A 260,201-nucleotide genomic window follows, 5' to 3' on the forward strand; every position below is an offset into this window, starting at 1 on the left:
ATAATAATTGCCTTGTCATCTTTCTGGACCATCTGTAACTTTATAGTCTTCCATCCTAATTCAGCTGGAGATGCCTGTCTCTAAACATGTTATACGGGAAATCTAGAAGACTAGGTGGACTTTGACATCCAATTGAAGCTTACAAAAGTTAAAGAGCATGAATCCTATCTTTTACTGTCCTAAATAAAACCCCAACAAAAATTATCTGATTTTGGCTACTATTTGAACACTCCATTAATTTTCATAATTTTGTTGAATTGCATCTGGTCAATGAATCCCTTTAGTGTTTTGAGAGCACTGGAAATTAACACAGGATGTGATACATACAAGCTGCTATGCGTTGTATTTACCACATAATTACTATACGGTATGTACAAGTTTAAACATTTAGTACAGAAACACGAGCTTTTTTCCATACCCATAATATTAGAAAATACTATAGAAAAACCAAACATACACAAATGCAACCCTCTATTCTGCATTATAGAAACCTCATTTCTAACTAATAATGTAAGATATCTTTGATGGAGATTTAAATAAATGATTAAATTTCCTTTGTCATCCCTTTAGACATATATAAAATACTGTGTTAGATCAACAGCTGACAAGTGTTTCTGATTAAATAAGATAAATGCTCAAGCTTTGTGTCAACTCAATATAAGTGTTCCTATAGTTGCCAACAATTCATAAATAGATAGACTTCTCTGCACAGCAAGGGCACAGGTTTTTTAGTGGGGCCACTGCTCTCATCATTACTGATCCACAGGGATGCCCAGTGCAGGGTACCTGGCTCTGAAGCGTGAGCCAGAATGCCTTGGTCAGCACCACAGCTCCTTTCCAAGGCCATAAGCTGAGCCGGGAGCCTCCAAGCAGCGACCTAAAGAGCTCCAAACAGGCAGAATTCCTTGCTATAGGTTTTCACAAAGGGCTGAGCTCTCCCAGTGTGAGTTGCACAGACTTGTTCCTTGAAGAGTCCTTCAAGAGCATGTACAGCTGATAGATCTTCATCTATCAGATAGGCTAATCACCTATCTGCTTGAACTGGGGAAATTCACAAGGAAGTTTGGATTCAAGCTGGGAGGCACCACATAAATCTCCAGATTGAGCAGTCGACTAGGAAAAGGGAGCTCATGATGTAACATTAGACTTCAATGACTTAAATACTCCTGCATTTCAGTTTATATGCTCCTATCTGCTCTACTGAATCCTGCCCTTAGTTACATAGAAAATATTGTTTGAGTGTATTTGCTCCACAGAAACAGGAGGCGGTCACTGCCAATCTATAAGGAGTGAGGAGACATCCTGCTGGGTGCAGAAACCCAAGCTTATTAAACCCATCTGTAAAAACAGAGATTTGTAATGAAAATATTAAGATTAGTATGAATGGAGAATGGAGAGTGAATGGACATGTCTGGGTGTGAAAGCACCAGAAGGAAAACCAGAAGCAGGGCTGTAAGAATGGCAACTATTGATAAGACCGATGTTCACAGATCTGCAAATTCCCAGCACCTGGACACACAGCTTCCCAGAACACCCAGATGGAGAAAGGACCAAGACTTTAACAAAGGACAGTCTGCATTATGATAAGATGACAGAAAGGTAATGGACAGGACTGGAGTGTTAAAACACAGGGATGAGGAGCTAAAGGGAATAAAAATGACTCACACAAGTGGGTCAGGATGTCTCAAAACACAACAATCACTGTCAGTTCCTAAAAGGCACACCTTGGTGACCTCAACTTGCTGACCATGTGCTGAGGAACCCAGAACATAGAGGAGAAGATAACTGGCATGTCTCATTCTCCGCCCTGGCCAATCCCTCTGGAAACACAACTCATTAATTATGAATAGGGAAGCATAAGTAGAATTAGTGATATTTAATATATAAGAAAAATGTCTGACGTTGAGCTTTGCTACAGTATTCTCTGGATTCTGGGCACATGAGCACAACCTTTAGATCAGACTCCCATGGAGTCCTCTCTCCCATGAAGGCTCTGAAAACATTGAAGGTCCATTAGTTCCCTTGCCTCTGCACTTCAGCCCACAGACAAGTTAAATGTTGGAACGAGGGATGAAACTATTCACAAAGCTAGTCTGTCTCATTAAGTGAAGCAGGTATCTCACTGAGGCACAAATCACAGACATTATTCTTAACTGACAAATAGGCAGCTATCAAGTCTCCAATTTTGGAGATCAGTTCTGAGAATCTGGTAGTTATTCAGAGTATCCACTGTACATCTACCAGCTGTTGTTTAGGGATACTGGATGCTTTATACTTGGGAGGATATGATATTACTCTTGGTCATCAAGGACTGACCCCCCGCAAGCTTTAACTCAGTCACCATCACTCTAATGCAAACAAAGCACTGGGGCTGTAGGTAGCAACTGACATTGCTCTCTAGCTGTTTACAAGCATTACATTCACAATTCCTCCTCTTCAATTCCCTATAAGCAAGTTAAGTACATTTGTGTACCTAGGCTGTATTTCAGCTGAAAAGTGCTACATGCACAGGCTAATGGGAAAATAGTCCCTGAGCCTCCAAGTGTATTACCTGTGGTAAATTAATCATTTAATATAAGCATACATTTATGTAATATTTGCCTAAGAGTTGCTCTGAAATTCTCTTTGAATAATACGCAATTAGATTTAAATGTTTTCCTCAGTTTTCCTTTCGTGAGCATATTTTCCAAATTTTCTCCAATAATTCATTCCATAGCTGCATTTCAATTGGTTTGTAAAATTTTACTAACTCACAAAGATATAATTTGCATAGAAATGAAATACAGACAAAAATGCTGAAGAAAAGAGAAGGAGATTTAAACTAAGTATAGCATCACAAACAATTTCTTTCATAGGTGCTTTCCAGTGCAGTTGGAAACAGTCATTTAAAAGAATACTATCAAAGAACATGCTGTACCAAGAAATGGTATATTATAAACTCAATTCAAACAGCCACATCTAAATTCCACATTCATATGGATTGAATGATTGACTGATTATTACTGGCATTTATTTCACAGAAAGAGGGCAGCTTAATAAAAGTGTATTATTCAGTCAATGGTGTGGTATGATGGATAAAGAGGTGAAAATCACAAACATTTAAATCCAACAAAAGGAAGAAGGCAAGGAAAGTAGTGAAAAAGAGGGATGAGAATGCATCACTAAGTGATCATCTTTTAGGCTAGCCTATTGATGATCTACTCCAGCAACCAGACTCAGGAAATAGAATCACAGCTTGACTTTACAGTCCAAATAAGATACCACACCAGTCCTTGAAGAATCAAGTTTTTTAGAAGTATCAGGTTTTTCAATCTGTACTTCAAGGTTTAAAAAGCAGCACATGGAAAACTGAACCTGGCTAAGAACTTACAAAGTACTCTTGGGAAAGAAGGATGAACTGCTCATTCTTTTTCTTTTTGCTTATTGTATATCTGTCTTTGTTGATTCAATCTTGCATGGGCTTCCTAAAAGCAAATAAAATTAGAATAAGCATTTGTCTTGCATGTCTGGGAGCTGATGTGCACAACAGGGTATTGAATCACCTAAGTCAAGGGCAGCCTTCAAACAGAGCTTTAAAATTACTTTTCTCCCCATGGCAAATTCTCTGAGTCACTTAATGAGCGAATCCAGAACTTGAGCTGTGTTCCTCCAGGTGTCTCAGACCACCATCACTGATTGCTGGTCTTGGAGATTCACAGTCTCTCACCCATGAGTTCATGTCACCTGGTGTTCACAGAAGTGGCCAACAACCACAGCCGTTCTCTTTCTTGCAGCGGGAGTGTTGAAGTACTTGGCAACCACGCTTTACACCAATCTCTCCTTTCCCATGAGTTCAGCAGCAACCTATGTGCTGAAATTCAAGCAAGCCTTGCAAAGACCTGTCACCCCTCTTCTGCTTTTACCTGTCCTCCTGCCTGTGTCTCTGTGAGGCCCAGAACTGAAGCACACAAAACAATGAGGGATAAGATCTGCAAACAACTCCCCTCCCAGCCACTCTGTGCTAGCTGTTAGAAACACAAACTACTGTTTCACACCAGTCACTTTCAGCAGTTTCTTCCTAGGGGTTTGCTATCCTGACATATTTGCACATTTGAGATTTGTCCTGCTCTAAAAAAAAGCCCAATAATTGAAGAGATTTATCAGAAGTCAGTCACAGGGGTAGACAGGAGAGAGAAAGCAGCTTGCTGACTTTAAAATATATGCTTGTAAGACCTTAGCATGAGGAAATACAAGATTTGGGCCACAAGTACATTACACACTGAGGAAGAGACTTAGCTCAATTGCTGAGAAACGTCTTGGTATAGAATTCATCACACACTGCTTTAACTCAATCTGCCTTTAAAACACAAACAACCTACCTCTATCTAGAACAAAAATGCATTATATTTTTATTTTGAACAGAATTCATTTATTTTTAACCTAAGGTTTCCAGGTATAAAGAAATCCTCTTACACACACAAGGCAGTTTCTGAACAGCAAGAACTGATCTCTTCCCAGAGCTCAAATTATACCTAAACTATGCTGACAGATCAGAGCAATTGAATAACCTACAACATGCAGTTCATATAAGTCCAGGAGTTTGCACAGTTCTCAGAATTTTTCTTAAAGAGTGATGGAGAAGATTTACTTTACTTTCTGCTTGCTCCAGTGCCTTCTCACACAACACTCACAAAAGGAGGTTTGGAGAACCATTTACCTCAACAATACTTTATATATCCTTCCTAAAAATGGTGTCTTGCTAGTATAACATTCCGTTTCTACTCAGGAGACATGTTTTAATGTCAAAATAAAAAGAGATGCTAGAATTATGTGAGTAAAAGGCAGTATACATTTTCTATTTCCATTTTCCCCAGTCTTTAGTTTTGAAAAATATACTATCATAATAAAAGCTTGTAGTCAAAAAAAAAACCAACCCGAAACAAAACAAAACAAACCCACAACACTTTGCAGGACATTTCTCATGCTGAAAGAATGGAGCTGGGAGAGATGAGGATTGGAAGAAACTGATACAACTGGCAAACTCCATTGCTCAGGTTTGGGCTTTTAACATTAACAGTCCACAGTGCTATAAAAGATTGTTTTGTATATACTTTTGTAAAAACAAACCTAGCAAAGAAGTCCTGAAATGTATTGCCAGCTATATGAGTCTTTAAAATCGTCCTTTCTTTCAACATTTTCTGGATACAGGACAAATACTGGGAGTTAGCAACAAATTTCCATTATGCTTTTTTTCCTGTCAGCCTTTGCACTAGAACAAGATGCTGGTTCAGATGAACTTTTAAGGTCCCTTCCAACTCGGGCTATTCTGTAATTCTAGTAAATGGTCATTGCATACTGATTTCTTTTGCTTAATGAATATTGATTTGTAAATCATTGCCTTCTGTAAGTCTCCTTTCAGGTGAAAATGAAAATTTAGTGCCCATTTGGTCCTTACTGGTATAGCAGTTGTATGCCTTATCCACCCATTCTCCCCCTGCAGAGGGATAGCGTTCAAACTAGGTCTATTCTTCTGATTACATTCACTATCAGTTACAACCATGATAATCTTTTACGTTTGCTTTTAATGATAGAAAGTGGCAAAATCATGTTTGCTCTTCATTTAGGAAGAACAGAAGACGTTCTGTTTTCAAACAGATGGACCTGAAACAAAACCAGAGAAAGCAAGGTCTGAGCAGAAGCTGGCCCATGCAGCCTTACTGGAAGAATGACGTAGCAACTGCTCTAGATAAAGCACTGACTGACTCTGCGCAAGGTCCAAAAGGAAAGTTCTTACAAATTGTATTTGCCCATCTACCTTCATTGCCCCTTGTAGCTCACCACACTCATACAACAGACTCATTTTGCAAGCAAAGCTACAGAAACTGTAGTGTTATTGCAGTACTTAAAGAAATCATAAGTTGATTTGTTTCTACATACCCAGAAGTACAGCATCTTCTTGGTCATTTAGATTCACAGCAGTAACTTGAGACAAAAAGGCACAGGCAAGGCTATGATATTCCATACAACACAGGTAAATGGAAGCATGCCCTGAATGCATTTTTACTTAATAGAAGTTTTTAAGCCATGTGTAGCTTAATATTATTCAGAATCTCTAAAAGTAACATGCAACATTCATGTTTCTCTCAGTGCTTCTTTCTTTACAGCATAACAGGACTTCACCATATCCAATGTTACGTGAGTAAAAACAAAGACAGGAAGAAATCTGGCAGCTTCAGAATATTAAGTCCCTATCAATGCATATAGATTTTCAGATAACATCATGAGAAATTAGACTTTATTTTCAAACAGTGGCCCACTGCAAAAAAAAAGTAATTTAATATAACTTTAACACTACTCAACTCTGGGAAAGCCACATCAGAAAGAGATACATAGGAATCATAGGACAGCAATACTTTAGAAGAAGCAGGAAACACTAGATGTACCTGAGGCTTTCACATACCAGCTGCCAACACACAAACTCCTTCAGGAAACAGTCAACTAATGACAAACCTGTGCCAGAGAGGCTGGAGGACACCCAGAAGAACTAGCAGAAAGCGAAAGACTTGTCACTCTCAACATCTGTCCTTACACTACAGGACAGAGTGGAAGAAGCTAGTTTCTGCTCCTAGGCAACATTACTGGCCATCACCATCATCCTGAGTGGAGATAAGCAAGCAGCAAGCACATTGCTAGCAGGTAAGGCAGGAACACTTTTCTTTGAGCTACTGTTCTTTCTTTGGCTTTTGGAAAAAAAGAGCAGGAAAGAGGGTGAAATAGCTCAACTTGTTTTAAAACACTGAGAAATTTAATAAAGATAAACAAAGCTTTCTAAAAGAGAAAGAGCAATAGATCAGAAGTAGGCACAGTTTTAACATAAGTATTATAGTCAAACTGGAGGCCCTATGCTTGTGCATACGGAGGCAAGGCCTGTTGCTCATGGCCTAGGTATCAGAACTTGAAGAGTATTTGATATATTTTTGTAACTTGTCTTCCTTAAAATTGTTTCAGCTCTTATTGAGGCCTTGACAAGACTGCCAGTTATGAACATTGGACTTAGCAGGTCTTCAAGATCTGTTTCTCTATGAATAAAGACAGATCCTGAGAAATTATGAGCAGACTTCTCTGCCCACCCAAACCATCAGGAATAAAACAGAGCAAAAGCCATTTCCAGACACGCGACTAACGCATCCTGTTTAACAAAGAAAGAAGCACCAGCTACAGATTCCTGAGAGAATGGATATTTCAGTATATTAAATGGTCCAATTTTAAACATGAGATCCCCTGCATAGCTACGGGTCTCTTCTCTCTCCTACCCACCCACCTTTCTAGAAAGCCAAGTTTGGCATGTTCCACACTGAGGGTTTCTCTCTGCCATCCATTCTATAACTCTCCACACCTGGGCTGCCCTTTAATTGATAATGTAATTATCAGCATAGTCATATTACTTCACACTAAGCATTTTCAACCATTTATCACAATGTTGATCTTTATTTTAAATATAAATCAGGCAATCATTTGTGTCTTTTATGTTCTTTGTATTTATTCAAGAATATTTAACTGTAGACAAAAGGTGACTTATTCATTATTCATCCTGAACAAGGCAAGTATGGCAATTTGAAAAGCCTGACATTTGAGCTTTTTGCCAACACTAGCAAAATTATATCCTTCCCATTGTAAATCAATGAAGTAGAATCATTGTGCACAAAAGAATTAAATTGCCTTGTCACTTTAATAAGGCCACCTTATATACAACCTTCAGCCAATGCCATTGTGCAGAAAAAGGGTGCATCCTTTGCCTCAGCTGCCTCAGATCTCAGTAGGCTTTCCAATTAAATGAACATCCTCTTAGTCTTTCACTCCACTCCACTCTTTCTCTTTTTTGAGAGGCAATGTCAGAATGTCATAGGCATAACTTGATATCAGTGGCATGCACGCATCAATGTGAATTAACTTCCTCCAACTCTTGCTTTCTTTTGGCAGCCTTTTTAACTTGTTTGTCAATTCCAAAATAAAAGAACTCCAAGAAAGGGTTTTTTTTGGTGGCTTTCTTTTTTTTTTTTTTTTTATTGTTTACTGGGCTTGATAAAAGCTGCAAATAGCTATCTGCAAAACAAGAAAACTAGACAAATGTGCGAATCCTTTGCTGGCAAGGCAGATAATGTAAAACGACAAAGAAACTACATGTCCAATCAAGCGGAACACAAGTGGCATACGCCAAGAGAGCAACTTTCTCTGTTCTCACTTCACGGGCTAGGACCCTAATATTACAATCAGACCTGATTTTTCCCATCTAACAAACACCCCTCAGATGCTCTGACAGTAGAAACCTTTAACCAGCCATTTCCAGGCATTTCAATGACCGTCCAGAACAGCTATTTCATAATTCAATAACAGAAGGCTCTCTGTAATAGTCATATGCTTGCCCCTTCTTTTCAGGCATAGCATGCAGTGGTTGAAAGAGCAACTTCAGCCTGGATTTTTCTCAGAATCAGAGAAACAAAAACAATGAAACAAAGCTGGGTACACCAGCAGCCAAAACACAGCATTATGAGTGATTCTTGGTATTTCCAAACATCCTCAGAAGTCTGCAGCTTCACAATTGTTTTGGAGTCTCAATATTTTGTCCTGTTTTGATAGTTAACTGAAAGGTAAAGAAAAAACCCATATAAGTATACAGAAACAGCAACATGTCGTTAACATTTTGTGTTTAGTCAGAAAATGTTAATAACAACTGACCTTTTTCTGAAGGATATTTTAAGGAGACCAAGCAATTTTCTGTAATGTGGTTACCATAGTGATTGGCCCTCTAAAAAGACCAGGAAAAAAAAGAAAAAGAAAAAGATGTACATCTGTAATCAACCAGCCACTGCAACAACAAATGGTCTGATAAAGCAACACTTTGAGTTTAATTCCAAGCCGGAAAGATACTGGCTTTTGAAGTTAAGTATAAAAGAAACTATTTATGGGTGGAAAATAGGTCCTCTAGTAACTATTACAGAACATTCGTGATGACTCAGAAGGGATTTTCCTTGAAAAATACATTAGTGCACAATAGATCAATTTTGTTCTTAGAAACTACTTCATCATCTGTACTGTACTGAGTCATTCAGAAGAAGAGCTCAGCAAGCACCTGGGAATGGCAAATAAGAACTTCTGCCTCCCCCACTCACTGTCTCTTGCCTTTCCTGGAACATACCTGGAAAATAAGCAGTTAAAAGAAGTGCTATAGTTTTAAACATTTTTGCAACTAGACTTAAAACTAGCACCGCAAATGTTTCAGCCTACCTGTTTGGTAAGGTTGATCTATTTAAGTACAGGAATTTCCAGTCACCCATTACAAAACATTAAATTTCACAGAACATGTAATTTCACATTTAAATCCAAAATTAGAGTTTTATAACTTCAACCACCTTCTTAATTCTCTTCATTGCTGCTTGACCCTTGACAAAGATCATGGACCACATTTTCCATTTTCCACACTAAATTTACCTGGAATCCTAATGTGGCAAGCCTGCCCTTACTCAGAGAAGTCCTTGCCATGGTAAGATGCTGCAGCCTGAAACCATGTAATGCCTAGAACCAGACAACCCTCCCTTCGTAACCTTCCAGGCTTGGGATATGTCTAACAAACCCCAGCAAAGCACTGCTGAATATTAGGTGTGTCATGGTTTAAGGTGACTTTTTGTTTTGTTTTAAAGCATCTTTAGCCAAAACATAAAATCTTCTTCTACTTGTTAACAATACAGCACAGGATAATAAACACAGCATAGCAACTCACCTTCATGGGCAGGTGTTGGGCTAGTTCTCAGCTGGGACATAAGAACAAGGCTCACCTTAGGAAATCAATTCAACTCTTCCCTATATTCAGTTGTGAGTATTTCTTGGGATACTCGTTGGTCTGGGTCTCCTCCCGACACACTATCCCAGAGGCATGTTCTTCTCTTTTGGTCTGGAACACCTGGAAGTGCCATGCCCAAATCTCTGTTGGCCATCTCCAGCTGCCTTTATAACCAAGGCAGACAGGCACGTACATGGAGCAATTTACCTGACTAAAATTAGTCTGAGATTCAATCAGTTAGGTTATAAATCTTCCCTGCATGCCAGGTTAACTAGCCTGTTGTCTACAGTGCTTTTGCCCTCCTTGGTCAGGTGGATCATCTCTCTTAATAGCAGTTCTTGATCTTCAAATAGGTCTCATTGTCATAAAAAACAAATTTCTGTTGTATGTACCAGCTACAGAACTGGAAGATTTCAGAACTGGAAGATTTACAAAGACAGTCTGAGAAAATTGGGACTGTTCAGCCTGGAGAAGACAAGCTGCATGGAGACCTCATGGCAGCCTTCTGGTATCTGAAGGGAGCCTACAAGAATGCTGGAAAGAGACTATTCATTAGGGACTGTAGTGGTAGGACAAGGGGTAATGGGTTTAACCTTAAGTAGGTGAAGTTCAGGTTAGATAAAAGGAAGAAGCTCTTTATTGTGAGGGGAAGGTGAGACACTGGAATGGGCTGCCCAAAGAAGTGGTGAATGCTCCATCCCTAGCAGTGTTCAAGGCCAGGTTGAACAGAGCTTTGGGGGACATGGTCTAGTGTGAGGTGTCCCTGCCCATGGCAGGGGAGTTGGAACTTGATGGCCCTTTCCAACCCAAACCATTCTATAATGCAGGAACGGCTAGACCTGAGCTGGTTCCTCTTTTGAAGGGAACGAGGACCAACATAATCTTTCTTTCAGACCTGTTGCTAGAAAAGCCCTCCTTTTGTGGATGCTCTCTATATTAGGGAAAAATTGATATATTCTCTTTCCATACTATTGCTGATTCCACCCTTACCATCTTGAAGTGGTCTGCTTAGATTGTCAGGATAACAAATTGCATCATCCAGATGTCATGTCACTCTACAGAAAAGCATTCTGGGGAGACAGATACTGGGCAACATTTAGTTTAGGAACGTAAGAAATTGAAAAAAACTGATTTCTAGTGCTAATAAATATTTGTGGCTTTGGACATATTAAAAATAAAGTCTCTCTATTGATATATCATCCCAAGTTTAAGGACCATGAGCTTCCTAAATAAATAAAACAATGAAAACTTGAAATTCATTAGGCAGGCAAGCAGTGTGATTGACACGTCAGCTCATTAATACAAGTCGGTGTTTTAACAGCAATCACATTATTTTCTTTTCCACCTATCATTTAACTGACTTCAAAAACAACAATTTATTTGGATAAATCTTCAAAGTCTATACACATTATTTATAGCAGGCATATATATTATTTAATCAGGCATTAATGACCAGTTTACAATGAGAGCATATCATGCTGCCAATGTTGCCATGTTAGTTTGACTTTGATACTACTCTAAGTTTGTCTGGATAATTTGATTATTACAATGTTGAAATATGTTTGATGAACGCATATAATTGGAAAGATAGCTAAGATCTGCCTCTGCGAAATGAATATCGATTATGTATTTATGACTGACCACAAAACAAGTCCCAGTAATATTTTTTAATTCCTGGAGAAACATTTTTCCCCAAAATACCACATTTTGCATTTTCCATGGGAGCTCTTCAAAGACAGGCATTGCAAGCAACATTTTATAGGTATCATTGGGCAGAACCTAAAAGGAAGAAGACTTTCAAAAGTAAAACTTCTGTCTGTAAGGACAAAGTTGAAATCAATCAATGCAGATGGAGTAGCCTCCCTACAGTTCTACTGAAGGGGCAAGAAACCTTTTCTAGAAATGCTTGAATTTACATTTGCAACATTTACCATGCACTCATCCTGTAATAACCCTATCCAACCCTCAGTTCTCCCTGTCATTGCATGAGCATCAGTATTTTGCAGTATCCAAGAAGAGTTTCTTTTTAGGTCAATATCAACCATCACCTGTTGTTCCACCTTCACAGTCTCTCCACCACTACTCCAGGCTAACTGCGAGCAGACAACACAGCCCTGAGTCAGGCTCACACAGCCAGCCCTTCACAACACATTAGCTTCTCTTACTATTGCTCTAACCGCAGCCACCTCAGAGGAAACAATTAGGGGAGACTCAGCTCCAGACCAGAATGGATAAATACAGATGTCCATGTGTGATGCACCTCTAAGATCCCCTTGCACCCAACTGAGATCTAGTCAATACAGTCCTAACTACTTACCCTAAAGTAGTTGCCAAAGTATGGGCAATGGATTGAGGCCCAAAGTGGAGCTTAGGCAGCACTGAACTGACTTCATAGCAACATGGTTAGGGATGGGTCTGTGAGGTCTTTGTTAAAGGATACAAAGAGTTTGAGTAACTTGTTCACCCAGAGAAACATGGTGCCACTTGAGGCATGTCTGAAGTACCTGTACAGAGCAGGCAGACAGAACATGACCTGCAGGAGATTCATTTCCTTCCACCCGATTTTGAACTGGAGGTCAGCAAGGAAGTGGGAGCATCTGAGTTAAGCCTTGTTGGTTATGCCCCAGTGATTAGACTGGGAACTTGGACAACAAGCTTACGTAGCAAAATCTGTTTGAACGTGGAGCAAGCCTTGCCTTTGAGCTCAGGAGGTGTGGCGTGCAGACATAGGATGCCACGGAAGCAAGGAAGGGACAAATGACAGGCTAATATTTAGGGAGACAGCGTGAGGCCAATTCCTGCTTTATAGCAACAGCAGATTTACAGACAAGGGATTGGCTTAAGGAGAAAAGTCTGGGGTCACAGACAGTAAAAGTTATAACTGTTGTCAGTAAAAATTATGTTCAAGGCAAGGACAGTACTGAGGCCCCAGAAAAGCAGAGTTACTTTTCTAGGAGGAGTCTGGTCTCTGAAGCAGGCTCTTAAACCTAATCTCTCTTCAACAGCCTTGTCAGGGATGAAAAGTCATCTCACATGAAAATTATTTACAAGTCAGAAATGTAAAGAGTTTCTGCAGTGGTTCACAGAATGAAAAGAAAAAAGATACACCTTGAACTCCTAATATTTATACAGTATAATGTGTACAATAAGTAGGAAAATTGAAAATGAGAGTATGAACAAAAAGAAGATAAAAGCAGCCCTTTTACGACATCAATTTACAGGGTTTTAATTTAGCCTGTGTCTGTCAAATAAGGAGGAAAAAAAATTTCTATTTGCCTCCAATGCTCACCAATAAAAGAGTCAAAATGAGAGCCTTTTATTATTTTTTACTAAGGTGAATATCATTAATTATTACTGCAGATCTTTAGGCTTATTACAAAAAAAAAAAAAAAAGATAAAAAGATAATTCCTGAAAGATGTCAGGAGCTTTTTTGTTCATTTGTGTTGCAAAAGGAAAATGAAGAGGCAGGAAGAACCTTCCAGAGATGAGAAGACTGCCAGCACAGGGCGCAGCATGGGAGACGACACCAAAAAATTCACCCTACCCCAGACCATATCCGAGTGTGCAAGAACCACAAAATCCCACTTCAGAATAAGATTGTGTGCTGATTTTGGCTGGAATAGAGTTACTTTTCTTCATAGTAGCTAACACGGGGCTATGTTTCAGATTTGTGCAGGAAACAGTGATGATAACACAGAGATGTTTAAGCTCTTGCTGAGTGGTGATTGCACAGAGTCAAGGCCTTTTCTACTCCTTGTACCACCCCACCAGTGAGCAGGCTGGGGGTGCACAAGAGGTAGGGAGGGGACACAGCCAGGACAGCTGATCCCAACTGACCAGAGGGGTATCCCAGACCATGTGGCATCATGCTCAGCATACACAGCAGGGGAAAAAAGAAGGAATGGAGGGATGTTCAGGCTGATGATGTCTGTCTTCCCAAGTCACTGTTATGTATGATGGAGCCCTGCTGTCCTGGAGATGGCTGAACACCTGCCTGCCGATGTGAAATGGTGAATGAATTCCTTCTTTTGTTTTGCTTGTGTGCACGGCTTTTGCTTTTCCTATCCAACTGAAACTATCTCAACCCACAAGTTTTCTCACTTTTACTCTTCCGATTCTCTCCCCCATCCCACCAGGGAAGGGAGTGAGCAAGTGGTTGTATGGGGCTGAGATGTTGGCTGAGGTTAAACCATGACAGAGTAGAATCATAGTTAAGGTTGGAAAGGACCTTAAGATCACCAAGTCCCAACCCCCCTGCCATGGCAGGGAAGCCTCACACTAAACCATATTGCCCAAGATTCCATCCAACCTGGTCTTAAATACTGGCAGGGATGGAGCATTCACCACTTCTTTGGTCAACCAATTCCAGTGCCTCACCACCCTCACAGCAAAGAACTTCCTCCTTACATCTAACCTAAACTTCCTCTGGTTTAACCAGTTACTCCTTATCCTACCAATACAGTCCCTAATGAAGAGTCCCTTTCCAACATCCTTATAGGCCCACTTCAGATACTGGAAGGCTGCTAACAGCCCCAACTTTCTCAGCCTATCCTCATATGGGAGGTGCTCCAGTCCCTTGAACATCCTCGTGGCCCTCCTCTGGACTTGTTCCAACAGTTCCATGTCCCTTTTATGTTGAGGACACCAGAACTGCACACAATACTCCAGGTGAGGTCTCACAAGAGCAGAGTAGAGGGGCAGGACCACCTCCTTCGACCTGCTGGTCACACTCCTTTTGATGCAGCCCAGGATACGGTTGGCTTTCTGGGCTGCAAGCACATACTGAAGCTGTCTCTTGTTCAGTTTCTCATCGACCAACACCCCCAAATCCTTCTCCGCAGGGCTGCTCTGAATCTCTTCTTTGCCCAACCTGTAGCTGTACCTGGGACTGCTCTGACCCAGGTGTCGGACCTTGCACTTGGCATGGTTAAACTTCATGACGTTGGCATCAGCCCACCTCACAAGCGTGTCAAGGACCCTCCGGATGGCATCCCTTCCCTCCAGCAAATCAACCAGACCACACACCTTGGTGTCATCGGCAAACTTGCTGAGGGACACCACTTGTTACTGGTCTCCAGCCGGACATTGAGCCACTGACCACAACTCTTTGTGTGTGGCCATCCAGCTGGTTCCTTATGCACTGAGTGGTCCACCTATCAAACCAATGTCTCTCCAATTTAGAGACAAGGATGTCATGTGGGACAGTGCCGAACGCTTTGCACAAGTCCAGGTAGATGACATCAACTGCTCTTCCCCTGTCCACCAGTTCCGTAGCCCCATCATAGAAGGCCACCAAATTGGTCAGGCAGGATTTCCCCTTAGTGAAGCCATGCTGGCTGCCACCAAGCACCTTGTTGTTTTTCATGTGCCTTAGCATGCCTTCCAGGAGAATGTGCTCCAAGATTTTGCCAGGCACAGAGGTGAGACTGACTGGTCTGTAATTCCCTGGGTCTTCCATTTTCCCCTTCTTGAAAATGGGGGTTATATTTCCCTTTTTCCAGTCGTCGGGAACTTCACCTGACTGCCATGATTTTTCAAATACGATGGCCAGTGGCTTAGCAACTTCATTCGCCAGTTCCTTCAGGACCCGTGGATGGATTCCATCAGGTCCCATGGACTTGTGCACGTTCAGGTTTTTAAGATGATCTCAGACCAGATCCTCTCCTACAGTGGGCCCAAGGTCTTCATTCTCACAGTCCCTGCGTCTCTCTTCCAAGACTTGGGTGGTGCAGTCAGAGCCTTTGCCAGTGAAGACTGAGGCAAAGTCATTGATAACCTCAGCCTTCTCCAAATCCAGAGTGGCCAGATCTCACGTTAGCTTCCTGAGACGGTCCACGTTGTCTCTAGTCTGTTCTTTGTTTGTTACATACCTACAGAAGTCCTTCCTGTTAATCTCCTCCTTGCTTTTAATCATCCCCTTCTTTCTTTTTTTTTTTTTTTCTTTTTCTTTTTCTTTTCTGTTGTTGTTGGTTTGGGTTTTTTGTTACCAGCTCCCAGCTTCTTGGATCAATGCCCTCCTCCTTTTCTGGATGTGCTACGGCGGACACTTGGGACCCCTTGCACGGTTTGGGCCTGGAGCACGCAGCGCTGCTCCCTCTCCGCTTCCCTGACACCTTCCAGCTACTGAGAGCGTCCCGCAGCTCAGCCCCTGCTGCAGGAGGGCCTCCACCAGGGCGCACCGAGCGCAGCCTTGCCCATGCTGCACCCTCCCCTCACGAGCCCGGTGCAGGCACTTTCTGCACCCCGAGCTCCGCGCTGCAGCCTCCCCTCTCATGGGCTCTGCCCGGTGCCGGGGCAGCCAGAGCAGAGCTGCCAGAGCAGAGCTCCCAGACCAGGCCCGGCCCCTCAGGCGAGCGAGTCCCCACTCTGCTCCCGCGCTCCCCGGTTCGGGTTTTCCCCGCTCAGGGCGGGGCCGTCCCTCCTGGCTCCGCCCCCTGCGAGTCCCTGCTCGCCTCAGCGGAGCTGCCGGCTCCCGGGCAAGGAGCGGCGAGGGGTCGGGCGGAGCTGAGGCTCAGTCACCCGAGCCTAGGTGCTGATGCGAGCTGGGTGCCTGAGCTCCTACTATGGCCAACGGTGAGATAGGCCTGGGTTCAGTTGCTGAAGTATGGACATCTATTATCATTTGAAATAAATGGTGTTTTCTGACTGGCCTCCAGCAGGGCAGAGATTGCCCACAGGTCCTACAAGACATCTGCTTGAGGCTGACAGATGTGTTAATACCCTATGGCACCAGATTGGGCAAGACACGCTTGTATTTAGGTAAGTGGATGAAGTTCCACTAACAAGAACAGTAATGGGAGCCCAGAGCAGGGCTCAGCTCACCCCCTAAAGCAGACATCAGATGGCCATATGCCTCTCCAGGTTCCACAGACTGTATTGACTTGTGCTCAGGAGAGGTTGGACACCTAGCATACACAAAGGTGCCTGCGTTTAGGTGTTTTAATTGTAGCTGAACTGCACAGTCCAGGCAGGATCCGGCTGCCCAAGCAGCTCAGGCCCGTCCAAGAAGACACAGTTTCTCTCAGAGCCTCCCTTTGGTGGGATGGAGTTATAATCAGCCTGTCGTCCTTTTTCCACAGCTGAAAGGAGTTAGTTGCATGAAATCACCATCCAAGCTTATAGGACAGGCGACTCAAAATGGCTTTGTTGTGGCTCACCACGCAGGTAATTCCATTCTGTATTCCCTGGGCAGGCAGCACAGATGTTTCTGGGGATAAAATAAAGAAAAAAAAAAAGTAGTTCAATATCTGTGAAAGCCCCTCTAAACTTGAAATCAAGTTATATATGGTATTAATTCAATTCAAACGCAATAAAATTACATCTCCTTTATCAAGTAAGAGCACTCACCTGCTGTACTGTCCTGGTTTTGGCTGGGATGGAGCCTATTTTCCTCGTAGTAGCTGGAACAGTGCTATGTTCTGGCTTCAGCCTGAGAATAGTGCTAGTAACACATCATGATGGCTGAGGGAACTGGAGTTGTTTAGTCTGGAGGAGGCTCAGGGGGGACCTTATCATTGTCCACAACTACCTGAAAGGAGGATGGGGTGAGGTGGGGGTTGGTCTCTTCTTCCAAGTAACAAGTGACAGGACAAGAGGTAACAGCCTCAAGCTGCGCCAGGGGAGGTTTAGGCTGGATATTAGGAACAATTTCTTCATGCAGAGGGTGCTCAGGCATTGGATCAGGCTGCCCAGGGAAGTGGTGGAGTCACTGTCCCTGGAAGTGTTCAAAACCCATGCAGATAGGTCCTCAGTGACATGGTTTAGTGGTGGACTTGGCAGTGCTGGGGTAATGGTTGGACTTGATGATCTTAAAGGTCTTTTCCAGTCTAGCTGATTCTGTGATTCTGTGATGTTTTAGTTGTTGTTAAGTAGCGCTTACTCCAATCAACATCTTTTCTGTCTCGTGCTCTGCAGTGAGGAGGGGCACAGGAAAACGAGGAAGCAGAGACAGGACACCTGACCCGAATTAGCCAAAGGGGTATTTCATACCACAGCACATCATGCCCATTATATAAACTGGGGGAGTTTGCCAGGAGCTGCCAATCCCTGCTCAGGCTTGGGCTGCGTATCAGTCAGCAGGTGGTGACCAATTGTACCGGGCATCACTTGCCTTTCTTGGGTTTTATTGCTGTCTCTCATTTCTCTATTATTACTATTGTTGTTGTTATCCTTTATTTCAACTACTAAACTGTTCTTATCTCAACACACAGGTTTTATCTTTATCCAGTTCCCCTCCCTGTCCCATGCGGAGGGAGGGTGAGCAAGTGGTCACTTGGTACTTGGTTGCTGGCGGCAGTTAAACCACAATATGTTCATAAATAGGATGCAGATTACCAGGACAAGCATTATCAAGCTGGCAAGCACTTGCATGTACTCTGAAAACCAATTACACTTTGTCATCTCCAACTCCTTAACATTATTTCTTCCTCCTCCTTTAAATAACGAAGGCAACAGACTGCAGATTACATACAGGAGTGGCACAGCCAGCACACATTTAGTGACATTATTAATATTAGGTATAACAGGAACAGCATTTATCTTCCAAAATGTGCCCCTTTTCACAAGTTAGAGACACTTGTAGGGTACTGTTGGAACAGATATGAACAGTTTAGACCCGTAGCTGAGGCTTTCTTTTAGTTTTCCTTAAATGAAGAGTCTGTTTTCCACCTTTGACTTGCAACAGAGGAATTGTCTTAAGCAGAAAATCAAGAAGTGACCAATTCCTTTGAGATATACACAGAAACAAGCATGCAGAAAAATCATGCTTTCAGCTCTTAGAAGACTTTTAAATTTTTCCTGCAATCTGAAAGATAATTCTACCTTTCAAATCCTCCACAAAATCATACTTTTTTAGTGTTGCTCATTGAGGAAAAATCATGAAAAGTTTAGGCTAAAGGGTAGGATGCCAAATAAAAAAGCCCCAAATGTATCATTAGAAATAGTAATAATATTTTTATCTTGACTAACTTTTTATCTTTTATCTAAACTGGGTTGAAAAAACTTGAAAACAGTTTTTAAAAGGCTGGAGGTTGGCTGCTGGAACACTGGCAAGGTGACAAAGGCACCTTAAAGCATATTTCATTTATCACAACAGAATTAAGTACTTGAATATCTTTGTACTGGCATTTAAATAAAATGTGGAGCATTTCAATGTTCTATGTCTACTTACACAGCCAAGGGAAAGGGTCGTGGGATTCCCATCCTATTTTACAGACCCCTTCCATCAGGACAAGGAAGGTTCAAATCCTGTGTCTCCACCAGCCAGCAAATTCCCCAGTTGCTGGGTTAGCACACAGTAAGAGAGAAAAGGACCACTGCATCCTCCCTGCACAGACAGCACCTGCACTTCTCTGCAAACCCACCCTGAAACATTGCAGTGTTTAATTATGGGGTCATTTGAATCAAGCATTACAAAATGTCATGTATTTTTCCCTTTTTTGGCCAAAACTATTCACCCCATTCAATCAGGATGTGAAACTGAGCAGCCTCAATAGATTCATGTGAAGAACAATACCCTTTTCTGTGCACAATATTTCTTTCAGCAAAGCCTCATACTGAGTCCACGCTCAAGGTGCCCAATGCCAAAAGAAGCAATACCACATACTATCTTCTCTGCACTCAGCATGAACATGCTACATTGTCAATGAGTAAATGAAAATAAATGGCAAAATGAAGAGAAGTAAATTTTACACAATGTGAAATAACCCAGTTCTCAGAAAAGAAGACTGAAGCACATGCATACGCATATGTGTGTATTTTTCACCTGTTTCTCAAAGAAAAAGGAATTAGGGGAGAACAAATAAAATATATGGGTCAGGCTGGGGACAGGAAGCTTATAATGCTGTAATCTGAAAATGAAAACATGACTGTGCAGTTCACTTTGTCTGCTGTTCCTTGACTACCCTAAGCTGTGTATGAGAAACATTTTTCTCCACTTTGGAATTACGATCTGCCTAACAAAGATGAGTTCCACACTTGCACGGCTGTTCAGGCTAAAGAGTCAGTAATTTTATCCTTTTTGAGTTTCATGTTATCCGATTACCCACTCCCACATAGATACTGTCTTCATTTTAATATATATATTTTAAATCTTTTCCTATCCATTCCATTGCACCATTATTTTTATTCCTCATTATTATTATTTATCCAAGCTTCTCACACTGATCTGGTTTACCTTTCTCCTTTTCAATCAGCCCAGGTAGCCTTTTTATATGAAAAACACATATTTTCAACTGTAAGATTTTTAAGAGAACAGTATTTCAAGCATCACAGTATTATATAAATACGTATCTAACTTACATGACCCATATAGAAAAAGTAAAGGAAAGTCGTATATCTCACTTCTCTCTGAAGGTGCTCTTTTGCAGATTTCTCTCTCCCTCTTGGAGAAAACATGCCTGCTCTACATTTTTACAATTGTTTTCCATTATTTTTCTGAGTAGGTTTATTTCTGCTCCTTTATTCATAAAGATATTGTTTTATTCTCTTACACGTCTACTTGTTCTGGGGCTCTATGAGAAGAAGCTGAAACCAGCCCTCTGAAATGCAAGTACAGGTCAACTTATGAACACGAGTTTTAGTGTTGGACAGAACTGAAACACTAGTCAGCCTTTAGCTGCCTCCAAATTGGCTGATTTCTCAAAGATTAACATACATAGCCTCTCCTGAATGTTTTTATAATGAGCCTTTACATAAATTTTAATTGGAATCTGGGTATTATTCGTGCACATTCTCCTCCCACATTAACCGTGTGTTTGAAGAAAGCTCTCTTGGTTCATTTACTATCAACAACACGATGCCAGTCACCAGGAGGACACAGGGGCATAAGGGCATTGATCACCTCGAAATGAGAACAGAAAGACTTTGGCAGGCTTTCATGGGCACAGACCAATCTCTTCCTGACTGAGACATGAGCACCACAAACACAGTCCACAAAAAGATAGTAAGTCCCAAATTAGAAGCAAAGTCTGAGATTTGAACAATATTATCTTTTTTTTTTTTTTTTTTTTTTTTTTTTAATACATGGCATAGGTTTCAGATACTATTTTGCCCATAGAAGGAGCAGTCTGTGGTTACATACCCCTCTCCTGACACTTTTTGGGGGTATATTTCATAAACATAAAGTCCACGAACTACAATATAGAGAAGAAGGGGGAGGAGGAGTGAAAGAGCAGTGAATTTAACATCTGCTTTTCATTTAATTTCACTGGAAGAAGTTGCATTATCTTCACAGTCACTGAAAGTGAAATCTCTAATGTGTATCTAGAATAAATTGAAGTTTGAAGCAAACAAAATAAAGGTAGAATTGACTATTCATAGCCACACAGTCTTCAAGTCATAATACCCTTCAGTGGAAGGCTCTTGCTGATGCCAGTCTGAATAGTCTGGCAGAACGCAAGACAGAGTGAATACAATAGAAATTTTGAGATTCGATTTGTAACATATAATTATTCCATATTTTAATGTATTATAAGTTTAAATTATCCACATTAGAGGATTTTAGCATTTCAGGTCTGTGTAATAGAATAGAAATTTTTACTCTCATTTTGACAGGAAGGGAGGAACATAATGAATATGCACTACAGAAGATGATTAAAGAAAAGTACCAATTCCATGACTGACCATTTTCAGTATATTTACAAGTAGTTCAACATTTTCATCATGAAAGCTTTTTATAGTATGAAGTGGAAATAGAATTTCAAAATTATTACAGCTAGGAAAAAGCTCCCAGAAACTGAAAATGGGGTGAAAGCTCTATGCTGGCACATCATGGGGGCTCACACAAGACACTGCCTTCAACAGAAAACACATTGAACCCACAGCTGAGGACATCTCCAAGATGCAGAGCTAATATTGGTGAAACACCAACCCTAATCAGTCAAAATTCAGAAAGGATTTTGTCTCAACAGAAGCCCTTCGGCAGCTGCACCTTTGGAGGTGTCTGTGGTCCAGAACCTCAGGCATGAGCTGCATACCTGCCTCCCCATATTCACCGAGAAGGGAAAGACTGTTACCCAGTTCAGCAGCAAGTAGTACCATACCGATTCTCAAAGACAGCTTCAGAACCATTCCATGTCAACTGCTTCCTTTGCCCTATCTCACACAGCACTTAAAAAATGAGATCTATATTACAGAAATGCAGGCACTGTGGTGCACACCCCGCCCCCCCCCCCCCCCAGAGTACTTTCATGTTGCAGTACACAATGCAGCATAAATCTGTGGTGTGGGAGCACATACCCTGATGCTCAGTGTGAAGAGAGTACCATGTCATTATTTGAGCTAGGACCCCTGCCAGCTTCACTGCAGCCTTGGAGACCTGCCCAGCATACCTTCGATCCAGCTGTTTTGAGACAAGTTCCTCCAGCAGCAGCAGCAGCAGCCCACTGGGTTCTCTGGTTAGTTTTTCCATCCTTGAGACTTTTAAAGACCCAACTGGGCAAAGCCTTGAGAAACCAGGGATCAAACTCAGAACCGACCATGCATTGAGCGGGAGGACGGACTTTCCAAGTTCCCTTCCATCCCAAATGTAGCAAGCCCATCCTACCGTCAGTGCTCAGACACAGGTGATGAGGTGGTCAAGTCCAGGCTTGTTCCTCTGTGCCACAGTCACAACTCTAAATAGGCCTATGAGCTCTGAAATTAGTAACTGTGGCAAACCTGAGGAAAGGTCCACCCGCAACACAACCCAGCCTAAGTGTAGGAGATACTCGGTATGGGTTTAATGTCTGTCTTCCCAGAGGCAAATCTAAGCAAGAAAACCAAGAAAAAAAAGAAAAATGGATTAAAAGAGCAGTCTGCTTGATATTGGTCTTTCTGTTGGCCAGTGGGGACATTTTCTGAAGGTCCAAGAGGATTTGGACACTTAAACCTCTTTGAGCAGAAAGAGGACATACAGCCCCTAAGGACTTTTTACTCTCTTCGGTGCAGACTGAGGTTTTCTGCCCCTGACTAATAACAAGGGAAGGTTGTTCCAAGTCCCAGTTCCAATTTGGAACAAAGCCCCCAAGTAGTTTCCAGCATTAGTTGTTACACTGCAGCTATCCTGGATTGATGCTACCTGCAAGAAGTGATTAGGGTTCCCTTTTGGGAAAGATAACAGCCCTGGTGACAGAAGCCACCACATGAAAACACAGACCTGCCAAGTGCTGAGGAACAACAAAAGAACTGTCCACTGCCAACGGGCTGTGAACATGCAGAAGGATGGCTGTAGCATGACACAGGGTCTGCAAGCCCATGAAGTCTCTGGAGGCCATACTGGGTTTGGCTGCACTTAAGGTAATTTGCTTCATAGTAGCTGGTATGGGGCTGTGCTTTGGATTTGGGATGTTTCCGTTACTGATGAGCTGTGTTTGCACAGTGTCAAGGCCTTTTCTGCCTCTCACCAGTGAGAAAGCTGGGGGTGCACAAGAGGTTGGGAGGGGACACAGCCAGGACAGCTGACCCTAACTGACCAGAGGGGTATCCCAGACCATGCAGCATCATGCTCAGCATATACAGCTGAGGGAAGCAGGAGGAATGTTTGGGGTGGTGGTGTTTGTCTTCCCCAGTCACTGTTACGGCTGAACCCCTGCCTGCCAGTGGGGAGTGGTGAATGAATTCCTTGTTTTGCTTTGCTTGTGCACATGGCTTTTGCTTTACCTGTTAAACCGCCTCTACCTCAACCCACGAGTTTTCTCACTCTTACCCCTCTGATTCTCTCCCCCTCCCACTGGAGGAAGTGAGCAAGCAGCTGTGTGGGGCTGAGCTGCCGGCTGGGGTTACACCAAGACAAGGCTGACAGAGGGAAACCAAGAAAATGCCAGGGCAACAGGAAGAACTGAGAGAACAGATTATACGGGAGGATTTTAGGCACGGTCCTGTTTAAAACCTTCTTTTCTTTGATTGCTGCTGCATTCAGTGAGTATGCAATTCGTACGGGATCCAAAGAACGCAGAGGTTCCCCTATTGCACTGCAATAAAAGCCTACGGGAAAAGACCCCAACCTACAGCCCGTGAGGCCCGGGAGAGCCGCCCTGCCCGGCCCTGCCCTGGGGGTGGCCTGATGGAGCTGCCAGCAGGAGGAGCCCGTCCACCGCTGGTGGCGACCCGGGGGCTCCCCGCACGTCGCCCTTCACCGGAGGATAGACACCAGACGGGAGCCCTCAGCGTGCTGCTGCCTTCATTCTCCTGCCGAGGTGGGCGTAGAACCCCACCGCAGGCCCGCAGTGAAGGCAGAGCGCGCAGCTGCTCATCCAGGCGCTGTTGAAGACGCTCCGTCGCAGCACAGCGGGTGGGGTTTTGCCAGGGCTGGGGGAAGAGGATGTATGGGAAGAGGCCTCCCTGAAGTTCAGATGCTTCCAGCGTTTAATTTGAAGGCACCGGTATGGATTTCCCACCAGTGATGCTGCTCTGCGGCTCCTGGCTGATATTCTGATTGCTCTGAGAACCTAATTCCCTCACATCAGGAACAGAAAACCCTGCTAACACAGCTTGCTCTCCATTCCTTCTCACATTAAACCTCCTGAGGCATTGCTGTATTTTCATCGTCTACTTTGGACACAAACAACATGATACTGAGATAAATATAACGAGAGAAGAGAGGGCAGCAGACCTCTGACTCCCCCAGCCTGTACTCCTACATCATGGCTTTGCACAGCTTTCATTAGGATTGTGCTTGTTCCAGATGTAATACAATATTTATGACAAGTTCCTCTGGATCGAGTTGTCCTTTCCTACAAGTGTGCCTACACAGAAAGATGCATTATACGGGATTTTTCATCAAAGCACACGCTCTCCTTACAACGCAAAGTCTCATAGAGTGAACAAAGATAAATTAGAGTTTGGTGAAATGTTCCGTGAGCCTTATTTGTTCATCATGTTTCAAAATCAAATATATTGCACCGGGTTTCAGAAGCTCTCAGCTTTTGCCAAAGCTCTTCCACTACTTTACATTTTTCTGACAAGTAACAGGGCTGAGCTGTACCATCACACTTCTGAGTCTTGTTTACGGCTTTACCACAGCTTAAAATAGCAGCATGACTTCCTTACAACAGGTATAACATTGCAGTGAAACACCGCAATATTGACTGTTTACATTTCAGAATTATCTCTCATCAAAAGTGCTTTTCTGTAGCCCCAAAGACAGGCTGCATCTTCCCTAGTGGCCTCACATAATGGAAGTACGTCATTTACTCTTCATCTTACCTAAATGCAAAGTAAATATTTTCATCCATAGCAGTTTGCTTTCTATACGGCAGCTTAGGAAATTACTACTTCTACCATCTATCACTATTTCAAGGGCAAATGTTCTGAAATAACTCACTTTGGGTCATCTTCCAAAGCCTGGCAGGAAATAAAAGTTCACAGGGATGTCAGTCATTGCATTCCAGGTACGCACATTCCCCTCAGCCTCACTATCCCAGTTTTGGCAGAGGACAGGGCAAATGCTTACCTGTCCAACAGTCTCAGCTACAGTAAATTGCTATGTTCAGCCTGACAAGTTGTGTATTCCCTCAAGTATTCCTTTTTTTTCAGTTTTCAGCTGTACTGGTAGCACTTCCAGAGACCAATCCCTCAAAAACAGGGGCTGAGGAAGATGTCTGTCATCCAGAAGGGGTTCCTTTTGTTGTCGTTTCATACAGCTTTTCATTTCCATCTCAGCTTAATATGGACAGTCATGTTGGTTTCATATCCATTTCGTGAAATCAATTCAAAATAGTTTCCTTTAAACAACTGTAGCAGCACATCCAAACAATCCCCCCCGCAATCCCCAGAGTTGTGCCTCCAGGACAGCAACTAAACAGCCAGTGGGAGTGCTTGGTTCAGAGCAGCAGCTTTCATGAGCAGGTGAAAAAGAGCCAGGTTCAAGACAATCAGATCTGGTCAGGGCTGCTTGAGGAATTGGCCAAAGAAAAGGATTGCGTGGGACCACGTTAGCCTGCACAAAACCCGTGAGTTCTGTACAGGGGAGAGCTGGTAATCAAAGGGAGAAAGGGTTCAAGAACAGCAGCAGACCCTGAGCTGTGAGCAGGAGGGACAAAGTGCCCAAGAGACAAGAGAGTGCATGTCTGTGACAAGAGTTGGGTGAGCAAGTTCAGTTTTACTCTAATCACCTTTGCTGAAGTTGCAGAGGACAGTCTGTAACTCAGTGGGTTTCCCTTAGTCAGCATTCCTCAACCTTTTAGTATATATTTTGTTCTTCAAATATCTGTGGTACTACTTCACACTGAATAGGGGTCCAGCAGCACCATTCCAAAGTGGTCAGGAAGCTGTTCTAAAAGCTGAGCATGGCAACTAAACAGGCAAAGCGTTACTAGCTTTATAAAGGGTATTTTAGCAAAACTGCAAACATCCACGCATGTAACCTTATGGCTGCCCATTGGCACAACAGCAGCTGGGGGCAGCAGCCACTGCCATACAGGCACCCACATCCAAGCATCCCATAAAGTAGCAGTGTCTGCTGCAGCCCAGGTCCATCATGTTATTTTCAGCTGTTTTTTTCAAGCGACAGGCAATTACGTGTTTCATTACAAGTTGCACACACTGTTTTTACTTCACTTTCTGAGGTATTTACCAGAACTACAGAATCACTTGGCCAGCTCCTCTGCTTCCCATTCTCCCTCCCTATCTGAGCAGTTTTGGAACATCATAGTGGACTTCAACCATGTTTGACAGGTTTTGTCCTATAAACTGATGCAAAAATCTCTGTAAATGATTCTCCTTAAACCAAGAAAAAACCAGATTCTGCCTCATTAAGGCTGATCACGGAGCACTTCCAACTGCTGCAAGACAGGGGCAGAACAGCCTCACACCAGCACGATTTTGCTTAGGAACCAAGTAATAGCTCACTGAGTAATTTAACATGATACGATGTGCACAGTTACTGCCTGCAAAATGCATGAATGTGCAGAGTAAACAACATCATCACTTTCTAACCTTACCAGGAAAGCTTCCCTGTGGACAGCTTCGAGACCTTGCCTGAATGACAGCAAGTTCATGGTCAGTGACACTGTGCAATTCAGAGGGAAGGCCAAGCCCTTGGCTGGAAGGAAGCTGTGAAGAAGCGTGATAAAAGAAAATGCTTCTCCATGGTGCACATCTGCTGGTTTTCTGTTGGCAGTGATATGGAGTTTCCAGAAAGCCACAGAGTCAACTGGAAATGAAGGCAAAATGGAAGGGGAGAACCTAACACAGCTGAGAAAACCAAAGCTTCAAGTTTAGGGATAATGGCTTTTCTAGCTGCTCAGGACCTGTCTCCTGTCCTCCTTTCCCCATGGTGTGGGCCAGCGCTCAAGGAGGTTGTTGGACCAACAGTGTCCCTTGTTGGTTTATGGACACCATCAGATGGACATAGGAGGTAACAGTTACATGAAACAGCAAAGTGAAGTTTGCCCTGTGGACAAAAAGCACACACACACACACACACACACACCCCAATTTCCACCTCAGTACCATGCTTCTGGGCTGCAGTGTTTTCAGCCCTTTTCACTCCCTTCCCTCAAATAAATCCTGTCAGTCCAACCTTTCCCAATACTTAAGGTTTTGAGCAATGCCAAACTACTCCGCGTCTGTCACTTCCCACTTGTTTTCACATGCCAGTTCTTCACAGTACGCACAGCACACAGGCAGGCTGCCTTGCCAAAAGCTCACAACAGTACTTCCCCTATCAGGATAACAAGAAAGGGCATTTTCACTGTGGTTTTCTCACCTCAGAGCTCACCCCCATGTTGTAACTCCCTGTTTCATTTGTCATGTCCCCCCACAAACTGCCTAATTTATCTGTGTGCAAACCATCTGGTGGCATCCTTTCCGTTTGGAGTGCAGCATGAAGGATGACTGTTGCTACAGGGTGGTCAAACTGGCCTCTAAGGAGTCTCCACCAAGAAGAATCCTCCTGGCACACACCACAGAGGGCTGTGCAGCTGAATCCAGCCTTCAAGACAGGTATAATGATTTAGGTAGGAATTACATTTCCTCCTGCCATACATGAGTGCTTCTCACCTTACACAGATCCGAGTTCTTTATCCACGGCCTTGCAGAAGGCAAAACTTTTCATGTTAAATATTCCATGGTGGATGCTCTGATAACATCTGACCCTCTTAATGAGCAGGGAGTCATTCAGAATAGACAGTTGTCTTTCTTTTAATTGAAGATTTCCCTGCTAGTGGGAAATGCACTGAATTGCATTAAAGTGTTATTTCTTGCATTGAAATGTTATTACTGCTTCCTAATAAAACCCAGTTAATCTGCATTGTTTTAAAGGCACTTCTAAATGGATTTCAATAAACCACAGACTGAAAGGGAACAATACCTGGAATACAAATTTTCATACTAGGAGTCTTCACTGTCTTCCAAACAAGCGGCATACACCAGGATAAACCATTTCAAGGGACTGAATTTTCCCTATGAATTGTGTGCTTCCTCTGTCCTTTCAGAACAACTTTCCCTTTTTACAACCTGCAGCAGGCAAATTATGCAGTGTTGATTTGTGCAGCTATCCATAGCAGATACTCAAGTATGCTGTATTCATTTGATCATTTATTAATGTGTTTTACAGCTCCAAAACTAGACCTGAGAATATTTCATAGAATCACAGAATAGTTAGGGTTGGGACCTTAAAATCATCTAGTTCCAATTCCCATGCCGGGGGGGGGGGGGCACCAAGCCCTCAGAAGTTATACTCTCCATTCTACCAGAAACCAAGTCTGTTAAATGAGAATAACACAGATTTTTCAATCCGTTTTTTATTACTTTCCCAGAATAACAACAAGTAAATCTGGTCATTATAGTCACCTTTTTCTTCTTTTCCTTCTATTAGTAGGAAGGGTTACTCTCAAGAACTCAAGATATGTTGTCTATGTGTGCACATCCAGCCACCCAAAACTGAATAATGTTTTTCCCTTGCAGCATCTGGAGATAAAGCTCACCTCCAACCCTCCTATTCAGCAGGTGGGGTGCAAGATGGGACATGTTCTTCGTGTCCCACTTGTCTGTGAACTGCCGTATCTCAGAAGCAAAAGTGCAGTTAGAGCGAGACATGGCAGCCCATGTCTAAGAACTCCATGTTCAGATAATGTATTTTGTTTTCTTTCCTCAAATAAACTATCTGCTTCTCCAGGTAGTGGTCCCTCACCAACACTATAGGATATGAGTTGGGTAACCCTTCACACTAATATAAAACATCCACAAGAGCCCATCATATCCTGCAATCCATGTGTCAGGATTCACTGCAGCAGTGGGATGATGCACAGCAGGTGCACCTCCTTTATGACTACCTCACCTTCGCAGTGCCCTTGTAGGACAGCTACGAGGCTCTGCAAGTGGAACCAATGCTAAGGACAATGGCCCTGCACTTGGGTCACAACAACCCCATGGCAACGCTACAGGCCTGGGGAAGAGTGGACAGAAAGCTGTCTCACAGAAAAGGACCCAGGGGTGTTGGTCAGTACAGGTGCAGGAAAGTAACCTTGCCCTAGCTACCAGATCTTCAGAATGATTTCTGCCTCAGTGTTCAGATGTGGCTCCACGTTACCTGCTGGCTGTCTCACAGACCATCTTTACCTTGCTGTTATTATGGAATAAAAAAGAAGGGTTGCTTTCCTGAACCTGTATTTTTAAATGCTTTGCTTCAAGTCCAAGGTTGTCACCACATTCCCCCTCTGCCATGAGGAAAGAGCACGCTGCTCTCTCTCCTTCCCAGCACAGGTAAAACAGCCCTGTATCTTAAAATTTCCAGCAGAAATCACGCTTGTTAAAGCTGGTAGGATTGAAAGAGTGCAGTGGCTGGAACATGCATTGCACCATCCTAGTGTTTTCTCAACTCAGTCTCAGAATGAAGACTTCTTGTGGGAACTGGCAATACTGGTCCTGCAGCAGTGGTGCTTCTTAAGTTCCTCTGCAATTGTCTGCCTTAGACTAAGGCCTGAGATTAAACAAGCTAGAGATCACTAAAGCCAAGTCCTTGCTTAGTCTCACCTCACAATAAACCTGATCCTGTGTTACCTCCACATTGCTGAAAGAGCCCCTGTGATGTGAATGTACAGGTGCTGCCAGCTCACCTGAGACACAGGGAAGCAGTAAAAGAAAAAAAAAGCCCAAACCCACACAAATCCCATACATATGGCTAGGTCAAATGTTGTGTGAACACCTTCAAATGTGACTGTCTACCTTTGTTCAACAGGACAAAAAGTTAACAGACTGTATGTCCTGGAGCTTGAAAAGCAGCTCCAAAACATACAAAAAACCAACTGCAGGTGGTTATAAAAGCCTACGAAAGTACAAATATTAACACATTCAGGGAAACTGTGAGTAGTTTCTGACAAAGCAGAAGCTAACACAGTCCCCTGCTGGAAAAATACTGTAAAAACATGCTACTACTGTACCGCTCCTCTATGTCTACAGCAAACACAGGCTGCTTGACAGGCACGTCTAACAAAGCCTGAGCCATACACTGGCTAAGAAAGAAAACAAATAGTCTGGGCAATCTCACCAGGCCTACATATAACATCAGACAGGACATTAGGAAAAGGTGCTTCACCAAGAAGGCGGTCGGTTACTGGGACTGGCTCCCCTGGGCAGCAGTCGTAGCACCTATGATACACACATCACAAACTTTAGGTCTATTCAGACAGAACATGCGCATAGGCAAGTATTTTACTTGATTTATGCAGCAATTTGATTTTCTCGTGTTTCTGGTTTCCTTCCCTTTCATTATCTTCTGACTTTGATCTCTTGCATTACTCTACCAGGTGAGGTTCCCAACGAAAGTGAAATTTCCTCAGTGCAGGATAGTCAAGATCCTCCTTCTCACCTCTTGAATCAACCCTTACTTTGTTTTGTTTTCTTGCATCATTTGGCTACTATAAAAGATGATGAAGAAGCCCTTTCAGGATGGTGTAACAGCTATTAAATACAGACGTTACCTGTATGAAGGGACAAAAAATAAAGAAAAAAAAGAAAAGCAAGCAATTTTCTTTCTTAACCTCATAGCCCACATATTAGATGAAATGTAACACCTCATAGGATAGGGGAAAAAAATCATGGTTTAATTACAACGATGTAGCATAAACACTTTAGTAGTCGATACCAGGATATTACCGTGACGTCTAACCTAACCTTGAGCTCTCCACAAATACCGTAAACAGACACTCTAAAATTCCCTAAATGACTGGCATTAAGAAGGTTTGTACAAAGGCAGTCAGTTGTTCAGTCTTTAAGATGTCATGACATGGTGAGACAAACACGACACATACATCAGTAAGTACAGAGAAATGTTATGCTACATTTTAGACAGTTCAGAACTGAAAGTGCTTCACATCTATAGGATAAGAAATGGCTTCATCTCCTCATCCCTAAATGATGAGAGCAAAGAAATAACCCTTTAATAGGTTAAATAAACAGTGCCCCATTTATCCATGCTTATATAAAGTTTGCAACAATTCAAAAGGTCCATGATGAAATTTACAATCTATATACAGTACAACAAATTGTCCAAGAAAAAAGTCCAGATACTCCTTGGCTCCCAAAAGCCTGAAGCTCGTTCTCCGCACTAGAGGCAAAAGCTACCTACAGGATTAGGTGGTTTTCCTTTTCTTTTTGGTAAAAATCAGTCATCCCAATCCGCCTTGAATAAAATCAGTCCCTAAATCCTGGCTGTATTCAACAACTGCTTAATCCCAGTGTTTAAGGCATGTTCATTAGATGTCAGTATAGGGGTACTGTCAGAAATCATAATAATCACAGGTACCAAGAGTCAGCAGATTTACATAGCAACACCACTCTTCATAGTATAGCGTCAAACAAACTGTTACGATGGAAGCTGTTCCTGAGTTTAAATTTGCTAAATACTGCTAAGATTAATGTTTTCCTTTTTCACTTTGTCCTCTGCAATGCACGTGCACAACTGAAAATTAGAATTTGCTTTGAAAAACAGCCTGAGTGTCAGAAAATAAAAATGTTAGAAAACTAGAATTATATGGGCATTCCCAAATCTGAATTTAGACAAGATGGCATGAATTTGCAAGGTTTAGTATAACTTAGCTTTTAGTCAGAGTATCTTCTAAATGTGAAGATAAATATGAATGTCAGCCCACATTTTCACGCAATTGCAAACAACAGAAAAAAGATTTTGGTACCAAGAATCTTCATAACTTTAAAGTTCTGCGAACATATGTAACTGATACTGCAGAGATTTTTAGTTTCCTTACCTAGTCTCCTCCTTCAGAATCAGAGGAGGACATTTTTAAATTGTGGGAACACAAAATACCTAGGGATATATTCAGCTTTTAAAATCAGAAACTAATTGTCTATTCAGATAGTTCAGTATCCATTCCACAGAATTGTTTCTCGAGTATGTAATCATTGACATTCTTTCCTATTTAAAAAAAGCTGTTCTTGGCTGAGAAAAGTGGATAGCTTTTAAAAATAGATTTTTCATGAGACTCACAATGTGCATGACAATTCTTACCGCCCTAAACATCCTGGCTCCAACTCATTAAAGTTCATGCAAACATTTGCTCAAGTCTGAGCATTAAACTTCACAGGAGTTAAAGGGCACTAGAAACTCAGGATGACAAAAAGTGTGACCCGGGTCTGCGCCATACCTGCACTTCTGACTGTCAACTGAACAAAAACCCCTTAGAAAATTGCACCATCTGGAGTTTAATCCAAAGTTTGCCGAAATCAATGAAACGCATACAATGAGCTTTAACGGGATTAGTACTTTAAGTGCTCCAATGGAAGCAGTGATGTAGCATCTCCTATTTTAAATACAAGAAAAGATTGCAGTAATTGCACCTATCAGACTAGGGAATAAATCTTCATTTATGTATTTTCAAATCTGTCAGCAGTGCAAATTATGAATTACAGTATGATTTAAAAAAAATAATCTTATTTCCAGATTTGTTTCTGTTTAAATCCTGGTAAGACAGAAACCAGCAACATGCTGAGGAAACAAGGTGGGAAAAAAATGACTGCTTCCACAGTCTGGGAGTTCCAGAGAGTCTTACACAGTTGTATAAAACCAAAGCTTTGAATGAAGTTTGGCCTAGCCCATGTGTCTTGTGCACAAAGGTTAGCTACAATTTCATTGTTGTGACTGTAAAATATAAATAGCAACAATTTATTCACAAAATTCTGGATTAGATTGATTTTTTCTTGCTTTAGCAAACCGTATGATCTATTAAATTATCAGCCAGCTGTATGTTTAAGCACAACAATAGAAAATGTAGTACATAAACACCTAAAAATCACAGTCATAAAAAGCAGGCAAGTACATCAGTCTTCGGTGGCCAAAGCACAACAGATTAGTCCAAACAAGTGTATGTGAACACAGATCATGGCCCATTAGTTGTGTTAAAAATTGTTTCTACTGTCAATAAACAATTTTCTGTATTTTAATACTGTTCTTAAAGAACTGTAAACCCTTTAAAAATGTATGCACAGACATAAATAACAGTGAAGGATTTAAATACAGTGGTCAACAGGAAAAATAGGGCTTTAAATTTGCATGTATGATCAGTGGGTAATTTGGAACAAATCCATAATTATCCACAAAGAACTCTGACCTTTCTTAGGTAAGACAGTACTGCCATCACTTCTAACACTTGTGACCATTATAGTAACAAGAGAAAAAAAAACACAACCCCAACACATCAGCCTTGATACATCAATCACATATGCATTCAAAATTACAGATATTTACAAGAAAAATATATATTTAATTAAAAAGCCACTGAAAAACATGGACTTTTAGTCAGGTGCTGCACTTTCTGCAAAATGAGGTAATTTAGATGCAAACAAATTTAGTCGAGTTCAGGATCCACGGTCTCCACACTTAAAAGTATAGATTGCTTCAGTAAATGGCTTGACTGTTTCTGTATGTTCAGAGCAAGAAATCACTAGATCCAGTTAAATCCTGTTTTGTAGTGCTCTTGATGCAACACTGACTAATGTCAGAAGGCTTCCCAGCTCAGCTTTACAACTGGTCTTTCAATAGAAAGGAAAAGCGGGGGAGGGGAGAGAGGGAAGAAGGAAAAAGGAAAAAAAATAGTTATAAGTTGGTTTCATCCCAAGATGGATCATTCATGTTCTTTAGAACTTTTCTAACAAGCTTCTCCAAGTCCTTGCGAGCTCTTTGTTCTTCCTCTAATGATTTCTTCATCTTCTTGTTATCCTGTTTAATAGAACAGAAATATTACTGGCTTGGTTTTGGTTGGTTTTTAACAGCTGTTTTCTGACCACACATACACTGTCAATTACAAATTCTGAAGGCTCTTCTCAGTAAGACTTCTATTAGCTGTTCAAAAGCAAAGCCTTCGATTAAAATTTCACAAGTTACACAGGGTTACTTCACACAACACAACCAAAACCATCAAATGGAAACTGAGCTATTTTCTGTTTATACTCAGGGGTCCTTTATAATGCAGGTGCTAGTAACAGATGGTCAATAATCTAGTATTCTTTTGCTCAAATCTGATCAATGAAGAGTAGAATATATTTATTGTTAATGGAAAAGGGAAATGGAGCAATTAGTAGATAAATATCCTCTCTGAGAGCCTCCTGTGATTGTAACTAGTTTCACAATCCCAGAAAAAGCTTCTTAAAACTTAATGCAAATTAACTTGCTTCATTAGGAAAGTGAATAGTTGAAGAAGTATCTTGAAAACCATTATGTTCTCTGGGAAGTATTTTGTGACTCAATTTTAAACTAGGGAGATGACTACCAGCAGCCTAAGAGGAGCCAGAATTTCAGGGAACACCACCACTCTACAGGTATATTAACGAGTCAGTTCTCAGTATTTAATGCCACTGGGTAATACTGAAATACCCTGAACAACAGGACCATAAGGATGTCACTGACCAAACCACAGTAATGCTTACATTGTTTAATCCTGCCCAGGCCAAGGTGATGCTGGCAACAATAAGGAAGCAACCAGATGACAAGACAACATTATATTAAGGCTCCAAGACAACAAGATGGGCTTTTAACAAGCACATGCCTGCAATCCAGGGGTCCCACTGAACTCCTATCAGCTGTCATTTACAGATATTTCCAGATCAACAGCAGCCACTTCATTAACTCCATTACCTCCTCAAGTCTATTGAGAAACTCCAATTTATTTCTTTTCTCGTGGGTACAGACTTAATTTCTTTTCATTTATATATTTTTTCAGCGCCAGTTCAGCACTGCACTATTCAAGTGTCATGCCTGTGGAGCAACAGCTATTAATAACCTACAGAAGCTGCAAGAGGAGGGATACATCCCACTTTGCCTGCACACAACCAGTGCACTATGTACAACCAGAGAGCCTTTATCCATAAAGCCCTTGGTCACTTAGGACCTTCCCAGATCACAGGTTTTTTTTCTGCCACTTCTCCAATTAGCAACATAACAGCAACAGGCTAATAACTGCCTTGAAGCTGATATTCCTGATAAATTAACTCAGGCTTTAATAGGTCCTGGCTTTGAAAGGCATGAGATTCTGAAGACACCATCTATTTGGAAAAGCATCAGAAAAAGAGAGCTGCTGCTTGACAGTCAGGACAAGGTGACTTTTTGTTTATGGTCACACAGAGATTGTGAGGCAGCATATTTATCTTCTGTGCAAACGCAACTAGGCCACAAGAATATCAGTGGGTTATTACTGCTGCTTGTACTACATGAATTGTATTTTTTAAAAGACTCAAATGCTCATTAAACCCAGGATATACATGCTTTAAATGTTGAAAACAGCAGAATTTAGGTATTCAAGACATCAACTGTCCTATTTCAAGGAACATGCACAATGCCCTTGGAAACAGTGGGCACGCTTACTGATGGGCAAAGAAATTGGTCCATGTTTATAGCCAAAAACCTAGAGTAAACTGAATACAAATCTATTTTACATTAACACAGGAGATCTTATCCATCTTCCTTAAGTCAGAACTGTTATGGTCAGTTAGCAAATTCACACACTGGAAAGTGAGGATAATTCAGCGCCTTTTAGCCTATATATTATGAGCAGCATTAACATGGTTTGAAGAGTTTGTGTGTCCTGACAAGATGATTTTTAAACACCTAATTTGGAGACTTAAAACAAGCTTAAAACATCAGCTACAACTTCCGTACCAACAACTCAGGTGAGATCCTCCATAATTTCCCCATGTGACAAAGCAGCACCCTAAGCTAACCTGAAGCTCTCATATAAAAAAGGCCATGTGATAAGACACTGAAAAGGACTCTCATCTCTGGAAATCAAGAGGTTTTAAGAACTGATTTGTAAGAAGTGTTCAGGTTACTGAAAGACCTAAACAGATCCAGACATTTATATTACTGAAATGACACATTCTGGAGCAAATGCTATTTCTCTATAAGCTTATTTTGCTGATGATACAGCAGATCTGAATTTGCTTAACGCTTTCAACATTTCACAAGCTGTAACACCCAAGCATAAATGAAACTGAGCTTAGTAAGTCACCTCAGAGGCAGAATACTTAATGCATTCTCAAAGGCTGCTGCTCCAAGAACTGATAACTACAATAAAGGGTGCTTTTTGTCAAATTGGTATGTTTTACTTATAAATGTGAATCTAGTCCAAAATTCAAGTTCATTCTTGTCAATCAACTTAAAAGCCATATTTATTTTTGTAATAAGCTTTACATCTTTCCATTCTCCCTGTTGCTATAATTGTAGCAAGTTACCAACCTGTCTTAACTCCTGTACTTCATCCTTTAATGCATATACTGTGTCAACAAGGCTTCTAAAATGAAAAAAAGAGGATGATCTGTTATAACAGTTTTCAGAAATATATGTTTAAATCTATTATTAGACAAAACTACTAAAATGAAATGCATTAAAAATCCCACAGCTAACAGCTGATTTTAAACTTGCGTTAAAAAAAGGTCTCTTATCTTGATTTATATCCAGAAAGACAAGGACCTGTTACCAGCTTGTGACAAGATATACCTCTCAAGCACATATGGACCTATACTGGTTTCTGAAGCACAGCTTTCTGTAAAAGAACTGTATTTCATTTCCAATATACAACTTACTCCAAAAAATTAGAATGATGCTATACACTAACTAGGTGATACCATTTTAATATTGAAATCCAATAGCATTTGGAAAAATTACTTACAAGTGAAATGTATCACTTCTTGGCACAAAAGGAATAAGCTGCATAGCATATGAAGAGAAACCAGACTACAAGAATTTAAATGAAGGCCAACTGCACTTACAGACTGGCAGCATACTCCAAAATGCTCTGTTCCCTACAACAAACATACCATACACACACTACTATAATGGGAGATGGGAGGAGGAAGAAAAGTGCAGTTTACTAGCTTAATCCACCATTCATTAAATGTTCTCTTACTTCTCTTCTATAACAGTCTGACCATTACTTTTAGTTTCTTCTACAATAATTTTTTCTTCTTCTGGAAGCAGGACTTGTGGAGCTGATTCTTTACGGGAACCTGTTGTAAAAATAAATTACATAATGAGCAACTCACAAATACTGCTGGGGCATTTTAAAGATGACTCTTTCATACACTGCACGATACACCTGCATGACCAAGGTGTATCACTTTCCATTTTCCCCTTCCCTCCACACCACAAGTTACCAACACATTTTTCTACATTTGAAACCACAGCCTTGCAACAACAACAAATTGTCTGACATTCCTATTCTGCTTCTGCCATTGTCATCATCTGTCATTGATGGGGATGCTACACTGTTCAACAAACAGTGCACCATTCAACTATCAGCAGAAATATTCACCACAGCTGACTCAAAAGAGATAGATGTGTTTAAGTAATAGCAATTCAAGCTTCAAGGACAGATTCTGATCTCACGCTGATACAAATCCAAGAAGTAATTCTCAACCAGTTACTCTATCAGTAAGGAGCAGAACTGTGGTATCAAATGATAGTGATGAAAGGAACAAAAAGTTAAAACCCTTTTCCCTGAAACACTATGAACAACACACTTGTGTGTTTGCACACACATATACATACACATACACTTACAGATTGCCTTTTAGTCCTATTATAAATTCCTACCCAGTGCAATACATACTTTGTATTTAATGCTTTTAAAAGCAATTAATGGTTTGACAAAACCTCAAAACATTCCAAACTCTTCAAAATATTTTCCACACCAATTACAATTTATAAGATCAAGATAAAACATACAGATTCTAAGAAAGTAGCTCTGAATAGAAAAATCTACAGCTCAGAGATGTGCAGAGATTCATACATACATGATGTATTCTAGAAATGTTATTTAATTTGGCTGCGACAAATCACAAGCTTTTTTCTTTTAAGGCAGATCTGCAAGTAAATTGCTGTCTGTTTGCTCAGAATTGAAACACAGAAGACAAGGCATTAAAATTCTTGCATATTTTAACAAAGATATCAGTTTTAACAAGCAAGGTACACTTGCCTACCAGTTCATTGTGATGAATTTTCATTAACCAGGAATGTCTAAAGTCTAGTACAGTCTGAACTGATAACTAGGTACTACAGGGTACACGCCTGTCAGGAGAAATTATTTGGCTCTTGTGAAACAGCTGCTTTGTGGTGTGTTTTGTTTGCTTGGGTTTTTTATGGTTATGATAAAAAACCGTAACCTAAACAAACAAAAAATGAAAGAAATCAAGCTCACTGAAAAATACTAACTTCCCTAACAGCTACAGTCTGGAGTTCTGAACAATGAGCACAATTGTAGGGACTGTAGTTTCGTAATATGTGTTAAGCCATTTCAGCTATTTCAGCAAACAATGATAAACATCCTTTAATGAAGGAAACTGTTTCCTTAAGCTGGCAGTAAAGATCTAACTTATCAGCACGAGATGGTCAAAATTTCATGGAATGATAGCAACTGTAGATATGAGAACAGAATCTTGTCCCTGAATGCTGCTCATCTTATAGAATGAAGAAATCTTTTAAAGGTTAATACCCTTCCACTCCCACTTATTTTCTAGGAACAACCTATAGAACTAGCACACCCAAACTCTGTATGGAGCTCAAGGACATTTCCCTGTCTGCACTTGTCAATCTCCAATTGTAAAAAGTTGTCTTTTGTTTATTTCAGTTAACTGGTCACTGTTCTGCTTTATTAGCCTAGGAGGTAACACACAACACCCAGCTAAATGTTATTTCAGGAATTAGTCGGCAGCAGCTGCTACCATTTTGGGTCTTTGTAGCAACATGGAGGAACTCAGCCCAACACAGGCTGACGGAGACACTGACCAAAGGGAGAGAACTGCCACATGTTTCTCACTTATGATTCCCTTCAACCAAATGGAGCTGCATATTATATTTAACACTGTATAGAGCTGTGTTCAAATGTCTTTGCGTGGTCAGAGTAACATAGGTCCTCGAGAAGCAAAAATAGCATGGAGTAGACAGCTTTAAAAAAAGTCTCAGCTGTACAGTTATATACACACATGCATGTAAAACAGGTGTCTACACCAGCGCATCTTGACGTATGTACAGCACAGCACTAAGCCAACACTTACTACTACTGAGACATAAAACGCAGTTTCATTAAAAACAGTGTTCACCAACATTATACATACAATGAGACCACAGAGCACATGTACATACACAATGCAAAACTGCTGCTGTGAACACTGACCTTCCTGTGCTACAAAACATCAACTACTGTGAAATTCAGGATAGCACGAGTTTCACTCTCACCTTCATTGCTCCAGTACCCTCGGTCATACAACCTTTTTCTCAGAACCCTCACTACTCTTACACCTTGTCCTTTATTCACCTCCTCTCTCCCCCTTTCTCTTTTATCTTGGTTTGCCTTTTATGAGTTTCGGTGGGTTTTTTTTGTTTGTTGCGGATTTTTTCCTGAAACCCCATAGCACTTGCTAAGTACCAAAGGTACAAACCCACAGCCCATCTATTCTGCAACAAAGGACCCTGTCATCAGATGAGTAGGAAGCTACTTCACTGCCCTGCTTTTCTGCACCAATTATGCCAGAAGTTTTCCCCTTTTTTTTCTAAGACACACTTTCTGACAATTATCTCTGTACAAGGAACCTGAGATTCACCTCATTACCAGCACTCGGCAATATTCCCTAAACCATACTTTGTGTCTCCACCTGGTTCTTATACCTGATTCTTTACGTCTGTTCTCTATGTGACCATTTCTCTCCAGAAAAGTTTCCAAGCTACAGCTTTAGGACATGGAGAGTGTTCTAGCACAGTGGGTATTTCACACAGTTGTACCAACAGGATGGAAAGAAAGTTCCTGCAACTTAGATAATCCTAGGCACCTCTTTGAGATGTATTACACAGTTTTATGAAGTAGGGCAGAATCAAAAGTTACTTCAGTTTCCTCTGTCTGCCGTTCCTCGTTCCTAAGCGTCCAAGTTTCATGCTGAATTTTATTCTGAGACACCACTCTCTCATTCCAAACCAAACAGGCCAACAGACAACATTTAAATTGACCTGCAGCAACCCTGGCTGTCAATCACACTGAGAAAATACAACCAAAAGTACTAGTAAAAAAAAAAAAAAAGACCTCCGAAAGCTGTACAAAACAGGGTTTAATTTTGCTTCCTTTTCCTTTTCTTGTAGGGTATTGGGAGAATTACAGTGGATGAGAGAAGAAAAGATGTTGTTTGGCAAACCCAGACAATTACTTCAAGATCAGCAGACAAAAGTTAAGGCTGAGTAAGTAGCCATAACTTTTCAACAGGGAACTCCTAAATCCATGGTATTGGAAAAATGGTCCCACCGTTCAGAAGTCTGGTACATATTTAAGGCAAAACAACTGACCACTACGATCAAGATTCAAGCAAGTTTCCATTAATTAAATTCCATCAAGAAAATAAAGGTATCTTTATTTAATATTACCATCTCCCAATCCTAGAATGGAGAACTACAATGCTTTTTGCCAATACCATACCTTAAATTATTGTTTAGCAAATTTAGCCTCCAGAGTAAAGCAAATAATAGCACAGCCCATCTGGCATTCAAGACCAGGGCTAGAGACCTTAGCAATACCCACTACGTAAAGTGATTCAACACCTGAGATACAAGAACAGGCCTGTGAGCAACAGCCCCCTGTTTTAGTTTCCATTGTCCAGATCGCCTTTCCAGACTAATCCATCAGCCAAACCAGCAAGCAATTCTGAGCATTTCTGAAAAAAAGCAAAGCTGAAACTTGTTTGGATATTTACGTGGTTGAAAGACTTCATGACAGAAGTTCTCTTGCTATCTGTCTGGAATCAGCAGAACATAACTCCTAGCCCTGGAGTCTTTAACACCACAGCGGGAAGAAACGAGAGAACAGACTGAATGCCACAGAGGCTCTCAGCGACCTCTGACGCCTAACTGCACAACCCTAGCTTTTTAATCACTCTCCTCCAAAGGGAACGTAACATCTTGAGAAAAATGGTTGATACGGTGCCGTGCTGGTTCCAGACAGAAGCCAGGCTTCAGAAGGAGCTGTACTGGTAATCAATCTGGTCCTTTGTTCTGAAGCATTAAGCAGACACGTGTAAAGAGAGTTCAGAAGTTTTGCACAGATCTTAACACATCAGACAGGAGGGAAGCAGGATGAAAAGGGGCATGACATTCAGATACCTTTTTGCTTTAACCAGATATCAAGTCTCTGCCTATGTTCAAAGACCTTGTCTGTCCAGGAACCATTTAAGCCAAGAGTAAAATGCAGGTGGCTATTCACATCGCCTTCTGAAATCAGCTAACCTCAGGGCCTCAGTGAAAAGCAAGTCCCCAGTCAATCAAGAACAGGGCTCCTTCCTCCAGCTGGCCATATGGAAAACACTCAACTGAGGTACTTTCACAAAGAGTGTACATTCTTCCAGCAACTGTGAGTGTCCTAATTCAAGCTATGGAAGTTAGATGTATGGTGATGGTGGTTAATTTAAAGAAATGCATGGCATAAGCTGAGGCCATCGCCAGTGATTCTGTTGCGCAGCTTTTAAGTATTGCTGTTTTCTTCACTTTTTCATTCTTTACTTATGATTAGGAGAGGTTAGGAGGGGAACAAGGCACAACAAAGTTCAAAAATTAGAAACAGTACTTGTAAATGCACAGTTCTGGTTTTCACTTTACTAGGCTCTCTTCATAAACAGAGAAGCTCTTTGAAATTATTTGCTTGAGCTTCAAAGACAGAAATCTGACTTGCCACTGAAAAACAAATGTATGCATGCACAAGTGCATAGATCTACCATTAGCCACTGGTATGTACAGACATGTAAATTTCCTGGAGAAGCAAGTGTTAGACAAAAAAAAAATTATTTAATTTTATTAAATAAAAAAAATTTAATTTTATTAAATTATTACTTATAATTTAAACCTTTGCATTTCATTGCATTAATTATATTAAAGATGTTAAAGTAGATGAGCAGAAATGTTAAATTAACCTTCTCTTTCTCAATAACTCTTTGATGAAGTCCTAATACAAAGAATCCCAAAATGGTGCTCCCAGAATCTGTATGCATTGAGATTGAAACATTGGGAAAAAAAAAAAAAATCCTTCCTGCTACAGATCTGCCAAAGTCGAAAGGGAGCCGCTTTCATATCTTTGTACAAATGAAACCAAATCAGAATCCAACCATCAGGCAAAACATAAATTCACTGTGTAAAATACACCATTGTCTGCAAATTCTTGGGAGTAACAAAAAAGGTTTGGGCATGAAGTTGTTTGGGTGGTTTTGGTTTGGTTTTCTTGTTTGGTTTGGGTTGGTTTTGTTCATTTCCTTGCTTTATTAACTAATAGCGATACACAAACAGGAAAAAACCAGACATGACTGAAATGACAGATCTATGCAGTCTACAGCAACATGTTTTGACAAGTAAAATAAAAATAATTAATTTGGACTGAAGCACATACAACTCCGTATGTAAGTGTTCATCATAAGAACAGAATGAAGAGTTTGAAAGACAGATGCCATCTGAAGAAGCGGGATATTTTTAAGACAACATTTGGAAAACGCTATCCCACAAAAACTTCCTATATTTCACTAAACAATAATAATAATAAAAAAAAAATAAAAATCCAGCCACAGGGCTGTAGGGCTAAAACTAGAGTTGCTGCAATCATAGCCAAAAAAATGCTATGACTTTTTAATAGAAGCAGATTACTTCATTTATTCTGATGTAAACATTTTAGTATATGGTTATAATTTTCTTTAGATTCACTCATATATGTGCCACCTTTTATATAGAAACACTCAAGGTAACACCTGTTTTAAAGAGAAACATACTGTAACATGAAACTTTCAAAGTACATGAGGTTACAGAAACCAAGATCACATTTATAAAGTTTCTCTCTAGTAACAGGACCTACAGAAGTAGATCTGAGATTTTTTTTTCAATAATTCAGCCCAGGCCTTTACCAAGAATACAGTAATTCAAAAAACGAAAAAGGAATTAAACCACTTAAGGGGAGAGGGAGGCAACAGAAGAATATTCTATAGATGGCAACATCTCTGGATTGTTACTTAGTAAAAGGAAAGGAAAAAGAAGACACAGAAGGATACGTACTTCACATTACATTCAATTTCCTGTAGTTGTCAACTACAGTAAACAAATATTACACACTTATGTCAAAAAAGCTTTCACTTCAGCATTTGATTCCTCCAGGAAGAAGGGAGAGAGAGAAAAGAAGCATGGGGAGAAGAAGTTGTTAAGTTACAAGTTACGCTGTCCTTTCCCCCTGTGTAATAACTGAATATTAAAGTCACAGTCTAGCAAATGCAAAATTTATTTCAACTGTACATAACAGATGTCCTTTTTATATAAAACAAAACACTTAATCGATATATGCAACCACAAACAATATGCATACTGTACAGTACAATGCAACATTCAGATATACATCCATTTTGTATTTTCAAAAGGCAGTCACCTACTAAGATGGCTTCTCCCATTCACAAGTGAAATGCACAATATATATTATTCTTTCTATGTTTTACGTCACTATATACACATTACTGTGTTTTGGCAAGATTATGCAAAACACCCAATTAATATTGGTTGGTTTCAATTTACGGCAAATACTTATTTATGGAAACACTGCATAAACCATGTGAAGAGGGGCTGACAATGGCTTCAACCTACCTTCCAATTCAGATTCTCCATCCTTCCAGTGTATTTGTAACTGTACACATATAATTTACAGAATTGCATAAACATAAGGTACTATTATTACCATGACTAAAGTTCCACAAAAATAGAAACACTGAACCTTTGGACTGAATACCACCATTTCCACATTTGCCTTTTTTTAATATTTTTTTTTAGTGCCTTTTTTTTTTTAAGCATTTTGTATTAATACTCCTGATCAGTTCACAATAGCTTATGGCCTGTAACACCGAAGACAAAGAATGATTTTAAATGTGTGGTGACATTAATATGAGGATACAAAATATGAGAGATCCTAATTATGGTAATAGTTAATGACTTAAATGCTACAATAATTAATGGTGGTAAACTGTCAAAGCTTTGGTGCATAGAAAATTCAATAAAATCTTCGATCTGGATAACAACACATTCTATGTGATAAGGAAAGTTCAAGTGCAACAACTGTATTACAAACTCATATTTACACTATATAACATGAAACAGACATAAAAGAATTATTGTTTATCCAATGCAAAAAACAGTATTCAACTAGAACACCACAGCTTAAGAAACAGGAAAAAAGAACGATCCATACTTTCTATATATGTTAAAAAAAAAAAAAATAAATCAAAAACTGACTGAAAGGAAGAGGAGAGTGAAGTGGGTTACAAATGCGCCGTGGAATGGTATGGAGCACACGTACTTATCTCACTTCTCTAAGCAACGCTCCTCCACTTTGAAAAATCTCAACATGCACAAGTTCCCGGTCATAACGTTACTATATGGGTAGCAGGAAAATGTACCCCTGAAAACCCTCCTCAGTAAGCACTGCTGCTTGTGTTAGTCACATTTTTGAAAGCCAACAACAGTGAGAGAGGATAAAGCAGGTGATCAAACAAGACTGAATGCAAGTATGCAGATGTGAACTGCTTTGAAATAGCTTCTCCACACTGACCACCTTCTGAAATCATGCATGTCTAGCAATTGCTAACTTTCTGATCTTGTAACCTGCAGAAAGGCATAGATTACTTTTTAAACAGTGTGATCAAGTTGACAGGTGGCAGTTAACTGCATCATGATTATTCTGAACTTGTCCATACCTTAACGCTGGATAACATGCTTACTTGAAAAGGGGTAAAGGACTTGCATTGGAGAACCCTGGTGAAAATGAGAACTTTCTGTCTTTCAATCACATGCTTTTCCCTAATGCTAAAAAAAAAAGACTTAGAAAACACATCATTTTTGTTTTGATGCCAATTATGTTATCTACAAGAAGGAACACACACACTTCACACCAGCAGTGCTCTAGGTGCAGGTTTGAGACCTTCAGCTGTGCACAGCAAGTCACAGTTCTCTGAAAAGCCAACACTGCTGTAAGTGAAGAGCTGCTGCTGCAAACAAACCTGCTTGTGAGAGAAGTTACAAGACACAATAAAATCTGTCACGGACATGCTCCAAACAGTACAACCCAAAAGCCAAGCATTCTATTATTCAGAACTTCAAACAAGCCAACATGATTGTAGTTGTACCTAGAGTTTCAGTTGCTGAACACTCGAGCCTCCATCAGGGGAACCATTTTCATCTCGTCTTTTCAAGAAGAATGGTCAATTGAGAGTTGACAGCTGTGTATTTTAACAGGCAAGTAAACATCTAGACCCTGTTTTCTGCCACACTACTGCATACAGTAAAGTGACAGTATGACCATAGGTAACATGAGATTATCAAAACACTGCATGTAATGAGCATGGACTGCTGGGTTTTCATGACAACTGCCAGACTGGGGTCGGGGAGAGCAGTGTGGTCCTTCATATAAATGTTTAAGCAATGAGGAAAAGACAGCAGTATAAAAACAGAACTTTTTATGGATTAGCAAATTCTCTTCCAAACAAATGAGCCAGATAAGTGAATATCTGAGTGATTTTACAGCTCTTGTACTGCATATTTTTAAGCTGCATTTTTCTTACTCTACCAGCTTTGTATTTTGTTAGTAATAAGTAGAAAACCCAACCACTACTGCTATGGCATTTCCATATCGCTGGCACTCAGCTCACAAACCAGTATGGTTTCAGTACAAAATACAAAAACGTGCTGTATCCAAAAGAAAAGAAAGGACCTGCTGCTACACTGACCAAGTCAAAAGAAAAAAAGGGAAGGAAAAAAAAAGACCATTCAGAGCTACAAATTAACATCTGTCAGTTAAAAAAGCCCTCAAGAAATATCATCCTTAACAGGATATATACACTTTTTAGAATGACTTTTTTGTACGTGTTTTGAATTGGCAATAGAGCCTTCCACCAGGTATAACTGAAGTTTCAGAAGCTCCCTCAGAAGTTGTTAAAATATCACATTAAGGAGACAAGGAACAGCAAGAAAACATCTAAGAAAAGCAGGCTGTGATACAACAAGCATTTGTTAAGAAAAAGCTCAGAAGTGCATTAGTTCTGGTGAGAGATATATGAGCAACAGCTCTTACGAGATGTAGACCCCATTCTGTAACTATGGGCTGTCCATATACTGTCATAGTCAGAGTCTTCTGAGAGGTCGGAAGGCTCCAAACGAGAAAGACTACTGCGACGACCCAAGGAGTCTAGACTTGATTGGTCATCATCAGCCAAGACGTGATTATGCATCAGGTCAGTGCCTTGCCATGCTAAGGATGTACAGGTGAAATGAAATGGTGGATGTGGATAGGCAGAGGTGGGATGAGGAGGAGAACGTAAGGAATAGCCACAACCAAACACATGAAATAAAAGCAAAAAGGTGATGGGAAGAGAAGGAAAAGAGAAAATATTGTTAAAAAGGCAAAGTTTGTTCTTTTTCTTTTTTCTTTTTTAATAATTTGTTTGGGCTTTAGGTATAAATTACACTAAGCATAATGTTTGAACTGTTACAATATATTAAGAGAATTTTGAATAACCAAAATCTTGTATCAAAGTAGATTTTTTGGAAGAGGGAATTAGGTTCCTTTGAAGTATGGAGTCAGTGCTGATCTGGGGGATTTGACTGGGTACAGAGCAATAAACACAGTAAGCCAGCATGATCCAGCGCTGATGTGAAAAGCAGCAACCCTTTCCCCGTCACACATCTGTATCTCCATCCTTTCCCTCCCTTGCAGCGACACAGTCACTTGTACATCTGCATGGTGAATCAGGCTGGGGAAGTGCTTCAGATAAAAATTAACCCTACAAAAGATGCTTTTTCAAGCAGGTCATTTCCCCACCAGCTCACAACACAGCCACAGAATGCTTGTGTCACCACTGTAAAGAGGAAAATGCAGGGGAAGAAGCAAAGGTTCTCATGCAGAGCAGGGCTGCCAACCTTCTAAATCAGCAGCAACATCTTGCACCCGATTAAGAGGACTGTCAAAGTACAACTTTTCTGTGCCCAAAGCCCTTGTTATTTGTTTAAACATGTAGTAAATTAACTCACAAAAGGACAGGGCCAAGAGGCTAACAGCAACACAGCCTGGTCCATCCAGTCCCTCACACACATCTTCCTAATGCCTCTATCTGAATATATCTTCCCAATGAAATACTTTAAGATGTCGGAGGCAGTTGGTCAAAGATAGCTAAGGGCTGCATCTTTCTGGTTTTAAAGAGTTTGGCAATATTCAAGGCCCATGTAAGTGACCATGCTACAAGCCACATACACAAGATACTGCAATAAGATTTCATTTGGAGTGGAAGTGCAAAATAGCATCAGTATGTAAGAAGCAGAAGAAAGTGAAACTCTGTTCTTTAATTTGCATCTGTCTCCCCAAATTAAATCCCACATCTTCCCCACAGAAGCAACTGAAAAAAGCTGCCCTGCTCTCTACCACTTTGCACTGGTGCTGTATCTCTGCTGAACTGACATTGCCAAAGCAGTACCCTTTGGGCTTTGGGATATATGCAAGTAGGAGAATTGCCAAATGAGTGCTGTAAGGGACAGGCAGAATATTAACACAGAGGTATGAAAGGAGTTTGTAAAAAAGGGCATACTTCACAGATGACAGGCAATTCTCATTTTATTCTTTTACACTGACTACTGCTCCCACAGAAGCAATTCCAGCATGAGTAGGTTTTTCCCCACTTCCAATTCCGTCCTACAAATGGATCTTCTGAAATCTAAAGTCTTAGATGACAGTGTTAGTCTTTCCAAGCAAAGCAGCTGTGTGCTTATCAGTAATAAAAAGAACTTGCTGCAATTAAGAGCAAATAAAAGCTACTGACTTCTGATGTATGCAATGATACCCACAGCACTATGTATATTTCTTAAATATACATAGGAAAAATAGGCAAAAAAGCAAAAAAACCCATATCCATTTTTTATCTGCACACACACACACTATCGTGCAAGTGCAAATGTGTTCCCCACCATTTGTTGTCACATTATCCTTGGAAATAACAGATCTCAGTCAAGACATTTAAACAGCAATCATCTCATTTAATTTCATTTGGAACAACAGTATATCTTCAGAATTTTGAACACATTCATTCCGTTTTATCCAATTAAACACACTACTGTAATGATTGTAGAGCTACAAAATAGATTAGTATTAAAAAAAATTATGTACTTGTAGCTGATTTCACCACCTTGAGACCTACAGTTCATCAAAACAGAAAAATTAAAAGATTATTTCAAGTTTCTATAGCCAAATACAAGGGCCATATTCCCACTGTTAATTACATATGAAGTAGCTGGATTTTTTCAAGGTGATAATAGTAAATGAACATGTATTAGGAAAATCCATGAACTAAGTCTGCAATTGCATTTTGAGACTTCTCAATTGTCAGCATGAAGTGCTTCTGCTTAGAAGCAAAATGGGCACAGACCACAGCGGGCAGCAGTAAACAGTGATTAATACTGCAAATTTAAACTGCTTTAGTGGTCAAGGAGTAAGTTATAATGTCCACTCTTGCAGTTCGTAAAAGCAAAGCCAGCCAAGTACTTCAGGATCATTATACTGTGTTCCAAGGATCCCCAAATTAAATTGGTATTCAACAATGCAAAAACTGTGCAAATCGCAACAAACGCAACAGCATTTTCTCCTTCCTTGCGTAAAGGGAACACATGCTGGTGGACTCCCCTGCTCTGCGCAGTGTTTTACTTACAATACAGAGGAACTCCACATGGCAACCTTGATTTGGATTAAATGAAGTAGGACCCCAGAGGCACGTTACAGGTTTTCAATAAGCTAGGTATTGATCTGAGAAACTAAAAATGGCTTTAAGCAACACACAGATCTAAGAACAATTTTTCCTGAAATTATGAGATGGGATTAAAATTTGTAATTAATACTAAAAACAACTAGTGGCAATAAAAGAAAGTAATTTTTATAGTTCTAGGTTACTTTTCCATAGCAAAAGTTTGTGTTGAACAAAAGACAAAAATACAGTCCTCCAAAATTATTACTACTTCTTCATTCCTCCTCTCTACTTACCAGCTTCTTAAATTTATCAAAAAGCATACTGATTAACTGTCATACTCAGTTCAGACACCTCTTGTTAATCGGTGAGGGCTTTGTGCAATTTTAAACCATGGCAAGAAGTCGCTTTTGGTTTGTTTGGTTTTGTTGTTTTGTTTTTTTAAATACAGAAAGAATTACAGTCTCCAGCCATGGTCCTTGGCATCCAATATTAAACACTTGGCACCGTTAAGACAGAAACAGAGTCCATTCCAGTATTTTCTAACTTACTTGAATTTAGTGTTTGACGTGTTTTGGCACTTGTGCAATATGCTTCAATGACTTTAAGAATTTGAGCATCTTCTTCTAAAGCAGCTGTACCTAGAATCAATGGGGAAAAAAACCAGAATTTTAAAGATGGTTATGTTTCTTAAAACAGAAAAGCCTTTATAAATCACTACTTTTCAGTTGAATTTGAAGTTCAAACCCTGTAAAATGCTCTTAATCATCCCATTTTAAAAATCAAACTTCAATGAGCAAGAACAACAGCTTAAAAAGATTAAATACTATTCTGAAATGCTTGGGAAAAAAAAACCAAAACAACCCAAGCCAGAGTAATTACCCACACATTCACAAAACTCTGAGCATCTGAAGTTGCACAGAACACGTTTTGAAGCATGATCACTCTGGTTGTAAAACAAACTGTCATTAAAATGAAGAAAACTGTATACTCTGGTTATTATATGCATATTATTATTCAATCAAATAAATCAAGGGACAGGATGTTAATTCACAGAAGTCTTGAAAACTTCTGGGGTTTGTGTATGTATTAGATTTACCCCTTTCCGCAGCATATTATTGAAAATTAACCTCAGAATTAACAGCATAATACGTCAGTACAATTTCAGTCCAGTGTGCAGCAGGAAAGATCATCACTATGTAAGTTTATCTGCGAAAAGTGCAGTAATTAAACTTCAGACTTCAAAGTAGAAACAGCACTACTGAAAAAAAAAAAAAGTGGAGCGATTTGTCTGGTTAATTCCGATAACGAACGAGACTCTGGCATGCTAACTAGTTACGTGACCCCCGAGCGGTCGGCGTCCAACTTCTTAGAGGGACAAGTGGCGTTCAGCCACCCGAGATTGAGCAATAACAGGTCTGTGATGCCCTTAGATGTCCGGGGCCGCACGCGCGCTACACTGACTGGCTCAGCTTGTGCCTACCCTCCGCCGGCAGGCGCGGGTAACCCGTTGAACCCCATTCGTGATGGGGATCGGGGATTGCAATTCTTCCCCGTGAACGAGGAATTCCCAGTAAGTGCGGGTCATAAGCTCGCGTTGATTAAGTCCCTGCCCTTTGTACACACCGCCCGTCGCTACTACCGATTGGATGGTTTAGTGAGGTCCTCGGATCGGCCCCGGCGGGGTCGGCCATGGCCCTGCCGGAGCGTCGAGAAGACGGTCGAACTTGACTATCTAGAGGAAGTAAAAGTCGTAACAAGGTTTCCGTAGGTGAACCTGCGGAAGGATCATTTTTCAGGAAGAACTTCTTTACTTCAGGAAGAACTTCTTTACTGTAAGAGTGACAGAGCACTGGAACAGGTTGCCCAGGGGGGTTGTGGAGTCTCCTACACTGGAGATATTCAAGGCCCGCCTGGACAAGTTCCTGTGTGATGTACTGTAGGTTACCCTGCTCTTGCAGGGGGGTTGGACTAGATGATCTTTTGAGGTCCCTTCCAACCCTTGGGATTCTGTGATTCTGTGATTCTGTAAAGCTTACCATGGCAAAATTTTTCTAAAGGTAGAGCTCCACAGCACATCATCTCCTTAAGGAGTTCAGTGAAAATGCTGTCAAATTCTTCACTTACAACTGGGTGAAATTCTAATCAAACTGAAATGTAGAAGTACCACTACCTTTAGTTTAGGTAGAACCAGGAGTTTATGTGTAAGACAAGATGATTTGTTGTTTTAAAAGTATTTTTCCTGTTTTCCTCCATCAAAAACTAGGCTTGAAGATTTTCTGCTGCAACAATTTGAACTGCCTCCAACATAAAAATGCAGTAGCATTTTTTGTTACCGAATGCATTCTGTTAGTTTTTCTGATTTACTATCACCAGAACAAAGCCAATTGTCCAAAGATTTGCCAGGATCAACTGACAAGCTGATGAAGAAATTATATGGACCTGATACAGTTTTTCTACAGTTAGAGGATGCAAGTACTCCAAAATGCAGGCTATTTCTCTTTCAAGGATTTTACTGTGGTTAGAATACAGCACCGTATTATTACAGTAACAGGACAAATATTTCACTTCTGAAATGAGTGTTGTGAGAACACTCAGTTGAAATACCCTACTTGCTTTGTCTGTTATAATGCTAATTTGACATGGCAGTTCTCAAAACAGCCCATAAATCCCTGGGATTCCAGAGAAGTGAAGTGATAAAATCCAAAACTACCTATCAATAAGCTTTAAGTTCAATAGAAGTTCCTCAGTGGAAAACTTACAGCTCCACAAGCTGGAAAAGACTGAAAGAACACTAACATATAACAGAAGCTTCTAATTACTGACACAAGGGGGGAAAAATATGAATACCAAGAACTAGTAAGTATTTCTTTAAGTAACACTCTCGGACTTAAAGACATCAAAAATCCCTTTTACTGAAAGTTATCTCCTATGTACAAAATGCTGGTGTTAATTTAATCAGAAGTAAAACAATGTATTTGCAAGCTACAGGCTCCCTCCTTCCCCCCAAAAAAAGAATTCTCATCCACTCTCAGAAAGTGTTCTTTAATAATCCCCAAATCTGAAGATTGACATCTTTACCTCTGTCCTTACAACTCCTGAATCTCTATCCTCCAGCATCTGAAAAGATGCTGAATGACAGAACTTTGATTTTTTCTAAACAGATACCTTCCTGTAAGAATAAAACATCCTGAACTAAAAAGTTCACTTACACATCATGAACACAAGATCGTTCTATTCACCTTAACCTTTGCCATATGAAATTCACAGCACACTCAGAAGGACCTCCACCTTAGACAAACCAGCAGTACCCTGAGGAAAAGCTTCTTCTCTCCAACCCTACATAAACCAGTAAGAGACAATGGTGATGATAACTTCATGCACTGAACACTCAAGGCACAGTCCCCATCTTAAAAAGCCCATGAGCAAAGGACAAACACAGAGAAACAAAAGTTGCAGTAAAGGAAGCGAGCCTTCATCTCAAAATACCCTGTCTTTCATTGATACGAGTGATTGGATTATTCATTCACACAAATTTCTACAGAAGAATTAAAGTGACACTGACAACTAAGAGAATACTGCATTTGTTTGATAACATTAATGTTCCCTCCACCCCAAAATATCTCCATGTCCAGATTTTGACACTTCTGTTTTTCTATACATTCCTTCTCTTTCAGTTCAGTGTTTTCTTCAGATTTCAAGGAAGACTAAAGCTCTACAATTTATTCAGACACAGACACTTGCAAATGACCTTATTTCTAGATTAGAGCAGACTGTTGGATCTTAGAAACAGTGACCATGGAAGGAACTAGTCTTTGAACCAACAATACCCAGCTTTCCAAACTCAGCTCAGCAGAAGCTCCTACCAGAATCAATTTACGAACATAGCTACTAAGTATTCTGCAAGAATAGGACAGTATCTTCAAATTATTGTTTACAGTATTAAAAGACAGGCTTGCCTTGCTGAACTTAACACGGCTCTTATAGTGAACCTCACCTTGCTCTGTGGCAAAACGAAACAGGCACCTCGCAAGTATGCATCCACTTTAGTCAATAGTAAAGCTCTAGAAAGCCACTAACATCATCATGACATAAGCACCTAAAATGAATAAAACAAACCACCCTCTAGAGATACCTACCTGCTCTCCCCTGACAGGAAAGAGGAAACCATATAGCTTGCTTACATTGTACATCTAACTTTCACAGCATTTAAACTGATGTCAATTCCAGCCTTTGTATTATTTAGAGATTTGTTCAAATGTCTCTTACTTTTTCTCAGTGCAAACTCTTCATCTGACGGCTTCCGTTCTGGCTTGCGTTTTGGAAGCAGCTTTTTCATGGTTTTAGGGCTTTTACTGAGATCCTGCGCAGGGAAAATAAAAATAAGAAGAGTAGAGCTTCTTTACAATATTTCAAAAATGCAACTGCTAAGATGCATACATGAGTTACTAACTGAGAATCTTTTCAAAGAACCAAAATTCAGTTTAATATTTTTAGCACATCCGATTTGCCTGAACTGGCTGATTTCCTCTATACCCTTCCTCCAGCCATACACAAAGTCAGGTATTTTATCTGTTCTATTAACAGAAATATACAGGAAAAGCTGCTGCAAAAGCATGCAGGCTGTTTGGGAGCTAGAGCGAAGAGAAGAGGCAGGCATACATTAACGTAGGTTTTTTTACTTAACTTTTGAAGATACAACCCATTTCACTTTATACTTTGCAGTAGGTAAAAAAAGGACCTAACAAGAAAGCTTGGCAGGTAGTATACTCTTCAAAGCTAGAATCTGTAAATGTTGAGGTCTATTCTTACTAAGCTCTACAGCAAAAAATAAAAAAATAAAAATAAAAAAATAAAAAAAATACAGCAACAAATACAGCTTTTCTGCTCAAAATGTGGTCATGCTATTTTACAGGGACAATGCCAGGTCACAGGAACAAAAGGGATATACTGGTCTACCCCTTACCTTAAGGATACAAGACATCCTCTACAAAAATACAGAACAAGAAAGTAAAAAGGTGAATGAAAAGGACAGACCAAAGAAGATGAAGACAGGTTTTGAACATCATTGTAAGCTGAACACTGTAAAGGTGATTGAAATTTCACCACACGGGATAATTTATTGCCCTACACATGGAAGCATGAAAGGAATTTAACTTAGATTACAAAATGAACATACAGTACAATCAAACATAAAAACCTCTTGTAGCAACTAAGCTTAAATACTAACCTTCCAACCACAAATCACCTATCACTTTTTCCCTGCTTATGGGATTTGCAAAAGTAAAAGGAGAAAAAAAAAAGGGAGCTACAATTTCTAAGAAACTGCAATTTACATGTCTATAGACTAAAATCTGTTTGTCAACATCTCATGCTTACAGAAGAAAATGTTCTTGGGTATAAACTGCATGATTCTTTCTGGGCTCTGTTGAGTCACACTAAGTAAGTACCACGAGAACGCATGACAAAGACACTGAAACAGGTGATACCACCAAGGCACAGAGCATCCGATATTCTCCTCCTTACATATACAAAGACTTTGAACATAAAGCTACCATTTTCTTACTAGTTACAAAACCACACAAAATGTAGTGGCAAGACCAAATTAACCTACCACCACCATCTTTTTATGATTAAACCCACCACATTTTATTTCTCTTGGAACAGACTCCTATTTCATACCATACGCTAATTAGAAAATACAACAGTTTCTTAAAATGTAATCCATTTTTTCTGCCAGTAGTAACCTTAGCCATCAAATTCTGCTGAGTGAAAAAACATTTGACAGTTACCATTCTTTTTTCTTAAATATACTACAGTTACCTACTAAAAGTGACACCTAAGAGTCACCACCACAGCTGCTGATTTTATTTGAATGATTTGATACAACTCTTTGAAGCACCAAGGATCCTTATGCTAGATACTTTGCAGTGTGCTTAGCAAACAACTTACTCTACAATAAGTCTGGATTATCAACATAAAAAGTACCAAATTAAAAAATAAAATAATAAAATCTGAATTTATTAACTGAATAGAGAGTGGGAGGTCTTGGGGGAGGCAGAGGAAGCCTCTCCTAAGCAAGCCTTACTATCTTCTGAGCTGCAAGACTAAACCAGTCCATTTACCATTGTTCCAGCACTACCTGTTAAATCATCTGTATATAAACACATGCACAAAATTGTGAAATGGTGGTGTATAAGGAAAAGTGAAGCTTCCCACTGCAGACCTGCTAGAGAGTCATATTTTTTCTTGGCTGCTGCATCTCACCTCTTTATAACAAAGAGCTGCTGAAGGCCGCAATGGAGGTGCGGGCCGTAAGCAGCTCAGGCTCCAAGGCTTGGGGGTTTTTGGAGGTTCCAGTGGTCCCCAGTTTATTGTGGTATGTGGAGTCCCATGATGTGACGGATGAGGGAGAGTGTGGTATGCAGGTGTCAGTGGTATTGGCTTGCTGTCTGAGTGCTTGCTGGAGGGTGTTACTGGATGGGAAGGAAGCTGTCAACGACACAAAGGTGATGGGAAAGGAAAGAAAGCATATTATCATAATAAAGACATAATTAAGGATTGTTGAAATAATCTCACTTGCTATCTAGTGCTTTTACTTATTATAGCTGGCCTTTGAAAATTGTTACACAATTATTATTTGGAGAAGTGGAACTTAAAGAAGTTTTATTGTTTACCACTGACAGAGCATGCACTGAAGAGAACAGCTACAACCAGCCCAGCTCCAACTTCTTTCACCGCCAAGGACAGAGCTAAATTTAGATTCATTCATATCCAACAACCCAAATTAAGAACATAAAAGAAAGTACTTAAGGAAATTGTTTCTCCACAGTATGTCAAGTGCATCACCAATTAAAACCTACCATTCTAAGGATACTTAAAAGACAGCAATGTATTATTTGGTCAAAATCAAAAAAAGTACTAACAAGGAGGGTTTTTTTACCCTGTTAAAACTATTGCACCACTAAGCATTTTATTCTTTCACTCACACAATAAAAACAGAATGATCTTCTGACCCATTAAACTACACTTATTTAGTTCTTGCTACTAATGGCTAAAAAAAACGCTTTACATGGTGGTATATTTGCCAGATGACCCAATTCAGCATACACTGAATTAGCATACAGGATTCACTTCAATCCTGCTCTTTCTTACCGTGTGAGATGGCACAGAGTGAGGTTTAATGGTGGGATTCCCAACAGTTGTGACTTTGGTTTGCTTCTGCAGGTGATCCACCCATTCATGCAAATCTTGTTGGTTGTTACAAGACACTAGTATCCTTTCAATCATATTTCCTAGGTGACAGAAAACAGAAGATGAGGAAACCACAGATGAACAAGACAGTCTATCAGACATGATTATAAAGATGCTAATTTCCTAAAACATTCTATCCCCATAGTACTAAGCAAAAACTTTAACTCATGTTTTCAGTACAGCAGCACTGCACTTTCACAGGTTATGACAGGCATTTCCTCCACGTACGTGGCACATGAACAAATATAGGAGTTCTATGCTTTACCCCACCTCTAATAATCAAACACAACCCTTAAAGACAAGAAATAGATGTAGGAGACCGGCTCTTCTAATAGCCTTATGCTTCTCCATCTTCCCCCCAGGGAAGGCAGCATATACCCTAAAATGTTATTCTTGAGTCTGTAAGCTTCAACATATAAGAAGTTATAAAATATAGTTCACCCATCTTCTCTCGCAAAAAGGCACAAAGTTGGTCTGAATCTGAAAATCACGGGCAAAAATCACTTTGGAAAGCAACCTTAATCAGATTAATGTCTGCAGTTAATTCCATGTTAACCCATCACATTCCTCATCTGAGCTCAGCTTCATAGCTGTTGTCTCAAGAACATGCACCATCAGCAGCTTATTCCCCTCTCATAGCACTGACATGTGATACCACCTGCCACTGCAGAGGGTCAAAATCACTTTGCTTAAATGCAACCTGCTTGGAGGCAAAACTGATGCAGAAAATTAAAGAAGGTATGAAGCTCCACTGTGTGGACCCTGCTCCTACTCATTTAAATCACCCAAGGGTATTAGGTACATGCTGAAACAAATGACTTAACAGACAGAAATTACCCAAAGTACACACAACATAGAAACACAGAATCGTAAGATAGTTAGGGTTGGAAAGGACCTTAAGATCATCAAGTTCCAACCCCCTGCAACAGGCAGGTACACCTCACACTAAACCATGTCACCCAAGGCTCTGTCCAACCTGGACTTGAACACTGCCAGGGATGGAGCATTCACAACTTCTTTGGGCAACCTGTTTCAGTGCCTCACTCCCCTTACAGTAAAGGGCTTCTTCATTATATCCAATCTAAACTTCCCCTGTTTAAGTTTGAACCCGTTACCCCTTGTCCTGTCACTACAGTCCCTAATGAAGAGTCCCTCCCCAGCACCCCTAATAAGCCCCCTTCAGATACTGGAAGGCTGCTATGAGGTCTCCACACAGCCTTCTCTTCTCCAGGCTGAACAGCCCCAACTTTCTCAGCCTATCTTCATAGGGGGGCTGCTCCAGTCCCCTGATCATCCTTGTGGCCCTCCTCTGGACTTGTTCCAGCAGTTCCATGTCCTTTTTATGTTGAGGACACCAGAATTGTACACAGTACTCCAAGTGAGGTATCACAAGAGCAGAGTAGAGGGGCAGGATCACCTCCTTGGACCTGCTGGTCACGCTCCTTTTGATGCAGCCCAGGATACGGTTGGCTCTCTGGGCTGCGAGCACACACTGAAGCTGGCTCATGTTAAATTTCTCGTCCACCAACATCCTCAAGTCCTTCTCTGCAGGGCTGCTCTGAAGCTCTTCTCCACCCAACCTGCAGGTGTGCCTGGGATTGCTTCAACCCAGGTGTAGGACCTTGCACTTGGCATGGTCCACATCATTAGCATTAGAGATGCTAAAGGTTCCAGTACAGAGCTGGACCATTTCTAGAAGAAGGCTCTGCTTAAAGCTTTTCTCTGGAATTCCCTTTCTTCCAGTGAGTAGCATACTTTCAATTGCTTCATTGTAAAGGACATTCTCCAAGGCTACTGCCTCCGTTCATTAAAATGCAGAAATTTGGGTATGAATCCTATTGCAAAGACAGTTTCTGAACTGTTTGAGACAAGCATCAAGAAGAAGCTTTCAAGTGAGGCTCTGGGTAACTGCTTTACTTAATTAGTATAATCACAGGAGAACTGAGACTGGAAGGGGCCTCTGTAGGTCGTCCACTCCCCTGCTCAAGCAGACACCTACAGCTGGTGGCCCAGGACTGTAGCCAGAGAGCTTCTGAGTACTGTCAAGGATGGAGATCTCTCCAGGCAACCTGTGCCAGTGCTTGGTCACCCTCACAGTGAAAAAGTTTTCCCCTCTTGTTCAGACAGAATAACTGATATTTGAAATAGCATATCCTGGAGTAAGTAATAAAAATGTTTACAGTCAATACCTGATATTTCAAATGCATTTTTATGGTTTTCAGTGTCTTCTAACTTTGTGATAGTCATTCCTGTCGTTGGCAGTTTTCCCTGGAAAAAGAAAAAAGTAGTAACACTGAAGTTAAATCCAACACACACAGAAACATTATCAAGAATATCTTAACTTCATATCCGTATCTATTAACTTCAAGCTCTGAACAAAAACACACAGTAAACTGGCAGACACACACTGACGGGTTAAAAACATTTAACAATCAATACAAACACCTTGTAATGGAAGTTTTTAACTTGCTCAGCTTCTGCAAATGACACCTGTGACAGTATCAGTCTATCTGATACCTATGCAGGCTATGAAATCTATACAAATGTAATAGTGGCCACTCATCACAGCCTCGGGTTCATGAAACTGAAACCTTCAGGGTCATCCGTATTACATGATGAAAGGCAATGCTGATTCATCTTTAAGACCATTTGTTTGCAACCTGTTTGGTTAGCTCTCAAAGCAAGGTTTGTAGTACAAGTAGATTTAGAAAAGATTTCACTAAACAAATGTATCAATTATTTACTGAAGATTTATGTCTCTAATAACCCCACTACTAAATTTGCTCACAGAAGTACTCTGAGGAAATAAAACCCCAAAGCAGTAAAAACATCTTTAAATCAGTAAAGTTTCAGAAGAACATCTTATTTTGCAGAAGGTAATGTCTCATTTTAAACCCAGTCAAGCTGGGGGGTGGCGGGGAGAGAGGAGGAGAGTCCATTTTGACCGTTTACAAGCACAGAAGTATAAATATGACTCAGGATGAAAAGGCTTTACCGAAAATGCCACTTTAATACAAGTGTTTTAAGACAGATCCTACATTCGCCTGCACAAAAACACTATTCAGCACATGCTGGCAAAAGCGCAAATACTATGCACTGGGGAATTTTGGCTCAAATGGAGGGACAAGAAAACAACTTTTTCTTTTCTTTCTTTCCTAACAACTGCAGAATGGACAAAGGTTTCTTAGACACTTGAAGCTAAAAATCACTTGATATTCTGTATGCACAGGGCATGCTCAAGACCAAGATGCCAAAGAGAAAGGAAGAGTTTCTTGCAACAGCTTCTCCACTGAAGGAAACATGGTGGCATTGTGCACTACAATTCATTCTGCTTTTCCACATTTGCTGGTTCATGAATAACACAGCATACAACCACAATTAAGGAGGTGCAAAAAGCGCTGATATAGGTGGAAATGGAATACGGGGATACACTAAGCAAAAGACTGGTGACAAAGAACAAAGATCACCTGAACCACGTGGACAGAAGTAGTGCAAACCCAGCAAAACACATAAAATGGAACTGAACTTGTGAATCTTTTATATTTTCCATCTTGCAACAAACCAATGTGAAGCCCTCCCATGAAGTACGGCCTATGCCCCTTGCAATTTAGGTTTACCACTGCTAAAAGTTCTCCCCATTAGCTAGCATGGCAGGTATCAGCACTACCAACCAGAAAACATGAAGCCTGCTGGTAAATGAATATTCAGAAATACAGGGAGGGTGTAACGTAGGATGCTGCCTCCAATGGCATCATTTCCCTGGGAATGACTGAGGGAACTGCATCATCTTCTGTCCATATCCATACCCAGTTCTGAGACAAGAATCTCAGAACAGAAGTCCAGGTGGCCCACATGTGATGCAGACACAGCTCTGAGACACTGTCTCAGACACAAACAGTGATATAGTAAGTTTCACTTTGCTATGAATATGTAGCCATTAAAATTTTAGAATTTCTCTGTGTTAGGAAGAGGTTATGAGGAAATTGAGGAGTTTTGCATTCAGGAGAGGGCTGGATGACAAAAACACTAAGAAAGGGCTGTGGCAATGCTGAGTAGAAGCTTAAGACAAATGCGTAGAAAATTGCTTATTTACTGAACAGCGCTATGCTCCTAGGGGACAAGGTTGGAGAAATAAGTGATGTACAATAGAAGAGCAAAATAAAACCTGTCAGGTGGTTTCATTTCATATTGTTTGTTAACACACTAAATTTCTAGTCATTTGCCTTTAACCAGTACATAAGAATCTACCCTTCACCAGAAATTCTGGATGTGCCACTGGGAATACAGAGCTTACCTGCCTTTTCTAGCATCTTTTTCCATCAATGTTGGGTAAAACACTGGCCAAAAACTCTTCAGAGTGGCAAAGAGCTAACAAATTTGATTGTTCACTTAAATCACGTAATGCAACACTGTCTTCAATAAATCCAGTTACTACTAGTAGGTAAGACATGAATCCAAACATGAACTTTGGAACGCAATTGCTTTCAATAATGAAAAACAAACAACAAAACAACTGGCTGTGGTTGATCACATAGGAACCCCAAATGACTAAACTTCAGCATTCCTTCAAGCAGGCATATCATTACTCAGGAGAAAGAAACTGCTTGAAAGGCTGATTTACAAAAGTACTCAGAGCAGGTGAAATCTCTGGCTCCTTTTAGAACTACTGTTGCAGTTTTCCCCTTGCTTTTTGGTGTTTTGATGTGATGTCTGGAAACAACACAGCAATACTTGAACATTTATAAAGATTTTAGGAAGTTATGGACTGTTCATTTGCTTTAGCTTCACTTTTCAAGAGTCTTTGGAAATACACACCAAAATGCAAGTGTTTCTGCAAATGTGTTCTAAAGTACAAAGGAGCCAACCTGATCAGCACTGTTTCTCCTGTACTATAGCAAATGCTCTATTTCTGCAGTGGGGAAACAGGCAAAAGTATTCCGCTAGGAAACCTGGTAGAGAGCTCAAAGACTGTCTACCAGCAGTGAATGCAAGATTTGTGCAGTGAAACACCTGGTGCTAAGGACACGATGCCCACATTGCATGTATTTCAGGTGGTGTTACACTCAGCTAAGTCTAAGCTGGGCCCAGGGCTTGAATGTCGGTTCATGTATTTGATCTGCTCGCACAACTGGAGCAGATCAAGTGCACTTCTGGAGCATGCCTTCCAGTTCAGCTTCACCCAGAGTGAATCTAGTCTGTGAGCCCCAAAACAACTTCCATGCTGTGACTCAAAGATCATTAAACAGGAAAAAGAGATTAATTTCAAACATAAAACACTAATGTAGACATGCCTAAAGAAACATGACAACAGCCTGACTCACACCAAGGAAAGTTGAGTGCTGTGTAATTTTGTGAAGACTTGAGCAGCAAAGAGCAGTAACAAACCTGTACAACAGCACTGTTCCCCTATGTAGATCTAAAAAGCTACCAACGCTTCCACTCATTAGCTACTACTAAGAAGGTTAAAAAAACCCCACCCCTGCTGATAATCACAGCTGCAAAAAAATAAAACCCCATGCTTCTAGACTAGAATTTTATGAAACAGATGACCAGTTCTTATTGCAGAAATTACCTTTTATCTTTATAAATGCAGAAGTTTAACAGCCCTTGAAAGTTTCCTCTGAAATACCATTTTGAAAAACCAAAACACACCCCCTTCCCCCAAAACATTTATACACATATATACATGTATTACTTTACCTGATAGATAAACCCACTCATTCTCGGGCTGGCAGACAACATTAGCAAAATGTTAGGGAAGAGAAGAAGATACCTTTCATTCTTTTCCTTATCAAAAAAAAGAAAATGAAAACATAAATACAACATCACAAGCCCCCTCACCCCTTTTTTTGTTTTATATTATTAGAATCTACCACTAATGTTACTACTCCATAATTACTCAACAAATATTTACTTCTGGCAAAATTAACTGTCTGTAAAACTAGAAAAAAGGCAAAGACAGATACTTGATTTTCTATTTGAAAATTGATAGTAACACACACCTATGCTTCTTCCTGGAGAGTAAAGCCTCATATTTTAAAACAGAAATTTTATAGTCTGGGTGAAATACTGACCTTGTTTAATATGATAACAACTGCTTTGCCATTTTCAGCAAAACCAAAATTACACATTAGATTGGTTTCTTAACATAAATTTAGATGGATGCTGTTACAGTAATGTCAAAACCATGGTGTTTCGAATTGAAAAGATCAGACTTTTTAATTATGTCCGATTACGATCCAAAGTAGAAAAAGAATACAAAAGTAATAATGCTTATATTTACAATAAAAAGCCCTCATTACTTTGTTATGCCTTTAATTTGCTGCTTTCACTTAAGAAGTTATCCACAAACAAAAGCACAAAGGACATTTTTATGGGAGGAGAAGGTTTTCTCTTAGATCTACCACTACAAACAATGAAAGAGAGAAGCATTAAGGTATAATGTTTTAATTCTAACAAATTTAATTCTTAATTATTCGGTTACATAAACACTTTTCTCTTTCTTCATATTTACAGGCATCTTTGTTCTAAGGGAGGAAACTGACTGAATGAGGTTGCAATTCAAAAGCCCCCACCAGGTTCAAAGCTTCGTCGATTTTACAGAGGAACAACTCACAGTAAAAACATGTCTGTAATCTGTAGAATATTTCCTTTCTGGTGGCACTTGCTTTTAAGATTATTTTAACATTATTTCTGGTAGGACAGCATTTTCTTTGTGTGCTTGGATGTTTTTTTTAAAAAGATCACCCCAGACTTCAACAGCATCACCTTAAACTTTCTAATGTCTCTTCTTATTCCATTTCTCTCAAAATACCTGGCTCTCAAGCTTGTATTTCAAAATTTACTACTTGACCTAAGTGCCCAAAACAGCAAGTGTGCCTTAAGACACCTTATAATACAAACCCCATCATTACTGCTACACAAAAAGATCCTGTAACATAACTACATGTGAAAAATCCTGTTTAATTATGCACTTTGAAAATGGTCCTGCAAAATCATCTTACAATGTCTGTAACTGCTATATTTGGTTCCATTTCAGTAAATTTTACAGATGAGACCATCCATCTTCAAAGAAATTTATCCCAGGCTTTGTAATAAAAGCCTTAAATCAGAGAAAGATTGTAGTCTAGATTAGTAATTCTGAAGCATTCTGTTTACTTCTGCTGCAAAATTATTATAATTAATTTTCTTCAAAATGAAAAGCCCGAGAAGATGAGAAGGAAAGATGAGAAGGAAATTACCTCACTTCCAGCACACTGAATCATGACCTGGGACATGTAAATCACATTGCCAAGTGTTTTAATATCCTCTCCCTCCCAACAACGGATAGCTTCTGTCAGTATTTGTAATTCAAGTTCTTTCCGTTTCCGTACTTCTTGACATTGTGCCTAACAAACATAGGAAAAAACACCATCTCGATCAACTCTATCAATTTGGAGCTGGTTAAGAGTAGAAGTACCACTACAGTTGTATTTACTGCTGTGTTTGTAGTACAGAAGACAGCACCCAACTTGAAGTGTTTTCATTTAGATGACTACTACCAGTATTTCTTAAAAAAAAAAAAAAAAAAAAAAAAAAAAAGTTGTTTTGCTAACGTCAACATTTTTTTAATACACTTATTTCAATTACCATTCCAAACTCATAGCCAATAGCTCTGTTTCTCAAATTTCTCCTTTCTTTACATTTTAAATTTTTGTACTTCTAACCACAAACTGCTAGGCTCAGCAGAAAAGAGTAAACCAGCTGTCACAAATACACGACTATACATCAAAGCATCTAACTTCAGTAAAAAGAGCTACACCAACTGCACAAACTGTGTTTATAACCTTGTGTTCCTATTTTTATTAAATGCCTCCAACCTTCTCTACTAGCTGTACTCCCATTCATTTGAATTTTTCTCAGTAAGAACTGTTTTCTCTAGTTTGTAAAGCACCCAACGGAATGGGATCCCCAAACCAAAAACGAGAAAATGGTGGGTTATCACCACATGCACCTCTAACAGGAAGCACAAAACATTCAGGTTATTGTAACTGAGACTGGATTAAGTATATGCTTGCTGCAGCTCAATTACTGTAAAGAAGCACTTACTCAGGACACTAGCTATGCTAGCACTAGTAGAAAGGAAAACCAAGCACAAGTGTGAGGGAAGACCAAGAGCTAGAGAATGCTTTGCGTGGCACTTACATCAGTAGTGTATTTGCTATAACTCCCCAGCAAATGACTATCCTTAACTATCCCACAAACAGTTATCAATTTCCAGGCTTTCATACATTTCTTATATGTTTACAAAAAAGCCTCGCTGTTTCAAAGCGACAGAGGAAGATGAAATTCAAAAATATTCTACTTAAAATATATCATCATCTATTGTTTATCACTCTTACAGAAAGGTTTTTGAAGGCAGTCATGGATTTCTGAATATCTGGACGATCCGGATGATAATCCTAAAACCAATGGAGAAAAGATTTAGTTCTAGTAAAACAAAAAAGTTTTCAGACTCCTAACTAAAAACACTAAACAATTCTTTAAAAAGTTGTAGATTGATGTGCACTCTTTTCACAGCCTTTTTATTCTTACATCAAACACTGGTGGTCTTTCTTGTACTAAAAATGAAGACACACTTGTATCATTCCTACTTAGGCTTAAAATAGACCCAAGGCAGTTTTACAAGACATAGTGGATAAGAGATTTTGAAATCCTAACAGGAAAGTGATTATTTTAAAGAGTTTCGTGACAATGCTAACATACCAAGTAAACTAAATTCCTTACTGACTGGTATGTTCTGTCATCATTGACTGACAAAACAAATTGTATGACAAGACAAAGACCCATATGCTTTCTATTTCTCTCTCTCCTTCACACTCCAAAAATCTAACCTATATAATGCAAGAGTAGAAACTGTAGCTACTCAAACACCTTCCCATACTGTAAAGATAATTTTTGGACAGTGTTCAGTAGAAGCCAAAGGGACTATTCTGGTGTTTGACACACTGTGGTCCTAAGATGAGAAGCAGCACACCTTCTACAAGAGAAAGTAGCCTCAAGTATTATGCAGCAGATGCATTCATTGTCAAGTCAACCTAGACCCTAAGACTGGTCTAGTAGTGATGATTAGCTTCTCTGGCTAATTTAACTTTAAATGTTTAGCTTTTACAGAAGTTTATTGCACTAAGTTCTAAACCATTGCAGCCTATATTTCAGAAGGCTGATGGAAGAGCAAACAAACGTAATTTTGGGTCCCATCATGTTTGACATGTACCTTTAAAATAATTGCTGTCAAATCATCATTAAGCTGGAACATAAATGCTGATAAGATATACCTCCATGTGCCTTTCAAGTTCTTTGAGTAACGTGGGGTATTTATCCAGACGCATAAAAGGTTTGCTGAGGCCCGTGGTCAGTACGAGGATCCCAGGGCTGTTGGCACCTTTCACCTCCATGAATTCTCCTAGCTCCTCACTGTGTACACAAGACATTAAAGCCAATTAAGATCAAGCTACCAAAACAATTAAAATTACATTGGATTCTTCAGTCTTTCATCCATAATGAATTCTGCCAATAAAACAAGAGGCCAAATAAATAAAAAAAGCAATTCAAGCACAACTTCAGGGCTGCAATCAGTTTCTGCATTGAATACAGGTACAAAGAAATTTGTAGATTTGCGGTCCATGCAGGGAATAACAGAGATTGGATCAAACCCTCAGTTCTAGGCCATTGATGCTGAAAGACAGCTCTTAAATGCTACCCCCATGCAAGCAACAATTACAGAATAAAGCCATTTACCCCATATTATTCTAGTAAAATGACATCTGACCTTAGAGGTGGTTTACACAAGTAATACACAAGCATAAATGAGCCAATGACTTCATATTTAATTAAGCATCGATATTTTAAATGTGTCAAGCACTAAGAGAAAAACACAGAATGTTTCAGAACCTTTTTTCCCCTCCTATATTTACTTGTTTAATGACCCCACCTCACACATCCAAGGTGTTATTACAAAATGACCAAATAAGCAGCCATACAAACGGTAGCCCCATAGAAGAAATAATTACTGTGCAATCTACTCTCAAACGAGTTAGGGTTTCACTGAGGGTGTACTTGTGCAACATACTTGTTTCAACAGCAAAGCTGCTGTAAGAAATCCATGCTTTCTAAGTATCATGAATTGCTACTTCCCCAACCAGTTGCTTTTTTCATATTTGAATCATTTCCAAGAACTGGCCAAGCTCCTCAACTTTTTACATTAGCCCAGTTACAAAAGAAGTGCATCCTGGGAATTCCAGCTCACTTTGCTAACAAGAAAAAATTGGTACATCTTCTGCTTCCTTGTAAAGCAGAGGTTTCAGAGGACTGCAGTGGAGGACAAGCTCCATGGGGAAACAAAAGTGGAACAGAGCCTGAGCTGATTCCTAGGCTTCAGAAAATACAAGCTGAAGACAAACAAAAATCTAAATAAAGGAAATTCAGAAAGCCCCTTACTATAAAGATAACATCTTCTTGCATTAAAGCTGTGTCATTCTAGATGTCTGCAGATGGGTTGCTTATGTTTTGAGCCCTTGTTACAGTAATTTAACTAGATCTCAAAAAAAAAAAAAAAAAACCAAAAACCACAAAACCACCTCAACACAACAAACCACATTATTCTCGTGTGACAGTTGTGCGAATTCCACTCTAAGATATCCTGAAAGCCATTACTTCCTACTGATTAATAGTATTACTCCCCCATAAGGCAGAATTACTACTTAAAATATTTTTCCCTCCCTGGTTATTGGCATAGTTTGCTTTGTCAAAGGAAGCCTTAGCCAACTGCTAAATTCAGTACTTTTAGAAAGTGTAAAACACGTTGTCAAACATCAAACTGCAATAAGGAGCAACACTTCCATATTGTGGCCACATTAACAAAAAGAGGAAGGCAAGAACCTCCAAATCTAGGGCAGTGTGTCCCTGCAGAAGTGAAAGCAAATCCTGACCTGCTCAATTTCCCTAGGAAAAAAAGCACTAATAGGACAGTGCCATAATCCACATGCTCAATTACCAGTGAGTCATACTATAAGAGAAGCATTACATAGATTAAGACAAAACAGACCTCCCTACCTCCCCCAAGACACACACACTCCTTCACAGTTCACAACCAGTGACATTTTGATTATCAGTATAATTTGTCTAAACAGACGAAAAGAGTAAAACAAAAGTATGAATCATGACCTTCCCAACTCAATGAAAGTGCTTTACTGACAATCCCACCCAGATCTCTCCCCTCCTAGCTAAAGCTTCCCCAAGTTTACAGAAGAAAAGGCTTTTCCACACAGTTTACTCCAATAATTGTCTGCAGGTTAGTTAATTAGTATTTACACACACTAAGTTGCTTAAATACATGCAACATACTTTCTGAATTCTGTCAGGTCCAATACAACCTTATGCCACATCTTTTAGAGCACTCCACCCCCATTCTACCTGGGCCAAAGCACTCCCCAGCACACAGATTTGTGCTATTTCTGCTGTACTGAACTGCAGAGCCAAGAAAGCAGGTGAGGGAATTCCCCAATACCTGCTTTGCATTTTAAAGATGCAAAGAGCAGGGCTGCGCACACTTGAGAATGCCCACAGCCAAAAAGGCAGACTCTCCTATGTCCCTAACAAGCAACATGTATCAGTAACCCCAGGCCTCCTAAAATCAGCCCATGATGTGGTGAGGTTTTAGCCAAAATTCAAACCCATTGAGAAGTCTCTTACAGTACCTTGCATGAAAAAATTATATTAATACAACACAGAAACCCAAGTACTTTTCTAGCCTAAATTTAAATTTCAGTCGAGCCGGCCAATTCTAAATACCCACAACCCAAAAACCTACTTTGCTTTACACTTTCTTAGTCACAGCACTTACACAGCATAAAAATCACACCAACTTCAGAACTTGACAACTGTTCCTGGTGGTGCCCTAAACAAGACTAAGGATTTTGACTCATGTTTTGGGTTTACAGTGTTACCAGCTACTTGTTCATTGAGGATTTAGGCTGATTCACTGAAACAGAAAGCTGCACGTCTATAGTGTGGTGGCATGTCCTCTCCTCCTGACTCAGTTAAAAGGGAAAAAGCTGTTTCCAGTGAGGTGAGGAGGCAAATGAAGGGACAACACCCAGTTTCTACAAGAAGCTTTACCAGAGTTTACCTGTGAAAGCCCTTCTGTCAGAAGGCACTCAGCTGTTTCAAATTTCAATTCATTATGTATGTGACACTGATCACATGCACACCTCTGCTCTTGTTTCATCCATTAATTCTCCACCTAAGCATCCCCATCCATGTGAGGATCATAAAGTTAAATTACATATGGTATTTGACAAGTATCTTCATCTACTTTAAGTAAAAGATACTTGCTACGAGAACTAACAGGAAGGAAACGCTTAAAACATTTTTTACATTTTGTTTTCTTCAGCCAGGCACACAGCCCCTACTGCTTAACTTTTATCAACTCTTCAACTGCTGTTCTTCCTCGTTTCAGGCAGCACATCCATACACATATCTATGCAGCTTCTCCTTTCTCCCCAGCATAGCAGTGTGCTCCACAGGACACACCAATTGCAAATACCACATGGTGTTCAATTTACATTGCTCTGAACAGTGCTGATTTTCACCTTAAAATCACAAAGAGGCAAAACTCCCCATTCCTAATTACTGTGGCCAACTCCATGATGCTGGGTGCACACAAATGCATTATGCAAATGGTATTTGCTGAGCTATCTGGTAACACAATGCCTGTGCTTCTCTCCCTATTTTTATTTAATGCTCTAGAGTAGGAGAAACACTGGTTACTATTTCACCCACATTCACATTTCCAATTTTCATTATTATTGTTCCATTTCTTCCCAACTTCAGCATTATGAAATAGACATGCGAGAAAACAGGAAAAAAACCACCCCAAACCTCACTGCGGCCTGAATTAAAATAGACAACTTGGAAACCTGAAATAAAAACCTGAAATTATCAATTTTTGCTACCTACTCTGCAATGCCTTTAATTAAACACACATTGTGATTACACAATATTGCAGCAGTTTCAAAGCCATTCACTGCTCTTGACACAAAATACTTGTCTGTTTATCATCTTTTTTGTTAATCACAGTATAGGAACCTACAGAGCTAGTTTAAACCTCAGCAGGCTTGAAATGTACACAAAGTCCTGAAAAACAGGCTTAGTGATGGCATCATCAGGAAGCCTTTTACACAAAGCAGCATTAATAGGTGCAATTAAAACTGAATGGCATAGTTTCCATCCCAACATTCTCAAGAGGACAATGTTTTCTTTCATACACTTCTGTGCTTCCCTCTGACAAGTTTTGACATGACAGCTTGTTCAAACTCTAGGATGAACACACACACACACACACACACTCTCTCTCTTTTAATACAACAGTACCCAAAACTTTGCCTGAACAGTTCCATCATTCAAACCCCACTAGCAATCTACTCATCTTAAATCAACCTGCTACCTCTGCAGCTTCATGGACCTACGGTATCTGGCAAAATTGAATTTACTTTACCTCAAGGCTTAAAGTGCACATCCTTCATTTACTTACAAAGGAAAAACACGACACAGAACATAATGGAAAAGTTTACTTTCAATAAAATATGGGTCAGTTAAAATACTGTTTTAATATGACAACAGTTCACAACTGTTTTTTAATTAATTACAGCTTAAAAGTCAGTGTCAGTAGCTTAAGGGTGCAGCTGCTTCACCAAAGACAATAGCTCTTTCATGTCACAGTTTCTAACTGATGCCTGCAAGTACCACAATCTCCCAGGCAGTGTATGCTAAACAGAACTCTGGCCCACAGCTAGGGAGTATGCTTTTAAAAAAAAGGTATCATTTAGCTGAACAGGAAAAACCTTACAACAGTGAAATCACCAACCTAGCGTCAACTGCCTAAATAAATAGCTTTTCAGAAAAGGCAGCTGAGATTTGAATTCACTACTAGCGTCATTTTACAGAATAAAATGCAGAGAAGAATACAAAAGTGCTGTGCTGCGCCTCATTTAGCCTGAAATCTCAAGCTGAAAAATTCTCCCCGCCCCAGACTAGTTAGTTCACAGCCTAAGATATTTTAAAGGTCACCATGAGAAGTGTCTTTAAGTCTTATTAATATATTCAAATCTTTCTTAGTACAGCTGCCTCAAAAGCTGGAAGTCAGAGTAGGGGATGGAAGAAAACAAGTTCAGATGTGGCTACAGTAACAGAAGGTTAAGAAAGAGCCATTTAAACTTGAGGAAAGCAGATCCAGGAACTAAACCATACAAAATCACAACTTACACTTCTGAAGTAGGTCTTTGTTTGTAATAGACGGAGCACGAGCTATCACTGCTGAGGGGTCTGAGGACTGCACACAGGCACCGCATTTTGAGAGCGTTGTGGCACAGCGTGGCTCAGCAACCCCTCAACAGCAGCTTTTAACTTCCTAGTGCTAAACTTCCCAGACCAGCTCCTCTCCCAGGGACTGTTGCTTGGCGTATGACATCAGCCTGCACACTTACAGGCTCAGGGATGCACCGAAGTGGGGGAGGCACAAAGAGTTTCCTGACTCAAGCTGATCTGTATTCCACGCTCCAGTTACTTGAAGTAATTGTGATGTTTCAGCTCCACAGATTTTGTCCAGACTGCTAGGTCTGTGATGCAAGTGGAGAATATGCTTGGGACATGTTATCTAAGAGAACAGAAGAATCTAGCAGAATTAATGCCTGAAGAAGCAAAGATCTGTGAATAGTCTTCTTGCATCTGCAAACTGGCTCGACACTTGCCTCTTGAAAAAATTAAAAAAACAGGCATGTATTACTGATTTTTGTCTGCTTTTTCTTCAAATTAAACTGTCTTTTGGAAGCATTTTTCTTCCATTTTGTTTTAAAATAGACACGGTGTTGTTAAACTACAAAAAAAAAAACCCAACCAAAAAACTTACACCCCCTCCCCAATAATAATTATATACGTAATGCCAATTACACTGGGTCTGCATTCCCTGTACTTCTTTAGAAGAGTTTTACAACCACTTATCAGTGGGGCTTGTTAGACTTTTTCAACATGTTATCTACCCTTCAGTGAATTCTATATTCGGTTATCTTTCCTCCTGTCATTTTGGACACAGTCCACAGAATCCTAATCCTAGCTTCTTAGGAAATGAGGAAATCTCTTCAAGAAGCTTGAATGTACTCAAGAAGGAGTTCAGGGCCTTGGGGCGACTGGTTCAGAGTTCGGGAGCCGAAGTGGTGTGAATATCTTCACTGATGATCTGGATGAGGGGACCGAGTGCACCTTCAGTAAGTCTGCAGACACCAAATGCTGGGTGCTGACTGATGGAGCTGAACATGAGCCAGATTGTGCCCAGGCAGCCAAGAAGGCCAAAAGCATCCTGGACTGTATGAGAAATAATGTGGCCAGCAGGGCCAGAGCAGCTATCATCCCTCTGTACTTGGCACTGGTGAGGCTGCAACTCCAACACTGTGTTTAGTTCTGGGCCCCTCAGTACAAGAAAGACACTGAGGCGCTGAAGCAGGTCCAGAAAATGGCAACAAAGCTAGTGAAGGGTCTGGAGCACAAGTGTTATGAGGAGCAGCTGAGGAAACTGGGGTGTTTAGTCTGGAGAATGCTCAGGGGGGACCTTATCACTCTCCGCAACTACTTGGAAGGATGGAGAAAGGTGGGGGTTGGTCTCCCAAGTAACAAGTGACAGGACAAGAGGTAATGGCCTCCAGCTGCTCCAGGGGAGGTTTAGATTGGATATTAGGAACAATTTCTTCACAAAAGGGTGCTCAGGCATTGATTCAGGCTGCCCAGGGAAGTGGTGGAATCACCGTCCCTGGAAGTGTTCAGAAAACATGTAGATGAGGCCCCCAGTCACTTGGTTTATTGGTGGGACTCAGCAGTCCTGTGGTAACGGTTTGACTTGACGACCTTAAGAGTCTTCTCCAACTTAGTGGATTCTATGATTCTGTTCTACGATTCTACCTCCTCTTTACCCTTGCTGAAGTTTCTCCTTGCACTGAACCTCGTGGCTTGTGATCAATCTTCCCCCAGGAAGGTAACACGTCACATTCCTGGGGCTCCTTACTCCACTGCAATTACCCATTTCTGTACCTTCTATCCAAATGTGTTTTTTAATTTGAGGGAAATTCATTCTTTTACAGCTTAGGTTGTTCTTCCTGCTTCTTCTCTTAACAGAAGGCAAGCATAGATCTGTGATGAGAAGCACACACAATAACCAATGCTACTTTGACTAAACGCTACAACCTTGAGGCAGTACTGCTCTCACTAGCTAGCAAAATTCTCTAAAATAGCATCTATACTATACTGGATCGCCTTGGACTTGAACTGGCATCTTAAAACTATTGCATATTAAAAACAAACCTCTTACAATGGAGCCAAAAAGGCATGACTGTTACTGAATAAATTAACCACAATAAGGATCGTGTACGGTGGCACTCCAGCCACTATGAGAGAATGGAACAAGAACAAAATAAGAGGCAGTGGTGAAAACACGTAAAACACTGATTTCCACCAGAGCCACCATCCAACAGTACCTGACTAAAGCTAGTGGCTTTATACACTATTGCAAGACATGATGACAGACCTAAGGAAAAATTACTTAATTCTTCAAAATTCTTCATTTCTTACACAAAGAATTAAGAACCTAGGGAGGTTGTGAGTGCTCCATCACTGGCGGTGTTCAAGGCCAGGTTGGATGAAGCCTTGTGTTGGATGGTTTAGTGTGAGGTGTCCCTGTCCATGGCAGGGGGGTTGGAACTTGATGATCTTGAGGTCCTTTCCAACCCTAACTATTCTATGATTCTCTAATTTTATTTCTGGAAAAAAAAAAAACAAACCACGCAACAGCCCTGAAACAACTCCTGAGACACAAAGTACCTATCAAATTTCAAGACTGTATAAAATTAGAGAAGTTGAGTAAAACTCTAACACCTGGATAAAACTTACAGGGACACAACTGGAACCAAGAAAGTTTGTTACCAAATTCCATTGCAAGGGTTCATTGTTGTGATTATCAGAGGTAAACAGACCTCAAAAACATGCAGCTCTGGAACCTGATCTCCTGTATGGGCTATTTAAGGTTTTATTCCCATTTCTTCATCATATTCATTTCAACAGCTTGACTATTAATTAACTTAAGGAAATTAAAGATGATAGCGGCTTTGAAGACCTGAACATGAAAATCTCTCATTAAGAAATAATTAATCCCTTTCAGCCTTGACTGTATTTCTATAAATATGCATATATATATATGAACATATATGTGCATACCCCTTATTTTGTTCTAACTGAATATGAGCCCCCATTTGCTGCTACATATGATCAAGAAGCAAATGATAAAGAGAAAGAGGAAACACAGACTGACATTCATACTGAATGGCATTTAAAAAATGGCATTTTAAAAAGGGGGGGGAAACAGGGAGGTGAAAGACAGCCACATTCCAAATGAATGCTCTTTTTAAATCTCCAGCCCCATTCCAAGTACTGCTATTTAGAAACAACTTCATAAAAATGCTGTTCAAAGACACTTTTGATTAGAAGTCCAAAATAAATCGAATATTGTCCTGTTTTATTTGTACATATGCATACAGAGTCTTTACCCTGCTCAAAGAACATGCTTGATACCTCAGAAAATTACATATGAAAGCCTCATACATGAGATATTCCATCAAATGAGATGACTGCTTACAATTCTGATGTTACAGTGATCCAACTGCTTAAAGAAAGAATAAAGTTAATGCTTGAGAATTATAGCCTATTTAAGTTGTTTTTAGTAAGTGACAATAAAACAATAAAAAAACAAAACTAGTATATTTTCTAGAATAAAAACCTAAAGTATTGGTAAAGTTTCTGGAGTTTTACCTAGAGTAGTTACCTAGGAGATGTTTCGGCAGTTTTTTGTTGGTATGGTTCCCACAAAAGCAAGTGAACTTAAACCACAGAAAATACTATTTTTGTGATACAGGACTGACATAAAATTACTTGCTAGGGTTTTTTGTAGAAGGCTTTCAGAAGCACAGCTAATGCACGTGTTCAGTTTATGAAGTACATAGAGTTCATAGAAAAAAATAATCTGCTGTAGACAGTAAGAATTTATGTACCAAATCAAACTCCTGCAGACTGTTCCTTTTTCCTCTCTAAAACACTACTGAATAGCACAGCTGTTACAAACATGATAATTCAAATCCAAAAATTCAGCTAACACCCTTTTCTCTGCCATATTTTTGCTGCTTTTAAAGCACACATAATGCTTTTGGACCCTCTACTAAAACTATATCACAAAACTAGCCAACTAATCACCACTGTTTCTAAAAAGTTTTAGACCTCAGTCTCATGTCCAAATATTCCAGTTTATTATCTAGTATTAACTGCAGTGTAGTTGTTTCATTATTACTACAATCGTGACTATCCTTAAATCTCATAGTAATTTTTACATTAAGGTTTATGAGGGATGCTTTTACACACTAAAACCATCTTAGTTAAATAGACAAGAACAGACAAGTTCACAGTATTTTCCTTTTCTTCAAGCCTTCAATCAATTTGTTACTTGCTTCTTTTCCTCTACCTTTAAAACAGTGTAGTTAAAAGCTTTCTGGCCTTCTGAAAGAAAAAGGTTCAGAACTGCTTAAAGCCACCTTCTGATTTCTTCATGGCAGAGGTCTCAGGCAAAATTTTTAAGTCAAGCCACTTGCTACCTATAGCAAACCTACTCAACAAAAATGGAGGACTTAGAATACTAAACCGGAGGTAATAAAACAAACAAACAAACAAACAAGTAACACATGACTCTGTTGACTCATGCCTGCAACACAACAGCGTTAAACAGAAAGCTGTTTATCATAACTTTCTCCCCTGAGCAATCTCTTACAAACAGTACAATTGCTTTGAACCTACTTCTACATCCCAATCACTTAACTGCTCTATGACACTTACACTGACTCCACCAGGATTTGATATAGAGTTGACTTTATAGGCCAGAAACTGAACTTTTCTTAGGAAAACCTTTGTGCAAAGCAACACAGAAGAAATGCTTCTCTTCTCCATTTGCAGAACTAACAGCTTTCCTTCCTCACATTTCTATCACTGTTTTCTCAGGCATGTCTATGGAAAACACTGTGTGTTTTCCAAGAGTTCTGAAAGTAGGATAATCCTTTACAAGTATGTTCAAACCTTATGAAAATGTAGATGATCACTTTGCTGTCGCTTGCCATGTTCTATCTATAGATTAAATCCCAGACCTCTATACGGAAAGAGTAACAAGGCACGAACAAACAAAAAAAAAAAACTAAGACTATGAGTATTAAAAAACCCACAGGTGTGGATCACCCATACTGAAGAGCATGGTACTAGAAACAGTCCATCTGATAGAAAACAAACACTAAGGAGCTTCGTCACGGGATTTAAACTTATTTTGTCTTGTTGAACTGCAATGACGAAAACCCCTAACTTCTGTCTGCCTACTTTGCAATGTGAATTCGTAGCTTTGGTTTTTCAAGTTGAGGCTGGAACATAGTTACACATCTTACTAACATATGTGATAGTTCATAGTATCTGGTAGCTAGAAGGTTTTTTTTTTTTATTTACAGTATTATGAGTACAGCTCACAAACAGGCCATGTAGTGTTCCTGTTAAAACAAAATTCGAGTTCTTCGAAGCTGACAGTATAGAAAACAAATCAATTATGCTTCTTTTTGTCAAGGGAGTTTTAAGAATATTTAGAGTGTCTTTACTTTGGTCCATCATAACATCATAAACACCCCCCTCTTCTCCCCCCTAAAAAAACCCTAAACCCAAACAAAACCACCACCAACAACAAAAAAAAAAAAAAAACTAAAACAAAACAAGCAAACAAAACCCAAAAGAACAGACAAACAAAACAACAACAACAACAAAGGAGAGAGCTTGTGGAGCAAAAAGAACACATCTTGACAGAACTATGTCTAACCTTCCAGAGAAGGTCATGGCTCTGTCCTGCACCACAAGCACAAGCAAGCATAAATAGCTCCAAACTACCAACTGCTTCAGCACATGCTCATCAGGAGAATACACTGCAAAAGTTCGTGAAAGCAGACTACTTTAATTAAATTCTGGCCTCACTCTTCCCTCAACATGATACAGGGCATCTTCTATGAAAATTCAAGGTCTGCCCAAAGCTGAACTACCTACACCACGTTAACTCAGCATTCTACTTCTTACACACAGGAAACACTAATTCTGTAAACTTGGAAAGCTCAAGCTCTCTTCTTATCACCCAAAACTAAAGCTAAGGATACAGCATGATAAAGTTAGGTACATACAAACATAAAGGCTTTTACAGGTCTACAGTTACCATTTACAGTTAAAATTCACCAACTGTCCCAAAAGCCTACTAGTAATCAGATCAATTATGCCAGAATTTCACAAGTTTGTTTTGATCTTGACTTTTACAAAGACGACAATCACTACCGTTCGCTTTACATACCCAAAGTCCAGCATGCATTCTTTAAATGAGAAAGTTCCCCCGAATAGTTAATAACACACTGCCAAAAGTGACAAGCTGGTCCTGATCATGTGGAACAGCTTTGTGTTGTTGAGGCTTTTGTCTCTACCATATCAAATGCATATCAAAAGATATCACAGGCTTAATAACACAAGTGTCTTTTATGTAGTTTTTCTGTATCAGACTTAAAGGACTGCAAGGTAAACGTACCTGTGTTCTGTGAGAACATTTACTGCTGATGGATGGTTGGCACAGTATGCAAGGTATAAGCTTTTCATTTGTGGCATCAAATTTAGAAAACATCCTCCAACCCTCTGCTGAGCTTCAGGCAACCTAAAAAGAGAACAATAAACAAGAGATCACTGGAATACCAACCAGAAACAGAGATAAATTAAAGCCTGGAAAACAATTTATACTGAGGGGAGGGTGAATGGTTTTTGTTTGGTTGCTACATTTTGTTGGGTTTTTTCATAAAATCAACAAAGAGATTTCCATGGCCACAGACCAGCAACCAACACCTTTGTCTTCCTTTACAGCTTCAACCCTGTAACTGTCAGGCCTGATCATACAACCACAGTACAGGCAGAATATGGTACATACCTATAAAAAGGTCATTCAGAATTTATTCCCCCCCCCAAGAATTAGTAGTAACTAGCACCTTCTTTAGGATTTTGATTTTCAGTCAATATATGTGCTACAACAGTTTTCTACCTACTTATATATGCCATACCGAATCTTCAGAGCAGTACTTCAGCACTTACAAACAAAAATTGATGGGAGTAGCAACAGAATTCACTCCCTCTATATCAGCAGAGATTATAGGCTTAAAATATTCATTAAGATGATCTAAGTACTGTATTAAGCTCTGATGGCACAAATACAAGCCGGTCACAGTGCAGTAGCAGGCTGTTTTTACACAATTGTCACTCATCTTGCTTTTTAAGAACCAAAGCACTTTTATGTTGGTTTGTAACGAGGGCAAGAGTGCTGCTTACCACCATTAGTACAAAAATACTTTCTATAACACTTGCTTTCTTCATCTTTCATGACTGAATGCAATACATATGCTAAGCAGCAAATGAAGATTTCACAATTGTGCTCAAAAGTGCTTATTTTGTCTAGCATAAAATCATGCTTCAAAAATAGCCACCTCAGTGACTCTGGCAAAAAAAGATGACCTGGCAAAGAGAAATAGTATTTAGAAGAAAAGCTTACTTTCCACACAGTCTTGATGAACCTAATCAATTTCAACCAGGTGTGACAGAGGAATTTACACATATTTGTTCATATAAATAAAGGAGAACAGGTCATGAAGAAAGTCAGTATGAATATACACAGTGTATTTTCAAAGGCTTTTAGCAGAAGCTGTCATCTCAAATTGCATAAGTTTATACTCCAGAAAATATCTGGAGTATAAATATCTAACAACTTGCTGCATGATACCAGCTTAGAACTGGTACAATCAGCAGAAAGCAAATGTCTAACTTCTGACTGCATCTGTGTGAGCAGGGAAAAAAGAGAAAAAGCAAAATTCAACTCTTCCAGTCCCATTGTAAGTTATCTCCTTAAGCTGCATACTTCAGATGCAAATAAAAGCACACTCTCATAATTTCTCCAAATCTAAAATTTCACGTTAAACACAAACTGATGGAAGATGCGTATGCTCTAACCAGCCACACTTCCTTACTGATACTGTATCATCATTCTCAGAACCACTCACAAATATTCATATGAGATTGCTTCCTATGTGACAAAGGATAAATTGGACAAGTGAATAATATCATAAGGGTGTCAGAAGGGATGAAATTCCTGTTATTTTCTAGAGAAACTCCCACTTGAAAGGCTAAGCTTCTTCAGTAGTAGACTGTATAGTCAACAGCCAATTGCAAAACTCACGCTTAAGTTAACTGTAAAATGGGACACTAAGTTTCCATCAGTCCTAGACCACAAGCTTGTTCCTTGCACCTTGTCTAAACTTACTGTGTAACATGGGCAAGATGAAATGTTTCAGTTTCTCTGTAAGTTTCCTTCCCTCGAATAAAGACTGTATATCCTAAACATGTGGAGTCTTTGCTTCTTTGCAAGACTAGACAAACAATGAATTTTTGTTGTTATCTATTTAATGACTCTTAAACTCAGTATTTCACACTGATCTAAAGCTAGGCAAGTTCTCAGGAAGTACTCAATAAGCATACTGTTGGCACAAAGTATTTCTTAGCAATATTAGTTCTCCCTAGAAGACTATTTTTTTTTACTTTAAATATTTTCTGTAGTTGTCCTGAACAGGTACACAACGTTTCTAAGCACGAATATTTAATATATTCCCTCTGAAACAGTGAGGGATGCTCCAGTGAACTTCCATAGAAAAGAACCATACAGCTTTCCACAACAGCCACTCCTCCAAGCAGGGAATGTTCCCATCCTGCTCAGCCATCTTGTCCCACTCCTTAGGTTTGCTCATAGTAGTTAAAATTTCAAGTTCATCCCAAGAAATACTCCCCTAAATTTAAGAAACAGGAAGTCTGTCTCCTACTAAGCTGTCAGGGCTTCTGTATGGTGTGGGAAGACCTACCCAATATAAAGTCAAAACTGACTGTACAGTGTTCAAAAAGTGAGGTAGGGGAAACACACTCCCTTATTTGAAAACAGCATTCACTACAGACACCAAGATAAATGACAGCTGAATCCCCAGCTAGCACATCATGTCATATACACTCTGATCACACTGCCAGCACGCCTTACATTAAAGGCTAGGGCCCATATTTTATTGTTGGCATCTTCATTTCTTTCAAGAAAAATTAAGATTTTGGTATCAGTGGAGTGACTGCTTTTACAGGTATTTAGACGAAAACAAGGGGCATTCCCCAGTATACTGAGGGAACGCTATTCTTACAACCTCCCAAGCAGCATTCCCTGCCTAGCAGCTGGCCCCTTTTAATAAATCAAAGCATAAGCTAATAATACATTCTTCCAAGTAATGGATGCAGCAAAAGTCTCAAACTCTGAAGACATACTCAAGGCATATAAAACAGTATTAAATACTAACAAGGCCCCAGTAGAAGTTGCTGAAAACTGTTAAATTCCCTTTTCACACTGCTGTGTTGGGGTGGGAGGGAGTGAATTATGGCTGTTCTCTCCAAGCAGACATCTGTGTGTTCTCAGTCTGCTGTTCTTTTAGCAGAATGAAAGACTGACATTATTCTCATTATTGCATCTTCATACTGCACATTCTTTGTTGAATTAAGATAATTAACAGACTTTACGATGGGGCGACAACTCATCCCCTTTGACTTTTGTAATCCATGCATTATTTTCAAGTGTTCTACTATTTTTAGAGTAACAATAAATAAGTTATCTCTATTTCCTTTAACTGCTGGAAAAAATAATTTAATGCCTACCACCACATCACGTAAACTTTTTATAATTAATGTGTTCAAAAAAGAGGCACAATTAATTTATTTTAAAGTTGCCATCCCAATCTTCTTCTCATATTTGATACTCTAATTAAAAAGGAATCATTTATAGTATTTATACAAACAATAACTTCCATTGTAGAAAGGCCAAAGACATGTTTTAATTTCATTACAAAATTAAGACAACCATAGCAAAGCCTCTGCTGGTGTACACATGCTAGAGGCATCACAATATGACTACATCTAAGCTACCCAACATAATTTGCTTGCTAGAATTACACCCAGCAGTTATCAGTTGTTTCTCCAGACTTAAAACAGGTTCCCACTGCATGATAACTTGAGAAAAGAAATAAAATACCTTCTTGATCAATTACACTTACTTTAAGATTCTGATCAAAGCGAGCAATCAGAACTGCTAGAGTAGCAGTCAGAGGAGTGACATTACAGAATATGTGTCCTGCATGTTTTGAAGTAACCTGCCTTAGTTTTGGTGTCAGTGGACATGAAGTACCCGCTTGTACTCAAGCACAGAACAAGATGAAGAAAAGCAACATAGTCACTATGACTGCAAAAGCAGGGACATTGAGAGGACAAAACCCAGCTAGTTTTTATGGTGCAGGGATGTAAGCCTGTGATACTACCTAAAAGACAAAGACAGCCAATGCCTTCAACCTGCTATAGAAGAGATTACACCTAAGCAGTCCATACCCACTAGCCTGTGTGTTGTGCCATTCCCCTCAGACACTGAGAAGTACAGCTACAGACTGACAGTTTCTACTCCCAAGTGAATGGAAGATTTTAATTATTTTTGAACAGGAGACATATGTTCAATCTCCTGTTATAAAAATACACACCCCCCCCCCCCCAAAAAAAAAAAAAGAGAGAGCACCTGATAGACACTGACTTTGTTCAGAGACTCCTCTCCTTTGTAAGCCACTGCAAAACTGATTTTTGGCACTGGCAGAGATCTGGAAGAGACCTAGAGCACCAGACCACTTTCTGTCTTCAAGAGAATGGAGCGTAGAGTGCTCTTGCCCTGTTTTACTGTCAGAAATGCACCCTTTTGCAACTGAAGATTCCAAGAGCATCTCTCTGCCTTGAAAGTTACAGATCTTTTACATCCATCAGAAGAAAAGAGCACCTAAAGCTGATCAGTAAAAGAAAAAAAAACCAAAACCCACCACCAAAACAAAAAACCCACCAAACACTTTTGAAGCAGATCAGCCAGAAGATTCTCTATCAGTGCTAATCAGCCTCCTTTCATGTACCACTTGCATTTGGTAAATGAAAAGGAGACATCACAAAGGAAGAACACCAAACAGATCTGTCCAGTGCTGCCCAGCATCCAGGCAGGCAGAGAAGTGTTCCCAGCCCTGTGACAGATGGAGTACTACAGTGATTCTGCAGTAGAGGCCAACAAAGAAGACAAACCTTCAGCAATGCACCAGAAGAGCTTCAAAGCTGAGGGCAGGGTGGCACACAATTGAAACCAAACCACATCCAAACAACTGCTTTGCCCAAAACACAAAAAGCACCCACTACCACATTATGCGTCATGAAAAACATACAACCCACCTTTTAACAACGAGGATTAAATAAATCAAAGCAGTGCAGGCAAGAAGAAAAGCACCCGAAAGCTTCTGACACTGCAGTACATGCCAGGATTTGTGAAGAGAAAACTCAAACAACAAATTGACTCAAAAGGGGTGTAGAGTTCGAAAACACTTTCAACCCTCACACCCAAGAACAGAAATTTGTCAAGCAAGGTAGGCTGGCAGCACCACAACCGGCAGGACATTGGCATTTGGTCATTCTGACATGTCAAGTTAGGAGCACCACACCGGATGCTGCAACATGAAGTGCCGAATGACTGAACTCTAAGTTCCTTGCCAAAAATAAAATAAAATGATAAATCTATTTTCAGCCTGGGAGCCACTCTGAGTTTACAGAACACATTCACCAGCCAAAAACACATGGCACAATGACAAAAACCAAGGCAGCAGGGCAAGCATTCTTCTACATGATAGGAATTATGATGGATTAGATTCAAACCAGAAGGAAGCTGGACACTCAAGTCAATATGCTATGATGAAAACTAAACTGAAAATACAATTTGGCATGATGGGTATATTTATGAAACTAAAATAACACAAAATATTTGCAGTAACACTTCAGTAGCCCTGGGAATCTCCCAGCGCATTTTTATGACCACCATTGCTCAGGATAGAACAATACAAAGCACACGCATTCTCACACAGTGTCTTTTGGTCAAGTCACTTACCCCTTCCTCCATTCCAACTTAAGCTCCCTTCATTCTTTCTCTTACTTTAAGGAAAGACTTTGAATTTATGCCTCCTAAACAAAAAACACCCCTTCCTCTATCACTTTCCCACTGGTATGCAATTGCATCATGGAAATCCATAAACTGACATCAAACTATGCTAAAGTTCCTACCTCTGCAATTGCTTCCTAGAGCATCTATCTGAACAAGCAATCAATATATTATCCAAACATCTATTACTGTACTGCTGTAGCAACTATCCTTAAAGTGAGAGAAGCAAAAATTATGTCAAACTACTACACAACAATTAAAATAATTAAAAATAGTTGCTTGTTAGAATTTTACAGTTTCTGGTATGCATAGTACTTACTTGGTGCATTCTTCTAAAGACTGTACAAGCATTTGCTGGAAAGAACTTATTTCTTCGAGGTTTCCCATTAAGTATGAAGTATTTGCCAAGTTTAACCTGGAGCCAAAGCAAATAAAAGGTGTTTAGGTTTGCAGTTATTGACTAATTGTGACTTAATAAAAGCTACAACCTTAAAAAAAAAAAACCCCAAAAAAACGCTTACTGGTTCTTAGGGTCAAGGACCAGACTCCTTTAGTAAGCAAGCAAACAGAATACAAAAATGCAAGCTCTGCCTCAAGAATCTCTTAGACCACACAAAAAAATTCAGACACTGAAATTTTGACCACGTGAACCCTCCCCAATACACGAGAGATATTAAGCTTCATTTGAAAACAAAACAAACTCACATACTTTTCACTGGCTTGTAACGGTCGCAGGTAGTTTGAAAGCATTGTTTGTAGCTCCTTTGCATATTCATTTTCTGTTTCTAATATATTTTGTAGCACCTACAATAAATGACAGTTGCTAATTGTTTTTTTTTTAAGAGATACTTCAAAGTGGTTAAATACCATTTTTAAAGCATACTAAAATTTACTTAGCACTAGGAAAACTTAAATGAGCGTTCCTACATTAAAAATTAAAGTATCAGCAAGAAAGCATATACATCTATGAAATCCACAGGGGAAAAAAAACCACCACACACACACGATGAGCCATCCTTTAGCAATATTAAAAAAAAAGTAGTAAGCCAACAGGAATTTCACTACACTTAAAACTTTCACTGTAAAATTTGAGAGCTATATAGTGTTCTTTCAAAGGCAGGTGTAATTATTCCTTCCACGTACTTCAGTACAGTCAAAGATCATCACAGGCTGATAAAGCAGATAAAATAGAAGTTGCAAGAGAAATGAACACTTGGTGTTATTTTCCAGTCTCAATTACAACACATAAACAATCTTGCTAGCAAAGTGTTTACTTACTCAGATGTATTGTTCTGTCTAGAAGGTCTGAATATTAACAGATTTCTAAATATCAAGTAATTGCCAACTTTGCTTAGCATATGATTAGCATTACTGCATTCTTTTTAAAGAGGGTTGCCTAACTTTCCACTGGGAGTGCAATAATATATACTACCAGGAGAAAACTGTAACAGATTCTGATGCAAAGCCAAAAATTTATGGACTACAGAACACGCTTGTTTTTTGGCTGAATATAAATCAGACAACTGGAATACTCCCAAATGTGTACAAGAAAACATATTACAGGGCCATCTCCCAGCAGCCTGCTTTAGGATATCCTCCAATATATTCACATCAAGTTCTACTGTGCTTCTAGCAGGCAAATTATTTTTTGCCTCCAGAAAGTTAATGATTTAGCAAGAGAATCATTAGAATTAAATGTAGTCCAATGAACGCAGATGAGCTTTGAAAACTTTCTGCTATTCACTGGTCATAAGGCACACCACAAATCTCATTTTGCTACATGCCATATTTGTCAAGGCTACAGTAATATCTCATTTCAGCATTTATAGTAACGACTGTAACTGAGTGCATTATTCACTGTTCTAGTCAATACACTTTCTTAGGAAATAAAAAAAGCCATTCAGTCCTAAATGCAAACCTGATGAAATAACTTTAAATAGTTCAGTACGTCAATGAAGAATTCACTGTTCCTTTCACTGGTGTCATTGAGTCTTCTTATTCCTTGAATGCTTCTATTCATTTGGAGAGTGGGAGAGAGACCACTTTTGAGTTCATTCTTTTGTTGGAAATCTGAATCCTGAACTGAAGATTAAAATGTCTCCATTCTGTGCTAAACACTATGACAGAAGAATGTCACAGGGAAAGTTATGGCTACTAACTAGGAAACTACCGCATAAACTTCAATAGGGCATACAAATGTAAAAAGGTTAATGGAGAAAAAGGAAAGAAACAGTTTCCATTGATCATACCACTAATTAAACCCCATATTCTCTTATACATATATAAACCAAAGAAAGTAAATTGTTGTAAGTATAAAAGTACTTAGCATCCATGAGGTGCAAGACCAGTCTCTTCCAATATGGCTTTTCCTACAAATATCTCCCAGCCCAAAGTCATTACATAGCCATTAATAGGGAAAAGGAGACTGAAAGCCAAAGACAAAAATACAGTGTCCTGACAGAAGCACTGAACAGCATTACAAGACATTCAAAGATAAAAATCAACAAATTTGGTAGAGGTCTTGAAAGTCGGCACAACTGCTCCACTTTCTCAAAGAGTATTCCCGTTCTTTACTGTAAACAGCTGTCTGAAAAGGCTGAAATAAAACTAGTTCCATGTTGGACACACTCCATTATTTTCCTGCGCTGGTTTGGATTCTCATGTGAGGATTTTCTTTGCGATATGGAGAATACGGAATTGGGGACAGAGGGGGAAGAATGGGAAAGGTTAAAAACCAGAACTGGGAACCTTATTAATTACTGGGAACAGGAAAATACACACAGCTGTAAGTAAAACTGCTACAAAACCTGTGCAGTCTACCAGATATACTAGAATCTTGTTTTACATTATTCTAGTAGCTCAGTGTTACACAATACTTCACATACACACAGTTTTATATACTTCCCAACACATTAAATCCTTTTTTTTTTTAAAAAGTAGTTTCCCCTGCATACAACATTAACTTTAATATCTTTAAAACAGAATAATCTTGCTTACACAGCTCTGAGACATCAGTTCTGTGAAATCTCGCATCCTCCCAGCTTGACTTACCTACCTCACCGAGAAGCCATGAGGATTAAAAGCTTGGACTGTGCTTTGAAGCGATAAGTAGTCAGCAGTCAGTACTGCAACCCAGTATTTTGGCACCAGAGTACCCTTACATTCCTCATATCCGCATCTCACCCGCATGCTCTAATAATCACCTTTCTTCCCCTTCCTGCCTTCTGTGCGTTCTGGCTGCTGCAAGACCCCATGAGACCTCAAAGACTTTGTTTCCACAACTCCACCACAACATTTGCACAGATAAGACCGGGTACCAAAAGAGCAGCATTGAAGTGGCAGCTTTTGCAGTCTGTAACACTGATGAATGGCAGGCACAGACAACTGAGCTCATACAACACAAGCTTCCTCATGGAAAATTCAAGCATGGTTAACAATTCTGTCATACAAAACCCCAGCCATCTCCCTAAGGCAAAAACTACCGCCCAAAATGGATTTAAAACGACCTACATGAAGCTGATCTCCTTTCAAATCAGAGGGAGAAAAGGCAGACTTCACAGCTATGCTCAGGCACAATCCTGTAGCACATTCCCCGTTTTACACGAGTATGGCACTCAACAGAAATATCACATACTTCAGCAAAATGGTGATCAATGTCTAGCTTTCTTGGATCATGAGACTCTGACAGATGTACCCCTTAAAACAAGCCCTTGACAGGGGCAATATAAAGCACCATGCAAATATAACATCTTTCAAGGGTCCTCAAAAACTTTTATGAACTTCAATAAAAACAAACTCTTGACCCAACTTCAAAAGTGCAGCCACAAAAGGAGTGCTTATTTTCTACCACTTCTCAAACACTTAAATGAAAAATGACATCATCCAAGTACTCATACCATCGTGAAATTTGCCCATTTCTTTACCTGCTTTTAGAACAGCTACTTGATCTCAAGGAATTGTCCTGTAAATGGAGATAACCTGACTTTATTTTGGACACAAAGTTCTCAACGGATCTCAAGTAAAACTAAAACTCAGAGTAATGTCCGTTCTGTCTTCAGGGGATAACCCACAATAATATGCCCAATTCTTCAGTAACAGGTTACTAAATAACTCCTACATGAAACATGCTTCATGCTTGACCACAAGTCTGGTTCATATTACACACTGCTGTAGGCTTTTATAATTTTATCATTTAGCTTTAGTTATTCTCTACTAACCTGCATTCCCAAGGCAGGTAAAATGTAAGCACAGACCAAATGTGTTCTGTCTTCTCAGCAACACCTAGTGCAAAATGCAGCTAAATAAAGCACACTGAGACTAGAAGGTACTTGAGTCGTGTTACAGACTTCAGATGGAACTCTTTGAATCAATAAAGAACACACTGACAAGGGGGCGAAGAACAGAGGAAAGGGGCGAAAACAGTCTCCTACATTAAGCACCTTTCCCTTGGCCTATCTCAGCCCTTCTCCCAGACAGGGAGATTTGCAGAGGCTCTCCTACTACTTCCTGAACTTCCTCTGAACTGCTCTTTGATTTTGTCCTCAGTCAAATTAATGTATTCACAGGTGCTACCCACACATGCACAAATCCTGTCCTAGGAATCACAGGAATAAATAACCATGAGGTTTACAGGGTCTGAGCATGTACCCATATGGTGGAAGATAGCCAAAACTTAAAAATAGCGAGCAGTCCCAGAGTACAAGCCTCAAATCACGCTTCCTCTTCAAGACAGCCTTTAACACAAATGTTAATGCTTACTCTTGAGCACAAGGAACACCCTCTTAGCTACCAGTTGCCAAAGGTTTGTTTGGAGATGTTGTTTTTACCTCAGTATGGTCTCGATTTTCTTTATCAGTACAGACTGATAAGACTTCCAGCATAAGGAAGTCCCATGTCCACAGCTTACGTATTAAGACAGAACAAAAACTCAGGTTAAACTGCTTTCACTTCAATGAATGGTTTTGCTGTTTGTGTTACGGTACATGTAAAAATCATTACACATTTAATAATTATTTTAAAGAATTTTTTTTAGTTATATTGCCAGAGGAAGCATTTCATTTTTCATATTCTTTTTAATATGTGAGAATTGTTCGCCACAATGTAGAAAAACATAGTAACGAGAAAATTATCCAGTTCACTGCAAACAGATTTAAGAACAGCACTCTGGGGCCAGTCCTGTAATTTACTACATACATTATTATTATGAACTAGTCATTTTTCTGTGGGCCCTCCTCACCCCCCAACAAGGCCATCAACAGTTAACAACAGTAATCTTATTATGTCAGTCTACTGCATCAAGAAGGCTGCACCTGAGCAAGATGAAAAATAACCTAATTGTGAAAGTAGGTATGATGGTCACTAGTTTCACCTCTTTTTGTTTTGTTTATTAAGCCACTTTAAAAGCCAGCTATGGCTACCTGTTTCCCAAAGTATTTAGCAGCTTGAGTCTCCTTGATTATGATAAAACATTATCCAGGGAACAACTACAAAAGGCACATAAGCCAAAGGTGGTATTTCAAAATTGTATGGCTTTTTATAAAGTTAGCAGTCTTAACTATGGCTTTAGGCAAATTCAAGCATTTACTTCCTACGATACTCACTGAAGTACACTATCACCCCCAAAAGTCTCCCGTGTTACTCTTACAAAATAAAATACACATCCACAAGATTCAATTCACTTTGGACACAGCCAAACTGGAGTTCGAGTTAATCCCAAACAGCACAGCTGCAACTCTTACTTTTCATCACATTAAGGTCTATCAGGGAAATAACAGTATCAGATAGATTATATGAGACTGGATTTACCACTGACATAAAAAATAAAAAAAAAAACACCAACCCCAAAAACAACAAGGCAAAACCAAACAAAATAAATAAAAACCCACCCCACAACCCAAATCTAAAGAACTGGTGTTCAAGGCTGCTGCCAATTTATTTTGATTAAAAATTCAACATGAAGAAAGAGCAGTCCTCTACCTAGTGAAGGAGCCAAATCCTCAACTTTGCTGCACTCACTCCAGTTCACTTGCACTGGAAAACACAGGTCTTAACATCAAAACAACCACAGAGAAGACATATTTGCTACTATGTGCTACAACATCTTTGGGGGAAAATAGAAAGACTCTAAAGAGATATAGTAGAAAAAAAAATAAAAACTATCCACTATATGTACCACAGTAAAATCATTACTTCCCACAGTTTGAAGGAAGCTGTGCCTGCAGAGATATTTCCCATCATGGCTAGCAGGCATGAGTTACAATAGCCAAAGAATTGGGACCCTCACTTTACCATGGAATTATGGCTACCAACAGTTGCCAAGCAAGCCACAGGGAGCAAGCAGGAGGTTCCTTCATTGTTTTCAATTAGAGGACTACAGGCAAACCAGCTCCGCTCTTCCAGGTGGCTGGCATTATTCATGCCACAACCACAAAAGATTAAAGCATAAAATGATGCTTTACCATCCTCTCTAAAAACTAATAAAATGAAAAACAATGACAGCTGCTTCAAAGAAAAGGGACAGAAATATTGTGTTTAGGCTTTACACCAGCAGGGAGCAGTGGTTAACAAAATCAGGAAGATGCATTTTGCTGCCCAATCTAGTTACTGTTAGTAAATAAAGGATTCTCAAAATGGTTACAACAAAACATTTAAAGATAAAAGAGTTTGGCATGTTTCTTACATGCATCTGCTAAAGAGGTCTGAGTACTAGATTAAGAATTCCTGGGGCGGTGTTAAAGGCAGACTCTGGCTATACCCCTTTTGCTGTGAAATCTACCTATCAGTGTAAGGGAGAAGTTCCAGAAGTTAATTATTTAGTTGATTTATAAACAGAAATACAAAGGAGGCAAATCCATTCAAAATGTTCAATCTCTTGTTCAACAAAAAGGACAAAACTATTCTTCACCATTTTAAAACAGCAGATTTTCATTAATTCATAGACTGGGGAAAATTTATTGCATACTTCAGCGGGGGGGGGGAGAAATTAAAACTAGCAAAGCAAATAAAATTAGCATAATTTATTGCAGAAATGCCTATTAATCACTTTAGACTATATTTCACATCATGCTTAAGAATCCATATGTATGATATTCTACTAAACTAACAATGATCTTTGTTTATAGGAGAATTCAGTAACACACCTATCCCAGTTCTGGCAACAAGGCTCTGAAAAGACTGCCCATTTTTTTTGTGCAGATGAAAGCATTTAGTTAAGTGATGTTCTACCGTATATAACAGCTCATAAGGAGGAAAAAGGATCACTCACCACATTGTAATAGCTTTTGTTAATTGCAGACGTATCAAAGCCTTTAGGTGGACTCTTCAATGTACCTGATTTGGGGGAGACGGGTTTTTCTGAAATGCAAGGTATTTTGGGTTTAAGATACTTATGTGGTGCAATTTCACAGTCCAACACTAGAGGTCAAACAAACTGCTTTAAAATATTTATTGTAAGATACAGTGACAACAGTGCTTCAGTGAGAAACATATATTCTTGTGCTAGGAATTATTGGTAAAGAATCAAAACAGTTCATATGTTCACAATGAATGAAACTCTAGCCTCAATGAAGGCAAGCAGAAGAACTTTCAATTCTTTTTCCTAGAACCAGAAAGCTAGTTAATAAAACCAACTTTTCCAAAATTATTTTTTAAAGACAAAACATCATCACAGACTCCAATTAAAAAAAAAAAAAAACAAAAAACCAAAAAAACAAAACCAACAGGTACTTCCAAACACTATACATACTTTCAAACAAAAGTGGTATTACATTTTAATATTTAATTAATTCAGTAAAAGCAAGTGACCGAAGGCTGAACATACCAGAGGTGGGACATTACACTCAGTCTGGCTGAAATAAGAGAATCGAATCACTGTACAAGCAGTGGACTGACTTACCTGAGGCCTATCCCAGAAAATCACCTTTTGAAACAAATTACCTATTACTGTTAATGAAGTAAAAATTAAAAGGGCTTATGCACTTGAGAACAGAGCCATCATAACAATATGTGCAATCCCTCCTATAACCCCATAGTGAATCTACTCCTCAGTAATGCACATTCTTCCTGGAAGGACTACATAAGCCTGCAACATCAAAACAGTCCTGAAAGTTATGAGTGCTCACTCTCAGAATGGAAAGGCATGGAAAACATACCTGTAAAACCTCCCCTCTCATCCCTACCGCTCCTTTGAGTCAATCACAGGGGAGCAAAGATATGGGGAGAGACAATCAAAAGCATCATGCTGCATTCTGGAAAAAAAGCAACTAAGATTTACAGCATCTCTTTCTGAACTCTCACACTTGACTTTACACACAACCAAGTGAGAATGCTGTGAGACTGTATTTATCAGGACACCATGGTGTTTTGTTTGGGTTTTTTTGTGGGGTTTTGTTGGGGTTTTTGGGGGGGTATGCTTTTTTTTTAAATAAGCAGGCTTGTCTAATACGCAAATTTCAAATAAGTACTTGAAACACAAATTTGTATCCAAACAATAAAAAAAAAAAAGGGCAAAATAACCAAACCCAGAAAGAAAAAAAAACAAAACAAAAAACCACCATCAAAACGTACCTACTGAAACGTTTACCTCCATGTTAAAAGCAAGCTCCTGTTTCAAACACATTTTAATACAGAATCATGAATAATTTAACTCTAGTTTACCTGATACCTCAGGCCACTAAAAATAAATTATGCAAATCTCAAACACAGACCTGCCTTTCCAGGAGAAGCTCAGTCAGCCAAGCTAAGGGCCAGCTGCGGGGAATTCCCATGGACAGCAAAGCTCCTCAGGGAAACACCCCCATAAGCAGAATAGCCCACATTATCAGTCTCTACTGGACTGCATCCTGGGTGAATTAATGCTTCTTAATGCCGCACAGCTGCATTCCCATGCATGCTGCCATCTCATGGGAGCTGACTACAGATGCAGGCCACCCTTTTGCAGGAGCACCCAGCAGGCCAGCGGGACCTGAGGCTTTAGCCAGCAGTGAGTAAGGAGCAGCTCAGGCCCCAAGAGCACCCACGTGATATTATCCTTAAGGGGACTTTTCTCTGTACTGCACTAGAACTCCCCTCAAAGAAGCTATTCTAAAAATAAAATATGGTCTTAAAACTGCCAAACATGGGCAAAACTATTTCTCCTCACCATGTACAGAGATGACAGTAAATCCTTTCGGTTAACATTCCCCACCCACCTCCCCCAAGTCAGCTATAAGCTGACAGACAGCACAAAACCCATTATCCCCAACAGTTATTCATCTGGGAACACTGATGCTTTCAGCCACCAGCCCTGCAGTACTTACATGCTTTGATATACAGCCAAGCAATTCCAAGTGACAGGGTTCCTCCCATCCCCTTACAACAAAACCATAAACCCAAGCAGATCTGTCACCCAACATTCAGTGAGAAAGAAGCACCTACATTCATGTTGTAAGTACAGCTACCCATTTATATATTCATATATAACGCTACTCATTTAAGGGACGACTACAATTTGTTTCTTTGTACTGAATGATGAAAGTGATATAGTTTACACAAACCTGGTGATTTGCTTTCATTCTCTGTAAAATCTCCTGACTTATCCTACCATTTATAGTGACTTTCAGGTTCACTAAATACCTAAAGGTTTGCTAATCATCTGCCAAAAAGCATGAAAAGAGAAACCAGAGTTACACGAGTAAAAAGGCAAATATTTTTTTTTCTTCTATCAGAGTATAGATGTTTGACCCCTGTTAACCAGGAAAACGTTGCCTGGTCATAGAAATCTGACTCTTCCAGCTAATCCTTATGTTAAAGGACGTAAAAATTAATCTCTTCCTCTAACTTTTTCTTCCCCTAAGCTGCTGAAGAAATGGGGACATTTTTTGCTGAAATATGTAGTCATTAGCAGCTGTTCAGCAGATTCAGTTATCCATCAAAAAGACATGATCAAATTCAGACTTAAAAACAAAACACAAAAAAGCATCACACATTCACATCATTTTGCCTGAACAGCCATAGTCAACATTCAGCTTTTAAAATGCACAGGCCATTTCTATTGTAGAAACATAGAATTAGACACAGCAAATCAGTCCAGCTGTCTATCATGTCTGGTATTCTGCCTCCAAGCACTGCCTTGCTTCATAAGGAAGAATAAGAAAACAGCCTTGTTGCAATTAGCTTATTGCACAATGCATCACACAGAAGAAAACCCTCATCTTCCACATAAGAAATCACTTTCTTAGCATAAACAAAGATAAGTGTTATTTATCATCCTTCATGACAGAATATTAGAGTACTTTTGGAAATACACAGCATAATTCATTGAGCATTTCGAGCGGGTGCCACCCCCATTGAGCATACTGGGAACATCTGCAGATCTTACAGGTCCCTAGGTCCATGAAGTCCACAGGTTCTCAAAACATTAGCAAAACCCTGGCACCTTGCCCACTCCAACATATGAGCTCTGTTTTTCAAAGCACTGGAAGAGAATGACCTAAGCTAGACACCAAGTCTTCCCATACAGAAGATTCTTTGCTTATCCCTATTTCCCCCCCAGTCACACTGTGAATCCATTACATTAACAGTGAAAACACAACAAAAATATGCACAGCATCTGATCAAATCTAGTACTTGAGGAGATGCTTGCTTCCTTTAGAAGAGACCATATTCAGCTGATGACTGAAACGAAGAGATAAGTTACCTTTTACTATCAATTTCTTTCCTGATCAAAGTATTACATTCAACTGCACTTTGAAGTGTCCAGTGATAAACCAGATAGAATTCTGTTAACAGATTATCTATGGGTGGAGAAACTGAGGTTGGCACAGGTTTCTTAACATTATTCTTCCAGCAAATAACTACTCTTAGTAGAGCCAAAACAACTTAAGAGCAGCTGCTTCTGTAACTTTTCCCTAAGTAGCACATAAGATACCATGAACCCTAGAATGAAGCAATTTTATCCTTTATACACATCTACCTAAGTGACTGTAAAAAGCCAGTTTACCCAATCTTCCCAATGTTTTCTTTGGTTCTATTTTCATTTACACGGAAATATTTCTTTTACTTGCCTTCAAATTACTTGGCACTCGCAATCTCTCCTACTTCTCTTCTGTCATGTGTCCTGTTTATGTCATATTTCTTTTCATGAAACGGTCTGTCATGCTATTCCACAAAGCACTCCTTCAGGATGTATTAGAGCATTTCAACCCTACTACTGCAAGAACATTGTGTGTTTCTGCAATTCCTAGGCTATGTTGTGTAATCTAGATGCAAAGATCCAATTTACCCAAAGAAGTTGTGAATGCTCCATCCCTGGCAGTGTTCAAGGCCAGGTTGGTTGGAGTCTTGGGTGACACGATTTAGCCTGAGGCGTCCCTGTCCATGGCAGGGGGGTTGGAATTTGGTGATTTTAAGGTCCTTTCCAACCCTAACTATTCGATGTTTTTATGATTTGGGTTATTTCACCTTACAGTACGAATGAAAGGCATACCAGCTGGGGCACCAAAAGCTATGCAGCTGCTATGAGTAAACTGCTACAAGCAAGCTCTGTTGCTCTAGACCTATCAGTTCAAGTCCAGCGCAAGGAGGGCAGACCTAAATTTGTTCCCAGTTCTCCAGCTGGCTCAGGCATCACCGCAACATGCTCCACTCTGCAATGCAGATGCTATCAATGCTTCTTCCCTGGTAGGATCCACTGGTCCCAATATTTATTTATGCTGATAGATTAACACTTGACAAGAGAACAAAATACCCTTTCAAGTGTACATAGCTGGGGAGAAGAAAACCAGCATTCCTGGTAGGTTTTCTGTTTTTTCCCTTTTCTCTCCTTCCCCCTCCCTCCCCCCCAAGCTAAAAGTGTTTGTTTTGGGTTGTTTGGTTTTTTTAACATCCACCCAGAAGAACCACTAACACTGTAATTTGCACTGGGCCTGATACTAATATACTGTCAAGAAAGCATAACAGAAGAAAGACTAGAATGACACATTAGTTTCTGTGAAGAATGAGAATAAATTTTGTGACATACCGAATGTGACTTTTCAAAGTCACAGTCCCTTCTGCGTAATCTCATGCCATTAAAATGGATTACACTTTGATAAGCGATCATGTGATTTTTTAAAATCTGATTAACATCTGACAGATGCTAAGCAAGAGCATCCCATTTGGGGTAACCACTATTCCTTTCATCACCAGGGAACCCTCAGAACTAAGCCTCCAAATCTCTCTACTGCGAAAGGCAGAAGCAGCAGTTTAAGAGACAAGACTTCACCTACACCTTCACCCTTTCCTGATCTGCTTTATATAAGGAAAAACAAACTACTCAGTAAGGCCACACTGTCAAATCTCTAACAAGTTTACACAGTATCATTTTTTAAGCCTCTGTCATGTGTAACACTATGGCAGGATGGAAATAAAAGTCTTCTCATTTCAAAGTACTTCCTGTCTAGTGATCAAAGAACATTAAAAAAAAGAAGGCAAGATGTTACAGGGTTTAAAAAGGGAAATGAAAACATGCGCACAGGCAGAGGGGAAGAGAGAAATACCCATCTGCTTGATACTTCGAGTGTGGGCACATACCTGAAAAGAAACTACTACATTTTTTTTATTCTTCTAAGTTCAGTAACTGTACCACAATTTAAACCAAATCTTCCTTTTCCCCTTGGATTGGGAAGTGGAATCATAGAATCATAGAATAGTTAGGGTTGGAAAGGACCTTAAGATCATCAAGTTCCACCCCCCTGCCATGGGCAAGGACACCTCACACTAAACCATCCCACCCAAGGCTTTGTCCAACCTGGCCTTGAACACTGCCAGGGATGAAGCATTCACAGCCTCCCTGGGCAACCCATTCCAGTGCCTCACCACCCTAACAGTAAAGAACTTCTTCCTTATATCTAATCTAAACTTCCCCTGTTTAAGTTTTAACCCGTTACCCCTTGTCCTGTCACTACTGTCCCTAATGAATAGTCCATCCCCAAGTAGGAGAGGAAAGAATAAGCACATGTTCAAAGGCAAATTAAAAACTATTTTCCATTAGAGCTTAATTTATTTCCCAAAAATGCAGTCATGGGCCACCCTAAGAAAACTAAATGCTGTGCTTTGCACAATAGTCTCGTACCTGTCCTACAACCATTCCTAGCTTGCCTCATGCATGTATCAGCATTCTGTGCTAACACTAATCATTCTGCCCCAGCTAAGCAAATGAGTTACGCAGGCACAGCTCTGTGATGTTTCAGCTACTCTGATTTAGATACATTATCATGTAACATGCTCTGCTTGTGCAATATAAGTAATATAGTTTACTTTTCTTCTAAAATCTTTAAGAAAGCAATGTGGGTAAAGGTGGTTCCTGCTAATAAGCAGCTCTTTCTTCCTTTCCTTCAACATCTCAGGGCAACAATACAAGCTAAGATTACAAATACACAGTTATCTGACATTAAAAGATTTTAATTGAAACAAAAATCCTTTCATTTAAATACCTAATGCCTATGAATTTTGTGAGGATTAAAACAAGAACATGCATGCAGAAAGAATTTCTTTCCTTTCTTCTGCTACACACTTTGCTAAAGTCAGGTTACAACAGACTAAAAAAGATTTATTTAATCAAATGCACCATTTCCCAAGAGTTCTCCAAATAACTCATCATCAAAAATTATAACAAACAGTGTTGCCTGTACAGAATTTGTAACTAGTTGCAGAATTTCAGCCACATTTGGGAGAAGAAAGGTGAAGTCATACCATCAGTAAACAAACACTGACAGGAAGATTCTCTGAGGGCTGGAGCACCTCTCTTACGAAGACAGGCTGAGAATTGGGGTTGTTCAGCCTGGAGAGCGCACGGAAGCCCCTAGAGTAGCCTTCCAGCACCTAAAGGGACCCTTGGTACTAACCTCAGTCCCACAGCTTGCTGACTTTCCTGTTTAGGAGAGGTACTTAATTTGGGTGAAGTATTATTAAAAAAAAACAAGAACAACTTCCATTTCAGTTGGTGGGAACCACTTCTTGTCCCATTTTCACTGTTAAAAGCTACTTCCATTCCAGAGCTGACCCAGGTTCCAGACTCAGGAGTCAGAAGAGATCCAAGTGATGAATTCCAAGCAAGACTCTGCAGTAACATTTTACATAAGTAACGATGGAACAAGAAAGTTATCATGGCTGAAAGAGATTGCTATAACACCACAGACAAGACAAAAAAAAAAAAAAAAAAAAAAAAAAAAGGCTTCAGGAACTGGTTTTTAGGGTAAGCCACATTTAGGAGACCTCTGAAGATCATTAAAGCTAGGTCTTATACAATGACTAAGCCTAAGAGGAACTAGTTGAAAATGACAATGAAGTTACAGATCTAAGACTAGCATTCTGCAAAATTAGTCTGTAGATAGCAAGTCAAGGAAAAAAGTAAGAAGATGCAACTGCAGAAGAGTAAGGGGAAAAAAAATAAAATATATATATATACAATGGAGTTTTACCATCAAAATATAACTTTTTAATCACACATCTGTATAGCTGCCTAAAACAAAAAGAGGTCATGCCAATGATTTTAGCATGGCCCAGAAGATGAGTGTTTTCATTGGAGCTGTGACAAGGATAAGAGTGGTAAAGCCTTTCAGAGTCCCTGGGTACTTTTACCCTATAAGGTTTATTCCTAATCTCCAAAAGGAAGACAAGACGGGAAAGACACACAAAGCAGGGGCAGAAGGGAATATGTCACCCATGCCACAGTCATAGTGGATTAGGAAGCAATGTTAGCTCCGATATTCAGCCACAAAGCTAACATTTACAGAAGGCACTGTAAAGTGCCCAGAGTTCAAAATAAAACTCCAGTGAAAGAGTAGAGCCTGTATAAAGAAAAGTTGAAGACACACAAACAAAGTAAAATAAAAACCACAAATACATTATCTTCCAAAAACTTTCTCAGCTTCTAGTAGTTTTTGATAGAACTGAGAATTTGTCCTGCGGTGGTTTACTTCTAAGTAATGGGTCATGTTGAGAGATATTTTTGTGTAAGTTTCTTTTTTTTTTTGGGGGGGAGGGGTGGTGGGGGTGGGGGAAAAGATGGGGGGAGGGGTGCTGGTTTAGGCTCTGTTGCTTTTATAGACGTTTGCACGACATCTTTCACTATTTAAGTGAAAGAGCCAAAATCCAGCATTCTGGGAATTCAGATCAAGGAAGTCAGAGCAGCCCAACTGTGACAGAGACAGACAAGCTAACAGAATGGGAGAGTTTTCTGCACGTGCATTGTTAATTCAGAACTCCTAGAGCACTCATGTAGCAAACTGAGGTGGGGGAGTATGAGTTCCTGAGTATTAATGGTTGCTGTGAATGAATAATACAGTACATACAGTCAAACTTAAACAAAAAGCATTTGAATTTTTAACGAATCAACCAACTATTAACGTCTACCCAAAGCAAGAATTCGTGCAGCAAATAAGTGCTCCTTCAGAACTCACCGTTCGATTTTATTTCTCGTACGTAGTTACTTGGAAACCAGCCTGTTTTGCCATTTAGAGTTCCTTCCCACCAGCCTCCTTCTTCCACTCTTGTAACGTGAATAATATCGCCTTTTGAAAAAGAAAGTTCATCTTCATTTGTCTGTTGAAAATTAAATTTTGCTCTCACCACCAACTGATGGTTGCCGTTATCTGTCATGTCCTAGTGAGAATACAGAGAACAAGATCACATTAGAGATTTAAAGAATTATTCCATGAACAAATCCGAAGTATCCATAAAATGGAAACAGCCTCTAATCCACACAAAACACTCCCCACACATTTTTACTCTAAGTATTGTAAGGAACTGCCAGTGTAAGGATTTGCCATTTCCAGTATTTCTCTCATTTTTAATATATGGATTTGTATCAGTCCCAAGAATATATTGTCTTAATACAGCCCCTTCAAGTAAGAAGTTGGTAACAAAACTAAAATGAAAATAATTCTCATTCTCCCAAGAAATCAAATTTTATTTTCTATACATAGTATAAATGGAAACTGCCTTTGGCAACTACAAAGAAACAACAGGTTTACATTTTTACATTAGAGAGTTTTTTTCCTAAAACTTTCTGGGCTTGGAGGGCAGAAATTACTTAAGTTTAATTTGATTCTGGATATAAATAAAGAGTTTGCAGCTTAAAATTTCTCTTCCCCCCACCACCACCACCCTGTAACTGAACAGGTTGAAAGGTTCCACACCTGAAAACGTGCAATTCTCCATGGGCTACCAATGGAGAAGGACAGCCTTCTGTCCTAGAAAAACAGGCAATTTACTTTGAATAAGTACTCACAAATCATTTGTTTCAAGCTTAGCAAAGCTGTAAGCCTGCAGCACATCAGACTTGCAGCTGTCCACATATATATACAAACGTATATATATATAATCATAGAATAGTTAGCGTTGGAAAGGACCTCAAGATCATCTAGTCCCAACCCCCCTGCCATGGGCAGGGACACCTCACACTAAACCATCCCACACAAGGCTTCGTCCAACCTGGCCTTGAACACCGCCAGGAATGGAGCATTCACAACCTCCCTGGGCAACCCATTCCAGTGTCTCACCACCCTAACAGGAAAGAATTTCCTCCTTATATCCAATCTAAACTTCCCCTGTTTAAGTTTTAACCCATTACCCCTTGTCCTGTCACTGCAGTCCCTAATGAAGAGTCCCTCCCCAGCATCCCTATAGGCCCCCTTCAGATACTGGAAGGCTGCTATGAGGTCTCCACGCAGCCTTCTCTTCTCCAGGCTCAACAGCCCCAGCTTTCTCAGCCTGTCTTCATACACCCGTCCCCTATTACAGATGTGAAGGCAGATTATCGCTCTGTCACAACACCCAGATATTAGAACAGCTACTTCTAAGAAGTCTTTCAAATAACTGATGTTTAAATTCTACACTTTTTTCTTGGATGTCAATTTTGAGTATCTGCGTCATTCAAACATTTCATGAGAGTCGGGGCAAACTTTTAAGCCAAAAAGCTAAATAGCTGGACATCTTCAAATAATCCAAATACAATCCACTGCACTGGAACTGGGAGGACAGCATTACAAATCATGTCTGTCTCCATCATAGGTAAGGATTGATACTTCTGTAACTAAAAAAAATCCTAAGTGAGAAAATGACTGTGTAAAAAAATCTGCTACTATCCAAGCAGAAGAATTTCACCTACATGTTGTCTAGATAGCTGAGATGATTAAAAGATGTACTGCATATCATCACTGGGATCTTCTAACATGTCAGCTTAATTCATACCTACAGCACATCATTGTATCACAACTCAATTTAACAGACAGACTTTCAATAGCTGAGAAGCTTTAGGAGAATGAGGGCAAAAACAACTTTGAAAACATGCAGAAAGCTCAGCACATTTGGCAAGCACTGTTCCAAACTATCTGATTATCTACTGCAGCAAAACCAAACTAAGAATTTATGGAGTTTTTCCACTAGCTCTCTTGCCCTCTTTCCTGCGCTTCCCTACCCCTATGCAACACTCTAAAGAGCTGCTCGTATCACCAAGGTTACAAAAATACTTCAGAACTCTGATTATTTCAGTGATCCAGCTAACAGCTAGTCCCACAAACAGCTGCATCACCAAAACTGAGTGGGTTGTGAACAGTAGAGTGGGAACTGGAATTAGTGGCCTACAGCAAGAACTTGCATGGGCTCTACTACCAGATAAAACACATCAAACCACACCTAAGAAAGCTTATGCAGACAACTGTGTTTCAAGTTTCACACAGCAATCATCACATAGCTCAAAACAGCCTCCTTCAAGCAAGGAAAAAAGCAGTTTATATTAGGAATTCTGAACCCTCCTTGCAAACCTTTTAGTCAGCAAAAGAACCCTACAGTTTCAATACAGTTCTCCATCCTGATTTCAGCTGTACTTAAAACAGCTGCCTATACCACTCGGTACCTGAAGGCTAGTTGAAGGATTCACCTTGAAACATAACAGAAAACAGGAATAACTACCTATACTGCAACATTAAAACTAGCACTTTTGCTGAGGCTTGACTGTCCTTCAATCATTGTCCCTAAACTCATAGACATGAAGAAAATGAGATTATTGCATTTGGAAAAGCAAGTCCTTATACTGAAAAGAAATAAATCCAGGGAGATACTGTGTATGCAGAGAACAGAGTGGTAAGTGAGAAAAAGAGTAATAGAAGTTCACAGCTGCACAGATTTTGGAACATCATAAGAAAAGGTACAAGAATAGAATGTCACAGGCTTGAAACAGAGGTGAGAGGAAACAAGTTACTCTGCTCCACTACAGTTTACTTAGAAATCCCATAAAAAAAATAAATAAAGCCACACCACAGCATATTTCACTTCTACAACTTACCAAACTCCGATACTGTCCCTGGAAGAGTTTTGAAGTTCTACTGTGTAAAGACTGGGATCCAAGAGAATCAAAAGATTTTATCCGATGAGATGAGGGACGTGCACACACAGAGTCACTGCCTAGCCCTATGTCTGCAACAGAAAAAAAAAAAATAAGTAGGTATTAGAATCTGAGAAATGTGCATGTAACTTCAGCTTACCTCCAAAATTCACGTGCTTAGAGCAGATACAATATATCTGTAGTTTCTCAGAATTTCAAGATTTAAAATAAAATAACAAGTAATCCAAAATCCTGAGACACTGGTTTCTTCCCCACACAGACAGGGAAACCATTTGAGCTGTTTAGAAAAGGAGGGTTAGGGTTGTATTTCTCCATTCCTACTCACTACCAGCCTATTTAAAGGTAATTAACCAGCATCACTTTAGCTAATGGCCAAGAATTCTGAATGCATAAAACTTGCTTGAAGTAAAGCCAGCCACATCTGTTTCTTTGCTTTCCCACCCCCCCCCCCCCCCTTCTCAATTAAAACATTCCTTCCACTGTCTTTTTTCCTATGCTCCTTTGTCTCATCCCTTTTTTGCCAACTAAGCTATTTCTTCTTTGGAGGAAGGGGGAGGGATAGAAGGGGTAGAAAAAAGAAAGCTGCTTTCTCAAAAAAACATCACCCTCCCGAAACCTCTCCCCTCTTTCATCTCTCTCTACTCTGAGAAGCACCCCCATTTGAGGTGCTCTTCTGAAGCGCGGTGTTAACTGCTGTCAGGGCACTACAGGGGTCCCTGTGGGCTGGGAGGCACCAAGGCTGCAGCAGGGCTCAACCCACTGTGCCAGCCAGGAGCAGGACAGCTGGGCACCGGAGCAGTGCCAGCCCTGGACATCAGGCACGTATCTTGGGACAGGATGTCGCCCCACTCATAGATGGGGTGGGCATTAGCAGGCCACAGCCAGACACAGGACAGGGCTGAAAGTGGCTCTTAAGGCCAGTGCTGGCCTCCCACAGCACTGCTGGGAGCCTCTCCACGGAACTATGTTGGGACCAGCTCTCCCAGTCCTCACAGCCAAACCCCCAGGAGGGGGACGCTCCCAGAGTCCTTGCACAGGCGACATATCAGACAAGCATTGCTCCTTTGCATGAGTATGGCAAGCAATTCCTTTTTCTCAAGTTTTCCCACATACAAGTAAATCGTTCAGTGAGCACCTGGGCTTCAAGGAGCCCTGAAAACAGTGCAGCATTTTCCATCTCAAACCTCAATTACACAAGCTCTCGTGGGTTTTATGCCTCTTACTTTTTCCTAGTAGCTGCTTTGCTTCCAGCACCTGACCACTATATCAGAGGTACAAGTCACCTATTAGTTACTTTCAGACTAAAGCAGACCATGATTAGGCAAATCCAAGTTTTTTCTGGTCTGAGGTAAATGGCACATACAGGCTCAGTTCCATGAGGAAACTGAGGAACAAAGCATATCTGATGTTCCATGTCAAGGGACAACTGAAGGGACAACTCAATCTTAACTTCATTTCTTGACTTCAGCATGGCATTCAACACCAGCTGAGATGAAGGAGGAGGAAAAGAGTTTGAGATTGACTACAAGCACAGAAGTGTTGACAAAGGATCCTTCAAGTCCACAGTAACTGAGCAGAAAACACCTTCCTCTGGTCCACCTCTTTAAATGAGTCTTTGTTATCCTTCAAAAAAAAGCATGTAAATATATGTTCACTAGTCATATAGTGCAATATTAAAACTATCAAGTTGCATATTTTGTGTGGATAGAATCATAGAATACAAAGTTGGAAGAAATCTCAAGGATCATCTGGTCTAACCTTTCTTGACAAAGCCTGACATGGACTAGATGTCCCAGCACCCAGCATCATGACACACTGGTCATAAAACACCTCACGCTTTGTGAACCTGCTTTCGCAAAGGCACTTAAAGGCAACTATATTAACATAAAACCTGGCAATTATAGTCCTCTACAGAAAGGACATATCTGTGTTTTCAAAGATGGCTGGGAGAGAAATGAGATTAGATCATGGCCTTCACTTGTAAATCATAAATTTATGGCTAACATTAACACTACCAAAAACTTTAAGGTGGCCATAACCATCATCAATTAATAGAACTTAAGGATTAGAAGTAACCTGAAACATCTCCATGTCCAGTTTGCCATGTTTCCTGACTGCAGCCAAGCAGAACAGACGCACCACCAAATCCAGCATCATACTTTGACACAGATTACTTAGGCAACCAGGATCAGGTTGACCCATGGCAGTGCATTCCAGCCCCTGGGCAACCCTAAAACACACCACTTAGGATTCGTTTAAGTGCAGTCTGATTTCCCAAATTTTCTACTTCACAACAGCAGAGCTAAAAAACACCAACACAAGAGCACCTTTTGAGGCCTGAATTAGAAATTGCATGTATGTGTTTCAGATGAAAAGAAGGAAAACTATCACAAACCACATGCAAATTTCAAGTATTTTTACCAATAACATCTGAATACTTCCGAACCAGTTTGATTTTTTGTAAGATTTAAAAGGCTTGCAGATCCCATGTATCCATTAAAGTTTCCATTAAAATACTAAATAAAGCATGTTCAATGAATTTCTCAATGGGATTATTGTGAGAAAAACTTCAACTCATGAATCTTGAATGGCAATAGGATGTGCACATTTCACAAACATTAATTTGGTGATTTTCTCGGAATCTTCACTGTTCCATCCATCCAAAGATTTCCAGGGTTTGTAACACCACTTCTTCTCTATTGCGATCTCAATCTCCCTGTACCAGTTCTCTTTCTACAAATAGTGACTGAAAACTTGACCCTACCCCTCTGAAGTTAAGGATTTGATGGAGTGTGTATCCATAGCAGCCTTTTATCAGTCTTTGTGCTCATTACTCACACTCCTTCCATTGCAGAAAGGCCCATCTTAGAAGAACCTGTGTCCACTTGAAATTCTTGAGAATCCAGATGGGGATCTGAAAGTCATCTTCCAATACTAGAGTAGGGAGATATGAGTCTAAAATGCCTTCTACACAGTCACCCAATTAAAGAAAACTGTTTGGAAGAACAAACAGCTCTTGGTCAGGGAGATTTATGCAGTGCTGCTTCCTCTTAGGAATGAGGTAACACCACAGCTTGCATGTGGTTTTGATTTTGGTTACCATACCACCATCACCCCCCAATGAAAGGGATTAGCCTGGGTTCTTTCTAAGCCAGATGCAATTGCAGCTTTTTGATGTGGGTATTTATCTATTGATGTCTGGACCAAACAGCCGCACTTTTTCTCCCCTTTTAAGACAGCTACGGTCAGTGTACAGCAGCTTTAAAGATGTGCTGAAATGGTCTGCATTTGCACTTGCAGTTAAGATGAAAGGCAGCATCTACAACTGCTGTAAATGGCTCCAAAGAAGTTAATGGTATTGCTCCATACCCACTCATTAGAACTAAGAATCTGATTGTAAAACTCACTCCTGAGAGTGTTCTCATGCAGGGAGGGGAAGGGAAGTCACCAAAACAAAAAACCTCTGTTGCAATGAATCAGAGGAGTAACTAACAAGGGTACTCATCATAATACTACTAAACAACAAAACACCAATCCACACCACTGACTTTCATCAGCTTCCTTTTCTTCCTCACATAAAAATTGACAACTATGGTCCATTTTTTAATTATCTCTCTCCCCAGACTGTAATCTGATGACCACTACTGAAACTTGCTGCTGACAGTGTAAAGCCCTACCATAGAGCAGCAAGAAGCCTAAAAAGGGTCACCGATGTTAACATTTCTTGATTGCCCATGAGTCCAGACAGCATGATTTAGCACAGCTTCACCCCACAATGAAGTATGGGCGGTTCTCACCTGTGTGTTAGTTCTACAGCTCCCTCCTTCACACCAAAGAGCTTGAGGTGGGTGCTCATGACTTCTATCTGCTATCTAAATGAAATATGCATGGCTTAAGAAATCAAAGATGTTGGCTATCCTTTTTACTTTCAAGAAAGGTTTGTACCAGCAAAAGACGAGTGGAGAGAATAACAAAACCTTGATGAGATTGCTCAAATACGGGAAGACAGAGGAGCAAAAGTTAACTTCAGTATTTCAAACTGGGGGAAAACATAAAAAACAAACAAGAAAAACAAGCCCTTTCACTAAGAATTCTTGCCAGCTAAAAAGGTCAGCCTTAGCTCCACTGCAAAGCTTCCTTTTGCAGAAGAAGAGACTAGAGAACTCAGAGGGGCCACTGTCAAAGTCTTAACAAGATGAACAAAACATCTTTAAAAAATGCTGCACTTGTTCCTTTTATCATGCACGTATAAACAGGTATAAATACACACTGATGTGAGTTAAAGGTAATTGTGAGCACCAAGGCAGAGCAGAGTCTACTTACCCGCAGTCACCTTATTTAAAGCCACAAGAGAGCTGAGAACTTTACTGAAATTTTGTCCCTGATACAGGTCATTTGCATCAAAAGTCTGAAAACAAAAGAAAATGCAATAAGTTATAAAAACAAGCCTTTAAACTAAGCATTTCTATGGTATCATGCAAACCATGACTGTAGAAGTTACCAATCAAGATATCACCTTTTCAGTGGCTCTTATGGACCAGTAAAACAATGTGGTCTTCCCATCCTTTAAAAAACAAACACCCTTCTCCCCTTTTTTAAATAGAGGATATAGAAACAGCTGCCTTTGACAAAACCTGAAGAACATATTCACTAAAACTATCAAGTATTATTTAAATTATAGGAAAGTTGAATACAATGTAATTAGCAGAAGAGAGAAGCTTTCCTCAGACATTTTGGCCAGAAGTGTTACTGGGTACCATTACTGTTGGCATACTTTTCATTTTCTGTAGCAGCTCACAGGCACAGTACCTGATTACGCAGAACGTACTTTAAAAATTACTACAAATACTTTAAAAAAGTACTACACAATGTACCTACTGTCTCTTTCTTCTAACAGACACAGAGGAAGGCTGCACAGTCAAAAATTAATGAATTTTACAGAGAGTAAAGTTGCTGGATAGGTCAGATGGAGAATAAGGTTTGGGAAAGGGAGATATGAAACACGAGGGTTATTTTATTTTTCTTTTTTAACTGTGGGAAAGAGATCCAAACCTTAAACTATCTTATAGAAAACACTCCAGTAACTTTCAAGCACTGGGTGATGACATTACACATCTGGATTTTGGGGGGGGGGGGGGGGGAGATATTTTTAAAAAGAAGAAAGAGAGACACCCATAATATTTGCCTGAGGTAATGGAAACACTCATCCAAAGTCTCATGAAAACAGCTCTCACAACAGACTTTGCACAGGTTTAAAGGAGTCTCAGTATTCCCTTGTGCAAGACTAGAAAGAGGACAATAAAAGATAGCTGTTACAGTTGTTCCAATTGATACAAGAAACAGAACAAGCTTCAGTTTTCCTCAGTGTAGTAGTTTTTATCTAAAAAGTCAACAAAAACTGGTTTGGTTTCATGATAACAGACCCATCCCACAGGCACTAGCAGGAAGTCTGTACCCCAGAAAGCAGTCTCCATAGGCAGGAAAGGAAAAAACAAAACATATTCCCAGGGGAGAATAAAGAAAGGGACAAAGGAAGGCTAGCTTAACTTAAGCGAGAATTTTAATGAAAGCTGATTACTTTAGTAATCAGAAAAGGGGCTGCCAGACCAGTTATGGCTGGTTAAGTGATATACTGGCAAAGGCAGAGCAGATTTAGGAAGCATTTAATGACAGTGGTGTTCAGTAAGACAAAGAAATCTCCGCAGCTATTCACAGTATTTGAGATACTTGAATATGTTAACATGCACACTTGTTTCCCCCTCAGAGTGAGGATCATCTCTGGTCCCAACAAGCAGCAGTTCTACCTCAGCTGTACATGCACGTGCTGACATTCCTCAAGCTCAGGTAGTGTGTATACAGCTCAGAAGAGCAATGCCACAAAACAGACACAAAATCAAGTAGAGGAGAACACTAAAACACTTCAAGCAGTTACCACACACATAAATAACTATTTCATCATGTTTTCTCTGGGATACAGATAATTCAAAGACATCCCTTATTTATTTGAAGCTGTAAGGAATAAGGAGAGGGACTAGGGAATTGCCTAGTTGTGAAATTCCCTGAAACACAGGGAAGTATTTAAATATTATGTATGCAAAAAAGACATTAAGCAAAAAAAAAAAATACAATAATTTCACAGAAAAAAAAGCTGTGTTAAGTTTTATTAATAACATAATTTCTACTTAGATATAAAAAAGGATACCAATAAGGTGACAGCAGAACACACAAAACCTGGCTTAAACACAAAACCAGACTAGCTTAACCACTGCTCAAAACGCGGAAAATATTTAAGCTGTAACGGAATAAGAAAGCATCAGAAGTGTAACATTTTCGTTGTTAGCTACATGCTTATTGTGGTAAGTTTTAAACAAGCAAACTACAAGTATGAACAGAATCATGAAACGACAGATGTAATCCTAAATAAATTAAATACATGAAAGGCACTTATGTTGACACCAGAACAGTATCAGAAAGGTACTACAGGGGGGGAGAGAGAACTATTAAAAAAAACAAATGTTTCAGGAAAAAAAGGTTATAAAACTATAGCTTAAATTTACAAAAACATATATATATATAATCCTAACTTCATTTCAAGCTCACCTTCATTGTGGATTGTGACAGAGCCAGGAGCTCTCCAAAGTCAGGCTAACTGGAGAACAACAGGATGCGAGGAAGTCTCGTTTCCTGCTATGCTGAGACTATAAGGGACACCAACGAGGATTTGATTGGAGCATCCCAACATGTATAGTGCCATAAAAAAGTCTGTATCCAGGACTCACATCCAGTCTGCCGCTTCACAGGAAACAACACAATGGAAGGATACGAGAAACATTCGCTTCCTTGCAATTTTACGTAAAGCAACTCTGACAGGAAGCCATCCTCAACACTCTCATGGCCATTATGTTCACTAGTAGCGTTTGATAACAGGAAGGGGGACATGACACCCTCCAGAGAGGTTTTCTCCTAACATAACAGATGTTTAAGAATAAACTAACCTAGAGATAAAAAGTGAGGAAAAAAGCTTAGCTGCTCTGAAGTCTTGAGGCAAAAAAAACCCCAAACAAAAAAACAACAGAACCCCCACAAACCTACACAACAAAAAACCCCACCAAACACCCACATCCTTCTTCTTAGTGGAGGCTTGTTCATTTCACAATGTATTTGAAAACTCTGACACAAGTAAAAGCATCAAGATGCTTTAAAAGGAGCTTCCATGGGACTGACAAAGAAAACAGTCTGCTCCAGGTTTTCAAGAGGAGTCCAACTTACATGTAGTCTATGATCTTCATTCCATTTTTCATGGACAGATCAGCTGTGAGAACCGACTCTTTAAAACATCATATTTTGAGTGAGAAAGAGTCATTCAGTAACTTCCCTATTCAGTGCCACTGGATGACAAATGTCTCCCTCATACAACACCCCCAATTCTGCCACTGCAAGAATCAAAGCTGAATTTTGAGATCCAAGTATCAAGCAGAGTTATTTTTACCTTGCAAACTATTACCAGATAGCAAGGTCTGAATGCTAAATCTTCTGGAATACTGGCATAACCCACCTCTCAAATCATGTCAGAAACACAATGTGAATTCAAACTTGCACATGCTTACAGCTCTTAAAATCTAAAAATGCGAACACTTAGATATTACCTTGGAAATATTGAGATTTGTGTTAAGCATTAAGTGAGAGACATCTATAGATATAAAACAAGACTTTATGGAAAAATATTTCCAAGTATGCCCTTGCTTTCCAAGCAAACATTTTTAACTCTGCAGAGATTCTAGCTGTGATAAGCTTATTCTCCTGTTCTCCAATCCTCATCTTCCACCAAGAGACTCAGACAGAACATTAATCAGGATGCAAGTACAAAACCATCATAAATCACATCAGATAAGGACCCAAGCACGCCAAATCTTTTGAACAAACTATTTAAATAACAGGCTTTTGTTTTTATGAATTCCATAGAATTGACCACATGCAGATATGCCTTATATAAGCATTAACATGAAGCACGCCTATTAAATACAAACAGGGACCATATTAGGAACCTTACACTGGAAGCACTTTGCTATTTATAAATAGCTGGGAATCAATGAAATTCAAGCTAAGCAGGCTCATCCACATATGCCTCTCAGTACTCACCTGTTTTACCAGGTTTTAATGTCCTTCTCACATTGTTCTGTTCTCTCCTGGACCCCAACATTTAACGCATCAAGTATCTGCACTGGTTTTGGCTGACATAAAGTTAATTTTTCTTTATAGCTGCTAGTATGGCATATGTTTTGGATCCGTGCTGAAAACAGTGTTGGTAACAGAGGGATGTTTCAGTTACTGCTGAGAAGTGCTTACCCAGTCAAGGCTTTTTCGGCCTCTCACCCCACCAGAAACAGGCTGGGGGTGCACAAGATGCTGGGAGGGGACATAGCCAGGACAGCTGACCACAACTAACCAGAGGGATATCCCAGCCACATGGCATCATGCCAGCATATACAGCTGGGGGAAGAGTGAGAAAGGAGGGAGCATTTAGAGTGATGGCATTTGTCTTCCCAATTCATGGTCACATGTGATGAAGCCCTGCTATCCTGGAGATGGCTGAACCTGCCTGCCAGTGGGGAGTGGTGAATGAATTCCTTGTTTTGCTTTGCTTGTGTGCATGGCTTTTGCTTTTCCTATTAAACTGTATCTTTCTCACTTTTATTCTTCTGATTCTCTCCCTATTCCACCAGGGGGGAGTGAGAAGTGGCCATGTGGGGCTGAGCTGTCAGCTAGGGTAAAGCATGACAATATCCCAGGCAGATGTTGTATTCTAGAAGCAGACCAGACCAAACTACCTAATAACAAGGGGTGTTGTGTGATCTGCAACATTATGCATATACTCTAAGAGCATGAAACGCCTTTCAATCACAGGACAGTGACTGCCAAAGCCTGCTGATTGCCCATCCTGACCAGCAGGTTCTGGTTTCCCTTTCCACACCCCTCACCAATTCCAAATATACCAGCCTGACTTTCCATAACTATGCCTGCATGTTTCTGCCCCTAGGATTTCAGTTGGCTGCAAACTTTATTGCTAACAAATTACTGACCTCTTCCAGGTCGTTAATGAAATGTTAACTAACACAGTATCAATGGCAGCAAATCCCCTATAGCAAGGTGTATGCTGGATGGCCATTCCACATTTGTAATTGTATTTAAGCCTATTAATAAGCCTGTTTTTAATTTCATTTCACATGAGCCATATTGACTTTTCCATCGCTGACATCTCTTAAATACCAAATGAAGCACATTAGAGAGCCATTTCATGCACGCATTGGTGGTTCAACTATTAAAGCCTCTCATTTTAAAATAAAACTGACCTCCACATGCATCTGTTTAAACTCCATCACATTTAAAATGGCCATGATAATAATCATCCACTGAGGGTTAGTGGTTTAGACTTCTGTTCAAAGTGTCGTTTATGTTCTAATAGCCATAAGGAAATAAAACTAACATAACAATGCTCTTCACTTAAAGCCCTGCAAAAACCAGTACCTACTGAGATTGGAAAAACATTAACTAAAGAATTGGTGAAACAAAATTAGAAGACAAGGTTGAGAATGTAACTGGGGAGCAGACTAAGGCATGCACAGCAAGCCTGCAGCAGCATTCTTTAGCCAAACAGTCAGTTTCAAGGCTTCAGGTATCCTTTATACTATTTCATGCCCCCCTTTCAGCCCATTAAGTCAGAAGCCAGTTATGGAGGGAGTACTTTTAAATTTTGCATAAGGCCAGGCCTACAACTGGAGACCGGAAAAAAAATAAATAAAAAATGGGGGTGGTTCAGGCAAGCTTACAGACATACCATTTTTCTTCATGTCTCCTACCTTGCATGTATCCTTAAACCACAGAGCATCAGGAAGACTCTAACAGTCATCTTAAGAAAAGTTCACTTAGTGCTTAAGAGTAAAACAGAAAGGCTTTGCTTAATAAGTATTTCCTTGCTAGACTACTGCCTTGAATATACACAGGTATGTTCCAGTACACATTCGCAGTAGATAGTAACATTTTAAGCATCTGTCTGACAAAAATAGATGACAGCTTTCTTTACAGCACTGCACCATAACTGCAGGCAGCTGAGGAGCTGACTTACGAGCAGCCCAGACATTTGTGCAGCACAGGTAGAGCTGCTGCTGCTAACCTCACCAGCCAGCCCAAAATAAGCGGTAAGCCATAGGCTGTGCGCATTAAACCAACAGGACACTTTCCAGCTCAGTTTGATGGCCTCAGGCCTCTAACACCAAAGATTATGAGAACATTGGCTCACTCACCCAGAGGAAATGAAAGGAAATGAGCAAGGTGACTTGGCAAAGCTCAGCGAGACCACGGACAACATGTCACTCCACCTGTTCCTAGTGAACAGTCTGAAACATTTTTGGCCATGGGAGCATGAATAACCAAGCCACAGGGAATAAAGCAACTCATGGTTAGAAATGGGTGAGCTTCTTAAGACACTAAGAATCTCCAACACCTCACTCCATTGTGCCACCACCTGCAGTGTATTTCTACCCCTGGAGCAGCTGGCAAGAGGAAGCCACAGTCTATCCATGGTCTGCCCTCCCACAATGACACCTAATCCACCCAAGCTGGAAAAAAACCCCATAGGTAAGCCTACATGCTAAGCACAAATTTCCTCATTTCATCTCACATTAGGTCAGCTCTGAGCAGTGCTGTGTCCCATTGAGCCATTATGCAGCAGCTGTTCCTGAGCAGTACATTATCATGTGAAAGCTGCAGCAGTAAAAAGGGAGATAAGAAAAGCAGGGAACTATGACAACTGAGAGAGGAAGGGAAGGCGGGGAGAAGAGATGATTACAAATGTTCTGGAAAGCTCTATGAAGCATACTGTTGCCCAAATGCTGTAATGCACAGCACAAGGGAGAGCTTAGGAAAAAAAAAAAATTGAGTTCTGTTTCAAAAATTAAGGATAAGTCAAGAGGAAAAGAAGTTTGAAAATAACTGAGAGAACAGACCTGCAGTGCAGGGTTTCTGTGTGATTTGCTAACAGTTCACAAGAGGAATTAAAACTCAGTGGTAAAGAATATATAAAAGGAGATTTGGAATTAATTTTACTGCTCCTATAACCTGTTCCTAGAAAGTAAAATCTTAATTGTTCTAAAAACACTACATCACCTACAAAGCTTTGATTCCTACAACTAGGAATACCTTTAAGACGCAGCATGTTATCTACAAAAGCAGCACAACCAGCACTAAAAACGTAAAAACTGAAGTTTGTCTCATCTGCATGCACATCTCTGCACATGCATGTTTCCAAATATACCTTTACTGTACAAATTCTAAGAGCACACACACACAAAGGAGGAATAAAGAAAAAAAAAAGCCTTGTTTCAGAGTCCCTGAAGATACATTAAAGCTTTCCAGCTCCAAGATCTCCTTTTTGCCCAAACAAACCAGCTGCATCAAAGCACTAATGATTCTAAAGAGCATTAATTTCAAATACTACATAACGTTTTACCGAGGCCACTGCTTCAAAGATCTGAACATTTCCAACACTAAATACGACCTATTTTTCACCAACCCCGGCAAAAATGGCATAAAATCTACACCAAGAAATAGTTTCTGAAGATGAACTGTACAATTTCAGAAGCTTTCAAAAATCTGGTTTTAGACTGTAACACAGCAAGTTAGTATCCTCAAATTAATTCTTTAGTAAGAAAGTCATAGAATTTGGTATTTTTAACCATAAACTTCTAGTAGTAGCAAACTAAAATGGAATTAAAAAAAAAAACCACGAAAAAGTAGCAAAGAAATAGAAAGGTTAGCACTGCCTACGTTTGTCTAAGCCTGTAAGAACACATAAGCCTGTTTCAAATTTTGACCTGCACAGCAAACCAAAAATTCCATCTATCACATCTTCATCCTGAATCACTTTCAAATTGCTTTGCAGGTTTTGAATCTTATAGATGATACCACACAGTGATAATCTCAGCTGGCACTGAGAGCGAGACATTCAGTGGTACACAGTATTAATACATGTTTGAGTACTAAAGCTTTAAGGAAGCTCACACTCCTAGATCTACAGGCAAAACCAAAAGGTGCTGCAATGAAATTACCAAAGATAACATTTGATTGAGACACTGAATTTGAGATGCCTTGGTACTTCCCATCACAACAGGTTACACCTACTTGCTTAGCTGAAACAAAGCAATGGCATAAGCATCTTCTAGTGCCAATGGAGAGGCATCTCAACAGGGAAATCTGGCCATAAACATACCCCAAGGAAGATTCAGCCTAGTAAAACTCACCTCTCTCTCTGATATACACAGATAAGAACTATGTAAACTACTCTCCTAAAATAAATCAGGAACACAGCTGTGGAAACCCATGTAAAAATGCACGGGGAATGCTGTGTGTAAATAAGACAACACACAGGACCAAAAAACCCCACAAAGTACATGCTTGGAACTGAATATAAACAGCTCTGTTTAATCACTCTGTGATTAAAATGGTAAAAATTAATTCTTGGCTAATGAGTGCACAAGCCATCACAGACTGCCACTGCTTTTGCCTAACAAGGACATGGATAAATAGTCATATGTTTTGGGGAAAAAACACAGGAGAAAGCTGAAGGATGTCCTAAAGAATTATAACTAACTTTTCTTTCTAAACATAAGAACCGAAATCTCCACCTTATCCTTCTCCCAGCAGTCCAATTACTAAGAATGAAAGAACCAAAGATATTTGAATGAGGAGTAAAAATTAGACCCAAGCACTTCACTCAGAATGAAGTGCAATGCCCACCTGCTTAGATGCGTGCCTGCTGCACAGAGTAAGAATGATACATTTAGATGACCAAGATTAGGTGCTCAGTAAACTACAAATTAGATTAATTTCCTAAACTTGCTGGTTTACAGGTTCTACTTAATGTTCTGTACTCTACTAAGGCAGCCACGGACCATAGCAATGCTCCAGAGATCAAAGCTCAAGTCTCCACAGTGAAAGAAATAACTTTTAAGAAATCAGCAAGAAGTGTCTCCCAAGTGTCAAAGTATTTTCCTTTCTGGAAGTGATTGTGTCATCTGACCCTGTAATTGAGATACACACACTTCTACAGTGCTTATCAGCACTGACACTACAGAAAAACTGCAATGCACCAGTAATCGTTTACTAAAAAAGAAGGCTCCTGTTTTCATAGCGTTTCTTTTGGACATGACAGACAAACCAAGCTATTCAGAGCTAAAGGGTGTGAGTGGATTAAAAGCCAAAACTGCCATGGGGATTGAATACAGTGTCACAGGTAACAGAAAGGCTAGCCCGAATTTTAGAAATGAAAGCAAACAACAGCAAACCCCACAGAACTAACGGGAGATTTCTCCAAATGAAACAGGCTGCAGAGAAGGAAAGCAGCTTCTAGGTCCCACTTCACACACAGACACATCTCCCCAAGAACAATGCTAGCAGCTATTCCGGGATTGTGCTTCTGATTCAGACAGTAGAAGCTTATACTTAACGAAACCAGCTTCTTGTATGAACAGTTCATTAAAAATCAGTTTAGCAGGAAAAAGCCTGCGAAGTCAGTTTTTAGGCCTTTCTTCAAGAAATGCTGATAATCAGTTTGAATTCAATTGACAGTAACTGTAACAGTTATCAACAAGTATCAATTGATCAGATTTGCAAGGCTACAGTCCCCAACCTGGCAGTGGAAGGTGTCCCTGCCCATGGCAGGTGGGTTGGAACTAGATGGTCTTTAAGGTCCCTTCCAACACAAACCATTCTGTGATTAGATATGAACTGCAAGTTACGGCAATGGCTGGTCATTTGAGTGGTTACATTTCTTCTCTTTTTAAAAAGAAAAATAAAAATCACAGTAATAGATGATGGTTTTGGGACGTTATCCCTCCATTCCACAGCTTCTGCTGCTTCAGATCCTGCTGGGCACCCATCCTTCCACCAAGCTCCTCCCAACACCACCACGAGGGAACAGCATGGAAAACACAAGCTTTCTTGAGTTTCAGCTTACAGGATGTCTATCACAGCTTGTGAAGTACTACGTAAAGTTGACCGGTAAACAGCCACCTTCTCCTCCGTATAAATATCATACTTGCAAGCAGTTACTGCAATGGAATCTGCAAGCTGTTTCCTATCCCAAGGCAGAAACATACATTATGGGTCCATCATATTCATACATCTACAATTTCTTCCCAACTTCCCCTCTGATAATAATTTAAGAAGAAACTACTTAAGAAAAAGCCTTAAGGGGAAAAAAACAATGCAAAAAATAGTTCTGGACAAACACTGGACCAATATTTCATGCTAACTGAAAGCAAGTACAGAGATCACTGAGAATGAACACAGATCCTGAACATAATAACTCAGACCTGAGTCATACCTGTGTGAGGTTTCACAAACTGCTGTTCACCAATGGCTGAACTCTACAGTGACACACAAAATTTTTTGAGGCTCCGAATAAAACAGCTTCTAAGGAAGGAGCTGATATATTCAAGAAACCTGCAACTAGGTTTTAAACATTAGGAAGGGAGATGCCTCCTTTTGCAATAACTGAAATTTAGATTTCTTTTTCAAATTAAAGTAGTAAACATAAACTAAACTCTGAACATCTCCATACTCTTAGCTAAAAGACACAGGAAGGATGGCTTGCCTTAACCGATTTCAGATGTCTTCTGTCTAGATAGATGTTCTATCAATATTTGTCAACTAATTTCTGAAGTCTCAGCTTAGTTTCAGAAGGCATGCTGTACGGAAAGAGAGGGGGCATATATAATGAAGCAGAAATCCTCTTTTATATCATAGAAAAGTTGGAGAAAGAAAAAAGAGAAAGAGGAAAACCAACTTCTCTGGGTCCAAAATAGGTTGTGTTACCTGCAATCCTGGTCTCCATTCTGCAGAATAGGGAAACAGTGGCTAAATACCAGTCTGAGTCACTACCATCGAGTATCACAGACACATAGGTAAGACTGCTGAGACAGACTCCTTTTAAAACAGCAGTGCTCATAGACACAGACACACCCTGAGCATGTCAGAGCAAGAACTGGGGGCAGGAGGAAGGAGTCTTCTTACTGCAAAAGACTCCGTACTACATGAGGTTATCATCTGCCCTCTTAAAATAGCCTGCTGGCTGTTTTACTATGCTACCACGTGCTCTAACCACAACTTAAATGCTATCACATGCTCACGTTTCATCTGGAACAAATGCATACAGCCAAGTGATCAGATGATGCACAGATTCAGCATCAATGGAGAACGAACCACAGACAAAGCATGAGTCACAGAACCAGCCCCACTGACTTGAAACACAATATTTCACTTAATTTTTACCAGCATGCTTCTAAGCCTTATTTTCGTGTGTGCACACAAACTTTTTAAAATAAACGTATTAACAGAAAAAACAGAAACTCTTGTAGCATTAAGTACGTATTAGTAGCTGGAGAAGAAACACTGAAGGGGAATTGATAGTTTCAGATTTCTGGCATGGGGCTAATTTGGAAAAGCATGATTAGATGTGTGGAAAATAACCGTGACAGGGAAAAAGATAACACAGAAACACAAGAAAGAACAGGGGTGAGAGGGAGAGAAGTGCTACACCCTTGGTAATCAGGGATTTAATAAGAAATCTCAATTACTTCCTGAATATACTGTGGAAAGCACCAAAAATTAAGAATAAAAGCTTTACTGAATTCCCATATGGTCTGTTGAAGCTTTCATTTAGAGCCAATAACTGGAAAAAAAAAAAAAAAACCCAAAAAAGTAACTCCAAAAGGGTCAGCAGAAATTAACAAGCCTTCAAAACTAAGAACCAAGATTTCACATTTTCAATTAGATCGGAGTGAATTCATGTCAATACTTCAATTTCAAAAACTCACTGAAGAGCACAAAACTGCATGCACACCCCCTGAGCTACAGCTCCTCCCAAACAAACCCTTTCCAATTCAACTCATAGCATACCATTTTGATCTCAGGTAGTCCAAATACCCTTAAAAAAGGAGCTTGGGGCTGGATCTCTGCCTCTCTCCCAGGAACCTGCAACAAGTGATTCAGGGTCCCCCACCACTTGTAACACTCATTCAAAAGAGCAAGCATAGCATGTTATCCAGAATGCAGGGATGAGCCCCACCATCAGCTACTCTAGTGACCATCCTGTTTCAGTCTTAGTGGAGCACCTTAAGCAGCAGTGAGGCAGCCAGAGGGCATCTTTGGTCAAGGAAGACAGCAAACTGCAGCCAATTTAATGCAACAATCTGTAACTTGAGGCACTCAGTAGCTGCCAGGCCAGCAGCCTACAAAGGTGCTGCTGGTAAATCGTTCCTGCTCAGGATTCACAAGCCAACAGCTCACGGCAAGCTTTCAGAAGGGAAATCTCCCATGCTCCCTTCTCCCACACCACCTCATACTTTTCATGCAGGGACTCATTAAACTCTCACAGCGATCCAGTTCCAGAAGCTGAATAGACAGAAAATAAATCCAGCAGGAAGAAGCAGGAAGTTTGCTGCAAGTTGCATGAGGTAAACCAGTTTTGTATCAGACAAGATTAACACCTGAGCCAATGCATGGAAGAGAAACATCTCATCTGTCAAGGGAAAAAGATTCACTTGAGGTGCTGGGATACAACACAGTTGTTCAGATTATTTTCTGACAGCAGAGAAAAAACAAATAAATAAAAAATACAAAAAATACAAGAAAAAACAAAACAAAACAAAAAACCCAACAAAAAACAAACAAAAAGAAAAAACAAAACAAAAACAAAAACCACAACTTGGCTACAATCCACCCTAAGTCCAATCATCCCACACCATGCAGATGTTCAGTAATAAGTTTCTGTAAGAAAATGAATGTGTAAGAAACTTACAGTTTATAGGGATATCTATAAAAATTTCCACATTCCAAATATTAATAAAAGATGGCTTCTAGCAGGCTACAAGGAACAACAAAAATGAAATCCACAGCAATTCCCCTTATTCATAGTAATGTCATAGTAAGCAATCTGAAAAAAATAAAAACTTTTCCAAGAAACTAGCTATTCCAAGAATTTTACAGTTCCGATTCATCAGCTGCTAAGCTATATGATGGGCTTGGGTAGGCAAGGGCAGACAGAGGTGATATTACAAGCAGTCCGGCCCAACAATATATGCCAATTCCTTTTTTTCTTCTAAATACTCTCCATGGTCCAGGACTCTTCTAGCCTTATGCCATCACCTTCCCCATTACAGGTGCCCTAAGTTTAATGCCCTTTCCAAAACACAACTGCTCACACTCCAGCCTTCACAAAACTGAGTCCAGCCTCTCACCTGCCACACATAGTACCTCACTAGTACTGCCCAAGCCCTCACCTGACATTCTGACCCAGAAGGCAGACCTTGGGTTTCCACAGCAGATGCTGAACAAAGCAAGCTTTGGCCATCACCTGATGAATGACACCCATACAGAGTTACCTTATTCCTATCAACTCTATGCAACCAGCTAACAACCAAGGAGTCCATGCCTGTGGTAGGTGATGCCCTGTATAATCAGTAACGTGCCTGTCCACAGTCACCAGAGCTTGCAACCTTCTAATGAAGACTCAAGTATGCAACCATGTGCTTTTACAAGTTACAAGAGTTCAGTGACTGGCAAACATCGTTTCAGCGTGAGCTCTTTTGCTAGGGTAACTGCGGCTCCTCTTGCCAACAAGATTTTCCAGCAGAGGCCCAGGCATACTCTCCTCCAAGCAGCATCTAGGGATGACATCTGTGGAATCAGGACAATCACTCAAAAATCACTGACAGCCTATGCATAACCTGCATCTAAAAGTTACCAATAAGAAAGAATATAGGAAGGCAAGTATTACATAGTAATTCTTAACTAACTGTTCTTCCAACAGCTTCTCTCAGGGACTAGCTGCATTTAAAAGTCTTACATTGATTTTTGAGACCTCTACTCAGTTCTGTAACTCATATAATTTCAACTTCTACAAAACCCCACAGAAATTATTTACACAGCTGAATTACAGGGTGAAGAATCACTTCCTTTAATTTGGTATGACCTTGCCAATCGCTTGTTTTTTCTGAGCAGTCCTTAGCTCCTGTGCAAGGAGAAACAAAAAACAATCTCCCCATCTTCTCCATGCCACCCATCACCAAGAACCTGTCAACTCCAGATATTCACCTTTTCTGTTGACAGAAGAGTCAAATTTATCTGCAACTCATACGGGCTCCATTCCTTTTACTGTAACAATGCCTTTAAGTCTTGAAATGGCAGACTACTCCATTTCCCTTAAATGCAGCATTTCTCTGGAGTACTGCTATAAATCTTATTCATTTTGATGCTTCAACTCACAAAACGGTCAGAGTGAGTGACCAAGCACAGTATGTTTGTGATTTGCTAGGACTGCATGATACCTGTCAGTTCACAGAACTCAGATACTAAACTGAAGTTCTAAGTGTAGCGTGCAACATAGTACTTGGCACACACTCAGTAGCAGAGGAATGGAAGGCAGCAGATGCAGCCCAAGCTTTTAAAGATCAAGGAAGGAAAGAAGGGAAGAGATCCAGGGACTACAGACCAGTAAAGCAAATGTCTGAGCCTCACACATTGATAAAAGCTATGATAAAGAACACAGTGGGGTTTGCATAAATACAGAAATAAAAAAGAATTAACACTGCTTTGGAGGAAGTAAGCAACCTTTCTAAAATGCATCTATGGTCCTTGAGGCAAGTAACTGTGAACACAGCATAGTCCAGTTAATGCATGTGAATATCCTTTGAACAAATGCTTCATCAAGCATTGGTTTTGTTTTAAACAAAGGCAATATAAGCTAGGAGACTCCTTCTGAAGGTTCAGAAGTGCTCAAGAAGTAAGAAACAACAGCTGTATACAAACAATTGGTTTTCACTATGAAGGAAGTATCAAAAGCATCCCATAGGGATCTGACTTAGGACCCACACTACTCAACACAATGTAAATGCAATTTCACAAGAAGCATGGAGAGAACTCTGCTGAAGATACAAAATTATTGTGGCTTGAACTCACAGCGAACAGCCACCATATGATCTTCTGAGTAACCAGATGTTAAAGTGGCAGGTCAAATCCAGTGCTAGCAAATGCAAAACCTACCCTCAGGCATAAAACACATCAAACCTCACCATTACATGTGCACAAAGATGAGTTCTAACTTAGCTATTCCCACTGACAAGTAAAATACAGCAGCCAGCTAACAATCAGATCAAGCATCAGCCAAGTCATGAAGCTGAAGAGAAACAATACTGGAAATTCAGAAAAGACAGAGGCAACAGACAGATGGTTTTTATTATTTCCATAGTATCTCTGCAACTTAAAATACAGCTCTGGTTCACCATGATATTATAAAACAAGAAAGGGTACAGAGATGCATGCTGTTTAAACCAACTACATTAACGTGATGGTTTTCATACAAGAAATGAGTAAATAAACTAAGGGTTCATCTTGGAAAGAGATGCAGTGAAGTATACTGGTGCCACAAAGTCACATATAGCACAGAGAAGATCCATCCACTGCCACCAACTGCAGCAGCTGAACAAACAAAAGGAAGTTTTTATACAAAGTGTAATTTAACTATGGAACTTATTACCACAACGATGCTCTGAAGGTAAAAATAATAATAAAAAAAAAAGCTTAAAATAGCTTTAAAAACTATTAAAAACCAGAAACCATAACAGGAGTTCCACTAAGTTGTTAAATACACAGTGATATAAAAGATACCATTCCTAATTCTTCAAGAAGATCCTCAGCTACAGACTTCCAGAAGCTGGGAAGACTCTGCACAATGTATCATGCTGTATTTTCACGATTTTTTAACACCTTTTTCTCCCAGGAATCTATTACAGACCCTTAACTCAGGGATTAACAAGCTAAGCAGACCTTTCATCTGTACTTGCACAGTTACCATTAAAGACTGTAAAACTCTTCCTACATTTTTTATCTCCAAAGCCAAGTTAGGCCAAAAAAATTTGTTACGCTAACTTAGTCACTACAGAAAAACCCTCTGTAAAACACTGCTTGAGCAACAATAACCAGATTTTATTCCCTAAAATCTTAAAACTGTGTATCAAACTTAGTTTTATAGTTAACGCAGGATTTAAAAGCTGAGCTAAGTAATCAAATAGCCATATTGGAAGATGCACAACTAAAATATTAACAGGAATCACCTGCCACAAATTTAAGAAAACATTTAATCCAGGTCAGTGTAACTGCACCCCACTCCCCAGAGGGGCATTGCTGACTCTGCACTTCCCAGAGACATAAGCCTCCCAGGTGTGGGATCTGCCCACAGAGCAATCAAGGGCTGAGTCAGTTCTATTCAGCATTAGTTTTCACTAAGATCAGCTCACAGAAGCAACTTGCTCCGCAACTGCTCAGTCTGTAGATCTGGTGCCAGGGAAGTAGCAGGACTGTGGAATATTGGGATTTCCCTTCACAAGGGCAGCAAACAGCTACAGCAGCAGATGCACAACAAACAGCATTCACCATTAAGAGATGCAAACACTGTTATGCTAATACCACCATATGCACCACTTAAAACACTGACATGAACTTCATACAACTTCAAAATCAGCCAGTAATTATGTCTAGGTTTAAATGACAGCAAGAAGACTAGCAAGAATAAACAGCTCCATATATCACTATGTCAATATGTTAAAATTAAGGCATAGAACAGCAGTAACATTTTGTTATAAAAATCTCATGTGGTTATATTAATACACAGATTTTCCCACACAAACACTTGATCTTTGCTATTCAAATACCACAAAAACCAGCCTCAGTCTAGATGAACAAGTTACTGAGCCAATGATATTATACTGACCAGTTGATACCGTGAAGTTGAGTCAGTTAATATTAACAGGACTTCCATGGGAGGCTCATGATTTTATCAGACACAAAGTACACTGAGTTAAAGATAAGGCTTCAAGTGTAACTGTAACCCCTATAGGGAAGCACTTAAAACTGAAATCATCATTTATATAACACTTTAAGAAGAAAGGATACCAACCAAATCACAAGAAGCTACAGCATCCACAGAAACACAATCCATCATAGACACCACTGTAAAGGCACAAATAGCTGTAACACTGGCATTCAGCACAAGTCCCCAAACAAACCAAAGTCAGAGCATGTATAAACCCTTCACAGATTGTGCCTGATAAAACAAATACATGGACAATACATACTCCTTGTATTAAATGTCCTGCAACAAAGTTAATTTTAGAGAACCCGGACAAGAAATACAGCTATGAAGATTGCTGTTAAAGCACGCAGCGGTAGCTGCCACGGTATCTTTCACCAGCTGTAAAAGCAGTTCCTTACAGACATTCATGTCGTAATCTTTAACTTCATGCTATCGATTAAAATGGAGTTACTACAACATGCTTTGAAAAAAGCTGTAACATAATGTCTCCATCCTACCAAAGCAATGCAAGTTCTGCTTCACGGCAACTCACCAGCCTGGAAGTCCATGATCTTAGTGATTTCCAAACAATTTAACCTGCATAGCCCTACATAAAGCCAGCGTGGCTTTCAACACAAGACTATCTCCTCCCCAGGGCCACTCTACCACCCCAATCATTGCCCAAGGTATTCTGTCCAAATCTCTTTCAAGCCAAGAGAGCAGGTGAGCAGCTCTGCTCTCTGCAAGCTGCTCAAGCAAGAAGGTCTCCAACTGCCACAAAAGCCACAGCTTACTGCCTCAAAAGGCAGGGTATGTCTGCTTGCATAAAGTCCCCTTAAGAGAGTGTTTAGAAGGCAGGAAAACAAAGGAAAAGAGAGTTTCATGTTGTCATTTCATGTCCTTCATTAACTCGAAGGAAGGACACCTGAGGCCTCCTCTTCAAGTCTAGGAAGCCTCTATATTCTATAGAAGCTAAAGAAATCTACGAAGATTAAAAGGTTTTCTTAGTATTAAAATCAGGATCATTTCAAACAAACCTCAACATACCTTACTTCAAGCACTGCCACAGTTACTTGAGCTTAGACACTGCCATGAAAACATAATTATTTCACTTGGGTAGTTTCTCTAGTAGAACTACTAGTATTCAGTAGGCAATGAGGACACTCCATTATGAGACTTGCCTTAACTACTACCAAGAACAGACTCAAACTTCAGAGCAATTACAGGCAGCAATTAGGTGAAATTCAATCCACTTCAAGACTTTCAGTAGCAAAGCAAAACCACCAAGACCCTATCTGAAGTGCTGAGCACTGCAGTACAACATCACCCCAACAGTTAAAGTCTCTTTACGAGACACAGGTAGATACCCAACAGGCTTTATTGAAGATCAGCAGTCTGTGGGACCACAACCTGTTAGTCTTGTTAATGCCAGCACCTTCCATTAACAGATCTTTTATTTTCTCTTAAGCCTTCCAGAATGTCAAACATTTGAACTAGTATTTTTCATGTAGCACATGTGCCTCATGCTTCCAAATGCCACCAAAAAAAAAAAACCAACAAAAAAAAACACAAAAAAAACCAAACAAACAAAAAAAAAACCACACCAAAACCAAAACCAACGTCTACCAGAATTCAACTTTGGGAAATCCAAACCCTGATACATTTCAGCTCCTTTTGCTTTGGAGCCAAATTTTAAAAGGTTCTCTGCCCTCTCTATCAAAACGTTTTTTTCCAAAATGTACCAGAAATTGTCCCCTAGAAAAAAAAAAAAAAACAACAACAAAATGACAAATATCCACTCCATTCTGATCAGCTTAAAACCCTTTGGCTTTGCCTTGTTCACTTCTTTAAACTAGCCTGTTCACATGCTTAGAACAGCCTGAGCATGTCAGAGGTTCACAGAGGAGTCTGCTTGCAAAGTAGAGAGCAGAATGCTGTCTGGAGGTCTCGACGCAGTTTGGATGCTAATGCCAAAAGAGGGAGCCTCCAAGAGAAAGCAACTAAAATGCCATGAAACAAGAGTCAGATCCAGAACTAAGGATCTGGGAGTAGAAGAATGACATTACCAAGACTAAGTTTTACTTAATTTTAGGAAACTTTTTCAGACATGTGGGTCCATGCTGTCTCCTCTCATACCCCTAGAGGAACACAAATCCCATTCATCCTACGTCATCCTCTGGAGAGGCTGCTGTTGTTTACTGTAAAAGGAAGCCTTCATAACTAACTTGAGCTGTGGTCCAGGAGACAGAGCTGAAATCAAGGAACCCAAGGAGAAGGATAGCGTTACAGAGAACTGCAGCCTTTGGAAATCCCACTCCTCCTCATCCACAATCTCAGCTACAAAGTTGCACCCTCCCTTTCCTACCAGCTTTTGAGCCCATGGCTCCCTTGACTGCAAGAACCTGAATCAGCTGAAGTCTAAAGTAGAACAGTTGTTTTTGCTGGGGTAGTTCTCTGCTGCTTCATGGGCCTGACCAGCACCAGAGCTGGTCTACTGGAAGTAGCAAGAACAGAAAAACATTCCTCTTTGAGCAGAGATGACACTGACTTGCTTGGCTCTGAGACCCCAGAAATCAGAGTTAGGCAGATGAGGCTACGCTAGGAATGACAGCAAGAGAGGAAACAGTGAGGCAAATCACTTGTGACAATATGCAGAAAGGAAGATCAGGACTCAAAAGCAAAGTGGGAAAACAAAGCCAATGAGAAAGGGCGAATGGGAGAGAAGAAACAGAAACAGCTGTCAAAAGCTTGGTGTAGAAGCCAAGTCACATCATCCTTCTGCTATCAACAAATACTCAGAAAATGCAACAGTTGAGAACATGCCCACCTCTTCCCAGCTCAGCACAAAGAAGAAATGTGAGCTTAGCACCATGACTAACAGATAAGCTGACAGCAGTTCAGGTGCAGAGGCTGAGCAGGTGAGGCAGCAGTTCTGCTCCCACTCACTAGCACACTGCCACAGGGAGCTTCTCCCCCCTCCTTTTTTGAATCTAGAGTCACCTACAGATGACCCACATGTTGAATGTACAATAATCAACCACCACCATTTCCCTCAACATCTCAGTGCATAGGACAAGGCTGGTCAAAGGATCAGTCAGGAAGCATTAAGAAAGGATTTGCCCGTAAAGGCATTTTCTCAAGCCCCAAATCTCTCCCACCCAAGACATCCTGTACCCCCACATTCTACAAGATACTCAAGCAGATCACTTCACTTACCTGGATTAAAAGCAACTTCAGAATGGATCTGTGTTTGTAATTTAGCTCCAAAATGAACTGAATTTGCAGAACTAGGCTGCTGATTCAGTGGTAAACCAGTACTGCCCCTGAGCCAGAAGCTCACAAAACCTACTCCTTTAGGTGCCTGGGTCATATACTGCAGATATCAGAAGGTAAGTATTGCTAGTAAGCAGCCAGCAAACCATGTCTCACAGTGAAGCCAGCTTACAGCCACAGCAAATTCCTTCTATCTCCCACAACACTGCTACACTACCACAAAAAAACCCACCTCATTTAATTTGAGTTGATCTGTTTCTGCCTCCTCAAGCTGCTCAGAAACCAAGTGTTTGAGCTAAACAAATTTGAGGCAGCACTGTAACTATGTGCCACTGCCACTTTGGGCCAGCCCCAGCTCCCTCCTGACCCACACTGAGAGCCAAATTAGCGAGAGAGAAAGCAGGTCAGTAGTGTTACTTCTACCAACCCAAACTCACCTCCTTGCACCACCTCACCTCAGAGTCTGCCAAGGCCCTGCGCTAGAAGAGGGAAGGGCATGGAATATGCAAGCAATAGCATGGAGTCACTGCTGCTGCTGCACTGCTGCAATGGGCTTAAGCGACCCTAGGACCTGGCTTCAGTCCGCTCTGCAGCATGTTTAGTGCTCACAGCTGCAACTGAGGTCCACAGGAGCTGCGTCAAACTACAGACACTTTAGCCAAAAACAGTCTGTAAATATCTGACACTATTGTAGAAAGCACCACAGAATGTCCATGCAGAAGCTACTCATTCTGCCTCAAAATAAGACTTAAATCACAGCCAAGAAAAGCCTGAGACCACCCAAGGAGCAAAGGAAAAGTACTGAATAACCTTCCAGCTGAAACCAGGAAAGGCTCCTAAAATGTGCATGCAGAGGGGATCCAAAAAAACCTTTTTGGCTTTGGCATAACAGTATTCTTTGGTCAAAGCCTAAATGGATTAGAGGTGCATGGTGTGCAAAAGTTAACCTATAGTTTTTCTGGTCCCCAAATGCTGTTACAATACAAAAGTAACCCACTTACCTACTTTAAAACTAAACTAATAAAAAACCTGATTTATTTACGTATATGCAAAATAATTCCAAATTATATGCTCTTGAGAGTGTCAATTAGGGAAAACAGACTGCAGCATTTTAAGTCACAATATTCTCTCATTTCTGTATCAAAGAGTAATTCCCTGAGACCTGAGATTTTTGGATTGCTCTAAAAGACCAATCTACATTTTCTTCTGCATTTGCTGACAACAGCTACAAATAAAATAAAAATCATTCACTTAATTGTGTATGATATACAGACTGAAATACTTCTAGCAAGCAGCATCAACAAAGAATTAAGAGATAAGCAATTTCAATAAACAAGTACAGTCAGGAAAGAAATCAACAAGTTGACAGATATCTCCAAAACTGCAGCACACTCCAAGCCAGCTCATTATTAACCGAGGCCATAAATAATACCTAGATGCAGTCAATTTAACTATCAGCAGTTTACAATATCAAAGTCAGCTAATTACAACAACTGTATCTTAACAATAAAGAATTGCTCTTTCAATTTCACTGCCAACTACAGAAAATACTTAAGCTGTATTTATCCATGAAAGCTATCTTTTGCAAAATGTTCATGTGACACCAGGATGAAGAACTAGCCTCAGGCAAAGGGTGTGAAAATGCATTTTCTTGTAATTTACTTTATACTGCTCACAAGCCTGTGGGGTGGATGGATTTAAATGGCCTACTTGAATAAACATTAGATGAGTATAGATTAACATCCTGTTCCACATTTGTAGTTGAGCAGTTTCCTAAGTACTGGGTATCAATCTTTAGGAATAAAAATCATGCAATTATCCTATCTCCACACATTTAAATGCTTTAACATACATAACAACAAATAATTTGATCAAGTGATAAAAAAATAATGAACTACATCATTATTTCTGTACTGAGGCTGCCTTCAGACAAAGCACAGTAATCAGTTTATGTGTACATTTTTAAGGCACTCTATTTTACTAATAAACATAAAGAACATGCAAGAAAGTGTCTGAACATGTTTTGCACAGAAACCTTGTTAATTTTTACAAATAGGAAGAAGTATTTGTGCCTGCTGATTTAAAACTAACTGCTTCCAAGCAACTTCTGCTAACAGATTTTAGAATCAGGAACTGTCTTTTTCTTAACCTCATTTTTATTCATTAATGAAGTGAACAAGTGGGGGTTTGTGGGGTGTGATAAATTCCACCCCCTCTCTCAGTCTCTTTGTTTTGTACTGACTGAATGAGCTCAAAGCATTTGAAGAATAGACTGATCCAGATGAACAGTAAGTAAAAGTCTATTTATTTTAGGTTGGGTTGCCACTGCCAAAAGAGGAGGGTCTAGTTCCCTCCCTTCTGCGCTATGCCCTTTGTGCTACAATCACTCAACAGATCCACTCTGATCTGGTTCAGGGGGTCAGTTACGCTGGAATTAAAGAAATCTAACCCACCAGAAACTGGAAGGGAAGCAATGAACAGTTAACTGGAAACATGGCAGCTCATCTGAAAGCAAAGCAAGGGATGTTTCTGTTCATATTTCATTAGAAACTAACATGAAACACATAAACTCATCTAGATGAAATAAAGGTAATACTGGGGCAGTACATACTTAGTGCCAGAGTTATAAGGAAAGTGTCCTGGGTTCAGCAGTAGCAGTCATTTTTCTCCTTCTTAGGAGCTAGTACAGTGCTGTGCTTTGATCTTTTGGCCTGGGAACAGTGCTGATAACGCCGATGTTTTCAGTTGCTGCTCGAATGTTTGGTCTGGCCAAGGACTTTCTGAGCCTCATGCTCTGCCAGGGAGGAGGGGAGGCCGGGAGGAAGCAGAGACATGACACCTGACCCAAACTAGCCAGAGAGGTATTCCATACCACAGCACGTCATGCCCAGGATGCAACCGAGAGTTACCCCGGAAGGGCTGGGGGACTGCAGGGTTGGACGAGGTATTGGTCGGTACTCAGCTGGGGGGAGTGGGGCGAGTTATCTGTTGGCTGGTGCTGAGGTGTTGTATTCTCTTCCCTTGTTATTTGCTTTAGCATTATTATTATTGGTGGTAGCAGTAGTGATCTGTGTTATACCTTAGTTAGTAAACTGTTCTTATCTCAACCTGTGGGAGTTGCATTCTTTTCAATTCTCCTCTCCGTCCCTCCAGGAGCAGGGGGAGGGCAAGAAGGGGGAGAAGTGAGTGAACGAGGTTTGTGGTTGGGTTTAAACCATGACAGAAAGTCAAACACAGAACTGGTGGATGCCTGGCTAGGGGTGTTTCCGTTGCAGCTTACACTAAACTAAACCAGTGTGCTGCCGCAGCCCATATATATATATATATATATATATATATATATATATAGCCTATATATATATATAGCCTATATATATATATAAAACTCAGCACTAGCAAGAGAGGATCTGTGAAGATGTCCTTCATGAACAGGAAGTACACCAGCTAGTAATGGCACATATCTGTTGTTTGTCCCCCCCCCCACCCCCCTTATTTTTTCACAGAACCACAGAATGGTTTGGGTTGGAAGAGCCCTTAAAGCTCACATAGTTCCAACCCCCGGCCACGGGCAGGGACACCTTCCACTAGATCACGTTGCTCTAAGCCGCATCCAACCTGGCCCTGAACACTGCCAGGGATGGGGCAGCCACAGCTTCTCTGGGCAACCTGTGCCAGTGCCTCACCACCCTCACAGTAAATAATTTTTCCATAATATTTAATCTAAATCTACCCTCTTCCAGTTTAAATCCATTCCCCCTTGTCGTGTCACTATACATCCTTGTAAAAAGTCGCTCTCCAGATTTCTTGTAGACCCCTTTAGGTACTGGAAGCTGCTCTATGGTCTCCCTGGAGCCTTCTCTTTGCCACACTGAACAACCCCAGCACTCTCAGTCTGTCTTCATAAGGCAGTTGCACTCTACCTTTCATAGGGCTGGTGAAGCAAGAAGCACTGAGGATCTGTACTGGAGCAGGGACTTTGCTCAGGTTTTAATATTATGTTTCTAAACTGGACTCAAAAGCAACTACTATTTAATAGCTCCTAAATACTTCATTCAAAGAAGTGCAGCCAACTGGATGATGAAACAGAAAAACACTTGACGCTGTGCAAAATATGCAACAGTCAACAACTAGAAGGCGGCTTTTAATTCAGATGAAGTTTAGTGGGGAGAAGGAGCAATCGGGTTTTCATATGCTAAATATGAGCTCTGGTCCCAGCCCATTCAGGAAGCACAGGGTACTCAGAGATCACCTCATCCCTTCCCCCCTGGACCCAAAGGTGAACACGGACTCCCCACTCCCCCAGCAAAGGCTGACGGGGGCAGAGCCACGTAAGGACACACCGCAAGCAGACTGTTCTGCACCAGAAGAGATACCCCTTTGCTTTCTAACCTAGCAGTGCTCAGGCTCGTGAATTTGTGCTTGGCCCACAAGATGGCACTGCCAGAAAGTCTTTGCTCCTCTTTCCCACCCCCTCCCACCCCCCCTCCCTGTCTCCTTCTGACACCGGGCTCACAACTGGCCCTGAACTGATTCAGAGAAGGACTGCCACCTACTGAAACATCCTATCATCTTCCACAGAGCTATCTCGCTCCTCACCTGCCCTCAAGTTACCCAAACAGCTAGATCCTTCTGGCTTCATCAGACAGGTAGGCAATGGACTGAAGGAACACGCCTGAAGACAGCTTATTTTCAGTAACAGTTTGAAGTTTTCAGCACTACGATGTTCTCTATTACCTGAATTTTTTCAGTATTTCCTTAAAGACCTGGAAAAAGCTGCTGGCAGTGTCACAAAAACATAGTGATTCCCACACAGGCAGACTCCAGCTCTCAGTAACACTGACAGGACCAACCCAGCTTCTGATGAAACATCTGAACTCAGTTAACTACAGCAAAATAGAGGGTTCAAGCTGGAACATGTGGGAGCTAGCAATATCTGGGTATTCAGCTGAACACAGTGAGATAAGATTTACTTCCCTTAAGGAAAAATCACCATATGCTAATATTCCTTTTCCTTTCAATTAGAAGAAGTGAGCAAGGCACTTCTCTCATCAACACAATCTTGCAAAATCAAGCCTGTGAAACCTCCTCTCCACAGCAGACTGCATATCACCTTTCCCACACATGCCAAGATATTTACATGCAAGCAGAAGTCAGGAACAGTTGCAAAGCTGGAATAATTTAGGAAACCAGAGGAAGTCACAGAAGACCTAGATTTGATATTGCACCATTTTCATATAACTGAGGTGATTTACATTGACTCTTAAATCCCAAGTAAAATCAAAATAAGATTCTGCTGAGACTACAGTAAATAAAAGCAGCAGCCCATTTTGCAGAGCTGGACTCTCTTCTGTGTGGTCCCTCCCCTCAGGTAATCTCCAAAGCAAACATTCTGCTAGAATTCTTCCCTTTGCTAGAGACGTGCAACATGGTCATTTCCACAAGAGGAGGTTTTCCAAGTTCCTGTAGAAACCAAGCATTGGTATCTCCTATACTGCAGGATGCATCTCAGCTAGGAGGACCTTATTAGCCCAAAATCATGCTGAAAACATACAATCCTATGTCATTGTATCTGCAGGTTTATTTCTAGTTTTCTTCACACAGAATATCACCCACCTATAACACACTCTGTATAAAGGCTGATTTTTTTGTTCTGCTGTCACACACAAGCTTGGTAAATCTAGCTACACCTAATAACGTAACTGTGTTCAGTATACACAAGTGTAGTTGTAGAATGCAAGCTTTATTCACATTTCTATTTTCAGTATGTTTGACAGCCAAAAAAATCTCCTACAGGTCTTCAGAACTATTCAAGAGAAGTGTGTGTGTAGAGCCCGAGACTTCCAAAGTCCAACTTCACAAGCCACTCTTAAGAGCTACAACAGCAACTAATGAGACTTACAGCCATCCTCTGTGAAAGAAAAAGGCAGGCATGCCCAGCCATGCACACAGACAGGCTTCTGAAACACACTTCACTGCTCAGCACTCACCTCTCAGCAGGTGCAACACTGCCCTTCTTCTTTCCTCTTTCTCACCAGCGAACCTACTGTACCTGCTGCTGCTCACTCGCTGGGAAGGATGGAGCTGCTCACCTGCTTTCCTCCCAGGAGCTGCCTTCACACCTGGCATCCCCAGCACAGCTTGCTCCTTGCTCAGGGCTAATCAGAAGTCTCTTCTCCCACAGCTCTCATCCAGCAGATGAGCCCTTCCTCACTGCACTACACACCAAAGAGCTGGAGGACAGGAGGCGGCTAAAGAAATTAGAAAGCAAGAAGCAGAAAACTCCTCTGACAAGTCAGGAGAACAGTGTTAAGTCAGCAAGCAGCCTCTTTCTTCTCCCTCTGTCTCCCTCAGGGACTCAGAAGCTCTAACCAAAAGTCTCCTCCCCTCCAGACCCCCTACCCTTTTCTCCCAGTTTTCCTATTTTCCATGCTTTCCCTCACACGATTAACTCCTCTGCTATCAAAGACCCATTGAAACCCTTTTGTGGAAACAGTTTGCTATATTTGAGCATAAAAATACAATGCTGAAATCTTCTGTGCATTCTGGATTAATAGTGGATTAACATTTGAATTGCTGGATGAAGATTCATTTTACTCCCAAGATCCAAACAAATGCCACAAATGAAGCAGTTACACAGAAGCCTCTCCCAAACCACAGAGCAACTCATTTACAAAACTGCTCTGAACAGTTCTATACTAGTGTTGTGGTTTAACCACACACTCACCCGCTCACTACCCCCTAGTGGGATGGAGGAGAGAATTGGAAAAAAACCAAAAAGGTAAAACTCACGGGTTGAGAAAGACAGTTTAACAGGACAGAAAGGGAAAATAATAAGTAAAAAAATAAAAGAATACACAATGCAATTGCTCACCACCTGCTGACTGATCTTCATCCAGTCACCAAGCAGCAGGCCACCCCTGCCTGCCCAATTCCCCCCAGCTTTATTGTTCAACATGACACCATATGGTCTGGGATATCCCTCTGGTAAACTGGGGTCAGCAGTCCCAACCTCTTGTGCACCCTCAGCCTGCTTGCTGGCAAGGTAGTTATGAGAAGCTGAAAAGTCCTTGCTTAGGGCAAGCACTGCTCAGCAACAACTGAAACATCAGTGTTTTATCAACATTATTCTCATCTTAAATCCAAAAACTGTACCAGCTACTGAGAAAAAAAATAAATAAACTCTACCCCACATCCCAGCTAAAACCAGGACGCTAGATAACCTTTACAGCAAAATACAGCATGCCGCTGCAACTTGCCTTGTACATACTGACCTTCATGACAAAAGCATTCTGGATGTATTCTGACATGCCAGACTCACCCTCACACATGACCCACACAGCAAAGACAAACACATCTGCATCCATGGCAGACCCATCACTCCAGACAGACCATGTATGTGCACACTCACTTATATTTTTGTGTTAAAAATATCACATTAGCAGGCAATACAAAAACTGTCAGGAAGTAAAGTATTTATGACTCAATTCAAAACTACTGAATTATTTTTTACTTTGAGAACGCAATCTAGCCCTTAAGTAGCCAAAAGAATACTAGCACTTTCTCCAACCCCGCTTTGTTACAGTACTCTGTACAAAGGCACACATTTGTAACCCACTTATTTGCTAGCTTTTTAAAAAAAAGTCTTTTAATATTCAATATCAGGTACACCTGAAAACATACCCCAGTAAGGAGACACATTCTTCCTGTTTAATAAAAGCCACTGGAGTCACTTCAGTTAAGAAGCAATAGTAGAATACCACGCTACTGGGAATGCAACAAGCTTGGCAGAACCACATCATTAATTCTCAAGGGAAGAGAAGGGAGGTTTAAGTGAACAGAGAACAGTACGAGGATCTGAAATGCTACCAAACACATTTGTGTTTTAGACTTTTACTGAATAAAACCTTAACAGCTTCTGATACTACCATTCCACCCTGTCCAATACCATATGTTCTTGCCTCTCTGTCACCTCCTTAGCTACCACAACGCTATGTACAAGCAATATACGAGATTATGAACTGGTTTGACCTTAAAAAGATACTATTTTTCTAGCATTTTATTTGTAAGATACCCTTAAAGCAGTATTCAAAGACTTCTCAGTGGGAATACAAAGAACTGGTTAACACGTGAAACACAGTCACAGACCTAGACTACTACTTTGTGCATCCTAAGAATCCTTCACATCATAAGAAAGTAACATAAATAGTCAAGTAAAAGCATATTCCTGTCTTAGCAAGGTTCCAAGTTGTGCTAACATGGCCTTCCAATCATACAAATCAGGCTGTACTTCTCCATTGCATGTGATGGGCAAAACAAACCAAATAGAAAAGACCTGAGAGCGACTTGTGTGTAACAAAGGTTTTCAGAATCATCATATTAACATGTGAGAAAAAGGACAGAAACTGAGGCAAGGGGCAGTCATGTCTTGGAAGTCAGTATTATAAGATGAGTCGCAGTGACACAGGGCACTTTGCTGTAAATATTATCTGTTCAGGTTAGTTCTGCAAAAAAGAAGAAATGGGGGGAGGGAAGTAATACAGTAGATATATCTTTTATTAAAGATGTAACTTGTACAATTTTTCCCATTTGAAAAAAATCTACCAGCAAGATTTCAGCCTCCAAATAAAACTTTTCAGTGTGTGGTATGTAAGCAAAGAATGGTGACTTTATAACATCAACATTTCAGAAAATGTTTACGACAAAGCATCGTGAAGGCATTCAGCAGCACACATTCTGGATTAGAAAGGCTTTCTGTTGGAAATAAAACCTAGAGGAAATCTAAAGAAAATATTGTTCATGACAAAATAAAGATGATAGTCTGAACAAGGGCTGAAAGGAGTGGGTAGGTGATTGAATTTCTGTATCATCATAAGATGGTCCTAAAGCTCTTCAAAATCCTTATCATTCCTAATTCAGATGTCAGCTAAGTCCATCCACGCTCACAACAGAGCTCTACAGCCTCCTGACACAAATAGGTCTTTGAAAGCCAACTTGCAGAATACCTTTCCAAGGCCACAGTGGTGGTAGAACTGTAGCCATAACAATCTAAAGAAGTACGTGAAGCTCAGAGAAAAGGTGCACCACCGAATAGATGAACTGCTATGGCAGGGGTGGCTATCAGAGAAGAAGACACTCAAGTCTGCTCCCAAAAGATTAGTTGGTCTAATAGAATGACATTGGCACCCCTTACAAACTTTTTTCTCAAGGCTAGCACTGTGTTATAGACACTTATAGGCATTAGTATATCTTGATTAAATCTCAAGAGCTATGAACTGTATTTCTCAAATTTGTATGCAATGTTCTGAACCTTACGGGCAAATCGTTCTTGTACAAGAGATTTAATAATAAACATACACACAGGATCTTCTTAGACTGCCAGGTTTGCTTTATTTCTTTTCTAGTTAGTTTACTGCAAAAATAAAATCCTGGCTTTGGCATTGGTGTCTCAGTAATAAAATGACAAGCGCGAATCCCAGAGGCAAGGAGATCTCTTGGCAAGTACAGAAAAGATTCTCAGATCTGTGCCTTGTCTACCTTTTTCTATTAGCCAGCTGCCACCTTTCCAATCAGTCTAAGAGTCAGAAATACGAAATATTTTTGAGCTCAAGAAATCTGCTAACATTGGATACTTGCAGATAAGCTGGTATTCATCTTTATTTGACAAAAGCCAGTAGAAAAATGCTGCAAGACTCTACTCATAGAATTTGATCAGATAGAGGTTGGTAATCTTCACAGGATGTATCAAGCATTCTGCCCCTAGTACATTATATTCAGGAAACTGAAACTCCTTTTAAAGGGAAAAAAAACTGGAGTAATGTAACACAGGTGCAAGATAATCGTTAGAGCAAAACTTTTTACAGCTCAGGTAAGAACAAATGCTCTGTCACCATCACTTTTCCTTTCTCTCTCTATTGCTAGACTTGTGTGGAAGATACTGTATACCTGCAGTGAGCTCCACCTCAACTACACAGACCCAGTAATATTCTTCTAGAACAAAATTCATCATGTACCACAACAGTCTAGGGCCCTGTTTTCAAAAGCAGGTCATTCTTCTCGGGGATGGGGTGGGAACAGCTTTTAAAGCAAAAATGGCAAGAGCAGCATATAGCAAATGTTTTCTCCCTACAGAAAAAGCTGAAAGTTGTGAACTGACAATATAGGCAGCTATTCTACAGTCCCTTCCTTCTATGCAGACATTCAGTGAAGCTTCAGAGCAGAATAAACTACTAAACACTACAATTATTCTAAGCAAGAGCTAACAGTTTCCAGAAAGGAAAAACAGTATGCTGTTACAAATTCAGTCTCTGCCTGAGATCTTAGGATCATTTTTTCATTAATAGATCCCAGCTATTTGCATCTGCATACACAAAACCCGTATTAAAAAAAAAAAAAAAAAAAAAAAAACACAACCAAAAAAACCACCACCATAACATTCTTCTGGTTATTTCTTGAAACTTGCTCTGCTTTCAGATTTCATCTTACAAAGGACTGTTGCAAGCTCCAGATTAAGTGCTCTTTTTTCTTCTCTGAACACTTGAACATCTGAAAATACTGGGGGCTGTGGGAAGGTAGCCACTCGTTTCCTCTGAGCTATAGCAAACCTTCTCATTACAATCTGAAATATCCTTTCTGAATATCCTATTATCTTTCTAACAGCCCAAACTTACTGGGAAGTAAGAGGAAGAAGAACACCTTTCAGACACCAGTATTTCTAAACCAAAGCTTCTCACCTCCACCTGTTATTTTTAGGGGAGGTAGACAACAGTGAACATGTCCTGTAAAAAAAGGACACATCTTAAGGCATCTCAAGGAAGCCATCTCTTGCGGTCCCATTTTCCATTAACCATGGCAGTCTACCAAGGTCCCAAACATGCCACAACAAAATCTCCAAAGCTGCAACTGCAACAGAGCTCCAGCAAAGCAAGGTGCTCAAACACAGCTTCATAAAAATACAATTCTACTACTTTCAAGATGAGTTCAGATCCAGAAGTAGTGCCTGTGCAATGCTGAAGCCAGGCTAACCAAACCAGTACTGTGTTTCTATCCTACTCCCAAAATTACGCACAAACCACCTGATCTAACTACAGGCTCAAGTGCATTCCTTGTAAAGCCATGCAGAACTCCACATTGTGGAATATCTGCTAGGAAAAGTACCAGATCAGTGCACGGAACAAGGTCGTATCTCCCCACCCCACTCTAGAGCTTTCTCTGATGCCTGTATCATCCAAATGTTTCTACTATTTAAGGTTATCACATACATACCCACCACTCTGTCAAATATTTATACTCACCATTAACTCTTCATTAGCTCATCTGCCCTCTCTGAAAATATCCCCCCTCCCCCCTTCACTGCTTCCAGAGACACTCTTCACACTCTTTGCTCAATGCAATCTCTAAAACTGACTGCGACTAAGGAAGCATTACGTCGGTGCTGCACAAAGGAGCTATGGTATCTCCCCAGTTCTCACAAGGAGAAAGGCAGAGATCCACAAGGGCTGACTCACACCTTGTTAAAGGAGACAGGAGAAAGAGCGCAGGATTAGCGGATGGCCAGGAGGCCCCTGCCAGCTACTCACTGGTTGAATTCAGGTTGCCATTCCTCTCATCTTTGACCGCAGCTAGGGGGTTGGAAAAATTAATGAGAAAACAACAGGGAACAGCCAACGTACAAGCTGTAAATACACATGCAGGAGGCTCCATAAGCCCAAGCATTTGTGCCCCTTCCTGCCAGACTCTGAATCCTTCTGGTAGCTTGGGAGTAATTCCTGTTCCAACATGCTGAGCTGGAAGCTACTGCAGCCAGTTAACTCCACGTAAGAAAGGAGTTTCCGGCAGTCTTGCTGAGAAGCCCCTGAGGCCAGGTTAACCAATCTGACTGTGCCCAAAAATATTTAGGCTCTGAGTGTAAGACCAAAATTATCATCTCTTTTAATCATTTTTCTTCATTTTCTTGTCACTCTGAGGAAAAGAGCTGAGAAAAGCTTTCTGCAACTACAAAAGAGAGACTGAACTGCAATTCCATGACTATTCCCAGTGACAATGGCAAAACTTCAAGCTGAGAGACTTGGTGTAGGGAATGAGTAAAGGGGGAGAAGGGATACTAATGGTACATTTTCCACGCTTTTGCTTTAACATTTGCAATACTCAGTTTATTTCTGAATTGAGATTTGAAGTGCCTCCCTCCCCAGTTCCTCTAGCTCGTGCTTGTCTACTACTTGAATGTTAGATCAGCTCTTACACGTGGATGTTCAAAACTGAAAAGTTTAATGCGGCCCCAGAAAAGACAAATGAAGAGACAGCTGCTTTAAGGCAAAAAGGAATGACTGGCTTAATAGACAGTTCGCCCCATAATCTAGTTTCTGAGTATTTCTGAATTTGTTTTTACTCCCCACAAATCCTAGAAGATTCTGCTTATTTGGAGGCAGAAGAAAAGCAGGTAAGAACGTAAGGTCATCTTTCGTAAGAAACAGTGCTAAAAGCTGTCTTGATTTCCATCTTTCCCCATGACAGACCCAAGATTAATTGCAAGTTCTGCAAGTATCATTAGTGAAATTAATGGTATTTGAGTATTCAGAGGCCTCAGGAAAGCAATCAAAATCTTTTTAATGATATTCTGTTACTGCCTAGCAAAATCACAGGCAGAACCAGAGCTACTGTAAGAACCTGAGAACTAATTAAGGCAACACTTCACTAATTCGAGCTCAGAAGCGCTAGCAACCATTTTTTCCACCAAAAAAAAATTGCCTCTGAGAACTGAAATGATAATACCTCTCACTTTCCAACGCACAGAAGCTGGAACCTGATTTTAATCGCATCGGTTCCTTCCCACACAGAAGCATCAAGTAAACTCGACAGCAGTATGTACTTGCTATAGCTAAATATACTGGTAACATACGACTACCTAATTTGCAACCCTGTGAATGCATGTTCTGAAAAATATGGCAGTTTGCTGAGCTTTTATGTAACATAAATTTTAACAGAAAGAACAGTGCCTCCCGTTTTCTTTCAATTAGTATTTCATTTGGCTGTTAGCAACTTGATTTCTATAAGCCATCTCCAGTGCTTCAGTCAGTTTCAGAAATAAAACGGGTATAATTTAAACGTTTATTACCAAGAATCCACTTGAACAGAAACGCAAAGGGTTTACCAGCCCCAGAATCAGACCAGTATCACACACACACAGAGGGAGCCCCGCGTTGCCTTGGCAGAGAGAGGGGGTGCACCCCACTCAGCGCTGGGTGAGAAGGGGTCAGGAGGCCCCTCCATGCCCCCTCCACGCGGTAGCGCACATCCCGCACTCACGCCGCCAGAAAGCCAAGCCACCCGCCGCGATGTAGGCCGGGACGGGGCACAGCCGCCACCCAGACACATCGCGAAGCCCCCGCCGCCCCCCGGGCCCGCAGCCAGGGGAGGGGCGGCAGCCACCATCTTGTCAGACGCCCGCCACCGGCCGGCCCCGCATCCCCGGGCACAAAGGGAGGGCAGCGCCGGCTTCCGCAGCACCGGGCTGGCAGAGAGGAGCAGGGAAACCCCAAGGCCCGGGGATCGAACCGAGCACCCCCCGCTCAAACTCACCTCCAGGCGGAGGGAGGCACCGCAGCCCCGCAGGAACTCGCGGATGTTGCTCAGGCACTCGCCCTCCGTCCGCGGCTCCGGGTACACCTGCAAGAGAAGAGGCGGACGGCTCAGCGCGAGGGCCGGCGCGGAGCGGCTCTGCTCGGCTCGGCTCCGCTCTCCTCACCTCACCTCCCGCTCCCTCCGCAGGCGGCAGCGCCGATCGCTTCCACTGAAGGGGTTGAACCGGGAAGTAAACACGGAGCACAGGAAATGGCGTGTGAGGGCAGGGGGCGGCGGGCAGGAGTGAGGGCTGGGGTGCCCCGGCCAGGCGCGGCCCCGAGCGACTCTGCCCAAGCGAGGGGAGGCGAGCCGAGCTGAGCTGTACTGAGCCGAGCTGAGCGGAGGGGAGGGGAGGGGAGGGAAGGGGAGGGAGGGGGGCGCGGCCCGGCCCGCCCCGCCCCGGCTGCAGGCGGAGGCCCAGGCCCGGCCGGTGGAGGCAACGCGTGGGACGTCCGCGAGAGCGCGCCCGGACCCCTACTCTTAGTATTTGTAATTAATACTACTAATGATAATCCACACGCCGCAGTGTCATTAACGGTTTGGTCTGCACGGCGAGGAGAGGCGGTCCCTCGGTCCCGGGGCTGAGCGGTGGCCAGGGGCAGCCCCTCCCAGGGATGGCGTCCCCGCCCCGCGGCTGCAGTAAGGAACGACTGTGCGCAGGGTGAAACACCCACGAAGCGGGTGGCCCCGGGTCTGTGGGCCTGCTAGGGCCACCCTGGTTTTGACTTGGGTTCACCTTTAAGCGTCAGTTTCATAACAAGGAAATCCATCAGAAATGTCTCAAAGATCTCGATGGAAAAATGCCAGTACCTACAGTTGTTAATCTACCAACTCCGGGGTCTGATGTTAATGAGCTTTGTTTATCAACAGTTTATGAAACAGCAGTCCCTTCCTACCCCAGAAGAAAAGCAGCTTCACAAAGAGGAAAACCTTGACTGAACTTAAAAGAGCTTTTGCCAACACAGCTGCTACTGAAGCCATATTCATGCTGCCTTCAGTTCAACCTGCCTCCAGTTTAGCCCCTACCCTGACAGTGTAGACTTCCCACAGAAAAGCAGCCAGCTCCATGGGCTTCAGGGCCATAGCATAACTTATTACAGTTTAACGCAAATTCTGTGATTCTGTGTGTACATAAGCAATATTTCACAACAAATTCACTGATTTCTATGAAGCAGTTCGGCAAACAGAGCATTGCTCAAACTGGGAGATAACCAGACCTGCAGCCCGTGTCACCTCATTCCGTTGGAAGGGGAAAGCCTAGCACAGGAATCTACTGAAAGTCATGGGAAGCTAAGGTGTCAATGCATGGTGTCATGTCCTTTGATTATGCATTACACTTGGAAGTGTCCTTAGATGCACATGTATGTCAAAGCTACATAAACTCACAATCATAATGCACCTCTATAGCACTGCAAACTTCACATAAGGTTGACAGCAAACACTGCATCAATCTGAAACCAAGGTGGCACCTTTACATAGATTTATATAATATCAAAGATATCTCTGGCCCTGTGATACCATAAAAATTACAAATACAACAGCATGACAGGGAGAACCTGGTACAAAGAAATTTAAAACACAAGTCACCATAATTTTCTAAACACAATATTCCAATGAGTTTTAAATAAAAGCCACTATTTAGTAATACAAGGAATTTGGTAGTGATAGGACTTTTAAGAATTTTAATTTCCTCAAGGAAGTGTGCACATGCACACACACACACACATGCACAAACTCAAATTGTCTGGCATTATGATAAACCACTGTGGGTAAAGAACAATGCTTTTACTATACTAAAATGTAAAGGGAATGACAAAGAAGTCCGATCTGAGTACAGCAGCTCAAAAGATAAATTCAGTAAGTTTGGAAAGGATAAAGACAGTGAGAGAACCCTCCTGGAAACATCATGAGCTTCATCCCTCTTGCTTGTTATGCTTTTGAATTAGTCAATTTATTTCTTAGCTCTAGTTAGAAATCTCAAGCTTAGTCAATCATGCCAACATCCCTTCTTAGAATAGGTTCCTCAGAATCCTATTAGCAGTTCCATGTTAATGCTTCCAGTATGCTCCCTCCTCCACATTCCTAATATTTATATAATAATTATACAGTTGCAATTATAACTTTTTTTTCTTAAACTACTTGCATAACAACTGGGGTTTATGTCCCTTTATAGGTCCATACTTCCTCACCTCCTTTTTTTGCACCCACCACTTTCTTGGTTGCTTCTACTTCATTTGTGAAGGTCACTTTTCATTCTTTTCATAAAATTACTTCCACTCTCCAAACAAGAATATCCTCTAACAAGAAATCACAGTAAATCTGTATTTCTCTTAAAAGAAACAAATGTCTTGCCTCATTACACTTCATTCCCAAAGTCCCCAATACCTTACACATAGAACTCAATAAGAGTAAGAAACCCAGATATATGTACTACCACCTCCTAAGAAACTGCACGTAATTCATGCAAGAGTGCACAATCTGGAATTATGCCAAGGGGGGAAAAAAAGGAGGGGGAGGGGGGAAAAGAGGGACATCTTAGAGGAGGGCAAAAACTTCCAATTAAAGATTAAAAAAACAACAAGCAAAGAAAACCCAAGCCCTGCAAATTGTCCTCTGTCAGGTCTGGAATTTTAAATTACATATACACTAAAATACACCTCTGTGAGACCTCAGCCCTGCCAGCACTCTAATGCATGTTTCCAGTTAAAAATCATCTTCCCTCAAAAGAATAACATAAGCTACAGTAAATCTTTCAAAATGCCATTTCTTCTCTCACAAAACAAGGAGAAAGACTTCAGAGGCAATACGAGAAGCAGGCTACGTTTTCTCAGCTCTGTGGCTACAGTGGCATTTTTACCCAATAGGAGACAGAAGCATACTGGTAAAGAATGTAAAAATATCTTAGCATTTGCACCCTGCTAGAAATTTAAAGTGTTAATGATCCCATAAAAAGAAGCCAACCCATTAAGTTATTTACCTGGGAAATCTTACTGTGATTCTGGCAACCTTCTCCTACAGATGGCTGAGGAACACAGTGAGGGACATGAGTAACAAAATCAGCTCCCTTGAAAGCATCTCGAAGTGCCATTATACAGGCCAAGCCTGTGTTAAAATCACACTTAAGGTATATTACATTCTTTACATATAGTTATAGGAAGCTCAGGCGCATGACCTCTCTCTTAGACCACAGTTACAGCCTCACAGACTATTCAGAATGTAATAGAAGATAACACAAGCAGACCACAAGCAGGTCAATCCTAATCTGCCTGCAAGATGGCAAATACATTCAGAGAGAAAGGATAAATAAAATGAAATTAAAGTAGGGTCATACTCCAAAATTACTTGGCAAAATAAAAAGTAGACTGAATGTACATAAAGCCAGCAGAATAAAGAGGTTACATATTTTCGTCTCCAGTATTTGCTTCATCCTCTTGATTTCACAGACCAACAGTTCATTAATAGGAGCTCTTCTTCTCATATGTCTGTATGACTCCTAGTACAAAGAGGCCTCAGTGTCCAACTGGAACCTCTGAGTGCTCTAGTAATACAAATAAAAAAAGGTTAATAGTAATTAGAAAAGACAAGGATTCCAGGGGGACCTGACAGATTCTTAATTAGGGATCGGAGCTCCACAGCAGAATTTAAAGACAGAAGCAGAAGGTAATACACAGAAGAGGAACAGTTTAAACCAGATCTTTGTGGTTCAGGGACAGGTTCTGATTAGGATTTAATCTCTTGGGGAGTAGCTCTGGAAAACATGGCTAGTTCAGTGAGGACACTTATGCGATGCACTGCAGCTATCAAGGAACAGAGTACATTTTCCGCCAGCCAGGAAACATGGAGAACAACGTGTGATACAAACAGATGGTACCTAGTTAAGTAGTTTGATCAGTTTATATCTATGATTTCAATCAACAGCAGCATGCATAAAAAAGGGCAATGCAGAGACAGGCTGTATCAAAAAAAGGTATGACAGGGGTGGTCTCAGAAAACAAATGAAAAAGGCTACCATTAGTTCATTTGGACAGGGAAAGTATATGAAGAAAATAAGCACGGAATGTGTAAAGTAATAAATTTAAAAGAAAAAAACAATACACACACAGCCCCCCAAAAACACCACAGTCCTTTGATTGCAATGCATGAACACAAGAAATTAATAAAAAGTAAAAGACATCTTCACCTGTATGTATGGGAAACTAACTCTTTACTTGTAACTGTCTCCTGAATAAGTTGAAAAAAATGGGTCAAAGAGAGATGTATAAGGTCTCTAAATACAAATTAAAATCTACCAGGAAGAAAATAGAAAGAGATTGAATGACAGCAAGGCTATTATCTATAAGTTAAAAAACAGTCATTTATCTAGCATGACATACAGTGCATACAACATGGTTTACTAAGTAAGAAGACTATCCCAGTTACTAGAAAGCAGAAACTAATAGAGAACATGACAATAGCTGCAAACTACTAGGCATGTCCAGGAGACACTTAACAGCGTTCTGTTTGGGAGTACAGCTGACCTGAGTCTGAAGTTCAAAGACTTGGCCTTCAAGTAAGGATACTAGGGGAAGAATCCCATAAAGAGGGAACCCTGCACTATAAGGAACATCGCAGAAGAATGCAATCCCAAAGGGAGGTGCTGTAGGGACAGGGTGGATGAGGGTACTGTCCTCTCACAACATGCCCAAACATTTTTCCCTGCACCCTGTTCATCCTGCCTGGAGCCTTTTACACAGGATCTGCCTTGCACCAGTAGTTTTCTCTCCAGGTTTCAGAACAGCTTGTATACACAGAGCACCACTGCAATCTTATCAGTAAAAACACTACAGATGAACACTACAGCAAAACTAATGGAAGAGTCCTTTTGATCACATTCGGTCCCACGGCAGCTATGTTTTGCTTCCAGACCCTGGGACAGGAGCCCAGCTTCCAGACCCCTGGTGGAGCACGGTGGCCCAGAGGCAAACACCTCCTGGAGAAGCACTGCAGGCTGAGGTTTGTCAGCAGGCTTTATGTTCAGAGATAAAAATGAGATTTAAGAAAAAAAAAAAAATCACAGGCCATTCTCACTAACCTGGGCTGTGAAGCTGAAGGTGATTGATCCACTGTCCAGCAGCTCCTGCAGGTTCCTTGCCTCCCTATGGCTCCCAGCTCTGTCACCTCCAGCCAGCTCCTGCTCCCTGCAGGGCCCTTTCCTTGAGGCATTCAGGTTTCCTGCTCCATCCTCTGTCCCAGAGCACCCGCCCTCACAAACTGCACCCAGCAGGGATGGAAAAGGAAGAGTGGTATCACGGTGACATCCTCCATAGCTGCACAGGAGGACATCGTCTGCTTCTTGAAGAGGCATCCATTGCTAGGGACTGATGGCGGGTGCAGTGCTGTCTCCATAGCCAGTGAACAGAGCAGGGCTCAGATGACTGTGGATGGAGCCCAATGCTCCTCCCAGGACAGCTGGAGTCATAGGTGCACTTTGAAGGCTCGCATCTTCCACATCTCTGAGTAAGGAGCATGCTGCAGTTAAGCCCAACCACTTCATGGATGGCTCATCTTGCTGGTGGCATTAGGTGACATTAGCAGGATGCTATAATTAAACTAACAGCACAGATCAGGATTCTCAGCAAGATGCAGTTTTGGTTTAGAATCAGGTGTCTTGGTGGAGCACCAGATCTCAACACAACACTGTTTCTGCAGTACTGTATCTCTTTCTTTAGTACTGACTTTTCCCAGCCATAAAACCTGCTGCCCACAAACTTGTCAACAATAAGCCACACAGCAGTTACCATGCCTAGGTCTGGATTTTGGCATGAGGAAACGCATGCTCTGAAAACACAGCAGGCAGGCAGGCAGGCAGCATGGTTAAAAAGAGCTAGATTCTGTAAAACACTTAAGTTCCTACACACCATGCACTAAGGTGCCCAAATTTTAAATTTCTAGGGTTCACACAAGACTTCATCTGCTGCACGCAGCACAAAGGGAAAGGCAGGTGCCTTAATATATGCTCTACAGTTCTTACATGCTGAGAAGTATACCTGGCCTTTCAAGTTAGCCAAGAGCCTAGCCACAGCAAAAGGCAAAAGCAAGAGCTCACCTATGTTCTTGACCCCCTGTGGGCCTTGGAACACAGTGAGTCTTCATGTGCCTAGTGTTCCAAACTCCAGTCATCTCCTGGACTTACAAGAGTCCTTTGGAAGAACTCAAAGTGCATCCTCACTGAGAGTGACAGCTGCCCACTTTTTTGAAGTAATTTAGCACAGACCTCTTGCCCTTGGACACCACTGTTAATGACAGCCACGACGGCAATTCCAGTCCCACATTTAGCCCTACCACACAAACTTATCCCACCACCCTTCTTTTACTGTCCAATGGGCCAGACCAACTCATGAGCCACAGCTCCATGCTTCCTCAATTTCCACCCTTCTGTATTTCCACACTTCTAGTCATATTCTACGACTAGAAGTCACTTCTGCGGTATTTTAACAAATGAAACTCTTTTAAATGCCATCAGAATATACTAATCTTCCTCAGGAATCATTTTGCTCTGAGAACTGAGTTTTGCTACTTCATCCCTTCTCACTCATCTTTTAGCAAATAATTATGTTTACTGAAACTATATGCTGTGTTGGGAGGTTTTTATGCATGTAGCATTTATCCTGTACTCCAAGCTTGTGTTTGTCCTCTGAGAGTGTCAAGTAGAAGGAACTTCAATAATATAATTCAATATATGAATATGGCACCAGGAACCAGGAGCACTTTGGTTGACTGAAGACCCCTCCAACTCTTTCTTACCCTGCACACATTCAGAAATGGTCTTCTGCTTGACCAGGCTTCATTAACAGTGACCTACATTCAAACACACTGACGTTCTGCTTTAGCTGCTTCAGCCCTGTATCAGAAATAGCCCTCAAAAACTCAGTTCAGCTTACTTTGCAAAGAAAATTTACAGTTAGGTTAAAATGCCAGCTGGATCTGTGGCAGCCTTGATAAACTGGTTATCTGAATCTTACACAACAGCTAGAGCCCCTTTTTTACTTTAACTTGTCCTGTGGAAATGATACTGCAAACCTGATACAGCTGTTTGAGCTCATCCTGTCAGATTTGCACCTTTATTAAACAATGTTGAGGAAAACAGTACATTCTCTGCAACAGAAGAGCTCTACTTTTGTCACTTCCTTTGGACCCCTATCAAATTCCCATCAAAGTCTATAAACTGACTCCCAGGAGGTGGGTATTCAACCAAGCCCTAAGATAGAAACGAGTTAAGGGCACTAGGACATTCCAGACTGTAATTTTGCTTTCTCAAGTTTCTGTTATGCTCTTATATTTCACGTAAAAACTACATTAAGTCAGCATTAAGAAACTGAGAATGCCAAGCACATAAAACTTAGTAAATACACGACTGACAGCTGCCTTTGCAACTGCAATTACAATCTACTTGCAGACCCACCTTTTGAATTGAACTAGGCAGGAGTCCTACCAGAGCACATGTAAGTGAGTGTGCCTGAACAATTTTACATATGCACATAAGAGGGTGTAGTTGCAGCTGCAGGAGTAATCATCTTTCCAGTCTTTCCTAAATGCTGAGAACTCCTAATTCCTGTGGCTTTGCTTGTTTTCATGTTATTTCAAAGAAAAGAAGGAAATCAGTGAGTGTGCAATTGTCACCATCCCCATGCAGTACCATCAGCCTCACGCTGCGGAGCTCCAAGGGTGCCAGCATTAGGTGCCCACATGAAGACAAGTATTTCCCTGAAGCCAGCGAGGGGAAAAAGCCAGATGAAGTGTTGCCCCAGGTGTGGGCAGCGTTCAGACAGGGCTTGGCAAGAACCTGTCTAAAAAGGTTCCCCTGCAGAGAGGAACTGGTGGGTAGGGATTGTGCAGCTCTTCTCACATAAACCCTGCAGCATTTCCCACGCAGCATCACTGTTTTGATGCAGCACAAGCTTCAGGAGTTCAATCACTCAGGGTTTGTTTACACTGGGAGAGCTCTGCTGCTAGATATGCTGGCATCGCTCCTCAGTGTGGATGTAACATATGCCAGAGAGGGAATTCCTCTGCCAGTCTAACAGTACCACTTCCCCCAGTGACATTAACGAAGCCAACAAAAGCACGCCTCTGTCAGCACAGCTGCACTGGTGGAGAGGGGATGTATGATTTTTACTGCTCTTCCCCCCTGTCTCTGGGTGAAAATATTCCAAACTACGAAGGTCCTACAGTGGGCAATCTGCCAACATCATCCAACAGCACTTGCTGCAGAGCAGGAAAATGGAGACCTGAACAAAATGCTCTTAGACCCAAGCAGCATTTTGCAGTTTGAGGGGACCCTGCTCACCAGGTGCCAGAAGCCTGTGGTGAGGAGGGGCACAACAGGAACTTCTTGCAGATGAGGCTGGCCACCCCTCTCAAGCCTGCAGTGCCAGTGCCAGGTGATGGCAGCAACCACATAATACGGAGAGACACGGAAAGAGGGTGAAGTTCGGGTGAGCACAGGAGTGTCACACTGGCTGAGTATCAGGGAGTGAATCTCAGCCAGCCAAGGTGCAAGACTGACGCTGCTGCCATGCTGCCAGCTCACAGTATTTCTGCAAGCCCTGTCATGCTTGAAATGTTTTAAGGTTCAGCTCTTCAAATCACAGCAAGTGTGCAGCGAACAATTAAGACCGTTATTCAAGAAAGATGTATACTGGATTCCCCTCAGTGTTTCAAAGCCAGATTTTATTTATGTATATGTGTATATATACATGTACAAATACTCCCATAAACATACATAATTTGTAAACTTCAGTTTTAAAGCCAGACTTCCAGTTTTTCTAAGGCTTGAACTGAAAACTTGAACATTTTCACCTGGACAATGTGGTGCCCTCAGCTGCTAACACACAGTAGTAACCAGAGGGAGCGTGCTGGTGGCATTCCCACTGTTTTTCCTTGTCCCACAGATGCACAGCGTTCAGTGGATGGTCTAGGTAGCAGTAGAGCACTTGAGGGCTAAGGAATTGTGCTTTCTGTTGTCCATATTATGTACAGACATAGAAAGAATTTATCTAGAAATTGTGAAAAGGACATTAATGAGAGTAAGACCATCAAAATTACATTATCTTTATGTATTTTCTTACAAAAACAATTTAATCACCAACAGTTTCCTTAATTGCCCCCTTTTCTCAGGGTTTGGCATGCCCTTACTTAATTCAGTCTAGACCCTTACACATTAACAGCATCTGATTTTCAAGGAAAAAGCAAACACAAGTCCTCTGCTTCCCCAGCACACACAGGCAGACTGTGTTTCTCTGGCTAGCACCCCAGTCACCCGAATTACAGAGCCAGTGCATAGATGGGAAGAGCACAGGCATCCTCCTTCAGAGCATCCATGCACCCCTGCTCTCACAAGGCAATAGGAGTAACATGGAAAATGACAATGTGGCCAATGACAACTCCGTAACAGGACTGAATGGCCCCATAAGAAGCTCACAGTAATGCTTATGAGAACAGCATGTATTCAGGAAAAGGGCACTCGTTGCTTGGGGTAACTTTCCCCTGGTGCTTGGCTCACCCTTGCAGTGCTTCCACCCTGGAGCAACAGCATCCGCACACATGCCAGCACTCCCCAAGCATGCAGTCACAGCAGGCACAGCTGCCCAGCATGGATTATTCCTGCCAGAAGCATAATAATCTCCTTGGGAGGCTCTACGTAAGGACTGTTGCTGGGGGGACAGACCATATGCACATTAAAATGCAGGTTTTGCTTCCTGCCTCCCAGGTCTAGTCCTACAATGACCTGCTGCTGCCTCTGCAATCTCAGCTTCTGCAATACCTTCCCAGCAGACTTCAGTGAGTGACGGCAGGACAGTCCTTTGGTTCAGCCAGGCAGACCCCGACAGCCTCACCGGGGCTGCAAGGGCAGAGCTATCCTGCCAGAAGTATTTCCCAAATTGAGATTGCTCAGGGGCAACCAGCACCTGGCAACTGCTACCTTAGGAGTAACCTCTGCACTGCTGGTGGGATGCTCACCACAGTTCCTGTGCTCTGCCTGGGCTCCACAGTCAGTTCACAGCCCACGTGGTGCCTTCTGCAAAAGTACTGGGCTATAAAAATCATTACTTGTTAATAACCCTGGCTCCCAAACACCTTCCCTTTGTTCTTCCTTTGCAACACTTGAAATACCACATTCAGGTCACACCTTGTCACAACAGGACAGAAGCAGTTAGCCCTGATACATCTGTGTGAAATCAGAAGCAACTGAACGTGACTCTCACTTTGCCAGAGCTGTAGCTGCAGGCACACACTGTGAGGACAAGGATGGTGAGACGGCTGCCAAAAGTGGCAACCTGAACCCTTCTTTTGGGGACTCTGCCTCTCCTCCAGTGCTTGCACTCAATACACAATAATACATTTGCCTTGTGAGTTGTGAAGAGTTAATTTCTTCCTAAACTACAATTCAGAACAGCTCACTTAGCCAGAGACCTCTATCATTAAAGAGCGACTCATACTAATATTGGAGGTTTGGTCCAGAGAAGACTGAGAGGGGATGTCATTAATGAATATAAAGATCTCAAAAGCAAGTGCCAGGAGGATGGTGCCAGACTCTTCAGTGATGCCCAGCAAGAGGACGAGGAAGAATGGCCATTAACTTAAAACACAAGAAGTTTCACCTCAACATGAGGAATAACTTCTTTACCTTGAGGGTGGCAGAGCACTGGAACAGGCTACTCAGGGAAGATGTGGAGTCTCCCTCTCTGGAGACATTCAAAACGCACGTAGACACGTTCCTGTGTAACCTGCTCTAGGTGGTCCTGCCTTGGCAGGGGGCTGGACTAGATGTTCTCCAGAGGTCACTTCCAACCCCTAATCATTCTGTATTTATAAAAAGATCCTAATCCTTGCTGCCATCAGTCCTGATCCTATCCCAATTAATAACCAAATTAATGTAACACTGGTGCCCAATCCACCACAGGGAGAATGAATTTTCCTTTCAGCCATGAACAAGAGTGGTGTATTTATGTTGCCGGGGTCAGCCCCATGCCACTCTTCTCATGCCTTGGTAATGCAGTTGAGCAAGAGGAAGCAGCTTTATTTTGGATCAGCCTCACATGCCTAGCAGAGCAGCTTTGGGGTTGTCCAGTCCTACACTTGGTGCAACGGGGGCTGGGGATGGTCTGTTCGACAGAGGGGGGCCAGGGTGTGCACGACCCAGCATACTTCTCCATCCCCTAGCTTCAAAGCACTGAACCAGCTGCTCTCATCCCCTCCAGGAGCCTCTAATGGGAGTAGCGGGGGTGCCAAATGGCTGCTGCATCACATTCCCCCTTGTGTCTTCCCCATTCTCCCTGAACGGAACAAAGCTGCCCTCAAAGTGATGCTTTCTGTCGAACAGCTGACCAAAACTGAAAGTACACACAAAATTTAATGGAGCGCGAAGCCTCATATGACAAGGAAAATTCCCGCTCCAGTTCTCATCTCTGTTTACAACGTCAAAAGTGGGTCAAATTGGTCTGCAATGGAGGAATCTGTTTGGAAAATTATCTCAGGGAGGAAAAAGCATCTAAGTGGTAGACAACTGCACTGCAATGCTTCCACGGGGATCCTTCCCCCTGCCATCAAAGTAACACAATTTTACAGCTCAGGGTGGAAATCTTGTAACTCGAAACCACAGCTTTTCATTCAAATGACCTGAATTCAGCAGTTCCATGTCTTTTAGAGCAGGTAAGTCGACAAGAGTCCTCCAATACAGATCTCCGCACTTGAAACCAATTAAGACACGGCTGGATTTGGTCAGTGTTGGGGGAAGCTGTTGGGGAGTTTGTTAGTTTTCTGGTTTTGTATTATTTTTGTCTTAAATAACTGCCCTCCCTTTTGTTCCTTTGCCATGTCCAGGATAAGGTTATCAAGCTGCATCACTCTGCCTAACCCAACTATTCTGTTTTATCCCATCATGGTCTCTCACAGCATGCAAAGGAATCATGACATTAAATGGGAGCCCAGAAATGAGAGAAACAGCCTGTAGTAACATCACTTTCCAAAGTATTTTCATTTCAAGTACTAGGAATCTGCTGAATTTAGTATCTGTCCTTTGCTGTTGTTCAGGATAGATGTCAGGAAGTTTTGGGCATTACAATCAAGAAGCTCTGTACATTATTGTGTACAAGGATGGTATACACACAGCAATCTAATGGAAGAACATACCAACCAGCCTCAGAACCCACTAATTTGTTGTATTGACGTAAAGAAAATCTGTTGTTTGACCTTCAAGTGCTCGATTCCTTTTATGACCACACAACATTTATTTATTAAGACTCTTCTGCTAAGTACTCTCAGGGTACCCAGAAGCTTTAAAAAGCACAAAAACGCCAAAAAAAGATGTATTATTGCATTGCTGCACATATTGAATCCTCTTCCTAAAGAATTTTTGAAAGGAAGAAATGCATTTATAGCATTTTTTAGAACATATCTTAACAAGAACCAAACTGATAAACACTCACTCTTATTTATAACTTGTATCTTTATGCTGTCTTTGGTTTTAGTTACTATATTGTATTTACAGAGAAAATGAGCTCTCTAAGTCTCCAAAGTGTCTGCTGATGTCAGATATTTTTAGAAAGTTATGATTTCAAATTATTTTAAGAGCTGAATCTGTGGGACAAACCTTGTATCTTTAGGCTTCAAATATGTCCAGTTTGAACTTGTGGCTTTCAGGAAATCCATTCAGGAATGAAAAGGCTCACATTTAAAATGCACTCAGTATTAAAAGAAATAAATAAAAAATGACATAATTAATAGCAGTAGGAGAAAGGACTTTGAAAAAAATAAAATACAGGGAAAAATGTAAATTTCGTATGTATTTATTAGCAAACAAAAGAAAAAATATCATGGAAATAGCTCAGACTTATAACAGTGGCTGAGAGCATGCAATAAGTATCTAGTATATACTCTTGAGTCTATAGAAAAAGAATTTTCACAAAGTTGGATGGGAAGATGAGTTCATGAGTCTCCCTGGTGTGTCTATGAATTAGAAAGTGCAATGTGAAAGACACACAAAAATAAGTACAGCTCTCCTCACAAAAGTAAAGTGCTTCTAAAAATAAATAAATAAATAAATAAATAGTTATTTCTCCCCAAACTTTCACCAAGCCAGAGTCAGAGGGACCTCCGTCAGCTGCTCATCCAGCACTGTGCTTGGGGAGGTGGAGACTGTGAAGTGCCAGCATTCCTCCTGCCCTGGCTGCCGTCCCAGCCGCACACGACTAACTGTAAACCCCGCACCTCACACTACAGGGTCCACGATAAACCCCCCTGACAGCTCCCGGCATGCCAGGCTGGTGGTGAGGCTGGTTGCTGCTGGGAGCTCCGTGAGCTCAGCCCCTCTGCTAAACCTCCCTCTGGGTGTGGGTACCATGAGGGGAACCTCCTGCCCAAACATCAGAGGGATTCACACCTCTGATGTGAAAAGAGAGCCTCTTGTTCACGCTAACTGAGCTGTTCCTAGTTGTACTACACACAGAAAAGCATGTTAAGTCGGGAAATGCTGCTCTAACACTCACTTCTTGTATTTACTTTTGTTGCTCAGTAGAGCCTGTTTCACAAATTGAGTTCAGGACCCCATCTGACTAGGCTTGACATCTGCACAAGGGGAAAGACCTTTTATGCCCAGAAGCTCAGGACCCAGAGCCCAACATTTTGGAGAGGTGCTCAGAGAGGATGCCTGGAGCAGCACAGTGGACAGAAGTTTGCACCTCTCATACCATGGCCACAAAGCCACAGCACCTCAGGAGTGGACACATCCTCTTTGGCTCTATTGCCCAAACAGCCACTCTGGGGAAGATGGCAGTGAGGAAAGCTGGTGTCAGCGACAGCAGCTTCAGCTGTCCCAGCTAGCTCCACTGGCCACCATGATGACCCCCGAGTTACCCACACTCACACCACTGTCAACACACTGTCCCCACTCTCATCACTTCCACCACCCATCAACAGCACCATGGGCTCCTGCAGGGTTTCCATATCCCCATGCTACCTCCTGATTTATTTGTGAATTTAGGGGAGCAGGACTGACCTAATGCATCCACAGAGGACTCCAGTCCAGAGCCAGGACCTCCACGCTACAGTACGACACAAGCAACAACCCCAGTCGGTGGTAGACTGAAGAACAGAGACAGCCTAGTCCAGCACCCACTGAGTTCAAGGCACCGGCTTTCAACTTTGTGGGTCAGCGGGCTGCTTGAAAAAGAGCCACAGAAGGTAACAAAAGCCCATTGTCAGCAGGCTCCAGCGCCCGGAGTGTCTGCCAGCCGCAAAAGGTGAAAGGTATGGTGTTATTTTCAAGCGAGGAGTTTTCCTGTCAGCATGGCAGATGACCTTCACCACCCTTCTCTTCCTCGCCTCATCCTGGCTTACAAGGAAAGTTTTCCACTACGTGGGTCACTACATGTACTGTGTTGTTGAGCACCAGGTGAGACAAGAGTGCTATCCCAAGTCTTGAGGCACACCACCACCTTGCCCTTATTACGTGCACACACGGCGCACACAAAAGTTACCTGACACAGTGTATTTCCCTCAAACACCACGCAGAACGGAGCTGTAACGCGCTTTTTCAGCCCGGAAAGGACGAGATTTGTTTTCCTTCCCACAGGCTACCAAGCGGCAAAAGACCCAAAGAATGCTAAAGCAGCCTTCGAGAAAACCAAGCGTCAAACGTTAAGATGTCCTTCAGAGGCTGGAAGGGATGAGCTGAATCACCCCACGAGCGAGGTGAGGCGCCAGCTATGCCAGCAGTTCCAGGGATAAGTTTGCAGCCGGTGCGTGACGCGCCAGAAAAGATCCGTAACCCCCCAAAACCGAGAACGCTTCCCCCATGCACATCCAGCACTCGGCTCTGGAGAGCGGACCATTCTGTGTGAAACGCTCGCGAACCCGTGGCCCTCAAGGGGAAGCCCTCCTCATCCCACCACTCCCGGGGCGATACCGGGGCTTACCCCCCCCCAGCCCCATCCCGCCTCATCGCGCCCTTCTCCGCCCCCCCCGAGCGGGCTGAGGCGGCGCGGGGGGCCCGGCGGCGGGTGCGGCGGGCCCGGCTGCACAAAGGGCGGCGGGGCGGGGGGGAACCGCGCACTTACTTTGTCTATGGTGCCCGGGAGGAGACGGTCGAGCAGGCGGCAGAGCACCACGCCGTCCTTCAGGGAGGACTGGAGGAAGCCCTCGGGGTCGGAGATGGTCTTTTTGGGCGACTCCAGCACGCCCAGGGCGATCAGCCACGTAACGGTCTGCTCCGCCGAATTCATGGCGACGGCGGCGGGGCGGGGGTCGCGGCCCCCCGCGCCTCCCCTCGCGTGGGTTTTGTGTGTCCCCGGGCGGGGGCTTTAGGCGGCGGCCGGCGCCGCCCCCATGTGAATGCAGATGACGACGCCCCGGCCCCGCCGCCGCCACAGACACATGCAGCTGCAGCAGTGCCGCCTCCTCCCCGCCCCCCCCTCCCGCCGCCGCGGCCGCCGCCGCCGCCGCCGCCGCCGCCCCATGACATCACTGGCAGCGGCGGCAGCCGGCCCCTCCGCGCGGGGGCAGCGCGCCCGCGGGCAGCCGCGCGCCACTCCGCACCCTCACCCGCAAAGACCTGCGCCCCCCTCCGTGGGGCGGGCGGCGGCTGCCCCCTAGCGGCGGGACGGCGCCTCCGCGGGCGCGCAGCGGGATAGGTACAAGTCCTGTGGGGAGCGGCCGGGGGAGCCGGGGTGTTCAGGCTGGAGAGAAGGAGGCTCAGGGGGGACCTTACCGCTCCCTGCAACTGTCCGAAAGGAGGATGGGGTGAGGTGGAGTTGGTCTCTTCTGCCAAGTAACAAGCGACAGGACAAGAGGTAACAGCCTCCAGCTGCGCCAGGGGAGGTTTAGGCTGGATATTAGGAACAATTTCTTCAGGCAGAGGGTGCTCAGGCATTGGATCAGGCTGCCCAGGGAAGTGGAGGAATCACCACCCCTGGAAGTGTTCAAAACCCATGCAGATAGGTCCTCAGTGACATGGTTTAGTGGTGGCCTTGGCAGTGCTGGGTTAACAGTTGGACCTGATGATCTTAAAGGTCTTTTCCAGCCTAACTGATTCTGTGATTCTGTTCTAAGGAGCAGCCAGTTACTGGCAGCCGTGGTCCTCCTGGGGCGACTGGAAGCTGGGGGCGGGGGAAGTTGGGAGGCACTGACCACGAGCTCTTGGCCTGACTGGTCCCATCAACCCAGCCCAGGCCACTGTGCATGGTTCTGTGTGTGGGGAAGCCCTTTAGGCAGCCTGGGCCCAGCAGCTGATCACTGGCTGGCCGCAGCACACTGCATCCCTGTCACCATGCCCACAGCCCAGCTGTGCCTCCCCAGGGCTCGCTGCACGGGCTATGGCACTGGCTGGGGAGCTGGTGTGAAGGCCTGGGAAGGCTGACCTGAAACAGCAGCGAAAGCACTCCTGGGGTTTTTATTCTGGAAAAACGTGTTCCTGAATGCTCTGCAGGGATGGCACCCTGAATGCAGCCAGTGGCTTTTTATTAAGGCCTGTGTGGGCTCCCCAGGGCCACACTGTTGCCACCAGCCTCCCCGGTGCTGGAAAGGCAGTGTCACCATGGCCCTTGCTCTCCCCCTTACCTTCACACCCCAGCGGAACCCCTCGAGGGGCAAACCTACTTTTCAAGGCAACATTAAAGGGACTGTTGCACACCCTCAACTCATCATTTCCTCTGTGGTTCTGCTTCCAGGCTGACTCACCACGGCCACCACAGCCACTGCAGCCCCTGAGCAGGGTTCTCCTGGTCCAGAGTAACCTCCCGAACCACAGGCTGGCCCACACACTCCACGGAAAGACTTGAGGTGCATTTGGATTTCAGATAATCCAACCCCAATGTTCAACCTCTTTCTAATCCATAATGGAAGCAGTTTTCTTCAACTCTGACACCTGAGGTATGACAACTCTTTCAAAATTTGCTAGCATTACCCATTTGAAACTTTGCCTTTTGCTGCTTCCAGATATATTTGGAGCAGCAGCTTCCTACCTGACTGCTGGTTAGCTGTGAAGAACACAAACACGGCTGGATTTTCCATCAGAAAGCCATGTGGACGGCCTGCCTGGAGACCTCTGAAAGAAGCTTGCCACAGGTGGAGGAACTTTGGAAATCTTTAGAGGAAAAGAGTGAAAGCTCCCAGAAGATTCAGGAGCATGCCAATCAATCCCTTCCTGGCTTCCTTCCTTTTCAGACTTTCCCCTGCAAGATGTTTAGTGCAAACCACATGAACTCTGCACCACTCCCTTGATTTATCCTTTTCTCTCTTGTGCCCAGTGTCGGGCATGGAATCACAGCATGGTTTGGGTTGGAAGAGACCCTAAGGACCATCTAGTTCCAACTCCCCTGCCACAGGCAAGGACACCTTCCATTAGACCAGGTTGCACAAAGCGCTGTCCAACCTGGCCTTGACCACTGCCACAGATGGGTTTATACCAGAAGTTAGTAGGACAAACAGGTATTTTGCATACACACTGTCCAGAAAATGGAGCCTAAGTTGTGGTGGGAGTTTTGGAGTCACGCAAACAATGAAACGTAACTACTGCAAGTCTGCCCTCTTTCTTCTCCTTTATTTCATAATTAAAGTTGTTCTGATTCTCTTCTGTCCTGACTTTGGTCTCACTTTTCTTCTAAATCATAAACCAATGATACTTTAACTAAATCACCCATTTTGATAGTGTTGAAACAATCTAAGCTCTTTCTGAAGGCTTCAAAAGGCATGATTTGAAGCACCTTTCTCTGCAAAACATTTTAAATACATACAAAACTGAAAAAGAACTTAGAACTGAGCCTCTATATAAATAAAGGACAGATGCAGAGCATGTATGTAGGTTCAGGTAACTTCCAGGTCTTAACTCTCTTTACACAAGCAAAGAGGTTTTCTTATTTTGCAATTTTCTTTCAGTTTAACAATATCTGGGCCCTTTCTTGAGCAAGACAGAAAGAAATAGTCAATGAAATACATCAGCCACCCTTGGTGGAGATTTAACAGTGCATCATTTTCCGTAAATGAAGATTAAGCAGTTGACAATTTATTGGGCCTTTTCCCAGCTTTTGTCATATTCCTGTGAGAAGTTACTAAGGAAACCAGGTAAGCATGAGGGGTAGAAGAAAAATTCCTGCCACAGATTAGCAAGTGGTTGAAAGACAAAGCAGCAGGAATAATTTGCCAGTTTTCGATTTGACCAGAAAGTTACTGGTAGAGCTACTTTCTCTGATCTGCACTACAGATTAACTGAAAGTCTCCAAAAGGCAATTGTACTTCTGCAGGGTTTATTTAGTCTTTTAGCCTGAGCAACAGGTTTTAGAGGAGGGAGAGCAGGAGAGGTAGAAAATAGCAGGTGGAGAGAGCTGCTGCTTCATTTTGAGCTCTCATTTGCCATTTTTCATCTCCAGCTGTTTATGCCTCCTCTGCCTGCCCCTGGAGCAGCAACGGGATGCTTTGGCCAGATATGCAACTCTCTGTTTTCCCTGTGCCAAACCAAGGTCAGGATTTCAATGGGGAGGAGACTAAATATCAGTCCAGCTTGAAGAGAAATTGCCTTGACCGTCTGTAATTAGCTATGTAGGGGTCACACTGGATCAATCGCTGTGCTGGGATTCCTGGGCTACACGGACTTACCTCTGTAGTTTCATTCTAGGGATGTTGACACCCCTTTGAAGTAAAAACCTCACCCCAACAAAGCAATGCTTCTGTACTAAACTCAGATACGTTTCCATGTCTGGTTAAACCTGCTTTTCAAAAGTATCCGGAGGCTTGTAGTGGAGATAGTCTTTTGCAGTTACTGAAACCAGCTATCACAAGTTCAGTATCACCCGCTCTCTTTGCTGATGATTGACTACCTGTCATCTTGTCATCTGAAGGTGTCAGTTAAAATCTACTTGCCAAAGATGGTGGTGGTGAACTCGGGAAGACAGATCTATGAGCTGCAGGGTACTGACGTGGGTGACAATGGAGAAAAACCAACTCAGAACCAATTATTTCATTATCTTCCAAGTTGCAAAGTACTTTCATAGGCAGATGCAGAATTTCTAGTCCCGAGAAGCCTGTCAATCATGCATAGATAAATGAGTACCATGCAGAGCGCAGCTAAAGTGCCGATGCAGAATTACAGATGTGGGACCATGACAGCAGACGCTTGTCAAAGAGCGACAGCAGCATGATGCTCTGAGGCAGTGTGATGGGTGACCTGGACCTCTCAAACAGGGTCTGCAGTGTTCTCCATGCAGAAATGTCCAAGCCAGTCCCCAAAAGAAGAAAGCAAAGGAAAAGGTGCTCAGAAACCTCTTTCATGGGGGCTGCAGGGTCTGAGGGAAAACAGGGATGCTGAGCATGGACAATGCTTTTAGCTGGGAGAGAGATGCCCCAGAGCTCAACTCCCCAATTTATTTTCCCTGGACATGGATTTCAAATCTCTCAAGTCTCTAGCCCACTTTCTCTATCCTCTGCTTCCTGGGCAAATGCCCTTAGGGTCTATTCAGAAGCAGAAATACTGTCACCACGTCTTTGTTTTAAACCAATGAAGCCTATTGACACCATGCTCTGATTGTGCTCAGTGTCCAGGCTGATGCCAGATTCTTAGCTGTTGCTGTCTTTACGGTCAAACTTTTTGTTGCCATCGTTTGACAGGGCAACTAAGACAATTCTGTGTGTTAGAAACTTCATCACAGTCATCGGTGCTTTTGTAGCTTTTACCCTGGCTATGATCTTTAGATGGAAATAGCCACAGAGTGCTCTGGCAAATCTGAGATTGACCAAAATGTAGCTCTGCTTCCATGCTCCCGGGAGCATCAATTCAACAGCTACGCTGCTTTTGTCTTCTAAGTGCAGTTCAGGATAACGGCATTGATCCGTAACATTCTTTATACTTTCAGAAAGCAATAATAAATGTCTCTGCTTTAGGCAAAGATGAATATGAAACGAAAAGTCCTTGCCACGAAGGGCTTAGTCTAAATCACAGCTGACAGAACATGAAGAACAGACCTGAGAAAGGAAGAAATGAAGAAGGACAATAGGCAGCAGTGCGGTCACACATGGGCTCCCTCCATGGAAAGAAATCTATTTTAATTGCCATTTTGAAAGTTTTATTCACACTTAATGAGGATTAAGAAAGAGATTAAGAAAAATTCCCTAGAAATCGAAACGGCTAAAATGATTGAAAACACTTTGAATTTAAACACCAACAAAAAAAGGAACTGAGAAGTTCAGATTTAACATGTACATACTGAATGAAGAGTATTTGCCAATTTTTGCTCTGTATTTTGTTAGCATGAGATGGAGTAAGTGCTGTTTTAACACTGCCGGCCAGGCGGAAGCAAATCAGTGGCTCCCCTGGGGAAGGTTTGGGGGAGGGGAGTTGGCAGTGAGCTCCACTGTTCTGGGCCAGCCGCAGGGAAAGCTGTGTCCTGCAAGCTGAGAGCTCAGATGCAGATCCCCAGCTGGTCCAAGTTGTCACGGCTCCCTGGAAGGAAGCTGATGAATCTGTCACATCTCCTAAACAGTGAGCTCTTTCTAAAACTTCTGCAAAGAGCTCTGGTTACAAGCAGCCGACATGACCATCCCTAAAAAGGGCAAATTAGATTATAGGCTGTACCTGATGAAAAATCTGGGGTAAAGGTAAGAAAGGGTGTTAAAAGAGTCATTAGGAAAACCTCATTTGGAGTATAACACAGAGACTTGAACACTCATGTTCCAGAAAAATTACATCGCACTGAAACAGAGTCATTAGAAGACTGACAGTGATCTTATCGGAGCTTACCATGTTTGCCCTGGTGAAACAAAGCCTGAGAAAGTGTGCAGGAGAGCTGTCTGTAAATACATCAGTGGGTAAATATCACAGATAGGCAAGAAGCTATTTAAGCTTAAGGACAATGCCAGCGCAAGAACAAATGGATATAAACAAGTCCAAAATACATTTATGCTGGAAATCAAAAAAAGATATTTGATTCTTCTAGCCATAAAAATCTTCAGTGCTGATAAGAAATAGTGGGCAAATAACCCAGTTGTTTTTGGAGGGGAGTGTAATGAGTGGGTTAAAGTGATTTTAAGACTTGACTGCAGTAGCAGGGACTGGACTTCACCCAGGCTCTGCTCCTCAGCAGGCTTTGCGTTATGCCTACAAGAATCAAAGTGGGCCAAGCATTCATCATGATGGATAAAGTTTAGTGTGAGAAGTCAAATAAGCAGAACGACAGTCAAAGCCATTCTCTCACTCTGAGTGAATGCTAATGACACTCATCCATTGCTGCATGGAAAACTCAATCAGTAAAGTAGGTTAATGGAAGAAAATCCTCTTCTCTGGGATACAGGCCCATTGGGTTGGAAGCTACACATAGTGACCCTTGGACATATTCTGTAGAGTCTTTTCCTATTCATTTTTTCCAATCCTATCAAAGTTTGCTACAGATCTATGCCTCTTTTATTTTTAAACATGCAGCCATTAACAAAGTGAAGTAGCATCCTGCTACTGGTGTGAATAGCCTTTCCTCCTCTTTATTCCAAAGTCCTTGGCAGTAGAAAGCAGTTTTCAAGATGATTCTAAATATGGAGGATGGAAGGGCAGCACACAGGATGAGAGAGCGGAGGAGAGCACAGAGATGCTGGAGGCTCTTGGCCAACACATTGAGCTGGAGCAACAAAATGTACAACTCTCCCATCAGCGTATTCAAGATAACATTTCCACACTTTACTCAGGTAAAAAGGAAGAGGACTGACTGATGGGATTGGTTAGTTGGTAAGGTTCACAAGAGGATTCTTACTCACAGTTATACAAGCAGTCAACACGCTGGGGACATTTGATAAGACTATAAAACTGGAACAGTCCCCATTCACAAGCAAAATCTCTGTCTCTCTGCAGCACACAGCAAGTGTTACCATCTGTTGGGTCATCCTTGCTATTTTTTGGGTGTGGGGGTTGCACTCACTAATCCTCAGGGCATGCTCAGGGGAGGGTTTCAGCAACTTGTTCCCTTTGGCACCCGCCCAGAGCCCCAGCCTTGGCTCAGCGTAACCTATCAGCTCGACCAGGCTTTCAAGTGCTCTCTGGACTATTTTTGCACCACACCACGTGAGTTGGTGGAACTTTTATTTTTAGTCCTACGGTATGATTTGTTGGGTCTGCCTGTTTCCCATGTAGGTACTGAAGTGTCAAGGTGCTAAAAGATTTCTAATGATAATAGTGTCAATAAATGTCACAGTCAATAAATGTCACCATCTGCGTTACAGTTAGCATCTGCACCCTTCCAGCCCATGTTTATATTATATCCATTTAGGTTATAGGCCTTTGTATCATCACTAACTCACTTCAGATTTACTTCTAACACTCTCAGTCAGCAGTAAGATGCTCTCCCAGTGCTCCTTCTGAAAGACACCAAACACTAAAAAAACTCCCTCAGCACGAGCCCTTGCTGTAGGCTTACCTTGCTCTTTCGAGCTTTGCCTTCTCAGGCTAAAGGGTTTGCATGGGTGCTGTTACTGAGTAGCAAGAGGAGGCGCAGGGTCAACTGGGGAAGCTTCTCCCTGCCCCATCAGAAAAGACACACAGGTGGCAACACCTGAAAACTTGTATTTTGTCCCAGGATCTCCAGGTACCTCTGGCTGCTCTCATTTTTTGCTGGTCAAAACTGCAGCCACTCAATAGAGACAGATTATGGTGGTAGTTACTTGGCTCAGCCCTCTGCCCTTTTGAGAACCCCAGTCTTGTGTGTTTTCCCTTGGCTTTTCTTTGGCTTTTCTAGTCCTGTTTGCAGCAATAATAATTTTCACTGCTCTTAATTTCAGCCAAATAAAATTAAAAAAGTATGCTCTGATAAATTAGTAGTCACTTGACAAGCAGCTTACCAAACATGGTTATTCCAGAGGCCTTCAATCCTGAAGATCTACAACTTTATAAAAGCCAAGGTGCACACACACAGTGTCACACCAGAGCTGATCAGGAAGGAGGAGAATCACTGACACACTGGATTTCCTGGAGTTCTCAAGCTTAGGTGACATCATTTAGCAAACAGTAATCTATACGGTCTGCCCTCATAAGCCATGTCCTTCTATGCCATATTCTTCTGGCATATTTCAGATGGAACCCCACTGAAATTTTTAATTATCCCATATAAAAATGCCCCTTAGAAGGAGAGCATCAGGCTTTCATTACTCTGTGGCCTTGTGTTTAACCTCATGTTTCCAACAAAGTAATAGGATATTTCTGCTTTTAAACACAGGAACTGGACTATAAAGCTCCAGGCTGAAGGCTGAGATTTTTGTCTCCTTTGTCCGTGTTTGCTGTGCTCTCAGTGGAGAGTTTCTGTATTCATGTAAAACATATTTTGATGGCAGTTCTGCAGCCATTGCTGCCGCATCTTTCAGCCAGTTTCCAGAAGGCGCATTCCAGCTGCTTATCACAAATAGCTACAAAAAGGAAAAACATTACATAGGTAAGATAAACTCTTTTTTTAAATGACGAAAAATAAGGTTTTCTGTGTTTACCTTGGATTTTCTAGGGCACCTCCAAAGCACTGCAGACCTCTGTATATTTTCAGCATGTTACATGTGATGACTTGATGTGATGGTATTTATAAGCCTGTATTACATTAACCAGTTATTGATCTAATGGATTGACTCTATACCTAGTTACTTTTCAATCTGAAGAGTGTTCAGTCCCATCTATATTTATAATCTCTATCTGATCGGTAAAACAGACCATGGTAAAAGCTGTGTAAGAAAGCTTCCTTCTTTACTAATTGGACTAGACTTGGAAACCAGAGGCTCTCCTGGGAGCATTGCCTGTTTTCCTCATAATTATTTGCATATTCAGTTCAACAGCAAAACGAGTCTGTAATTGTTCAGTTCAGAAATGAAAAGCTTCTTATCATGTACATCAGTCAGAAGAAAACGTGCAATCGCTACATCAGTGCCAAACTGCACTAAACCAGTACTACCTGCACTAATTTAAGATTAGGAAGTGTATTAAACAATAACTTAAGAAGCAAAGCATGTTAAGGGAAGGAAATTGGCTGGAGACATTGTTTAATGTATCCTTGCTAGTACAAGTAAGAATTTTTCCACTGCTCAACATGTAAATTACATTCACCATCTAATTGTACCAATTGAGGCAATCTGAGGTAGTTTAACATTCAGAAATGTTTTGTAACCAATTTATATTTGATGCATAACTCACATAATCTTTAAATTTAATAATATGGGTGAGGTCGGACCTCACTGTGAGCTTCCTGCTTTGATGTCTGACATAACTAATGCACACAGAGATGCTCAAATGCTGCTTGGCTGTGCTGCTGGGGATTGAATGTCACGGCTTAATGCCACTGGGAAGAAACAGCACCACCAAAATAACTTGATCTAGCTATTTACCCTTGCAAATATATACTAGGAAATGAGACAAAGACTGAAAAAGAAATGGTGGGGTGATGGTAAAAAAAAAAAAAAGCCTGAAATGGACTGTGGTCCTTGCGATTCAAACCCGCATTGTTTTCACATCATATTGTCCCATCCAAACTCACAGGACTGTCCGGACCAGTAATGATTAGTTTAATATCATTACATTCCAGTATACGCATGTGTGCCTACTGGTCAAACTTCCTGAAAATAGGCTTATTTAATTAGTTCATATAGAAGTCAAAACATCAAAGTCCATGCTTAAGCAAATTGTCACAAAGCATTTAGGAGTTTTACATGAGAAAAAAGTGATGAAAAAATTCAGAGCCCACTTCTGGTTCTTTTTCTATCCTAAATTTCAGTACAAAAGAAAGGAAAAGTGCTGTTTTAATCATAAAGTATGAAATACCATATTATCTTTTATCCAAAAGACATCATAGCATCACGCGAATTTCATCTGTGGCAATTTCTATGGACAAGTATAAACCCTCCGATCAAACTTGTAGCTGAGTAATATTTAAAAAGTAACACCCGACTTTCCTGGGTGCCATTTCCCAGGCTGAGGAGTTGATGACAGAAACCTGTGCAGAATAAGCAAACATGCAGGGAACAGACTTTCACCAGGACTACTCCATCTTCAATTTCAAGCTCAGACAACCAGTATGCCACAGATGAGGTCGAGCCACCAGAAAGCAGATCTTTCACAAATGGGCTCCCATGTGCCAGTTTCAACTTCTTGTTCTTGACATTAAAACTGTTCAGAAGTTAACTTCAAGCTTTGATTGTTTTCCAAGCCAGCTAAGAGAAAAATGCAATTTCCTACTGTTATGCCTGTATGGCTGCTCCCCTTTTGCTCATGCCAACATAAAGTAAGTCTTTTGAACACATCTTCCATAGAGACATGAAATATTTCAAGAGAAAAGGCAAGCACTGCTGTCTCCTGTCATTCATAATGTTCTGAAATGGAAAATAAAAACTCAGAGACACCATCCACTTCTGTTATTTCCTTAAAAGTGGAACTGGACCGTTTACTGGCTCCACCAAGGGAGTACCCCTCCAAATCTGCGCTTAGCATTCATTCCAGGAAGAATGCTTCTCTGTTGCTAAAGACTGATCATATACCACCATACACTATTCCACTGTCCTGCCCTGGAAGTGCAAAATGATGAAACACTGACACAGGAAGACTGTATGGCTTCCAGGCTCCTTACCTCATTGTGTTTAATACCAAGTTTCATTTTTCCTTCCTCACTCTCTCCTGCTTATTTTAATGCATGAAGAATTATTTTGTGTCCAGGGAAAATTGTTCTGAATCTCTCTATATTTTGAATATTGATACAAATAAAGTTTTGTCTTTATACAGAAGTTGAAATAAGTTATTAATTTAATAAATGCAACATTGTGTTTGGACCAGAGCTGAAAGCTTTGCGTACATAGAAAGTAAGAAGTTAAAATAACAAAGTAATAGATTCTACAATTACCTGTGGTCTTTATCTATGCTCTTTCAGCTAGAAACTGAGTTTCATCAAGGCCTGAAGCCCTTGAAGTCTCCAATTGGTGAGAATTATGAATCAAGTACTTCGACACTATGATATATATTTAAGCATTACATGACAACAGCCCGTGATGCATTTGACTTAAACAATAGCCACTTCAGAGTGACCCCATAATTTTTATTCAGTTCCTGATAAATACACTGAGATATTTTCTTAAACAACTGTAAGAGCAGATCTTCTGTAGTAGAAATGAAACATAATTAAATGTCGGGTGAAAAGCTGGTTAGTCTTATTCACATGGGAAAGGACTGTACTCTTGAAAAAGACACAGCAGGACTATTTGAGGAGCAGATACTATTCCATGCAATAAGGACATTTTTTTTAAAGACTGTGTACCTTTTAATTTGCAAAGCACAAGACAGATTGTTTGCTTCATTTTAAAGTACTTTATAGGGGTGTATTTATTAAATAGTAGAGGTCTATCTGAGATACACATAACAAAATAGCCTAAACAAATGAGAAAAAAATGATGGCACATCGTGCCTGCAGGACTGCAAAGCTGTGTATAATTTGGCTTCCTCTCACAAAAGGAAAACTCAGAAAAACTAAGCAAACAAACTTTGAAAGAATTCCACTTTTTGATGTCAAATATTGTTCTTTCACCAGGTTAGTAAGCACTAGAATGTCACATAAGCAAATTTAGCTTCAACAAAGGCATTTAATTGTTTACTGCAAGTTACAGCTGTATATATTTTGATCACCATTTCAAGCCAAGAAAAATATTGTTTCAAGTTAAAGGACCTAAAAATAAGATGACTGTGAAGAAATACTCACTTTTAGACCATGCATTTCAACACTGCCCTTTAGTCGTAAGTCTAAGAATAAATTAAAAAACCCCTCTGTGCTACAACTGTATTTCCTGTAACATCTGTTCATGATTGAGGTATTTCACTAGCACAGGATGTACTCAGATGAAACGGAAACTGCCCCTCTGTAACTGCCAGTTGAGCTCCCAAAATATAGATGAGTTTGCTGACCACAGCAAAATTGAGCCTCAGCTTTCTACTCAAGCAGGGAGGTATTAATACACTGACAGCAGGAATGCTGCTAGTAATCTGAATATTCAGTTAATAATATTGGAACTAATTCTGGAAGAAAATGAGATCTGCAGAAAGGTATTTCTTTAAAGGGGTTTAGATGATGCAAGCCTACAAATGAATTGATGTCCAGCATGTTCATTAGCTACCATGATCTGTTTAAAGACATAGGAAGCCTGTGGCACTGACAGCACAAAGGAGTGAAAAGGACTGTTTGAGGGAGACATTCAAATTGATGCTGGACTCTAAATAAAAGATACATGAACAGGGACTAAGCAAAAATGTTTCTTGTTCTGAAGAAAACTCATATAAACAGCCTGAAGGAAAAGGGAAGGAAAGAATTAAACTTTTAAATCCATACAGAAACTATCTCAGCTACATTAACATCCTGCTCCCTCCAGCACTGTTAAGAGTGTAGTCAGACAGCCAAGGGAAGTGATTTTCTCTCTTTCTTGTATGAGAGATTCTTTCTTGTAAGTGATTTTCTTTCTTTCTTTTCCTTCTTTCTTGTTGCTCCCATTTGAGGGGCTACATCTGGAGGACTTCATCCTGTCCTGCACACCCCAGTACTGGATACTTGCTGACAATCTGGAGCCAGTCAAGCGCAGGGGCCATGAATATGAGCACACCACTGAAAAGGAGAGGCTGAGAAATGTGGGCTTGCTCAGCCTGGGAAAGAGCTGGCTCTACATATCTCATGTAGAGGAAAACAGATGCTTGCAGTTACTCAAAACCCAGCTAGAGAAAGACCTTCATAAGCTTTGCTTTAAGCTAGAGGCTGGACTACAGACCTCCAGAGGTCCCTTCTGACCCCAGTTATTCCATGATTCTTCTCTGGGATTATGTGAGGTGAAATGATCTAGGTCAGTGTTGTAGGGATGGCAGAGATTTCACCATTGGAAGTTGGGCATGGAATGAGAGTACCACTGCATGACAAGAGGTACCTTCTAAGGGCAGATTAGCAAACTCTCTGCCAGCGGTTAGCACTGGCAGTCTAGCTAATCCAAAGCTAAATCTTTCCGAGGGACAAGATATGTAGCCCTGCTGCCCAAAGCTATTTCCTGGAAGGAATAGTATCTGCATAAAATCAGCCACTCTGATATTCCAAAACCACAGGCAAGTGTGAGGAATACCTACCTATTTTCCAGCTGGAGAGCATTTTTATACGGGAGAGCTGAAAACAGAAATCAGCTTTTAAAAAAATACTGGAATAAAGTATATAAATTCCAGTGACTTAGGAAAAATTCTTGATGTATTGACTTTAGAAATCTTGTGTCTTCACAAGTATAAATAAAATAATTCAGCTAAAATATAAAAGCAAGTTTTGATGATTCAATATCACAAAGTTATTCGCTGTGAATATGCTAAGCATTTGAGACAAAAATGGAAGAATTATAACAGACACATGTGCTAATGAAGCTACCACGCAAGATATGAAGCAAATGAAAGTGAGAATGCAAGGCAGGAACAACAGCATAGTACAGAAAATATGATCTATGCGAAAGGATGGAGCAAATCTTGAAATACACAGAAAGGCAATTGCAAACTGTATGGAAATAATGTGTTTTCCATGACTATGGTGCACAAAATGAGAAAGAACAGGTTTAAACAGCAGCAAGGAAAATTCAGATTGGACACAGAAATGTCTTTAACAGCTTTTGTGGGAGGTGCTATAACCTTAGCATTGCTAGCAACCCCTAAGAAAACATGAGATAAGTATCTGTCAGAAGTGATATATCTACCTGTTCCTGCCTAGCAGCAGGAAGATGCACTAGATGGACTTTGATGTCCTTTCAAGCCCAATGACTTCATATGGAAGCTTCTATATATCAAAGACAGGAATAAAAAAATACCACTAAATCTAAATTACAGTCTAAAATACAGTCTGAACTAGAATTACAGAATTATAAATGAAAGATTAATGATCAATGAGTTTTGGAGAAAACCGGCTAATCTTTCCTTGTGATGGTATTTGCTAATGGAAATACATAGTAATCACCTTGACATTAAATATATATATATATATGAATAAGCTTGAGGCATTTTATTTCTCAGTACTGAAGTACTAAGACAGCAGCCAATTATGAAATGCAGCCTCCATGATTATGACTTAAAATGTGACCTGTGTTATGAAGAACATCAGACTAAATAATCATCACTCACTTCTGGACTTAAAATGCAGGCATAAACCAGGATTATTATTGTTAACACATCCCTAAGATACAGAGAACAGCAGTCCAAAATTAATCTCTGGGTGTTAGCAAAAGGCTCTGTGATTTCTTCAGCAGCATGATGTTAGGCAATGAGCATCTTTTCTTCTTTCTCTTCCTCTCTGCTATTTCAAGAGGTGACCTCATCCATATATCTAATAAAATCACAAAGGCTGAAAAGCATACTAGCTGAGCTCACTGATGTTCTTAGCTCTGTCTCTTAATAATTACTTTTACAGTGCCTCCCCTTACCAGTAAGATGAGCTCGATGAATCGGAGTTAACTTCATTATGTGTCTTTGCCAGAAGCAGCTTCCCCTCCTGTCATCTTCCCAGCGATGAAAGGCTCTCCTCAGCTTTAACTACAAAGTCCAGACTGCTGTGTACATACAAATTTTATTCAGGCAGTACGATTTCTATCAGTCCACACAGACTGATTTTACACATACATGTGTGTAACAGTAGCTCAAAATAATACAGCCGCCACATGATTTTCTTAGTTCTGCTGTAGTGTAATTGTCTTTCTGAATTTTAGCGACGGACAAAGGCATCTGTGCAAGCAGTTAAAATTAACGGCATTTGAAGGCTAACCTAGAGTAAATAAATAGTACAAAATACAAAAAAGTTTAAATAAAGATCTTAAAAAATATCACGGAATCACAGAATGGTTTGGGTTGGAAAGGACCCTAAAGACCACATAGGTCCAGCCCCCTGTCATAGGCAGGGACACCTTCCTCTAGATCAGGTTGTTCAAAGCCCTGTCCACCCTGACCTTGAGCACTGCCAGGGAGGGGCAGCCAGGGGGTCTCTGGGCAACCTGTGCCAGTGCCTCACCCAACATAACTAACAATTAAATAAACCTGTTAATTTTGTAATCATTTAAATAAGGTTAATAAAAAGAATAATCTTTCTCAAGAATTGACACTCAAGTCAGTGGTATTTGAACAAATACTATTTCTAAAATCCCAGGTAAGAAACTAGCCCGCTTCGCATTGACTTTTCCCTATCCTCTAGCTATATATATGGCAGTATTGTTTGCACACACAAAGGCATTAGTGCAAGCAAAAATTACTCCATGCTTTTATTTGCATTTGCACAATCAGGAACAATTTTTGAAAACATAAAAGCCATAGAGTTGTAGCAAACTCACTCAAAGAAGCAAATACCAATGTCCTCCCTAAGAACATCTTGTCTTATGCAGAGCTGTTACTTTTATTTAGTTGGAAGGTAATGTGATACATATAAACTATCTTAAGTGTCTTACTCAGCATCAGTGCTAGGCACCAATACCAGTGAATGAAAAGGCGGCTCTGGATCAAACCCAGGTATGATATTTCCTTCTCTGACTCCAGTCACATGGCATGTTATTTCCTTCTTTCTGGCTTGATGCTCTCTCCCTCTTTCATATGTACTTTACTTCCCCCTTGTCCGGTTTTTCCTCTCTTTCTTTTGTCATTACTGGTAGTTACCATTAAAACGTAAGTTCTTCTTCCCAGAGGGATTTCATTACAAGCACATAGAAATCAGTAGTTAGTACTGCCAAAACCATTTCTGCAAACAGAGTGTGGCCAAGCTCAGGACTCCAAGGGATACAGAATGCTGGCAACAATCAAATGCCAATTTGATTGGCTGCTTTTGAAAAAGATGTTTACTAGAAATTAGATGTTTTGGTTGGGAGAAAAACCTGGGATTTGGCCTGCTCTTGAAAACTAACCAGCAGGATTGGCAAAACTATATTCTGATAGGAAAGTGTGACATCAACCAAGTATAAATTTCCTTGAAATCTCCTTTTCCACAAAAAATATTAAAAGTTTTTAAAATTTTCCTTGATTTCTTAAATGAAAATACTTTGACTTTCTCAACTTTCAAGCTAGAATCCAGGGGCACTTTTCAGTCAAAAGTCTTACTTATATTTAGTGGTCCATACCTTTTAGAGAAAACAAATCTGCTCAGATGCATTGTCCAGCTTACCCTAGAGATATGTAGAACATTTCTTTGAAAAGAAGGGCATTTTGTTCCCAATGTTTTTTGTTGCCATGGCCTTCCTTTCCCTTAGTATTATCAGAGATTTAATTTGATGTAGTGGCTCAGGCACTCATCAGCTGTACTTCATGCAAGGAGAGTAAATGCTTCCGGTTTTGCTCCAGTTTGGTATTTTTCATCCTTGAATTTTTCCTGTCCTTTAATCCCTGACTTCCAGCTGTGTGGTTTCCAAACATAGCAGTTTGCAGGCCTAAAGAGTCATTCAAACAACTTCTGAAATGTAAAGGCTCTCTACCAGCTAAAGAAGAAAGAAAACCCCACCTGTTCCCAAGCATAAATGTTAGCTCACAGGTTGGAAATCCGTGCTCCAGCACAGACACACTGGATCAGCACATCCTTCAGATGCCTTGGCCACATCGCCAGGTCTTGAGCACAGCCAGGGTCCTGATACCAAGAGTGTGCCAAGGGCTTTGAGCCAGGCCAGCTCCTCTGCAGATTCCAGACCCTGTACCAGGAAGAGCTGCTGCTACACGCTATGTCTCATTCTGCCTCCAAATCTTCAAACAGACGGCATAGCCAATGTGGGAAAGAGGACTGGAGGGCAGGTTTTCAGTGTAATGGAGCGATGGCCAGCCAGAGAAGTGGGAACAGAGACAGCAACTGCCGTTTAAAAAAAGAAAGGTCTTGTGACTGCTGGATGTGTGCTTCACACCCAGGGAGGGGTGTCTGCATTTGATTCATATTTGAGGTGCTAGAGTGTCAGCATAAAATAATACATGATCAACACAGCCCAAGCAGGCAACATGAACGTTTAATAAATAGCTGAAAATAATAACAAAAATTTGACAGTGTTGATAGCCACCTATTTGGCAGCTTAGAAGAAGCATGAATGATTTTACAAACTGCTGCTCAGATACAGTGACAACATTCAGCTGTCTAGGTCACTCAAGTGTACATCTAGCCTGATCTGCACCATCCTTCAAGTGAGTAACGTGAACCCATTATTAAACATGATCCTAAAAAGTCAGCAGTCAAAAAATGCTCTGCTCCTTTTGCTACACTTGGAGACCTTCACATTTGATTGGTAACATACAGATAAAAAGTATCTGCAGAGTGGAGATGGATAGACACATGGTCAAACTCAGAGGACTGGAAGCAACATACAGATCGGGAATTTTACCAAGCTTTCCCTTCCTCATCTTCATGCAAGTTTCCCAGTCATGGGACATGACTTAAAGTAGCAGAGAACATGTAGCCCCCGTATAGGATAGTGACCCTTTTTAAGTGGGGTAATAAATCTTATAGAACCTTCTGACACCTGCGGACCTCTTTAGAACTTTTTAGTTCACGTATACTTACGTCTTGGTCCTCCAAATAAACTTATGAAGTGCTGCATTTGTCGTTTTCAGGACACAGTCCTTTAATGAAACCTACCAAGATAAATTTTCCTAGATTGCAAAACACTCCAGAAATAACATCAGCATCTCTATGAACTGGCAGAGTTTCATCCATCTTTGACCTAGGTGTAAGACTTAACAGAACATACGAAACCCAGCTACCTATCAGCTGATTAAGAGTAATAAAAGATAGTTCTCTGGAGGAATAAGATAAGGAAATCCACAGGATTCACAAATCTTGGTTCAAATCTTCACCAGAAATGAAACAAACTTAAAAAGGGGGGGGGAGGGGGGAAAGAGATTGGCTTTAAAAACATGTGATTTGAAATATGAATAATTTTGGAATCATTTATCTGCCATTGAAATTGTGAGCCTCTAGAGTGTGCTCCAGTCATATTTTCAAGCGTTTCCTTAGAAACTGAAATCTGTAGACACTTTATTTCCCATGAACGCTGAGATGCATTCACAAAAGTAAAAATTTAGAAGTTTAGGCCACCAGAGAAACATGAAGTTTTAAAAATGTCCTAAATTTATATTATTAGCAATACAGGAGAATATTAGAAATGTAATAGAGGAGAAAGTGACCAAACTGACAGCAAAAGGCCTGGAAACGCATAAGCATTTCTGAAAAGATTCAGAAAAATTTCTTGTGGTGCCAAGGAATACATATTCCGAAATTTTGGGAACACTTTAGCAGGCCCCTTGGTGTATCAGTTCACTTATCCTGTCAGTTAAGTATTATTAACAACCAACATGCCCAGACAAAGAAAGACTTTTTATGATATTGAACACTCTATGTCAAGTTCTGAACTGATTCCTCAAACATAAAGAGAGCTGGCTTGCAAAATGTTTCAGATTCACTTTCCAATAATTCATTCTCAGCTCCTTTTATTTGCCCTCCAAGGCTCTTCCCACGTTATATTTAATATTTCCAGGCACTTGCCTCCAATATCTCGGGCTAAAACCCTTACTTTTATTTAAAAGAAAACAGTTTTTTAAACAATCATAGAAACACAGAACAACCCACACTAGAAATTACCTCAAAATAACATCTGCCAGACCTTTGATGGGGAAAGGGAGCCTCGATGGTCTTGGTACCCAGTGCAATCTCATCTTGAAAACCTCCAGTGATGGGGACTACCACATCCCTGGGGAGGTTGTTCTGTTGAATATTGTTCTCACTGTAAAAAATTTCTTTCTTATATCAAGATGAAAACTCTCCCTAGTGCAGCTTGTGTTGATTGCCCCTTCTCTTCTCCACATGGCTCCTTGTGAAGAGAGAGCCTCTGTCCTCTTTGTAGCCGCCCTTCAAGTGGCAGCTGGAATGCTGTGATGAGGTTCCCCCTGAGCCTTGTCTTCTACAGGGAGAAGAGACCTAACTGCTTCAGTCTGTCCTCACCAGGCAGGTTCTCCAGCCCATTGATCATCCTTGTGATCCTCCTTTAGACCTTCTCCAGTCTGTCTGCATTTGTCTGGAACTGTGGGGACCAGAACCAGACACAGTGCTCCAGGTGTGTCTGGACAAGCAGTGAGTAGAGCGAGATGATCACATCTCTGCCTCTGCTAGTAATGCCCCTGCAGATACAGCCCAGGATATGATTTGCCTTGGTTGCTGTAGGAGCACACTACTGCCTCACATTGAGCTTGTTGTCCACCAGCACCCCCAGCTCCCTTTCAGCAAGGCTGGTCCCCAGCCACATTTTGTTAAACTTCATACTGTTCTTGCTTGCCCACTCTTCCAGACTGTCCAGGTCCCTGTGTAAGATGGCTCTCCCTTCTGATGTGTCCAGCTCACCACCCAGTTTGGTGTCATCAGCAAACTCAGTATGGGTGCTTTCAATCCCATCATCCAGAACTTTTATGAAGATGTTGACCAGTGTGGGGCCCAGTATCGATCCCTGGGGGACCCCACTTGTGACAGGCTTCTAGCCTGAGTGAAAAAACATTGATCACCACCACCCTCTGACTGCAACCAGTTAGTCAATTTCCTATCCATCTTGCAGAGCACCCATCCATTCCGTATCTTGCCACTTTGTGCATGAGAAGGCTGATTGAAACTGTGTTGAATGCTTTGCTGAAGTAAAACAAGAGGCTGATGGAAAGGCCAAACGCTGAAATAGAATCATGAATGTTAGCAACCCTGCATCTTCTAACCTGAGCATTAGAGACCAAATCCACACGAAAAGACAGCAGTGCATGCTGGTTTTCTTCATTCCACCCTGAGTTCAACTGTTCTGTTTACAAGTAAGAAAATAATACTCTGCATTATGTATTAGGTGTGGAATATGAATTAACCATGCCAATAATCTCCTTATTTTCCCAGCAATTCTGTAATAAGCATGTGGAATTAACCATGGTAACATGCATAAGTCTACTCAATTAATATTTGTTCACTGACACGACACTTGCTAACTGAATGACTTTATGATAATTTGATAAGCTAGAAGCTTCTAAGTGGGGAAAACTGGCAAGGTCCTGTGAGCGCTGCTCTTACATATTCAAACTCAAAGATGGACAGTTTATTGTCCATGTAGAATTCATGTAAATCTGAACCTCCACATTAAAAAAATGGCCCTTTTCCCTACTGTCCCTAAGCTAAAGGTACAGCATTTCAGATTCTCCTCCAGCTTCAACTGTCACACAGTGGCTAAGCTTCAACAAGAACAGAAAATATTTTAGCCCTCAACTGGGCCTATAGCCCAGTGGCTAAAACACTCCTATAGGCAGTATAGACTTCTCAGTGTGCACCTGCATGTGCAGCTTGTAATGTGTGTGCTGTAACTACATAAAATTAATCTAGTGAGATTCCTACACTAGAGAGGTCTAATGTCCTGGCAATAGTATGTATGGCCATCAGATTAACTTTTCTATAACTTAAACTTATTAATCTCTCTACTAATGAAGGTAGTATTTAACTTAGGTCAATAAATGAGGATGAAACCTCCTCATGAAAGAAAAGAAACCTTCTTGAAAAAATAAAAACTCAACAACCCCTTAAAAACTAGATAGATTCAGATCTGGTAGCAGGTAATTGTTGAATTGTGAAATATGACTTCCTGATCACAATATTTAAGTCACCCAGCCTTCACCCAGGTAACATTCCCATAGATTTGTTCTGGAGATTTACTTAAGCACACACTTTGGTATTTGAGTGCACACACTTTACAGCGCAAAGCCATGCTTTCAAGCAGTCAGATTTCTTTAGACAGTTTGGAAACATGGATTTCCTGAGGGAGAAAAATTATTGCCCAGAGTCTGATGAATTGTTCCAGCTGCATAAAGCAGTTCAAAAGTGCACAAGGTGCAACAGAAGGGGCTAGGAGAGAATAATGAACAAAGCATGGTGAAAATACTGTGGCAGAGCCATGGTCAGGAAACAAGCCCATGTGACAGCAGGACTTCAGTGTGTGGCAAATCACTAACAGACTCTCGTACAGAAAAAAAATTAACAGGAACTGGCACTGGCTTCCATTTTCCCATTCATACCCCTTGCAGGGCTCCATCAGAATAGCAAACACAATGCCTCAGCTCTAAACCAGTACACAATGGTCCCATACCAGGCTTGTCGATCTCAGAGAGCCTTTAGCTTCTGCAGTCTCTTGATTAGGTCCCTGATTAGGCCTTTTTCACAGAGCTAACACAAAGACATACTTTCCTACCCAGCGCGTTAGCCTATGTCCTCCCCTTCCTTACACCCGCAGCATGTGCTTTAAGTATGAAAAAGCCAAGGAAAGCTTGAAAACCTTTCTGAAGCAAGCACCATAATTCAACACCATTGTGAATTTCATTATTTAAATAAAAAACTATTAATAAGCAAATCTCACGTTGCTTGTGAGACTGTACATCAGCTAGTATTTAGTCACAGTAATTTTTAGCTGAGCTAAAAGAGAATAGAAAACAGGCTGGTATTGAGTTCATAGGGCACTTCACACCGGTACAACATACAAAGAACTGAAAAAAACTATTTTATGAACCAGCTAATGAGGAATGTTGCTGAATGCACACAGCTAGTGAGCTCACTCAGTAATTAACCTTATAATCATCAACTATAGAAACACATGTATGCAGTCAAATAATGAATCCAGAGAGAATCAAGTTTAAAAAAATACACAGCAAAAAAGCAGAGCATATGATTTTGGTAATTCTAAAAAATGTCAGAATTTAAAATACTCAGGAATTATAGTGAAAAGTGGAAGGGGAAATCAATGTGAAAGCAGGACAGAATTGGAACCAAAAAGTATAGGTGAATGACAATGCAATAGATGACTTTTCATCCTTTGGTCACCAAAACAGTCTTGGTAGTGAGTGAAAATGATTATTACCTGATAGCTGTTTATCACAACTTGGAAGTGAATCATCCCAACAGTCTCTAGCCAAGCCTGCATGGGAAGATGCATACACTACCAAATTCTTGTTGCATTTGGTAATGTTTCTGCCAGAGCATGAACTACCTAAGATGAACACAAAAAAGGTGATCTTCAGAAGCTGGCTGAAGGCATTGATGATGCGAAGTGAAGACTGACTTTTGCCTCTCTTTTGTACTGGCTTCTGCTCCAGGGTATGCAAGCACTTGTAACATTCTTCTCTAGGCACAGCAGCCAACAAGCTAGTTCCTTCAGTTTCTCATCTCTCATGTGAGTTTGTTAATTCTTGCCTCTGTTTTCCTTCAAAGCTAAAGTCAACTCCTCCCTTACTCTCATGCAAACCCCATCAATTTCTTAATATTATCCAGTAAATTTCTTAAAAGCGGTCATCACAGTTTGCTATGCCTTTGTCTAATACAGCAGGCAACTGATTTAAACCTGCTTGATTTTTAAGTTCAGATGGTAAGAGTTCAACAGATGCAAGCAAAGCCAGATCATGTGTAGAGTACAGGCTATAACAGCAAGCATTTCTACCTCTAGGAAAATGTAGGGCAAAAGTCTTGATCTAATTCTATATATAATACACCCTTGTTCCGATACATATTTCCTTGCCCAGCTACAGCAGCATAGGTCACTGCCTTTTCCCTAAAAAACCTACTAAGAGCTAGTCAGGTTCCTAAGCATGACTGTAAGAAGCCACATAAACTGTTCTCTCTCATCCATGGGATGATAACCCCTGTATTTTGTGAGACGGCTTTGTGACAATAAAAATGTCTCTGATTCTTACAGATGTTGCCAAATATGACAAAGCCATAAGAAAACAAGTTCAATTTTCTATTAAAAAACACGTGAAATTCTGTTCTAAGGCTACATAAGTTTATCTGAGCAACTGTGCTGCAGATTTCTCCAACTTCCTGAACTAATTTTGTGAAATTCAGCTGAACCAGAACTACTGTATTTTATTCTCTTACTAGATACTACCAATAGAAAGAAACCAAAACTGGAGTGACTCTTCTAATACGCTGATTACTTCATGATCTCCATCTCCCCAACCCTCCCATAACTATCAGCTGCTCTAAACACCAAAGCAGCCATATGTTGACACAGAATGTTCCTTTATTAAAAAGCCATCCTTTCCCCTAGATTGACTGCAGGCACAGAAGTTCAGCCTAAAAAGCTCGTTCAACATTTGCGTCTAGACATACAGTTTTCAACATATTCTGCATCTATGGATGGGCTTTTGGCTCTCTGCACTTGTGACCATCTGTTGGGAGGGCGGGATGCCCACTGATAAGTAAGTTAGCCAGAATCTGTGTCAGTTGCTAAAAGAAGGGGATATATAGTCCTGCAAGTGACATCTGTTTCACCAGAAGCCCTTTTCTCTCTGAACAATGTTTCTGTTTAATCTCAGCCACGGTTGTTAAGAATATAATTTAAAAGACAAACTAATGAAAAACCCTGGAAAGTATTGGAAGGGAAACATAATGATGCCTAGCATAGGGACACATTTCACAGACCTATGGAGAATTCTTTCAGTATTAAAATGATGGGAATATTGGAAGAAAACTGTAGGAGCCCTAGCTGTGTAGGCAGTCTCTTGGCAGATAAAGTCACCAAAGGCTAAATGAACCACAAAGGACTCACTATAACTTAGCCCAGGACAGCAGCTGGGGTCTTAAAGAGAACACTGGAGAAAAAAGGACAACTGACTGACTAATAAGATAATGCCTTTTCACATGGATGAAAGACAGAAAAAGGGAGTAAGCCATTATGTAATCTTAAAAAAATCTGATTGATAAAGTCAGACACTTGACAGTTTGTGTGTGGAAGGAGAGACATCAAATGACACAGGTTGCCCATCTTCTGGTTGTAGCCTTACCAAGTTGAGCCAAACTGGCACATCTAGAAGTGGAGTCCATAACACAGAGCAAAAATTATTCAATCCACTAACATTGACAAGATTCCTGCAAGAGAACTCAAAGTTTCTGACAGCTGTGTCCCAAACAGACTTGAGAAGTAACAAGAAATAGGAAAGAGAAACAGCAACAAAGGAAGAGATCATTGAGAAGTCATTAGTATTTATGGAAATAAAGAGAGGAGTAACATTGATTGACTGTTATTCCTGGAACAGTCAATGAAAGAAGGGGATATAATCCAGCAAGATACAAAATTGGTCTCAAAGCAGCATTGACTGTATTGTCTGAATCTTCTGTGTGTTAAGCACATACCTTAGATGTAGAAATCTACATAGTAGACACCTAAACTTAGCTCTGAATCTGGAGCTGACTCCCACTCTGAGATACCTGATTCATAATCAGAGGTAACTTGCCCGGGATGCATGTTTCATCCAGACCTGTATCTGGGTTAAGGCTAGGGCAAGTTCTTACACTAAAGAGCCTGGAAATGCTTCTGAGCTTTTCAGCACAGAATACAATATAACTTTTTTCCCCTCTAACTTCTTGACTAACTTGGGGGATACTGATAAAAGTTCCATCTCTCTTTCCCCTGAGATTTTTGGTTCTGTGGCAACTATGTCTCATTTGGAGAACTGGTGCTTAAGTACTACAGTTGGTTGGACAATGTTTAAGGTAAGCCAAAAATTATTTGGGCTCAACACGCTTAGCTTAAAATTATAGAAATTCAGCAGCTGCCACATAAACAGCTGAACCATCTCTGCACTGAGGGTGGAAAACTGCATGTCATGGGATGGAAAGGACAGCTGGGATCTGAAAGTGTCACATCCATCACTAGGTGAGCATGACAACTTGTGAGTCAGCACCCTCACTGCTCCTATTCTTGACACACTGTTCTTATAAATACGTAGTTCTGAGCGATAGGGTTTCCCACTTCCATTTCCAGTAGTATATCATCTGTATAATAGTAACCGTAAGGTCTAAGTAACACTATAACATACATATTGTGTAAGAATTACATCAGTTTTGAAAAAAAAAATAATAAAATCATGAAGCATCATACAAACTCTTGACAGTTATGGGTTCTTTCCCATAATATAAGACACAGGGGAACACTGAGTTACTCTCAGTTAAGCTGCCTGGCAGTAAAACCATGGAAATCCTGAATAAAACTGAGCAAACATTTATAGCAAATAGCTAAATATATCCCAAATCTAGACCACTGAATTAAACTCAAATAATGGAACTTATTACACAAGACCTGCCCTGGCAAAGCTCTTGAGCATTTGGTCAGAATAGTCCAAGTAAGTGGCTAGAGGTGAGAAACACGATGTTAGGCTCAAAGTATCATTAGCATTTTTCTTCCTGATTCTCCTTTCCAGGAAATATCCCACTTATTTGAGACCCTAGCACTGTATCTATTCCCAAGCTGTCTGCTAGCTACAACTCCCTTCAGAAGCTCTGCTCCTAAATTCACTATAGACCTGATCCCTGATTATCCTTACAATTCCTCAGTGAATTAATATTCCTGGGTTAGTTAAGCTTTTTCCCCAAACTGAAAAGTTGAAATATATTCTCTTTTCATCCCAAGCCCACTTTGGAAAGCACGCAGACTCCCAGCAAAGGTTCCCTATACATGTAGTACATGTGTAACTTTAACTGCTGAGGTCACGCACCTCAACACATTTAGTCTACAATCTTTAAAAACAGCAGCAGTGGCATGCCAGAATTTCACATAGTGTTACACTTGTAGAAAGCAGAGAACTATTGTTTTGTGTAACTATATATATCACAACTGCCTGGAATTCTTTCAATACAAATTTGCTTATAGCATCAAATTTACGGATTATTTAAGCCAAATGGCTCTTATCCACACACAGGGCTTTATTTTCCTAGCATTTCATTGAGAAAAAAACTGAAGCAATTCCCAAACGTACAACAGATTTATAGCTTGTACTTTTGATTCATTCTTTTGTTTTGTTTTGTGTTTTTTTTTTTTCAGTGGTAATATTCCTTATAGTATGAATATATTAGATCTTTAGTATGAAAGATTTTTCATGGTTGATGTATTAGAAAAACTTGTAAGCTTTTGTTTATGGATTTATGTGCCCTTGGCTTTTGTAGTAGCTGAGCACTGCACACAAATTACACTTCGCCTCACAAACCTTGGGGAATGATGGGAGTCCCAGCAGTTCTCCTAGACTTCGTTTTCCCAATGAATAAGGACCTAGGCACAGACCCATGGAAGTTTTTAAGAAAGTAAGTGCTATTCGAAGCGGGTTTCAGCTGCTACCAATATGAGCAAGAAGCCTTTGTGGATCTGGACCCATATGGACCCAGGATAACTTAAGAAATCCATAATAGTGGACAAACCAAACCTGCTCTATCATAATGCAGGCTGGTATGCTAACTGCTGGGATACTCCTCAGCTTCTCAAACGCTTGAAAGTCAAGGCTGATTTGCAAGTTTGGTCATCTGTTTTGTTAATGTGATAAGCAGACAATTATTCCTTATGTAGGCAGAAAATTATGTGTGTTTCAAAAAAGATAACATGTTTTAGACACGGTACTATCCATCATTTTAAAACCTGGCATGGCTGAAGATTTCAGCATCAACTTGCATGCCAACATGTGATATCAGACAGTCTCTCATGTCCAGTCTGACTCTTAAAATAACACATTGCCATTCCTTTGAGGTTACTCAATTCCTTTATGTTGATATAACCAATGGCTGTGGCTTAAGCTTCCTTGTAAGATGCTCCATCAAGCTTCCTAGGTTTAATTTCACAAACTTCTTCAGAACAGCAGTACCAGAACTAAATAAAACACATGTTCTTTTCTCCCTGAAATGTCTGTATATCTGTCAGAGAAAGTATGGTCAATAAAAATAATATCTGCATGTTAGGATACTAGATTTTGATACAAGAATGTCACTGCAACAGCAGGAGTGGGAGCATCTGTAGAATAAAAACTGCTACATAGAAATGCTTTCAAGTTAACGTGCTGGTTTGTACTACCTAAAGCTTTTGCTTTCAGGCCAGCATTTACACTTGGTACTTCCTGCTCAGAACTGTGTTGTTTCAGAAGGTATTCTAATATGCCTAGCAGATAGAGGAAAATGTACTGAAGTGGCACATAAGGCAAAGTCTTCAAGTGTTCAAGGCCAGGTTGGATGGTGTTTGGAGCAACCTGGTCTAGTAGAAGGTGTCCCTGCCCATGGCGGCAGGGCTGGAACTAAATAGTCTTTAAGGTCCCTTCCAACCCAAACCATTCTGTGATTCTATGATTTCTTCAGTCCAGCCGACTAGTTATCGCTGGCACAGATTTATCTAGTAAAATTACCAGTCTAATTAACTTAGTATTTTAGTTTAAAGCTGTTCTGTTATTTTGGTGAGTTCAGTGAAAATTCAACTCATTCCAATTAGATCAGAACCTGGAGTTAGATATTGCAGAAGATACAGCACCAGTGAAGGACAGACTGGTATCTGCAAGAACCAAGGCTGTTCAACAGGCTTTTAGCAGTGGTTTAGATGATGTCAAGCATCTACTGGAAACGGTAAAAAATATGCTATGCTTCTCAAGAATCAATTTAAGGATTTATAAGAAGAAAAAGGAACAAATATTCACTTGTTAAAATACCACAGTAAATGATAAAAAGAGACAACACTCACCTGGAGGTGAATCAACGAGACATTTTGCTGATTAACTTATACCAGGCTCTCACACCATGTATCCAATACCATGCACATGACATCTGAAAGCTTTCTGGGATACAGATAGAGCTCATATTCCTGCATAGAGATATGAAAAGTCTCTTTGAAAAAAAGGATTTTCAGCAGATCAGTAGTTTACTATTGAACCAGAAGGTAATTAAGTAAATTAGACATTCATTCAATATGCCAAAGTGAAAAAAGAAACAGGGAGACAAATACTTTCTTTTTTGGATGAATTTCCAGATAATGGCATGACAAGATTTTCTTCCAGACTCTGCCATTTCACTATTTCACAATACAGTTTAAAAATGCTTTCCTTACTGTTTTGAATAAAACAATTTCTGACTGCAAACTCAGTGTAATCCTACTTAACAAGAAAAAAACAATCTATACGAAGTACAAAGGAACCTTTAAGGCTGATCTGCTATAAGCTTCCATAAACAGTGGGTGGCAATGATTTATACCTAGGGAAAATCTTACCCTCCTTCTTGTTTATTAATTTGGAAATGCTGACCTAGGTAGAAAAAGCATATATGACTACAAATTCACTTACCAACCATGAGTTTTTAGAAGTTGAATCCATGTAATTCTAATAAACTCAGTCCAGTTCAGTTAAGTGCGGATACTCTGATACTTTTCAACAGTTTTTGTACAGTTCAGACATTACAAGGATTGTAATGCTTTTAAAATGTACTCCCTTCCAAGCACTCCATTCTAACATTTGATCCTCTTTTAACCTCATTCATTATATTCCACATTTTTTAGAATGCATATTTATTCTCCTCAGAATACATTAAAATGCCAAAATTCTTGACTTTTACAATCTTAACATTAAAAAATTGCACAATTACATCAGTCTGGGATCTGATTTCATTTCCTATGTTTGATTTTAGTTTCCATCTCTGATTTCAGTTTCACCAAAGGAAATCCATGTTTTTAGAGAAACATACAAAAAATAAGCTTTTGATTCAAGTCCCACTCAGAAACGTAGATCCAGAGGTCAGGCTGTGCTTCTTGATAACTGGGGTGGCTGTCTTCAGAGATGCACAGAGAACTCAATTTTTTAAAGGAGACTTTTTGCATACTAACAGGTAGGGAAATGAGGCAAGTGAACTATGCAACTGTGATGATTTTAATTTTTATATTTAAACAATTATCTTTCAGAATCCTGTACATCCAAAGACTTTCCTACATCACAGTGGATTATTTGTGTCAAAAATAATCCCATATGTATTTTGCCTCTCTTATTGCAGTGCTCAGAGTACTGTCATACTAGCATCACTTTTGGAGGGAAGATATTTTAATTCACATTTAACTGATTTCCTAAGCAAGAATCCTCTGCTGTTTCTTTCATTATAGGCAACATGTCTCCCTTACTAAATGCAAGATAGAGAAATCATACACAGTACAATACCTTTCATTTTCCTACTTACGTTATTGACAACTATTGTGTTTCGTTCAATGAAGTAATTTTCTCAGATAGTGAGATGCCATCTGATGTTTTGAGTTTATTTACTGATACACTGTGAGGGTGGTGAGGCACTGGCACAGGTTGCACAGAGAAATTGTGGCTGTCCCATCCCTGGCAGTGTTCAAGGCCAGGTTGGATGCGGCTTGGAGCAACCTGGTCTAGTGGAAGCTGTCTCTGCCCATAGCAAGGGGGTTGGAACTGGACGAGCTTTAAGGTCCCTTCCAACCCAAACCATTCTATGATTCTATTATTCTAATTTTTACATCTCAAGAAAAATGTAATTCTTCAAAGTCTCATCTTTAATTGCAGAGAAGTTAAAAATATCAGTAAAAGCTTAAAAAGCTAAAAGCAACTTCAGCATCTTATATAACAATTTAAAAACATTTAATTTTGAATTTGATGTTCTGAACTATTTAAATAATTTTAAAGAAATTAAATTTTGATTAAAAAAAGGTTACACTTTTAGTTTTAAAACAAAGAAGACATATTCTGAAAGAACTTATGCACACATTTTCAGTAAAAAGCTGGATTTCACCCCAGTTAATTGGCATCCTCTAACTGAAAATTCTATCAGGTCTAATTTTAATCCAAATGCTCAAATAATTTCCCAAAATAAATCTTTACACTGTCTTCCCTAACCAGCTGTAGTAAAAACTGTTACTAATTCTGTCTCTCTTTTTCTCAAAGTCTACCTCCAATTCCAGCACGAGTAACTACTAGTCTCACTTCAATCCCCAATTCCACATTTGCATTTTCCTAGAACAGTCTTTTCTTCCTATCCAAGGAATACAATAAGCCTCAAACAGCACATTCTAAAGTAAGGCTTTGCTTATCTGTTAGTTAGAGTATGTGAGCAAATTTACCAGAAGCTATGGATTTTGTACATTTTTGCCTTCAAACAATATTCTAGACAAATAGCAACCAAGTCCATTTTGTAACATTTTTCTATGCTTTTATCAAATGACCGTGATCCTTGGCCTTGACGTTACATTTAGTCACCAACAGCTGCAAAGATAGATGGATATCTAAGATGAATTATACAGACCCTTACTCAGTGTTATTAAGGAAACAGAACTTTAAAACTGATGACAGAGGCTTGTGTTTATACATAGCTTTTAGGTTAACTAAGGCTTGTTTCTTCTAATATACTTAATTAAATTGATACAAGCTCATTGATAAATGAGCTAATCTATCTAAAGTAAGTTTGCTGACATCTATTCTAAACAACTAGAAGAAAAATTATCACAGAAGCATAGAGGCGTCTTTCGCTTCAGCTTTTCAAGGCAATATTACAACAACATTTGAAAAAGAGACAACCACAAGATGGCTCCTTTCATATGATGTTAGCTAAAACAGAAACCTGTACTGAGAATATAGGCTGCTTAGTCTGCACTCTTTCACAAACAAATGAAACACCAGGCACCATCCTCTTTGACAAAAAGATGGTACTACAATTGCTTTCATAAATCAGTCTGGGGAGGAGATGCTCTTTCTTCACTGAATAAGGACTAAACCCCTCAAATACAAGCACCTAATCTCACTGAACAGCGTGCAGGTTCCAAGAACACTTGCCAGGCTCAAGCACAGACATTTCACACTCTTCACCTTTCTCAAGATTTTTGTTTGTCCTCCTTGTAAGAGGATATGGCATTTTTCCCTTTATTAAATATTTTTCCATGGAAAGACATCTGGATTAGTGAACTGTAAAATTACCACGATTTATTAATTCCACATCCATGTAGATGCAATCAAGCTACAGATTTGGTTATTGTTCCACTTAACATCTCAATAAATATTATATAAATGTACGACTTCAAGCTTCCATCCAAGTGCCAAACAAAATATTAGATAGAATACTTATGGGTAATATGATTCTTAATATAAGAAAGTCTGGTTTGGTGTGAAAGGTTTGTTATGCTCTGTTACATAGATTCTGTACCAGCAGCCATGAATTCTAGGAGTTGCAATGTGCAGTGGCCTGTGGTAGCCTTCCTCAGGGTGTGAGGGCATCCTCTGCATTCTTTGCATCTCAAAACACCTCAGAGTACAACAAAAATGACATGAACATGTTGCTGAACAGCTGGCTACAACATGGCAACTACTTACCACAGCATGACAGTGGAGGAAGACAGCATTGCTAATGAAATACCAGAAGGAATTTAAGGAGTCAGCATGTGAATTATTTACACAGGCACTTGAGCAAGACTCCTCCACACATTCGTGTGCTTTTTCAGATAAAAGTTATTTACTGAACACAAGCAGTCAGGCAGTCAGTTTTACATTCACCTTAAATGTAAAGCTAAGTGGAGATATCACGAACTTTTGGCAGTCCTGCAACTCTGCCGAGAACTCCTACTTGTGTTTTCTTTTTCTATTTTTACAATCAGAACACAATTTGAGGATGAGGACATTGAAGGACCTTTTTATTACTGTGGCTCAGGCCCAATATAGGTGGAAAATGGAAATGGTTTGGTATTGATTTCTTACAGAACTGTTTCTTACCACAATGCTGGTATCCTGCCTCTCAAGAAATGTTAATTTTCCACTAAAACTGGTGAGGAATGTGGAAAAAAGAAAGGTAGTTTGACAAAAAGCCGACAACTATAATTATCTCCTGTACTTTTTAGGCACCCAACCTCTCGGTGAAGCATGGCCCTGATGACTCACATGTATCAAGAAGAGAACAGTTGCATGGAGGCAAAATTGACAAAGCCTCATGATGAATAAGGTCACTCTTCCCAGGCTCATAAAAGATGGCAGCTTTACAACTGTAGTGTAACAAACCTGGTTTTATTTGTAACCCACAGAATCACATCGCTTCCTAAATAGCGAGGTTTTAAAAAAGGGCTTCTTTATGCATGGGTAAATATTTTTCCTTTGAAATCTTGGTTTGTCTTGCAACCCAGCCCGAGTTTATTTAATAGTGAGATAGCTTTCTCCAGGGAAGGCAGTCAGAAACGGGGGATGGGAAAGGCAGAAGTTGGCTCTGGCTACCAGGCACAGCTGCTCTTTGCTACTAGCCTGCAATGGAGTAATACATCAGTAATTATTTGAAAGTCAGACAGATTCTCTGCTTTCCTTGCCAGACAAAACTCTGAGAACTGAGGGCTGGAAGGGAGGATAAAGGACTTTCAGTTTACTGGTTTTCCACCCATGGCTTTTTTTTTCCATGTTAGCAGCTACTGCTGCTATTAATTTTCTGATCTTTATGCCTTCAAAGGCCTCACATACTATGCAAACTTAGTTTTAGCACTTGAGCACTGACGTTTTTAAGTTTATTAAATTAATTCTTACAAAATGTTTCAGCTGTTTCTCCCAGTAACTTCCATCGGAAACAATAATGTTTATTTCCTATTCTGTTTTAGGAGTGATCACAACAGAACACTTGGTCTTCACTGAAGGAAGGTGAAGAGAACAAAAATTCCAGATAAGAACATCGTACTTCAGGGGGTACACCGCTCAGCTGTGGTTTAATTCAATAAAAAATGGGAAGCAATACGAATCTTTGAACTAGCCCTTGAAAATTATGAGTCAGCCTCTATTTTACACTAGAAAAATGATGGAAAATTCCCACCATTGCTAAAATAAATTCATGGCATCTGATGAAATGTTTTATCTTCATCACAGTTCACAAAGAGTTAAAAAAAAAAAAAAAGATGGTAATGATGAATAATCACAGAATCATAGAATGGTTTGGCTTGGAAGGGACCTTCTAGTTCCAACCCCCCTGCCATGGCAGGGACACCTTTCACTAGAGCAGATTGCTCAAAGCCCCATCCAACTTGGCCTTGAACAATGCCAGGCATTGGGCAGCCACAGCATCCCTGGGCAATCTGTGCCAGTATCTCACCACTATCTCAGTAAAGAGTTTCTTCCTAATGACTAACCTCAATGCACCTTCTTTCAGTTTAAAGCTATTCCCCCTTGTCCTGTCACTGCATGCCTTGTGAGAAGTCCCTTTCCATATTTCTTGTAGGCTCTCTTTAGGTACTGGAAGGCTGCTCTGAGGTCTCTCCTGAGCCTTCTCTTCTCCAGGCTGAACAAGCCCAGCTCTCTCAGCTTGTCAATAATGTTTGAAGAAGTTTGTCCTTTTGTAAAATCCCCCTCAACATTTTAGATAGGAAAACAAAATGAAACACAAGGAGATAGTATAATGCCCCACAGAACAGGATTCATGCAATAACACAGGAGGGAGCAAGCAACTCTCTCTGACAACCTCCTTCGAAGACAGAAAGTTTTGTGGGATTGAGGACCAGGCAAAATGTGAGGAACTCCTTATGTGACTGGGCACATCAATGCAAATGACATTGACGGAGGACTCCGGTTTCAGAACTTAGACGCCCAATGCAGCCTACAAAGCCTTTGGACTCCCAAAGGGTCTATTAGTTCTGCACAGGCATGGCACAGCACCTCGGTGAACTGACTCCTTTTTGCAGCAGCAGCTGGCACCACGGAAGAACATTCTTGGCCATCTCAAGAGGCACTAGACATGTATGTGTGGGCGAGTAAATAAAACCCTAAGTGATAACCAATGCAAGCATCCTACAGCAAGAATGGGAGGATTTGAATGAATTACATATTCGATGAAATTCCACAGTATTTTTTAACAACAAAAAAAAACCCTACCTCAACCTTTGTTCTGTACAAATTATTATCAAATACTTACATTCACCCTGTCTGAAAGGAAAAATGGGCAAATATAATTTATTTGTATCAGAATGGCACAGAGAAGCTGAGTACATTACAGTTATGTAAGCCAGCAAACCCTTTTTCACAAAACAGTTTAAAAATAACGTACTTTCTAAATTAGTCTTGTTAGACTCTCTTGAATATTCAAGAAGTCCTCATTTACAGACCACTTGCTTTCTCAGCCTTTAACCAGAAGAAAATGCAAAAGCAAACTTAGTTAAAATAAAACAAGTCTCTTCTTCCACCCCGCTTTGCCTATAAACTCCTCCATGTCTTTTTCTGTTTCTTTCCATGGGGAAATTCAGTTCCGTTAAACGCCCCAACAAAACATGAAGTCTACCTCCTTGATCTGACAGAAACAGAAACAAAACCTCTCACTTCCCTTAAAAGACCAGGAATAGAACTGAAGGCAAAATTAATGCAAATAGGCCTGCAAATAACATTTTTTTTTTCAAATATACAAAACTGTGGGCTGCTAAATTTAGTAGGTGAACTCTTCTGAGTCATAAAATAATCAGGAATGTATTTTTTTGTGTAAGCAATACTGTAAGCATACTATTTATTGCATTCCATTAAAGAATTTCAGTTTATAAGACATATTAAATACTAAAATCTGTCTTCATACAAACCAGGAAATAAAAAGAACCTGAGATATTATGTATTATTGTTTCCCCTTTTTCATAAAAGGTTGTAAATTACAGTTTAACCCATGACTGTCAATTTCCCGAATTACGCTATGTGCAAACAGACCACAATAGCAGCTATACCTGTCAGGGAAACCAAATCTATTTTCCAGAAAGAATCACATAGCAGATTTATACTTTACATATCTGATCTTTCGGACAGAAAGACTGTTGAAAATATCTTCCAGATTTGTCATTGTTCCTTATAGAAGCTAACCGTGATAATGACAGAGAAGCACAAAAGAATGAATTATAATGTAATTGTCATGAAATATTAAAAAAATTAAAACCAGAATTCCCATGTCTCCAGTTTCACAACATATGACTGCAGCTAAAGAAAGCATTTTTAATTAAAACTTAATTTCTATTAAAATCAGTTAGCTTATAAAGCCCATTGCCAAAACATATTAAGGAAGTAAATGGAAAAGCAGAATATGAAAACAGACTAAATTTTACGTTTATCTGGATAATGATTCACAATTTAAATCAGAGAGAGACAAATGTGACTCCCCAAGTCATATGCCAACTACAGACTGATTATGGAATCAGTATAATATGGAGAGCAGTGTGCTTGTCTATTTTGGAACTGCTGGTGTAGATGACCAGCAGGAAATAAAAAAGGTTGACCTCACAATGAGGAATTCAGTTACGAAAGATGCAGAATTCCTATGTGGCATTGTTGAAGCTTCCTCCCTTCTCTGCATTCTGCTTCCCCCTTTCTAGAATGAATAGAACAGCAATTGTCTGTCTGTCTGTCTTACATGGAGTGCTAGGAGGTAAATAAAGACAGTGTCTATAAGGAAACAAGGTAGACCACTGCATTTATTCAGTATGGCGGTTCCTATATCCCAGTAACAGAGAAAAAAATACATGCAAATCTTTAATCTATCTTCTCAAATTCAGGAATATTTAATTCTTGTTCATCTTCACTATAACCCACTTTTTTATATATTTATTGCTTTTTATTATAAACAGTACGTGAACAACTTTGTCAATGCTTATACAACACCATAAGAAACAGTTTGCCTGTTTTCAACCTAAGAAACTGTATTCTTTAATAGCAGGTATTTTGGTAATGACTATTTTTATAACATAAGTTATGGTTCTGGGGATTGGGTTGGTTTGGGGTTTTTTCCTCCCTTTTTTTTCTTTCAACTGCTCTATCTCGTGGGGCCTTTCTTATTTAATCCCAGAACAAGGCATACTGATGTAAATTGTTAGCATCTGCCTAGCTACATATTGGGGGTAGTGGTGGTGAATCTACATAACCCAAAACCAGAAATGCATGCAGAATAATAAACTCGTAGAGCATGTGAAAACAAAGGCCAGATCCAACAGAAGATGAACGTGTTTGTAACGCAAAGGATAAGGTACTAAACTGAAAGTTGCGGTAGCTGAAAGTACTCCCTCCCCTGGCCAAAGCGTTTACCTTTCCCGTGCTGCAGTGTTGCCATCTATAAAAGAGCTTATTTCTAATTCACCCTCCTTTACACATCATTCTGAGATCTGTAACTTAGCAGCCTTGTAGAAATCTAAGTATTATTTTGTTTTGGTGAAGACGGAATAATATCTAGGAGATGCAAATATTAGCTGCACCAACTTCAAGTGCTGGAATTCCTCATCTGTATATTCCTATTGTAGTGTTATATTTTTACCTCAAAGCACTTTGATTAATGGAGCTTCTTACAGCCACTCAGGACATGATTTTATTATTCTTATTTTGCAGATAGAAAACCTAATGAAATAAGCCTCTACAGTTTAAATAATGCCACAATGAAGAACACGGCTAAGGTAAAATCAAAGGTTTCAAAAGCCAACTTTCTATCTTTGTATTCTCTGTCTTGATAGTGCTATAAAAATACAACCACATACAAATTTAATAATTTTTATGAATTTATAGTTAAATATCATAGTTCTTGATACCAGACTTGTGCTGCTTGCCCGAAGTAGAGACATATGTTATTACTGACTGTCCAGATCAAAACAAACCTGAGAACACAAGTAAGGTGTTTCATTTTGCTATAGTTTTCACAGTCTAAACCCCTTGTTTCTAGCTCAGGCAATCACTGTGATATTTTAAGGAAAATCTTCAGCCAAATCTCCTGTTAGCTGCTGCAACAGCATTTTGGAAAGCACCCACTCAGAATCAGCCCTTTCCACAGTGAATGAACGTCCTTATCACCTCTTTGACAACTAAAAATTTACCCCATATGCTGTACATCTAATTTCTTTTCTAAGATTTTACATATGTACAAAAAGACTCTTTGCTATGGGAGGCATATGTCAAGAGGGTGTTTTATGATGGCTGTATTCCAAGGTGCAGTTTTTTCTGCTTGAAGGTAGGTGTTTTTCTTTGTGTTGGAATCTTATTTCTGAGGATAGGATATCATACATACACAGTTCAGCTATGCCAAAATACAATGAAGCTAAATAAACGAGGAACTCCTATGGAACCACAATACATACTTGCTGAGAGTATACAAAACCATGATCAGGGACAGTTTCAGCAAAAACTGGAAACTAACAGTCACATGTGAGCCCAACAGAGTTCCCCCTCAAATAGTATATGGAACTTAAAAAAGCTATTTAAATAAAACCCCAAACAAAAATAACTACAATCTTCATACATTCCACTACTAGTTCAATCAGAAAAGTAATTTAAAAATCCACTTAAGCCAAATAATTTCAGAGACTGGTTTCCACCCATCACAATACAAAATTCACATTTCTCATGCACAAACTGTAATCCAAAAACATTTATGACTGGTTTAGTTTTCCTAATTTCTGGGTTTTGCTTCCATAAGAGAGAAAATCAACATACCTTCTGAGAAGGCAGAATTCCTGTTATAAGCAAAAGATATTACACAATACCTTAATGATCAATTCAACCTGATGTTAAAGAAAAGCTTTTAAACTGTCTAGGTCTCCTGGTACTTTTAACAGAAATTACTTTGTACCTTCTGTGCTCCTAAACATAATTCCCAGTTTACATTGCTTAAGAGTATATACTGAAAAAGGAACATTCCTTGATTTTCAGGGGCAGATGAATGTATTTAGGCTTAAACCAACCCACTACCATCAATTTAATTTTGCTACAGTAAGTAGTTCACAAATACTTTGGACAGAAAACAATTAGGGGCAATCAGCAAAAGATTCCTAAAGTTTTTGTGGAGTCCTTACTCAAGGACTGCTCTCATGAGACCCCACCTGCAATAGTGTGTCCAGGTCTGGGGCCCCCAACACAAGAGGGACATGGACCTGTTGGAGTGAGTACAGAAGAGGCCATGAAGATGACCAGAGGGCTGAAACATCTCTGCTATGGACACAGGCTGAGAGAGCTGGGGTTGTTCAGCCTAGAAAAGGTTTCTGAAAGGCCTTAGAGGAGCCTTCCAGTACCTAAAGGGACCTACATGAAATCTGGAGAGGGACGTTTTACAGGGACATGTAGTGACAGGACTAGGGGGAATGGCTTTAAACTGAAAGAGGGGAGATTTAAATTAGATATTAGGAACAATTTCTTTACTGTGAGGGTGATGAGACACTGATACAGATGGCCCAGAGAAATCATGGATGCTCCATCCCTAGGCCAGGTCGGATGGGGCTTTGAGCAACCCGATCTAGTGCAAGGTTTCCCTGCCTGGGGCAGGGGGACTGGAACTATAAAGTCCCTTCCAACCCAAAGCATTCTATGAGTGGCTTTTAGTTGCAACTGCAAATTTGTCATTGTCATTTTAATCAGTCACTAACAAGGTTATCCTTTGGTTTGTAGTCCATTAGACAGTGAAACAACAGTGACCTTGGAATCCTGAATTTGGCCTGAAAGCACTTACAGTTACAGAATCACCACAACTGACCATCCAGACAGCGAGCGGGTCAGGGTCCCCGGCAAGGAAACGCATTGCACACACCAGCAGCCCCTTAGAGCAGAGGGGAGTCTGCTCAGGTGAAGGCTGCGTGACGCCTGGAAGGGGGTTTGACGAGGTTCTCTTTGTTTCCATGAACTCTGCTCCCGTGAGTGCTTTCACACAGACCACCGTCCTGCCTCCTTAACTGCTGCTGCAACCGCGCGGGCGCTTGGCAGGGAGCACAGCCCGGCTGGGAGGCCGACTCCTCCGCTGAGAGCTCGGGAAGGCTCCCGCCACCGGTTTCCACCCGGGCAGGGAGAGCAGAAACCCGCCGCCTCCCCGCCGGCGCCTCGGCCCTCCCCACCAGCCCGCCCGACTGCGCCAGGCCGCTCCCGCCCTGCCCCGGGGCTGCCGCCAAACTCGCACCCCCAGGCAGCGGCGGCGGCTGCCGCTCTGCCGCCTCGGGCAGCCAAAACCTCCCCACGGCCGCGCCCCCCCCGAGGCCCAGCCCGGCTCCCCGCGGGGCGCCCGGCACCGCCCGCGCTGGGCGGAGCGGCGTCAGCGGCCCCGCCCCGCTTCCTTTGTGCTCGGGCAGCTCGCGGCCGCCGCATTCGCCGCCGCTTGCAGGGCGGGCAGAGCGCGCCTGCCCGTGCCCTCTCTCTCTTTCCTCCTTCCCCCCATCCCTTCCTTCCTATTTCCCCTCTCCTCACCCCTGCCACCGCCGCTGCTGCCCCCCCCTGCCCGCCATGTCGCTGGGAGCCGGCCCCGAGGCGGGCTTCTCTAGCGAGGAGCTGCTGACCCTGCGCTTCCCCCTTCACCGCGCTTGCCGCGATGGGGACCTGCCAGCCCTGTGCGCGCTGCTCCAGAGCTCGCCCCGCTCCGACCTGGCGGCGGAGGATTCCTTCTACGGCTGGACGCCCATCCACTGGGCCGCGCACTTCGGCAAGGTGGGGCCCGGCCCGGCCCGGCCCGGCCGGCGGAGCGAGGACCGGGAGCGCGCGGGGGGGGGGGGGGGGGAGGTGGGGGGGGGGGGGGGAGGTGGGGGGGGGAAGGTGTTGAAGGGGAAGGAGGGCGCGGGTCCCGCTCGCGCGCAAAGCGGCGCCATCTTTGTCCCTTGCGCGCGCTCTGCCGGGAGGCGGCTGCCGCCGTCCCGTCGCCCTCCGCCATGGCTGCCCGTTGTCGCTCCGGGGATCGGGTGGGAACAGCGGCGGCGCTGGGCTTCTGTCCCGGCTTACCAGCGGTCAGCGAGGCGGGGGTAGGGCCGGTGGCCCCTGCCGCCCCCCGATCATTCGTCCTCTCCGTGTCGCCGGCTGGAGCGGGCCCGTTTTTCGCTGCCCTCCTGTCAGGCTGGCCGATGGAGGCGCCTCTGGGTCTCGCAGCCGGGCGGCCGAGCGGCGGCCGCCAAAGGGGAGGAGCAGCGGCCGGGGGCTCCCCTCTAGCCCCGGCCAGCAGCGGCCGGCCGCGCTCCCCGCGCCCCCCCCCCCCAGCGTGCTTTGTCCGCAGAGCACAGCCGCTGCCCTTAATGGTCCTCGGGCTCCGCACCTGGAGACTGCTTTGTTGTGGTGCCTGTGTTATGACTACCGGCTCGCTGGCAGTTCGTGCAGAAGATGGGTGTGCTTGTCAAGCGCTGCTCTGTTGCCTTCAGCGTGAAAAATAAACGGTGGTTGATACGCGCGCAGATGCGAGTACGGGATTGACTGCATTAATTGGCATGGTTGCGGTGCAGAAAAGATCAAAATATAAGAAGTAGCTACATTATCTTGCAGTTCTTAAGATAAGTGGTATCTTAATTCCCTGGTTTTACGTAGGCCCTTCATGTTTCTAATGTGGTGAGTGTTACCGCCTAGGCAGAATTTCACCATAGAGGGCTGGGATTTGGTTTTCTTCCTAATCAATTTGTCCAGCTTTGGATTTCGAGGGGCTTTTGTTCTTGTTCTCCTTCCCATTTCCAATGTATTTGTACTTATTTATTGTTTGTGTGCCGGAGGAAGAAAATGAACGTATTCAGGCAGTCGTTACGGTTTATTAAAGTACATTAAGACATGGTTTCCATATGTTACATGATCTTATCTGCAGTGCTTGTTTGAGAAACATTTTGGAGGCGTAGCTAACTAGCCCTTAAGTCTTCAAAAAAAAAAAAAACCAAAAAAATAAACCCCTCAAAAAAAAAAGCCACAAAAAAGCCACCAAAACACACCACAAAACAGACAAAAATCCCCAAACCCCCAAAAGCCAAGACCTAAAACAACCTATTACCTGTTCAGAAAGAAGCTAATATACACTTAGGGGGAAAAAAAAAAAAAACAGTGCTTTAAGTTTTATTGTGAAGTACATTCATAGAAAATATGAAGGTACTGATTTGGTGTTACCAGTCTTCTGCTTCATTTTTTCCATCTCACAAGAATCTCTTCAGTATGAGCTTATAGCAGTTGTGCTTTTGTGTTGGAGGTGTGTGTGATGTGTTTTGTTTTCTGTTTTTCCTTTAAGCATCTTCAGCTTTCTGGTAACCATCGTAGATTGTGTGAGGTTTCTGTGTATGTTCTAGTTTCCATTCAAGAGACTCTTGAAGAAACAGATGACAAAGGTAACAAGTCAGTCTGCAAGGCAGTGTGTTTGTTTGCCACAGCCATCCTTGGGTATGGGCAAAATTTGATGCCTGTTTTTGTTGTATATAAGGGGGAAAAATATGGCAAATGAAATGAGACTTGCAAAGATGACATAGGCTGTACATGGTTTTTGTACATGTACTTTATCCCAAAAGCCTTGTATGCATGTACTTTGTATACATGTACTTTATCCCAAAAGCCTTGTGACAGGGTCTGGGCAATTACAGTCTACAGAAGTTATCTGCAGGTTTTATAGTCTTGTTAGGTAGTGCGCATTCCTCTGAGCCAGAGACTATACAAGGCAATTGAAAGAGTTCGAGCAGTGTAACTGGACCCCAAATTCGACTGACTTTTTGTGGCACAGCTGTACTTTTTGCCTCTCACCAGTTAATAGAGGGTTGCCAGCACTGAAACAATAGCTGCGCTTAGTGGACATTTGCATAAGACATTTGTATGTCTTTTGTTCCTTTTCACCTCTTCCCGCCCCCTCCCCCATTTCAGGTTTATCAAAACTTCAGTTGGAGAGTTCTGCTTCCCAAAGTATTAGAGTTTTAAAACATTGGTTTTGAAAATGTTCAGTGGCAGCTACTGAACATAGTTTTGCAGCTTGCAACTAATAAATAAAATACCAGCAGAGTCAGTTAAAAGTAATAGATACTACAGCCAGTTATTTCTGGATGTTTATCTGGAGTTTTAATGACAGCATGGACTTCCTTTTAGACGTAAGTAGCAAGTCCATATTAACATGTGTTGAGTATCTGTGGCAGTGTTTGCATTTTCAGGACATTCCCTGACTGCAGAGAAGTGCTCATATCTTGAGATGTCAATTAATTCTCATTAGAGTTACCATATTCCAATTAGAGTTAATTATATAGTGCCCTAAATTACCCTGGCATCCTGTACATTTCTGAGAACATGGGTTAGAATGTAAAATTGTTAGCAATCTAAAAATCTGCCACAGATATAGGAAATGAAGGGCTTGTATAAAAAGCAAGGTTGCTGTTAATTCACTGTGTCTTGCATTAATTTAACCTCATTGTAACCACTTGAATGTGTATTTTAATTTTCTCAGACTGCATCTATTTGTCGTACTCTTCTCCTACCTTTTATTTTTGCCGTTTGACTGTTTACATTGTAGGAAACAAAATAGGAGCAAGTATATTCTGTTTCTTTTGGAACAAAAGTAGTACAGATAAAAGTGCCTGTCTCTTCCTTTGTGTTTTGCCAGCATTGTGGCCTGTGTGGAGGCCTGTCATTCTTAAGTTTAACCTCTGCTTGAGATATAACAAAACACTGGAAAACATCTGCTAAAAGGCTAATGAAAGCAGACTTCTGTGTCATGATCTCGAGCATAATCAATCATGTGCAGTATTGGTTTTTATGTTGACTTTTCTCATCTGCAGCAATTTACCTTGTTCTTCCACAATGTTGGAAGAAGCAGGTTTCTATGACAGCTGTGATACAGAAGACCCATACTTAAGCTTTTAATGGTATGAAACATTATATTCTGTGTTAAAAACCTGCAAGAGATAATGAAAACATAAATAAAGCATACAAGAGGAAACAATTTAAACATGAAGTTGTGTAGATAATTATGATGCATAACCATGTTACAAAGCAGATTTAAGCATTTTTGTCACAAGATGCCACTGGTGAACCAGTACCACTGTCTTTCCCGTCTCAATTGGTGGGCTGTAATGCCTGTCTGATTATGAAGATTCTTTCAGCCTGGTTTCTATGCAGGAAATAATATTTGCTGAAGTTGTAATGCTTGTCTAAAAGTGTTTTCCGATTAATTCTGTTAGAAGTCCATTGTTTTAAAGCTGGCTGAAATTTATTTTTGTTTGCAGTTATACTAGAGGAACCTCTTGGTGTAGCTGGAATTATTTTTCCATCACATTGCTTATTAATAATTACAGTGTTACAATTATTAAGGGTTAGCAGCCATGTTAGGGGGTGCTAGCATGTGAACACTGAGGAAAGTCTAAGATTAGCAAACACAAAATGTATTTGGCTAGTCTAGCATTAGAATTACAAATTGCTTACACGACTTTTGATGTAAAAAAAAAAATTAATTTTTTTCTTAAGTATAAGTGCTTTTGAGAAGGTACTTAGTCATTGGTAATGCTGAGGTTTATGGAGCTAGATTCATCAATACTGCAATATTTCAGTTACCCTCACCCTTACATGTTTACTTCATGTAATTAGGGCGTTAGTAGTACATCTGTGTCTAGTCCATTGCAGTCCAGAAAAGTACTTTTGTGCATCCTAAAGGATAGGGTTCATCTGTGTTTGTTTGACTTATATGGGGGGAGAAAGCAGTTGAAGTTCACAAGATGTTTGCAAAACTAATACAAAATATTTCACTACAGCGGTTGATAGTTTTGTGTATGCAATTCATGAAGATCAGGAATTTACAGGTTTAAAAAAGAGACTGACATACAGCAGTAGAGAAGAACATTGGGATCTTGATGTTTATGTTTGTCTCTGAACCAAACTTCCAGATTGCCAGATGACTTCTGGTGCCTTTTTTTTTCCCTTCTGTATGAACAGACTGTGGTGTGGCTAACAAACATTTTCTTTATCTGTGAGAGACTGACCCTTAGATTTTTATGTGAACCAGCGCCTCAAGTTGGTGTAAAGGTTTTTTGTTTTGCTGTTGCGTGTGTGTGGTGGTGTTTGTTATCTAACCACAATAAATGGAAGCCTAGACTAAACTGTTTATTTTAGCATAGTGCATTCCTTTTCCTATCAACAAAAAGACAATGTTACTGTGTGACAGGAAAGGAGCTTTTTGTGTGCGTGTGGTGGTGGTGGGTTTTTGGTTTTTTTTTTTTTGGAAGTTGAGGTCATCATGAGTGTGGTTTGCTTGGCTTCTACAGATGTGGTGCTATAAACATCTAAAAATAGAAGGTGTATATCTGACACTTCTGGTTAGTGTGACAAGAAAATGAAAGAATACGGTCTGACAAAATACTGCAGCTTTTTAAAATAAAGTTTTTCTGATATTGCCACAGACATGCAGCCTATTGATATATTTATTTATAACAGCAATTCAACCATAATAACAAGAAATTGATGGAAAGAATTTAGACCTTTTATAGTGTTGTCAGTTATTATAATGTTAACAGTTTTAGTTTCCTTTAGTAATCTGCTTCTGTCAGTTTAGGGAAAGATTAAAGAAATATAAAATTTCTTGCATTTTTCTGATTTACCTTCATCTAAACTCTTCTGAGAGTATATCTTTGTCTCTCCTAACAACACTCTTGTTTTGTCAAACATTAATAATGTCTGGTTAGTATCGTGTCTGCAAGTTTGCTGGATCAAATTTCTTGAGTTCTGTGCTTTGTTTGGGTTTTTGGTTGTTTCCACCCCCCCACCCCCACCCCACTTCCTTAACAGTAGTGAACCAAATAGCTCTGTAGTCAGATCTGAGGTATTTATGCCCTCTTTCCCCCTATCCTGAAAATAAATGTTGGTATTCAGTTTTGATAGTGAAAATTACGTGCATCTTTGGTATGGCCTATGGCCAGAGTAGGGAGGAATAAAAAGGAGGAAGGGGAAAATTCTAATGCTTATATTCTCTTGTTTTGCCTCCCTGTAGTCTCAATAGTCTACTTATCTTTTCTAGGGTTTACATATTTATTTATCACATGCTTATTGTCATAGCACATCTGTGTAACATTTTTGGTTTTATTCCCTCGTGTCTTTAAAGCTGGAGTGCCTAATGCAGTTAGTAAGAGCTGGAGCTTCTGTAAATGCCAGTACAACACGTTTTGCTCAAACACCAGCCCACATTGCTGCTTTTGGAGGACATCCACAGTGTCTGAATTGGTTGATTCAAGTGGGGGCCAACATAAACAAACAGGTATGGATTCACGTTTATTTCATGTGTGCATATACTTTTGGAAGGAGTGTCTCAGTCCCTTTTTCCTGTATGTATGATCCTTACATTCGCATACAGATACAATATTTTTAATATCAGCTGAAGTCAGATGACTTAATTATCATTTGCAGACCTTTATAATTTCAGTAGAGATAGGACTAATGAATGTCCTTTAAGCCACTGAAGGTTTGGAGAACATTTGGTTTAGGAGCTGAAATCATGCTGCTGCTTGAACAAAATGGTATGCTGCTCTGGTGTTGGCAGCATTAGTAAATACTCTGATAATGCCTCTTTAGGGGAAAGAAAAAAAGTCTAGTGAGGAGCATATTATTAAATATGCTAAGAATTGAAAAATTCACCATTACCTGCAGAGCCATGAGACCTTTGTGGGGCTTCATGATACAGTCATACATCTAACTAGTAAGATATGCCATGGTTTATTTTAAGGTGCATCTGGTTTCAAACTGTTTTCCTTTTTAGATTCTTTCCAAAGCTTGTCTAGTAACTTTGTGCAGATAGGTCAGAGACATGTACTTTACTAACAAAGAATGAATTGGGGATTTATTTTTTTTTCTATTCTATTAGTTTTACAGTTAAGTATGCATAATGATGTATTTGGTGGAGGACAGTGTATTAATATAGCAGAATTCCTGTAAAGAACTGTACTCTAGTGTAGTAACAGAATCGAGTGCTTGAAGCTATTATGCTTTTGGAGGTAAATTTTGCAGCACTGAATAAATCTATGTATGCTGGGCATGCATAATGTGTGCCTTTCTAACAGTATGCAAAATTACTTATAGTATTTTGTGAGAGTAATTAATGCTACAGCGTATGCATTTACTAAAAGCTGTAGTATAGTATAGCACAGCATCTGTAAAATGCCTGGTCTGTTAAATCTCGCATCATACTTTTTTTAATATCTAATGGCCAGACTGTGTTTTATATGCAGTAGAGTTAAGCTAAGTCTGCTGAAGGACTTGAACATTTGCATTTCTAGAGTTTGGTTCTTTTTGTTTTTTTAAGCTATGCAAAAATAAGAAATGGGGAAGTTTGTGTTGAGTTTTCAGAAAAGAAGGCTGGTGCATTGAGAACAGCTGTGAGACACCAGGAGAATTGTAGAAACAATGAAGTGACTGGATGCAGAGGCTATAGATCGCATCTTCTCCTTGATACCTGACAAAAGTAACTTATGCAATAAGTTATTGCTGCATAGTGGTAGAATCTTCAGAAGAGAAAATAGAAGAACTGTAAATGCATCTGGAGACCAGGTAAGAATGTAAAGAAATGGTCATTAGAGAGGAAACATGGCATGCACAGAATAAAGGTATACAAATATCTGCTAAATGAGAAGAGAAGAATGAATGAAAATGAATGAATGAGAAGAATGAAAGTTTCCAACTATGAGGATAAAGAGAAGAACTGACCAGTGAGGTTGAAATGGAGTTGAAGAACAAGCTGGCTGTCCTGGAACATGTTGGGGGAAAAGAATCACATCTAGTGAGTGAGGTTATAGCAAAGAAGAAAGTAGCAACTAGCCCCCAAAGAAGAGAAGAGTGCAGAGAGATTTCTCCATGGCCTGAGGGCACCATGCAGATGACTGTAAAGGAAAGCAGAAGGCAGTATAATAATGCAATTAAAAATAGGCTGGAGACTGGTTCCAGTTCCAAGAAGCCACCAAGACTAGTCAGTGACTCAGGAATCTATAAATTGATGGCCTGTCACCAGACCAAATCCAGTTAATAGGTCTGTGGTCCTCCACAGGAGGAAGAGTACTAAGGTTCTCAAATTTTCAAAAGATAATGGTGATGGTATCCTGTAGACTTCTAAGGGCAGATTTAGGTATTGACAGGCAAGGGACACTAATATAGATGGTACTGCAAGCTGACTGTGTGGAAGCGTTGTATGTTGTTAACAGTAGGCTCAAGTTTCACTTGACTATAATAGCTTATTTTGCCTGCACAGAATATTAATTGAACATAGAAGAAGAGGTATTCTAGATTTAGTTTGAAGATAGCTCTGGTTAATTAAAATAGTAGTAGAAACAAAAAAGTCTGTTAAGTTCTTAGTTAGGATGCAACTGGTCAGTCATACTGGTTTCACATGAATAAGCACTGAAAGCCAGGCAAACTTAGATACATCTGGAGTATTTCTTACATGGCTGTGTGAAGCGTAGTGCATGCTTTGCTTTCCCTGGTTCCTTCCAGCTGTTTATTGAATTGCAGTCAAATTCTTCCATTCTTGTTTCATTTGAAGTCTTTAATAAATGATCTTGGTTTTCCTTATTTAACTTCCAAGTACTGTCAGGTGATAATCTAGGGCTTCCACCCACACTTTTGAGCTTCCAGAGCACTATTTCCTGATGTGTATTTTGTTTGTTCCTTCCAGCTCGCTGACTGATGCTGTACTTCAGACAGACATAGTCACTGGCTAATGCTTGTGTGAGGACAAGTGTTCCATGGACACTGGATACAAAACACATGCTGAGAAATCTGGGAATACTTGATAATTAAAGTAGTAAAACTTTCCTTCCACACTGACTCCTGTTCATTGGCTACAGACTAACCCATCACATCTGGGAAAAGAGAAGGATAGCTTCTGAAAAGGAATCCGCTCAAGTCTCTCAGTCTTTATGTAAACCTCCGGTACTCAGTAGAATTTGCATGCACCCTTTCTCATATGTGCCCTGAGGTACTGTATTGTAGCACATGCTGCCTGCCCTGAAGTTTAGGAAAACGTGAAAATGCGTATCTCAGTGCTGGTGAAAGCTGCCTGGGACATTTCTCAGGCAGCGGCCATGAAGGGCTTAGGCTGAAAGCTCCTTATCCCGCCTGTACTTTTCTTCCCAAATAAGTTCTGTGATTATATCTGTGATGTCCAGCCCTCTTATATTACTTTATGTGCTGGCTAGAACCCATCTATCTCTTTATGACCAGTTGGGCAGTTCTCTCACCTCCAGGATCACTATAAAAATGCAAAGGAGAAAGCTGAAGTGCCAAGCAGCGATCTGCCTGTTCTACCCAGCAGTGGAAAAAAAGAAAGTCCTACTATTATATTTATTTTTTTTTAATTCAGTGGACAATGCCTGCTAATAGCTTCTGACTTAAGACCTGCATTTGGCTATCTGCCTGCTCTAGTTCACTGTAACAGTGCAAAGCAATTATACTGCTACTTCTTTCCATGAGATTTTTTTTTTTTTTTGATGTTTTATCTTTGTCACAGATTGATTTTTGTGCTGTTGTGCATATTAACAGCAAATACTCATGAGTACTTTTTGGTTAAAAAGCCTGTTACTTCATTTAAATATATTTTCCCTCTAGCCTTAGCCTATTAAAACATTTCTATTGTATGTTGCTTGTGTTGATTTGCCCCTTCCCCCCCCCACCCTGTTTTGTGTGGCTTGACTTAAAGATGGGATAAGAAATACTGCATCCTTACAAGTGATGCTAATATACTTTTCATCCAGCCAGTTACCTTCATGTGCCAGTGAGGGCAGATAGATTTAGGAGGGTTAGATTACCTATGCTAGCAAGAGCTGTAACCATACTGGTATCCTTGGTGAGGAGGAAGAAGACACTCATTCTTTGGTATGTTACAGTTCTGTATTTTAAAAAAAGTTTGGACTAAATCCAGATAAAAATGTTCCATCAGTTCTCATCTGTACTCAAAATTCAGAAGGAGAAAGCATGTTGAATTCAAAGCATTCATTTATAGCAAAGAATAAGGAAAATACTCTGCATGCATTGGCTTCAGAAAGGGTGGGTGCTGGGATCTAATAAATCTGAACAGTTTTTGGAAATGTGATCTGCTGATACGACTTTAAATTCAGTTGATTGAGATAAGGAATAGAATTTCTAAGAAATTCTATTAAAAAGAAATTTATATTTCTTGTCAGTTAAAATAGTACTTCTGTGTTTCAGATATCTGTGCTAGAAGTATTTTGAAGTGCCTGCATAGTGTTGTGGCTTAACAGCAGTAGGCACCTAAGCACCACACAGGCACTTGCTCATTTCACCTCCCCACAGTGGGTTGAGGGGGAGAATCAGAAGGGAAAAGTGAGAAAAACCTGGGTTGAGATGAAGATATGTTAATAGGTTAAAAAGGAAACAAAACTAAGAAAATTAAGTTGTTATTAAAAAAAAAAAAAAAAAAAAAAAAACCCCAAAAGACTAAAGCCCCTGCACCATAACCAAACAATCCTACAATTGCTCATCACTAGCTGACTGATGCCTGGTCAGTCCCTGAGCAATGATGGCCCTGGAAAGATGCCCCAGCTGTTCTTAATGAGCATTGTGATGTACTATATGGGGTATTCTTCTAGTCAGTTTGGGTCAGGAGATGCAGCTGTGTCACTTCCCAGCCCATTCCTAGCTAGAAATTGGTTTGTTACCAGCATTATTTTGGTTATGAATCCAAAACATAGCACCATGCCAGCTACTATGAAGAAAATTAACTGTCTCAGCCAAAAACCAGTACACATACTTGAAAGGTTTTAGTGTAAATGTGCGTGGGGCTTTTTGTTTTAAAAAGAAACATTTATGGGTAAGTAACATATATATGAAAAGGGTGTAAAGATATCAGTGAAAACTGCATCATATCTAGTGATTTGGAATTTTAAAGACAAAATGGAAAATATGCACCAAGTTCAACTGGAAGATCTAATGTCAACAGAGATGTGGATTCCAAAAATACAGAAAAGGGGAAAATGGAGTAAAAAAAAATGGCTTTCCTGACCTAAGATACAACCATATCCAAAAGAGGTCTGGGAATAAGAGTTTGAGGAAAAATACTCGATCAGTAGAGTGAATGGCCTTTGAAGTTAAGCAGCATAGTGAGGAAATGCGAGCTGATTAATCAATCACATGGAGTTACTGATTTATCCAAAAAAGCAAAAAGACTCTTCAGGCACATAAATGAAAATAGAATAAGGAAGGTAACTCAGTAAAATGAAATAACAGTGAAAGGTGATCTAGTCATGACCCTGAGTGAGAGAAGACTACCTTTGTCTTTGCAAAAAGATAGTTACGCTCCTCTAAGGGCAAGGAGTAAGGTGTTTGGCAGTGGCAGTTTCAAAAAATAAATGTGCCTGTGATGCCTCATGACTCTTGTCGTATCTTCAGGAGTGCCCTGTACAAAATGCTTAGTCTGCACAGAAGCAAACTTGGGTTACCTTGAATGATAAACTAATAAAACTTCATTGGCCTTTCTGCTCATTTCTTTGCAACGTGACTTTTGGATTAAAAGACAAGTTTGGGATATTGGTGCAGTGTTAAATCAGAAGGGTGAATGGGATCTTGAAAAGTTCTGCTCTAGATGTGAAAGGCCAGTACAAGTTATTGATATTTGCCTTCCTGGAATGTTACTACAGAAGGGATTATATCAAACTGAATCACATATGGAACTGTGGACAATTACAAGAATTACGAGGTATGTAAAGGCTAATTAGGAATTTGTTTAGAGCCCTTCAAAATAAAGTGACTTGTTTTTTTCCACATAGCCAAAGAAGGGATAGGGAAGAGGTGTCTTATGCATGAAAATGTGCTAGCAATCTAGACCCTGAACAGCGCTCAGAAGCTTCTTGGAAAAGCGCTTTAAATTGCTTTTTCTGTGCCATCAGTTCCAGTTGTTGAATCAAACCAGAATTGTTCTGAGGCTCATAGAGTACTTTATTTTTCCCTGTATGCAGAATTTTGAATGTATTGAAAAATAAGTAAACTTCAAAGCCACTTTTCAGGGGAAGACTTTTTTTTTTTTCCTTTCAGTCTAGCTCATAGCTCAAAGAGGATGTCTTCCTTATAGAGCTAGGAGACTACTTCATAAACTGTTTCAGTGTGGATAGAATAGGTCCTGCAGGAGAAGTTCAAGAGAAGATTAACTGATGACTGAAATTTAGGTGCTGTAATTAAAACCAAAGCTATAGAAATCTGAATATTTGACATTCTCAGAGTGTTTTCTCAATTCCTTAGCTTTAGAGGAGAAACATGGTTTTCTGGGCCACTGATTGAAAGAAGCCTTTCTGAAGACATGTTCTCTTCTGACATACTAACTTTTCCTGGTTGTTGGTGACAGGATTGTTAGCTGCTACAAGCTTAATGTATTCTTGTAATGCAAAGGTCTTTTCTCACCCTTCCGGTGTTTCCTCACAGCAATGCTTCATAATTCAGCTCTCTAGATCTTATTGTAAGCAACAGGCTAGGTTTATGGGGCTAGTCAAGAGAGATTTCTATCATCTTTGTCATATGCATGGCTAGTTGAGCTAACTTTCCCTATTTCCCTGAGCATTGTATTGCTTGATTGATTACCTCTTAAGTTAGGGTTGGGGTTGTAAATGCTAATGCTGAACAAAAGAGGCAAATCACTTCTTTTCTATGCTTTTACCTCTTAACAAAAGGTGTGGAACCGTAGTAAAATGATGAATCGAAGACAACTTCCATTATGGGAGAATATGAAGAAAATTTTCCTGGATAAATTGGTGCCAAATTAATTTTTGTATGTGATAGTTAATAATATGTTCTCTGTTAAAAGTCTCTGTCTTCCTGTAACTTCAGAAGAAGTTACAAGTAGAAAAAATTACATAAATGTCATTGGAAAACAAGTCTTCTATTCATCAGCTACAGAAAGCCATTTTGGGAGAGGGGCTGTATGGCTCTTTTCTAATCACTAAGGACTCCACGGAGTTTTCTGCTCTGTCTCCAGACTTCCTTGTCAGCCTCAGCAATTTTCCTTAGTTTATAAGCAGGTAAACTTTTGTCTGGTACCACTGCTGTTCCTTTCTGGGGGTGCTAGGTGGTTCACTTTTTGGCTGAATATATGTCTTAAGCACTGTTACACTGGCTTCACCATCAGTGAACCTGTAACTTGCTACAAAAATATTTTGCCATGGAATAAAATTGGCACATAGAAAATGGAGAGTATGTAACACATAATCCAAAATTCATTTTCAAGTTATATTTGCATGGTCTAAAAGATGTGATCTAATTTCTCAGAAGCTTGGCAGACAGTTTTAAAACAGTTGTTACCTTCTATATCAAAATGCTAGTATTACCATATTTTAAATATATTCACATTTCAAATTGAGCTAAAGTGTAACCAGCACTGTAGTGTTAGATGGCGAGCACTGTCGTGTATGAAGACTGGTGAGTCAGTAAGGGTGTTGTGTTACTTCAATAGCTAGTGTCGATATTTTAATAAAAGGAACAGGGAAGCAAGAACAAGGTACATGACAGTTGTAACATGTTTAATATTAGTGGAGCAGACGAGCGAAGTCTGTCAAAAATCAGAGAAAGGATGAGGAAGGAAGGAAGGGGGAAAAAGAAAGCACCTTGCTATCTATTACAAGTGTTGAGGACTGTGATAATTACCTAACAAATCAGTAAGTGAACATTTACTTGCTACTTCAAGGCTGTATTTCATTACAGATTCTTAATAGCTGATGACCTCATAGCAAGCAGCCTTCTGTATCTGAAGGGGGTCTGTAAGGATGCTGGGGAGGGACTCTTCATTAGGGACTGTAGTGATAGGACAAGGGGTAACGGGTTAAAACTTAAAACGGGAAGTTTAGATTGGATATAAGGGGGAAGTTCTTGTGGTGAGGCACTGGAATGGGTTGTCCAGGGAAGTTGTGAATGCCAGGCTGGACAGAGCCTTGGGTGGGATGGTTTAGTGTGAAGTGTCCCTGCCCATGGCAGGGGGGTTGGAACTTGATGATCTTAAGATCCTTTCCAAACCTAACTATTCTATGATTCTGTGATTAATTGCAAGTACTGAATTTTGTCTGCAGCCTGTAGATGATGATGCATGGAACTGTCCTGCTGCTTTCTAGTTCTGTTTACAAAATTGCTGTAGATTATCCCAGTTACCTGTGAAGATAGCTTGTAGAGATGACTTGCCTGAAAAGTAATACAATACTTGAGTATATTTGCACATAATATGAACAGATGAAGTGATTGTATTTGCCAGTTAACAATGGAATGTAAATGAATAAAGATAGTCAGAAAAGTATATAGGACATATTGACTCATGTCCTATATACTTTTCTGACTATGTATGTCTCGGGAGACATCTGGCCTGTCCTGTGAACTCTGGGCTTATTTCTATTACAGTAGAGTTAGACATGTACTCCTCACCTGGTGAGTATTTATGGTGCAATACGGTGCTGCATGTGTCAGTGAGATCTGAAAGCAGTATAGACCCACAAACTTGGCCATGCTGCTTCTAAATTCAAGGTGGTTTCCTCAACCCTACATATTGGGAAGCACAAGGGCTGGGCCATAAAGGTGTTAGAATAATTTGTTACCGTGGTATATGTTGTGGGGTTTTTTAACACCTTTTGCTGAATTACGACTCTGCTGATTGCCTAGTTACTGGATAAGGCTTATCTTGTGAGTTAGATGCCCTTAGCATTATTTCTTGCTAAATATCTAATGTACGTGACAGCATACTGCAACCTTTAAAATAATAATAAAGTACCTGATGCATTTGCTAGCTAATAAATGTTGCATTTGTATATCTGCTTTCTTAATTAAAGTGAGTATTGTAAAAATAAGATTTTGATTTTTGGAAAGATTATGCTTGACAAAATGTAGTTTGTCTTTACAGGATTATGTTGGTGAAACTCCTATTCATAAAGCAGCACGGTCTGGTAGTATGGATTCCATAAGTGCCCTTGTGGCTCATGGTGCGCAAATAGAGTAAGTGAGGTATTTTTTCTTGTTGTTGATTGTTGTGTGTTTAGCTAACTAACTTAGACCAGTAAACATATATACTAATGTCGGATGGAAAAGTCAAAATAGCCAACACCTGATTAAAAGACAACTAGACATGTTCAACTGTAATGAAGCCCAAGATGGTTTGCATGTCTAGTGATAAAGTTTAATTTACCTAAGTGATACCAGTGTGCTATATTAGTATTGCATTTATATCTGATATCTTAAAATACTTATCATGCTTCTGTCAGATGTCCCCAAATTGTACACCTCATGTAGCATGTAGTTATTTTTTATGACAAATTTACACCTTGCACTGGTGAATAAATATAGAAAACAATGCAAAAGCAGCATTGTCTGCAAAATAGCATCTCACACACTCTTTGCAGTTAGTTTAATACTGTTTGTTAGTGTATTGTGTATTTGCCGTGTTAACTTTTTTCTTTGAAGGTTTATGTACTGCAAAAACATTCAGAAAATCTCACAAACTTTTGAAACTTACAGCATGGACAAAATGGATGCAGTTTTCACCTAGAAATGTTGAGTATAAGCTCTATGGCTTATAATAATGTAAATACTTTAGCAGTTTGTTTTAATTAGAACTAGTCTTATTATCTTAAATGGTAACTAGTTATTGTATTTTAATCTGGAATATGAAACTTTTAAGTTGTAAGTGAAATAAGAATCATGTAGTCAAATTCTTGTTTTACCCTTTGGTTTCCATCTTACTGTTTTTGTAATGCTGCCCTGATAAATCTATCATAAAATTTAACTCTTTTCAACAGTATCATAGAGTATTGAGGGAATATAGTATCTTTTAAGTTAATAGTAATGAACAGATTGCTTTATATAAAGAGATTGCTTTGTAGAAAGGTGACACTAAAATAACTGCAGCTGTCTCAAGTTATTGACAAGCTCATGGAATCAGTCTCAAATTTATGAATTGTGATTTTGCATTCACTTTCAGATATCTTAGGATAAACTCGGATTTAAATTTACTGTGGAATTGAGCAAACCTTAATTATCATCATCAATTAGTATGTAATCTTGTGATTTTTACAAAGTAACCAATCAAAAGAGAAATTGCGGAACTGCATAAACAATGTGAAATGAGTAAGTTAAGAGTCTGATGTAAAGAAATGGATGTGTTACATCCCAAGGACTTTCAAAATGAGTAGCTGAGTAACTGAGGTTGGAGATGTGGCTGCAACTTTAACTTCCTGAACTAAAGTTTCACTTTTTAGATATCCTATTTGCAAACCATAAGCAAAACATTTCTGTAAGACTTGGAGAGTGGTATCTGCCTTTGACCAAAACTATTTGCAGCAGAAGTAGCGTAGGTTCATAGCAGTTTTAGTGAGCAGGAAATAATTTGAATTCTCAGTGTTCTAACTTTGAATTCCATCTGTGTTCCAGTAAGGTAGACTTGTCACAAATTCCATAGGTAATTAAATACCAGATCCTGTCCAGGAAATGTTAAAATTAGGAATGCAAATGCAGTAGGCTGGTGGAGCAACCCACATTTAGTCAATTAGAGGATGAGGACTTGACCTTCTCACCTGAGTGAGCTAGCCATTGACTAACTGGGGTGAGGAATTTTTTCCTTAGAATCTAGTTTCCAGGCTTAATATGTCAAATTAGGCCAAGCCCATGTATATGATTTTGATACTGAGTAATTTGGGGTTCTTTGGGTTTGGAAACTGGCCCCATATCTCTAATGATTATGTTGCTGAAAATATATGTGCTCTGAAACTTTTGACTCCTTTATTTTATGGCTTCAGTTAGAGGAAAAGGAGAGGGATTTTATCCATCTGTTGGAGTTCTAATTTGTATATATATTAACCAAAGTTACAATTGGCTCTCTAGGACTGAGGCGACAATTTTATTAAATGTGGAACTAAGCAGTAACTAGAACTGAAGTGCTGATGTGTACTGATGGTGAATATGGCCTTTTTTTGGTGGGGATTAGATCTTACCCAATTTTTTCTTTATTTCTTCATACAGTTACGGTACCAAAATCTAGTTATGTGAAGATATGGAGAATATCCCTTGTGACTGCAAATAGTCAAATATACTGCTTATTCCTGATATTTATAGTATGCATCAAGTATTGCACCATCCCTAGTTTTTTATAGAAAGTAAAACAGGGATGTTATGATTTCATTATTACATGAGCACTAGGAATCAGTAGTGTAATACTGCAAGAAATGTATTTTTTGCTAATGAGTGATTACTGAAATACTGCTTTTAATATGAAGTAACTTGGAGTAGTGTAATTTTTGGTATCAGTGTTTACCGTATTTTTACTTTATTCTCTCCTTTGGTTATATTGAAAGCCAAAGAACAATAGTCCAGTAAGAATAAAAGTAAGAATTTTAGTTTGAATAAAATTGCTTCACTTGCTGTTCCAGTTTACTTTATTTCAGGCTTGTTAGTATATTGCTTTTACAGAGTATGTTGCAGTCTCTAAATTTCATTAAGATGTTGCATTGTTTTCCTAATTGATGAGAGAGAATTTGGGTCTCTATTCCTGTGTAAATTTTTAATAATATTAAAAATAATAATTGTACCCTAGTGAAAATATTTTGATTTTTTTGTGGTATTTACCTTCTCATTTTAGCTGAAGCATATTCTGTGCACAGTATGTCCTACAGCCATAAAAATGGTTGCTCCACTAACTATGGTATTCATGGACCCTTGAAGAGGGGGAAGCAGGTGGTCACAATGTCCTCATATGAGTGAAAAGGTTTGCTGTGTAACTGACTTTTTAATGTGGATAGTACCTTTTAAAGTATCCATAGTAACTGCTGGATTTTCACTAAAAAGCATAATTATGCAATTTATGTGTGTTTAATTGTGTCTTATTTATCATGGTGAGAAACAAGTGTCCACAGTTCTTTGTGGAGGAAAAGCCTTCTTGGTGCCATGTTTTGTTTTGCTCTTTTACACCGTTTTTTAAAATGCTGGCTCTTAATATAATTACATAGTTTGCATCACAGCATATATATAAATATAAAAGCTATAAACACAGAACATGAATAAAAGCTGTTACACTGATTTGAACCTCTTCTGTTTTATGTCCATTTGTATGCAGTTCCCTTGTGCATTGTGTACACTTATTTCTGAGTAAAAATTCTTCTGCAGCTGTCATTTGAACAGTTGTGTGTTCCTTAGTGACTTGATTTAGAGCTAGGAGAGAAGTTTCAAACACTGTATTATCCTGGGATAGAGGTGTAACTTGTGGGACAGGATGTGCACCCATCCAATTGAACACAAGTACTTGCTTGCTTCAGAATTCAGTTGATCAAGGTGCTTGAATAGTAGCATAGGAAGGCTTTTGATTTTCCTGCCAGAAATCATAAGGACTGGGGGAAATTTGGTTTGTATAATGTGATGGGGTGCTACGAGACATCATAGAGATACTTTCCTTGCTAGTTTCTTACACTCTGGTCTCCAGGTCTGACATGCAGGAATAAATGTATCAGTACATCTGTTTCTACCAGATGACAGATTCGTATCGTGATGTTGATCTAGTTTAGGCACACACACTTCCTCATTAAAGCTGTCTTGCATTCATTTGAATGTGTAAATTAACTCTTCTGTGATGCCAGAAATGTCCTATCTCTGGTATTCAATTTTTCAGCAAAAATTGCATTCTGTTCCCTGACAGTGGCTTAATTTTAATAATTCTTCTTTGCAAAGTCATGTGTCATGATCTGCACCATGTTATTAAAAAAAAAAAAGAAAGAAAAACATGCTTTTTTTTTCTTCACAACTGCCTCCATCCTCTATAACAGAAATCTGTTCAGTGTAAATTCTTTAGTGCTGCTGGATTAGCCCTTTGTGAAATACTTGCACTGTGCTTCTGTTTGAAGTGAAGTCTGTTTCATATTCTAATTATGACCCCTCCTGTGATATCTCAACTTTTGTTCTTCTCATTTGTACTCTTAACACTTCTTGACTTTCTCAAATCCAGTCACCTTTAATGAAGAGACAGAAGAAGAGTGATGTGTAGATTCCATGAGGACAACGCAGAAATTGGCCATTCCTTTGTGATGTGAACTCTTTTTCAGTTTGGAGGGGAAACTTCCATGGCCTGTTTTCTTGAAGGGTCTCAGCATTGAGAGATCTCTCCTGTTAGTTTCTAGATTTCTTCCCAATTTCTTAAAATCTTAGCAGATACTTGCAGGTTTTTAACATCTGTGTGGTTTTCTTCACCCTTAAATATTGATCTGCAGTCCATTTCTGATGTTCGCATTCTTGGGAAGTGCTATTACAATGTCATCCTTTTCCTTTAGAAGCTGTACTGCTGCTACATTGATAAAAGTGTAGAAAAACCAACATCTTACTTTCTTAGGGTGATTAGCCTCATCTTAGGGTTATTAGCCTCATCTTTAGAGTTCAGGTTCTTACTCGTCGTTTGTCTAGGAATAGGATTTAGGTGCTTTTTCAACAGTGCTTTTTATCTGTTAATTAGTATTTTAATACTGATAACATGGTACTTTTCCAACTCTGCCATTTCATGCATGATTATTTCTGCAAAGCTGATTGCTTGTTCTCCAGATAGTAGTTAAACTGCTGGATTAATTACTGTTGTTGCATTATTAAACAGTGCAGTATAGTTGAGGGAAAATGCAGCTTTTCCTGTTTAACTGTATGTAACAAGCATTTTAAGGGCTGTCACTGTAGTATTCTTCTAGTGACAATTCTGCAGTATGGAGGCTATACGTATTGGAATTCATTCTTCTTTTCCTGCCTTACATAAACTCTTCTGGAAAGGAAAAGTCAAAGTGGTTTGTACGTTTCTGTGGTGAAACTCTTTAATTCTTCTGCAAAATAATTACAAGTAAAGCTTGCTGATTTCTTCCCTGTTTGGTTTCACACTTGATTGTCTTCACTGTAGAAGAATTTAAAGTGTAGGAGGTTGTGATTGTGAAGTAAGGCAGTGATTTGGGTTTAGTCTCAAAGAAGGATTTGGAAATACTGAAGCAGAACATAGATGCATGCATATCTGATAAATAGAAAGAGTGGAAGAGAAGGGCTCAATCTTACAGTTGACCTGGATGGAAATAGGTAGTTTTCACAGTTACAGCTGTTCTAAATAATTGCAGGAAGCAGAGGCAAGCTCCTACCACCAAGTTCCTAATCAGTTTGAGAGTCAATTATTCTTAGTGGGTGTGGAGTAACAACAGTAGTTATTGACATCAGTTCAGAAATAGAGGAACATGAGAGGTTGTGGTTTTTTATTAATAAAGTTAAATCCTTCATTAAAGCAGTGATATTTTATGACCTTTCTGGAGCATAAAGGAAGTTCACAGGGTATGGATCAGCTTGATAGGGGAGCTTATTCATGAGTGCCGAGCTTTTGTGATTTTTAGCATTGGTTTCTCAGCTTTTTTCAGCCCAAAAGAGCTGGGATAACGAACATTGAAGTGTTACTAAGACTTCTATGTGAGGAAAGCTGAGATTTCTGACAAGAATGTTTGGATTTTTTTGTTGGGAGTGGTCTCCCTTCACATGTGATACTGTGCTCATGTCCTCTGTACAGCTTCCCTTCAGATAGATTATTTTTTTCTGCAAGATAAGCTATTACTGACTTCAGAAAACCTGCGTGTGGTTAAGTCAGGTGGAAAAACAGAGTGTTACAAAGAGGAACTTGGGCAGAGCACAAGTTAGATACAGTGGAAGAAACAAGGGTGCAGTATATTCCCAAATAAAATGGTCTGATTAGTTCTGCTTGTTACTCCAGTCGTCAATGGTGGTGATCTGCACACAGGTTCTGTGCTTGATTTGCTGGTACTTTTGGGTTGGATATGTGATGGGAGAATTGTTAATTGCAGCACGAGTGCTAACTTCTGCTGTATTGATTGGGATTTTGATTGCTGTTCTAGTTTGTGTCTTTTCAGTAGGGTTGATCATAGTTCAACTACTACTTTTGAACCTGGACAAAGACCAGTAGGTAGTTGTGGCATGGCCCAGAACATTTTCAAGTGAGTCAGAAAAATATTCTAATGTGTCATGCAATACTGTGGCAATATCCATAGGCACTGGAATGGGTTGCCCAAGGAAGCTCTGAATGCTCCATCCCTGGCAGTGTTCAAGGCCAGGTTGGACAGAGCCTTGGGTGACATGGTTTAGTGTGAGGTGTCCCTGCCCATGGCAGGGGGGTTGGAACTAGATGATGTTGAGGTCCTTTCCAGCCGTAACTGTTCTATGATTCTACGTGCTGCAGATTACAAGGTGTATGTCATTGCATGGAGGCTTAACAAACCCTGGAAGAGCTTTGGCAGCTATAAATTAGGGGAAATGTTGCTCTTCTGTTTCAGCTTCTGTTTCCTTCTTCCAATTTTGCTTGTTGCTTAAACATGGTAGATAAATTTTCTTTAAAATGGAGGAAAAATCTAAGTTGAAAAAACTCTTGCAAAATTGAAGTGGTTTTATGCACTTTAGTAGTTTCTTAATCCAAAAGATCATCTGTCTTATTGAATAAGAACATCAAGTTAGTTCTGTCACAGAATTGAATTTTTTATAGTTTGACAGTCTCCCTCTCCATACCTATTACAGGAAAATAACGAATCCATCTAATACATTTAGTCCTGTAATTCTTGATTTTTTTTTTCCCTTTTGACACAGAAATGCTTTAAAATTAATTTCATTCTCAAGCTCTTACTGTCCATGCTCTTGAACTTTCTTCCATGTTTTGCACATTTGAGAGAAGATTGCTTTCTTTTTCTAATTCTAGGCTATAACTGGTTTTCATTTGGTATGCTGAAGAGATATAGCGTAATTTTATTTGCTACTAGGAGCATCTTGGCAGAATATGAATTGCAAGGTTGTTTATCTTTCCAAGTCAGAGTTTGCACTGAACCTTCCCTTAATAGTATTCCATAATGCTTTCCTCATTGTAAGCAGCTTTATCTGCAATTCGTGGTCTGTTTCTAGAAACATGATAGCAGCAGCAATGATAGTTCTCATTTTCATAAGGTTGGCTAGCTAAGTAACTCTTACATTCTCTTTGGAATTAAAGTGGCTGCAGTACTAAAATGGTGCTTATTTGGAATTCATTTTTGCTACTGATCTAGTGAGTAGTTATTTTCATTGTAATAGGGGAGGTCTTTTCTGTTATGCCGTATTGCAATCAGACTGTTGTTTTAAGAGTTTCCATAATCTTTGATATCTTTCTTTTGTGAGTTGTGCTTAGGAATCACTTGTTACATAATTAGATATGAATTTAAAAATGCTGTTGATTGTTGATGCCAGGCCAAGTCAGATAGGCCTATACTGTTCAGGCAAAATTTTACTTGAAACTGTGGATCAATTTTACAAGAGATACTTCAAAGTGAAATATTCTGTTTGAAGTCTTTCTTAAAGCATATAAATTGGAATACAGATACAGCAATAAATCACCACCTGATGGTGATGCTTGTAGTAATTCCAGTGTTGCCTGCCATGGTTAATGAATTCTTCTTCTGCCAGCATTTCCTCAGTCCTGAGTTGAAGCATCTAGGAGCTAATTAGAGCTGCATAATTTGTAGTGTACCTGTTTTTTCATATGAAAAAAAGGTGGCTTCATAAAGGAGAGCTTCATACTTCCCAGTATAGACACCTTGTTAACATTTTGGAAGAAGTTTGTCGTAACTCTACCATTGTTTTTAAAAGTCTAAAATAAATTCAGCTGCCACATGTTTGGTTGTGAAATAAAAACTTGGCACCAACTTGTGCTTTTGTAGATGCCCAGTATGTAATCCGAGCATGAATTTTTATAGCTCTTCCCAGCAGTGACACACATCTGTTTAGAGTATTTTTCTCTTGGTATCTGAAAAAAAAAATAAGAAAAAGTTCGAAATTATCTTACAACTATTGTATTTGGACACCAAAGGGTTAAAACACTTTAGTATTTTAAAATCATTTTGCTTTTAGAAATTTTAGACTAGTATACTGATGTTTATATAGGAAACGTTTTTTTTCTCACTGTGGGCGTTTTAGTGTTCTGATCTTTTTTTCTCTTTCTTCTTTTGTTTTGTTTTAATCCTTGTATTTGCTAATTTTTTTGTATAGGAATAGTTACTAATTCTTTTGAGATACAGCCTACTAAATTTAAAGTAATTGAAGCCATGAGTTGACCGGTAATTTTAATCCATTCTATATAAATTTCAGTGAAGAGCTGACAAATTGGTTTCAGGATGAAAGTAATAATGCTTTAAAGGCATAAAAGGCTTAGTATCTTGTTGTTAAGGTGGTCACATGATAATGGCTTACATATTGAATAATGTGCTACAGCACTTTATGTATGTTAATGTAACTTTTAGTCTTAATGTTGCCTGCAAATATGTGATCCCTTATGATATAAGTTTCCTGTTTATGCACCATTGCCCGTTTAAATCAAACAGAAGATTCTGAAACTGTAAAAACTACACATGTCAATGTTTTACAGCTACGTAATTCGAATTGACTTGATTTTTTCAAGTAATCCTAGAAAGGGGGAGCATTCCATATAGAAACTGCTGAAACTGCCACAGGTGCTTCTCCGAAAACCTTACAGTTGTGGCATTGAATGTTCAGTATCGCTTCCTTTCTGCACACAAGGCATACTGTTGAGGTATTTGTTGCGGTGATTGGTTTTAATGCTAATCTAGGAATTCAGATATAGAATCTATAGATTTGCATGCTTTGCTTACCCTAATTTACAATTATCTACATTTTTATTTGTAAACTAACAATAGATAAGTTGAGATCAGTATTTTTTAACAGATATGACATTGATATACGAAAACTGTGGTTTATTTTCTTAGATTGTCGCATGGCATTAACAAAAACACAGTAAGCTGTAGGCAATGTAATCACTATTTAAAATTAAACATTTAGGGGATTTTTTTTTACATATATGAATGTTTTGGGGTTTTGGTTTTGTTTTTTTTCCAAAAAGATTTACTGTTGACTTTTTGTAGCAAACATTTGTTTTGGTTTTCAAGGTATGTGACATTATAAGTGGAAGATAGTGTATTTCAAATGTAGTTTGATGTTAAACACATGATTTTTTCCCTCCAATAAGTATGAAAAATACCAATAATTGGAACAACTTAGAATCAAGTTTTTTCTAAGTAAATTCAATATGATTTATAATTCAATGCAAGAAGCACAAGTCTTTTTCCTTTCTACAAATCTTTCTGAGTAAATTTTGTAAGTTATCTTGAAATAAATCTTTCTTACATAAAGGTAGCTATATTTAAACAACTAAGTTTTGTATTTGTTTGGGTTGGGTTTTTTTTAGCTTTCTGTAACTTAATCATAGTGGAAGTGTGTTGCATATTTTTTGAGAGCTTGCTTCAGATATTTTTTCCTTCCTTTAGTAAACTTTCCAAAACAACAAATTGTGGTTAGATAGAAATAACAAGAACATCTTCCTAAACTGAAAGTTAACATCATGTTTCTGTACCCCAGTCCTGTTTGGTCAGATAACATACCTCTTTTGCTTCTGAAAAACATTTTGATTACACTGACAGCCAACATCTTAAAGAACTTTTCAGAAGAAGAAAGTATCTGAACATATGCTTCATCAGTGTCCTCTTTATAGCTGCTTTAATTTGATACCAAGACTCGTAGATGAACTGGGGCTTCACAATGGGAGTTCGATGATGTCAACCTGAGGGAGAAAAAGAGGTTTCAGAAAAAAGTCATCTTCATGCCAAGATTAGTCAGTTTTGAAGACTGCTTGTGGACATCACTTGGCGGAAGAACGAAAATGTGTTCTAAGAATGTTGTTTTAAGCACTGTAGGTGCGTGAATAAATGTATATAAAAAAATCAAAGCTTTAAACCTTAATATAACAGTGCATGTTTTGAGTTTATTTATAAAACACCTGTCAGTACAGATCAATGCAAGTGTTAAATGTCATCTGTCAAGGAACTTCAAGATCACCTACATATACTCATCCATATTCAGACTTCCCTCAACTTTCCTCGTGGATTTTTTTCTATTTAGCATAACTTTATAGTAAGGAAATGTATCTTTCTGATTACATTTGTCTGTCTTTTGCTTCGGAGTTAGCATCTTCTGTACTCTGAAGAAAACAGTGTGTCTGATTCTCAGCTCCTGGATTTTAGCCTACACCAAGGCTGAGGGTAAATGATACACTTCATGATTCTACTTTGTGGAAATGGTGAATAAACTACAGAACAAAAAAATACTGGCAAGTAAAAGAATCTTAACAGGACTCATTCGTTTTTCAGATTCTTTAATTCCTTTGGAAATGATGCAAGGTATGTGTTTTCTAAGCATAGAGTGAACTGACTTTCTGACCGCTTACCAAAACTCATTTTTCCTGGGCAAGGTTAAGTAACGAATTTTACTCCTGCTTGTCAGTTCAAGCTTTCATCTATGTTCCTTTCCAGAGTAGGTGCTAAAATGGGAATAGCATTTTCAGAGCTTAAGTTTTCACTGTCCTTCCTTCAGTTTTTACACCTGTTCATGTAGCTGGACTGACTTTCAGAGATGTCTTCAGGTTTTGGATTTTTATTTTTTTTTCCCTGGAGAGAGAGGGAGTTAAGTTTTTGGAGCACAGCTGTCTGTTTTCACAGTAACTAGGACAGCCTTTAGAAAATACTGCACCAAGTTGATGAATGCTATTCAATAAAAGACTGACTAATCATAAAATCCATGGAACTTTTCAAGGCTTAGTCTTATTTTCTGTAATAAGACTTTCTTGCATCCTTCCACACCTTTCTTACTGGTAGCTGCTTCCTTCATAAGATCATCTTTGGAAAATACAGTCTATAGCTTTCTATTTGCCTAGTCTTCAGTCAGTTAGATAGCCTCACTTAGAGAAAAACCCTGAAAAGAAACGAGCTTGTCCTCAAGTTTGGCATCTTTGTGGGGGGAAAAATGCCACCCCTCCACCCCAAAAAAAAAAAAAAAACCCAAAAGAGAAGGAAATTGCCTTACTTATGCTAAAATTCTGAGTAATGCAGTTACAGAAATAGAACTGTCATATTCACAGTATGATTAGCAGTAACAAAAGGACAGGTTGCCTGAAGATTTAAATCAAACAGTGTGTTCTGAGCTTCTTTGGAGCATCCACTACTTCAAGGTGTTTAGGATAAAAGATCAATCAAAGCTAGTACCGGAGGGATTTTTAACTTACTAAAAAAAACGAAGGATGGGTAGAAAAGAAGGTTTTAATTCTTCTTTTCCAAGAGAGATTAAATTTTGAGGTATTTATGTCCATGTTGTCCAATGATTTTTCTTTTTTTCCTCTGGTTGCCTTTCACAGTCCAGGTCTTGAAGTTATGTTCAGTTACAACATCCTTTGCCTAGTCAAATACTTTTTATTTGCATAAATAAATGCATAATTTGCATAAATGTAGGCAGCTATAAGAAGTGAAGTATCTTTCAAGGAATAGCTCTAATAATTGAAGTAGTTGAAAATTTACTTAAATATAGTGGTTACCTCTTTGAGTTTCCTGGCTGTTGGTTTATTTTTATTTCTTTTAATCATGCAGTCCATGTCAGGTATATTCTACGTAACAGCCAAATGAATCTTCAGTTACTCTTTCCTCCTTTCCACTTGAGAGTTTACATTTATCAAGGGCTGGCACAGGAATTGCACATAAGAGAGTGAACTCCTTTTAGTTTTATGTGTAGCTGGGGCAGTGAACCATTTCTATTTTTGTTCTTATAATGGGGTGTGTTTACAGTAATGGCTTTTATATTCTTAATGCATGGAGTAAGCTGAGGTAACTGCTTCATTTTCAGGCACTGACAGCATTTGAGGTAGACCATATACTGCAGATCTAGTAATAGATGTTCCCAGCTCTTCGTAACTACTGCTTATCTATAACAGGATAGTTCTACTCAAGTCCAGAGTAACACTTTTAAAGACTTGTCTAGTAGGTGTCTTACGTTCATTCAGGTATGCCAGGGTTTACTAGAAGGACTGTATTTTTCTGTTATGCGCTCAGGATCCTCACAGTGGTGGCAGTATTTCTACATATTTTGGAAATGCATAAAATTATTCCAGTCTGGTAGAACTCTGTGATATGTTTTAAAAGCATTTTTTTTCATTTAGCCTTTTTTTCTTGGATTACATTCATTTCATTATGATGAGCTGGTATAGCATGGTTAGTTAGCTCTTGTTGCCTTTTGTGTTCCCACTGACAGATTTTTCCTCCTAGAGAAGGCTAGACAAACCAGCTAAAGGAGTAGATCTTTGTAGCCTGTTTTTGAGAAAGTCAGAACTCAAAGAGGTTCTACCATTTTGCCATCTTCTCCTTTTCTTTAATATTGGAATGCAAGCCAGTTTAACATAGTCGTGTCCTCTTTCACAGCAGTCTGCCAATCAGTTACTAGTCTTCTAGGTCCTGTAATCTCCTTACATTTGATTGGACTTTTTTTCCCCTCTCTTTTGTTTTCATTACTAACTTCTGAACACAGGAAATTCTCTTGATATTGACAGGCTAAATTCAGACTCAGGTTTTTAAGAGAGACATTTCTAAACTCTCAGAAGCAAGAATGTTATATCCAGTGTGTTTCAGTCCCTTGAAAACCTATGTGGTGCTTCCAGAATAATCCCGTAGAACAAGTATATCTTTGTCTACCCATTAAGGGTAAGCGGTTCAGGAAGAAGTGGGGACAGATCTAAAAATGTCAAGCATCTAAAAATATGAAGGGTCATTACATTTTAAAATCTGGCAAACACCAAGTTCATTTATTTTGTTTCTGGGAAACCTTTCTTTCCTGGAGTTCACTTATGTAGCCTTACACACTTGCATCTTAGCTTGTACATCTCCAAGTGCTTCTGGCAACTTATATTGACATTCCTTTGGGAAATGGTGACCTAACTGTTGTCTGTCTTGCAGTCCATTTTTCAGAGCAGAGTTATTGTCCAATAACATTTACTAAGTAATAGAATTATTTACTCCTTGAAGTTTAATTAAATAAGGTGGTCGGTCAACACCGTCTTGTTTTGGCCATTTTTATCTTTGTGTAACTTTAAATTTGCTCCTGTTTATATTTCCTTTACTGTCCTCTTGAGGCTCTGAACTTAAATTTCCAAGAACTGAGCTATTCTATTTGACCAAAACAGCTATACTGACATTTCTGTTTCTTAAATTGTAGTTGCATCATGTTGTGTCCTTCTGCTACACAAGTAAATTTGAACTACTGAAAATGCATTAAATGTTGTTAGCAGGGACTTTAGCAGGCCATGTAGTTGAAGTGTGGGAAAGGATCAACTATTTTGCAGGATTTCCGAAATGATAATCTGTTCTTAAAATGAGGAGGGAGAAGAGAGCCCTCTGGAGATTCAGCAAACTTTATACTTTAAAGCTTTCTCCTAATGCCTAAACTGAAATATCCTTTGTTCGTGTTAATCCCATTCATGTAGTGCCTGCACTAGATGTACAGAACAAATTATTCTCTTTGCGCATATCTTTTAGGTATGTAGAACAAATACCTATGCCTTGAGAGTTCATGTCTAACTAATATTTTTTTTGGTTCTCCAATGTCTTACTTTCTAGAGCTCTCTTGGCCGCTTTTCTCTGGATTTTCACTAGTGGTCCAAGTAAATGATGACTTAAAATATGACATTACCCCTGATCTAGCCTAATGTTTTTTCTGATTCTGTAGTATTTTGACTCAATCTTCCAAATATTATGTGATCTAGCAGTATCCATTTATGGAATTGGTCTTGCAGTAACAGTTTCTGAAGATTTTTTTAGTCTCATAGCAAATAAGTTGCAGTGATACAGGAAGCAAATCTGGGCTTTGTTCTTTATTTTCTGTGAGCTGGAGTGAATTTTCTGCTTCATACGAGTTTCAACAGAATTAGGGCTATTAATCTTCTGAATTCTTACACTGTTGGCTGGTCTGTTTCTGGATATTTAAGTAATAGACTTGATAGACTTTTGTAAACTGCTGAAGCCAAGAAACAAAAATTCGGTTTTCTGACTAGTTGGATCTGTCCGGAAAGGTGTAAAAAAACTTCAGAAATGTTCATTGGTATCTTTCACTTAACAATCTAGTTTTGTCACTTCTGGCCCTCTTGTCTCCGCTTTCATGCAAATCCTTATGAAGTTAGCCTGTATTTCTAAGCCTGTATTTTCTAAGCACAGACATACTGTATGTTTGTGTAAATGCATATGATACAGTACTTTCTCAGATTAAACCTCTACGTCCCTATCTGTCCTACCTGGTTTCATTTATAATCTCCTTGATGCATTAGGATATTCCTGTTCAAATAACAAAGCAAGTCCCAGCACTTATGATGTCACACACTTTGAAATGAGAAACAAATCAGAAAAAAATAAAATAAGCAAAGCATAACTAAATATAGCATCTTTATCTCTCTATCTTTTCCTATATATGTATATATTTTGTTGTTAGGAAGAATAGTGATGATGTTGTTACCTTAGAAACCAGAATGCCATGGACAATTGCCAAGTCATGTTAAGTTTGTTTTGGGTTTTTGATCTTTTGCTCAAGTTAAAGCAATAGATTGCAGAAGATGATAAAATTCAAGGCTTAAAGTAGTCTGAAGTTTACGTAAAGACTAGATACTTCAGACTATTTTAGAGTAAAGCATTTTGAGAACTTTAAATAGGAAGATGTTTTTTTTAAGTCACATAGTATATTGATTTTATTTAAAAGTGCATTGTCTCCCAAATTTGTGTAGAAGCCAGATATATGTGGGAAAAGTAAGTTAGTTATAAAACTAAGATTGTTAACTAATTTCTTAATGGAAATTTGCTAAGTGTATGTTTTCTCTCACCAACAGATAGATAGTCAGTAAGGGCAGCAGCAGCAGCATGCTGGCTTGATGAATGAGTGTAATTCAGTTCCTTTGTATTGTACAGCTTGAGAAATGCCAGTGGCCTGACAGCAGCAGACCTTGCACATACCCAGGGCTTCCAAGAATGTGCCCAGTTTCTCTTGAACCTCCAGAACTGTCACCTGAATCGTTTCTATAGCAATGGCACCTTAAATGGGGTTCATCAGAATGCAGGTCCCAATCCATTCAGTGGTGGGACAAGTCGAAAGAGATCCTTTGAAGATTCAGAGTCTGCTGGAGTAAAGAAGGCTAGAACTGAAGGTGAGAGCCCGGAGGTAAAAGGGATGGGGGTGAGACTGTTGCTGAGAAAGGAAAATAAACATTTTTAAAGCCTTTGAGAATGGATGTTGAGTATTCTTGACAAACTCATGTACATACCTAAGTTACATATCAATACAAGAAGCAGATGAATACCGTTATTATGTGCCACAGGATCCCAGCTCTCCCTGTCATCATCTCGGTGTGTTCAGGAATTTCTGTTTACAGAGAGTGCTAAAGTTACGTGATGCCAAGAATAGTATGTGGAGGAGTAGTAGCTGAAATTAGCTTCTACTCAATTTTCCCTTTGGGATTGATTCACAATTCAAAACCTGGCTGCTAGATAAGATGGATGAAAGAAATTTAATGGAAAAAGGTTTCTCAAACAGAGAGGGTTGTATCTGTGGCATTAATGTAACTGAAGTTTCCAGGATCATGTTCCAAGGGGAACTGATCCCTTACAGGAGGATGCAAGACTAGGATGAGCCTTAAGGATTCCTATTCAGCCTTGTGCATTGAGGATTGTGCTTCTTCCTCTGCCAGCAATAATATCATAGTACAACCTCAAAGATACGAGTACAGATTATTCCTGGGGAGATTCTGGTTGGGCACAAGAGGAAAGTTTTTCACAATTAGAACAATCAGCATTGTAATAATTTCCCTAGGCAAATGGTGGATGCCCCAACATTGGACACTTCAAGATTCAGTTGGACGGGGTGCTGGGACATCTTGTCTACTGCTTTTGACAAGAGAGGTTGGACCAGATGATCCTTGAGGTGCCTTCCAACCTCATACTCCTATGATTCTATCCTTTTTTCTTGGTGGCTATATGAAGGAATCATTTTTTACATTTTTGAGCGCCTTGACTAATGGAAACTCTGCTTTATTTCTGTTGGTCATCCCATCAGATTATTAAAAAGAATGCACCAGTCTGCATGCAAACCTCATTTCTTTTTCTGTGTCTAGCATTAGGGACACTTCCTTCAGCTAAAGTTTATATTGTTCTAACAGATGTGACTGTTAGTAAGCCAAATAAAATGGGCTTAATTCCAGATAACAAGAGAGGTATTGAGACTAAAACAATGCTTCTAAGTATGACATGGACAACACAAATTACATCAATATTGACACTCTAGTAATTGCTTTAGTCCTTGCTATCCAGCCACCATTTCAACTATACCAGGATCTGAGGCGTTAACAGGCCATAGCCAGTCATAAATGGGATGCATTACTTCAATTTGGGAAATACAGGATGTAATTGGTCTACACTGTAAGTAATTTCATGATAGATAAGAACACCTATACAGTTAAATGCAGGACTGCTTTTCAGGAATAACCTCCTTAAATAGCTACATAAAATGAGCGAACATGCACAAGTATGCAGATGCCTGTAACAGCTGCAAAAAGACTTCATCAGTGCATTCATGTTCTGTTCCTGGGACTTGCTGCTTGTAGTCAAAGATATGTACCTTTCGTTTTGAAGAGCTATTCCTTACAAATGTTCATAACCAGCAGTCTCTTCTAGATTCAGAAAACTGCTCCAATCTAGTCAATTGGAAACATTTCCCCACAATCTGTGAGTGACATGGGCTAGCTGTTTTTCTTCTCTATGTTGTCATTTAATAGCAGTATCTTTGTTACCTTTCAGCATAAACGGTGGATAGGTTGCATTGAGCAAACAAATAGACAACATATTTAAGTTAACAAGATCTCCTAAGCAGTTGCAGAGATGTTAGAAAAGCAGAATAGGTAATACTTGAAATTTTTACTGGTATGACTTTTTAAAGACCTTTGCAAACAAAGCCAAAAGCTTTGCTGCATTGCTTGAAGGTTTTTTAAAGCAATTAAGAGATTCATCCCAGCTGCAAAGCTGAAGTTTCTAATCTGATGCATCCGCCCTCAAAAACATGAGCATTAGTAATACCTATCAAATCAGTGTAAAAAGTCTATTGGAGTGAGAATGAATCACTGTTCTTGAGGCACTCGGTAAACAACAAGGCTGAGTAATGAGAGGCCATCTTTGTGCTTAAGGTAATTTTGCCTTTACCACAATCACACTATTCTGTTGTCCTTTAAAAACTATTTGCACAGGAGATTTCATGTGCTCAGAATGCAGGCAACCTCTTCGCAGGAAAGAGTCAGATTTTGGTGGCCATACGCCAAACTGGAGCAGTCACTGCTTTTGAAAACCTGCTTTTTGTGACCAGGCACATAGCATGTGCCCCTTACATGAACCTGTAGGCAGTAGAGTTGGAAGAAGAGAAATACTTCAGCTGTGCTTCGCCCTTTGTCCTGGAATAGCTGAACTAAGAAGTTCATGGGTGTTACTTGTGTAATTTTGTTTACATGCACACATATATATCTCCTATTGGGTGCATAGTATTCAAAAATCCTTCAGCCTCAAAACTAACCAACATTGGTACATGATACACTGTGACAGAAACTGATTACATTCAACTGTAATGCAAAAATTACTTCCAAGGGCTGAAGCTGAACTTAAGTAGTGGCTGCTTTCAGGATATGCACAAACAGTTTTTAATTTTGGCTTAGAAATGTGCTGGATTTTGTATCAATTTTTCTGAAACCGGTTCCAGAAATTTCACCCTGATCGCTGGGCTGGTTGGGTGGTGCACATGGTCAAAGATGATGATGATCATGATGAGGATGATGACGGTGTGCGCTGGGCCTGCTGGTCACATGGCTGTGTTTGCGGCAGTCCTAATCCCAGCCCTAGTGGCTGATGGCCCTTGGCAGCTTGGCTTTTGCTTTGTGCTGTACGTGCTACGTGCAGTGCTGACCTGCTGTATACAACCAGTGACTTAACTGTATCACAGTGTCACAAGTCCCAGCATGGCTGCTTTTGTGTTCTTTATGAGGTAGGGATGGAGAGTATTGCCAGGTGTACCCTTGAACTGGCCAGCATGAAACTGCACTTTGATACCCGTCTAGGTAACTAGAAAAAATGCCTTTTTCTTCCTGGCTCAGGGAGAGTTGAAGCTCACTGATCCAAGGGCCTGTGTTTCCTTTAAGCCCTGTGTGATCTCTTTGGCCCTGAAACACTTCAGCTATTGCTTAAGGTTCTTTACAAACAAGCAGTTTACAAAAACATCTGTTGTGCCCAAGGTAATGACGGCTGACTTGCAGTCTACTAAAGCAGCTGTTTATAGCATAACTAGGAGTGTGTACAGTGTGTATAGAAAGATGTGTTAATGTCAGTGTGAGAACAGTGCAGGGTCTGATGGGGTAGTACTGGAGCAAGGCTTTGGGTGGTAGGTATATGAGGTAGTGAGGCAAGCGCATCTTGTTTATGAAAGCATTTCCCATGGCAGTCTACCCACTTGCCAGCTTTTCTTGGAAAACAGATGTTTGTTCAGCTCTTGAAGGGATCCCTGGAGCAGTCTGGTATGACCAGGGGGTGGGTTACTGGGAAATGGCCCTTGGCGCTGAAAGAGGGAGCAGTCCAGACTGACAGGACACAAATGTGAGGTGGAGACTGTGTGTGACTGTCAGGCACACTAGCTGTAAAGCCTGAATATGAGTAACTTAAATGACTCTTTATTCAATCTATTAGTATATTAGACTAATAATTGTTTGATATGTAATTGCTGAATCTGATAGATACACTGGTAGTTTTCCATTCTGAGGAATTAAAGTGAGTGTGCAAGTACTTAGCATTTACTTATTCTGTATTTGTAATTCCAAACATGTCAGAAGTTTTCAGATGTGAACAGTTCACATTTCTTTATAAAAGGTTTTTTCTTTAATAATTGAAGTACTTGTTGGCTGAGTTTTCAAGTTGCACCAGTGACTAAATGTGACTTCATTTTATCAGCTTACAGCTTTGATGGCTTAATACCAATGACGAATGGCGGAGTTGAGGACGATGCTGACAATATGCACGTTGATAGAGAGTTTGCTGTTGTATCAGGTGGGAGTGGACAGTTACCTGTTAACTGCAACAACATTCAAATGGTTGAAGACACCAAACAACAGGAGAGTGCTTCTGTTGGACCAAAAGAAATTGAAATATACACTGTTTCTGCAATGCAAACTCCTTGTCGTTGCAAGAATCAATATGCATTTTATTTTTAATTTAAGTATAAAACTTAGTCTTTTATTTTTGCACATTGCTGTCTAGAGTCTTGAAAACTGTTGTATTGCTGTAACACCCTTTACACTGGGGGTTTAGTAGGCATCGGAAATTAGCTGTTCACACAAAATATTGTAATGGTTACAGAGAAGGTTTATTAGTAGTTCATTATTATTTCAGATAAACAGGAATCCACAGTGGCTGTCTCACTTTTAACTGGAGGCTTGTATTACATTGTGCCTTGCTTTTAGTTGCTAGAATTTTTGGTAGGAATCAAAAATAATGTAAATTATTCTTTTAATTTCCGTTAAATAGGTTTAATTGCCAAGAAGGCTTCATAAGGAAATATATCCTAGTGCTTATATAGCTTTGAAAATAACATATGTTACCACAAAACTGTATTCAAAATATTCAACAAATATAAAGAATAGTTGAGACATATACCGTGTTTTCAGAATTTGCTTAGACACGATAACCGAAGTGCAGGATTCTGCTGTGGGGTTTTTTAATGTAAATACAAGACTGGACACAAATACTGTAACTAGTATTTGGAACTAATGTAACTTGGAAAACAGTTTCTGTGTTTCGTACTGATCGTCATGAAACAGTCCAAGTGTTACTAGTATTAGTGAATATTAATGCTCTAATTTTTTTTAAGGGCTGCTTAATCAAGATGCTTTTGGTAACCCCAGGATGTGTATAAAGTTTCAGTGTCTTGGGTCAGCTTTTTCCATGCACTTTGTAGGTAAAGGCATGGAGTTACTATGATAGTGCATTACTACATTCAGAAATGAATTTCTTTAATTTGTTCTGCGATAAACATGTTTATGCTTTGTACCATAGATCAGATTCACCAAAAGGAATGATAATAGATATTTTAATATATTAGGAATAAATATATACATATATATATATATATAATCAATACTTAAGAAGTAGACTATGATATTTTCCAGTGATAATTACTAAGTGTTCTTATTTATGGAAAAATGATTGTCTTTCATAAATATGCTCTTATTACTATAGGTGCTAATTTTTAACATATGATAACAGTCTATAATTATCACTAGACTATTCATTACCTACTTTTGCATATTAACTAACAGTAGTGCCATTTTTATTAAATTTGATTTGGCAAAGCCAGCCTATGAGAATTTATTTTTAAACAGTTAAAATTTTGCACTTTTCAGCTAATAAACATTATATGAAATTTCCTCCTGTGCATTTTCATCACTGAAATATTAGCTTTGATGCCTTGATGGGTTTGGATTTTGGGTTTCTTTTTAATTTCCACTATTCAATGAGAGTTTATGGTTTCTGAGTTCAGCTGATGTGGTTATTTTAACTCGTGTAGGGACTAAACAGGAAACTGCAGTGAGTACATCCAGTGAGTTACAAATCAAACACATTTCTTGGCATTATGTATTGCTGTATGTGAAGTATCAGTATCCTAATCCATATTTCATATAATAGCCTTGCAAAAAAAATAATAAAGAACCAAAACTTCAGATTGCTTCTTGTCAAACAGTGGTACTCATTATATACAGGAACCCAATGTTCTGCAAATGTGAGAAGTTACCAGCGGACTTAACTGGCTTGAACTGGAAATACGCAGTAAATGCAATCCTATTTTGCACATAGGTTTATGCATTCATATGTATATAAACATATGTGCATGTATCCAAGAATAATAGCAGAAAGTAAAATCTTAAAATGTCATCATATATATCTGTAGTTTCCACATTTGCCTTGCTCGTCTTTACCAATATAGATGTACATTTTAGATGTGTTTTACTGGTAGGCATTTTTAAGGCAGAATGTATCACCCATTTTTTTGTGCTAGTACTTTGAGTACCACTGCAAAACCATATATTTCAGACAAACTGATGAAAACTGTTTATGGAAATAAAAGACCATTGTACTAACTACTAAATTCAGAGGAGAAATTGCTTCAAAACAGTTGTCCGTGGGGGATTGCATGCACATTTTAGAATTTTGTTTCCTACTCTAATCTTTTTTAGTCTTCTGTGCACTCTGCTGCTGCTGTTGTATGGCATTTTGCATGTGGATTGTACAGATTCTAGCTAGATAAATGGAAGAGCTTTCAGAATAAAGGAACTTCGAAATATTTTATGTGAGCACCCCAACATAACATTTCTTTATTTGACCTATTTCAGCATCTGTTGTACTGTGAGTTACCACTAAAAGAGCCACAGATAAATTACAGCTGAAAAACGGTAGAAGAAAACCTTCACCCTCTCACAGATAACTCAGTTCTTGTATGTACATATTCTTTCAGCCCAAGAGTGCATTACAGTAAAGGTGGAAAGATATCTTTTATTCTGCCTTTCAAAACACTGCCCAGAATGTTGTCTGCTACTTATTTTATACAGTTAAATGAAAAAGATTCTGGGAAGTTTGTGTTGTCTTTGCCAAGATTAATATAGGCATATTTACACATTGAATGTAGATAGATAGTTGTATTTACAACATAAGCATCCGTACTACAAGGTTACTGGTCAACTCTCCTTACTTTGAACTACCTATACTGTTATAAATAAAGAAAGAGTAGATTATTTTCAAAGCTGTGTATGGAAACATTTTTTAAATCAGTGAAGTATAGTGGAGACATGTGGATGTATTTCGATTTATTCTTAATTGTTGGTGACAGGTGTATTTCTTAATGCAGATATGAATAGCAGTAGCTCCATATTGAATGCACTGACAAATGGATGTGCCATCAATGGACATTTGGATTTCACCACCGCACAACAGCTCAGTGGGATGGATGCCAGGCGTGAGGAGTGTTTAACACCTAATGGAATAATTCCTGGAATAACTTCTCCCAGTAGGCATCGAATTCATACCAGTAACGGCACCGACGAGCCAGAAAAAGCCATGAATAACTCCACCGAAATGTGTGGATCTCTCCATCTGAATGGAAGCCCTAGTAGCTGTGTTTCTAACCGGCCCTCATGGGTGGAAGACCCTGGAGATACTTTGCACTATGGACACTATCATGGGTTTGGGGATACTGCTGAAAGCATCCCCGAGCTCAGTAGTGTTGTTGAGCATTCCAATTCTGTCAAGGTTGAACAGAGATACGACAATACTGTCCTAGGCACAATGTATTTGTATCACGGTTCTTAGGTGATGACCTTTGTATCGAGCGCATATTGAAATTGCTACCAAATGAAACAGAGGGGACAAAATCCTCGCATAGCATTAAATTTGAAGATCGCAGTTTATTGCTATTTTTACACTTTGTTTATATGAAAAGTAAACTTTTAATTTGACAGCCTTATACAATAGTTGTAGTTTGTTGCATGTATGGGGCTTACTTAGTGATAAAATAGGTGATGTTATGATGAATGTTTATTATTTTTTATTATTATTACGGAATGTTCTGGTTTTGTATTTTTTTATTTCTAAGCTTGTGAACACTATCTTTCCCTTTTTAGAGCTGTTTTATTAAAACAATGTTTAACGGAATTTTGTGAGGAAAATGTTACGTATGTGCATCACTTAGAAGCGAAGATCTTACTTTTCCATATCTTCTGCTGAAGCTATGGTAGCAATATCAATGCCAGCTATCACTATGCAAGGTTGAAAGTGGCAATCTTCTGGAGCTTCTCTGACTTTATAGTTTGTACATTTGTTTGGTATAATTAGATGTTCACCTTTTCTGGACGAGTTGTTGGAAAACGCAGAGACAAACTTGGAAGAAGTTAATAGTTTCACTTCCTGTGTAGTGTAGAAGTGCTTTTCGTTGTTGTTGGGCTCTTTGCATTATAGAGTGGGAAAGAGGGCTGCCTTTGTTCGGTCGCAGTTGGGTGTGCTCAGGTTAGCTCTGAATTTGTGGCAGTTCCCTTCGGCTTCTCTCCTTTATACGTACGCTTGATATTTTACCATAGCTCACAGACCGGAGGCATGTTGGCACTGTTCTGCTTTGTACGCAGTTTAAAATTGCTGTTACTTGTTATAGAATTTGCCAAGTCAAAAATATTTGAGTTTGACTGTCTTGGATATACATTTCTTGTCCTTTCTTTTAACATATGCTTCGGAAGTGTAATGTTGTGTACTCTTTGGGCAATGCTCACTGAAAAATACATTGTATTTAAAGCTTAATACACAAATCAAAATTCATATAAGTGCACTATATGAGCACTAGTAATATAAGTTGCTGCTTTGTGTTATGATAAGTGAAGAGTGGGGAAGAATATGGTAAATGAGATAAGCCCTCTGAATTGTGTTGATTTTTTTGTTCTTGTTTTGTTTAAAAAGGGACCTTTACAAATTGGATTTAAAAAATAAACCTATTACATTGTATCTGAATATTCTGTTTAGACATTTTTATTTTGTTGGCAATTTGAGGCAGCTTTTCAGTCACATTTCTCCATAATCCTTCGCAGTGCAACTGTGGAATTTCTTGATTTTGTCAGTATGTGGAAGCAAGTAGGAACAGCCCTTAAGCTGTCTTTGAATAAGAGAAACGCATGCTGGATATTCTGTGTATGATGGTTGTATCAGCCTTGAAATCCAAAAATAGGTTAAAATGCTGGCTGGCTTTCATGAAAATTACAGTCTCCTTTCAACATCTTTAGGCAAAATGCGATGGACTACAGAGAAGTCAGTGGTTTAAATAGACTCTATGTGGTTCACTGTCTACATACAAGATATTCACAGTGTACTCAAATTGAGACCAACACTGACAGCAAAATTGACTGGTCCTTTTGCAAATCGCTAGCCAGGCCAGCAGAATTCCTCAGTGCCTTCCAGAGACCAAGACAACCATTAAAGAAAGCTGAATCTCACCTGGGACAAGCTGTTTCTGGCATGCATATGACCACTTGCTTGTGCTCAAACAATGGCATCCAGGCCCTCAGGCAATTTAATTTGCTGATGTAGTGCCCAGAGGCACGTGTACTGTTGCCATCATACTAACGTGAGAGATTAACTTAAATTCCTTGTAGCTTTTGGTTTGGGGATCTGTTTAGCATTTGCTGAGCTCGCTGCATATGCTTTCTTGTACTTCTTCAAATAAAGCAACGCGCAGTTATAATAAGCATTGCCATCTTACGTACACGGCTATAGACTTGATTCCTAAAGGATTTTCTTAGGGTAGTAACGATGTTTGCATGTGTCTGTTCCGATGGTAAAATTTTAGGTACGTAATTTGAGCATGACAAGATTTATACTGTGTTCATCACAAGGTTTTTAAAATCTGTGTACATCTGGGTTTCATTCACTTGCTTTTCGTGCCTTTTCACCTAAAAATAACTTGGAGGACGCTGTTCCAGGTTCAAAGAGAGAGCTACTGCTTTATTTTGAAAAGCACTTCTGTGCCTGTGTGTTCAGCCGCATGATAACAGAGAGACAGATTTCAAGGTCTGCGTCTGTTGCCAGACTCCGTGGAAGCTAAGTATTAAATTCTAACTAAATGTAGAAGCCCAGTGAAGGCCATATGATGTAGACACACTGGGGGGGGGGGGGGGGGGGGGGGGTGTTGCTGGGTAGCTTATGGCTTATGTGGCAGAAGATGGCAGTCTGACAGAACATGGGTCAGCCAGAAGCCGAGATGTATAATTCTTAAAGCATCAAACAATTGTTTCATAGGAATTCTGAAACTGCCTTTTTACAGGTGCTCTTTGAGACAATACATATTTACAGCAAAGGCCATCCAAGGTCTTTGGTTTAGATTATTTCATAAATCTTTGATAGAACATGAAATGGGGAGCCACAGAATCACAGCATGGTGGCGGTTGGTGGATACATACCCAAATGGATGGTACTGTTACAAACCCATACAGGTTTGTTTTCACAAGAAAAAAAAATCTAACTGGAATTTCCTGGTTTTCAGTTTGTCTCATTTCAGATACACGTAGCCATAAAACTATAAAAGTAATAACAGATCCAGGTGCACTCCTGGTAGGGAAGGTGCTGCATTAGCAGGTGAAGAACTTGTGAAGCGTGTAATGAGTTCTGCCAGGTGTAGCTGTGTCCTTCCATATGCAACTACTGGTGACACAGAAGCCGTGTGTTTGAATACCGTGCTGTTAAAATACAGAGGGCTGTCCTGGTTTTGCTGTGTTAGACCAGCTGACGTAGGTAAAGCAGCCTGGTAGGGTTCACAAACCCTCTTCAGGCCAGAGTGATGAGTTCCAGATTCTGCTAACAGACAGCAGTGCTGAGCCATTTTATTATGCTGTGCTCTGCACTTCCTGACAAGATTGCTGAGTTCTAAGCACCTGGGTTTAAATTCTCACAAGCTTTTTGTCAAGCAAGGGCAGCAGTTTTGTTCATACTCAGGCCTTTTGTCCAAGCCCAGAATTTTCAAGGTTTTATCAACAGAATGTCGCTTTAGGTGATGCTTTGTCTTACCATTATATTGGTTCTGGGAATGGCTTTCCAAAACTGAAGTTTGCTTTCCATCTGCCTGGTTTTAATTCAGTAGCACCGCCATGAATTTTCATGTGGAGTACACCAACCAGTTATTCTCATCATCCTCCTGGTTAACTCTTTGGCTGAGACTCAATTTTGTTTCAATTTCAGTTGATTTATTTCTGGCTTCCGTAGATGGTTTTGCCCTAATTACCCCCAAATGTAGCTCCTTTCCTATTTCGTTTTTGAAAACCATTGCAAAGTTTTTGCAGAAACATAAATAAGTACAGATTCAGGCAGTGTTTTGATATGGAATATTTCTGACCAAGTAGTTGAAGTTTGGCAATGTTGGAAAAGGGAAAGGGGGAGCATTACACAACTTCATACGTGTTACAGTCTTTAGTGTTCTTAACACTTCATCCCCTGACTCCAGATAAAATATTAGTCTAAATGTCTGTCAGGGTTTAAGCCCAGCCGGTAACTCAGAACCACGCAGCTGCTCGCTCATATCCTCCCTGCTTCCCTCCTCCTGCTCCTGGAGGGATGGGGAGAATAGAATGAATGTAACTCCCACGGGTTGAGATAAGAGCAGTTTAGTAACTAAGGCATGACACAGACCACTACTGCTACCACCAGTAATAATAATGACAAGGGAAATAACAAGGGAGGAGAATATGAAACTAAAAAGGGAAGGGAAAAAAAGCAACAATAAACACAAGTGATGCACAATGCTCACCATGTGCGGAGCGATACCCAGCCCAACCCGAGCAGCGATCTGGACCTGCCGGGTAACTCCCCCACAGTTTCTGTACTGGGCTGCGGTATGGAATACCCCTTTGGCTAGTTCGGGTCAGGTGTCCTGTCTCTGCTTCCTCTTGGCTTCCCGTGCCCCTTGTCACTGGCAGAGCATGAGACTGAAAGGTCCTTGATCAGAGTAAACATTACTTAGCAAGAACTAAAAACATCGGTGTCTTACCAGCACTGTTCTCAGACTGAAGCCAAACCACAGCACTGCACCAGCTACTAAGAAGGAGAAAATTAACTGTTACAGCTGAACCCAGAACAATTTCTAACAGCTGTGAAGGAAGGCTATCTTTCGAGATATATATTAGCTTAAGATGAGATGCTGCTTGGCTTCAAGAGCCGTTGCAAATGCTTTCAGACTCTGAACTTTTCCGATCATTGCTCTTGCACCTTACTGTGATTGAATCCTGATCCTTGTTCAGATTCACATTCCATAAGTGAGCAAAAGTTTCTATGTCTATTTCACTCAATTTCTTTACCAAACTATCATCCTTCCCAATGAGTAGGAAGTCAAGTAAGGGATCTAGGAGACCGGCGTGGTTAAACAAGGAGCTGCTGGGCAAACTCAAGTGGAAAAGGAGAATCTATGGATTATGGAAGGAGGGGCTGGCCGCTTGGGAGGAATATAGGACAGTTGTTAGAGGATGTAGGGAGGCAATTAGGACAGCTAAGGCCTCCTTGGAACTCAATCTTGCTAGTCGGGTTAAAGACAATAGAAAGGGCTTCTTCAAATACATAGCAAATAAAACTAAAACAAGAGGCAATATAGGCCCACTGCTGAACGAAGTGGGTACCCTGGAGACAGAGGATATAAAGAAGGCAGAGGTGCTGAATGCCTTCTTTGCCTCTGTCTTTACTCCTGCAGACTCTCCCCGAGGGCCCCGGATTTCTATAGCCCCAGAAGGAGTCAGGACAAAGGAGGAGTTTGCTTTGGTAGATGAGGATTGGGTTAGGGATCAGCTATGCAAACTGGACATCTGTAAATCGATGGGTCCGGATGGAATGCACCCACGGGTGCTGAGGGAGCTGGCGGAGGTCATTGCTAGGCCACTTTCCATCATCTTTGGTAAGTCGTGGGAAACGGGCGAGGTGCCTGAGGATTGGCGGATGGCAAAGGTCACACCAATCTATAAGAAGGGCAAGAAGGAGGACCCGGGTAATTATAGACCGGTCAGCCTTACCTCCATCCCTGGAAAGATGATGGAACAACTTATTCTTGACTCCATCACTAGGCATATCAAGGATGAGGGGGTCATTAAGAACAGCCAACATGGTTTTATGAGGGGGAAGTCATGTATGACCAACCTTATAGCCTTCTATGAGGAAGTGACTAGGTGGAGGGATGATGGTAGAGCGGTAGATGTGGTTTTTCTTGATTTCAGTAAGGCATTTGATACTGTCTCCCACAGCATCCTCATAGATAAGCTAAGGAAGTGTGGGCTTGACGATCAAGTAGTGAGGTGGATCGAGAACTGGTTGAAAGGAAGAAGGCAGAGAGTTGTGGTCAATGGCGCAGAATCTAGCTGGAGGTCTGTGACTAGTGGAGTTCCTCAGGGGTCGGTGCTGGGACCGGTGCTGTTTAATATTTTCATCAATGACCTGGATGAGGGAACTGAGTGCACCCTCAGCAAGTTTGCTGATGACACAAAACTGGGAGGAGTGGCTGACACACCAGAGGACTGTGCTGCCATTCAGCGAGACCTGGACAGGCTGGAGAGTTGGGCGGGGAGAAACTTGATGAAATTTAACAAGGGCAAGTGTAGAGTCTTGCATCTGGGGAAGAACAACCCCATGTACCAGTACAGGTTGGGGGTTGACCTGCTGGAAAGTAGTGAAGGGGAAAGGGACCTGGGGGTCCTGGTGGATAGGAGGATGACCATGAGCCAGCAATGTGCTCTTGTGGCCAAGAAGGCAAATGGCATCTTAGGGTGCATTAGAAAGGGAGTGGTTAGTAGGTCAAGAGAGGTTCTCCTCCCCCTCTACTCAGCCTTGGTGAGGCCGCATCTGGAATATTGCGTCCAGTTCTGGGCCCCTCTGTTCAAGAAGGACAGGGAATTGCTTGAAGGAGTCCAGCGCAGAGCCACAAAGATGATTAAGGGAGTGGAACATCTCCCTTATGAGGAGAGGCTGAGGGAGCTGGGTCTCTTTAGCTTGGAGAAGAGGAGACTGAGGGGTGACCTCATCAATGTTTACAAATATGTGAAGGGTAGGTGTCAGGATGATGGAGCTAGGCTTTTTTCAGTGATATCCAGTGATAGGACAAGGGGCAATGGGTGTAAACTGGAACATAGGAAGTTCCACGTTAACATCAGGAAGAACTTCTTTACTGTAAGAGTGACAGAGCACTGGAACAGGTTGCCCAGGGGGGTTGTGGAGTCTCCTACACTGGAGATATTCAAGGCCCGCCTGGACAAGTTCCTGTGTGATGTACTGTAGGCTACCCTGCTCTTGCAGGGGGGTTGGACTAGATGATCTTTTGAGGTCCCTTCCAACCCTTGGGATTCTGTGATTCTGTGATTCTGTGATTCTGCAGATTGAGCCCCGGCTTAATATTTACAGCCAAGTTATAAATCACTAAGAAGCTTTGCCATTCCAACGGTATTACAAATGTAATACATGCAAGATACATGCTGCCTCACAAAACATCAAAGGAAGTCCTGAACACAAACTTACAATGAAAAAGGAATCCTTGCTGTCACATATGCTAAAGCCAACCTACAATACAAGCTTTTATCAGTAACTCACACTGTCTGAAGCACAGCTTTGCACACTTCTTTGCTTACTTTGCATCGAACCAGATTCTTCCAGTGAAAGACACTACCCCAAACAAAACCCCAAAACACTCCTTCACCAGTGCAGAACTGCCCACCTTACCATTCCATGCTGGCATAGCCACGGCAGGATGTCCCTTACATCCCTTCATCTCCTGGGCCCGTGGGGCGTTAGCAGCAGAGGGTAAGGCAGCTGGACCGTTCTTCCCTTGCTGGTGCCAACAGATGTGACACATGTTGCAGCTTCCCACTGGCACCATCAAATCCTGATGGATTTTCTTCAGGGTGGTTACTGTCCTTGTGGAATTTGGTTTAGTTGTGCTTTCTAGGGGTCTTTGTGACAAAAATACCTCCACCACCTTCTCTTGCATTCTAGTAACCATATTTTCTTATTTGCATCTAACTCTCAAGTATGGCTTTATGAACAGCTAAAATGAATTTCTTGATGCTTCGGGGAGGAATTCCTGGGTGCTGTGGTTTGGGGGCAGGTGAGCTGGGGATGGAGCACTGTTGTGGATTTCATACAGGGATAAGAAGAGAGGAAGGGCAGGGGAAGCTTCCCATGCTGGGCAGCGCTGAGAGCTGCAGCAATCCTGCTGGAGCTGGAGAGGGGGCGGAGGATGCACCCTGGAATCATCGCAATTCACTGCTGCTGCTGGCCTGGGGGACGCAGATCCGCAGGGAAGGAAATCTTTGACACCCAGACAAAACAAGGAAGGAAAACCGAAGTCTTGTATAAGCTGTGCCTTTACTATTCCTGGCAACTGGTAACTACACTTCTGCTGCACTGCTTAATGACTCCCAGATATTTCACACCTCTCCTTCCGTTCCTGAAGTTTCCTGTCTCAAAGTGGTGACTGGCTGTTCACAGGCAAAGATCAAAAGAACCCTGGTTTAAAGCAGATGGTTTATTTTAAAAGCATATCAGGCTGTAACGTTAAAAAAAAACCCAAACACTGCAATAGTTCATAACAGCACCATGTGCTTGGTGTCTGTATCCGAATTAAAAGCTTTTGCAACACTTGAGCCATACACCTCCAAAAAGCATGCTGAATGTTACCTGTGGTATGAGACTTAAAGTGAGGCATCCTCTCTCCCTCCAGAAAGCACAACCTTTACTGAGCAATTTCTCTTTGCTTCTGTGTGACTCAGCTGCACGCACAGGACTTGTAACTGTTCCCAAATCAGCAGGAATTAGTCTCAACAGGCTGAAGTGCAAGCAGGGGAGACGCGTGCTTGACAGCGAAGTTCCCTGGCTTGATCACTGATCTGAGCAACATTCCACAGGGAAAATAACCGAACACCTAAAGCTGAATGCAATACCAAGCTGCATAGCACGAATTCTATTTCTTCTTGCTGGCTAGAACTGTAAGTTAAAGAAGAAAAATTAAGTCAGGCTGAGTTTCTGTTCCTGCAAAGGCAGGATGTACTCTTACTACAGAGGAAATACTACCTATTAATAGAACTTCTCTTGATGTTACCGAAAGGTCAAGCATTGTTTGTTGGTGCTAGATGACAGCTCAATCCCACCAACAACACATGTGCTTTCCTGTGACAACCACAAACCTAATAGTGTCTGTGGGGTTTGCTGAGTTTTGTCTGGGAGAGCAGCAGTTGGGGTTTGTTTGCTTTTATTTTATGGTTGCTGTTTCTAGAAGGTCTTGAGAGTTAGATCAAGTCTAAATAACATTAGGCACACAGCTAGAATCTCAGCTTTTCCTATTTTATATTTGATACACTGTATAATGCAGCATATTTTATAAAAATCAGTACCAAATTATAAAAATCAGGTAGGTATACAGTGCAAGAAGAACTAAACAAAAGGTACATGCATGATGCAGAGAAGCACTTACTTGAATGGTAGTTCCTGGGATCAAGCAACGCTCCCAGCAATACAATGTCCAACCAGGAATTTCTGTAAATTCCAGGAAGTATAAAACCCACATGATTTTTTGTATATAATGTAACTGATAAAATTGCCCAGAGATTTATTTATTGGACTATATGTGTAATTAATGTTTCAAATCTGCATTTGCAGCTGAAATTCCAGTATTGATAAATCATGGATGTGTCTTCCATTAGCTGATAGGTTGGACACTGTCATACTAGAAACTGTCACCATTTGCCAGATGGATTTTCACTCTTCATCTTGGGGCATTATCCTGTAGATGCAGGTTTGCATTGCTTACAGTAACCAAGTACAGCAACAGTGTAAAGAAATTATTGTTACAGGGAGGAGGGGATCATGGAATCATATAATCACAGAGTGGTCTGGGTTGGAAGGGACCTTAAAGCTCATCCAGTTCCAACCTTTCTGCCATGGGCAGGGGCACCTTCCACCAGACCAGGTTGCTCGAAGCCCCGTCCAGCCTGGCCTCAAACACTGCCAGGGATGGGGCAGCCACAGGCAGTATTCCTCACAGTGCTGATACGCTGCTCAGATCAGCCCTGCACAGCCCCCAGCCAGACAAGTACTAGCTGGAAGCTCTGTAACCAGGTTAGCGTGGCACCAAGCCCAAAATAATAAGCCCTATTTATTAGGTCTTCGGTACTCTGCCTGAGGTTAAGCCTGCCATGACCTCAATAGTAGAAGACAGAACAGCTGGTGGAATAATCCTGCTGAACCCAAAGACAGGAGAGTAAGATCATCCCTCAAATTCAATTTGCAGAGCAAAAGGACTGAGATATGCACATGACTTCCTGCACAGGACAGCTGGGAGGTGAGGCTAAAGAGAGCAAATACAGACCTGATTGCCTCACCCTGGAATAAGTTCAGAAAGCCACCAACAGAATAGCTACCAGTAAGGCAACAGGAGCAGAAAGGTGGTACCCTCAGTACAGGAGGCTCTCTGAGACAGAGATTCCCAAGGACATGCCAGAGCTTTTCCAGTGCAGAAAGAGACATCCATAAAACCAGGGATGAGAAACCCAGCTATTTCAGGAACCAAAGAGGCCAAGAGCAAAATGAGGTGACGAAAATACATCAGCCTGATAACAAAGGCTGAAATATGCATAAAGCATATTTATGTAGATTATTTTTAGTGTGAGGTGTCCCTGCCCATGGCAGGGGGGTTGGAACTAGATGATCTTGAGGTCCTTTCCAACCCTAACTATTCTATGATTCTATGATTCTATGTTTATGAATGAAGATAAATGTTCTCAGAAATGGCATTGAATATAATGGCATTCCAGGACAATGCTTGACACCATTTTCTGCACATCCCCTCAAGCCTGTATCCTTAGCTGTATTACTTATGGGAGCTGCAGGAATAGTAGCAATGGGGTAAAAAAAGGAAAAGGCAGATGCAAAGACCAAAGTCTGCTGTGACCAGCAAGGTACAGCCTTCACGGAATTAGAGCAGCGTTACGTGTTTCACAGGCATTTGCTTTCAAAAGGCCAAAGTCCGCACCTGGTGCAAACGACAGGTAAATTGCTGTCCATTTTACCTGAAACAGGTGCTTGGTTTCCCTTTTGCTTAAGCCACAAATAAATTTGCCCAATCTAAGCACAACGTGGGCTTGAAGAACTGCAAATGCTGGTTCCTGATGGCGAGGAGCAGGGGTCTATGGGTGCCTGACGGGTAACAGAAGGTCTCCAAACCTCCAGGTGATCTGCCACCACATCTGGTGCACCACTGAAGTGCCTGGAAGATACACAAATTACTGTGTATGCAGTAAGTCTGATTTTGTGAGGAGGTCAGGAGATCAAGACAGGAAGGTCCTCAGTGCCCTCAGGACCTGGGGAAATGTCACCTGGAAAGGGTAATGGGGAGCTGGAATCCTCATCGCCTCTTCTGGTCTTTGTACTGGGGGGTGCCCTGCACTGCTCAGGGGCATCAGGGTAAGCTGGGCTTCACCTAGGTGGCCCTCCTGTGGTCCCCACCTTGTCATTCACATGCACATCCTGCTCCGCATGCCCCCTGCCAGCAGCGTGAGGAGGATGCTCAATGTGTTGTTGGATATTTGCTGCTCTCTGAGGTTTCCAGGCATTGCCTTCCAGCATTGCAGCATCTTCTGACACTCACCATTGGTACAACACTGAGGGCATCCTCCCGTACGGGTGAGAGCTGCCCAGCTCCTCCTCACAGGTCAGCCCAGCAAAACCCGTTTACATGTGCTGTATGCCTCTTGGTCATCCCCACACAGCCTGCTGGCTCTTCAGCATTCCTCTCTCCTTGGCCTCTCCCACCCACACTGTGCATTGGTCCTGCTGACACTCCTGTGGGAGCACCTCTGCTCTCTCCTGCCAATCCACAACTAAAAGGCTTCTCTCATCTGCTTGTAATTCAGGCTTTTTTTCACCAGCTTTGATATCTGTGATGGTGATAAATGAAACCGAACCTACCTGGGCTCCATATGAATTGCTGCTGAAAGACCATTTCCTACCCCAGCAGTTTGATTGTATCACCCTTTTCCTTATGTCCTCCTTGGGCTCCTTCACTGGATCCCAACTAGAAGGAAGTGCAGCAGGAGGGCCAGGAGACCTCCTTGGATGGATAAGGAGCTGCTGAGGAAAATTCAAAGTTGAAAAGAGGCTTATAAAAGGTGGAAGTAAGGACAGGCAGCCTGGGTAGAGTACAGGGATGTTGTCAGGGAAGCTAGGGACCAGGCTAGGAAAGCTAAGGCCCAGTTGGAATTAAACTTGGACAGGGGTGTTAAGGATAACAGGAAGGGATTCTATAGGTAGGTAGCGAATAAAAAACAGAGTAGGGACAACATAGGCCCCCGCTGGAAGCTGTCGGGAGAACTGGCTACACAGGATTTGGAGAAGGCTGCAGTTCTGAATGACTTCGTTGCCTCAGTCTTCACTGGCAAAGGCTCTGACTGCACCACCCAGTTCTTAGAAGGTAGATGCAGGGACTGTGAGAATGAAGACCTTGGGCCCACTGTAGGAGAGGATCTGGTTCGAGAACATCTTAAAAATCTGAACGCGCACAGGTCCGTGGGACCTGATGAAATCAGGCAGGTCCTGAAGGAGCTGGCAAATGAAGTTGCTAAGCCACTGGCCATCGTATTTGAAAAATCATGGCAGTCAGGTGAAGGTCCCGATGACTGGAAAAAGGGAAATATAACCCCCATTTTCAAGAAGGGGAAAATGGAAGACCCGGGGAATTACAGACCAGTCAGTCTCACCTCTGTGCCTGGTAAAATCTTGGAGCAGATTCTCCTGGATGGCATGCTAAGGCACATGAAAAACAACAAGGTGCTTGGTGACAGCCAGCATGGCTTCACTAAGGGGAAATCCTGCCTGACCAATCTGGTGGCCTTCTATGATGGGGCTACGGAACTGATGGACAGGGGTAGAGCAGTTGATGTCATCTACCTGGACTTGTGCAAAGCGTTTGACACTGTCCCACATGACATCCTTCTCTCTAAATTGGAGAGACATCAATTTGATAGATGGACCACTCAGTGGATAAAGAACTGGCTGGATGACCGCACACAAAGAGTTGTGGTCAATGGCTCGATGTCCAGCTGGAGACCGGTAATGAGTGGTGTCCCTCAGGGATCAGTGTTGGGACCGGTCTTGTTTAACATCTTCGTCGCTGACATGGACAGTGGGATTGAGTGCGCCCTCAGCAAGTTTGCCGATGACACCAAGCTGTGTGCTTCGGTTGATATGCTGGAGGGAAGGGATGCCACCCAGAAGGACCTTGACACTGCAGGGTCCTACACCTGGGTCGGAGCAATCCCAGGCACAGCTACAGGTTGGGCAGAGAAGAGATTCAGAGCAGCCCTGCAGAGAAGGACTTGGGGGTGCTGGTCAATGAGAAAATGAACATGAGCCAGCAGTGTGCGCTCGCAGCCCAGAAAGCCAACCGTATCCTGGGCTGCATCAAAAGGAGCGTGACCAGCAGGTCGAAGGAGGTGATCCTGCCCCTCTACTCTGCTCTTGTGAGACCTCACCTGGAGTATTGTGTGCAGTTCTGGTGTCCTCAACATAAAAAGGACACGGAACTGCTGGAACAAGTCCAGAGGAGGGCCACGAGGATGATCAGGGGACTGGAGCACCTCCCGTATGAAGACAGGCTGAGGAAGTTGGGGCTGTTCAGCCTGGAGAAGAGAAGGCTGCGTGGAGACCTCATAGCAGCCTTCCAGTACCTGAAGGGGGCCTATAGGGATGCTGGGGAGGGACTCTTCATTAGGGACTGTAGTGACAGGACAAGGGGTAACGGGTTAAAACTTAAACAGGGGAAGTTTAAATTGGATATAAAGAGGAAGTTCTTTCCTGTTAGGGTGGTGAGGCACTGGAATGGGTTGCCCAGGGAGGTTGTGAGTGCTCCATCCCTGGCGGTGTTCAAGGCCAGGTTGGATGAAGCCTTGGGTGGGATGGTTTAGTGTGAGGTGTCCCTGCCCATGGCAGGGGTGTTGGAACTTGATGATCTTAAGGTCCTTTCCAACCCTAACTATTCTATGATTCTATAAATGTATGCAATTTCCTATCACTTTCAAGGCCTTTTGTTTATTGCCAGCCCCTGCCACCCACCACTCATCATGGCCTGAACCTGCTGACCCTGCAAGGGCCATTCTGCCAGCTCCTTCTCCCCATTACTGAACTTCTAAGCAAATATGCTTTTCGTGTGCCAGCTTTCATGCTTGCAGAAACTCCCCTTTCATGTATACAAAGCAACTTCACTGTGCTCCTTCATACGTTCCCTTGAAAACATGCCTTTAAAACTAAAAAACCCACCTTCCCCTATTTTGGGGGCTACCGATGAGTTGATGCTAAAACCTATCATAGAATCATAGGATCATTTAGGTTTGAAAAGACCTTTAAGGTCATTGAGTCCAACCATAAAACTAACACTGACAAGTCCACAAAACCTATTCCCAGAGTAATTTAGGGCAGAATGTATCCTTAGAAAGATATTTGCATGCTTGTCTGAAGCCTGAAGGCGACTGCCCCTCTGATTTCTTGTACTGCCTGCCTGTATCTACCAGCCATCTCTTGTCCTCGATGCAGTTTATGCATACTTTGAGACAAAGACAGATTCCTTCTAGTTTTGTGTTTAGATGGTATCTAGTACAGTGAAATTCTAGTCTAGTGGTAGGGCTTCCAGAAGTTATAGTAATAATGACAACAGCAGCAACAACACTAATAAGAATTTAACCCAGGACTTATGTACGCTATGGTACAATGGGACCAAAAGCCATGGCACGCTGCAGCAGCTTCAACATCTGGTGGCAGTAACACTGAGATGTAGTCATTTCTCTTCCTCTTCTACATGCTCTCCATAGAAACTTATTTGAAAATACCAATTAACATGAATGTTGTGGGTCCCATTGTGATTATTTGCAAGAAAAGATTGTTGTATTGTACATGTAAGAACAGACTTCCACATCCTGCTCCTGTAGTATGTCATGTTGAAAAACCTCCTTTCTTTACCTTATCCCAGGTCTCATTTTCAGACCCCCTTCTGACTTCCCAACCAACACAAATGTGTAGGGTTCCCCATCCATCATTACATTATTTCCTGTCTGCAGGCAGGAGTCCATCTCTGCTCTCACTCTCCTCCAGATTCCTTATGCTGCCACTCTGTGAGGATGCACAGAGCATGGGCAGTATGCTACAACTGGAGGTGAAGAGGCACTGGCAAAGAGAGAGAGAAACCAAATCCGATTATTCCAAATATGTTGAGAGAAAGAGATCAAACAGTACCCCAAAACAAACAAGGAAAACCAACCTTTTGGAAATAAACCCCAAATTGCATGGCTGGTGCAGGGATTACAGGAGGCCAGCTGATGGGAAGGAGGTCTCAATCACAGTAGGGGCTGGATGTTCCCTTCTTCATGGGAGCCTAACCTCTGCAGGAAGGTTCTGGAGCAAGAAGCAGGCTCCACATCCAACTTCTCACCCAAAAAGGGTTAACTGGATCAAACAGGACTGAAATAGAGGACAACCAGCTAAGACGTCAAAAGAACCCTTTCAGCTGTTTTGTCCCTTTGTCCCTTTGCAGTGTCTGATCCCAAAGGTCAGCAGTGCCATCTGGCTCCTCCTACAAAGATGCAGCCCTTTACATTTGCCCATGGCACACAGGAGATGCTCCCCAGCCTTTCCTCGGGCTGCTGACATGCTGACAAGCTGCAGTTCCCCTGCTCCGCTCAAGCCAGGGACTGCCACGAGAGAGTAGGTGGGATTTTTGTCAGAAGCAAGCTCCAGTCACTCCCATAATTTCCACTACTGAGGCTTTCAAGGAGCTGTACCGGTACAGCTCCTCGAAGTTAAAGTGCCTTGTCTAATGGTGAGGAGGGTAAATTGGGAGAGGGCTGTGAGAACGGATGCTTGACATAGAGGAAAAATGGGAAAGGACAAAAGCAGAGGGGGGAAGGCTTTTCCCCACAGCAAGCACTTTGAGCATAGGGGTCTGTGCACTCCCACACAATGCCTCGCCTGCTCCAAATGGTTAGAGGTGGGTTTTGGTGTACTTGGGAATCTCTGAAGGATTTTAATCATTGCACATTACAGGAAGGGTTGCTCAGCATGTGCTCTGTGTAGCATTTATAATGTGGGAGACTTTTGTCTTGCAGCATACTGCCTATGGAGTGTGCTAGTTGAGTTGGTCTCTGGTTGCTCCTGCATTTCCACTGTGCATATCAGCTCTGGTGCCCTGTTGAGAATCTCTTCCCAAGACTACTTTGTACCGTAGATGGGAATGGCATCATGCCAAGGAGTGCATTTTGGCTTGCACAGGGGTCTATGGAGTGCTTTTTTCTGAATAGTAATTTTCTATGCTTTAGAGCACTTGGACTAAGGCAACATATGGGCCTCTCTGCACAACTGGATGTTGCAAAAACAAGTCTTTGTAAGGGAAAAAATAGTATTGTATTGGCAAAGAAACAGACCAAGTACTGTGCCGGAGCCTGAGACAGAGATACCAAATCAGGGAGCTACTGAATGAACTGCAGCTACAGTGAAATGAGGAGAAGAAAAAAAGAAGTAAAATCTCATCAATGAAGACCCAATAAATAAAAAACAGTGGGTGTCAGCTGGAGTGCACATAAAAGCCAAAATCCAGAGATAAATGAGCCACAATTAGCTGAGAAGACTTAAGATAGAAATGTGCTTCCTATTTTAATGTCCACAGTGAGAGCAAGTGTGAACATCTGTTTCCCAAGGCCATCAGGAACTGGTAGTGGCTCTCCATCACTGGCGCTGAAGTCACTCTGCCTAGCACTGGGCAAGAGGCGAGAGCCCAGACCCTCAGTGATCTTGGGCCGGGCAGGAGCATCAAAGACACCACAGCAACCCAGTCCCCAGGTTCAAGCCAGAGAGGACAGATCATACCAGATTGGGATGGCTGGCAGAAGACATCTGTCTCCCACTTTCATTACCCTTATGAGGTTCTTGTGAAATGTTGAATCACCTTTCCTCGCTGCTGTGATTAAATGAACAAAGACAGAAGAAAGCTCCGTAGGGATCTCTGTAGATTACTGACTGCTCTACCCATACTCTGACAGGTGGCTGTAGTAAAGCATCAGAGAAATATTTTCCTGTTCAGCAAGCTACTAAATCAGCTGCCTGAATTCACACGTATGCCAGAGTCCAATCACATATCTCTTTGCTATGCTAAGTGAGGACTATGCGTTGCCTCGCTGCCTGAACCCCTTATTGTTATGTGGGCAGTTTAAGGGAGCCCCTATTGTAATGAATTTATGTGCATTTTTCTCCATGTTTCACTTTTTGAATATTTAGTATTGCATATATGGAAGGTATCCAAATGGTCACCTCAGTCCCATGTTTGTTCTCAGGAGCGATAGAGTACACCTACTGGCAGATAGATTGCTTTGTCCTCCAGTCTTTCATGATACACTCTGGTGGGTCCTAGATCAGAAGCTGTGCCCCTTGATCTCCAGTTCCATCAGCCCTCTGTCCATTCCTCACATGTATCTAAAGCCCTACCCTTCTGCACATCTAATAATCTGTGAAGATGAGAGGAAGATCAGTATCAGCCTGCGACGGCTGATGATGAGGCCTTCATAGGGTTTCACTATCCCATCAGCTATTGCTGAAAATTAAAATTAATATATTCCTATAAAATAAAGATGGATTTCTCACACTTGGCACTCCTTTCACTCCTACAGCTGAATTAGGGCAGCTGCTGGAACCAAAGGAGATGGCCCAAATGAAAGCCTGCTTCTGCAGCTCTCGTGTTATATGGTCCGTGTACCTCATGCCGAACCTCTTGCTTGAAAGAGATTTTAGTCAATTCGGAGGTAATGGAGACAAAACCACCATTGAAGACCCCAATATAAGGATAGAGTCTGGGATGTATTTCTGCTACCTGATGTATGCATTTGTTGGAGGGTGAGTTGGCTGTGAATTTAAGACTCAAAAGAAATTAAATTACTTGAGAGGGTACTGTAATTGAAAAGAAGAGAAACGTGTGAGCTTGAAACAAATTTATTTACTACCATGGGAGAACTGTAATTGAAAAGAAGAGAAACTCGTAGAGCGGAGCATTTGGAATCGACTTGAGAGGGAGAGAAAATACGGGGCTCCTGCGCTCGGAAACGAATTTCTTGCTTGATTTGTAGTACCAAACTTTGGAAACATCTATACCAATTAACTTGAAAGCGTACTGTTTTGTCCTAGGGAGTCAGGCATCAATGTGCAGGGGTAGAAAAGTATGATACTTTAAGCTTGTTCCTCTGCTTTTACAAAAAGTAGAACAAGGCACTGACCAAGATGCAGGTCTAGATTTCAGGTGCAATGTCACCAAAGATTTCTTCTCTGATTGTGAAAAGCCCATTTGCACCTAAAATCTGTTGGGGTGGTTGAAACTGAATATTTATCATCCTGAAATGGCTTATGAAAACAGAACTATCTCAGAGAGCCCTATTATATGAGGGAAACAACAGCATCTGGCTAAGTACTCAATAGAGAAGTTGGTTTGTTCTTCTTATACCAGAAGAAGATAAAGAGACGGATATCACTGAGTAGCATAGAGACTTCTCTGGAAGTCTGAAGAGTTGGGACTGAAGCCTCAACTTGAGTTGGAATTCTAGAATCCTCAAGAGTTGGGAATGTTGTTCACGCGCTTCCCAACATGCAATCCACGTAGTGAGTGCTCTGCACCAGAAGGCATGCAGCAGCCTGCCCCAGGGCTGCAAGCCACAAACCCACCCTGGCACTTTGGACCTTTACGGAACGTCACCGTGGGACTTCAAAATGATCACCAGCTCTTTCATTGTAGTCGCCACTTGCAGCCTCTTTCTGAAGTCCATTCAGTACCAAAACCTGGTTCTAGGCTGAAAGCAGGTGAAAAATGGCCTTGCCAGATCTGTGCTTTCTGTGCTACAGACCCAGTGGCTCTGGTCACTCCGGAAAACATCTGTGCTAGGTCTCCTCAGTTAGCAGGGTTTGCCTAGGAGCACAGGTCTGAGCTTGTTTTCTTTCTACCTCACACATCACCGACTGCATTCAGGAGTGTGCAGGGTGCTGAGGGCTTTCATTGACACCTCTGCAGTCAGTGAGCAGGTGTGATTGATTTGCCAGGTAATAGGAACTTGCAAAAGGAACGAGCTGAGGATGCACAAGATGAGATGAATGCCTTACACTACTTTCTCTTTCTCGCAATACCTCTGTAGAGTAGCCATGAGTCAAGTGCAGTTACTGTTTCATTTTGTCATAAGGCTTAGGTCACTATCAGGCTTCCAGGCTTCTTCTCATGGAATTGTGCTCCAGAATCCCGTTTTTCATTAAATTTACCTTTTTTTTTTTCAGTCAACATTTATTTATTTCTAAGAACACATTAAAAAATAAACGGATGGAGTGTGTCTGACTCAGGGACAGCCTTATCCAGTATTATGTTTTCCCCATACAGCTGTATGACCTCTGACAATTTCTACCTAAATGAACTAAGATCAGAGGATTAGGGGTTGGGATCACTGGGTAATTAAGGCTGGAAAGGACCTCAGGAGGTCCCTCATGCACCTCCACTCCAAGTAGCAGTGGGATCAGGCCAGGTTGCTCAGGGCTTGGCCCAGCCAGTCTTGGAACCCTCCCAAGGATGGAGCCTGCCCAACCTCTCTGGGCAGCCTGTCCCTCTGCCTGCCTGCTGCCCTGCCTGTCCTTGTGGGGGAAAGGTTTCCGTACCCAGCCTGAACCCCTCTCAGTTCAGCTCATATTGTTGTACCTTGTTGCCCTGCCGCGCATGGCTGCCCTCACTCCATCCCCTCCCCATAGGCATTGTGAGTTGGCTGTGAGGTGCCTCCAAAGCTGTCTGTGCCCTAGGCTGCCCCAGCTTCTGCTCATGGGCAATGCTCCTTAGCGTCATAGGGGTGAACTGACTCCACATTGTCGGTGTCTTTCTGCACTGGGGGGCACCAAACTGGGCACAGTGCTCAGATGTGGACTAACAACGAGTGCTGGGCACAGAGGACACCCCCGGATGAAGCTCCTGGCTGTGCTCCTGCTGATGCAGCTCCAGATCCTGTTGGTCATCACTGCTGTCAGGGATCACTGTGGCTCTTACCCAGCTTGCTGCCCCAGCCAGAGCACTGGCTTCTCTGCCCTGGTTTTCCATAGTCCTCAACTGCCTCCCGCCATTAGTCTGTTTCATTATTTTTGAACCTGCTTCTAATTTTGACTTCTACAACATCCTTTGCCAATGAGCTCCACAAATTCAATATACACGGTGTGCAAAAGTACTCCTCTTTATTTGCTGCCTCTGACTGTTTCATTTGGTGACCCCTGGTCTGCAAGAAACAGTGAATAAATTTTCTTTTGCGGCACACAATTTTATAGAGTTACATCATATTTCTCCTCAATCACCTGTTTTCCAAGCAGAGGAATCATATTCTGTGCAGTACTTTTTATGAAGCGGATCTATACAGCAAATTCTAGTTATTCTCTGTACCTCTTTTTCATTTCGACTATAACCTTTTGAGATGAGATGACAGTATATGAAAAGAGGATGCATCATAAATCTGCAGTGTAATGATGCACCCTGTTTTGCACTCCCTTCTTTCCCTAGTAATTACCAAGAGTCTTTTACTACTTAACACTGAACTGATATTCTCAAAGCACTGCCAGATCATTCTTATGTGGTTAGAGGAAATGGAGAGCCCATCCTTATGTGTATGTAGGTAATTAAGACTGATTTCCCTACATGAATTACCGTGAACATAATAACACCCATTTTCACCTCTGACTTTTTTCTAGTTAATCCATACCGTGAGATCCTCCTGCAGCTCTCTGCAGCAGGCTTCAGTTCAGATAACTGGATAATTTTGTATTGCCAACAAACCCTCTCACCTCATGATGGATGTTTTTCTCCCTACAGCACTTACGAGTATTTCAAATAAGGTCGCTCACAACATAAATTTCTCTCAGGCTTCACACATATTCTCTTTCTAGCTTACTTATCCCTACTTTTACTCTCTACTTTTGAAACTGCTCTTAAAACTTTTCTGTATCCTTGTTTCTTCAAAGATTAAGGGCCTTAAGAAGATGCTTTGAAAGAATTGTCTGGAAATGCACCTGATGAAATAGGATTCCTCCACCTACAAAGTCCAGATGGATTCTTTCCTGTATGTCCTGTTCATCCATGTGTCTCCTGCTGCGGTCTCTCATTGGCCTGACAACCAGACTGCCTTCCAGAAAGTCAGCTCACCCCCGTGACCTCTGAACTGGCCATTTTAAAAAGAGTTGCTGCATCAGCCAACTCCGTCCCGCACAAGGAGAGCTTGCCCGCAGGTAACACGCTGCAGGGATTTGGCTCACCCACCTCTGGAGTCCTTGGCTTTCCCTGCCAGAGCCCCAGATATCAGTTTGGTCTAGACTTTCTTCTACTGGCACCTTAATCTGAGACAGATTCATAGGCAAAGAAAGGGTTTGAACTGCCCCAAGGGCCTTGGTAGGATTTTTGCCCTCTAATTTAAAGGAAATCTTTTTGGCCTTCTATGCTGTGGTTTTCTATTTAGTTTGCCAGAGCTTGTCCTTTTTTGCACCACCCTCACTGGGAGATGCCTTCCATTTTCTGAAGGAGTTTGTTTATTTAGTTAACTTCTGGTAGTGCTCTTTACTGTTTAAAAACGTGGAAGAGTGGCTTTTTTGGATTCCTTTCAGAGTACTTTAAAATCCATTTTTCCTTTCATTCTCTGATGCAATGTCCATAAGGCATCTGAGTCTCATTTGGTACTTTTGGCTGTACCTGTTCACAGCCTTTCAACAGCCTTTATCACTTTCACGTTATTGTAATGAGGTGCTCTAAAATGCACTTTTTGTGACCACACTGCTCAGAGAAGTCTTGCCTTGTGTTTCCTTACTGATGTGATGGTTTCACACTCATGCCCAGTGTCAGGGGGAACACCTGAAGAAGGAGGGGTTTCTTGAGCTACTCTCCACAGAGAGTAAGGAAACTGCTGTTAGCCCTGTGCCTTTCACAGCACAGAGAGACCAACTCATCCTCTCCTTCCTTTGTTTTGCCTTTTGCTAATCTAAGGGCTGCAAAACTTGACTTTGAGCTCGCTACTCAATATGAGACAGAGACAGATTTGCAGCTCCTTCAGTTTTTATCACTTTACCAGGAATGATTACTGTGCAAAAGGAACAAAAATCCCTTTAAATAAAAGAGGGTTACTTTTTTTGTTTACTATCCTCAAATTATGTTAGCATTGAATTTTAAAGGTCAAGGCTAGAGTAGCACAACTCATCACCACTTTACCTATGATTGCACCAATCTCAGAAGGAGAAATCTAAAATAAATTGTCTAGGGAGATGAAGACTGGGCTGGTGACGGAATAGTTGAAATGAAACAATAAGGCTTCTTGTGATTTTGACTTTATTAGTTTCCCAATTCCTCCTAAAGCTTGCTTCTCCCATTCAACTTAAACACGGATGCTCTGCAAGACAATCCCCTGCACTTGGCCTGTCAGGTCTGACATCCGTGCTGTCACAGGCATGTGCGGCCTCTGCAGATACAGAGGGCATCACAAGGACTGTGCAAATAGACATGTTGTCAAAAGGCAGACATTTTAGAGTGTGTAAGTAGCAAATTCTCATGCAGCTCACAAAAAGGTTCCTATTGTCTCTGGGAAGCTGAACCAAAAAGTGCTGTCCCAGAAGGTTCCTTCTCTATGTGTGATTTGTAAAATGCTAGGAAGTCAGCTGATGGTTGCAAATTGCTTGGCTCTTGAGAGAACAGGTAAACAGATGAGTTAAAACCAGCAGATCAAGGACTCTCTACTCGAACAGCTCACACTGAAGAAATACTTCGTTAGTATTCTCACATAGTCCAAAAAAAGTGGTGTGGTGAATGGCTAAGCATCAGCACAATACAGAGGTGCTCTGCATTTGTGGAGCAGCATGCTTTAGCACTTCAAGAGCAACCATAAAATGTCCATGTGTAAACAGGAATAAAAAAGGTGATAACAGGTTTCCTGTCTAAAAAGCTGTTGTTTGAAGTAAAGCAGTGGCAGGCAGGGAGAACAGCTAAAGAAGAGAACAGCTAAAACAGAGGATGGGTGGCAGGTACAGTCTTTTGTAAGCAGGTTAACACTTCACACTTGCTTAATATTTTACTTTGATCAAATAAACCTGGTTTATGTCCATTTTGAGTTTGTCTACTGGTAAAGAGATCTCACAGTGATCCAGGAGATGGTGATGTTCCTTACAGAAACAGCAAACTGCTAAATAGGATGGCCTGGGACAAACTAGAAGGGCACAGGGGTCAGCACGTGTGTTGGAGGACACCATGCACAGTGCTGTGTGATAGCCAAGGGAGAAATATTTCCTCTAACAGCCTTTTTGGAAAAATCTGCTGCTTTGACACAGCCGAGAAGACCATGTTCAATGCTCAATGAAATAATAAAGAAGTAAAGGGCACATGAAATGGGAGTCCTAATACACTTGGAAGACTTCACTGCTTGAACCTGCCCTCACCCACAAGACCTGCTCACCCTCCGCTCAGGCTTTGCCTAGCAAAAAATTCCTGGCATCCAGCCCATGACCCTTGCAAATGTCTCTGATGGAGAGTAACTTACCAGGGAGGGTTTTGTGATTAAAGAGTTCATTTATTACCTCCTTGACTCTAATCAGGTTGATTTATACCATGGACATGTCTGAAGAGTGTTTGTAGTACCTCTGATTTGTTGATAGGTAATAGCCTGACCTTGCTGACCTTGCTATCCAAACTATGGAATGGGATGTATTCAAAGTGCTCAAACGCTTTCCTTTGGTTTGAGGGGTTTTTGGTGGCTATTTTTGAAACCCCACTAGATGGCTCAAATATCCCGTCTTTGGATTATCCTGCCCCATGTCAGACAGCTTTTGCACTCTAGTGCTAACAAATTACTATACCATCACTTCTGAACCTCAGCTTTACAAGTGTGATGTATTAGACAAAATCAGAACTGTGTAACACCTCCTGAAGATGGATTCATGTTACGATGTTAGTGTCACTTAATTCTTTCTAGGTCAGCTTCGAATGGCATTTGTGCATTTGTAATGTAGGAACGTCTGGCTAAAAATGAAGTCCTGGACTTTTAAACGACTTGGCATAGCCTTCTGGGCCTGAATGTCAAGTCTAGCTAAATATGTCTCTAGGGATCAGATTTGAGTCTTCGGTCTTCATGCTGTAGTATCAACATCCCTTACGTTTATGTTCCCTGGGGGAAACGGAACGGTCATACTTTGTCAGTGTGATATTTTACCTGCTAAAAGTTTATGAAGAGGTAATTTCATCAAAAGCAACTTGGTGGTGGTGGTTTTAATTTTTTATTTGATTACCTTTGAACCTTATGCTGTAGTTGCTCACTGTGTATGGACCACACTGCAAAGTACCACAGAATCCACTTAATATCTGGTTCAAACACTGACTTTGAAACTCACTCCAACCTATTCAGACTCAAAAATCTTATTAGCTCATTCTCATTTTCAAATTCTAAACACATTTGGGCCTATTATATCAGGCCACATCTATGGCGACATTGGGGCGGATGGAGTTCTCTGATTCGCTGTTTGGGAATTGTGAGCACACTGTATCAGATCTCTGAACTCCACCATTCATTTTTAAATGCTCTGAGCTAGTGGCACTAGGAAGGCTAATTACTGTGCTGTGATTCTAGGTGTGTTACATCAGTCTTAATAATTGCATACTTGATATAAGATTAACATATTGTGAAACATCCTTGTATTAAGACACTGTTTGTGGCAAATGAGGCATCAAATATAACAGCACTTCTCTCCACAGTGCTAGAAGGCTGATCTTTTCTCTTTTTCCTATAGGGCATACTAAATCACCGTCTTCATTACTTCAGTGTTGAAGTTATCTGACATTGTTGTGAAGTCAGAGGGCAGCAGGGCTGCATAAAGAAATGGGTAGATTGAATAGGATAGACAGCAATGGTATGAGTTAATTCATTGGGAATGACTCTGTATAAGAAAGGATTTGCCAGTGCCTGCATAGGTTTAGCCTGGATTAAAAATGAAATAACTGGGTTGGTCTCTCTTCTCCATAAAAGAAAGTTTTTTTACTTACAAGAATTAAAATTAACCATACTTTAGAGTCTGGCCATAAGATAAGTACTTTTCAAAGCTGCACAACTCTGTTTATGCGAGCTTTTTGTTTAAAGAAGAGCTTTTCTCTTTGCATGCCTGGGTTTGCAGTAGCAAATATCATCACCTCTGTGCCAAAAGGGAAGGCTCAAACTTCTCCCCTGAATTTCTCCTGTGAGCACGGGCGCCTGGCACCCACACACAGCACAAGGTGTGTGGAAGTGTCTGACACCCTGAGGGCTCGGCCTTCCTGCGTGGAGAGAGGTGGCACCTGAGAAGCACGTGCACAAAGGGGAGCTGTGATCTGTGGCTGAAGCTTTATGGCCACCTGAGCCAGCAGAGACGCTCTCCTGTGCCCATTTACCTACTGAAATGGTGAAACCTGACCACTGCTTTTGCTCAAAGAGGAGGCCAGTGCTTCGCATACCTACCAGAGGTGGTGGTAGGAACTGTGGCCAGGGGTTGGGGTGGGAACCATCCCCTTTTGGCAGCAATGAGCTGTTACTCTGGCTCACATCATCTTATGAAACCTTACCCCCAGGACAGCTGCAACAGGAGGAATGGCACAAACAGGAACATGGGAAGGAGAAGGCAAAGCAGCTTCTTCCACCTCAGCCTGACTTTTCCTATGGGATGGTCAGCTTCAAGAAACCGGTGAGAGGAGGAGAGTAGAAAGAACAACATTAATGGACACAGGTGCCTTATCAAGGTGTAGCACGAAGACAAAGAGGCAGATTGAAGCCCTATGTGCCACCTCTGTTTGTGCATCTTTTCAAAAAGAAGCCATTTGGATCCATGAGTGAAATACAGCTTCCCATACAGAGAGGGAAGCACAAAGGCAAATCCTCTGGGTGACCAAGAGCCTGTGGGACTGCCCAGGACTGCATCCCTGATGCAAGGGCCATGTATGGATGTGTGGTCATCTCCTTCCTAGCTCATAAGCTGCAGACTTTTGGTACTCCAGAAAACAGCCCATAGGACATCCATGACTGTAAGGGAGATGGTGGGGGGGGGGGTTTGGGTCCTGTTCCCAAACTGCTGTGCAGGAAGTTAAGGAACAAAATCTTGGACAGATTTAGAATCTCTTAAGACCTGAGAGATGCTGTAGTAGCTTTGCTCTTACTTCTTTATGCGTACTCTCTATCCCCTGATACTTCTTTGGTTGATATTGATCTATTTAAGAGGTATAAAGCAAATAACTGTATTTAACAGCCCTAGTTGTGAGCAATCAAAGAGCTCTTAAAAATCTCAGAATGCGAATCTACAATGTTTACCCCCAGGCAGGAATCCCATTAATAATTTAAGATGTCTGTATGCAATTGAACAGTAATGGTAATTTTCAGCTACAAGGAATCAATCTAACAGCATATTCCAGATCTCTGTATGCTGTGGAAACAGCGCTTCTCTGGGTAAATGCCATCTTTATATACAGTGAGCTCTGAAAAATTACAGCCTTTTTTCTCTATGGCTCATTTATAAAGCTTTCTTGAATCCTAGCAAAAGCCCTTATAACATGACCTGCAGCTTGCGTGAGAGTCATTGCCTTGCACAGCCAGCAGAGCCGCGGCTGCCTTGCCCTGTAAGTTTCTCAAGAGCCCAAAGACTCAGAAGCAGGGGGCTCTGGCTTCAACGTGCCTTCCTGAAGAGCAGAGCTGGATCCACTCAGAGCTGGATCACCTGCGGGATCCAGCCCAGGCCATAGTTACACACAGGACATGGAAAGCCGAGGGGTGCAGTTACGTATCAGGCAACGTGCTGTTCCTGCAAGAAAGCAGCTTTCAGGAGGACGCCTGGCCACTGGCCTGGTTGCCCAGTGGGATTCGAGGGGACAAATCCATGGGGGGTCTGCCTGTGAGGTCAGCCCCTCTGTGCCAGTCTGGTAGCCCTGCTGGGGCGGAGTGGTTGTGTACGCATGGAAAACGCTCCATCAAGCCAAGGGAGTAAGCCTCTGCAAAAAGTATTCGCAGGAAGGGCAACAATTGAGAAACCGAGTAAGGAAAATATGAGAGCAAATAAATCCAACACGAAGGTAACAGTTGTAAAAACACCCAGCCCGGGCAGAGCCCGCAGGCCAGCTAAGCATGAGGAGCAGACTGTGCCACCATAACAGGGTACCGGCAGCAGCTCTCCTGCTGCAGGGCAAAACAGGGCACTGCTTTGTCCCCAGACCTCTTGTCAGTGTGACTTCCCAGCAGGTAGACAGTGCAGCCCTTGAGGAGTTGTAAATAAATGCTGTGACATCCCCCCTGGAAGGAGGACACCATGAAGTAAGCCTCAGTCTAAGGTCTCTGCTGGCAGCCTCTGTTTGGAGGACAGGACCTGTTCCTGCCTTCATCTTTCTTCACACACTGCCGAATGCTTTCCATGTTGGTTGCCCTTAACAGTGCCTTAGAGCTGTGGAAATTCTACCAGCTGCGGTGGCAGTGTAACAACAAAAACCAGCCCCACAGACAAGGCTAACGGGGAAAAACAATGTATCGGTTTTTACTGGATTTCTTTGAATTCAGCCTCCGTCAATGAGGATGATTATAACCAATTAGGCAGAGCACACTAACAATGATCGCATTTAGAAATGCGGTTTCTCGATAGAAAAGGAAATTAAACAGGATGCGATCAGACCACTGCAGACAAAGAGAAAATGAGGCCAGCCCAAACCAGTAGGTTTTCATGAGAGAATAGATGAATAGATTAGGTAATTTATTTTGTTGTACCTGGAACATTAATCAGTGTTACACAATATTATAATTTGCATTTCCAGTAAAAGCATCTGATGTACCATCCTAGAGGACTTCATTTCCCTCCTGCCCTTAGCCCTTTCTTTGCTTGGGAGGCAAGGGTGCACAATGCCCTTAAACCCTTCCGACAGGAAGCCCTTCTTCAGCTGATCCCGAAATTGCTGGCATCCGCTGAAGCGAGGGAAGGGTGGTGTGGTGGCCAGGGTGTCTGCAGGAACAGAGTGTCTGGCTGTGGCACCTTGGCCCAGGCAGATCAGAGGCCGTTCTGCTGACAAGGCTCAAGGCTGTGTCCTTGTGGGGCTGGCGCCTGCACACATACACACACATGTGAATGAGCCTGCAACCCAGCCACCAGAACCTGCTCTCCCTTCACCTAGGGAGAGCGCCTGCACTGAGTGCCCAAAGCAAACGTGGGTGCTCAGTGCTCAGGGTTGTGAAGCTGGCAAAATGCCAGGGCTCAGCAAGCTGAGGAGCAAAGTGAAGAGGAATCACAGAACCATTTAGGTTGGAAAAGACTCTTAAGATCAGCGGGTCCACCAAGGAGGTGCAAGGTGGACCTGGTGACTGGGCGCAGCAAAGGCACTGGTGGCTTTGGCACAATTGGTTATAACTTCTGGCACCTCAGAACCACCCTGGCAAAGTTTCTGGAAGACATTTGAGCCAGTAAAGGAGAGTTAGATGGAGAGTTAGAGCAGAGGCTTGTGCTGGCAGGTGTGATCCCAGTCCTAGGGAGCACAGCTCTGGCCTGACCATCCTGGAACAGGATTACACTGACACTGCCACAGGTTGCCCAGGGACGCTGTAGCTGCCCCATCCCTGGCAGTGTTCAGGGCCAGTCTGGACGGGGCTTGGAGCAACATGATCTAGTGGAAGATGTCCATGCTCATGGCGTGGGGGTTGGAACCAGGTGATCTTTAAGGTCCCTTCCAACCCAAACCATCCAGTGATGCTTGCAAATGTGCTTGGGAATGTAGGTCTACAGGTAAAGGCATTTTTTACGTCATTGTGCTATGTAAGAACTGGGAAGCATATTAAAAAGCAGTACCTTGAACTGACAATATGTTTTTCTTGCCTACCATTGGCAGAGCCCCCAGTGCCACCAGACACATGAAGCAACTCTCCATGGAAGCAGGAATCAGGGACTTCTTCATGCCCCTTCAGCACGAGCAAAGAGCAGGACTTCATCTCGTAGTCACTATTTGCAGTCATGATCAAACACCAAACATCTGTCCAAGTAATGCAGAAAGCAGTGGGGTGAAAAAATGCCACTGCTTAAAGGTGACACCAGGGGCAATCCCTCAGACCACAAATTCTGCACAGCACAAACTGGGGAATTTCATCCAGCAGCTCCTGCTTCACACCTTCCCTGTACCAAAATTGCAGCCCACTTTCAAGCTGGGCACCTGAGCGCCCTTCTCAGGCAGTGACTTTCCTTCTCCTAGGGGCTTTAGGAACAGTATCACAAACACATATGAGAAAATTATTGCCTCAGCAATAACCTCTCCATAACCAAGCTAGTGGGAAGGACTCACGTACAAAAAAGAATCCGTAGGTAGAGATAACAATTGCCAATAAAAGCTTCAGGCCGTGCCAGGGGAGCTCTATATTATCCATGGAATTTACAGAATCTATTTTAGTTTAGCAACTTCCCCAAGAATATGAGCGAAGCAAATAAAAGGCTCCAGAGGAGCAATAATAGCAGTGAAGCTACAGAGGTGTCCAAGTAGGGACCAGCAGCTCAAGATGAAGGCAGGATGGTAAATAACTGAAGATTGGAGCCCAACAGCGTGTAGCTTCACAGAATCACAGAATCACAGAATCGCCCAACTCTCCAGCCTGTCCAGGTCTCGCTGAATGGCAGCACAGTCCTCTGGTGTGTCAGCCACTCCTCCCAGTTTTGTGTCATCAGCAAACTTGCTGAGGGTGCACTCAGTTCCCTCATCCAGGTCATTGATGAAAATATTAAACAGCACCGGTCCCAGCACCGACCCCTGAGGAACTCCCCCCACGCGCTTCATGCTGCAGTGCTGCTGTTCACAGGATAGCCTGGCCACTGATGCCACTTGAGAAGGGCAGGTGATGCCTTGCCTGTAGTGGTGGAGAAAACTGTCCCTAGGCTGAGGGAGGGGGCATGGCTCCCCACGGCTGCCGGCCAATGCTTTCTGCATGTCTTCTGCCTGCTAAACAGTGTTTTAAGTTTAATATATATATGATATATATATAGACAAACCTCACGATAAAGGGGAAAAGTAACAACAATCCCCTTTGAAAATACATTGGCTGCCAAAACATAAGCTGCCTTCTGCTCTGCCCTCTTCTGAACATGCTACACATTCCCAGCTTGTTCCACCCGTGGCCTCCCATCAACTTGCTGTGCAGCCCTGAATACATCCTCTGTCCTTCAGCCTTCACATTTACATCGGGATGGGGTGACAAACTTATTTTTGTAGGACACTCAGAAATTCTCATATAACAAGGTGTTGGTCTTTAAAAATGATCATTGTTATTTTCTAAGTCTCCTAAATACAGTGGATTTCATTCGTCCTAGCACTGCTACTATTCCTTTTATTTTTAAACACTGTTTTCCTAACAAACTGCAGAGGAAGAAAGAGGTAGAGGCATGAAAGAAGCTGCTCGAGCACAGCTGGACTGAGAACCATCATATTCACAGGGGGGCCTGGCTGTTCAAACCCCAGCCCATCCAAATTTCATTAAAGCACTCCGAATACTGCCTGTTTGCTGAACTGCTTATTTCTGAGAGAGGAAAATCTTACACAGTGCCTAGCTCAGGCCAAAAAAGCTGTACAAACAATTTACAGGAATACAAGAGTAGCTCAAGCCCCGTGGGTTGGGGACTGTGAACTTGCAGGTCGCTGTTGCTTTGTGGGCACAGAGAGAGGGGGGAAAGCTGAATAGATGTAAAAGACGTGGCAGGAAGCTCTCTCTCGTAGCCTGTCTCCATGCGACCCGGCCTGAAAATTCAGGATGTGGCTCACAAGGGACTATGGTCACTTGAAGCCACCTGATTCCACAGGTTGAAAGCCAGCTGAGCTGTGCCCTCCATGCAGGGGGACAGGGGCTGAGCACAGGAGCTGGAGGAGCTGTATTTCAAGGATTAAGGTTGTCACCAGCTCTGGGGAAAACTTCTCCATGTCTGAGGTTCTTGCGAAGGGCTCTGGCTTGACAACAACTTGCTGGTGCTTCAGATGTGCCAGAGAACAGGGTTTCACCTTTCCAAAAAGGTGTCTTCTATGCCACGGAAAGCTGGCTTGCAGTTAAACAGCTCACCAGCTGCAGTGCCCAGCGGAACCAACTGACAGCATGCATGCACGTCTGGGATGGTGGTTATCCCAGGTTGTGTGTGACACTGACATCCTGGTGGTACCACCAGTACTGGCATTCACCTCCTTAGCTTGTGCCTCAGGTACCGCAGCTCAGGTGAAGCTGTGCTTTGCCTGCACAGTGCCCAGTGGTGAGCACAGAGGAGTTAGGACTGACTCTGGCAGGCTGTTAAAATGTTTTTTTCCTGCTGATGCCCCTCTCCAAAGCTGCTGCATCTGTGTGAAGCCGGTGTGGATGAAAGGTGCAGTTCACTAAGGCAACCAAACTGCAGGGAATGATGGTACCGGTGACAGACAGAAGCACCAGGAGCTTCTGAGTCCAGAGAAGAACCAGGTGAGAGCTCAGAAATACACAGCATCTCCCTGGAACTCTGTAA

General features: G+C 40.9%; 2 protein-coding genes and 3 long non-coding RNA genes across 13 annotated transcripts; 3 read left to right on the forward strand and 2 right to left on the reverse strand.

The window, feature by feature from the left end:
- Nucleotides 1–30,820: 30,820 nt before the first annotated feature.
- ARHGEF7 (Rho guanine nucleotide exchange factor 7) lies at nt 30,821–154,095 on the reverse strand. Of its 7 annotated transcripts, XM_065677911.1 has the most exons (22): nt 153,773–154,095; nt 138,636–138,722; nt 105,206–105,290; nt 100,823–100,953; nt 97,938–98,139; nt 89,783–89,871; nt 83,228–83,322; nt 82,838–82,933; nt 76,984–77,106; nt 65,585–65,723; nt 64,649–64,708; nt 63,509–63,655; nt 61,968–62,054; nt 58,457–58,535; nt 56,169–56,308; nt 55,281–55,505; nt 53,283–53,376; nt 49,565–49,654; nt 46,361–46,537; nt 37,151–37,250; nt 36,481–36,535; nt 30,821–33,969 (listed from the first exon to the last, which is right to left on the reverse strand). In XM_065677911.1, the coding sequence occupies exons 1-22, from the start codon at nt 153,935–153,937 to the stop codon at nt 33,847–33,849; spliced, it is 2,589 nt and encodes an 862-aa protein (XP_065533983.1). In that variant the 5' UTR covers nt 153,938–154,095; the 3' UTR covers nt 30,821–33,846. The 7 variants fall into 7 exon arrangements, with proteins under 7 accessions (XP_065533983.1, XP_065533976.1, XP_065533982.1 ...); XM_065677904.1 differs by lacking the exon at nt 46,361–46,537 and having other exon boundaries at nt 153,773–154,094; XM_065677910.1 differs by lacking the exons at nt 46,361–46,537; nt 153,773–154,095 and adding an exon at nt 138,807–139,012.
- A 96-nt stretch (nt 154,096–154,191) lies between these two features.
- Nucleotides 154,192–156,287, forward strand: LOC136013669 (uncharacterized). Its single transcript, XR_010612307.1, has 2 exons — nt 154,192–154,504; nt 155,381–156,287. It is a non-coding gene; the product is annotated as an uncharacterized LOC136013669 (long non-coding RNA).
- Nucleotides 156,288–158,713: 2,426 nt separating this feature from the next.
- On the reverse strand, nt 158,714–193,340 carry LOC136013672 (uncharacterized). 2 transcript variants are annotated; one of them, XR_010612310.1, is made up of 4 exons: nt 193,162–193,340; nt 181,197–181,316; nt 168,123–168,248; nt 158,714–162,083 (listed from the first exon to the last, which is right to left on the reverse strand). It is a non-coding gene; the product is annotated as an uncharacterized LOC136013672 (long non-coding RNA). The 2 variants fall into 2 exon arrangements; XR_010612309.1 differs by having other exon boundaries at nt 168,123–168,460.
- Nucleotides 192,502–230,627, forward strand: ANKRD10 (ankyrin repeat domain 10). Of its 2 annotated transcripts, XM_065677912.1 has the most exons (7): nt 192,502–192,873; nt 198,248–198,400; nt 207,014–207,105; nt 217,350–217,379; nt 221,970–222,205; nt 226,035–226,130; nt 228,982–230,627. In XM_065677912.1, the coding sequence occupies exons 1-7, from the start codon at nt 192,673–192,675 to the stop codon at nt 229,440–229,442; spliced, it is 1,269 nt and encodes a 422-aa protein (XP_065533984.1). In that variant the 5' UTR covers nt 192,502–192,672; the 3' UTR covers nt 229,443–230,627. The 2 variants fall into 2 exon arrangements, with proteins under 2 accessions (XP_065533984.1, XP_065533985.1); XM_065677913.1 differs by lacking the exon at nt 217,350–217,379.
- On the forward strand, nt 207,666–215,669 carry LOC136013671 (uncharacterized). The gene is made up of 3 exons (XR_010612308.1): nt 207,666–208,233; nt 209,741–209,866; nt 215,588–215,669. It is a non-coding gene; the product is annotated as an uncharacterized LOC136013671 (long non-coding RNA).
- Nucleotides 230,628–260,201: the final 29,574 nt, after the last annotated feature.

Source organism: Lathamus discolor, chromosome 4, assembly GCF_037157495.1.
Source record: "Lathamus discolor isolate bLatDis1 chromosome 4, bLatDis1.hap1, whole genome shotgun sequence".
In the NCBI taxonomy this organism is placed as follows: Eukaryota; Metazoa; Chordata; class Aves; order Psittaciformes; family Psittacidae; genus Lathamus; species Lathamus discolor.

Bases quoted from the DNA above. Each gene is read 5' to 3' on its own strand.
- ARHGEF7 (XM_065677911.1), bottom strand. From the start codon at position 153,937: ATGAATTCGGCGGAGCAGACCGTTACGTGGCTGATCGCCCTGGGCGTG. The intron at 138,723-153,772 runs GTAAGTGCGCGG...CTTCTCTTGCAG, and splicing joins TCCCGGGCACCATAGACAAA to GTGTACCCGGAGCCGCGGAC. The intron at 55,506-56,168 runs GTAAGAAAGAGC...TGTCGTTGACAG, and splicing joins ACTCTGTGCCATCTCACACG to CTTCCTTCCCATCCAGTAAC.
- ANKRD10 (XM_065677912.1), top strand. From the start codon at position 192,673: ATGTCGCTGGGAGCCGGCCCCGAGGCGGGCTTCTCTAGCGAGGAGCTG. The intron at 192,874-198,247 runs GTGGGGCCCGGC...GTGTCTTTAAAG, and splicing joins GGGCCGCGCACTTCGGCAAG to CTGGAGTGCCTAATGCAGTT. The intron at 226,131-228,981 runs GTGGGAGTGGAC...TTCTTAATGCAG, and splicing joins AGAGTTTGCTGTTGTATCAG to ATATGAATAGCAGTAGCTCC.